Genomic DNA, 213572 nt, shown 5'->3' with positions numbered 1-213572 from the left:
TTCGAAAAAAGAATTCCCGGATCCCGAAAGGATCAATCCCGAAATCCCGAGCTTAAAAACACCCGATCTCGGAGTCCCGATACAGGTCCTACCCTCTCAACCTTGCCTAAATTCACATTGTGTTTCATGTAAAGTCAAGAAATCGTCAGAATATTTGTTTAAACGCTCTGTTAAAACAGCCGTATCCCGGTTTGTTCTTAAATATTGGTATAACATTACCAACTAGCCAACTTTCTAGTACAAATCTGGTACCAAATACCAAATTGATTAAATTTTCATAAATATCGATAAGCTGATTTGAAGTTGCTTTTATGTATTCATTTATAACTGCATCTTCGCCACCAGTCTTATCATTTTTCAATTTTTTAGGCAAAAGTTTAAGTAGAAAATTATTTTGATGATAATTGGCAACATTTAAAAACTTCACCTATAAAAAAGAAAGATAAATAAATAAAACTACAGGCACCATACGAGCTTAAATCGTTCATCTGGCAAATTCCCGTAACAGCTCAAGAGAGTGAGGATAACTTATCGATAAGGCCACTTTTTTGGGCCCTTGTATTTGAAATTAAAAGATATTATAAAATCTACCAAATAATACCCTTCAGGTGTCCAAAAGACAACAGTCAGGCAGATATCAGTATTTATAGTTTTGAATTTTGCCTTACATATTTGCATAAATGCTTCACTTTTCTTGAATTTAGCGCAAAACTGCAAACCCTGCCGAAGTAGCCTCATTTTTAGGTATTGTCATTATACGATGTATCTATATATATGAGCTTTAAACAAACATATCGATTGCAACACTATGCATATTACTTAGATGTAATGTTTAAATAGAAGGGATGTGCCACCTTTGGTGCAATGTTTCCCCTCCTGATATCATTAATACAGTGTTTTTTTTTGGACCCTTCTGATATCATTAATACAGAGTTTTTTTTGGACCCTCCTGATATCATTTAAACAGAGTTTTTTTTGCACTCTCCTGATATCATTAATACAGAGTTTTTTTAGGCTCCTCCTGACATCATTAATACAGAGTTTTTTAATGCCCCTCCTGACATCATCAATACAGTATATAGAGTTTGATTAAAGTTGACCTAGTTTCAGATATGATGAACATGTAATTTTCTAAGGGTTATAACGGAAAGCATGTGCCCCAAATGATCACCGATGCCACCATGTGCCGAAGAATTAACGTTAAATGTGGAATACTTGTAAGAGGGTCTCTTAATCAGCTATCCCAAAAAGTTTTAAAACATTTCCCTATGTAGTTGCAGAGGAGAAAGTGACTTCCATACATTTAGTATTCAGTGTTAGAGGAGATGACGAAAATTTTAATTGCCATATGATTCCAATGGGATATAGGTATAACAAATGCCACAATATGAATAAAAGAAATGTACGTCAATGAGACAGCAACCAAACGACAAAAAAACATCCAAACAAATGATACATCTAATGGGCAACATAGTCTTACAAAATAGACAGGTGTCTACCCAATATGCAAGCTTTAAATCGTCCCAAGTTTATACAAGTTGTGAGTATTGAAGCAATCCTCAGTAGATCTGCCATCGACACCAAATTCTCTAAATAACAAAAGACATAAAGATAAGACATAAGACGACCACTTACGAAGTTCCCGGCTTTGGACCGGCACTTGGTAAACTCATCATAGTTACATTTTGTATCAGGATTAAAATTTTGCACGCCATGCGCGCATTTCGTCTACGAAAGACTCATCAGTGATGCTCAAATAAAAAAATGAAAAAGTTCAAACAAAATATAAAGTTGAAGAGAACTGAGGACCTAAATTTCTGAAAGGTTTTGTCAAATACAGCTAAGGTAATCTACCCTTGGTGTAGAAAATCCAAAGTATTTCGAAAAAAAGACTGACAAGTTTTGAATATGTTTGCTACCTAATCAGCATTAGAATTTAATGAGGATCGTATCACCAATCCTCTAAGGTTTCTAAAACATTTCCGCTTTAAGTTTCAAAGAAGAGAATTTTTGAAAATGTGCCAAATAGAATCTTCATTGGTTTTTAACAGAACTATGTGCAATCAATGTCGCCATGTTTGGCACACATCCAGCATGTAATTTTAATGAGGATCTTTGTAGAGGATCAGCCAATCATAAATCTAAAGCTTCAAACCATGTCGTCTGGTTAAGAGAAAATTATTTTTTAAATTGACCAATCAGAATTAAAGATTGTCTCTGGAGGTCATGTTTTCATCTGATCGGCACCAAACGGGAGTATTTTTTTTTTAAAGATCTTCCATATATATTATTCCTGCAAAATTTAATTCAAATAATCAATGATCAAGAGTGTATTTTTAGCATTCTTTCGTGTTCGGAATGATAATAAAGTTAGTTTCATAGACATTAATCTATTTTACATATTAAATGTTGTAAATTAGACACAAACCTGCAAGTTGAAATAAATTAAGATGCTTCTAATGTAATATCAGCAGTATCAAATTATTGTAACTCTTTCTTTAATTTTAAATATTGTGCTTTTAATTTTGCAATGGCTCTGTCTCTTTTGTCATGATAAAATGGGTTTTAATTTATATTTTCAAAAATTCATATTTGTTTAAGTTTTAGTCCTACAGGAGCCCCTGTGATCACCCCAGTTTTTTATGGTTCGTGTTGCTCATTCTTTTGTTTTCTACGATGGTTTTGTGTACTGTTGTTTATCTTTCGGTCGTTTGTCGTTTTTTGCCATGGCTTTGTCAGTTTTTTTTCGAGTAATGAGTTTAAACGTCCCTTTAGTATCTTTCGCCTCTCTTTTATACATCACCACAAAAACACAATATAAATATTAATAATCTTTAATATATCAATAATACGCTAACATGACTAATAACAAAAACAGTTTATATTAAACAAAGCACTGATAGTTCTTTTATCACAGATTACTTATAGCACTATCAATAAAAACAAAAAAAATATCAGACAGTTCTAAAATCTCTTCGCTTTTCTAGCATATCTTCTTTTTTCTCCAGCTGTCCACGACTTCGACTTGACTCGGAAATGTCGCAAATCTTCTGAGTGGTCGGAATGAAGCATTGGTCGATAGCTCACTGGGTCACATAGAACTGGTTGTTCATTGAAGAATGCCTTGTAACCATTATCTAGTAAATAAATTTCTGGAAAATTCAGCGATGGATAGTTTTCTTTGTTGAGTTCTCGGTCTTTGCTTCTGAGAAATCGTAACATTTTAGGACCTCTTTCGGACGAAAACTCACAGTGGAAGATGACAATCTGTTTATCTTTAGTCGGTTGACGAAGCAAAGTTAAAATGGTCTCGTGCAAATACATATTCTCTGCTCCTCTAACATGTCAGCCTTCAAATTCGTACGGGTATCGGCAGTCGATGATCTTGTAGTCACTGATTACGTCATCGTAGTCTCCATTAACAACATCAGCAAGTGTCTGTGAAGTGATGCTTTTCAAATCAGAATGTTTTCCAGTGACAGTTGGTAAAGTGTGTAATCTGCTACCATCGGCTATGAAGTCGTCGTTCTCTTCAAGTTTGGTTACCACATCCTTTATATCAGTACAAACTTTTGGACGTTTTGAACATCTATAGTTGTCGTCGTCTTCATGCTGTCTCTTGGTGGATTTCTGCAAACCTGGTGTACATGTAACATGATCCTCCATTCCGAGACCGGAATCCTCGTCATCATCAGGAAACAGACTTCTTTTGATGTTCGGAGTCATCACAGACATAAGGTTATCAGACTTTACTGGAGTAAAATCAAAACTCAAGAGTAGATACAAAGACTGAGATTGTATTAAATTCATCATCTGTGTCGAATAATCGTTTTGAAAGCATTGTGGTTGTTTTTTTTTTCTGGATTCTTATTGTCAAGTATTACGATTTAAATGTTTAATGTTGAAATTTGATAAATCTTTAATTTTTATGTTAATTTTTTGATTTGACAATAAGTAATACCGGTCTCTAATTGGGAACGCGTGCTCATCTCATTACTCAAACTGTTCAACTGGCGAATCGAAGTTGTAAAGGCTTTGTTAATTATTAAATTAATCGCCAATCAATGCCAATGATTGATTTGATAGACGAAATGAAATGTTCTTTGAGATTAAAGTCTACAAAATTGATTACAATCATGACACAAAATAACAAGTGCACAGGAATGAGAAAAGTGTTAACGCAATAATTTTTACTTCAAAATGTTAAAAATAGGAACAAATAAAATCAATTTAAAAAATGATAATAAATAATAAAGCAAACGAATAATAATTAAAAAAAACGAGATAATATTACATTTTATAAATGTGAAAAATAAAAGTAAAAAGATACAGTTAAAAAAAATAAATAAATAAAATAGCATTCGGTTAAAGCTTCTCAATTAACATTTTCATCGTATTTATATAATTTAAATTCCCGGAGAGATGTATGTTGTTCTTGTATATCTCTGATTCCTTGACAGAAGTTATAAGGTAGAATCAATTTGTTTTGAAGAATATGTGTATTCATATAAAAAATATCTAAATTTACAAAATTACCAATTATCTATACTTTTTTATGTCCTTTTTGTTAAATTTCGCAAGAATCGTTTGTGAGTATTATCCTGGTTTTCACATGTTTCGTATAAAAGTAGAGGTTGATAAACTTATATTTTTTGTCTGAAAATGTATAGCATATAAAGCGCATGAAATATTATTATTACGATATTTAGTTTAAGACGGTATGATATTTTTTTAGCGGGTAAACTAATTTGAACTTGCTTCCAGTATTAAACTGTGAGCATGCAGTATAGTTTGTCATTTCAATATAGTATTTTTTTTATTTCAATACAGTATATTTTGTTATTTCAATATAGTATATTTTGTTATTTCAATACAGTATATTTTGTTATTTCAATACAGTATATTTTGTTTTTTTTTCAATACAGTATATTTTGTTTTTTTCAATACAGTATATTTTGATATTTCAATACAGTATATTTTGTTATTTCAATACAGTATATTTTTTTTATTTCAATGCAGTATATTTTGTTATTTCGATACAGTATATTTTGTTATTTCAATGCAGTATATTTTGATATTTCAATACAGTATAGTTTGATATTTCAATACAGTATAGTTTGATATTTCAATACAGTATATTTTGTTTTTTCAATACAGTATATTTTGTTTTTTCAATACAGTATATTTTGATATTTCAATACAGTATAGTTTGATATTTCAATACAGTATATTTTGTTTTTTCAATACAGTATATTTTGATATTTCAATACAATATATTTTGATATTTCAATATCGTATATTTTGATATTTCAATACAGTACATTTAGTTTTCTATTATGCATACCGTTATTTTAGAGTTACTGTTTCTCCTGTAAGTTTTTGTTTATTATATGTTTTACTGATAGAGATTTACTAAGTGTTGTTAAAAAAAAATACAGTGCAACGTCGCCACATTTTCATGTGCATGCTCCAGTAACCTCGTCAGTAGTTGTAGTATGTCATATCTTAATATTTTCTTTATTTGCATAATTGGGTGTTAATGGCAGATATTTGATTGTTTTTTTCAGTTTATTCAAGGGTTTAAATAGTACCATATAAATCCTTAATTTGTTTACAACTTTTTAGACAGGGGACAGCTTGACATATTGTAGACATACACCGTCGACTGCATGCTGCCCTTTTTTATTTTTTGTCATTAGATTGCCGTCTCTTTGACACACACCTCATATCTACTTTTATTCATATAAATTTCGAGCAATTATAGAACCATTCTAGACAAGGGGTAGATTTAGAGCTTGACATATTGTAACGACACCTGTATATCATTGAATATCATATGATGACCTCTAAATTTATTTTGTTTACGTGTCGTTGGGTTGCTCTTTCATTGACGTGTGTCCACATTCCCCTTAATTCATATTGCAAGAGGCGACAGCTGAGTCTTAAAGACACAAAAATGAATGATATACAAGCACTTTTCTTCTTATTCAACCTCCTGCATCCAAGTACTGTGCATTGAAATGATTAACTGTAGTTCTTCCTTGATTTTTTAGTTTTTGCATTCATATTGTCCCTTTTAAACTGGATCGACTAGGTGGTAACTTTTATGTTATGTTATTGGTAGATATCTGTTCCAATCTCATATCTTTTTTGTCCCTTTTATGCAGAAATTGGGGATTAAACCAAAAATTATCGAAATAGAAAAGAAGAAAGGGTCACAATTGTTGACAGTACTAAACAAGTATTCTCCCATACAATGTGAGTATACATATTATGAGTACATCTTGAGTCGACCCTAAGTTAATATGTTGATTGATTCGTGTATACATAACGTTCAGTGGCAAATATTACATGTATATTCAGGACAGCAACACATCGAAATAAAAAGTATATGTAGATTCTACAAAGTTGGTCGTCTGAGGATGATGCCGCCGTGGGTGGGAAATTTGAACACCAACCAGAAAAAAGAGAGTATTTTGGATAGGAACAGGAAAATTGCCTTGGAAAAGGTAACATATACCTGCTTTGATACTATAACTGCACTTGGAATTTTTACTAGATAACATTTTTGTTCGTTATGGAGATTCCGTATATCGTCAAGTTATCGGAATTCCAATGGGGACTAACTGTGCACCACTTATTGTTATCTGTATTGTTAAGAGTTACAACTTATGACTAAAATCAGCAAAGACCCATCGAAAAAACATCTGATACAAAAATTTAATAACACTTTTAGATATTTAGATGATATATTGGCTCTCAATAATGACGACTTCAGTACGTACACTAAAGAGATTTATCCTGCTGAACTGACTTTAAATAAAGCTATTACTTTTCCTTTCCTGAATCTTGATATCTATATCTTTAACGGGAAGCTTAATACTAAAATTTACGATAATTTTTTTTTATTGAGAATGGAAATGTGGAATGTGTCAAAGAGACAACAATTATTTTTAGATGGCGACGTTCCCTTTGCACCATCTTAAACAATGGTGTTTATATATCCAAACTTATTCGATTCGCTCGTGTATGTACCAATGTATTTGATTTCAACGAAAGAAATCTCTGTATTACTGAAAAATTATTACAGCAGGGTTTTCGATATTACAAACTTGTCAAAACATTTACTAAATTTTATCATCGGTACAAGGACATCATTCGTAAATATAAATGAACGTGCAGACATCTTATACGTTCAGGCATTTCACATCCCATGTTTATGGTAATATTCTATAAAAAGCACAAACATGTCGTAATTCACCTCAAAAGCTAACCAAAACCGTTAGACTTATTCAGAAGGGATACAATAACGATACTGTTGTCATTTCATTATAGATGGCATTTTTTTAATTAATATTTATTTACTCATAGGGTTTTTGCACCGGAAATAAACACATTTATTCTAAAACCAGTTGTTTGCATGATACGAGTTATGTTCTTCTCGTATATTTTATGATGGTATGACACTAAACCCCTAACGGGAGGGACTGTGCTTGATTTTCATATGATGAAGACTTAATCTTTCAATCAGTTTAATTGAGGTCTGGAGCTGGCATGTCAGTAGTAACTGCTAGTAGTCCTTTGTTAATTTATGTTGATCATTTTCATTTTGCTTTGTTTCTTCTGTTACCTATTCTAACATCGGACTCGGACTTCTTTTAAACTGAGTTTTACTGTGTGTATTGCTATGTGTTTGTTTATTCCACATTGGCTAGAGGTATAGGGGGAGGGTTGAGATCTCACAAAACATGTTTAACCCCGCCGGATGTTTGCGCATGTCCTAAGCCAGTAACCTCTGGCCTTTGTTAGTCTTGTATGTTATTTTAATTTTGGTTCATTTTATGTTTCGGAGTTTAGTGTGACGTCCATTTTCGCTGAACTAGTATACATCATTGTTTAGAGGCCAGCTGAAGCCCACCTCCGGGTGCGGGATTTTCTCGCTGTATCGAAGACCCATTGGTAGCCTTGGGCTGTTTTCTGCTCTTTGGTTTGGTTGTTGTCTCTTTGACACATTCCTCGTTTCCATTCTCAATTTTATATTCCTTAAACCGAACGGAAACCCTGGTCAGCATGGGTTTAACTGCTGGACGTGGTGTTAATGATGACAGTATTTCTATCCATCAGCAAGCAAGTCAGTAATAGTTAATAGACCACAAAAAATAAAAACTGTCAGGATGTTAAATACCTTTCAAAGTGCTGTTCGCTTGTTGAATTATTTCCTATTATTGTTTAGGTCCATCCATGCCATATACTTTCTTTTCTAACACAAACATAAAAATAATCATAAAAATGACAACAATAACAGCAAATTTCGTTTATGTATTTTCATCAGTTGAAAAATGAAATGTAAAGTTTCATTTGATTAATCATGTAGCAACGAAGGTATACCTCATAAAATAAATTGATAAATATATGTTTAGAAAAAGTAAAAATTACACATGTTTAATTATATAACAAAGAAAAAGCATAAAATTAAGATATACAAAGACACACAAATCACAATATTCACTGAACAATAAAGACAAATTATTTTCTGAATTTAAATCTTCAAGTCAAAAACGTAATGTTTATTTCAGTCAATAATATTCATATGCTTTTGTCGTATAATTTCGTTGGGTTTCGGTAATGTTGTGTGCCTTTAACATTTAGACTGCACGTATTTCTTTCTGATAAATAATAATATACACAAAACACATATCTTAGTTCGCTATATTAGTCAACTTAAACATCCATGCCCATGGAGAAGGCAGCTTATTCCATGGTATATTTTGTAGGGTAATATTCATCCCTTGTCCACCAGGTCCTGATATCCAGTTGACTGTTCCCTCATATCCAAGCATAGTGACTTGTGTAGATTGAGAAGGTATTGGTGCTCCTAACACCAACACAGAATCGTCTGGCCATGTAAGCATTATTGCATATACTGCTGTGCCATCATGTTCTGCTTTCTTTCGAGTGTACCTTTACAAAAATATTACAACATATCACTAGATATCTTTTTACTTATTTATATAAGTTTAAATTTCCATTTAATGGTTCAAATCGATTAAAAAATATATGATATAGAATAACATTTATATACTAAAAAAAAGTAAAATTATTTAATGATGACGAAGGTGATGATGAATTATGTTTAACGTTCAGTGGCAAATATTACATGCATATCAGAACGAGAACGTTAATGTAGTATGAATATTAACCCTGATTTGCACTAGACTGATATAGTCCTGAACATGCATGAAATATTTGCCACTGGACGTTCAGCAATCAACAATCAATTAATACCAGAAAGTAAAATAACAAAAATACCGAACTCCAATGAAAATTCAAAACGGAAAGTCCCTTATCAAATGGCAAAATCAAAAGCTCAAACACATCAGACGAATGGAAAACAACTGTCATATTCCTGACTTGGTACAGGCATTTCCTTATGTAAAAAATGGTGGATTAAACCTGGTTTTATAGTTAGCTAAACCTCTCACTTGTATGGCAGTCGCGTAAAATTCCATTATATTGAAAACAATGTGTGAGCAAAACAAACAGACATAATAGGTAAAAATGTCAAAAATTGGGGAACAGCAGTCAACATTGTGTTATAATCTTAATCACTTTAAAAAAAAACCAGACACGATAAGTCGGATTTTTGAAATGCTTGTTCACAAGTATCAGTCTGCAGGAAGACATGTCATCCTTCGCGCACACATTTTCGGACTCAGAGCAGACAGTAAATGACAATTTGCAAGACTTTGGATTGACTCTGCCAGAGATCTGACTTAGTACCGCCTGCGCTTGAGGCGAACACGTTGTCATGAGACAAATCAAAAGTTATATGTTAATTTTTTTTTATTCACTTATGATTTTATATTGAACCAACTGAAATGACATTTTAGTCTGGAAGACAGGTAAAATCTTCCATTGACTAGAAAAAAATAATGTCATATCAAAAAACATTACCAGACATTTTTTGTAGTGAAATCATTTTGGTGGCTCCAAGGTACTGATCCGTAAACACCTTCTCCATTTATTTTTAACCAACTTCCAAACTGTCGTAATCTTTCCTCAAATACTGGAATAATTGTTCCCTCCTTCGTTGGACCAATATTCATCAGCATATTGCCACCACAACTGAAAAAAGATGCCATCTAACATAGTTATAGTACCAGTGCAATGTTAGATTAACATTGAAAGGTTCCGACTGCATTCAGCATTGTTTTCTTACATAGGTTATTATGACTAGTGTTGATATGGAAATACTTTGTAATTGTAACGACCCGGGTCTGTGTAACAAAAATTGTCCAACCACCGTTTATTTTTAAAGATATTTTCAGTCATAACAATTATATAAATATAATTTATTCATTTCTCATGATCGTCAAATGTACTAATTCACACTGGAATAAAAATAAAAACAATGTAAACAAAAGGATATTAGTGAATATACCCTAATAAGACAATAAGCCAAAAACAAACAAGAGTGCACACACTGAAATGTCTCGCCTGCTTTCCTACTCATAATTGAAATCATGTTGAAAGTCTTTAAAATAAAGGTTTTACTATAAGTATCACATAAACTAAACATTATCAATGATACATGTGAACGAGGTCAAGGTCATATAAACCATACCAGACGGATTTGTACACCTTTATAACGACCTAATTTATGTACAAAATAATGAACGAAAAACAGATGTGTTACACAGCAACAAACGACAAGTTTACATGAACCCTGCCAGACAGACATTTACCAATTACAATTATTTCACGCACCAAATATAGTTTACTTATTGCTTATGATATATCAGAAACAGACGTAACCATGAAAACTTTTAATATTCAATAATGGAGGTCAAGATCAGATGAACACTGCCATACACACATGTACAGCTAATTATCATTCCATACACCATATTGTGTTGACCCATTACTATAAGTACATGAGAAGCAAACAAAACATGAAAACTAACCACTGACCAATGAACCATAAAAATCAGGTCAAGGTCAGATGAACCCTACCAAAAAACATACAACGTTACAATCACTGCATACACCAAATATAGTTGACCCATCGCTAATATAATCTAAGAAATAGACGAAATCTTGAAAACTGAACATTGACCAATGAACTGTGAAAATGAGGTCAATGTTACATGAAACCTGCCAGACGGACGTGTGCATCTAATACTCATTCCATACACCAAATATTGTTGCCCTATTGCTTATAGTATCTGAGGTATTGAAACATGAAATGATGTCGAGGTCAGGTGAACCATGTCTGAACGACATGTAGACCTTACAAGGATCCACTATACCAACTATGGTTATCCTATTATTCATAACGAGTTAGAAATTCAAGTGACAAAATAAACTATACAGTTTTTTAAGACGTCTCTGAACTGTGAAAATGAGATCATTTGAAGACAATGAATTATGCACGATAGAAGGAAATACAAGGCATGGAAAATCCAGGTTGGTTACATTCTAATCTATACAGCTTTATACAAATTGTTACACAGTCGTCGTTGCCGCCAGCGGATAAGCATCTCGTCTCGCATTTTACAACGAAAGTGGCAGGCGAGAGAAAGATGAGTCAAAAGACATCTATAGTAGTCAATAAAAGACTGTTTATTAAATGTTTTAGCTCTTAATCGTCAGAGTTTAGAAAGTACTGAACATAAGTTTTAGCAGTGGCCATCAGCAATAAAAACATAAATTAAAATATGGCTAGAAACTGACGATTCTCGACTAGGCGCTTTAATAAGTGGTGGGGTTAAAAAAAATTAACACTCAACCTTCCCTTTGAATCTTTCGATTGTTGTTTTCAATTATGCATGATTTACCTGATAGTTGATGCGAACGTTGAGATAATTTGGTTTATATCTAGATATGAACCAAGAAGAGCATTTCTACGGTATCCCCAGGAATGCCTGTCCACCGACATACAATCTTCCCATTTAAATTTCTGCAGTCTACCTTCAAACCAAAATATATAAAAGTATTCATCTCATTTAATTTCAAGATACGAATGATTTTGATATATCTCCGATCTGATACATAGATATTTATATATTTTTGCAAAGTGTTTCTAAAATATCAAATTGAAAACACTCTTCGATACAGTAGGCAATTAAAATGATGCCGACAATGGCCTATGCTAATGGAGTAACAATTGACCAACCAAGTCTAGACACGTGATCTCTCACAAAAGGTTTTCATTTGTCACATCTACGGGATAACGTTTTTTTAAAAATTGCATTGCAAATTCGTATGAAATGAGGATTGCTCTATGCACTCCATTAAATTCTACCCCCCCTCCCCACACACGGTTAACCGTTGGTTGTCGTATTGTCAAAAGGACAAAAAATAACAAAAAAGACCTACAATAAACTTTTATAAAATTGACAATGTGTTATAAAATTCTCCATTACCAACCAGGATTCCATTTATCTCTGCAGGTCTTGTATCCCCATGTTTACAGAAACATTCATGACACCAGCGGTCATTTGTGACAACACTGTCCTTCACAGGACTGAAATAAAAAAAAACATTCGTAAGTATTGCATTTGAATAATTTAACATCGCTTCGAAAGTAGAGTTAATTATTTCACAACCCTCCAAAACTAAGTATGTTATAGATTAACACAGTATTAAAGATAATATGAGCAACACGACGGGTGCAACATGTGGAGGAGGATATGTTTACCCTTCTGCATTACCTGAGAATACACCGGTTTACTATGGGGTTCGTGTTGCTCAGTTTTTACATTTCTATTATTTGTTTTTTGTACTGCGGTTTGTATTTTGATCGTTTTTTGTTTGTATTTTTGCTATGGCATTGTCAGTTTGTTTTCGATGAATGTGTTTGAATATCCCGTTGGTATATTTCTACTCTCTTTCATAAAACCAGTCCTTTTTTCGCCACTATAAGATTTAAGTAAATTATTTTTGTCTTATTCAGAACCCGTGGGAAATGTATATATCATGTGAATCCTTACCTATCATTATACAACCAGGCAAGGAATTCTTTAGACTTGTAGTAAGAAGCTGGTCCTTTACCATCGGCAAGATCTGCCCATAATATCTCTGGTTTGTATTTATTTACAAGTTCATACAGTTCAGGTAAAGCCTTAGCCTGCAACGGAACAATCAGGATTTACTGATGAATGTATTATATGCATGGGCGGATCCAGGGTCAGAGAAAAGTGGGACGTACTTGTCCAAAATGATAAAAATATTTTGACAATTTTAAGCAAAACAAATTTTGTTCCCTAAAAATGGACACCTCTACGCGCTCCTGGATACGCCAATGAAATGTCTTATCAGATTATAGATCAGCGAATTTTTTTTTAAATGTGCAACTTTTTAATAACAAGAACAAAATTACCACTGTCTTATGTTATAGAGTTTTAAGTGATAAAAACTGCTACAAATTGCTGACCATTTTTTTCATTTTTAAAAACAACAATGCGTTTTGTATGATATGATTTGTTTAAAGTTTTTTGGTCCCTTAAATAATTTGATGTTGATGGTAAATACTTGACCATCTCTATTTTTCAAACTGCAAGGTTTAGACTCGTGAAGATTTAGGGCTTTATGTATATTATAGCCACTTGTCTGTAGAAGACCGTATACTGACCTCTACATATCATCTGCGTAACCGTGGTGGTTGTTTGCTGTCACACTGACGTACATTCCAGTTTCTGTAAAGTTACCGGGTTTTTTTAATGTGCAAATTATTCGAAACACTAAGGTTTTTTTCACCCCAGACTAAGAAACCCTTAGCCGTATTTGGTACAGATTTTCGGATACTCTTCAACTTCGTATATTTATTTGGCTTTTTTTGCAGTTTTGATTCGAGCGCCACTTGTGAGTCTAGTTCAGACAAAACGCGCGTCTGGCATACCAAATTAGCTGGTACCTTTGAATAGTTTTTTTTTCATGCCTACATTATGACTTAAACTGGCGTAGGAGCCGGGAGGGGGAACCCACCTTTTTTTTGCAAAATAAAGAATTGATAGAAAAAAAAGAAGAAAAATGAAAGAGGACAACGAATAATTCCTAAAGTATTAGACTTCATTAAGAATAACACTGGCGTAGGAGCCAGGGGTGCAAAAGAAGGGGGAATTCCATGACACTTTTTGGCAAAATAAAAATAAATGTTGAAAAAATGAAGCATAAAGGATGACGACGACTAACTCCTTGACTATAGGACTATAGAAATACCATGTTTTCTGCTAGTCACTTTCGGAAGTTAACCCGAATCCCACTTTTCAGACCACCCCTATACCACTGTCTGAGACTAAGTAAATTACCAATACAAAGCTTTGTGTAGTGTAGTTGTTCGCCTTATCTTTCATATACAAAGGATGAAGCCATTCGGATATACAGTAGTATGTACCAAACTTTATATCTGTTTTATTCCTTATAGCATTAGCTAAGTCTCCTAAAATGATTCTACAGTTTATAACAAACTAAAATGTATAAATGCTAATATACTCAGAGAAGAGTCTTAGAAAACATTGATTAAGAGCTCACATTCGCTGTCTACCAAACGAATAAACTACTACTATTCATCAACCACAAGAACAAACATCAATTTATTTCTCAATCATTTGTAGCAACGACATATTTCAGTGAATAGTTTCGTTCGAAACCAAAATTAGACGTGAGTGATACGAAGATTGCGTCAAGATTCCCACTTTAATGGAAAACGTTAGTATTAATAAACAGTTTTTTTTTATTAAAATGTGCTTAACTGTGAATTATTTTGACTGCAATACAGACGACACAAATCAGAACTTATGTTACATGAGTATTGGATGTTTGGATGTTATTTGGATGTAACACGAGGATTGGATGTAATTTGGATGTAACAGGAGTATTGGATGTAATTTGGATGTGACAGGAGTATTGGATGTTTGGATGTTATTTGGATGTAACATGAGTATTGGATGTTATTTGGATGTTTCATGAGTATTGGATGTTATTTGGATGTAACATGAGTATTGGATGTTATTTGGATGTAACATGAATATTGGGTGTAATTTGGATGTAACATGAGTATTGGATGTTATTTGGATGTAACATGAGTATTGGATGTTATTTGGATGTAACATGAATATTGGATGCAATTTGGATGTAACAGGAGTATTGCATGTTATTTGGATTTAACATGAGTATTGGATGTTATTTTGATGTTACATGAGTATTGGATGTTATTTGGATGTTACATGAGTATTGGATGTTATTTTGATGTAACATGAGTATTGGATGTTATTTGGATGTAACATGAGTATTGGATGCAATTTGGATGTAACAGGAGATTTGCATGTTTGGATGTTATTTGAATGTAACATGAGTATTGGATGTAATTTGGATGTAACATGAGTATTGGATGTAATTTGAATGTAACAGGAGTATTGGATGTTTTGATGTTATTTGGATGTAACATGAGTTTTTGATGTAATTTGGATGTAACATGAGTATTGGATGTTTGGATGTTATTTGGATGTAACATGAGTATTGGATGTTTGGATGTTATTTGGATGTAACATGAGTATTAGATGTTATTTGGATGTAACATGAGTATTGGATGTTATTTGGATGTAACATGAGTATTGGATGCAATTTGGATGTAATAGGAGTATTGCATGTTTGGATGTTATTTGGATGTAACATGAGTATTGGATGTAATTTGGATGTAACATGAGTATTGGATGTAATTTGGATGTCACATGAGTATTGGATGTAATTTGGATGTAACAGGAGTATTGGATGTTTGGATGTTATTTGGATGTAACATGAGAATTGAGTGTTTGGATTTTATTTGGATGTAACATGAGTATTGGATGTTTGGATGTTATTTGGATGTAACATGAGTATTGGATGTTATTTTGATGTAACATGAGTATTGGATGTTATTTGGATGTAATATGAGTATTGGATGCAATTTGGATGTACCAGGAGTATTGCATGTTTGAATGTTATTTGGATGTAACATGAGTATTGGATGTAATTTGGATGTAACAGGAGTATTGGATGTTTGGAAGTTATTTGGATGTAACATGAGTTTTTGATGTAATTTGGATGTAACATGAGTATTGGATGTTTTGATGTTATTTGGATGTAACATGAGTATTGGATGTTTGGATGTTATTTGCATGTAACATGAGTATTGGATGTTATTTGGATGTAACATGAGTATTGGATGTTATTTTGGTGTAACATGAGTATTGGATGTTATTTGGATGTAACATGAGTGTAGGATGTTTGGATGTTATTTGGATGTAACATGAATATTGGATGTAATTTGGATGTAACAGGAGTATTGGATGTTTTTATGTTATTGGGATGTAACATGAGTTTTGGATGTTATTTGGATGTAACATGAGTATTGGATGTTATTTGGATGTAACATGAGTATTGGATGTTTGGATGTAATTTGGATGTAATATGAGTATAGGATGTTTGGATGTTATTTGGATGTAACATGAGTATTGGATGTTATTTGGATGTTACATGAGTATTGGGTGTTATTTAGATGTTCAGTGAAAAAAAAGAATCAAGTTGTAATTCATCATAAGCACCTGTACTAACCCACAAGGTCCCTGTTAGGTGCAACTGCTTTTGAATTCCAGTTGAATGAATGACTCGATGGCCAGTTTGTATAGCCCTCACCGTGTTTAGTGGTCAGGACAACATATCTAAAAAGTATTGGAGAATGTATATGTTTAAATATGTTTCTTCTAAGTAATACGTAGCGAGGGTCGTTCTTCCCTCAGTGGGATTCAAAGCCCAGCTTCTGTGACATCGTGGCAACACCACCTGCACTATGACCACTGCCAAAGACCACTCGGCCAACAAATAAGTGTGAAAAATATATGAATGTTGTATCGTTTGGAAAAAAATATTGAAATTTTGATATCTTCACACTAAAATCGCTGTAAATATTTATGATATTTCAAATATATTACTCTTAAAAAAATACTTAGCGATTATTTTAAAGCTAAAATTACCTATTTTTGTAATACTTCAGTTTTGTAGGTCGAAAAGGGCCCTAAACATACCCCCTTTGCGTTAATAAATTTTTTGTTCTTCCCTAAGCGGGATTCAAATCCCCCTGCTTCTGTGACATCGTGGAATTACCGCCTGCATTATGACCAGTGCTGTGCACCACTCGGCCAACAAGGCTATACAAATACTAGTATAGCTTTCGTAAGTCGAGTAATATATGAATGTGAGGTTCTTTCGAATGAACACAAAAACCGATTTACCAAATTAAAATGGCTGTCCACATTTTTCGCTCTTTATCCCCGTCGCTTTACTTTTATGTGTTACTGGGCATACCAACAATTTAACATCAAGAAAATCTATCAAAAACTTAGACTTGGAGAATTATGTTATACTATACGAGAAGACAGCAGTTGTGAAGTACTATATATCATGCACTAATATCATGCCAAACATACTGTGGCTCGATAACTTAAAACTAAACATTAACAATCTGTTGAACCTACGGACAATATCACATACAACAATATATATGGTTCGCCTTCCACGGGTGCGATATGAAAATAAGCAACTTACCCTGCTCCTGATGCTTTAAATATATCTGCCCATTCATCAGGATTAAAGAATTCTGCTGTAAAATCTGCAGCAAAGTCAGCATAGGTAAAATCAGGTCGGTAATTATGTCTCATAAAGTTGACTATATCTGGAGCTCTTCGCTTCCAATTTGGCCAAAACCATTCATTATGAAAACTTGGAACAGAAAAAACACCCCAAGTGATAAAGATTCCAAATTTAGCTTTGTCATACCAGTCTGGTAATGGTCTTGAATCTATTGAGTTCCAGTCAGGAGTATACTTTGCTGTTATTCCTTTGTACACGAAAAGATAACAGAGTAATAAATAAAGAAGCGTGGCCATTATGAAAAATATCAAAACAGTATCACATGATTTGTATAGAAATATGCTCTATAGGCTTTAAAATCGATTGTGCACCGAAGCAATACAGCTACCTGATGATATAAATAGGCATTTTGTTCAATTGAATACTCATTGGTTTCACTGTATTTTTATTTAATACAACCATGTGACATGGGTCCTGAGAATTAGTAAAATAACAAAAATACCGAACTCCAAGGAAATTCACAACGGAAAGTCCCTTATCAAAATGGCAAAATCAAAAGGAATTAGGGGACCGTATTTTGACAGAAATAATGACTATTATTTCTATTATTTTACCAGTAAATTACATTTCTTTCTGTCTGGTTTCGTGAAAGGGGGGGGGGGGGCTTAATCCGCACCTATGCATGCACGGCGATTATTGTCAAACAAATGCAGATTTCGAAATTAGAAAACGAGTTTAACAAGTCAAAGAAAAAACAAAACACAATTGAGCAATTATCAGTTCAAAGATGCATGTCCCTGTAAAAGAGTCCTTTCTTTAAACTTATAATTTTTTCTTTGACCTGGTAAAGATGTCCTATGGTCTTGCAATTGCTTGTAGTAACTACACTACAATCATATTTCAAAACGGTATGCATTGTTTAAAACGTTAAACTTTGTTATTGATTGCGTTATCTATTATACCGTTATTTTAGATTGAAGTGCTTTTCTTGTACTGATCTTTCTTGTATGTTTAATATTTGTGTACGTTTTGTGAATTAATGTTCTTGTCGAGATTAAAATATGTGATGGTCTCTAAAAAAATATTTTAACCCCGCTACATTTTAACATGCATGTTCCAAACTAGGAACCATGTCAGTCGCTCTAACTGTTTTAGTTATTTGGAGAATTGAGTGTATGAGCAGATATTTAATTGATCCTATTAAATCTATTCACAATTTTATAAATCTATAAAAGCACATCGGATGCATCAAATCTATAAAAGTGTTATTCTCATTTTTTTATATAGAAACGGAACGAATTCAGTACAGCTTTACATATTGTAAAGACACCCGTCTATTGTTGAAGACTGCCTTCTAGTTGTATTGTTGTTATCATTGGATTACTGTCTCATTGATGTATACCCCACATCTACCTTCATTTCAAATATGTAAATTTGAGTAAACAATAGATCTTGTTTAGACCAGGGGAGATTTTGACATATTGTGTTCATTGTTGACATCGATTACTTTTGTTTTTGTTTCATTTGGGTTGCTGTCTCATTGACGCATGCCCACAATCCCCACACCTCCTACTATTTACATTGGAAGAGGCAACATATGAGTCTAAAAAAGAGCTAATATATCACAAGCAATTCTCTTCTTTTTCAATCGGTGGTAGTGTGTTTGCCTCTTGTACGGGAGGTTGTTGGTTCGAACCCCGGCCGGGCCAAACCAAAGACTGTAAAATTGGTATTTGCTGCTTCTCCTCTAAGCACGCCGCATTAAGGAGATAGAGTTTGGACTGGTCGGCTCAGAGTTAGAATAATGTGTCCGGGTAGGTCGACATGTCCTCCTGTGGACTGTTACCTTGTGAACTAGTACGTTAAAAATCCGACATAGCGTGTCGGTCTAGTATAAAGCAAGGTTCAATTCATATCGCACAAACATGTTCTGGTCTCGAATATTTAATTTGCCACTGGACGTTAAACAACCATTCATTCAGCCATCCATCTTCTTCAATTTTCTGCATCCTAGTATTGTGCATTGAAATAATTCACGGTGTCTTTTTCTTATTTGTCCATTTTTTTTAGAATTATTGTATACATTTTGTCTCTTTTGAACCCGTAACTTGCCTGGAATTGAGGAGATTATAAATTTGTTTATTGACTCGTATGGCCGGACTACACAGTTACCTTTATGTGTCTATTTTTGGGAGATATGTGTTGATGGGTTGCTATCTCGTGGAAAATCAACCCTAGGTTGATAAGATGGTCGATTTTTACTTGCTTCTAGTCCAGTGGCAAGTATCAAAGGATAATTCAGGACAGCAACAAATTATCGATAAATATGAACATTTTAGGGTTTTTCCAATTGGGTCGTCTGAGATGAAGGGTTGGAAATTGGACAATCACTAGAAAAAAAAGAAACATGCAGAAAACTTGCTTTGCAAAAGGCCTGCACATCCCTCAGTGTTTGAACAAAGGTTTGTAACATGGAGAGGTTCTCTCGATACACAAGGCATGGAATTAAACGTCCCCATTCTGAATGTACGCGGCTGCATATTAATAAAACCGCAAAACCAAGTGAACCACCCACACACACTCAGCATGGGTTTAACACTGCCAAACATGTAGTCTGTGTTGACAGTATTTTCTGTCGTCCGACAGTGAGCTAATGAGTTACAGACGTTAGAACGCTGTCGGGATATTAAACACCTTTAACAGATCTGTTTTGTTATTGAATTATTTCCAATTATTTCTTGACGTTGTTGTCTCATGTCCATCTTTGCCACAAATAAATAATAATAGTAGTCATATCAATTACAATGAAATATGTAGAGAGCACTTTTTGTGTATTTTCATCAAAAGTTTCATTTGTTTATTCCTGTAACAACAATAGTAAATATAAAATAAAGAAAATAGAAGATAAATAGATGTTGATAAAAAAGTAAAAAAATACACATAAATATTTTCATAAGTAAGGGAAAAAAAGATATATATATATATATATATATACAGAGATACAATCACAATGCATAATATGTGTTCATTGAACAATTATAAAGACAAATCTATCACCTTTTGAAATACTGTTTAAATATTTATCTAAGTCATAATTTATGAATACATAGTTCTAAAATCAAAACAATTCAAACATTGCAAAAACATGATGCTTTTATCAGTCGAGCAATACACAGGTGTGTTTGTCGTATTATAATTTTCATTGGAGAATGTTATGTGCCTTTAACATATAGATTAATCTCTTTCTTGTAGTGTTTTTGGAATGATGGTGTGCCTTTAACATCTAGACTAGACAAATCTCTTTCTGGTATACCGGGCATATATATATATATCATGCATAACATACAGCCTAGTTCGTTATATAAGTCAACTTAAACACCCATGCCCATGGAGAAGGCAGCTTATTCCATGGTATATTTTGTAGGGTAATATTCATCCCTTGTCCACCAGGTCCTGATATCCAGTTGACTGTTCCCTCATATCCAAGCATAGTGACTTGTGTAGATTGAGAAGGTATTGGTGCTCCCAATACCAATACAGAATCGTCTGGCCATGTAAGCATTATTGCATATACCATGGTACCATCATTTTCTGTTTTCTTTTTCGTGTACCTTTACAAAATATGACAGTATATCACAAAATATATTTACTTATTCTTTGATATATAAGTTTAATTTTAAATATAATTGTTAAAATCGATTAAAAAAAATCTAATATTAGTAATATAGAAGATTAAAATTGTACGATGATGATGAGGTGATGACGGATGTGTTCAATGTCCAGTGGCAAATATTTCATGTCTGTTAATGTGAATATGAACCATGATTTGTCCTAGACCGACACGCTGTCATTGTCGAATTTTTAACATGATAGATCACAAGGTATCAATCTGCAGGAAGACATGTCTTTATACTCGGACTCCTATTTCTCAGAGCTGGCTAGTTTTTGCTCTTACTCCCGAATGATGTGTGCTTGACAGAGAAGCAGCAAATACCAATATTTTAGTTTTTGGTTTGGCACTGCAATGGATCGAACAAAGGACCTCCCGTGCTTGAGGCCAACACGCTTCCGTGAGACAACCAAGGTAGTCTGTATATATTGAAAAAGAAATAAAAAGTGATATTTTAATATCATTCTTAATTCAACAATGATGTTACCCTGAATCTACTGAAACAAATATTCAAATGACACATAGGTCAAGAAACCAGGTAAACTCTTGCAATATATAAACCATTACCAGACATTTTTTGTAGTGAAATCATTTTGGTGGCTCCAAGGTACTGATCCGTAAACACCTTCTCCATTTATTTTTAACCAACTTCCAAACTGTCGTAATCTTTCCGCAAATACTGGAATAATTGTTCCCTCCTTCGTTGGACCAATATTCATCAGCATATTGCCACCACAACTGAAAAAAAATCGAGCATAGTCAGTAAACATGGTCAGTAAACATGGTCAGTATACATAGTCAGTATGCATAGCAATACAACGTTTGACTACCATTGGCATGTTTCCACTGCAGTCAGCATTCTTTTCTAACATGGGTATAAATATGGAAATGATATGTAATTATGATGACTCGAGTCCGAACAAATAGAATGTTTCCAATATAAAAGTCATATCAAAATACAAATCCTAATTTTTATCAATTTCTCATGATTTTCCAATATATTCAAAATGAAATACAAATTAAAAAAATGTAAATAAAAGGAGATGTGGGGGATGTTGGATCAAACTTCAATGAGACAACAAACTAAAAACAAAAACGAGTCAAAAGATCTCTAGCAGTCAACAAAAGACATGTCTAGTTAATTTGTCAAGCTCGTAATCGCCAGTCTAGAAAAGTACTGAACAAAAGTTTTTTATCAGTGGCAATCGACAAAAAAAAACCCAAAACAAATAAAATATGGTTAAAGACTGGCGATATTCCTGGTTTGTTTTGACAAGGCGCATTACTATATGGTGAGATTAGGTAAAGTTTTAACACTTAACCTCAATTTCAAATCTTTTGTTTGTCATTTGCAATTTTGTATTTACCTGATTGTTGATGCGAACGTTGAGATGATTTGGTTTATATCTAGATATGAATCAAGAGGAGCATTTCTACGGTATCCCCAGGAATGCCTGTCCACCGACATACAATCTTCCCATTTAAATTTCTGCAGTTTACCTTCAAACAAAAAATATTTATGTTCATTCAATTTCAAGACACGAAAATTTTGATGTAACACCGATCAATTATATATAAAATCAATTTAACCCATGGCAAATATAGTGTAGGAACATGCTTCAAAACAACTCGACAACAAAACTGATGCCGGCAATATTCCTCAAATTAGTCCCACCAAGTCTATAGACATCTGATATCTCACCAACGTTTTTTTACATTTCAACTTTAGCATTATCTTAACCATGTTAACATCTATGTTCTAATAGAATCGAGGATTCATTGCTCTATTCATTAGATTAAATCTCCATAACCCTCGACCGCCTAATCTTTCTTTTCTGAAGACCAAAAAAATGTGTGTAATTGACGTACATTAAACTTTTATAAAATTAACAGTATGTTATAAAATTCTCCATTACTAACCAGGATTCCATTTATCTCTGCAGGTCTTGTATCCCCCATGTTTACAGAAACATTCATGACACCAGCGGTCATTTGTGACAACACTGTCTTTCACAGGACTGCAATGAAAGTATATGTGAAGGTCCTTAATTTGAATAATATCACATTGATTTCCACAGTAGATGTAATTTTCGTCGCAAATTATAAAAAAAAAAACGTATACTAGTAACTATATGTATTCGATATTTACACGTTCTAATAATGTAAACAAAACGATCGTCGTTTTTTTCAAAGTTTTTAACAAATATTTTAAATAATTTGTATGGGAGCTCACTTATTTAGCATAAATAAGAACAATCACTTAACTCTTTTGGCAGTCAAGATGGATAAGCAACATTTTGAAAGAGGAAGTAGTTTTTCATTGGAAGCCAATGCATTGGCATTATAATCCAAGCATAGATGATCATATAATGATTATTCTGTAATTTTGTTGCTAATAAAAAATCCAAGAATATCATTTCTATCTTACTCGCAGGACCCTGTTGGAAACGCTTACCATCATCTTAATCACTGATCGAACTAGATATATCTCAATGAAAGCGATTAAATAATGATGGCACAACTCGGACTACAACCGAGAAAAATTCAATCTGATTAAAATACAGATCCTGTCCCAACGCTTCGCCTCGCCTAAAGTCTCGGTACCGACTGTTGACACTGACTTTGACAGGTAAATGAAAGGGGTCGTCTCAAATGTAACCCGAATAATGTCAGTCGTTATATTCCGCCGATCTCCGACTAATCTCCGATTGCTACATTAACCGATAGGCTATAGGCCGCTAGAGGGCGCAGAATTATTCGAGTTATCTCAAATGTGAATTTACGGGCACAGGCGCGTAGCTACGTTTACGTCAAAACGACCGGGCGTACACATGAATTTTGGAGTCAAAATATTGTAATCTAAATAAATTAAAAGGAACTGGTTAAAAGCACATGAAACTTGTAATTATTTCTTCAATGGTTTGTAATCGGAGATAAAAGTGACAAAATTTACTTTTTAATAAAACTTGAAAGGATCATATTATATACATGTACTTGTATTTGTTCATTTTCTGTCGAAGTCTGAATATGCTGTGAATTCTTCTCAGTTTCCTATTGTTTAAATCAGTCCATTATCTGCTGAGATACGACATGTAATTTGGTTTTTTTTATATTACCCCTGACCACATCTATGAAAATTACTTATTTCATGTGTCTATTTGCGAAATGTGTGATGATCATTCCAGAAACATTTCTACCATCTAATTCGTAGTTTTTGTCGACCGCTCAAAGGCTTTGGTGGCCATTTTTTAAATTGGATAGAGCTGTCAGATATAAATTTTGTAGTGAACCAGATAAAGAGCATTCCTAATTTGGTCATTTAAAAAAAATGTCGAAATTGCAATTTTTAAACCCTCCTCTTTATGTTGTCTATCTTGTTACTTAAACTAACGTAACATGATAGACAGTAACAATATAGACAAATTTCTGTATTTATGAATGCTGTTGTGAAATGATTATACTCCATTTGTTGCAGTGATAACGTTTTTCTTCTGCTGGCTTGGTTTCCAACATGTATTTGCACTTTTTACAAGTGTAATATTGTTGTCATTTATAAATTTGTTGGCAACAGCATAGACATGACAAAAGGGTACGCACTTATTTTTTACTCGAGCTTTTGAATTTTTTTCTCTACACTGTGATGAAAGAAAAGTGCCGTGCACAATTTTTAGGATCTTTGTGCTTTTAAATCATTACTGAAAGGCTTCATATCCAAAAGAAGAAATAATTTACCGGTTGATCTAGTATTGGTTACAGGAAGCTTAACACTCCTACCTAGGAGTCTACTTCCGGAAGAAGAAGAAGAAGAAGATAGACATGCATTTCATCAACGTCGATTGAAATTAGTTTAAAAAAAACGTGTTACATAGAATAATAAAGTAACTGTGATTTGTCATTAGAGTTAATATAAACATTCTAAATAAACAGCTGCGCCATGAGCGCATGATACGCCCGTCGTATTGTGTGTGAATTTTTATGCAATAAGCATAAATAGTTTCTGACATACGGCGTGACATGCGAAAACCCCCCCTTTTTTTTTTACAAAAAACTCAATATCTCTTAAATAAAATTTTGAATCAAAACCAAAAAGTATACAGATCTTTAGATTAATATAACTAAGAAGTGTGTAAAATTTTAAGCAATAATCATAAATCGTTTTTGAGATACGGCGCGACATGTGAAAAACCCCTCCCCCTTTTTTTACAAAATACTCAATAACTCAAAAATAAAATTTTGAATCATCACCAAAAAGTATACAGATCTTAAGGTCAATATAACTAAGAAGTGTGTAAAGTTTTAAGCAATAATCATAAAATTGTTTTTGAGATACGGCGCGACATGTGAAAAAAAACACACACCTGTTTTAGTTACTAAGTCCTGTAACTCAAAAAGTTTTAATCTTATTTTCACCAAAAAGTAAACAGATCGTTTGACCATCATGAGAAACAACTATGTTAAGTTTCATGAAATTTGGATAAGTCGTTCTCAAGTTACGGTGCGACATGTTTACGCCGGACAGACAGACGGACAGACGGACAGACAGACGGACGGACGCCGGTCATTTGTATACCATAATACGTCCCGTCAAAAATTTGACGGGCGTATAAAAAGTTAATTTTGCAGATTTCAAGGCAATCAGAAAACCAGCAAAAAAATATAATATGAAATTTGTTACCTTGACACTGCATGCATGCACATAAATTACGTATAAAACTTACTTAAATATTATATTTTAATCTCATATAAATGGATATAAATCGTGTTTATTGAGTTAAAGACTCATAAATGCTTCAATTTGTCATTTAAATATTTACAACTACGTTTTTCATTAGAAATACAAATTTTAGCATAGGTGTACTGAATTGTTTTTTTAAATGGCATTTACACTAAGTTTGGTTCAAATACTTTTTAAGCCTGAAAAGACAACGGACAACAACGGATGCCTAGTGATCATGACATTAACTCACATACCATTGACCCAATGAGCTAACAAAAGGGGGATACGATTTGTGAAATTGTATTTGACAGTTTATTGTTTTATTCTAACAGGTATTTGCAACTTTTACCTTGAAATGCAAATCGTTTACTCATTTTTCCTGTTGAAGTTGGTGTAAATAGTCGGTACCGAGACTTTCTGTAAATCTCTTGTAAGCGAAGCGCGTATCCATGCTATGTATTTTAATCAGATTGAGAAAAATTAAGATTGGTTTTGGCGAATAATTGGTGGTCGTGAACCGCATATGGGCAAGTTGCTGTCGAAAAATGTGCCACTGAGATTTGAAATATTTCTAAATTCCATATTGCCAGGTAATCAGTTTGGTTTTAACATCAACATCATTGGTCAGCTTTGAATCCTTACCTGTCATTATACAACCAGGCAAGGAATTCTTTAGACTTGTAGTAAGAAGCTGGTCCTTGACCATCGGCCAGATCTGCCCATAATATCTCCGGTTTGTACTTGTTTACAAGTTCATATAGTTCAGGTAAAGCCTTTGTCTTAACGGAAAAGAAGGTATTTATAATTTGATGAATACATAAAATTTCTCGTAGATGTGCACTAACAAACAATTTTTAATTATTTGCAACCTTTAATGAACTAAATTATAAGAATTAAAACGCCAATGGATTTTCAAGTTTTACGTGATAAACTATCATGCTTTTTTATTTTATTTATATCTAAAGTTTGTTTTTGTGTTGTAAAGAATTTGGTGATGATGACAGTTTCTAGACTTGAGGAGATTTTGTGCTTTATATATATTGTATAGACACTTGTCTATTGTTGACTACCGTATGTTGACCTCTAGATGTCCTTCTGGTCTTCGTGCTGTCACAATGACGTACATCCAATCGGTTTATGGACATGACTATATTAATACTAAGACTACGTAACTTACCAATACAAAGCTTTGTGTAGTGAAGTTGTTCGCCTTATCTTTCATATACAAGGGATGAAGCCATTCGGATATACAGTAGTATGTACCAAACTTTATATCCGTTTTATTCCTTATAGCATTAGCTAGGTCTCCTAAAATGATTGTATAGTTAATATCAAACTAAAATATATAAATGCTAATATAATAAAAGTATTGTTTTAAATGTTGTCAAAAGCTCGCATTTTCACTCTATCTACCAAAATGTTAGTCAAAAGCTCGCATGTTCACTCTATCTACCAAAAATGTTAGTTAAAAGCTCGCATGTTCACTCTATCTACCAAAAATGTTAGTTAAAAGCTCGCATGTTCACTCTATCTACCAAAAATGTTAGTCAAAAGCTCGCATGTTCACTCTATCTACCAAAATGTTAGTCAAAAGATCGCATGTTCACTCTATCTACCACAATGTTAGTCAAAAGATCGCATGTTCACTCTATCTACCAAAATGTTAGTCAAAAGCTCGCATGTTCACTCTATCTACCAAAATGTTAGTCAAAAGCTCGCATGTTCACTCCATCTACCAAAATGTTAGTCAAAAGCTCGCATGTTCACTCTATCTACCAAAATGTTAGTCAAAAGCTCGCATGTTCACTCCATCTACCAAAATGTTAGTCAAAAGCTCGTATGTTCACTTTATCTACCAAAATGTTAGTCAAAAGATCGCATGTTCACTCTATCTACAAAATGTTTGTCAAAAGCTGGTATGTTCACTCTATCTACCAAATGTTAGTCAAAAGCTCGCATGTTCACTCTATCTACAAAATGTTAGTCAAAAGCTCGCATGTTCACTCTATCTACCAAAACGGATAAACTACAGCATATTTTCTGTTTTATCAACTATAAGGACAACTTCAATTTATTTTTTAATGAACTGAATACAATCTTTTTTCTATTGTCCAAATCCAAGTATATGAAAGGTTATATTGGAAAAAGGAATCCAATGATTCATCCTTAGCACATGTACTAACCAACAAGGTCCCTGTTAGGTCCGACTGCTTTTGCATTCCAGTTGAAAGAATGGCTGGATGGCCAGTTTGGAAAGCCTTCGCCGTGTTTACTGGTCAGGACAACATATCTAAAAAGTGTTGCAAATGCATCTGTAAATATATATTTTCTAAGCAAGACGTAACAAGAGATATATAGTTCAAGAAGAACCAATGTCTTTGTAACAATTGTGATTGTATATATCAATGTAAACTAATTCATACAACACACATGAGTTTCTCAGAAATAAACGTAATCAAGCTTGTAGTCAATCAAGTCGAAGATGTTGGTCATAACTGAGATGTTGCTTACATATCTATATGCATAAGAGGCTCTAAGGAATGACTACGAATAGCAAATTACATAATCAAATCAAAATAGCAGTCAACATTTTTTTCGCTCTTCATCGGCAGAACGTGTCCACCTGTCGAACCTATCAATTAATTTATTGTTAATTTGTTCTTATCCCGGAGATTTGTGAAATATTTTTCGCTTGACATATAGCAAGCAACATCAATAAAATCTATCAAAAACTTGAGTTGACCATCGAGAATTGTGTTATATTATACGAGAAGACTGCAGTGGTTAAGTATTATATATATAGCATGCACTGATATGCCAAAAATATACTTAAACTTAACAATCTGGTGAACAGACGGACATTGATCAGGTTCTCCTTCCACAGTTCCATGTGTGCGATATTAAAATATGTAAACTTACCCTGCTCCCGAGGCTTTAAATATATCTGCCCATTCATCTGGATTAAAGAATTCTGCTGTGAAATCTGCAGCAAAGTCAGCATAGGTAAAATCAGGTCGGTAATTATGTTTCATGAAGTTGACTATATCAGGAGCTGGGTGCCTCGACTTCCATTGTGGCCAAAACCATTCATTATGAAAACTTGGAACAGAAAATACTCCCCAATGAAGGAAGATTCCAAATTTGGCTTTGTCATACCAATCTGGTAACGGTCTTGAATCTAATGAGTCCCAGTCAGGAGAATACTTTGCTGTTATTCCTTTGTGCTCGAAGAGAAAGCAAATTAATAAATAAACGATCGTAGCCATTATGAAAATAAAAAAGCTATATCACATGATTCGTATGATGCTTTAAATCGATTGAGCTTGAAACTTTTACAACTACCTGGTATTATATAAACACACAGGTAAAAATAGACATTTTGTTGAATATTCATTAGTTTCACGTGATTTTTGTGGTGAACCGATTCTTGTCTAACAAAGATTTCGATATTAGAAAACGAGTTTAACAGGTCAAGGAAAAACAAATGGGCAATTAAAATTTTTGATGTCCCTGTTAAACGAGTAGTTTTGCTAAAAAGTGGGAATGGTACAGTCAACTGTGATTAAAATGTTTAGTAGGACAAAGGTAGTTTATCCTTTCTAACAACCTTAATTCATGGATTTGAGGTCAAAGGAAAGTTGTATGTGGTAAAATACAAAGTTTTGGTAGTTTGATCTAATGTATAGATTCATTATAAAATCTATCATGACGCAGAGTAAAGGAGAAGAATAGTCTTTTAAGAACTTCTCAAATTTTATTACAAAGAGAAATGCAGAAAAACTGTGATCTCAGCCCACACACTGATACACCGCTACTCCAATTATGTGAAAAAATAATTGGATAAAAATAGGATTGAAGATGTACAATGTAATTTGGTATGAAAGACTCTTTGGAATATGTATGTAAGTCGAGTCAGCGGTTTATATTAGTAAAAGTATAAATTGCTAATAAAAGATGCCTAAACCATTTTTTTGTGAATATGTAGACGTTTCTATGTAATCGGCGAAATTCCAAATAAATAAGAGGCATGCAAGGATCATTAGAAAATTAACCTTCAATGAAATCAAGTTACTGGTTAAATAAGGAGTAGTTGTGGATACAAAGTGCGACTGGACGACCGACCAGACGGAAATAACAATTACTATATATCCCCGATAGGTTGATTGATGTGAACGCCACTTTCAGCACTATTGGCTATTTTGTTGCGGTCAGTTTTTATTGGTTGAGGAAGTCGGAGTGCTCTGAGAGAATCATCGACCTTCGGCAGGAAAACTGACAATTCTAGTCAATTAAGATTTGAGTCGGGCACACCTGCCACTTGCAGGGTTCCAACTCACAACATCAGTGTTGACAGGCTAGTGATACAGTAGTTGGACTACTTAGACCACTCGGTCTTCGTGGCCCCTCCCCGATAGTTATTAATTTCGGAGGTTCAATGATTCCGAATAAGTATATGCTTAAGATTTCGGCATTTTGAAGTTACTCTTTATTACGTTTTATGGTGGTGAATTTATCGCAGATGTTAAAATTTTAATGATGTTTTATTGCACAAACGCAAAAGAGGTTAGATTTAGAAAATATGCGCTAGTTAAAAATGCAATCCTAACTTAAGAGGATATTAAGAAAAATAATAAATCGACGTTTGAACAGAGAAATGTCCCCCAAAACAGCCATTTACAGATAAATTTTTGCGGGGCAGTGAAATTGAAAAAAATAATCTTAGTTACTTTAGTCCTTAGTCCCTTTATATATTGGTCCCAGTATCTGCATATCTGAAGCTGATAAAAAAACCAAAACAAACAAACAAACATTGGCTTTTAAGTTTTAAACAACTACAAATGTATGTGGTATAATTGCCAATGAGACAACTATCCACCAGAGTTCAAATGAAGTTATGAAAGCCATAATTGTCAACCGTACAGCCTTAAAAAATGAGAAAATCCCATTCTGTCTAGTCGTGTATAAAAGGCCCCGACATGAAAAAAATGTAAACTTTACAATTCAAACGAGAAAACCAACGGCCTAATTTATAGAAAAACAATTTACGAAAAACAAAAATGACAGACATGAACCAATGACAACTACTGACCTACAGGCTCCTGACTTGGGGCAGGAACATAAAGAATGTGGTGGTCTTAAACATGTTTGTGAGCGCTCAATCATCCCCTAACCTGGGACAGTGGTGCAATAGCACAACATAAGAACAAACTGTTGAAACAAGATGTTCGCTCCTTTTTTTTAAAAATAACAAGCCTTTAAAAGGTTTTTTGAAATTGATTAGTATATAAATAATGGAACATAGAAAGCAGGTCCATGTTCTTGTTTTTGAGATATTAGCAATTGAAAATTTGGCAAGAAATGATTCTCTCTAGATTTTTCATACAAAATTATGAAAAGAAAAGTGGGGGTTAGCGGGCAAAATGTTTAATGGCACTACATAGATAAAGCTAGAGGATTCCGTATATCTGACAAGAAGTCAGAAACAGGAGTAGCGAACATCCTTTTATTTTTAAGAAATATTGCTTGAAGAATTTCATATTTATAACGCAATTAATACCCAAGTTATAACCATGAGAACAATTACAAAAATAAGTCTACACTGGCTATCACTTATTTTTCTTTGTCGAGGACCGTGATTGTTCATTATTATTGATGTATTAAATTCCGACTAGATGATTGCCTTTGGAAAGTAACGTTCTTTTTAAATGAATGCTGAGCTGAGCTGCCACGTCCGATCAAATTTTGTGGTATATGGCTCTGTGATTGGCATTGGAAAATCATGTATCATGGACCCAGCATGTGTTAATTGGACTTCAGAAGCCGGGCCAGCGAATCTCCTCACCAAAAAAAAAACCGATTAAAAAGTCTTCGTAAGTTATACCGAAATGTTTATAACTTCCGAGTACTTTTACCATGGCCATAGAGCAGCCCTAAAGGAATTGAGGCAAATTAAGGGGGTCTGCGCTGGGGCAAGTACAAAATTTTCGGTGTATTGAACTTGCGTTTCAGAGACAATAGAGAACCCTATTTATTTACTTTTTTAACGGAGAATATCTTTTTCTTCGTTTCAGTCTTGGTTTTGGATTCTTTTTACATAAATCTGCTTGTTAATGTTGCAATAGTTAACAAATATTTCAGCCTAACTATCATTCATTGAAAATATATACCACCACCCCGCCCCCCCCCCCTTTTTCCTCGGGATTTTGTTTTGGGGGGAGGGGTTCAGTTAAATACAGTGGAGACTATTTTTGCCCCAAGTCCAATGGTTAACATAGATGTGACTTTTGTCTTTCTATCTCTTTTTAATCGTCCGTGTGTATGCTGCTTCAAACGGTACCGATTATAGTCTTGCTTGCCTCTATAGCCTATATAGGTAAAATGCATACTTATGGCCAGAGTCTACACCATGACATCCCCCCCTTTTTATGAGATAGATGAACCTTTGTAATTGTTAATTTAGATGCAAATGATGTGTACAACTTTCGAATTATAAAAATACAAGAATCTTGGGTTTGGTTGGTATTTTTTGTATTGAAACTTTCAGGAGGCCAGTTCGAGCACGGACCATCGTTTTTTGATAATAAAATTATTGACACATATTTTTTGAAAAATATGATATATTCAAAAAGACATATTCGAGTTTTCGACAACGAAGTGCTCAAATTTTACATGCATACATCACAGTTTTCCGAGTAGTGCCTCAGATCCACTGAACATAAAGTCGCTCTCTGAAAAGTTCCCAAAGCTAGATTAAATTAAACGACATTTCAAATACATATTCTAGATATTGGTTTTATTCATTCGAATCTAGAATGTCTGTGAAATTTCGCTTAGGTTGAATAAAAATGTTTTTTGAAGTTTTCGTAAAAATTTGCAACCAAACAATGGCGCGTGAACTTTTTGTGTGTTTCCCTCCAGCTGAAAACAAACTTATTACGACGAGTAACATACGTCCAGTGAATAAAAACGGAAAAAAACCTGTAGAGAAATGATATTTCTTCCGCTGCACAATTTAACGACGGTAGAATATTTTTCTATTGAGAAAAACTCGTAAGTTTTCTGTCAACATACCTTTGAAGACAAATCAGTCGGTTCTACTTTAACTATTAATATCTTTCTACTGTGTTCATTGAAAAATACACAGTTTATCTAACCTGCAAGATTAATGACTGTTGAGCAATTTGATATGCTATATGTGAATGTTTTTGATAGAATTATACTAAAAATTATGATAAAAGTCTTCGAAGAAGCACATAATCATTTTACCGAGATCGTGTAATGGATTTTACAAGTTATTTTAAGGGTGTCTTCGTCGAGGTCCGCGTTCGTCTATTATAAACTAAACGAGGCCTGAAATGGCGTTATTTTCAAATCGTTATTCGTAGTATAAACTTCGTAAAGGATAATACTTTGAATCGTTCAAAATGGCAGACGTAGCAGCACCAGCACCAGCTAAATCACCAAAGAAAAAGGCAGCAGCCAAGCCAAAGAAGCCTTCAGCACATCCTAAATACAGCGAGATGATTGGGAAAGCCATCGCCGCTTTGAAAGAACGTGGAGGTTCCTCAAGGCAAGCAATTTTGAAGTACATCATGGCCAACTTCAACGTCGGAAAAAATGCCAAGTCAGTAAACGCTCATTTAAAACTTGCACTCAGAGCCGGAGTTAAGAACAACAGTTTGAAGCAGTCCAAGGGAACTGGCGCATCCGGATCTTTCAGAATTGGAGAGGCAAAACAAGCTAAAAAGAAGCCAGCAAAGGCAAAGAAAACAGCTAAACCTAAGGCAGCCAAGCCTAAGAAGGCAAAGAGCACACCTAAGAAAAAGAAGGCAGCAAAGAAACCAGCTGGAGAGAAAAAGGCAGCCAAACCTAAAGCTAAGAAACCAGCAGCAAAGAAAGCAGCCAAGCCAAAGAAGGCAGCCAAGTCACCAGCTAAAAAGAAGGCAGCTAAACCAAAAGCCAAGAAGACACCAAAGAAGAAGTAAACTGTTCCAGACTTCAGTCTGCAGAGGCTATTCAGCCACCAAAAGCCCTTTTAAGGGCTACCCAATTTGTTCAAAAAGAATCTACAATTGTTGTACATCAGTTATCAAACTAAATATAGCTGAGCCCTACGCTGCCCTTTTCTTTTCTCTTCACTTTGCACTGTTCTTTGAAAATTTTTTTCAGTCAAATTATTTCCTTTTTTTGCTTCATTTCACTCCTTAAGAGTATACTATTTCTAACATTTATGCAGTTGCCTTTTGGGAAAATTATTTTTAGTAAGGAAATATTAAAGATACATCATTTTACTTTCACACACATATTTTTTGAACTGATTAAAATTCTTTCAAAACAATATTCGATTAAAATACAACCTAAGAATAAAGGAAGTGATAGTTTTTTTTTTATTTATTCTCTTTTTGGAGGGGGGGTGGGAATCACACATTTAAATTTCAACCGAATAAATCAGTTTTCTCATTATGTGATTTTTTTCTCCCTTCTTCTTCATGCTCAACTTGACTGAAATATTTAGAGGACTTTTTCTACAAGTATGCAATGTCAAAGGTTGCCATGGCCGCTCTCTATTTCATATCAAAACTAGTCAATGGGGAGGCAACTCTAAATTAAACTCAGTACTTTTTTCGGCACTAATATACTGTAAAAATGTGCACAATACAAAAGATGTATAGATGTATTGTCAACATACAAGTAAACAAAAAAAGAAAATGAATGCAGTGATGTTTGCCTGTTATTTTTTTATTTTTTTTTTTGGTCAAAATTACTACAATTGTGTATTTTAAAAAAGTTAGCAGGAAACTCTAAAGTATGGAGGTTTTTGTTAAACATTTAACAGTTCTGCAATTATTTTTCATTTTATTACATGCAGCTATATATAGTGCGAGTGTACTTACATTCATGTATCATCAGTCTTTTATGTTTGGACTCGCTTTTCGTCGTGGTTCTACCGCCGGTCTAAGATGTGTGTTTGGGGGTGGGGGAGAGTTAAAGGGGCGTTCATGTTATCAGTGACGATAGCTGATTATGTAACCATATTTATACTTTTCTTCACCTCTCGAATTTTCCTTTGTTTTACTCGTGTATGAAATAAATGCACCTACTTGCTTTTATGTTTCTTTCAAATGGGTTGTCCTGTTTGTTTTTCTCTTCTTTTTTTCTCTCTGTTTTTAGTGTTTTGACGACTTGTCTGTGTCTTTGTTATGTCATTTTAATCTGTTTAAAGCACGCGAGATGAATAAACCAGAAACAATACAGTGACGTCACATACGGAGCATGTCTACTGTTATGAACTAAAACAAGGATGGACGGACATTTGTAGAAAAGGCAAGAAAAAGGTTTATTTTTTTGATAACATGTATCATGCATTTTAAAGGATTGTGCACGAAATTGTAGGATTCGAATATAACAGAAGATTTGTTTCATATTTTTCATGTTGGGGCCTTTTATAGCCGACTATACATTATCGGTTTTTCTCATTGTTGAAGGCGTACGGTTGCCTATATATAATTTATTACATCCATTCATTTGAACTTTGGTGGATAGTTGTCTCATTTGCAATCATACCACATCTCCTTATTTTCATATTGAAATGACAGCAACTTAACGACACAGAAAAACATAGTCTACTAGTATATACATTCAACGTTTGACTGACAGTATTAAATGCGCTAATTTGTGTATACATTGAGAAACGCTTGTTGCTGCTGTTTTCAATTAAGACTACCCCAACACCCGGACACCAAACACACCTCTTTTCGCCAAAATATTTCACTTCATTTGTGATAAATACTTTATATTGAGATAGAGAAAAGGCGTTTAATGTCAATATGAAAAGAATAGCTTCAAATATGATAATTCACAAAAACATTTAAAGAAGAAAATAAAAAAGGAGATAGAAAGTAATAAAAAGCCCAAGAATGAAATATTTGATTATAGATTAAGTCCTCTATTGAAAATGTAAAATCTATCGATCTGGTGTTGTTGGGTTTCTGTCCCAAGGAACATGCCAAACTTGTCCTGTTATTTACGTTTCTAACTATAGCTGGAAAGAGGGTTAGGATTCACGTTTGATAGAAATTGATTCTTCTTTTTTTTTCTGGATTTGATACGACTAAGAGAGAACTAGAATAGTTTTAAATTTCTACTGGTTGTCAACACCATGGGGTTGGTCCTAACATGTAGAAAATAGTTCCATCATGCTGGGAATAAAAGACGACCTAAATAGTACTTTGGATTTTATATTAAAGTGTGTTTTCTATTCATAAACAACTAAATTTCATGTCAAACAATTACCACCCCCCCCCTAAAAAAAACAAAAAAAAACTCCACAAAAATGAAAAAAAAACAGAAAAAAGGTTTACAAAGTAAGAAAGAAAAAATAAACACAGCATGTTGAAACTTGTACTGACATCCATTAAACGCCATGCTAATTGGCCTTCACAGAAATCAACCGAGACAATAGAGAACCCTATTTATTTACTTTTTTAACGGAGAATATCTTTTTCTTCGTTTCAATCTTGGTTTTGGCTTTTTTTTTAAATTAAATCTGCTTGTTAATGTTGTAATAGTTAACAAATATTTCAGTCCAACTATCATTCTTTGAAAATATATACCCCCCCTTTCCTCGGGATTTTTTTTTTGGGGGGGGGGGGGGGGGGGTTCAGTTAAATACAGTGGAGACTATTTTTGCCCCAAGTCTAATGGTTAACCTAGACGTGATTTTTGTCTTTCTGTCTCTTTTGAATCGTCCGTGTGTATGCTGCTTCACCTGCTACTGATTTTGGTCTTATACTTGCCTAGCCTATATAGGTAAAGTGCATACTTATGGCCAGAGTCTTCACCGTGACACACATCCCCCTTTTTTAAAAGATAGATGAACCTTTGTAATTGTTAATTTAGATGCAAATGATGTGTACAACTTTTGAATTATGAAAATACAAGAATCTTGGGTTTGGTTGGGTTTTTTTGTATTGAAACTTTCAGGTGGCCAGTTCGAGCACGGACCATCGTTTATTGATAATAAAATTAATTACACATATTTTTTGAAAAATATGATATATTCAACAAGACATATTCGAGTTTTCGACAACGAAGTGCTAAAATTTTACATGCAAATGGAAATAAAAGCAAAGACGCACCATACAGCACAGTTTTCCAGTGCCTCTGATCCACTGAACATAAAGTCGCTCTCTGAAAAGTTCCCAAAGCTAGATTAAATTAAACGACATTTCAAATACATATTCTAGATATTGGTTTTATTCATTCGAATCTAGAATGTCTGTGAAATTTCGCTCAGGTTGAATTAAAATGTTTTTTGAAGTTTTCGTAAACATTTGCAATTTCTACTGGTTGTCAACACCATGGGATTGGTCCTAACATGAAGAAAATAGTTCCATCATGCTGGGAATAAAAGACGACCTAAATAGTACTTTGGATTTTATATTAAAGTGTGTTTTCTATTCATAAACAACTAAATTTCATGTCAAACAATAACCCTCCCCCCCCTAAAAAAACAAAAAAAAACTCCACAAAAATGAAAAAGAAACAGAAAAAAGGTTTACAAAGTAAGAAAGAAAAAAATAAACACAGCATGTTGAAACTTGTACTGACATCCATTAAACGGCATGCTAATTGGCCTTCACAGAAATCAACCGAGACAATAGAGAACCCTATTTATTTACTTTTTTAACGGAGAATATCTTGTTCTTCGTTTCAATCTTGGTTTTGACTTCTTTTTACATTAAATCTGCTTGTTAATGTTGCAATAGTTAACAAATATTTCAGTCCAACTATCATTCTTTGAAAATATATACCCCCCCCCTTTTCCTCGGGATTTTTTTTTCGGGGGGGGGGGGGTGGGGTTCAGTTAAATACAGTGGAGACTATTTTTGCCCAAAGTCTAATGGTTAACATAGACGTGATTTTTGTCTTTCTGTCTCTTTTGAATCGTCCGTGTGTTTGCTGCTTCACCCGCTACTGATTTTGGTCTTATACTTGCCTAGCCTATGTATAGGTAAAATGCATACATATGGCCAGAGTCTTCACCTGACACACATCCCCCTTTTTTAAAAGATAGATGAACCTTTGTAATTGTTAATTTAGATGCAAATGATGTGTACAACTTTTGAATTATGAAAATACAAGAATCTTGGGTTTGGTTGTTTTTTTTTGTATCATGAAACTTTCAGGTGGCCAGTTCGAGCACGGACCATCGTTTATTGATAATAAAATTAATTACACATATTTTTTGAAAAATATGATATATTCAACAAGACATATACGAGTTTTCGACAACGAAGTGCTAAAATTTTACATGCAAATGGAAATAAAAGCAGAGACGCATCATACAGCACAGTTTTCTAGTGCCTCTGATCCACTGAACATAAAGTCGCTCTCTGAACAGTTCCCAAAGCTAGATTAAATTAAACGACATTTCAAATACATATTCTAGATATTGGTTTTATTCATTCGAATCTAGAATGTCTGTGAAATTTCGCTCAGGTTGAATTAAAATGTTTTTTGAAGTTTTCGTAAAAATTTGCAACCAAACAATGGCGCGTGAACTTTTTGTGTGTTTCCCTCCAGCTGAAAACAAACTTATTACGACGAGTAACATACGTCCAGTGAATAAAAACGGAAAGAAACCTATAGAGAATTGATAGTTCTTCCGTTGCACAATTTTACGACGGTAGAATAGTTTTCTATTGAGAAAAACTCGTAAATTTTCTGTCAACATACCTTTGAAGACAAATCAGTCGGTTCTACTTTAACTATTAATATCTTTCTACTGTGTTCATTGAAAAATACACAGTTTATCTAACCTGCAAGATTAATGACTGTTGAGCAATTTGATATGCTATATGTGAATGTTTTTGATAGAATTATACTAAAAATTATGATAAAAGTCTTCGAAGAAGCACATAATCATTTTACCGAGATCGTGTAATGGATTTTACAAGTTATTTTAAGGGTGTCTTCGTCGAGGTCCGCGTTCGTCTATTATAAACTATACGAGGCCTGAAATGGCGTTATTTTCAAATCGTTATTCGTAGTGTAAACTTCATAAAGGATAATACTTTGAATCGTTCAAAATGGCAGACGTAGCAGCACCAGCACCAGCTAAATCACCAAAGAAAAAGGCAGCAGCCAAGCCAAAGAAGCCTTCAGCACATCCTAAATACAGCGAGATGATTGGGAAAGCCATCGCCGCTTTGAAAGAACGTGGAGGTTCATCAAGGCAAGCAATTTTGAAGTACATCATGGCCAACTTCAACGTCGGAAAAGATGCCAAGTCAGTAAACGCTCATTTAAAACTTGCACTCAGAGCCGGAGTTAAGAACAACAGTTTGAAGCAGTCCAAGGGAACTGGCGCATCCGGATCTTTCAGAATTGGAGAGGCAAAACAAGCTAAAAAGAAGCCAGCAAAGGCAAAGAAAGCAGCTAAACCTAAGGCCGCCAAGCCTAAGAAGGCAAAGAGCACACCTAAGAAAATGAAGGCAGCAAAGAAACCAGCTGGAGAGAAAAAGGCAGCCAAACCTAAAGCTAAGAAACCAGCAGCAAAGAAAGCAGCCAAGCCAAAGAAGGCAGCCAAGTCACCAGCTAAAAAGAAGGCAGCTAAACCAAAAGCCAAGAAGACACCAAAGAAGAAGTAAACTGTTTCAGACTTCAGTCTGCAGAGGCTATTCAGCCACCAAAAGCCCTTTTAAGGGCTACCCAATTTGTTCAAAAAGAATCTACAATTGTTGTACATCAGTTATCAAACTAAATATAGCTGAGCCCTACGCTGCCCTTTTCTTTTCTCTTCACTTTGCACTGTTCTTTGAAAATTTTTTTCACTCAAATTATTTCCTTTTTTTGCTTCATTTCACTCCTAACGAGTATACTATTTTTAACATTTATGCAGTTGCCTTTTGGGAAAATTATTTTTAGTAAGGAAATATTAAAGATACATCATTTTACTTTCACACACATATTTTTTGAACTGATTAAAATTCTTTCAAAACAATATTCGATTAAAATACAACCTAAGAATAAAGGAAGTGATAGTTTTTTTTATTTATTCTCTTTTTTTGGAGGGGTGGGATCACACATTTAAACTTCAACCGAATAAATCAGTTTTCTCATTATGTGATTTTTTTCTCCCTTCTTCTTCATGCTCAACTTGACTGAAATATTTAGAGGACTTTTTCTACAAGTATGCAATGTCAAAGGTTGCCATGGCCGCTCTCTATTTCATATCAAAACTAGTCAATGGGGAGGTAACTCTAAATTAAACTCAGTACTTTTTTCGGTACTAATATACTGTAAAAATGTGCACAATTCAAAAGATGTATAGATGTATTGTCAACATACAAGTAAACAAAAAGAAAATGAATGCAGTGACGTTCGTCTGTTATTTATTTTTTGTTTTTTTTTTGGTCAAAATTACTACAATTGTGTATTTTTAAAAAATTAGTAGGAAACTCTAAAGTATGGAGGTTTTTGTTAAACATTTAATAGCTCTGCAATTATTTTTCATTTTATTACATGCAGCTATATATAGTGCGAGTGTACTTACATTCATGTATCATCAGTCTTTTATGTTTGGACTCGCTTTTCATCGTGGTTCTACCGCCGGTCGGAGATGTGTGTTTGAGGGTGGGGGAGAGTTAAAGGGGCGTTCATGTTATTGACGATAGCTGATTATGTAACCATATTTATACTTTTCTTCACCTCTCGAATTTTCCTTTGTTTTACTCGTGTATGAAATAAATGCACATACTTGCTTTTATGTTTCTTTCAAATGGGTTGTCCTGTTTGTTTTCTCTTCTTTTTTCTCTCTGTTTTTAGTGTTTTGACGACTTGTCTGTGTCTTTGTTATGTCATTTTAATCTGTTCAAAGCACGCGAGATGAATAAACCAGAAACAATACAGTGACGTCACATACGGAGCATGTCTACTGTTATGAACTAAAACAAGGATGGACGGACATTTGTACAAAAGGTAAGAAAAGGGTTTATTTTTTTGATAACATGTATCATGCATTTTAAAGGATTGTGCACGAAATGGTAGGATTCGAATATAACAGAAGATTTGTTTCATATTTTTCATGTTGGGGCCTTTTATAGCCGACTATACATTATCGGTTTTTCTAATTGTTGAAGGCCGTACGGTTGCCTATATATAATTAATTACATCCATTCATTTGAACTTTGGTGGATAGTTGTCTCATTTGCAATCATACCACATCTCCTTATTTTTCATATTGAAATGACAGCAACTTAACGACACAGAAAAACAAAGTCTACTAGTATATACAGACAACGTGTGACTGACAGTATTAAATGCGCTTATTTGTGTATACATTGAGAAACGTTTGTTGCTGCCGTTTTCAATTAAGACTACCCCAACCCCCGGACACCAAACACACCTCTTTTCGCCAAAATATTTCACTTCATTTGTGATAAATACTTTATATTGAGATAGAGAAAAGGCATTTAATGTCAATATGAAAAGAATAGCTTCAAATATGATAATTCACAAAACATTTAAAGAAGAAAATAAAAAAGGAGATAGAAAGTAATAAAAAGCCCAAGAATGAAATATTTGATTATAGATTAAGTCCTCTATTGAAAATGTAAAATCTATCGATCTGGTGTTGTTGGGTTTCTGTCCCAAGGAACATGCCAAACTTGTCCTGTTATTTACGTTTCTAACTATAGCTGGAAAGAGGGTTAGGATTCACGTTTGATAGAAATTGATTCTTATTTTTTTTCTGGATTTGATACGACTAAGAGAGAACTAGAATAGTTTTAAATTTCTACTGGTTGTCAACACCATGGGGTTGGTCCTAACATGTAGAAAATAGTTCCATCATGCTGGGAATAAAAGACGACCTAAATAGTACTTTTGATTTTATACTAAAGTGTGTTTTCTATTCATAAACAACTAAATTTCATGTCAAACAATTACCCCCCCCCCCCCCCCCCCCTAAAAAAAACAAAAAAAAACTCAGCAAAAATGAAAAAGAAACAGAAAAAAGGTTTACAAAGTAAGAAAGAAAAAAATAAACACAGCATGTTGAAACTTGTACTGACATCCATTAAACGCCATGCTAATTGGCCTTCACAGAAATCAACCGAGACAATAGAGAACCCTATTTATTTACTTTTTTAACGGAGAATATCTTTTTCTTCGTTTCAATCTTGGTTTTGGCATCTTTTTACATTAAATCTGCTTGTTAATGTTGCAATAGTTAACAAATATTTCAGTCCAACTATCATTCTTTGAAAATATATACCCCCCCTTTCCTCGGGATTTTTTTTTGGGGGGGGGGGGGGGGGGCTTCAGTTAAATGCAGTGGAGACTATTTTTGCCCCAAGTCTAATGGTTAACATAGACGTGATTTTTGTCTTTCTGTCTCTTTTGAATCGTCCGTGTGTATGCTGCTTCACCCTGTACTGATTTTGGTCTTATACTTGCCTAGCCTATATAGGTAAAATGCATACTTATGGCCAGAGTCTTCACCGTGACACACATCCCCCTTTTTTAAAAGATAGATGAACCTTTGTAATTGTTAATTTAGATGCAAATGATGTGTACAACTTTTGAATTATGAAAATACAAGAATCTTGGGTTTGGTTGGGTTTTTTTGTATTGAAACTTTCAGGTGGCCAGTTCGAGCACGCGGACCATCGTTTATTGATAATAAAATTAATTACACATATTTTTTGAAAAATATGATATATTCAACAAGACATATTCGAGTTTTCGACAACGAAGTTCTAAAATTTTACATGCAAATGGAAATTAAAGCAGAGACGCATCATACAGCACAGTTTTCTAGTGCCTCTGATCCACTGAACATAAAGTCGCTGTCTGAAAAGTTCCCAAAGCTAGATTAAATTAAACGACATTTCAAATACATATTCTAGATATTGGTTTTATTCATTCGAATCTATAATGTCTGTGAAATTTCGCTTAGGTTGAATAAAAATGTTTTTTGAAGTTTTCGTAAAAATTTGCAACCAAACAATGGCGCGTGGACTTTTTGTGTGTTTCCCTCCAGCTGAAAACAAACTACTTACGACTAGTAACATACGTCCAGTGAATAAAAACGGAAAGAAACCTGTAGAGAATTGATATTTCTTCCGTTGCACAATTTTACGACGGTAGAATATTTTTCTATTGAGAAAAACTCGTAAATTTTCTGTCAACATACCTGCGAAGACAAATCAGTCGGTTCTACTTTAACTATTAATATCTTTCTACTGTGTTCATCGAAAAATACACAGTTTATCCAACCTTTGAAAGAACGTGGGGGTTCCTCAAGGCAAGCATTTTTGAAGTACATCATGGCCAACTTCAACGTCGGAAAAGATGCCAAGTCAGTAAACGCTCATTTAAAACTTGCACTCAGAGCCGGAGTTAAGAACAACAGTTTGAAGTAGTCCAAGGGAACTGGAGCATCAGGATCGTTGAGAAATCATTGGAGAGGCAAAACATGCTAAAAAGAAGCCAGCAAAGGCAAAGAAAGCAGCTTAACCTAAGGCCGCCAAGCCTAAAAAAGCAAAGAGCACACCTACGGAGTTAAGAACAACAGTTTGAAGTAGTCCAAGGGAACTGGAGCATCAGGATCGTTCAGAAATCATTGGAGAGGCAAAACATGCTAAAAAGAAGCCAGCAAAGGCAAAGAAAGCAGCTTAACCTAAGGCCGCCAAGCCTAAAAAAGCAAAGAGCACACCTAAGAAACCAGCAGCAAAGAAAGCAGCCAAGCCAAAGAAGGCAGCCAAGTCACCAGCTAAAAAGAAGGCAGCTAAACCAAAAGCCAGGAAGACACCAAAGAAGAAGTAAACGGCTCCACTTCAGTCTGCAGAGGCTATTCAGCCACCAAAAGCCCTTTTAAGGGCTACCCAATTTGTTCAAAAAGAATCTACAATTGTTGTACATCAGTTATCAAACTAAATATAGCTGAGCCCTACGCTGCCCTTTTCTTTTCTCTTCACTTTGCACTGTTCTTTTAAAAAAAAATTTCATTCAAATTATCATGTTTCATTTTTTGCTTCATTTTATTCCTTAAGAGTATACTATTTCTAACATTTATGCAGTTGCCTTTTGGGAAAATTATTTTTAGTAAGGAAATATTAAAGATATATCATTTTACTTTCACGCACAAATTTTTTGAACTGATTAAAATTCTTGAAAAATAATATTTGATTAAAATACAACCTAAGAATAAAGGAAGTGATAGGTTTTTTTTTTATTTATTCTTTCTTTTTTGTGAGCGGGGTGTGAGGGCAATTCACACATTTAAACTTCAACCGAATAAATCATTTTTCTCATTATGTGATTTTTTTCTCCCTTCTGCTTCATGTTCAACTTGACTGAATTTTTTTAGAGGACTTTTTCTACAAGTATGCAATGTCAAAGGTTGTCATGGCCGCTCTCTATTTCATATCAACAACTAGTCAAGGGGGAGGTAACTCTAAATTAAACTCAGTACTTTTTTCGGTACTAATATACTGTAAAAATGTGCACAATACAAAAGATGTATAGATGTATTGTCAACATACAAGTAAACAAAAAGAAAATGAATGCAGTGACGTTTGTCTGTTTTTTTTTGTTTTTTGTTGTCAAAATTACAATTGTGTATTTTAAAAAAGTTAGCAGGAAACTCTTCAGTATGGAGGGTTTTTGTTAAACATTCAACAGTTCTGCAATTATTTTTCATTTTATTACATGCAGATATATATAGTGCGAGTGTACTTACATTCATATATCATCAGTCTCTTATGTTTGGACTCGCTTTTCATCGTGGTTCTACCGCCGGTCGGAGATGTGTGTTTGAGGGTGGGGGAGAGTTAAAGGGGCGTTCATGTTATTGACGATAGCCGATTATGTAACTATATTCATACTTTTCTTCACCTCTCGAATTTTCCTTTGTTTTACTTGTGTATGAAATAATCAAATGAACAAATCAAACAATTACGCCCCCCCCCCCCCAAAAAAAAAAAAAAAAAACTCTCCACAAAAATGAAAAAGAAACAGAAAAAAAAGGTTTACAAATTAAGAAAGAAAGAAAGAAAAAAAAAACCACAGGATATTGAAACTTGTACTGACATCCAATTATCAAGCAAAAGCACTTGTTCGAATCTGTTCAAAATCGGATGGAAAAACGTAACGTGTAAACAGGACGCTGTACGATTTACCTGAGCGTTGGTATAAAATCGGATTGAAAATCGGATGGAAAATCGTACCGTGTAAACGCACCTTAAGCCTAATAAGGGGAGATAAGTCACTTAAACTTACTTACCACGTTTGTTAAATATACATCATGTGTAGCAAGTAATCAAATCCCATGACTTTGATTTTCTCACATTTTAAGCAAATTTTTAGAATTATCTTCTCATATTTCGTTTTAAAATTATACATTTTATTGTTCTGTCTATCACACAAAGTTTGTTTTTTTTCCATTTATCAACTATACAAATTCTGACAATTTTAACACAACTTGTAGATTATAAAAAAAAAAAAAGAATAAAGCAAGATATTAACTTTATTTATGCAAATTATCAAAAAATTCTGTTGATTTTAATTTAGACCCTTTACAATTTGAGAACTTTGACAAAGTTATTTACGAAATAGTTTCTTCATGTCATGCTCTATGCTCATTTTAACATGGGTAGGCATTATATTTGTCGATATTTTACACGGAGCGTTGACGTTAACTGTTGACGAAGCTACAGCTTCAATGACAAAATGTTGCAGACTTGAAAAAAATACTATGATCTAAGGAATAATAACATATGCATTGCAAGGGAGACAAACCAATACTTTTTTGTAGTTTAATCATATTCCAGATGTCATTTGCCGAAATATTTATCGATTATGGACTTTTGACGAGGTCAATACGTTATATATGGACCTGTTCAGATTATTTTAACCGAGGACGAAGTGGTGGGGGGAGGCTATGGATTTTTTTCCGGACAAACTTTTTTCCGGACAAACTTTGGCGAAAAACAATCTATTTTTTTGGCGACAAGTCGAAAACAATTTTTTTCTTTCAATTTTAGCATTACATATAGTGGCAGCCGAGGGTGAAACAAAAAAAAAATTTTTTCTCAGGGTCATAAACAAATTATTTTTTTCTCCAAAAACTGGAAACAAACTTTTTTTCCCAAAAAAATCAATAGTCTAAGAATTCAAAAATACATTTACCTATACCCTAATATCCAAAATCTAAAATAAGTAAGAAATCAGCATTTCACAGAACTCAAAAAATTCAATTTTTAATTTTTTGATTTGGACCCTTTGGACCTCAATTTGAACTAGTTTGTTAACAGGGCTAAAAATCCAAAATCTAAAATACAGATTCAGCATATCAAAGAACCACACTTGAAGAATTTTAAAAATTTTGGTTTAAATCAAACAAAGTTTAATTTTGGACCATTTGGACCTCAATGTGAACCAATTTGATAATGGGCCCAATATCTAAATACACAGTTTGATTATATAAAAAAACCCAAAGAATTCCATTTTAGGTTTAAATCAAACTTAGATTAATTTTGGACCCTTTGGACCTCAATGTGAACCAATTCGAAAACAGAAATACACAAACATGGTAACAGATTCAGCATATTAAAGAACCCAAAGAATACATGATTCTCATCGAAATTGAAATTGGTCAAGAAACAAATAATGTATACAAAGTATTGGTGTTTGTTTGGTTCCTAATTCATAAACAGTTTGGGCCATAATCACCAAAATCAATTTCAACTTTCCCTTTTTGGTTTGAAATCTTGTATAATAATTTCATAGAAATCCATAGATTTAGTCTCAAGTTACGGTCTGGAAACCCCGGAAAATCTTTTTTTTTTAACCTTTATTCCTAAACTGTTAGGACAATAACCCCAAATTAAATTCATACCTTCCTTTTGTGGTATGGGACCTTGTGGTTTTATTTCTTTGAGATCTATACACTTATACTCAGGTTATTGCTGGAAAACATATGTCTACAGACCACAATGACGACATATCCACACCATTATAAAAAGGCAAAAGTTTTGCAGTCTATAAAAACTTAATGTTGAAAACACTTCAAAAAAAGGGCCAAGGTCAGATGTATCTCATCAGACAATCATATTCACATTACAATCATTCTGTACACCATACATTGTTGACCTAGAGAATCTGACCGAGAACAGACCAAATCATGGAACCTAAATGATGACCAAATGGTGCAGGATAAGCCACTCAAATTAACAAATTTTTTGTAAACCTTTTTCTTATCCGAATCCATGCAATGTGATACAAAATATATCTCTTCATGTGAGAAATAGATCACAGGCAATAACCATAAGAGAATTAATTGTCCTAATTACACATAAAAACTGTCAAATTAATTTGAAAACAAGTAATGTACACATACCCTTAAAAATGGAATCAAGATAATGTTCATATGCCAGATTAAACCAGACCATAAGGCAACTGCATACAAGATATTGATTAACTCATTCTTCTACAGTCTGGATTATGAAGTTTCATATCAGGAGCATCCACTGCTAGATCTGTGTCCCTGTGTTTTGTATCTGATGAGCCTTTATATAAACTAGATCATTTTAGAATTCTAGATCTATTTAAAGACTTGGCAGCCAATCAGGTAATCAGCAAGTCCAATGAACATTTCTGTCATGTAATTCCTAAGTATCATTTGTGTCAAGTCTTGTTTAAACTAGCAAAGAAGTTTCTGTGATATTTAAAACTCAAAACATGATGTTGAAAGATACCAAGAGATGGAAATATAAACTGTTGACACAGAGATATGTCTTGCGTTTTTTGGTGGTATAATGCAAATGTTGAAATTAAATTGCAATATTTAAACTTGTTATCTATGCAATGAACCATGACTGACGGTTCAGGGCAAAATAAAAACACCATGGAAATGCTAATGCTTATAAAACTGCATACCCAACACCATTGACTTATCAATTGGTTCCTTGTTAAACTCGGAAAGTTTCAAAGTCCATGAACCATGATAAGGAAGTGGGACCAAATAATCTCTATGAAAATGAGACTTGCAAATGCCAATACAACTGCATACCAAATATCAGATATTAGTCACTCATCTTAAACTGATCTAATCAAAAATCACATGTAAATAATGCAAAACATTCAGTCAATAAACCATGACTGAGGCTGGAGTTGAACAATCTCTACGGAACTGAGATTTGTCAATGCTTATACATCTGTATACCAAATATCATTGACATACCACTTATAGTTCCCTTTCAATTGACCTAATCACAAACTTATACATGTAAACTAATTAAAAGTTTTAAGTCGACTATGACTGAGGGAGAGAAGCAAAATAATCTCCTTAGAAATAAGATGTTTCAATGCTTATATAACTGCATACCAAATATCATTGACCTACCACTAGTTGTTTTCTTTAACTTGAACTTATCACAATCAAATACATTGTTGAAGCTGCTGCTTATGGAAAAAGCATGACCAAGTCTCGCTTTTTCAACTTTGTCCATACCATACAATAAATCAGCTGTGTGTTACTCTTGACCACAGAAACCTCTTCCCCCTTTATTTGTCATTCAGACTCAAATAAAATATAAAATAGGTTTTCTCAATTAAATTTTTATTTACCTTTTTATTTATATCATTATCATGCATCATAATATAAAATACCCAAATGAAACCAGACCCATTCTGTGTGTACAAATACCAAAGAAATTGTAGTAATAATAATAAGTTTTTAGTCCCTTTATAAGTAAAAGGAGGAAAAGGATCTGCATCATGGGTAAGGTATCATTGGTTAAATATTACAATTATACAAAATAACTGACAGAGCTGAGGATTCTTTTTAGTTTCTTGATACCAGTTCCCAGACTAGCTGTTTAAATTGAATTTAGAAAATCAATTCTGTTCTGAGATACATGTCTTAAATTTTAATATCCTTAGGTCTTAAAGGAATATTTTTTTTGCTCAATATTAAACTTGGTGCTTTCCAATACTTTTAAATACCAAACTTAAAATAAATTTACATAATTCCATAAAATATATGAATCCTCAGTTTGTCACATACGAAGAGGCATTTACAAATATAACAAGGAATACAATGGTAAATACTAAGATAAAAAATGCATAAAAATACATGAATCAAATTCATTTATGAGGTGTACTCAATTTATTTACTGGGTTATTTAAATAAACTAATATCGTGATCTGTGCAAAAATGATTAGATCACCAAGGAAATAGTTAACTGCATTTCATTAAACATTTATAACCCCAAGCTCTTATATTGTATATAAAGTTTCTTTATAATTCCTCCCAATTTCTAACCAAAGTCAATTCTTTATATAAAAGTAGGATAGTTATTTAACAATACATGTATGATATAAGTATTTTTTTTTATTATTTTCTTGGAACCAGAACTTTTTGCCCAGGAAGTAATAAGTAATTATTTCATATAAAATAAAAATAGGAGATATGATTACCAACGAGACAACTCTCCACCAGAGACCAAATGACATAGAATTTAACAACTATCAGTCACCTACAGCCTTCAACCAAAACCCATACCCATAGTCCATATCCTTTAGGAAATGTGCCATAGTAAGCAAGTATATCATCTGTTTGCTCATCCGTCTACAACTTCCAATCACAATTAAAGGATTGAATTGTTTTTGCCTAAACTTTCAAATAATCTTCAGTATCTGTTGGCATTGTGTATATTTTTTTCACATCCAAAGGTTCCCCAATCGAAGAATGGACTTTTCCATTTATAAAATTTTATTACTCATATTGAAGGATAGGTTGGTTCAGCTAATAAGAACATTGATTTAGTTAGAGCAAGATTCTGCATTTATAAATCTTGTAATTTGGTCAATCTTCAACGACCACTTCAATATTTATGGTCATTCATTTTTCTATTTTATCCACTAAGAAGAGTTAAAAGTATAATAAATGTCTGATCTCATTATGTAAATTTATATTTTGAATTGCATGTATAATCAAAATATATAAACTCAATCATACTAAGGCTTGGTATAACAAGATTTGACAGTAAAAATAATTAAAATCACATAAAAACCACTAAAATCAGATAAAACCAGATAAAACACAAATCTTGTTATAGCAAAGCCTTATAAAATTTACATTAAAGCTACAGTGGTAATATATATCAGTGTGAACCCCAAATTTGTTTTGAATTTAAGTCATTAAAATTTTGTCATAATGAGATCCAACTACTAAAAACATGATTAAAAACAAACACATTTAAACCAACCTATCCTTCACATGATAAAATGGTGGTATGAGAAGCTTCTTTCCCTTTTTTTTCAAATACTTAGGAGGTCCATTCATTACAATTGAGAACCCCAAAATTTCATTATAATAAAATAAAATACACACAGCCATAATAGATACAGAAGATAATCTGAAAGTTTAAAGAAAACCTTCCAATAGTTTATAAGCTGTGGATGAGAGATGATGATGGACAAACAGACAGACAAATCTTCTTTATATAACCTTTTTATGCTCAACATGAGTGCAGATGGGCATGGGATTTGGTCCTGCCCTGGGTCACATCAAAGAATTGAAAATTGGTATTTGATGCTCCCCTGCTAAGCATTCAGCAATTAGTAGGAGCAAAGACTGGTCAGCTGGAAGTCAGAATAATGTGTTCAGGTAGGGTTAGATGTAGACTTTTACATTATGAACTAGCACATTAAAAAAATCTTGCATTTTTAATTATCCATCTATCCTTCCAAAATCAAAACATCTTTTACAGGATCCTGGTTATACATGTGGAGGGGGGAGGTCATTGTTTAGAAGCTGAGTACAAGCCTCAAAAATCAAACATTAAAATATAAATAATCATAAATGAGAAAAAATATAGAAATCAATCACACAAAAATTAGAAAATATGACAAACTGCAAAAACTATGTAATTATTTTCACTTGAGTGGTCTCAGATGCTGAATAATGCATTTATGATATATAAACAAAACCAATAAATAAAACTGACAGCCATTAATTTGTATGAATGTAAAGAATGCAGAGTCAAAACAAACCATCTAACTAAACATTTTTATTTCAAGTTCATATTGCACCAAAAACTCAGTACTTAAATTGTTTAATAGGGGATTTGTTTTAATCCCTTTTAGTGTTTGGCCTAAGGCCTTAGTCCGAGGATTTTACCATACAAGGAAGGCAGCAACAGCAACTCTTTCGACTGAAAAAGAAACAAAGTTAAATTTCAATTGTTGATTCTTAATTTTAAAATAATCTAACGGGAATAAAGAAACAGACATCAGTGTATGTTAAACAATTTGTTTATTACTTATATTGATTACTCAAAAATATATAGTATCAAAAATATCTGATTTTATGTTATCTCCCCGTCATATATCTTCTTCAGATCTAGTATCTCACTCAGCAGCTTTAAAGGGTACATTATTTTAAAATGAAAAGATTGAATACTTATTTTTTTTAATTGAAATCTATTTAGTGACATTCATCACACTATAACATAAACACATTAAAGTTGTATGTTGATGAATAAGTTCTCACCTTATAACAGCTTTATCCCAGCAAGTAACCCAATGGAAACCTGATGCTAACCTGGAATATAAAAGTAGTCAGTTATACTAAACTTTCCTAAAAACAAGAGTGCACACGCTGAAATATCTCGCCTTCTTTACTAATCATTGATATTATGTTGATAGTCCTAAATATAAAGCTTTATTACAACTGCCACATAAACTTAACATTAACCAAGTAAACTAAACATTGACCAATGAACCATGAAAATGAGGTCAAGGTCAAATAAACCATGCAAGGCAGGCTTGTACAGCTAACAAATCTTCCATACAACAAATATAGTTGACCTATTGCTTATAGTTTAAGAAAAACAGACCAAAACACAAAAACTTAACACTGAGCAATGAACCTTGAAAATGAGATCAAGGTCAAATAAAACCTGCGTGACTGACATATAGATCATAAAATATTTCCATACACAAAATATAGTTGAACTATTGCATATATAGTATTAGAAAAAAAGACCAAAACTCAAAAACTTAACTTTGACCACTGAACCATGAAAATGAGGTCAAGGTCAGATGACACCTGCCAGCTAGACATGTACACCTTACAATCATTCCATACACCAAATGTAGTAGACCTATTGCATACAGTATAAGAAAAACAGACCAAAACACAAAAACTTAACTATAACCACTGAACCATGAAAATGAGGTCAAGGTCAGATGACACCTGCCAGTTGGACATGTACACCTTACAATCATTCCATACACCAAATATAGTAGACCTATTGCATACAGTATAAGAAAAACAGACCAAAACACAAAAACTTAACTTTAACCACTGAACCATGAAAATGAGGTCAAGGTCAGATGACACCTGCCAGTTGGACATGTACACCTTACAGTCCTTCCATACATCGAATATACTAGACCTATTGCTTAAAGTATCCGAGATATGGACTTGACCACCAAAACTTAACCTTGTTCACTGATCCATGAAATGAGGTCGAGGTCAAGTGAAAACTGTCTGACGGGCATGAGGACCTTGCAAGGTACGCACATACCAAATATAGTTATCCTATTACTTATAATAAGAGAGAATTTAACATTACAAAAAATCAACTTTTTTTTCAAGTAGTCACTGAACCATGAAAATGAAGTCAAGGACATTGGACATGTGACTGACAGAAACTTCGTAACATGAGGCATCCATATACAAAGTATGAAGCATCCAGATCTTCTACCTTCTAAAATATAAAGCTTTTAAGAAGTTAGCTAACGCCACCGCCGCCGGATCACTATCCCTATGTCGAGCTTTAGGCTCGACATAAATTATTACACATGTACTAAATTTAAAATTGCACTGAACAGCTTCCAATTGCTTTTGAGCATTTCCATATGCTCAAGTCAATGGGTGTTTCGGATAAGCAAGAATTCTGATATAAGAACTTTGGTAGGCGACACTTGCGTTATCCGAATTTGGATAAAAGAGATAAAACAGATTACCAAGGAGAAATAACTGCTCTTATCCAAATTCGGATAAGAAGTATAGATTGCCTACCTCACAGAGTTAAGTATGCAATGAGTATCCTTATCCAAATTGGGATAAGTATATCTATATTTAATATTAATTCGTCTTGGTTGTTATCCGAATTCGGATAAGAAGATAAAATGAATTATACATATGAGTTCCATTCAAGATTTTTTCCCCGAATTCAGATAAAAGTGATATATTTATATATCAATTAGCCTTGTTATTAATTTTCTTAGCTAATGATTGATTGGTTGTTGCTTGTTTATTGTTCAGTGGCAAATATTTCATGTGCATGAAAAAGCAAATTAATGAAGGAAGGGCAAAGATTCGTTCTACAAACTGCTTTCCTGGAAAAAATGTTAGTCTTTCGTTTGTCATTGGCAAATGCAAGCATGATAGAAAAAAAGAGAAAAAAAAACACCGTCCAACATACCATCAAAAGGAACAATGAGGACCTCGCCACGGCGGTCGAGTATCATAAAACTTTCAGGTCAGACCGGGTACATTGAAATAAAGGACAATTTGACGACAGATAATTCAGAGATGTTAAATGAAAATATACTAGTAAATCGACTAGTCTATTTTTTAATTAGAATTCCATTCCAGGCGAATATTTACATAATATACAGTTTACAAAATACATGAATCGAAGATTCACATAAACATATGTTAGGCACTCACAGTACATTACTTTCACAAAAAAATAATAATAAAAGGGTCCTCTTAAGATCTGCCAAAATCTGCATAGAATAACAATATCCTTTAAAACGTTTCATATTGTATTGTTCCTTCTCGCCTTCAATTCTTTTAACTCTAAAACAGAGTCCATATGAACACATTGGTCACCAAGAATGCACCAACTATGCAAAAAGAATTTGACATAAATTCTGCTTGTTAACCTGACCTAAATTGCCACCAAATAAGCACCAAAAATGCACTAACCTATTAATACAGTTAGTAAAACTCTACTTAAACTATCACATGTTAAAAGGCTATGACCTCTAGGAAATCGGATACATTACACACCACTGATAACTACGATACAAAAATAATTTTTAAAATTACTTGAACAGATAAAAGTAATATTGTCTTATTTACACTCTGTCATTCCATCTTTTCTATAAGCATGTGGATTTAATTGACCACAGGAAATTATCATAACACATTTCAATAAATAATAAAACAAATGTAAAGCTCGTTAAAGTTCGCATACTGACAATTTGATAACAAAAACAAAGCAATGTCAAAACAAGTTATATGAAAAATAATTCTAAAAAGAAAATTATCTAAGTAAATCACAAAATGAATTGTCAGCAACAAATGTTATTATCTCCGCTAAATCACAGTAAGTTCTATAAGGTGTTAGCACAAGCATAACGAACGTTCTGTTTCTTCAATTGTTTTGAAATTTAATCTATTACAGTTATTGCCAAATGTTCAAAGTCTATTGTTTCTGGATCAATTCCTGTTGAATAGGAGACAGTGCTGTTTCTAGTTGTCTTCATACTCCCATCCATGTATGCAATATTCTTGTCATCAGAGTCAAAATCTCTGTATTTGTAGTTGTGTCTACCACCTTAGCTTCTGGAGAAGAATTGTCATCTTCACTGTCACTAACAGCAATACAGTTTGTATTTTAAAGAGGAGTTCCTGACACTAACTCTTCAGTAATAAATCTTAATTCGTGTAGTAAATCAGTTAACTGATCGTCAGAAAGTCCCTCTGTTTAATTACATGGTGTAACACTGAAATCATCTGCTTACGCAATTGAAACCAGACCAATATTCTCAACATCAACAATATATCGGAATAAACTTTAACTTTATCACTTGAGTTTTATTTCTGTTTAAATCTTCTATTAAAACACGTCTTCTATCTCGTTATCCATATTTTGAAATATATAAAGTCACTGTTTGTTCTTGTTGGATCCCACTTTTGGCAGCAAAAATGCCACGACGGTCGAGTATCATAAAACTTTCACGTCAGGCCGGGTACATTGAAATAACGGACAATTTGACGACAGATAATTCAGAGATGTTAAATGAAAATATACTAGTAAATCAACTAATCTATTGTTTATTATCAGTCCATTCCAGGCGAATATTTACATAAGATACAGTTTACAAAATATATGATTCGAAGATTCACATAGAAAAATGTCAGGCACTCACGGCACATTACTTTCACAAATTTCCACAAACGGATTTCGTTACATTCCGTATATAAAAGAATTAGGCAACAATGACCGATACGGTGTACACAAAAAATAAAAACACGCATAGTGTTCAATACTATGCAGAAAAAAATCATGCAACAGTGTCCTTTACTGTGCGGACAAAAAAACACAAAATTAAATACAAATGAATAGTAATGTAGCACAACCTTTCTATGAATCTATAATGGTCCTCCCAATATCTGCCAAAATCTGCATAGAATAACATAATCCGTTCGAACGTTTCATATTGTATTATTCCTTCTCCATGTTCTCGCCTTCAATTCTTTCATCTCTAAACAGAGTCCTTGTATAAACATTTGTCACCAAGAATGCACCAACTATGCACCAAGAATTTGATCTAATTAATTCTACTTGTTGACCTGACCTAAATTGCCAACAAATATGCACAAAAAATGCACCAACCTATTAATACATAATACAATTATACTTAAACTAACACATGTTAAAAGGCTGTGACCTCTATGAAATCGGATAAATTACACACTACTGAGAACTACGATACAAAAATGAATTGTTAAAAGAATGAAATAAATGACTTTAACAGATAAGAGTTATACTAGTTGTCTTATTTACACTCTATCAAAGGATGTTGTGGGTGTTCTTTTATACGTGGACAGTGCTACACGTTCACTATATACAAGGCATCAGCTTTGATCGTTACGCCAAACCGATGTGATAGTTGGGATATGAAAGAAGTGAAGGAATGTTATTATTTCTATAAAACAGTCACAAACACGTACGTTTGATTGGTATAAAATGTGATTGGAAATAAACTCATCCCAGATAACAGGATTAAAATTTAGTAAATGCGCCAAACGCGCGTTTCGGCTACAAAAGACTCACCAGTGACGCTGGTATAGAAAAAAAGTTGAAAATGCCAAATTAGCTAACGGTCGAGAATGGTTGACTATTGTCATTTGCATAACAAATATCATGTTCATTCCATTCAACTCAGACATCACTAGGTTTATATAATTGCGAAAAAAGTAATGTCAATTTAGTCTGATCTGCGGCCAGTTTCAAAAGCTGTCTTAGGACTTAGACATGTCTTAGGATTGTCTTAAGACATATCTAAGTCCTAAGTTGATTTCACAAAGTTGTCCTCAATTAGAACATCTCTTAAAGTTGGTCATACAGTTAGGACTACACGAGAGGTGTCTTATGATGGTCTTAGGATAGTCATAAGTTTATTTATATAAATAACACTCATTTTATATATCAATTTTGCAAGTTATCTTATTATTAGGCTAATTATCTACTCTCCTTTTCCTGGTCATAACTAAATCTTTATAGGTTGACGAATTATAATCATTTGTTAACAATAAAAATTCAATGTATTGATATCAAGAATGCACGATTTTATTTCTTTAACTTTATTATAACCGATACAGTGACAAATTAAAGAACCTTAGTGAGCGCGCTCACATACCCCACGTCAACATTGTCATTGGAGAAATAAAATAAGTGTAAGAAGAAAAAAATTGAATCATAATTTCCTGTCAATATGCACATCTACATAGTATGTCCTTATTATCTACAAAGTTTCATGAAATTCTGTTGTGTGGTTTCAGAGGAGTTGCGATGACAAACTGTTGCAGAAGTACATTGAAGCAAATAAGTTCAAAGGGGCGTAACTCCTAGAAAAAAAATTGAATCGTAATTTCCTGTCGATATGCACATCTACATAGTATGTCCTTATTATCTAAAAAGGTTTCATGAAATTCTGTTGTGTGGTTTCAGAGGAGTTGCGATGACAAACTGTTGCAGTAGTACATTAAAGCAAATAAGTTCAAAGGGGCGCAACTCCTAGAAATAAAATTGAATCGTAATTTCCTGTCGATATGCACATCTACATAGTATGTCCTTATTATCTACAAAGTTTCATGAAATTCTGTGGTGTGGTTTCAGAGGAGTTGCGATGACAAACTGTTGCAGTAGTACATTGAAGCAAATAAGTTCAAAGGGGCGTAACTCCTAGAAAAAAAATGAATCGTAATTTCCTGTCCATATGCACATCTACATTGCATGTCCTTATTATCTACAAAGTTTCATGAAATTATGTGGTGTGGTTTCAGAGGAGTTGCGAGACAAACTGTTGCAGTAGTACATTGAAGCAAATAAGTTCAAAGGGGCGTAACTCCTAGAAAAAAAATTGAATCGTAATTTCCTGTCGATATGCACAACTACATAGTATGTCCTTATTATCTAAAAAGGTTTCATGAAATTCTGTTGTGTGGTTTGAGAGGAGTTGCGATGACAAGAAACAGGACTGACGGACTGACGGACGGACGGAAAGACAGACGGACGGGTCAATACATTATACCCTCCGCAACTTCGTTGCGTGGGGTATAATTAAATTCAACTCACTAGTACAAAAAGAAAATGTCATCATTTTAGGTTTTTTTTCTCAATTTTGCATCTAAAGTTTCATATGAATATTGGTGCATTATTAATAGACTAAGGATTTTCGTATCCCTGACATATATTACCTTAGCCGTATTTGGCACATCTTTTTGGAATTTTAGTGTTCTCAATGCTCTTCAACTTTTTTCTGGCCAGACCTTGACCTGACTAAAATTGGCAATTATACCACATCTTCTTTTTTTTTTATAAAAATCATACAGAAAAACTATCCCGCAACGGTTGTTACCGGCCTGTTTATTTGTTACCTTTATATTGCATCTAATACTTAAATTACCTGTATATCAATTAAATCTTCGCGTATATTGATTTCTTATAACAAACGTCCCTTCGAAAACTTTATCATGTATAATTTCTTTATAATTTTTCCTTATGGAACAGACATTTCATAATAATTATTCCATGAAGAATAAAAATAATATACCCCTTTAAAGTTCTTCTTCTTTACATTTTGGAACACTGACAGGAGGCGAGGGTTTAGCAGAAAGGATATGAAACCTTGAAGGAGTAATGAGAGAGAAAAAAAAGCCGTCGCCAACCCTTAGAATTTAAACCAACTTGACATTTTTATTTTTTTTCGAACTCAATAGTGACGGACATTTAATTACAGGTGTGTTTATCCGTGGTCAAAAATTTTGGACGGGTTGTACTTAATGCAGAACCGACTCTTAAACATATTCCTGCAAAGTTTCAAAACATTTCGCACTGTAATTTCTGAGGACTGTAATTTTCTAACCCGTTTGATCTGCCTTTCAAACATTCCAAACAATACTTGCTGTCATACACACTCTAAAGCATGTATTTTCTTTGTTTACTTTATTTAACTCTAACCAAGTCTTTACAAAAACGAAACAAACTAAGTTTGAACTTTAATTGTTAATTCTCTTGCAAGGGTTCTTTGTAAAATGTGACTCGCTATTCACCGGTTGCGCACCCTCAACAACTACAAGAAGGGTGGCATAAAATACCCGAAACGTAAGCGGTAACTGACAGCAATGTTCGTGCCGTTTTCAGACAAGACAAAGAGCCTCCAGATACCGACATTGCATACCTACGCAGGTTTTTGTGGACAATACGTATCATATAAGGTTTACACGCAGTAGTTTCCTATAACTATAGGATGATGCTCTACAGGTTGATAAACTGCCTTTAATTGACCAGGCATGACATTACAGATCCTCGGGATTTTGTCATTGTAGGTAAAATAGAAATACCGCTAGCGTTCTCCGTTCGTTTTCCTCTATTGACGCAATAAGCTGAGAGCTACGTGTAGAACAAGAGCAGAAAGAATATTATGTAAAAATATAAACTTGCAATTACCGATTGGGTATCAGACATATGTGGAACATGCTATAGGGTGCTCAAACACTTTCAGTGGGAGCCTTTGGAAACATCCGAAAAACAAGAATGTGTCCATAGTATATGGATGCCCCATGCACACTATCATTTTCTATGTTCAGTGGACCGAGAAATGTTGGTCAAAACTCTAATCTGGCATTCAAATTAGAAAAATCATATCATAGGGAACATGTGAATTTAGTTTTAAGTTGATTGGACTTCAACTTCATCAAAAACTACCTTGACCAAAATTTTAACCTGGATCAGGACAGACAGACGAACGGACAGACGGACGAACGGACGCACAGACCGATAACCATAATGACCCTCTGATATCGTAGGGCATAAAAAAACAACCAGCTTATTAAGTTTTGTGCGTGTTATGCAGAGATTGGTTGAATGTTGTTTGTTTTTCGTCCAATGACAAATATTTCATACATTTTCAGGACGAGGTTCGGTAGTGGGGTGACAGTATGATATCATTTTAATAAAGTAAAATAATTAAACTGGCTTATTATTTTTATTATTATTGATTTTGTTCAAATCTAGAAAAACCATCGTCCCTATCCCCCGCAAACACGTATACCTTTCCCATCCTATAATTACAAGCAATGATAACAGAAAATGATTATTTTAAAAAAAATTGTATCATCTTCAATGAATCAATAATTGTATGTGTAGGATACCTGGGGCGTGTTTTATTGGTCTCTTCTGCACATCTCTGGAATGTCTTCTAGTGAAGAGTAAAAAAAGAATCTGTACCTCCTCTGGAGATATTCTACGGTAGATCAATAAAACAAAAATTTAGTTCGCGTCGAATATAAGCAGATTTTTGTTATTTTGGATGTCATAAATGAAGTTTACGGTGTTTATTTTGAAAATGAAGATACGTCCGGTAGACATGACTGTAAAAAGTGTTCGTAACATTTTTCTTTGTGCTTTCCTATAACTCAATTTTGCTAAACAAATCAGGCTAAAACCCCCACTAATTGATTTTTAAGAATAATAAACTGCATACGAATTCGTCAATGTTTGTCTTGAATATGATAAATAAGGACATCGTGTCTATCCAAATTTGTTTTTAAGTAACCAAACTGGATTACTTTGGAATAAAGTAAAGATATCGGAAAGTTATCAGAATCATTTTCTCTTGTGGTTCTCGAAGAAAATCTTCTGGTCCTAACTATTACTATTGCAAAATTTCGATGGTCAAAACCTTCGGATCAACCTCATTTCAAAAACTTTCATTGTACATGGATCTATATGCAAGTATACAACGTATACCAGACGTTTCTCAGACTATGTTATTCTGTATTTAATAAATTCGTTGGTTGTTAACTGATTGATACTTCAGTCCGGGAGAACAAGATTTATTTCAGTACTAGTTGTAATTAGCTTTGAACATACTTCCAGTAATTGCAAATACCAATATTTCGGTGCTTTGTGTCTATTGTCTTAATGTTAGTTTTTTTGTGTGTGTCTCGTACCGATCTTTTGAGTTAATCTAATTGCAACTGATTTGTGCAGGTTGTTCTTGTATTGTACTGTTAAACCACTGTCCCAGCTTCGGGGAGGGTTGAGCGCTCACAAACAGGGTGTACTGTTACACCACTGTCCCATTTTATGGGGTTGGTTGGGATCCCGCTAACATGTTTAACCCCCCTCCACATTCTGTATGTATTTGCCTGTCCAAAGTCAGGATTGTCGTGGTTGTCGTTTGTTGTTGTGTACGTGTCACATTTGTTGTTCGTTAATTTTTTTGTACATTAATTAGGCCGTTAGTTTAATCATTTGAATTGGTTTACAATTGTGATTTCGGGGCCTTTTAAAGCTGACTATGCGGTATGGGCTGTGTTTATCGTTGAAGGCCATACGGTGACTTATAGCTGTTAATTTCTGTGTAATTTGGTCTCTTGTAGATAGTTGTCTCATTGGCAATCATGCCACATTTCCGTTTTTATATCAACCCTGCCCTATTTATTTATGTGCCTGTCCCAAGTCTGGAGCCTTTAATAAAGTGGTTCATGTCTCGACTCATATTTGATATTTTGTAAATTGTTTTTGTTATGTATAATTAGACCGTTAGTTTTTTTCGTTTGAATTGTTTCACACTTTTCATATCGAGCCTTTTATAGACGACTCTACATCATCCGGTTTTGTCATTTGTGTTGAAGGCCTTACGGTTGCCTAAATTGCTTACATCTTCTTCATATTTGAACTCCAGTGGATAGTTGCCTCATTAGCAATCATATCACATCTAGTAGTACCGGACTTTAAACTCGTGTTTTTATAAAAATGCATGAAATATTTGTCAATGGGCGTTAAAAATTAGCAGCAAACAATCAATCAATTTAAACATGTGTTAAATAAGATGAAAATTATTTGATATTTATTCATTTTTTGGGGTGGGGGACAGGAGAATTTTATATATGAATATGGTTGCCTGGTAAGATCTGAAAAATAGGCATGATTAGCGACAGATTAAAATGAATAATAATGCCCTCTTCCTTTCCCAATCCTTCATCTATAAATTTAAACTGACCACAACGGAATAGCCCAATAGTGTTGAAACTAGCGTTAAACACCAATAAATCAAAATCCCTTCCTAAAATATGAAATAGCCGTCCTTTAACTGTTATTGTCCGTGTAGTTCTTATATTTATCCAGCTTATCGTTCTACAGGAATGTCCTACTAAGGCTGCCATACCATAAAAACATCTGCATTCATAAATTTTTTAATGTCATTTAGACTAAACGACGCCATTTTTGCCTACACAGTTGCAACACTTGGTCAGCACCTCATAAGGAACATTCATATCATGTTTTATATCATTCAATTTAGTAGTTCTCTAAAAGAATACATTTGTATGTATTTCCCATAGGGTCCTATAGTATACTATGTCCCCCCGCTGGCGGCCATTTTGGATGATGGATCGGCTACAAAGTAACAACATTTAGTCAACACCTCATAAGGAACATTCATGCCATGTTTGGTTTCATTCCATTCAGTGGTTTTCTAAAAGAAGACATTTGTATGTATTATCCATAGGGTCCTATGTTAAACTACGTCCCCCGCTGGCGGCCATTTTGGATGATGGATCGGCTACAAAGTAACAACATTTAGTCAAAACCCCATAAGGAATATTCATGCCATATTTGGTTTCATTCCATTCAGTGGTTTTCTAAAAGAAGACATTTGTATGGATTATCCATAGGGTCCTATGTTAAACTACGTCCCCCGCTGGCGGCCATTTTGGATGATGGATCGGCTACAAAGTAACAACATTTAGTCAACACCTCATAAGGAACATTCATGCCATGTTTGGTTTCATTCCATTCAGTGGTTGTCTAGAAGAAGTTCAAAATGAAAAAAAAGTTAACGACGACAACGGACGACTCAGTGACGCCAAGTGATGAGAAAACTCTTTGGGCCTAGTGAGCTAAAAAGGAGGGGTATCTTTAATTGTTTGATTTCTTTTTTTCGCCAAACGGGAACCTATTTTTTTTAACCTTTTTCAGCGCTATCAATAAAAATTTTTTTTTGTAATATTTAACACTATAAGGTATGAAGTAAATCTGGATTCGTTATATATTTTTTTGGTCATCTGTTTGGCCTGAATCTTTTCCCCAGCAAAGTGGGGATAAGAATATTTTTTGAGAAAAAAACATAAAATCCCCTTCGACTTCGTCGGTAGGGGACTAAAAAAAACATACCACCCCCCTTTTTTTGAGGTTCAATGGTCGTTCCCTTTATTAATCAAAATAATAATTAAAAATAAATGCTAAACCTTAAAAGTTTCCTATGAATCAAATACTGAACTATATTGTAGATCGCAAAATCAATAGTTTCCTTATATTCTTTTATTGTTTTAACCTATATAATTCATATCTGCTCAAATCAAAATGTAAGAACAAGTGTTTGTCAAAATGATGAAATTGGTTTTAACCTCATAAACCTGCCTAAGTATTTATTACAAAAATATGAAAATCAACAAATTCATAGGTCTGTCTTAAGTTTGTTCCTAACAATCCAGTGATGTGCATCGTAAAATCATATTTCATGAGATAATCATGTGAACTGGTTTATCTAACCTCATTAACATGTCACTTTGATAGCTCGTGAGAAAAGATTCGTAAATGACCTCAATTTTCTACTCTAACATATGTATTAGTAATCTTGCTACATGTCTCTTCTTTATTATTTTTTTTTTCAATTTTGCCCCTTTAACAATGTACAATCAACCAGTGATGGAGAAATTACAAGGTCGATGTCTCAAGAAATTTATAATTTATGAGTTCAGAATATTCTGACAACCATCTGTGATACAGAAAGAAATTCGGTTAATACTTATTGCAGATGGATAACATTTAAACTTCCTAATCTAAAATGTGTAATAAATCATAAATAAAGGGTCAAAGCACTAATAAAATGAAGGCGCGAAGTTTTTCTCGCGTATTTTAACACAGTAATTACAAATAGGACAACACGTCAACTAGAAAATGAAAATGACTTTTTCAAGAATGTTACTTTACTAAGGGGACGATCATTTATCTTTAAGGGGGGGGGGATATGTTTTTTTTTCATAAAATAATATTCTGATTCCCAAACTGATGAAAAACAAGCAGAGGACAAAAATATATATTCTGAATCCTGATTTCCCCCATTTAAAGTGTTAAATTTTGAACAAAATAATTTGATTGATAGCGTTGAAGAAATTAATTGAATTGTTAAATGGTTGCTCCCTAAAAGACTTTTCACTGGGCCGATGCCTTTGCTGGTGGACTGATAGTCCCCTAGGGTATCACTATCCCAGTAGCCAATACTTCGGTACTGGCCTGAAAATATGGATTTTGTGTTTTTAAAATTTGCTGTTACAAAATTTTTGAAATAATTTAAAATTAAGGAATGTACGTATCTCCCTCATGCAAAGCTCTGATTCCTTGTCCGACTTTGGTATTCTTTTTGGTCCTTTTTGATTTATAGCTCTTTTAATAGGCTTAATTTGGATTTTAAATTATTTTGGCCTCGAGCATCACTGAAGAGACATTGGTTGTCGAAATGCGCATCTGGTGCAGACAAATTGGTACCGTTTATGTTATTACTACCACTGGTTCGATGCCTCTGCTGGTTGACTGATAGTCCCCGAGGGTATCACTATCCCAGCTGCCAATACTTCGGTACTGGCATGAAAATACAAATTTTGTGTTATTAAAATTAATTTTGCTGTTACAAAATTTTCGAAATTATTTAAAATTAAGGAATTTATCTCCCTCGTGCAAAGCTCTGATTCCTTGCCCGGCTTTGGCATACATTTTTGTCCTTTTTGGTTTATAGCTCTTCATCCTCTTAAAATAGTGAAGACATTTTTTTATATAATTGAATGAACAGCGATATTGTAGTACGAATATGTGAATATTGACAATAAAGACAGTGAAAGGAAATTAAAAAAAAAAATGTCTTAAGAATTACATCACATAGTATGCTGAAATTCTTTTTGAATGAGCTCTAGTTAATATGCCTAGGCCAATAAAAAATAGTACACGTGTTTCGCTTACCTTACCTACCCTTATTTTAAGTGCCTACCCTAACATAGTTTTTGAATACGATTCTTCAAAATTTGTTATGAGTTTGTTGAATATCTTATTATATAAATTTAGCATGTTTGTAGAATTTTATACTTCAGTGAAAGTATATCTGAAAGAAATTTCGGTTAAGAATGTTATTCCTTTTCATTTTGACGAAAATTACTCAAAATTAATAGAAATCTAAGTTTGTTAGCACTAACAATTAAGACCGATAGTTTCTGAGATCGCCGATCTTTAGTATTGCAAAAATGGGAAAGATCGATCTTCAATCGGACTAAAAAAGACCACCTCAAATGTGGTTATGAATCGATCTTTCTTCAAGTGTGAAAGCTTAGATCCATCGCGATCGATTTTTCTAAAATGTTTTATGTAGATATGAAAATAAATCTGCGCATGGTCAGTTTGATATATATTCTTATAAATGACTGCTTTCGGTGTTTCATCCATATTCTCAAATGATTTGACAGAACGTGAAGATAAAAAACAAATAAATATATTCGACATTTTGCGTCATTCTTCTAAAAAGATTAATATAAAAAAGAAGATGTGGTATGATTGCCAATGAGACAACTCTCCACAAGAGACCAAATGACACAGGAAATTAACAAATATAGGTCACCGTACGGCCTTCAACAATGAGCAAAGCCCATACCGCATATACAGCTATAAAAGGTCCCGAAATGACAAATGAAAAACAATTCAAACGAGAAAATAACGGCTTAATTTATGAAACAAAAAAATGAATTAAAAACAAATATGTAACACGTCAACAAACGACAACCACTGAATTACAGGCTCTTGACTTGGGACAGGAGCCTCAGTGTACCCGTTTCAGCGCTCGACTGATACCGTTACTTATTCGCTTATATGTTGTAATACATTGCACCTTGTAGTAAAAAATCTTTTCAATTGTTTTCTTGTTTCTGGTGTTGGCTATGGGTTCTTAAAGGTGAAATAACCCTATTAGCGCGTATGTACCCGTTTCAGCGCTAGAATGATGCCTGTTACTTATTCGCTTATAATACGTGTGTTCTTATAGATGGCACCTTTTAAAAACAATCTTTTCTATTTTTTCTTGCCTCTGGTGCTATTGGTTCTCAGAGGTGAAATAACCCTATTAACCCTTTGAGCGCCGAGACGTTGTTTTTTCACATTGTTACGTTGCCATACATATTTGAATGACGTTACTAAAAACGATACGTAACGTAACGTCAACACATTTACATAGACAAGCACATGCACGTTATCCTCGTTAATTGATTAATTTGACATATCATACATTCGGGTAAATTTCCATCATCCTCGGGATTAATCTTTAAACTTTAGTACACGTAGCGGACCTTGCGTATATTCTGTGATTTTTTAAATTTTTGGGTTGGAAATCGAAATTAATTTATTACATATCTATTTTTTTTCTAGAATACTATAAAAAAAACACGACAATATGGAAATAAATGAAGGTTTTTATAATATGATAAATATTACAAACAATAAAGATATGTTGAAGAAAATATAGTTCAATCACTGTATTTTTATATAAAGAAGCATGCAAGATTTTATATTAATACGAGGGATTCAAAAGACGAGCAGTGTTCTCAGCTTCTTCATAGTTGTGACATAGGTCTGTTTTTTTTTTCTAAAGCACCGTCGATGAAGAGTCCGACTAAACACTTAGTACTATACATCACCACAAAAATCGGGATACTAGTATATAGCATTGTAATGACTTATGATTTAACCATAAAGTCTTAACTGATTGATCAATAAATCGAATGACAACTGCGTTCAGCGGCAAATATTTCATGATATTTCACAACTCTTATCTTTTTTCTGATAATGTATAATCTGAAATAAGTTTACTTTTGCCGATTTGGTTTTGAGAAATGTCACTTGTCTGATTAAACTAGTCAGTCAGGGGTACTTCTTGTACAAGTAATCTTTATTTACTTGAAGAAGTAAATAAAATATACTTATATAAGTTAATTATAATGTTTGAATAATCTTCCCTTAATTTTCTCAAAAATTCACTTGTAAATTTTTTTTAAATCCCACAAAAATTCTCAAGTTTTGAGATGTAAAAACATGCCTTTAATGATTTTTCCCAGGTTAGCTTATTAGAGTTCAATGTTTCATCTCATTAATTCAACAAAGAAACTGATTGCGCAAAGATCTTAAATATTTGCGCAAGGCCTTCAAACATTGCTCCTTGGGGGCTTGTAAATGAGCAGTGTTCTGAAGATAACAGACAAATGAGATTGTCATTGTCCATGAAATTACACTTAAATGATAAGTTAAGACATCTGCAAAGGACTGACAATTTAAAATTCTATTAGAGCAAAGAAGTCCTAAGAATTCTAGAAAAGAAGATAGGATGACTTTTTCACTTATATAAGTAAAAAAATCTGAATGTCTAAGGGACATAACTAAGCCAATTTTTTTTACCTATACAAGTAAACAAAATACACTAGTATAAGTTTCCTACAAATTTACTTATATAAGTATATTAATATTACTTCTTCAAGTAAATAAAAATTACTGACTGCTAGTAGTTGTGAACTTTTAGCATCAATTTTGCTTTTTTTATATAGGCTTAACTGATCGGTTTTTTTTTTTTGGTACTCAAGTCAATATTTTACATGTCAAAGGCATTCGAAGTTCCATTAATTTCGCTAAATCTGTACTTTTTATGGAACATTTAATGTCTTAATTTAATGTGTATCTGTGGTCCAAACTGTCTTGACCCTTTCAGCAAGAGTTCGTTTAGGAATTTCGGTAAAATCGATATGGTCCCAAATGCTGTAACCATTTTTTTTCATTGCTTCCTACTCATGCTACTTTATGATATTGTTTCTATTTTTCAAAACAATTACATGGTTAGTTTGAAATACGAAATAAAAGAGGTAAACGTTGGTACCAATAGTTTAACCCAAACATTATAAATTACGGACGACGTACTTTCCTTTTGTCTGTGGTTAATTCTTTAAGTTTTTGAATTAGATTGTTACATGCACAAACATAATCGCAATCTGGTTTCTTCACAAAACCTTCTCCAACTTTTAACAGAGATGCGGATTCGATATAAATGAGACTTTAACTCCAGGACTCAAACAATTAACAAAGATATATAGAGGTCAACTTAAGTCTTAAAAGATAGTCGGACATTATACAATATTTCAAACATTAAAAGGATAAAGTATACATAGTCTGTGAATAAATTATCAGAGATTACTAAAATTTGGCTTCATTATTCATTTCCTAAAATACACAACTGCTTGGACAATAAAAGAAACACTCAAATATTAACGAAAACAACGACTGGGACAATAAATCAACTCTGACATGAGTGAAATCAACCGCCGTTGACTGACACAGATAAATGGTGCCGGGTTGAAATAGTTCTCATATCCCATCCATTCTATAACGATAAAGTTAGATTGTGTGAAGAATAGACAATTTTAGACGTCGACCTTTTATTTTCCAGTCGAAAAATTTGAAATAAACTCTTTACAAGAATGGACATTTTCAAATTACATGAATTAATCAACCCTTTCTTGTATGTTCTTAAAACTGTAAAAAATGCTTTGTTATATGCAATATTCAGGTTCCAACAAAAAGGAAAGCTTTTCACATAAAATTTAAAAATAAACTATTGGACTAGATGATCACGATGAGGACATGGCGCAGCGAATGGTCGCTCCCTCGAGATTTGGATTTTTTTAAAGCCAAACGGAAACATTTCTTACAACACTGTGGTCTCGGAATGACAAGAAAGGCCTCATTATATTTTGATATACTAGTATCTCTTTTCCTTAGCTCTATTGAATATATCTTAATCTTTTTCATATATAGTCATACGAAGTAGTTAGATTAGAGTCTTGTTTAATTTTTCCTCCTTACAAAACAAAAAAAAACAAAAACAAAAAAAAACGATTCAAAATGCTGACAAAAGTTTAATAGTTTTAATGGATCAGATGAACTGAAAAACTCTACATGCTGTTAAAAAATTATGTATAAAAACAAGTTCGTATATCAATGTTGTGTGTTGGATTTGAATTTTCAATATTAGTATCAGTTTAACTTTTGCATAGAATCAAGCACTGCCGTCCGTGTTTATATATTGTTTTTCTTTAGCTACTGTTAAACAATTTTGGTTGTGAAAAATAAACAATTCAGAATTTTCTTTTGCACCAGTATTATTTGGAAAGAGTCCGTTATAATATGAAAGTCAGGATATTTGGTATGGTTACAACTGAGACACCAATAGCCACTAAAGACATCAGGACAAGACTGTACGCTACGGGTCGTCTTAGTTGCCTTCAACAATAGTTTGGGATATATGATTTCCCCAGTTTTTGGTTGGGTTCGTGATGTTCAGTCTTTTTAGTTGGTTTTCGTGTTTTGCAATGGCATTGTCAGTGTGATTTCGATTCATAAGTTTGACTATCCCTTTGGTATCTTTTGCCTCTCTTTTATGTATGCAAGACTGTCCATCATGTAATTCAATGTGAAACAATTTAAATGAGAAAGTTTACGACATTTTAAGCTTTTAGCATTGAAGGATAAAAAAAAACCAAACATGACAAATAAAGGGTGATAACGCCAACCACTTGGCCAAAGGATTCTTTCTGGCTTTGGCTTTGGAAAAGCTCAGTATATTTTTGTAAGCACTGATCCCCTTTTCTAAACTTGAACTGTCTGTGTCGTGTACCCGTATATCATTAGAACAAATACGGTAGCAAAAAACATTTGAAAAGATTTTGACTTGTAAAAATTGGACCAAGCACCAAAAAAAACCTAACACACTGACAAAAGACAAAAAGTAAATAAATTAATAAAAGATAGATTATTCAAAACACGATCTTATCTAAAAATAGAACATGTTTTTGAAAACAAAGTGGGACGCATGAACAATTAAGGCGGAGTATGAAAATTGTATGCCATGATCAAGTATTAGAATGATGAATAAAAAATTCAGGGCATGATTGGCTCTTCGCAGAAATTATTTTAAAAGACATTGTCGAATTTATAATTAACTTTAATATTTTGGTATTTCTAAAACTAATGAAGTCAAAAAATGTCTACACCAACAGCAAATGGGTAAGTTTCTCAAGAAATATGTTGGGTAAAATAGTGCATACAAAAATAGATATAACTGATTTCGACCGACTTTATCTGCCGGCCTTATAAATTTGAACAAATAGTTTTTATTGAATATATATACAGAAACGATATCGAAAGATATGCAGTCTGTAACACTTCACATTGTGAAAATCGGTAGAAACTCATATGGTTTTACTGCAAAACGTTACCAGTAATTTCAAGTACCTGCAACTTTTATACGCATAAACGTCACATACAGCACCAGTTTTGATGACGTCATTCGGATAAACGTTACAACTTAAAAATAAAATAACAATTGGTTTTTTTTCACAGTCAACCATTTGAACTAATTTCACTAAGTAAATTCGATAAATAAAGGCATACAAAGTTTATAATTGGAGTATAGCTTGTGTAAATATTTGCACGATACCTCTAAATGAAATTGTTTTCAACCACGAAAATTCGATATATTTTTGGGACTTTGAAGGTTATTCTTGTATAACAGAACAAATTCAGTTATTTTTCTTCAAACCTATTATGGTTTCGGCAGTAAAATGATGATTTTTACATACGTTTTTAATGGATTGTGGGTTCTCCTAAAAAGCGACAAAAATGTCGTTTTGGCGTGCTAGCGGTAAACGACAAAAATGTCGTTTTGGCGCCGAAAGGGTTAAGGTGTGAATACTCGTTTCAGTGCTCGACTGATGCCCTGTTACTTATTCGTTCCTTATTCGCTTATAATACGTGTGTTAATAGGTGCACCTTTTAAAAAAAATATCTTTTCAATTTTAGTTATTCATTTATAATTTAATTTTGGATGTAACGCGTCTTCCGATTGGCTGACGTTGTTTTGTTTATCAGCTCATAGACATAATTTTGTCATGTGACCTTGACGTCATCAACGTTTTTTCATGATTTACTCCGGTTTAAAATGGAATTAAGAATTAAATTATAAGAAATGACTGTAATATTTTTTCTGTCTATTCGAAATAACATAAAAAATGTGGTGCACACTTTACATAACCCGCTACGCGGGTTATTCAGTGTGCACCACATTTTTTATGTTATTTCTTCATAGACAGAAAAAATATTACAGTCATTCCTTAAATATTTTTTATTTATTTTCTGCAAATTCCTCATCTTCAAACGAAATGACCGTTATAAGTAATATTATTCTGACATTTTTTCGTTTAAGGACTTGTGACATGTTAATCAAAAAGATAATTAATAAATGCAGATACTTATATAATTAACCAAATATTTCCTTATTCTATTTTCTACGATTTTTTGTTAACGAAATGGTTAGACCGATTATTTTAATATTGCAATGTATACTAAATGTAAACGCACTATAGTTCTAAAAAGATCGTAAACGAGAGATGCTCATCAAAGGTCGATTCAATTCCGTGCAAGCGTTAACGGGGTCTAATTAAAATAATTTCTGTTTTGATCATTCATCCATAGGCATTTATGAATTAATCACAAGTATCGAAATATTCCGTAATTTTGCTATAGAACTTCAATCTGAGTATGCTCATACAGCTGTCATACCGTGATTATGAATGGAACTTAGTCCGGCCTCTTTTCTCAAATCAACTCTTGTTAATTGGGTTTTTTTCATATGCATTCCTCTTTAAATCTTCATTCCGACAACTTTTAACCCCAGACACGATTATGTTTTTTAATACAAAAATTGCGCACCTAGTACCTGCTAGTTCAAATTCACAGGCGTTCAAACTTAGCAAATCGGAACAGAATGGTCAATTAAAAGAACCTACAATGTTAGTTGCGCATAATTATGTTGACTTCTTTAGAAGTACTTTATTTTACACGTATGCGTCGTTGGGTTACTGTTTTGTTGGCGTTTATCCGAAATCTATTATTATACTCGTGTAAAAATGTAAGCGCCATACACATTCAAAAGACGTCAGTGCAATTTGCAATATCAATATATAGGTACGTAATGTACCTATTGCTATAGATACATTGAATTTTGATGACATGATTGATGATTTTCGTACTTTCGTAATGATTTGTGGAAATATAAAAACAATTAAAAACCTACTAAAGAGATTGACTCTAAAGAACAGATCAGTCCATACATGTAGGAAATTAAGACTATTAGTATATCATAATTTGATTGGCTCATCTTGTTGTCGAGTATCCAGATTCGGTTTCGTTTCTTGACAGTCGTTTTTGTGTGTTTTTTTGTTGTTAGATTGCTTCATATATATATAGATATATATAGTTGACTCTCTTTTTATCCATTTTTTTTATTATTTGCTGTTTTGCTGTTTGTTTCAGTTACATTAAATTCACATTAATATACACATAATTTATTTATATATCCAATTCAGGAACACATCTATTATATTTATAAAAACAATTTGATTTTCTTCTCGGCAAATCAAAACGATTGTCACCTTCTCCTTCGGCTCAAAGAGGAATAACTCTCATATACGTTTCCAGTTCGCGGAAACCGCGACGTCATAAACCGCTGACGGCATAGTACTGTTGCGCTTGTATGTGCGCATAAACAATAGAGGGATTTGTCTTTAATAAGCTTTGGATTTTCAATTTTATTTTGGCCTTGAGAATCACTGAAGAGACATTGAAATATAGTTGACCTATTGCTTATAGTTTCTAAGAAACAGTCTTAACCAAGAAAACTAAACATTGACCAATGAACCATGAACATGAGGTCAAGGTCAGATGAACCATGCCAGGCAGATATGTACAGCTTACAATCCTTCCATACAACAAATCTAGTTGACCAATTGCTTATAGTTTAAGAAAAACAGACCAAAATACAAAATCTTAACACTCAGCAAAGAACTACATGCTAGACATGTACACCTTAAATCATTCCATACACCAAATATAGTAGACCTATTGCATACAGTAAAGTAAATACAGACCAAAACACAAAAACTTAACTATAACAAGCGATCAAATTCAATTTAACGGCAAATTCTAAGAAAATATCCGTTGTATTATTAATAGGAGGAAACCATAAGAAAAAAAAAAGGAAATATGTCTGTCAAAATGGTTTAACTTTAATTTGGTCCTTATATATAAATTGTTCCTATGATATCATTAAGCCGCAAGTCAAATCGAAGACTTAAAAAATGGTACTTCGCAAGATCTGGTTTGTGTTAGCCCAGCTTTAATTAGCGTGGGGCGTTGCCTTCCTGTAGATAGCGTTCCAACAGGGGCGGATTTAGGCGGGGACGTGGCGGGCGTGCGCCCCTCCCTAAAATTTGCAAAACATGGGTTATCTTCAAATTATTTAAGTATCAGAAGAGACCATTCCATCTTTTTTAACATTCAAAGTATATAAAACAGTCAGTTTAACAAAATCAACGTGATTACTAATCAACTGACGATTTATTTAAGTTCTATAAATATTGTATACTTCAAAGGAAGGTGTCAAACGCGGAGCTGCGTTTGATGACAAATATAATAGGGTTTTAGCAGTTAAAGTAAAAACAATTGTTAAATTGTATTTGCGGTTTTTATATATTAATTTCTTTGATAATCGAAGTTCCAAAACATCCCTTACTCACTTTCACAATTTCATCACGGCCAAGAAAACAGTCCAGGTGAGATTCTTTCTTAATATCCTTAATGAAAGATAGAAATACTGTTTCAAGCGAAAGGTTAGTTTATTAATTTGTATCTCTGTGACTATATATATTTCTCACTTGCAACCTAAATATTTTGCCGAATTATGTACCGTATTACATGCATGGGATCCCCAGAAAATAAACATAACTTCGTAAATGCATCTCATTTTGATTTTAGTGGTTTGTGGCGAACACAGTATATATAAAGTCTGGCACGATCTCCGAAAATAAAAAAAGGGAAAACAGATATTATGAAAGGACAATTAAAAATCGCTGGTAAAAGTAGAAATTTTCGTTTGCAAAATCTAATACTGGTATTGGTCAGGTGAGCTAATGTGATCTGTCTCGTCTCACTTTGTGTCCGTCGGTCCGCACGTCTATCTGTCAACTCTTCACATTTCCATCGTCTGATGTTTGGCAGGGCTGGTGTTATGGAGTGTTAAAGTAATTCTTAAGTTAACCGGTTTCATTTCACATTATTGAAACCATGTACAATTGGCTAAGACACATTGACGATGTGCAAAACAAGGGTTAATTTTTTTTTGGTGGTATTCCTGTATTTCTTTATGTCACAAATACCAGCACCATGTCTTTCAAGGTTAAGTTAAGATATTACCTGATATTGCTAAATAGATAATTTTACAACAAGTGCTTGTGTCTTGATTGTAGATTGGTTTGCATAGGAACACAGAATCAAAATAAAATGTTCGCATGATCTTCAGCTTCTGTTTTTGGGGCTGCAGCTTTATAACTGTAGCTTTATAAACTCATATATGCAATATGAATCCCTTAGTGCGTAAGTTAGGGGTGTAAGGAGGTTGTTGTAGATTTTTCCATGTTGTAGGAAACCTTGCCATCATAACTCGGAGGTTCATCTCGGGACAGGGACATATTGTTTTACCTCTGTCCGTCCATCCGTCAGTCAGTCACTTGATATTTGGTCCGGAGGATCCACTAGGACGGATACAAATCTATTGCGTCATTATTGCATTTTCCCCCTGGAGATATTCGATTGACTAATATGAATGCAACACCAGTGTTCCCAGCAACCATTGACATAACATTCGCTAGATTTTTTTTTAATATGGAGGGTCAGCTTGTGTACTCCGGATTGAGGTCTATCTCTATCCTTGTTGTCTTCAGTCCCGTTTTCTGGGAAATATATTGCGGTAGTCTCAATGAATAGAAGCTCACAGATTTCTTGTTAATTGTGGTGATTGTAGATTGTTGTCAGGGATGGATTTAGGCGGTTGCAGCTTGAAACTTTAATTTCTCGCTAATTTTACCACACAATAGTTCCGAGATATCTACATTGCACCCAGAAGAATATTTCAATAATTTAACCTCAAAAAAATTTTCGCCTCGCTCCGCTCGCCGAATATAAAACTTTGCGCCCCCCTAAACAAGAAATCCTAGATCCGCCCCTGTTCCAGTGTACCAGCACTATACAGTCCTGCAACTACGGTAGGCTAGCACAAAGCAGTCAAAATTATACATACATCCTTTGTTTTTTTATTTATTTTATTTTATTTTATTTACTTCGCTTTTTCTTAAACATACAAAACATTTAACTAATTATTTTTGCAAAAACTCACATACACAAATTTAGGCATATTTCGGTTTACACAAAATATTTGGCAACTAAATTTACTTACACAATTTGGCATATCAAAATTATCCGCTCTTTACTTGGCTGCTGGTGTACCAGGACAACGTTGCTGCCGCTCACTGCTGTTTGCTTGGCCTAGCTTTCCTCCTGTTCCTACTTTTGGTGGCTCCGTGTTTATCAATTATTTATTTTTACGTATATATTTTTTATTTATCTTTGATTTTCTATAAAAAAAAAGTATTTTTATATTTTTTTATTTTTATATATTTTTCTTTTATTTATTTTTATATTCTTTTCTTTTATTTATTTATTAAATTATTCATCAATTTATTCATTCATTTAATTATTCAAATTTTTACTCTATTTTACTTTATATCTAACCTTTTTTGTCATTCTAAATTATATCAATTACCATATGGTAAAAATTAAATTATTAAATGCCCAAAAAAGGCACAAGCTAGGGCCGACCGTGCAAGGGCTATATAGCCAGTCAAGGTCGTTAAAAACGTCCATTTGTTGTGAACTTTTTTTTTTAAATGTGCACTGAATAGATGAAAAACACGAAAGGCGACACATAACCTTATGTGAAAAAAAAAAAACAAACACGTTTTGATTCAAAATAAACTCATTTCAGTAAATCATGTTATATGTGAAACTAAATCTTGTTTTGTATCACATAGTACATGGATGTAATATTTTACCTGAAAAGTTTAAGATTAAAAAAGAATTTTCAGACAACGTGTTATTCTTGACCGTGAAATAAATGCGTGCTCAGACAAGACTGTATAGTTTTTGCTTAACTCTGTTGACCACATCCTTACGAATCTAGTGGATAGTTGTCTCATAAGAGCTTTCTTACATTTTGACGAAAGGAACGAACGAATGTAAAGGGAGCATGTATTACACATTTCTACGATAATGCTGAGTGTCTGTGTTTTTATCCGGTAAAACAGCATTCTTTTCTGAATTAAACTTGAATGTTTTTAAAAATTTAAGCATATTGCAAATAAAACACGTTTTTGATATCTGAATTAAAGAAAAAAATTCAAATACACTTATGTCCGATACGTTACTATTGTTTACCACGATTACACACATTTGCGCGGGAATTGTTTTCAAAATTAACATTTTAATGAAATTATTCAAGTATGATACTCTAAATTTAACGACAAGATTCACACTTATTTTAAATGAGTATGCCATCATCAAATTGTCAACGCGGATCATCGTGATTTGCAAGACAAGGATTCTGCGATGTTTTGAAGTAGTGTGAACTAAATCTGTGGAAAAAAGATTTTGCGATGAAGATGAAGTTTTTTTCTATTAATATTACTCTTATATATTAAAAAAAAATGAGACTCTTGCGATCGCAGAAAACAAAAGTGAAACGGAACAAATATTTAGCCCCCCCCCCCCTCCCCATTTCAAAGTTAATGGTCGTTGCCTTAGTATTCCGCAGATTTTAATAATAGTATTCATTATCTTCAGTTGATCAGAACATTCTTTTACACGTCGTTTATTTGTTTCATCTAATAATTGTGGACCTTTCTTTTGTTTATAGGATTTTTTTTCCTGACGAGCCTATATATAGGAAATTTTGTAGAATTATGAATCTCCTTCCCCCTGGTGGTATTTTTATTTTACAAACAATGGTACATTAGTATAGAGATTTTTTTGGGGGGGCTTGCAAACACTATTATGAAACATCATCGAAGTTCCATGACGCTTCAATTAAGATTACATGTACATAAATATGTCAAAATAAAGGATCCCTTAAAACGAGTCTAACATATGATTCGTCAAGCGTACGTACCTTTCGTCAAATTGTAAGAAAGCTCTATTTATAATTAGTATTGGCAATCATACCACATCTCATCTTTTTTTAATTTTTTTTAAATGTATATTTGTATTTCAATATGTGCTTGTACGGAAGCATATTAGTGCCGCATATTTTTTATTATATTTCTTCCTATGATTGCGTTATTACCTTTGGTCGTTTGAATTGTTTTACATTTGTCATTTCAGAACCTTTTATAGTCGACTATGCGGTATGGGCTTTGCTCATTTTTGTAGGCCATACGGTGACATATAGCTTTTACTTTCTGTGTCAATTGAATGAATGAATGAATATTTTATTTGCAAAAGCATATAGAACATGCTATGGCAATACATAATATATACACAATGTGACGAAAGACTGATAACAGAGAACAAAACAATAATAACATTTCTAACCAATAATATCAGATCTAGCTTTCCATGCATTCTTCAAATAGTTACAGAGCTTAATTGTTAGCGATCTAGAATTAGCTTTCAACAAATAAGATAGTTTAAAAATATTAGGCCATGAACAATAATAGTGTGGCAGAAAAAAATATTCTAATTGCCCTATATGCTGGACATACCAATACAAAATGAAATGCATTCTCAACACATTGCATATTACAACATACATGGAAGCATTTCTCTTGGTATATCAGAGAAGCGACCAACTTCAACATTAAGTTTCAATGTACCATTTCGTAGTTTTTTAAGAATGTTAATATTATTGTTGTAGCTAAAATAATTCTCAAGACAAAATTGGTCTCTTGTGAAAAGTTTTCTCATTGGCAATCATACCACATATTCTTTTTTATAAAAAATCAAAGTACTGAAGTACTAAACATCGGATGACCGCAAGTTCTCGTGGATAGTCACAAGCACAAAAGTCGTGTCTCAGAAAAAAGTGAGGTTAAGGTACATATATATAGAGACAAGTTTGTGCGTGGATGATGAATAAATGACAGGGTATTTAACCTCACCGTAATAATTATTATATTGAAGGGATACAAATTAGTGTTGTTTTATATTTTATTAATATTTGTATATATAATTTTTTATCCATTTGTATATCATTCTTTTTTGCTATTCAAATAATAGTGTAGTGCAAGTGCATGGTGGACACTCTTCTGTATTAATTGGATTTTTCTAATAGATTGGACTTGAGTTGGCAATCATATTTTCCCGCAAAATTTCTTGAAATATTCTTCCGCATGCGTTAACACAAATTTTCGGTATTCTTGATTTGTTATTGATATATATATATATTATATATATATATATTTCTCACGACAGAACATTTTCATATCATTTATCTATGTTCTAAAAAAATATTTTCATGAATATTTATTGATGAAATTGATATATAATAAGCAATAAGGAATGTTATTTTGCGTTCGGTTATCAGTCAAAAAAGAAAGTCACGTGGGTGGAAATGACTGTGGCAACAATACACCGGAATGCCCTCACGGTCATCCGATGTAAAAATCAATTATGTGGCGCTAATACGCTTCCGTATTTAAACCTGTTTCACTTAAGAGGCAAAATAATTAGACAAATAGCAAGTCTGGATTCGCCTGCCTGGTGATGCATACAAAGCAGAAGGCGTTTGTTTATCATCTGGCCTAGATCCGTTTTAAGATAATAAGTAACCATAATAAAAAAGGGAGATGTGGTATGATTGCCAATGAGACAACTATCCACAACAGTTAAAATGAAGTGGGTGTAAGTATTTAGAGACCATCGAATGGCCTTCAACAATGAAAAAACTCATACCGTATAGTTTGCTATAAAAGGCAATTAGTTTGTTTTCTCATTTTAAGTATCTTCTTAAATTGTTAAAATATAAAGTCATAGTCAATTCATAGCCCTAAACACGCATGCCTTGTAAAGGAGAAGCGAAGAATACCAGACATCAAAACTCATAAGTGGAAAATAAACCAATAAAGCCATGGCAAAAAAAGACAAAGACAAACAACAGCTATAATATAAAAAAAACACGACATAGAAAACTTAACACTGAGCAACACAAACCCTACCAAAAAAAAAACCAGGGGTGATCTCAGGTGCCCCGGAAGGGTTAGTAGATCATGCTACAATGTGGCACCAGTCGTATTGCTCATGTAAGTACACAACCGGTGATAAGTCTAGATCGGTAGGTCACATTCGGGGAACAGGAGAACGGGCCTGTGGTTACGACGACTAGAAATATATCAGCTGATGGAATTTGCTACCTAGAAATGGAAAGTCCACAATTGGGAGCCTGAAATCATCTCTTTTGTCGTAAAGTATTGTTGCCAACCAACCCGCAATTTTAATCTCTAAATGTAAGTCAAGATATAAGGCAGACTTAACTGTATCTGTAGGGGTGAGCAGCTGAGACATCAAGTACCCCTCCCTTTTCATATATTTTCTTTATCAAAAACATATACCTTGTCATATATCAAGAAACAAAAACAGACCTCTGGTACATTAGTATAGAGATATTATTTTTTTTTTGGGGGGGGGGGGCTTGCAATTCATTGCTTTTTTCCATAAATTCTTACACTTTCCTCTATTTGCCCCTTTTATATATCTTTCATTGTGAAGAAATTTCAACAGACAATATTTATAGCATCTATAACTAGCATCAGTGGAAATACTACATTGGAATAAATAGAGATTAATTGGTTGGACAAATAGCTGATACATTTGCGATTGTGCTTTAACCGCATCAAAAATAAATACTGACACCTGATAGTTTCAGATACTTATGATTTAATCAAGCAAGTGATAACATCAACTTAGTGATATATTTAATCTGAATTTCTCACCCTTTTCATACATCATGGAGCATGAAATAGTGACCTATTCCAGCGACTCATCCCTACCACTCATTACATAGGAAATGCCCCCCCCCCCCCTCTCGAGTATATTATATTCTTACTCGAAGTCAACATCCGGATGTAGTGATACTGCGAACTGCTAGCACTTTTGTCAGCTCAAACCTAACAAAATTATCTCTTCATGTCTAACACAAAAAAGACACAGCCGCGTGTTTAGACATTGGAGGCATTGAAATGATGCAACACAACTAATTTAAACCAGAAATCGCTGTTTGATTTGTGCTGTTTATGCATAATTCTAGAACGGTAAAAGTGACGCCACCCAAATTCACACTTGATTATTGATTGGTGGTAATAAACATTGCGTTTAAGTTTCATAACATTTGGCTGAGGCAAACTTAAGTTAGAGAATGGTAACCAATTCGGGGGCGTACGGACGTACAGACGGACAAGGGTGAAACTTAATACCTCTTCGCTACGGAAATAGTCAGATTTCTTTTGTTGAAATCTTTTTTAAAAATAATTCTCGATTTTTGTTCTTATACTAAATTAAATTAAGGGATTTGTCCATATGCATACATTTTATGTATACCCATTCTCGCTTTTTTTTCACTCTAGTAAAGTTGCAGCGTAATCGAGAGCGTAATGATTGGCATGAATACTAAACAGATGAGGCTGTTACGATAACAAAAATACAAGAAGTCATTCAACCTTAGGTCACCGAAATACAAGGAAAGCTACGTCAGAGTACTTTATCTGTACATGCGTATATGAATAAGGAAAAAGTTTGTGATCGAGTCTTGTTCTTGTCTAACTTGGAAATTAATTAAACATATATATTTTTTTCGTTTACAAAAGGTAAAGTATTTGTTTATATATATAATTTTTATATACAAGTAAATTGTAAATTATATATATGTAAACAAGATTTAAGTAGCAACATACAACGACATAAAGTAATCAGATGCTAAATGTATATAAAAACGAGCTGCATCAATTATTTGACGATACTATTTATCATATTAAAGCTAAAACAGTCGGGTTACAGAATTATCTATTATAAACTGATTTTTCATGTTTTGATTTGGTCTTAGATATTTTCATTTTTTACAGAAATTTTGACAGTTTTTACATATAATCATAGAAATAAAGTGTGTACTGATTATCTGAACTACAATACTAGATTCGGTCGAATCATCATGTTTGATAACACGCAGAAAGACAAGCAAATTTAAAACTCAATGAAAAAAGAGTGTGCTCATATCTACTTTAAGAACTCTTTTCACTCAGAGGCGGATTTAAGGGAGGGGGCATCACCTCCACCTTCTTGAGATGCTTCATATACTGTTGCATAATCCACACTTTTTACCTGTTCAACTCCAAACTTTTTCTATGTAGGGGCAACGCCCCCTTTCAAATCCTGGATCTGCATCTCTTACTATACGTTACGGGTTTAATTATCTATTTGGTAACATATTAAAACTTTCAAAAATATATAATTTGTTTACTGGTAAAACACTAACTGGCAAACGATGCAGATTCATGGTTAAAGGGTCATCCAAATGATAAAGTGAATGGAGACGAACAATCGTATCTAAATATTCAAGATACATTCTTCCAACTGATTACTTAGAATCAGTAAATACAACAAAAACTTGCATATTCATATATTATTTTCTTTTGTGTGAAAATGCAGTATTTCTGAATATCTTGTTTCTCTTTTTGTTATATTTTTCTATGAATTTAAAGCATTACATATGATGACATGTAAAACCTTGAAAAAATAGAACGACAAACGATCTGTGAGAGAAAAAAAAACATTTCTTCACTTCTTTCATCCGTGGCTAACCATATTCGAACTAGTCGCATCGATTTGGTGTAACGATAAATTCTGATGTATAATGAGAATAAAGCACTGCCAAAACTTTTTAAACTGAAAAACGCAACAATCAGCGTAGAGGTCCTCATTGTTCCTTTTGATGGCATGGTGGAGGGTATTTTTTCTACTGCAGTCTAACATACTCGCCTTAACCAATGACAAATGAAATACTTGTAGAACCCAATGTGCCGTCAATAATTTGCTTTCAAATTTGCATGTACATGAAATATTTCCCACTGGACGTAAAACAAACAACAATAAATCACCAATCACTTTAATTTATTAACTTATTAGGATAAGAAAATTAATGTATACTCTAGTCTTTCATAAGAAGGCTGCTTGATATACACATTTTTTTTTGGTACCTTTAATTCGGAAAAGAAAATCATAAAAAGTTCTCCTATGTACAATTTGTTTTTCTTCTTATCCGAATTCGGATAACGCAAAGACGACTTAATATTGAATATAGATATACTTATCCGAATTTGGATAAGATTCGTCACATTGCATACTTAACTCTGTGCGGTAGGTCATGCATTCTTCTTATCCGAATTTGGATAAGAACAGTTATTATTCCTTGATAATGTGTATTATGTATTCTATACAAATTCGGATAACATTAGTTTCTCTCCTTATGTCTAAACGATGATAATTCAATTATTTATTCTTCTTGTCCAAACTAAGATAATTAAATAACTACTGCAATTTTAACAAATAATGTTTTATAAAAAAAAAGAAATAGGTCTAAATACATTATTGTATTGAGTTCATCTTAAAAAAAAAAGTGTTGCCTTCCAACATTCTTATTTCAGAAATCTCGCTTATCCGAAACACCCATTGACTTGAGCATATGGAAATGCTCAAAAGCAATTGGAAGCTGTTACTAGGATAACAAAAAATCATGGAAAAAATATTTGGTATTCTGAATTATACTCAAGTTTTATATTTACCAAAAAAATTCAACCGGTATCTCATCAGTGTAAAATAATTTTTTTGGTACTAAAGAACCTTATGAAATTGATTTCAAATATTATATTACTAAAAAGATGCTTGATTACCTACCAACATGTTAACAATATCAGACATCCAAGTCTTACTCCCAACACCATGAAAACATCATTATAACAACCTAAAAATAAAAAAAATAAAAAAATAATTACTTGTTTTACAGATCAATCTGTCTCTAAGAAGACTAACAAAATAATGCTATGTTTCATTTATTAAAACCTGTTATACATCATCATCTTCACTATATAAACTTAAACTGCTAGAGATAGAAATTGACCTTGTGCAAGTGCACATTTATGTATAAGACAATGATTTTGGAATATTCAATTACAAAATCAAATGGTTTTGTTCTCTTTTGATGGTTCTTAAAATCATTTTCATAACAGCGTAGACAACCCCAATACTTATGTTGGTAATAATACTAACTCAATTACTGTAAATTCAGAAACTATTGCAATGTTTTTATTATTGTGAAAAATGCAACATGGTTGTATTGGCAATAATCTAAACTAGCATTTTGAAATTTTTTATATGAATTAAACAGGATTTTTCTCAATATCGCAAAAATTAAAATCGCATTTTAGTCTAAAATTACAAAATCGCAATGAATGAATGGTTATTTATTTTGAATTTATTGAACCATAAAATTAATTTTTGACTCTTCACATTGAATAATCCGAGAAGCGGATTATGTAAAATGTGAAGAGTCAAAAATTAATTTTATGGTTCAATAAATTAAAAATAAATTATAGCCATTCATTATAAATAAATTTCTATCAAAAATAAGGCTCAAAGAACTTTTATATTATTTATATTAACCATAACAACGTACACGGATGTTGGTGTATGAATATACAACGTCAGAGTGGGCGTGTCGCCATAAAAATTGACATTGAAAATAAAAGTAATACTTTTAACCAATCAGAAGACAGTAAATACACCAAATTTATTTATTAATAATTGCACGCAATAATTTCTGAATTTACAGTACCTTTAACTTGTTTGCCATTGGCTATCGATAACAATGATTTTACGCTCACTCAGTCTGTCAGAGGCCTTCCAATAGGGATTTAAATAGAATAAAAGAGCAAAGTACATGTAGGCACAAGAGAAGAAAAAAAGAAAATAATTATTCAACATATAAATCAACACACAAGGTTTAGTCCTCTGCTAGTAATTCGTACTATTTGATGTAGGCATTTAGAACCTTTGGCGACCCCAGTTTAAATGTCTATAACACATTCAATTTGACAAGTGGGCGTTTCAGACAAACTTTCACCTTATCTGACCCAGTCAATAGATAACATAAGAGGCCAAGAAATCGTCTTGTCCACGCTTTTATGAAAATGATTCTATATCAATTCAATATTCAAACAGTTACAGACTTTGCATAAAAATTTGTTCGACCCAAATAAGTTTACAAATTCATTGATAATAATTTGCATACAGTTGGTTTCTATCCAACACAACTCACTTGATACCAGACAGAAAACAAATGTAAGACTAGATACTCTTAAAATCAAACACTGATAGAAAAGAACCCTTAAAAAATAATGTTAAATGCCTATATATATATTATTACCATAAAATTTGTGGAATATATAAACTAACCACATATTTTTCATGGTAAAGCCTCAGACTTGGTGAAGATTAAATTGACCATCTCGCTTAGAGCTGCTCTCCCGGCTGACAAGGTGGCTCTCCTCATCATCTTAACATCTTTTTTTTTTTAAATATAGTTTTATACATTAAATATATCAGATGCATTTCCAATAAATCCCCTTTCTTGAAAATTTCAGCAAATCAATTGTTAATGACCCAAGATTTCTCCCACCCTGCATACTTATTATCTAGAGCTCTGCTTACATTTATTTTTTTTTTTATTACAGAGCTCTAAATAATAGTCAATATTAGCTAGTATACATCTGATATTAAAAAAAAAAGTACAAACATGAATATCCAAGTAGATGAAAATCCTAACATTGAGGGAATTTCAAGTATGTGGACTTAAACAGGGGTATAATAAATTGCCTCCCTTTGACCCAAATTTCACCCTGTTCGGACTCCACATCCTTGTTATATTAAACAAAATAAAATAAAATAGTACAATTAAAATTAAAAAATAGATTGATAACAAAAATCTAACACATTTCAATAAAATATTTCGTACTGATCGACTTATGGTGGCAAAGTGGTCCTATAAGTAGTTCAACTACTGTATCACTAGCCTGTCAACACTGAGAACCCTCACATGAAATGTGTAACTTCATTCTTAATTTGACTCAGGTTTGCCCGTTTCCATGATGAAGGTGATGTTTTCACCAGGCACTCTGCTTGTCTCCACAAATAAAAATTTACAGCCAAAATTATAGTAAATCATGTTAAAGTGGTGTTTAACACCAGAAATCAACCAATCCAATTTCAACAAGATGTTCTTCAACTATGCCTTTTGTAAAATTATTCTTTGAAAAATATCACCTTGGTTACAAACCAAAATCAGCTAAAAATGACAAAAAAAGTGCAAAAAATATATTTCTAACTTCTTAACTTCGTAAATTCCTCTGCATTAGAGCACCCTTGTCACATATCTTAAAGATATTAAATTTAACATGAAAGAAAAGGTTGTAAGGGGATATATTTACTGCAGACCATTATTCATCTTTTTAGTTTACACTAGAGAGGCATTTGCTATGGTAAGGTATTTTGAAACGTTGCTAAAAAAAACCAAAACAATTAAAATTTTTGCTAAGAAATTTAGTGGGAATATTTACATCGGCAGATTTAATTGCATTAACTACATGTATAAAGTAACTTGTAAAATTTGAAAGTATCTCAAATCCTAAAATAACAAAAAGATGGCAAAAATATATATTCCAATTTGCAAAAAAAAATACATTTCAATATTTGAACATTTTTTTTTCTTTTTTCTTTCTTTTTCTTTTAGATTATCCATTCTTAAACTGCTGGAAGTGTTTTGACTAGACATGAGTATAGACGGAAAATAGAAAGAATTTTTGTAATGTCAAATACAAGTTAACCTACAACTTCCAATCTTGTTGAAAATGGAGAATCTTTACATATTTTTTTTGTAAAAAAATTATAAACATTTTCTCAAGCATACACAAAAATAGTCTGAATTACATTCTTTACTGTTGCAGTTATATCACACAACCATTTTATGCAGCCACAGTTATCTGAAAAAGAAATATACATTACTCATGAACATTGAAATAATATTTAATGCAAAACAATTATAATTAACTGAGCATTACAATTATAATGTATAGAACATTTCTTTTTCTTTGTTATAAAGTGATTTGTTGACATAAATTTTAAAGTACCAGTATTTCTTAGGATGAAAAACAAGTCATTGGCTGATGTCTTGACAAATATCTTTTCAACGTTGTTTTATAGCTATATATAGTATATCAGGCTATTAACATACTTGATTGAATTTTTTAACATTTAGTCATGTTGAACTTTTATAGCTAACAATACAATATAGGTTTTGCTCATTGTTGAAGGCATAGGGTGACATTTAGTTGCATTCACATCATTTGGTCTCTGGTTGATAGCTGTCTCATTGACATACATACCACACTTACATATTTTCATATATGGGGACAACTATAGATAACAAAATAACTGAAATCCCAAGATTTCGCATTATACATTATACTTTTTGACTTCCCTTATATATCTTTATACCTCCTTCTAAATTGTTTATTCAACTATAAGTAAAGAAGACATTAATATGTAAGATCTACATCTGTGCCTAACAAAAATCTTGGGCTTTAAAATGCTCTTGGATGAAAAGTTCATAAATCTATGTATTGATTCTTACCATTAAAGTCAGCTCCAATGCCCATTCCCAGCTTCAATCCTTACAGACAAGCTGTGATGCTAACTTGAAATATAAAATGATAATTCATTAATAAAACCCTGTAACTCGGAAACATAAAATCTAAAATTTATAAAAATTGAAAGGGAGCTAATAGATATAAACAATTCACCACGATTACTTGCAAGTTGGTTAAAGCATTCTTGAAAAACTGGAAATACCCCCTTTTTTTAATGAATAAAACCCCATAACTCGGAAACGTAAAATCTAAAATTTATAAAAAACGAAAGGGAGCTCACGTCAATAGATATAAACAATTCACCAAAGTTTTATGCAAATTGGTAAAAGCGTTTTTGAGTTAATGTCCGACATGTTGACGACGGACGGACGAACAACGGTATACCATAATACGTCCCGTAAACGGGCGTATAAAAACTGTTTAAAAGGTACTTTGTTGGTATTATGTATGTATATTGAATAGATTGAATGATTGGTTGTTGGTTGCTTAAGGTCCAGTGGCAAATCATTAAATAGAAATAGTCTTAAAATGTGTTATATATGTCAAGAACATATGGATGAGACAGCATTCCAACAAGCCAAACTTTTTTATGTAAACAATTCAGATCCTAAACTTTACTTTTATTTGGTTACTAATATAATAAGAGTAGATTCCTGTAAAAAATCTTTTAAGTGTTCAAATCTTGTTTATCCATAAAATATTTATAATACATTTGAGTTTTCCAAAACAGGACTAACATACTGGTACATACCTTTGTATTAGCTGTATAAGACCACCAAGTCCTTTTTCCACACCATGAAAACATGTCTCAGAAAGAACCTGAAATGAAATTATAATCAACACATTATACATTTTGTAAATCAATTTATGTGTTACCGATAACCTAAAATTTACTAAATATTGTTCTGATTTCTTATTGCAGGTAGACAATTGTATAAAATCATTTTTTTTTCAAATCAATATAAAAGATAGAAAAGTAAAAAAATGTCAGATTTAAATTTAACTGCACAAAAAATATCTGAATATTTTAAAAAGTTATCTCCCATTGAATGCAAAATCGTGTTTTAAATTGTACTGGTCTTTTCTTGAAGTTTAATGACTTTTTTTAGGATTTACTATTGATATTTTAATAGAAAATCTTGTTCATGTATCTTGTATCTTTAAATACAAAACTGGTAAATTAATTCCTCAATGGTGTTTTAAATGCAATATTTCAGAAGGGTCTGTTATCTTAAAAGATCTGGCTAAAATAAACTTGCCTTTTCTATTTTCATGGTAAAGAGTCAGACTTGGTTGAAGATTTAATTGACCATCTTCCTAAGAGCTTCTATCCTGGCTGACAAGGTGGTTCTTCTCAATATCTTATTGTCAATCTATGTTGTGTCCATTTGTTTTTAGAAAATAAAGTAACATACATAAAAAATGTCAGATGCACTTTCAATTAATAAACTTTTTGAAAAATTTCATGTAATTATTTTAAGTGACACATAATTTTTCCCACTCTAAATTTCTATTATCTAGAAAACATCTGATATGTAAAAAAGTGCATAAATGTGAGTATCCAAGTAAATAAAAATCTAACATTGAGGGAATTTCAAGTATTTGAAGTTAAACACAGTATAATAAATTACCTCCCTTTGACCTAAATTTCACCCTGTTAGAACTCCACATCTTTGTTATATGCTTCTTGTAAAATATTCTTAAAATAATATACCCTTTGTTATAAACTCAGCTAAAAATGACACAAAGGTGAAAAAATATATTACAATTTGCAAAAATAAAAAACATTTCAATAATTGAACATTTTTTTCTTTTTCTTTTTTTCTTTTCTTTTTAGATTCTCCATTCTTAAACTACTGGAAGTGTTTTGCCTAGACATGAGTATGAACAGAAAATAGAAAGTAATTTTTGAAATTTCAAAGACCTATTAACCTACAACTTCCAATCTTGTTGAAAATGGAGAACCTGTACATAATTTTTTTCTTTTTGTAAAAATTATAAACATTTTCTCAAACATACACAAAAATAGTCTGAATTACATTCTTTACTGTTACAGTAAAATCACATAGCCCTTTTATGCAGCCACAGTTACCTGAAAAAGAAATATACAGAATTAAACGTAATTGTCAAAATCTGAAAATTGAAACATCAAATGCAAAATAATAAATAACTGGTCATTATAATCATGATTCATAAAACCCTTTCTCTTACTTTGTTTAAAAGTGATTTGTTGATATATTTTTTGAACTTCCAGTCTTTATTAGCAGAAAAGGATGAAAAACAAGTCAATGGTAGATGTCTAACATATTTCTTTTTTTACATATTGTTTTGTTTTGTATTGGTTCTTACCATAAAAGTCAGCTCCAATGCCCACTCCCAGCTTCAATCTTTACAGACAAGCTGTGATGCTAACCTGAAAAATAAAATGATTAGCCATTCAAGATTGTTTAAAAGGATCATTTTTGATATACTGTATGTATATTCCATATTTTGAATGATCGATTCATTTGATTGTTGGTTGCTAAATGTCCAGTGGCAAATTAAATATGTCTATAAATATGTAATAGAAGTTGAGAACAGCAAACCAGCATCCCAACAAACTTTTACATAATCAAATCAGATAATTAAATTTACTCCTTTAAAGGCAATTAAAGAAAGCAAAGACTTCTTACCAAACTCCTACAAACCTTCACGCTTAGAGCACATGCTATTTCCAAATACATTTTATAATACTTTTTCTTTTTCAAAACAGGACTAACATACTAGTACATACCTTCGTATTAGCTGTATTAGACCACCCAGTCTTATTCCCACACCATGAAAACATGTCACAGAAGAACCTAAAAAGAATTAAAAAAGACACATTATATATTTTACAAATCCATTTCTCTATAAATATAAAGTCACTATATAATGTTCTGATTTCTTACAAATGTACACAATAGTATCAACACAAGTTTGTAAGATAAACTGTTGACAGAGATGTCTCGCCTAACAGCGGAAAATGAAAAACATCTGATGATTAGCAACATTGCTAATTAATTCGATAATTTGTTAGTAATGCAAATAAATACAAAATGTCATTGATCTATAGCAAGGAGTAACTATTAACCTGACTAAACAGAAAACTTAATGACATAATAAAAATAAAACAAGTCAAAGGTTTTTGTTTGGAATTTAACTGCACAAAAGTGATGTGCAAATCCTTAAGAGTTATATCCCATTGAATGAACAAATCTTGCTGTTAATTGTACTTGTCTCCCCTTGAAGTTTTAAATATTTTGATCAAAAATCTTGTTCAAGAAAATGGTAACTTAAATTATAAAACTTATTAAAATTAATACATCAATGGTGTTTTGCATGCAGAAGATCAGAAGGGTGCTGGCGTGTTGTCTTAATATGCACTTCTTGTCGAATATTTCTAGAAAATGTATACAAATATTTGGCTTAAATAAACTTGCCTTCTTAATTTCTTGGTAAAGCCTCAGACTTGGTTGAAGATTTATTTGACCATCTTCCTTGGAGCTGCTATCCTGACTGCTTTCAAAGGTTTTCCATCATAGTTTTTATGCTAATCAGTCCACTGAATCCATTTTATTTAAGTAAAGAAATGTCCTTTCCATTGTACATTATAAAATGTACAATAGTCACCAGAATGTTCCAAGGCATCTCACATTTTTTCAATCATGGAAACTGAAGAAATTCTCAATTCAAAATACAAATAATTTATAAAATTCATTTAAAAAAGTACTGTAAAAATACCAGACATGCTTTTAAACAGGTAACTTGTATTTTGATAATTTACGAAATGTATTCTGTACCCCACAATTCTCCCACTCATTAAAAGTATATTTTAGAACTATGTTTACATTTTTTTTTATTTACAGAGCTCTAGATAATAGCTTTTATATAAGTTACCAGACATCTGATATGAAAATACTTATACAAATGTAAGAAAAAAAGTACAGTGTAGTAATAGTACAATAAACACATATAAATCAACATTTTTAAAATATTTTGAATATATATAAGAAGATGTGGTATGAGTGCCAATGAGACAACTCTCCATCCAAGTCAAAATTTATAAAAGTAAACCATTATAGGTCACAGTACGGTCTTCAACACGGAGCCTTGGCTCACACTGAACAGTAAGCTATAAAGGGCCCCAAAAAATTACTAAGCATAGTTTAATCAAAAATATCTCGTTTTCAAGGTTTACTACTCATGTACATAGTAGTATGTATAGTCCCAAAATTTGTAAAAGCCTCTATAGATTTGCAAACTCTCTGAATTCCAAAAGATATGGGTTAAAAAATTTATTTTACCTTTGATGAAAAATTACTTAGTTCCCAAGTCAGGAAAAAAATTATCAAACAATTCCATAGTACCAAGTGGACAACTTAAATATTTGTACAATCATTGTGTGAAGTTAAAAAGATTGAGATTGAAAACTGCAGGAGTTGATTACACAAAATCAGTACCATCTTTGAAAATTTTGGAAAACAATCAATAAGATCAGAATTAAGGCAAAAATGGGAGGAAATTCCTCAAACAATTCCATATAAGCAGGTACACAACTTAAAAATGTACGCAATTATTCTGTGAAGTTTCAGTTGTACAAGAAAAAGCTGAAATGAAAAAATACAAATATGATGCAAAATGATATTACATGTATCAAGTATGAAATCTTTAGATTTAATAAAAAAATTTAGAAAGAAAAAATTAAGAACTCAAAGAAATGATATAAATACTGATTCTTTATAATAAAAATTAATTTCAATACTTTATAATTTAAATTCATTTCAAAACTCAAATGGCACGTAATACTTCAATAAAATATATTTTTACTTTAGTTTTATACTTGAAATAAAAATAGTAGCAAAATTTACAATTGAAAAAGTAAAATTTTTTGTTCCCAGATTATTTATGAAAGCATTTTCGATTGGTTATATCAAAATTTGTTTTATGTAAGATTACTTCCAATGACTTTTGTCAGAAAAAAAGGAAAATCACTGATATCTTGACAATAATGGACTGAGGCAAGGTTACTGCACTCTCCGGAATCATTGGTTCCTTAAATGGATAAGAACCAGAAGCAGCCAATATACACACTTACAGGAATCAGCTCTTTTTTGCTACCGGGAAAAGAAAACAGATTACCAGTTAAATCTAAAATAGTCTGGTTATCTTTAACTTTTTTAGTGATTAAATCCCCAAAGTCTGAAACAGGGTCTAATATAAATCTAAAACTGCTTGGTTGACAGAACTGATTGTAAGCTATCGCTCAGGCAAAAATAATATCGTATATAATGCCTACCCATGTTAAAACTACAAAAAAGTATAGCTTGCAACAATTATTTCTTAATTATTATGGACTAATGGAAAACTCCTTTGAACTAATGAGGCTAAAGTTGGATCCCTGTTAAAGAGTCAACTTCTTAGATTACTCTTTGTCTGGCCATGAGTTTCAAAAAGGATCCAATGAAGAATAGCTGCAGTCAGTTATTTATAATTGGGTTTTACTTATTTTATTTTTTTAAAGTATTTTATGATGGCAAGTGCTTTACCTATATTGTAATTACCAAATTTGAAAAAAGATAGAATGGTTTGATACCAAGGAGCAAATTAATTTATGTTGTAATTCAAACGGTATGATAGGGTTAAGATCAGTCTAATACCTTTTTCAATAAAAGATCTAAATTGTATAAAATGAGCTATATTTCAACAAACTTATGATTTGAAATTTGAAATTTTTGTGTTGTACAATCTACTCCTTTTCATGTACACATGATAAATAGAATAAAATAGACCAGTTTTCAGCTCCTTTTTTGTGATCTTGAAATGATCCTGCTCACTGTCAATACTTTTGATTGCTAAAAAAGAAAAATTGTTTCAAGAAGCTGGACAAAATTATCCTTTAATATATTGATCACAGAATGGCTTGGGAAGTTAAAAAGATTAATTTTCTATTAAACAGGAAATTTTTACAAAGAAATGCTTAAACTCAAGACAATTTAATTTTACAAATTACGATGAGCAATTGTTAAATGGGACTAACAAGTAAAATTAAAACATTAATACCAGTTGTCAATTATGGTCTCATAATAATGAAGTTATCATTAAATGTCTGGAATCTGTGGATGAAAACCTAGTGTTGAAGGTGAGAGTTGAAAATTAACTCAAGGTTGAGAAGCTTGAAGCAAAGGGAGATAACTACTGTAAGATATCGGGATTGATAAGTTAGATAACTCTTCACTTGGAGATGATGATAGTTTCAGATAACTCAAAATGAAGTTTTTAGGGTATTGGAAATCATTATGAATTTTGTTGGTCATCTCAACGAGATTGATTTTCTCCCTTGAGCCGGTACCGCGAAAGTGAGAAAAACAATCAAGTTGAGATGACCAATAATAATCTCTTTATCGCTATTTTGCTTATGACGATGTTGAAATTTACATTGACAATGGCACGTGCAGCCTTAGTTTCTAGAGATACTTTCCATATCTTTCTACTATGCTGAGAAAGGAAATTATCAGTAAGATCAAAGGAATATTCAGTAAAATAGTGATAATAATATATATATCATAGAAATTTATTATTGTTCACCAAATATTAAGACTTGTACAAGCTTTCAGTCATGTAAGAATTAATAACCTTTACGATTATGTTTATAACTCTATAATAAATGTAGATTAAACATCCAAATTCTTTTTTGTATGGCAGAATTTTCGTTATGGCTTGACTGTTATAAAAATGTATTTTTACTTCTTTATTATCTTAATAGCGATCAGTGCTTTAAAGATGTAGATACCCAGAAACAATTTTAAAGAAGATAAAGTTTATCTAAAAAAATGTTTGGATCATTTTCCACTTCCCCTGAATTCAACTTAATTTACGAGAATATGTTATTTAGTTTTCCAATTCATCATAATATGTCAAATACAATTTAGATTTTGATTTTGATTGAAGATATTCATTTTCAATTTTGAAAATAAGAAATTAAAGAAAGTATGAAAATCGTACAGATTCAAAGTTCAAAGCAGCTTTATGCTCAAACATTTGATTATTTTTTTTATGACTAGAAATATCAAATATTTTTCATTTCAGAATTACATGTATAGATTCCTTCGAATGGTAAACACCACACCCTAAATACCTCAAAACCAAAGAACCATCCAAAGAACAACTGAAACAAACAGAAGATATAACCAACCCTACTACTTAAACACCAATAAGCAACTTTGTTATATGTTAGTAAAGACACGCAGCGCTCCAAGCATAATGTATTTCTGAAATGATCATTTGATATTTGTTAAGTCTACACCAAAACTCTGAAGATAAAGAATGTTTTGCTTCGGAACTTTGCATGCACTAGACTACGAGTTTAAATCAATTTCAAGTACTATGTTATTCTATAATCTGACAACTACAATGCTTTGAAAATTTGAAAATTTTAGGAAAATTATTATTTCACTATAAATCTTAAATTTTAATTTAAATGTCTTAGGAAAATTATTTCATTATAAATCTGAAAGTTTAATTTAAATGACATCTTTTTTTTTTAACGAAGAAACAAAAACATGCAAATAATCATTATCTTTTGATTTTGCCATTTGATTAGGGACTTTCCGTTTTGACTTTTCCTCAGCGTTCAATATTTTTGTGATTTTACTTTTTTTTTCACCACAAAAAAAGCACTGATAGACCTTCAAGACAATGTTAAAAAAACTTTCAATCGTTGGATCAAAATACAGTCTGTAGTGGTGAAAATACAGAGAAATTAATCATAACCAGGATAAACCTCATCTGAAGTTATTGCAACTATCATCATCTCTGTATTGATAACTTATAATATTAAATTAACACCCCAATTATAAAGAAGGCGTTATACCCTGGGTTAATCTCCAACTTCTATATTTTGCTTCTTATGTTGTTGCACATTAATAGATGCATAATTTAACTATTGAAAATTATGGACAAATCTTTTACTGCATTCAAGAAGAAAAGATAGACATGTTTCGAGTACAGGTACTTGGCTATCATGGATCAAATGATCATTTGGCTACTGTTGTAATAAATAACATGAAAACTTTCACAATTAAAAATTGCTCATCATAATCCTTCAGAAATATTAGAAATTTTAATGGTGAATATTTATAACAAATATAAAAGAAGACTTTTTCATATAAAAATAACTAATTCAGAATTAAAGTATTTTTAACTTGGGGTGTACTGGATGACACACACAGTACATCTGTGTTATAGAAATTTCGCCTGCAGATTAACCACATAGGAGTAGTAGTAGAAGTAAATGTGTGCATTTTCAAATCATCAAAAGTTGAGATATTTAAAAAATTACTGCATTCAAATTTTGTTCTAAATACCGGTACAAATTAAGAGTAAAAATATGAAATTTAAATAATCTGAACCCAGTCATATTTTTTCAATTGATAAATACTTCACATAAATATCTAAATTTTCAGTCTGGGGGTTGGAATCCCTCCTTTTATTCTGATTCCTCTTTTTTTTTTAATATGTGAACGTTTCATGATGTTCCTAGGTTTGGAACCCCCCACCCCCCTTTTCAAAATGGCTGTATCCACACATTGTACTGACTCAACTTCCCTAATGTAAAATAATATACACAAATGACTTCTCTGAGCATGGTCCCTGGGTCTTACTTTACAAATGTATAGCTCAATTGGATCATGTAGTTTAAATTCTTTCAAATTTGTAAATTCATTTCATATGAGTTACCTCCCCTTCACTCAGTGAAATTTTTAAATTTTCTATCATCATGGAGGGGCATTAGGATTTTTTAAAGACTTCAAGGTTATTTATTTTTGAAGCCAAAGGGAATTCAGTATAAGAACTTTATTTTTCGTGGGAATTTGTTTCACCCTTATCAAAACTCTGGAATTAATGAGTAATTTTTCTGACTCAGTGAGTGAAAGCTTTATTCTTTTACATAAATTTTGGTAGCACCCTTTGCTAAAGCCCCTCATAATGCAAGATACCAGTGTTTTCATGGAGTAAGACTGAGTCATCATTATCTTAACTTGACTCACATGAATGTTAAAATAGATAACCAATATTTTCTGTGAAAAAAAGGTGTATCAATTTAATAAATTTTGGAGCATATTTTTTTTAAAGTTAAATTGAAGTTAAAATTTTGTCAAACATGAAGATACTTCAAAATAACAAACAAAGAATAATAATTCTAAAAAACTATATTTGAAAATTATGTGCCATCTTTATCTTGTCACATTTAAAATTTAGAATTGAAGAAAGAATGAATGAAAAAAACACCCTTGACTTTGTCAATTTGTAAATTTGTTAACATATCAATTACTTACCCACTTCTGTCCTGTCCTGGTAGTAAAAAACCCATCCTAGTAGTACTTCTGTCCTGGGTCACCTGAGTTCATCCCCTGGTCTCTGGTTGGCTTGATGTTGTACATTTTTAGTTTTCAGTTTGGTGTTTTGTAGACTTTTGTCTGTCATTTCTTTTGGTTCCAACTTCCTGGATCACCTGAGTTCATCCTTGGTCTTTGATTGGGTTAGTGTTGTACATTTTTTAGTTTGTGTATTATTTTGTATATTTTTGTCTGTCCTTTCTTTTGGTTATGGGATAGTCTGTCTTTCTACATCCATACTTAAAGGTATTTAAGTTGATTTCTTCTGTGTGTTTTATCCCATTGACATTAATACCACATACTATTTCTTTATGACAAACTTACATAGGACCAAAAAAAATTTAAAAATACGGTATACCTATATATCTCTGTATAAACTCTGTAATGGAAACAGATAATAAAGATTAGTGATGTGTTTGAGGAAATTGTTGTCAATTCCATCGAAGCAGATCTCTAATAAGCCATATTCAAGGTTTATGACTGAATCTGCCTCTGGCCCCCATCTGTAACAAACATTAAATTTACAAATTAGTAGTGTTGGGGAATGTTGGCGTCACTTCTATCAAACAGGCCCTTTAACAATCTCAGAGTAGAATGATCTTGTTACTATTGTATAGCGTTACGAGAACTATATGCTACTCTCCCTAGTCTGCTACAACGGAGTCTATCCAAGGTCTATGACTGAAACATCCTCCCAGCTGCATCTGTAACAAAAATAAAATTCATAAATTAGTAGTGTTGGAGAACGTTGGCGTCACTTCTATCAAACAGGCCCTTTAACAATCTCAGAGTAGAATGATCTTGTTACTATTGTATAGCGTTACGAGAACTATATGCTACTCTCCCTAGTCTGCTACAATGGAGTCTATCCAAGGTCTATGACTGAAACATCCTCCCAGCTGCATCTGTAACAAAAATAAAATTCATAAATTAGTAGTTTTGGAGAACGTTGATGTCACTTCTATCAAACAGGCCCTTTAACAATCTCAGAATAGAATGATCTTGTTACTATTGTATAGCGTTACGAGAACTATATGCTACTCTCCCTAGTCTGCTACAACGGAGTCTATCCAAGGTCTATGACTGAAACATCCTCCCAGCTGCATCTGTAACAAAAATAAAATTAATAAATTAAATGTCTGTGGTAAACCTTAAAATGAAATAGAAATACATATAAAACATTACACATAAAAACATAAATAAAATGGATCAACCAACCTTATTTCAATTCTTTGAAGTAACTTTGCCCCCTGAAATGAAATATAAATATTTATTATACCTCAATTATCATTTTCTATATAAAATAAGTACACAATATTTTGACTTACAAGCTTTGAACTATTGGACCTTGTTGAAACTACTTGACTGCAAGCTTCATTATATTTCGCGGGATTTCCAATGCAGCTATAATGGAGGATTTTGAAAATACCGGGGAGAGTAATTTTTTACCTATTGTATCTAGGGTTGACGTCAGTGCAAGATGTAGTCTTAGCATTTATGAATATTTATGAAGTAAACGTAATGATTGGGTTTCTGCTTTATATATTACGATCGTTGATTTATCACAGCGATTTATTGTCTGTTGTCTTTTTTTGATATAATAAAACACTTACGGACTGGATATTTGTGGAAAAGAAAGTTTATTGTCCCCTAGGATACAACTATTGCCCTCGGCTACGCCTCAGGACAATAGTTGCACCATGAGGGACAATAAACTTACTACTACATTCATACACAGTCAATTAGTATACAATATGCATTACACATAAACATATAAAAAAAAGAAGATTATTATATATAAAACAACCTTTTTTTTAGTTCTTTTAAGTAACTTTAAACCTTTATAGAAACTTGAATTATTTTTTTTCAGTTTTTTTTACCTCACTTTACCATAAAATTTGCAGGGAATAAGACTGCTGTCAAAAAATAATATAAGATTTTTACTTTCGAAGAAAATTTCTCTCAAGCTAGTCAAAAAAGGAAGCATAAAAATTTTAGTTTTACCTGTGAAAGAATATTTTATGGGGACCAAATTAGTCAGGGATGCTGTTTTTTGTGGTTGCTTCCTTTTTATTAAATTTTGACATTTCTTTACTTTAAAGATCTGACCATGCTGTACATATGTGCAACCATCCACTACTATTGATCAAATTAAATGTTGCATGCAATACAGACCAAAATAATGTTCAATTTTCGTCTTGGAAAACAATAATATATCAGCTATGTTTTTAAGCTCAATTTTACAAAATTTACCCAAGTGGCTGCTTAAATCAAATTATTACTTCATTATTTCATTTTAATTAATGTTTAAGAAAAATCCTGTTACCCTTTAAGGGATAAATATTTTAAATGTTTTTTTTTTCAAACTTTAAAAAAAGAGTGGAAGCTGGCTAAAAAACACAATATAATTAAACATTTTTTATAACCATTTCAACCTCAAAGAAAAAGATAGTCTTTCCTAAGCGTGTCTCTAGCTTAGCTTTACAAATTTGTTCGTTAATTTTTTGTTGAGGAACAGTGACAACCTCTTTGTCCAAAAAAGTTTATTCTAGCGCATAAACCCTCAGCCTTCTATCAAAAGTAAAAAATATAAATTAATGGAATATTGAAATCAAATCTTCTCAACACTTGGAATAGATAAGCTGGGTTTTAATCAAACTCATTTAAACTCTGCGGACACTAAAAATAAGTCTACAGTCAAAGTCAATCAGATGTCTGGCAGTTATAATGCACTGAACATTTATATGAAACTAAGGAACATATGTTTCAATGTGAGACCTCATCTAAGAGATCAAAGCACTTAAAACTACCAACAATGATAGAGTGCTTTCCACGTCCTCAAACCCGGTCGCCAATAGTACATTCAACTCTATTGAGTACCGGTACTTATTTGTCAGAAGTCTCTGTGCATCAGTCAAAGTGCTGGTGAAATAGTCTCTACAGAGTAGAAATGAGTAAAATCTTTTAAATAAAAATTCTTTTTCACAAACTTGTATATTAACATTATTAAATAATATTTGCATTATGAAGTAGGATACACTTTTGACATGTTAGTGTGATGATGTGGGTCTCCATGCTGTGGTGTTTTTGTAAGAATGATATCCTACATCACTGCCTTATTTTTGTGGAAAATGAAAAAAAAATATGTGTTGATGTAAGCATGGCAAAGGGTTATGTTATATAACCAATTTCTGTAATTATTTATCTTCAGTTATCAATTATGAATAAAAAACACATTACAAATAGGAACAATTGAGAGAAGAAATTCAGTTTCTTTTAAAAATGAAATTTTGCTTCATTTAAAAACACATAAGAAAAAGCTATCAAAGTTACCTCCCATTGATAAAAGGTGATTTTAATCAAAACAACTTCCATTCACTTGTAAAAATTTGAATAAATTAAAGTACCAGAGCAATTGATAAATTAACAATGTTAAAGGCCAATGATAAAGTATTTAAAAAAATAACAGGATTGAATTTTTTCTCTTGGTGTCATCTCATAGATTTTCAAAAATGTTTAGTTGCATCTGGTAGTTTTGTTTAAAAGAACATAAATTAGCAAATCTAAACTTTGAAGCCGTTAAAAAAAATTAGTTCTGCTTGAAATTATGTAGTTTGATTTAGGCATTACACAAGTTTTCATATCAACAGGTCTAAAAATTTGAGCATTCTTCAATTCATTTCTAAGGGTGGGCTTTGAGATATGAAAAAAATACTTTCGTTGGGTTGCTGCTTCATTGATGTATACCTGCATCCCCTTTTTTCCTAATGAGGATCTAAGAAAAAAATTATAGTGTCCTGATGCATAACTTTTAACCAACAAAAAAATACTTACCATGTATAATTTAAGACGAGGTTCTTACCACACTCTTTGATAACTACAAAGATGGATATCTTACTGTACACATTGCTTACTCTTCAAGGTCATTGCTCAATTTTTGGGTTCCTGAAAAATATAGGTTTTGTATATAATATTTGAAAGGGTGGAAACTTATATTATTTCTGGTTCTTTAAAAAATTTCAATCTAAGACAGTCATCATGGTCATATGTTTTCTTTGATGCATCTCCTTTAATCATTGCTATCTTTCACTTAAATTCTAATACTGTAAATTTAGAAATTATTGCAATGTTTTTATTATACAGGATTTCTCAATATCACAAAAAATAAAATTGCATTTTAGTCTAAAATGACAAACTGGCAATAATAAATGCACGCAACAATTTCTGAATTTACAGTACATGTATATTTATCTCAAAAAGATATTAATATTGTCCTGTAAAAATAACCGATCAAAACTTTTTTTGCATGCAAGTATCATTAACTTTGATTATGGTTATTATATGTTTATAAACAGAAATTGTCTCAATAGCAAACATACCACATAATCTTATCAATACCAGTATTATTTATACTGACAAACCCAGTCATTTGTTTTTCTTTCTGTTCAGATTTGTTAGCTTATAGGTTGAACCTCTGTAAATATAGACAATGCAATTTCCAATAGGAACTCCTTTTAAGGATAAAAAAAAAAAAATTACTATAAAGCTTCGTAAATAAACTGTTATCATAGAGAAATGTCTCGCTTTTTTGTAATTTCAATAATGCAAATGTTGAAATTAAAATAGCAACACTTTAACATATAAGTTTTGCAATTATTCAAAGTAAATGAACCCTGACTGAAGGTACTTGGCAAAGCAATTTCCTTGGAAATGAGATGTACCAAAGCTAATACAACTGCATACCAAATACCATTGACTTATCATAAGTAGTTTCCTTTAAACAAACTTAACAAAAACTAATACATGTGAACTAAGCAAAATTTCAAAGTCAATAAACCATAACTGAGGGGGTGGGGTCAAATAATCTCCATGGTAATGAGATGTGCCAATGCTAATACAACTGCATACCAAATATCATTGACCTACCACTAGTGGTTCCCCATAAACAGACCTCATCACAAACTAATACATGAAAACTAAGCAAAAGTTTCAAAGTCAATAGACCGTGACTGAGGGGGCAGGGCCAAATAATCTCCATGGTAATGAGATATGCCATTGCTTATACAACTGCAGACCTATTATCATTAACCTACCACTTAAGTTGTTCCCCATAAACTAACCTAATCACAAACTAATACATGAAAACTAAGCAAAAATTACAAAGTCAATAGACCATAACTAAGGGGGCAGGGCCAAATAGTCTCCATGGAAATGAGATATGCCAATGCTTATACAACTGCAGACCTATTATCATTAACCTACCACTAGTGGTTCCCCATAAACTAGACCTTATCACAAACTAATACATTGCTGACGTCACAGCCGCCGAAAACAGCATACCTATGTCTCGCTTTTTTACTCTGTCAAGCGAGACAAATATTATATCCTGGAATCTTAAGTTCATATGCACTTTTATTCTTTACAAAGTTCAAAACACAGGGCTGTGCAGTATATTTTCAACATGTTTATGCCTTTCAAAGCCTTTTTAATAAGCAAGGTAATTAATATTGTACTTAAAAAAAAATAATTTTAATGTTGAAAATTGATGAAGGGAAATGTAATATTCAACCAATACAAACCTTATAGATGAACGCAACTGGCCGATTCTTTTATATTGTTGTATATACTATACAGCCTAGGTTTTCTGTAGGTCTTCTTTAAGTTTCTGTGGTTTAACAATTCATCAAAATGAGAATGTTGTGGATAGTCTTTTAAATTCTCTGAAATACAAAATTCAATTTACTTTTCCATATATATTTGCCTTTTTCAGCTGCACTGGTTTTTCTGTGATCAATTTGCTGTAATATTTTCAAAAGCATACACAAAAACATGATTGGTTTAAAAAAATCTTAATAAACTAATAACACAGAGATATGTCTCGATCGCCTATTTGTTATTTTGATAATGCAAATGTTGAAATTAAAATAGCAATACTTTAACATGTAAGTTATGCAAATATAGTTAAAGTCAATGAACCCTGACTGAAGGTACAGGGCTAAGCAATCTCCATGGAAATGAGATGTGCCAATGTTAATACAACTGCAAACCAAATACCATTGTCTTTTTATAAGTCGTTCCCTTTAAAGAAACCTAAACACAAACATTAACTTGTAAACTATGTAAAAGTTTCAAAGTCAATGAACCATAATTAGGGGGTGGGGTTATATAATCTCCATGGAAATGAAACTTGCAAATGCCAATACATTTGCATACCAAATATCATTGACTTTACATTAATTAGTTGTTCATCTTAAACTGATCTAATCACAAACTAATACATGAAAACTAAGCAAAAGTTTCAAAGTCAATAGACCATGAATGAGGGGGTGGGGCCAAAAAATCTCCATGGAAATGAGATATGCCAATGCTTATACAACTGCATACCAAATATCATTGACCTATCACTAGTGGTTCCACATAAACTGACCTAATCACAAACTAATACATGTAAACTAAGCAAAGTTTCAAAGTCAATAGACCTTGACTGAGGGGGCGGGGCCAAATAATCTCCATGGTAATGAGACGAGCCAATGCTAATACAACTGCATACCAAATATCATTGACCTACCACTAGTGGTTCACCATGAACTAGACCTAATCACAAACTAATACATTGTTGACGCCGCCACCGTCGCCGGAAACAGCATACCTATGTCTCGCTTTTTGACTCCGTCAAGGCGAGACAAAAATGGAAATTAATCAATGATACAACGTTGTTTTTTTTTTGGTGTACAACCAATGAGATTACCCATAGTCCTTAGATTTTGAAAAGGAAAATAACATTTGTTGCGTAAACACAGCCAACTTTGCCAAATGATTATGATGAACTAAAACCAAAGGAAATTACATATAATAAGCTTACCAAATAGATACCATGGTCCCAATTTATTATATTAGTAAACTCAAGGAGAGGGTGTTTATAACCTCCTTGTTTAATTAAATGTCTTTTACTGACCTTTGTGGCATTTTAAATAGCTACTGAAAGTACAATCTTTGAAAAATATTGATTTAAGTTGAAATGATATAGGACGTTTTTTCAGTGGGAACTCACTTTTGTCCTGACTGTATATACTCTGAGTCTAGCATTGTTGAAAATCTATATAATGGCGTATAGTGTCTGGTTTTCCTATCTAATACCAATTTAGATGACTTTAAGTTCCTAGAATCCAAGAACTGAAAAGAAATCCACAGACTTTAATACTGAGATTTTCGTTATAAAATTCTAAACATAGATTACTTACTTGTTTGTTCATGGTGTGCTAGTGCTTATTGTTTACAAAAAGTCATAAATAACCTTTTAATTCCAAAAAAAACTCGTAGTGAGTCATTAAAGTCTAGCGCACCCTAGAAGGTGTACTTGAATAGGTTCGTATTTACATTTGTTTTAACCAATATCTTAATTTATAATTTTGTTTTAAGGAAATCATTGCTAGCACTGCATACAATTATCGTCTATCAATCAAGCACCGAATTGTCAAATATTAGATTACAAGGGGAAAGGCTGTGGATTTTCTATAAAATTTCCATATGTTTAGCCAGAGACATATAATACAATGTATTATATGTCTCTGCGGTTTAGCATTGAACATGTTGAATCAACAGAAGGGTACATAATCCTTAAAGTACATAATTATTACTACATTAAATACCTTAGACTCGTTATGAAACTTTAAACTTTTTCATGTCTTCAAAAATTTCAAGGAAATAATGCAAGTCTTTGTCCAAGTAAAGATCAAACTAATTTGAATTCAAATCCTAACCTGTAAGTCACATGATCATACGTACAGGTAAATATTTTTTCACTTGAAATCTACTCACTTCATACTTGAGTAACTGGCTGGGTAGAAAAATGTAATAAGGGGACGACCATTTGATATTCTGGGGGGGGCCAGGAGGATTTGTTTTGGATCGGTTATTTATTTTTGTAAACTAAGAGGACAGATTATCTATTTTCTGCACTATTGAAGCAAGATTTTTCATTTTCATTAAAGCAAGGGACTGATTATTTATTTTCACAACTATATTTATAATATTCGAAAACATACAATTTTTAAATTATTTGTTTATTATAAATAATTCATGTATAGTCAAGTCATTATGTACCATTTAATCAGAATTAATTATTATCCTCTGCAGAAATGACTCTTCTATATCCCCCAATGCATATACATGTATTGCATACATACCCAGTATTAAAGTTTGGTTGTAACTAAGGCTCTTTTAAAAGTATTGGCAAACATGTTTCGCCGAGCGGAGCGAGGCAAAATTTTTTTTGAAGGGTTTTTGAACCGCTGAAGGCCCAAGAAGCTATAGAACAAATGATGCAAAATCATGCCTTCTGGGTGTTCCCCAGACCCTTTCTTAAACTGAAAATGCAAGTTCTGTTTTAATAATTTTATGACAATATTTTAGTCTCAAAGCAAAATCACATTATAGATTCAGTGTAAGACTTAAGTTTCTAGGAACAACATCAAAAGACAAATATGCATGATAAAGCAAAAATGTAATTCACATAGTTAAGTCTGTGGCTGCTGTGTTTTTTTAAACTCATAATCAAGTTAATAATAAAATTACTAAATTACAAAATGAATGCAACACTAACAGAATACAGAAGGGCAATCAATGAACAAAAGACAAATAAATAAGAAACATTGATCCCGAAAAATCGGGGGCTTCGTCTGAGGGAGAACAGAACTTGCTTCTTGAAAGGCACTCACGGTGAACACAATTTGATATGGAGACAAGCGTTTAGTTTTGAAATTTCCTACATGAGGCATTTGTCTCAATGTAGTTACTGCCCTGATTTAATAAAAGTGAGGTAAGTGTTCCTGAGACAATTAACCTCAAGTTAAATGAAACCAATTTTCTGACATTTCAAGTATATTTAAATAATATTTATACTTTTATTATTAAAAGATATGGGAAGTGTTTCCCGATTTTTTTTTTGGAAAAAAGATGAATTTATGAAGAATGGTGCCATCTCATACTTTCTATTAGACCTGCTGAGTTATTTATTTTCAATACATTGCAAGTCAGGTAATTTATTTTTCAAACTACCACAGAACAAACCATTTATTTTTGTGATTATCAAGGCTGAGTTATTTATTTTCAAAATCCTCCTGGCCCCCCCCAGAATATCAAATGGTCGTCCCCTAAATTAAACCTGACACAAGGTGTTTCACAAAATATGTAACAGAATTTTGTTCAGATAATAAAGCATTCCCCTAAAGGGAAAATGAACAGTAAAACCTAAAAACATGAGGCTCCAATAACCTGCATAATTTTTAAAAATTTTGCATGATATTGTCTAAAGCATTTAAATGAGTACATTATCTAAACACTGATATTTGGGTTAACTCAGTTAAAAAAAAAGTTTTTACAATATGAACAAAGTTAATTTTGGACCCTTTGGGCCCTTATGTTGACCCATAGTAAAATGTGGCTAAAATAAAAAAATCCAAATACACAGTTAAATTCAGCATATCAAAGAACCTCAACAATGCAACTTTTGATGACACTTTAGACCCCAATGTGGACCAATTTAAAATGGGGCCCAAAATCTGAATACAAGAGTAGATTCAGCATATTTTAAAAAGTTTGATTGATTGATTTTTGGTGTTTTGGTGTTAATATCAAGATCAGAATAATGTGATAAAGAAGAATAGTTATACACCAAACACAAATCAGAAAACGTTTTACTATCACGGGGGTCATAGGACAATTTCAAAGTCAGAGTGACCTTACTTTGGTAAATGATACACCCCAATCTCCGTGTTGTATCAGCATAACAAAATTGGTCTACCCTAAGTTCTATGGTACAAAAATTATGAGTGACCTGACTTTTGGATATGACACATCCTTGAAGCCCATGACGCAACTGCATATCAAGTTTGGTTAACGTAAGTTGAATAGTATAAAAGTAACCTGACACAGACGGACAGACACATATAACTATATTAGATACGTATAAGCTGTTCATCTACAATACAATAGAGACATTATGATCCATTATAATATCCACCAAATCAGTGACTGTTGTGTGGGACCATAATCAGTTCTTTGAATAGTTATTTCCAATATAGAAACAAAGTTGTTATTGGTTGCTTGCAGAAAAAAATCTTATATAAACTTGATGCACCTCTTGATAGTGTTGGTCAATTTATAATTCATCCCACAGTTTAGAATAAAAGTAGATGTTTGGGATGTGTTATAGAGAAAGATCGTGTATTTTTAAAACCTATGGTTTCTTCTTTTAAACAAAATTCTTATTTTCATCCATAAATGGTGTAAAGTAAAAGATTAAAAGAGTAAGACTCTTGAATGAAGATCTCTGTTACAGTCATTTCCAGTGCAGTCTTGGATACAGTTTTTTTGTAATAATCTTGGAATGTCACCGATTTTATTTCTAATATTTGCATGAGTAACAGACCCAGTTGAAATCAATTTGAAGAATTTTTTTGCTCTTATAGTCACATTAATGATTTTGACATTATATAGGCATCTGTTGAAGATCATATCAAGATCTCTTCCTATTGTTTTGTTATGATGTGTCTCATTGGCATATACTCCTCATCTCTTTTTAAACTTATTCATTCAAGCTGTTATTTCAATTTTGAAACTTAAAGAATCGTAGCAAGCATGCTCATGTACCCCATGCCCCCACATTGTCACCGAAAAAACAAAAACTTAACTGTTGCAGTAGTATATTTAGACCAAAATTTTAAGTTCAAAGGGGCATAACTCTAAGAAGAATAAAAATTGAATCATAATTTCCTGTCATTTTGCACATCTATTTACTATGTCCTACACATTTTGATTTTGATATGGTTTCAGAGGGGTGGGATGGCAAGAACTGGACTGATGAATAGACAGACAGACTGACAGACAGATCTACTTTCAATATTATTATTTTCTTTACACTTTCACCTCAGCATCACTTGTGCCTCTGTGTTTTTTATTCATTGTATTATATGTCATCTTATACCCTATAGCGGTTATGACAAAATGGATTATTAAAAACTGACTGTTGTCAATGTAACGAAAATAAGATACAGTCTGTGTTTGAGGCAATATATGTCAAAAATGAAAATTCTAAAACAGAAAATGAAAGTAAATTTTACTAGCTAAAATGAAAGATACAACAATGAACAAAATTATATAATTTGTCCATCAAATTTAATTGTAGTACAGTACAGTTTTAAGTTTCTTCTTCAGTGTACATTTAAAATTCATTTATGTCATGTCAAGTTTTTTGTCTCTTTTGATCAGGAGGAGATAATCCATTCTCTTCTTCATCATCATCATCATCATCATCTTCTTCATCATTTTCTTCATCATCTTAATTTTTTTCTGCAGACTTTTCACCTATTTAAAATTTTACTTAACATATTATATAGGTAAATATATAAAAAAAAATCTTTATTAAAAATCTATATCTTTGCAATTATAGTTAATAGATATATGGAGATGTGGTATGAGTGCCAATGGCAATGACACAACTCTCCATCCAAGTCACAATTTGTAAAAGTAAACCATTATAGGTCAAAGTATGTTCTTCATTTTACCATGTTAATTGTCCATTATCAATACTGCCAAATCTTGCCAATTTCGCATGAGATGCCAGTCTTTTTTCCAGCAATACTAAATTCTTTTAAATGAATAATCACCCAAATTAAAAACAGTATTTTCTTCTATGAAAAGGGTCCCATGAATAACCTGTTTGTTTGTATTTATTCATTAGACCTTTGTGTACACAGTTGCGGATCCAGAGGGGGATCCAGGGGTTGGACCCTCCCTTTTTTTTATCAATCAATGCTTTGGAATGGGGACATATGGTTGGACCCCACCCCATTTTATCCTGGGTAGGAACCCCCTTTTAAAAATGGCTGGATCCACCCCTGCTACAACATATATAAAATGATAAAATACTAATTCATTTGTTATATATCTGTATTTTTTTTTGAATCAAGCATCATTAGTCATGAATTTAAAAAATAATCAAAATAAAGAACTTAAGTTGAATAGTTAACATGATTCTGTGATTTTTTTTAGATTTAATTAACATTTCAAATGTGCTCGACTTCAACACACTGTATGAGGGTCATGATGGATGGTACATTCATGACAAATAAAAGTAAAAATTCATGTCAAACGATGTTAACGGTAATTTTTGGTGCATGACAATAAAATGTACACTTTCTTTTAGACGATAAAAAAAAACGGCTAATCAGTTTAAATTAAAAGTCAGGGACACAAATTCGTCGGACAAAATAAATTAATAAATATAAGTTAGATTTTATGAGTCGTGGCATATGCACCAGACAAAAGGTGTTTTGAAATACAAGGAAAACCCAACATATCAACGAAGAAGGGCCTCTTTTGCTGTGCAATAAAAAATAGCCGCAGTGAACACTTTGAATTTGAACTTATTATGTATTATTTCATCAGTTATTTAAGAACAACTGGAATTTATTTTACGTACGTGTATAACAGTATGATCTCGCTAATGTACGTTGTTTTCGTATATTACATTTGTGTTGGTTATTTTTTTTCAAAGACAACTTTTCAAAACGCCGGAGACCTAAGAATTTCTTAATTTAAACTGACTTTTCTGACATCAAAATATAGCTTTTTGACAGGAGTATTCAGCAGTATGTGTTAATAGTATTTCCTTTGCATATTAAGTGTGCTTCTATTTTTTTAGTTACTGTTGTCTCGTTTCTTTTGAGGTAATTCATCGTTATTTACTGATGTGAGTAAGGGAATTTAGATAATGAAATTTAAAAAAATCGGAGACCTAACAATGAGATAAGATAAACTGATTTTTTTATACCACCAGAAAGGTAAATCTATGTAGAATTCGGTCGTATGTGTTAATAAGAATTCAGATGATTAATAAAAATAATATGAAGAATTAATGAAGGGTACCCATTTATTTTACCATTATTTTCTATGTTAATCGAACATCATTAAAAACATTGCACCCCGGGTAATCGGCCATTAGTGTCCTTCATTCTTGGGTATCATGGATGGCCAACTTCAACGTCGGAAAAGATGCCAAGTCAGTAAACGCTCATTTAAAACTTGCAATAAGAGCAACAGTTTGAAGCAGTCCAAGGGAACTGGAGCATCCGGATCTTTCAGAATTGGAGAGGCAAAACAAGCTAAAAAGAAGCCAGCAAAGACAAAGAAAGCAGCTAAACCTAAGGCCGCCAAGCCTAAGAAGACAAAGAGCACACCAAAGAAAAAGAAGGCAGCAAAGAAACCAGCTGGAGAGAAAAAGGCAGCCAAGCCTAAAACTAAGAAACCAGCAGCAAAGAAAGCAGCCAAGCCAAAGAAGGCAGCCAAGTCACCGGCTAAAAAGAAGGCAGCCAAACCAAAAGCCAAGAAGACACCAAAGAAGAAGTAAACTGTTCCACTTCAGTCTGCAGAGGCTATTCAGCCACCAAAAGCCCTTTTAAGGGCTACCAAATTTGTTCAAAAAGAATCTACAATTGTTGTACATCAGTTATCAAACTAAATATAGCTGAGACCTATCCTACCCTTTTCTTTTCTCTTCACTTTGCACTGTTCTTTGAATTTTTTTTTCATTCAAATTATTATTTTTTGCTTCATTTCACTCCTTAAGAGTATACTATTTCTAACATTTATGCAGTTGCCTTTTGGGAAAATTATTTTTAGTAAGGAAATATTAAAGATATATCATTTTACTTTCACGCACATTTTTTTTGAACTGATTAAAATTCTTTCAAAACAATATTTGATTAAAATACAACCTAAGAATAAAGGAAGTGATATTTTTTTTTATTTATTCTCTGTTTTTTTGTGAGGGGGGGGGGGGGGGGGGGGCAAATCACACATTTTAACTTCAAACGAATAAATCATTTTTTTCTCATTATGTGATTTTTTTTCACCCTTCTTCTTCATGCTCAACTTGACTGAATTTTTTTAGAGGACTTTTTCTACACGTATGCAATGTCAAAGGTTGGCCGTCTATTTCATATCAACTAATCAATGGAGAGGTAACTCTAAATTAAACTCAGTACTTTTTTTCGGTACTAATATGCTGTAAAAATGTGCACAATACAAAAGATGTATAGATGTATTGCCAACATACAAGTAAACAAAAAGAAAATGAATGCAGTGACGTTTGTCTGTATTTTTTTTGTTTTTTTGTTGTTGTCAAAATTACTACAATTGTGTATTAAAAGTCAGCAGGAAACTCTAAAGTATGGAGGGTTTTTGTTAAACATTATTTTTCATTTTATAACATGCAGATATATATAGTGCGAGTGTACTTACATTCATATATCATCAGTCTTTTATGTTTGGATTCGCTTTTCATAGTGGTTCTACCGTCGGAGATGTGTGTTTGGGGGTGGGGAGAGTTAAAGGGGTGTTCATGTTATTGACGATAGCTGATTATGTAACCATATTCATACTTTTCTTCACCTCTCGAATTTTTCTTTGTTTTAATCGTGTATGAAATAAATGCCACTTCTTGCTTTTATGTTTCTTTCAAATGGGTTGTCCTGTTTGTTTTTCTCTCCTTTTTTCTCTCTGTTTTTTAGTGTTTTGACGACTTGTCTGTGTCTTTGTTATGTCATTTTAATCTGTTCAAAGCACGCGAGATGAATAAACCAGAAACAATACAATGACGTCACATACGTAGCATGTCTACTGTTATGAACTAAAACAAGGATGGACGGACATTTGTACAAAAGGTAAGAAAAGGGTTTATTTCTTTGATAAAATGTATCATGCATTTTAAAGGATTGTTCACGAAATTGTAGGATTCGAATATAACAGAAGATGTGTTTCATATTTTTCATGTTGGGGCCTTTTATAGCCGACTATACAGTATGGGTTTTTCTCATCGTTGAAGGCCGTACGGTTGCCTATATATAATTAATTACATCCATTCATTTGAACTTTGGTGTATAGTTGTCTCATTTGCAATCATACCACATATCCTTATTTTCCTATTGAAATGACAGCAACTTAACAACACAGAAAAACATAGTCTACTAGTATATACAGACAACGTGTGACTGACAGTATTAAATGCGCTTATTTGTGTATACATTGAGAAACGTTTGTTGCTGCCGTTTTCAATCAAGACTACCCCAGCACCCGGACAGCAAACACACCTCTTTTCGCCAAGATGTTTTCCTTCATTCGTGATAAATACTTTATATTGAGACAGAGAAAAGGCGTTTAATGTCAATATGAAAAGAATAGCTTCAAATATGATAATTCATGAAAACATTTAAAGAAGAAAATAAAAAAGGAGATAGAAAGTAATAAAAAGCCCAAAAATGAAATATTTGATTATAGATTAAGTCCTCTATTGAAAATATAAAATCTATCGATCTGGTGTTGTTGGGTTTCTGTCCCAAGGAACATGCCAAACTTGTCCTGTTATTTACCTTTCTAACTATAGCTGCAAGGAGAGTTAGGATTCACGTTTGATAGAAATTAATTCATATTTTTTTTCTGGATTTGATACGACTAAGAGAGAACCAGAAAGAAAAAGTATTAAATTTCTACTGGTTGTCAACATCATGAGGTTGATCCTAACATGTTGAAAATAGTTCCATCATGCTGGGAATAGAAGACGACCTAAATAGTACTTTGGATTTCATATTAAAGTGTGTTTTCTATTCATAAACAACTAAATTTCATGTCAAACAATTACCCCCGCCCCCCCCCCCCCCCCCCCAAAAAAAAAAAAAAAAAAAACACCTCAAAAATGAAAAAGAATCAGAAAAAAAGGTTTACAAATTAAGAAAAAAAAACCCACAGCATGTTGAAACTTGTAATGACATCTATTAAACGCCATGCTAATTGGCCTTCATCGGCCTGACAGGACACTAAGGGAATGGTTGGTATATTTAAACCAATTAAGAAACAAATAAGAAGTAACAGAAATTATGTGTTTATTACAAACTATTAGTTACAACAAATAGTTAAAACAAACTGTCACGTGTCAATCTGAAAGTTAATCTCTATTCATCCAAATCTTCCTGATTTTACGATGACCATTGTATAACTATAAAATTTAAAAAAAATGCCAATTTTTCATGTCAAATTTAAAATCATTTCTATGTCCTTTAGAAAATGCTGTTCAAATTTGTTAGAATTTCGTTCTTCAGTTTTCTAGGAGTTGCCGTTTAACAAAGTGTGCTGTAGACGACTAAGTAACAGAGTGACCCCTTTGTCGCCATTTCTTAGTCACTGGGCCAGTCAATTTCTGCATCCTTCTGTCTGTCAGGCAATCGTGTAACAATATCCCCTTCATTGTAATTTGGTGAATTTTCAAAAAGGAAAAGATTAAATATATTAAAGCGAATTTGTTCGAACTGAAACAAGTTGTTTTAAGTAAAAGTTTGAGCTTTCAACGATCAAACTGGTCACAGTCTATAGAAAAGCTTGGTTGCTATTGCCTCTGTGATAAATAAATGAGATCAAGCGTTTCCTAAAGCCAATAATCAAATCGCCTTCAGTTGTTTAAGAATACAGGTAAGGGTTTTGAACAATAATTTTCAAACTGGCGTACAAAAAAAAACCCACTTCATTTCACACAACAAATTCTTCTTGAGCAAGGAAGGGTCATTGTTAAAACAGTTAATCAGGTTCAAGTATTGCACATTTTTTTTTTTAAAGAAAAACAATTTGTTTAACAGAAGAGTCTTCAATTTTCCTTTTAAATGAATCCTTCTTTAGCAAGTTATATATGACACTTATATGTTGCTCGTTGCTGCTCAATGGAAACAGGAACATATATATTGATATACTGTTCCCAGATGGAAAGCACTGTATGCTTGAATCACGCTTATTAATCATTTAAAATATCAAATTTTGCAGAAAAATATGTTTCTCAAGTTTTATCGTCGTTTCAAATGCGAGACATTTGTTATATTGTTATGGTGCATTTTTTTTTTAATGTAGCAACAACAAAAAAAACATTAAGCACACGCGGTAATCCTGTTTTTATTTTTTTTTTCATCCAAAGGTCGATTACTAGTAATTAATTATACAGTGTAGATTCTTGCTTGATTTTCACATGCTGACAAATTGCTCACATGCGGATACTGTAACCACAGAATTATTTAGGATGGCCTTTTGCAGTTCAGAGGATGTAGATGGCACTTTCATCACTGACAACCACGTGGGTGAAAATGGCGAACAAAATCATAACTTACGATGTGTGGATTGGAAACCTTCCTTTGTCAGCAGATGAAGTAAATTTAATAATAGCAAACAATGCATTAGCAATAGTAGAATAGACAAATTTAACAGTTTTCATTAATGTCATCTTATATACTTTCGGTTTCAATATAAAAATGGCCAATGTTTACAAATAGAATATTTTCCCGCGGTTTCTTTGGAAAGTCCATATAGCTACATATCAAGATTTCATACAATTTAAGCACAAAAGTCTTAAATGAATGCACTTACAGGTATAAGATCGTAAAATTTAGCTCTGAAGGCTTTTAAACGACTACGACATTATGGACGTTCACGAAAACAACTACCTTGCAGCCTTACAGTTGGCGTGAGTTGCATACACTGTCACTGGGTCGGCTACCTCTTTTATAAATTTTATTGACTGGAAAATTTACACAAATTTACAAACACATGTACAGTATTGAGTTATTTTATTTGAGTTATGGATTAAATGAGGATTTCCTCAATCTCCTATAATGGAGGTGAAGATTACTTACAGATGCATCATACAGTATTACACATTGTTACAGATACTCCTTCCGCTTATTACAAGATGCCTAACATCACTTCACTGTACCCTAGGATTTAACTGTACAAATCCTTGCTGTACCCAATATGCACCTATTTTTCAAAAAATCATTGGAAATCTTGTATGTTTTCCTGGAAACAACAATTTATAATTTTATAATTTATCATTTATATGCAAATCATTCAACCAGAGTTGCAACTAATCATGACCTGTCGGAAGCAACGGGCAGAATTCATGCAGCACCGACAAAATCCGTTGCTGTGCAGGACCTGATGGCCGGCAATATTTTAGTCTGCTTGGGTCTATGTCGGTCCCGGCAGTGTATTTTGTTTTAAATATGTGATCATCTTTAATAAAAGTAAAATTTTCTGTTCCCTCGTTTGTTCTATTTCCTGTTCCCTTGCTTGTTCTAACATTGGGAACCAGTATTTCCATCTAGTAGTTTTGTGCCATGTTCATCTCGCCCCAAGCCGTTTCGCGTATTTTCCGTCATGTTTCTGGTATTATAATTTCGCTCATCAGGAATGAGGTTAATTTATCATAAATGAGGTCGGGCAGTGTTCTCCCCAGGATTTTTTGATAGCGCTGTGGTAAGCATGTGATTTTCGACAATTCTCAGTAACTTTGTCGCGGCACACAGTTTGTTTGTAATGGGTTTGTTATGATGTTTTTATACAATATGCTGCTGATGTTTGAGCTTGTAATGATGTCCTGATGAAAGTTACCAAGTTGTTTTAAATGTTATTGTTTAAAAATAGATGAAGAAGCATTTTTATCTTTGTACAAAACCCAAGGAAAAGTCTTTTTTCATGAAGGGTCAACACTAGACTGGCGATTTGAAGATTTCTTAACAGGTGATGCTGTAGAATATGTAGGACCACAGGCATTTGTTCTCTATCCATGAAAAGATCTACTATCCCTATACAGTAGATCTTGCCATGGATAGAAAACAAGTGCCTGTGTGTAGGACCCACTATCACCTCATTGTCAGTTTCTGTGTTGAGTTTTGTAACCCACTGGAGCAGTGAACTATTAAGGTTCATGTGGACCCTTTGGCTAAAATGGCTGTGTTTTCATCTCAGTACAGAAAAACCTGTGCATCTGGAAAAGTTTTAAGACATAGCATATTTTGGCACCTTCTGGAGGAATGAAAAAAAGTGCACTGCTAAATCCTGTTAAATTTTCAATTTTCAAAAACATAAAATATATTTGAATGTTATTTATCTAGGGCATGCTATGCCTTAAAACTTTTCCAGATACACAGGTTTGTCTGTAGTCAGAGTAAATTTTGAGGTGAAAATGCAGCCATTTTAGCCGAAGGGTCCACATGAACCATTTACGATGTTTGACAGGAGTTAACATTTGGGAACATTATGATATCTCTACTACTAAACTTATGATTTCTCATTTTTCTGATCACCATTTACATTCGTATGGCTTCACCCAAGCTGGACATGAGAAAATAAAGGGTGGCAGGTAGGTGAAACTTACATAAATGAAGAGATAAATCAAAAATGAACAAATTGATACCCGATTTATATAATTCCAAGGCCATCCGTTGGCACCAGAAGCGACGAAGCAGCGCATCTATTTTGGACGGGCAAATATCAACTTTTTGATATGGAACGAGCTCCGACGTCCCACGGCCCCAGCTTGTCTGGCAAAACAGCCGTTGGACGTCAGAGTAATCTCAGACTAATTCCATTCATAGTTGCTTCTTTATATTCTTTTTTATTCAAAAAATGGATGATACTGTTGATTTCTTCATTTATTTTGATTTTCAGATGCCATTTTGTAAAATTTATTAAACTGGTCCTGCAAAGTTACTTTATACAACTCAAATAACACATTCAGTAATAGTAAACCAGACGATCATCGAAGTAAAAGATGAGCTGGAAATTTGAAAAATAAAAAAAAAAATCGAAAAAATATACTTACGCGATTGATTTAGATAGCGCTGCGCTTAGTTCAATAGAACAGCGGAAAATTGCAAAAGCGCTGAATACCGCAGCGCTAAAACGGCCTGGTGAGAACACTGAGGTCGGGGAAATATGTCATGGCTGATTAAATATGTGAGTGGGTCTAAATCTTGTAAAAGGCCAAATCAGTCACCACTTCAACCTAACAAAGCCATAAAACGGTCCTTATATGAAAAGGAGAAGAGGCCTGATAGGTCGTTTAATCCAAAATGGCAAGAGGGGCGCACATGGTTGGTTTACAACATAGACAACAACATGATGACCTGCACTATTTGCATTTCACATGGAAAACGTAGTACCAGTGACAATCTAAAAAATAAATATCTCTTTTTCATGTTCTTGACAGGATGTGCCAACTTCAAGTTGAGCACAATAACAGATCATGAGAAAAGTAAATGTCATATAAATGCCTGTGCCATTGCAGAGGCAAAACAAAACCCAACAACGGCTCCTGCCCATAAGTCTATTATTTCTTTAAACGAAAAAAAAACAGGGGTCAACTTAATTTAAAATTTAGGAACATACATGCCATTATCAAACACAACAGACCAATGTCTGACTTTTCATGGTTAAATGAACTTGATGTAGCCACCTACCCCTATTATTCTTAGCTGGATAGTGATTTTGGTAGTGATAATGATTCACACTACAAGTCAGATTTGGAATTTGACCAAAATGAAGCAACCAATGATTATCTTGTGTCAAGGTACTCCTGTGAGGAATAACTCTTGGATCATCATTTATGTATTAATATTTTGAATAAACTACAATGTTTATGAATATGAATCACAGATTACAATAATATATAACAAAATAAAAATTAATTATTCAAAAGCGTCTCATTTTATTTTTAGGCAGTTAAGCTGCCTTATGCGAGCACCCTAGATTTGTGTTCTACCCAATAAATGCTGAAATACGTGCCATTGTTATTATCTAGTTGGCTATTATGTTATTTATAACTAATTGGACATTTTTTTAATACTTTTATTTCTGCAATACAAAAAATATGACCAGAAAAACCTTAAATGATCGTCGAACTACCCAAAACTTTTGAAGTTGCACGTAGGAAGTAGTGCTCAATGGAAATCCGTACGTAGTTTATTATCCCCTGTGCTGTTGGCTACGATGTAAAAGAACAATTGTATGAAATACTTCATCGCCGAAAATTGGTAATTACAAGTCGTTTAGATTTCCTAAATGGCAAAATGAGCAGGAATATTGTTCATGTACAACAAATCTCTATGATAGAGGAAATAAAGTTATATAAGTGGGAGGTAATGTTTAACTTATCTTGCCAAATAAGGTTGTTGTTATTTTATGAATGAAACGAGGTCATGAAGCAGATGCGGAAATCGATGTTGATGGGATGTTTTAAGTAATGTGGACAACTCGTCCCCGAGACAAGTCGGACCGAATCCACTCAAACCGTCTAAGAAGACAACTTTGACCGTTTGTCAGATTTACGTAGGGTTTCATAAAATATTAGACTAACATGTCTAGTGGAGCCATTAACCTTTTGTTTGTGCATTGGGGTCTATTTAGGGTTATTTGGAGGGGCCTGAAGAAAGGAGGGGTTTACTATAGAACCCTATGGGATTTTATTTTTTTAAATTTTCAAATGACTATTTCTCGAAAACAGTAAGTGATAGACACATGCAGTCTTCAGTAATGAGAACAGGACAATAAAAAAAATTAACCAAAATATAGGGTGAGTCCCTGGGGGTCATCCCAACCCCCTTCAATTTGAAAATGTACTTTTATCTTGTAAACCTTCTCGATCCCCACCCCTAAACAATATATATACTTGTATGGGACAATAAAGGAAATCAGATGAAAATAATTTGGGGGAGTCCCCGGTGTCGTCCCACCCCCTCCTGTTTGAGAACTTGGAAATGGTCGAGATCCCCACCCCTAAACCATATATATTCATGTATGGGATAATAAAACAAATCTAATGAAATATAGGGGGAGTCCCTGGGGTCACCCAACCCCCTCCTGTTTGAGAACTTGTAAACAGTCAAGATCCCCACCCCTAAACCATATATATTCATGCATGGGACAATATAACAAATCAAATGAAATATATGGGGAGTCCCCGGTGTCGTCCCACCCCCTCCTGTTTGAGAACTTGAAAATGGTCGAGATCCCCACCCCTAAACCATATATATTCATGTATGGTATAATAAAACAAATCAAATGAAATATAGGGGGAGTCCCTGGGGTCACCCCACCCCCTCCTGTTTGAGAACTTGTAAACGGTCGAGATCCCCACTCCTAAACCATATATATTCATGTATGGGAAAATATAACAAATCAAATGAAATATATAGGGAGTCCCTGGGGTCACCCCAACCCCTCCTGTTTGAGAACTTGGAAATGGTTGAGATCCCCACCCTAAACCATATACATTCATGTAAGGGAAAATAAAACAAATCAAATGAAATATAGGGGGAGTCCATGGGGTTACCTAACCCCCTCCTGTTTGAGAACTTGTAAACGGTCGAGATACCCACACCTAAACCATATTTATTCCTGTTCATCATTTCAAAAAGATTTGAATGACATACAGGGTCAATCTCCTAGATGTCACATATGCATATCACTTTACTAGACCAAACCAATATGAACTGGACTTTGCCCAATGTCAGGAGACCATGGGAATGACGAATTATGGGGGCTTTGTTTGGGAGACTTCGTAACGGCATCCTGTTACAATTATTTCTTGTTTTTTATAAAATTTTATTGATGCAAAAAATGAGTCTAGGTTAATTGAATTTACGTTAATTGTTTATTAAGTTATTTCTGGGCCTATAATAATTTTCATTTATGGCTCATTCTAAAGAAAACATATAAATCTTTCAAGCAGTGGAAAGCCCGAGAATGTTTGACCAACTGTTTTATAATCACCTGTCATTTTATTCCAAACTTGGTATGGAGTAACATCATGCACTTGGGGGGGGAAGATGGGGGTCATTTTCATTGATATATGAGTTGCTTTTGAAAACCTTGATGAAATATTAATTAATTTGCCTTAATAATCAATTCATTTAATGACCATACACAAATGTAAATGTACAATATACGAATGTTTAATGTTTATTCTTTCAAATCTTAAAAAAAAATTGAAGCAACACTGCCACAGTTTTCATAATTACGTTTGCCTTGGTTTTTGGTTAACTGCCTACAGCGCTTACAGTGCTTTGATTGAGTGAAAATATAGGTCTGGCAAAAATTTGATGGGTCTAGCAAAACTTGCTACCCTTTAGGCCCCAATGTCTGACAGAAAAAAAAAACTGTTTGCATCTCTGTTCAACATAGCTTACTATGCTTAATGATACACAAAACGGTCACATTATATATATATATATATATATACAAGTCGAAATTGAAAACAACGTTCAAACCTATGATTGCGTTGGATAAAAAACGCAATTTTTATACGTGTGCATGTAAAACTAATTTCTTGGTAGAGGGGTCTAAATACAGCACAAACAACATTTTCCAAAAGACCAAAAAGTGAAAAGTATATTTTAACAAAAAGCAATTGACTAACAGGTCGAACAACAGATGTTCTTAAACCCTGCTGACTGCCATTGGTGATTGCCAAATAAATTGATCACCAGATGTTACATAGATCTTAATTATTTTTTTTCCGGATTTCTACAATTAATGTCTCTTCAGTGATGTTAGGGATCGAAACGGTATTTGGAAGGCCATATAATTTACCTCAATTTAGAATAGACTCTTGAATTTTAAAGAGTCAAAATAGGATGAACAGATCATATAAACCCGAAGGAAAATATAATACAAGCCCAAACGAAATAATATAAACAAGTCTAAATTGAAAACAACGTTCAAACCTATGATTGCGTTGGATAAAAAAGCAATTTTTATACGTGTGCATGTAAAACTAATTTCTTGGTAGAGGGGTCTAAATACAGCACAAACAACATTTTCCAAAAGACAAAAAGTGAAAAGTATATTTTAACAAAACGCATTTGACTAACAGGTAGAACAACTGATGTTCTTAAACCCTGCTGACTGCCATTGGTGATTGCCAAATAAATTGATCACCAGATGTTACATGGATTTTAATTTTTTTTTTTAATACCAAACAGAAAACAATAAACTTGCGAAAAGATGGTATATCTCAAAAAGAAAGTGCAAAAATTTTTTTTTTTTTGTACACCATATCCGGATTTCTACAATTAATGTCTCTTCAGTGATGTTAGGGATCGAAACAGTATTTGGAAGGCCATATAATTTACCTCAATTTAGGATAGACTCTTGAACTTTAAAGAGTCAAAATAGGATGAACGGATCATATAAACCCGAAGGAAAATATAATACAAGCCCAAAAGAAAAAATATAAATAAGTCTAAATTAAAAACAACGTTCAAACCTATGATTGCGTTGGATAAAAACCGCAATTTTTATATGTGTGCATGTAAAAATAATTTCTTGGTAGAGGGGTCTAAATACAGCACAAACAACATTTTCCAAAAGACCAAAAAGTGAAAAGTATATTTTAACAAAACGCATTTGACTAACAGGTCGAACAACTGATGTTCTTAAACCCTGCTGACTGCCATTGGTGATTGCCAAATAAATTGATCACCAGATGTTACATGGATCTTAATTATAAATTTTAATACCACACAGAAAACAATAAACTTGCGAAAAGATGGTATATCGCAAAAATAAAGTGCAAAATTTTTTATTTTTTTTTTTTGTACACCATATCCGGATTTCGACAATAAATGTCTCTTCACTGATGTTAGGGATCGAAACGGTATTTGGAAGGCCATATAATTTCCCTTTATATCAACAAATGAAGTTTCCAGTGAAAAAACTAAAATTTATCGAAACGTTGCATGTAGCGTCCACAAAAAGCCAACTTTTAACAATTAGGAATTTAGATATGTACAGTCTTCGAATTTAGTCACAAGTCTGACAGCCATGGCTGGTAAATTTTATTGCGGACTTTTAAATATTCTGTTGTGACTAGTCCGAGTGGCTTGTGGAAAATTTAGACCTGCGGGACTAGTATATATTGTGAAATCACCGGTCCTCCGTGTATTTGTATTTTGTCACTGTCCGCGTACCTAAAAATCCAGTCGTTTTTGACAGACAGGGCTTAACCTGGTATCCAGGTGAACTGTTCCTTTACTCTTTATAATGAGGCCGCTTAAACTTATTGCTTATGGTATTGAAGATAAATACATTTTGTATCGGCTTCTTTGATTGGTCAATATCTAAATGTTGACAAACATGGCATGATGGCGTTGTTTTTGAAGTGTGTGAAAGGTGCCCAGGAAAGCCAATTAAAAGACCGGTATCAACTGAAAACAGACATATTTCAAAACGCAAATACGATGAGGGGTTAGAGAACGTAAATTTCTTGATGTTTGGAGCAAGGACAGACCGTGGTTGTATTTACAAGAGATTGATTTAATAAATGAAGAAAACATATATATTGTGTTAAATATTGGGGACTTGTGGCTAAATTCGAAGACTGAAAGTTCTCAGATATACCTGGTATGTGTGGGTTCGTGGCTCAGTGGTTAAGACCGTTGGCTACAGCCTATAGTTATACAGCCTACAGTACTGAAGGTCATGGGTTCAATCCTGAGTCTGGGCATTGGAAATTTCATTACATTAGAAGGGTGATTTGCACCCTCCCACACACATCTCTGGTACCTAGACAGAAGTTTAAACTAGCATGGGTACTTTGGGGGCCTTTGTAGGTCAAAGTGGCCCCTGACTTTGACCTGAGATCAATCTGTAGATATCTCTTCTGTTTTTTTCTGTTTCCACCGAGGAGCCTGGTATGTACTCACAGAGTACTTTGGCTTTCTCCACCATAATAACAGACTTACCGGTGTCCTAACACTCCCTTGGTGTTGGGTTGGGGATTGTCCTTGGTGGTTAGTTGTATATAAGTTAGTGACACATCTCCATTAATCCTGATAGGGAGTGTACACGGATTCCATTGTACCATCGCAGCTCTCTCAGGGGTGCTTTTCATATCGGAGTAATTTCATACATACATACATACATATTACTATAATACTAATCCTATTGAATTTACATATTTGGTATCTTCCAAACATGACTCTCAAAGCTGTCAGAATGCAGGAATTTGCATCTAATTTTTTAAAAAAAATGGGGGGCATGCCCCCAAACCCTCCTAGGAATTAAATATAATATAATGCCAGACAGTCATGAGTCTTTTGAAACTATACAAGACCTTACTAGAGTTGACTTAAATGTCTTCACACACTATTTCGCTGTTAGTTCTTTGTTTTGTTTTTTTGCTTTTTTGTTTTTGTTTTTATACGACCGCAAAAATTAAAAATTTTTTGGTCGTATATTGGTATGACGTTGGCGTCGTCGTCGTCGTCGTCGTCGTCGTCGTCGTCGTCCGGCGTCGTCTGGCGTCGTCCGAAGACACATTGGTTTTCGCACTCTAACTTTAGTTTAAGTGAATGGATCTCCATGAAATTTCACCATAAGGTTCAATACCACGAAAGGAAGGTTGGGATTGATTTTGGGGGTTATGGTACCAACAGTTAAGGAATTAGGGGCCAAAAAGGGGCCAAAAATAAGCATTTTTGTAACTTTCAGACAATAACTTGTGTGTAAGTGTATGGATCTCTCTGACATTGTACCACAAGGTTCCATATCACAAAGGGAAGGCTGTAATTGATTTTGGGGGTAATTGCCTCAAAATTTTAGGAATTAGGGGCCAAAAAAGGGGCAAAAAACAAGCATTTTTCTAGTTTCATGACAATAACTTGTGTGTAAGTGTTTGGATATTTCTGAAATTGTACTACAAGGTTCCATATCACAAAGGGAAAGCTGGAATTGAGTTTGGGGGTAATTGCCCGAAACGTTTAGGAATTGGGGGCCAAAAAGGGGCCAAAAATAAGCATTTTTCTAGTTTCCAGACAATAACTTGTGTTCAAGTGTATGGATCTCTCTGAAATTGTACTGCAAGGTACCATACCACGAAGGGAAGGCTGGGATTGAGTTTGGGGGTGATGAATCATAAGGGGGTTCAAAAAATTTGGGGGGGGGGGGGATTTTTTTTTTTTCTTTTTTTCCTTTTTTCTTTCTTTTAAAATTTTCCATTTTAAGTTGGTTATTTCTGATTTATATTTAAAAGCAAATAATAATGATATGGTAGGAAATACACACCAAACAAGATGTGTAAATTATTATATAATAAGTATTGTGCAATAGCAAGAAATTTTCAATTGCACAGTATTGCACAATAGCAAGAAATCTTCAATTGCGCAGTATTGCGCAATAGCAAGAAATCTTCAATTGCACAGTATTGCGCAATAGCAAGAAATATCCAATAGCACAATATTGCGCAATAGCAAGAAATTGTCAATTGTACAGTATTGCGCAATAGCAAGAAATATTCAATTGCACAGTATTGTGCAAAAGAAGATACTTCGTATAAATTGCTTATTTCTTGATCAATTTCAATGGGGTTTTATTCTTGAATTCTTGGGGTTCTTTAATATGCTGAATCTAACCGTGTATTAAGTTTTTGGATTTTGGGCCCCGTTTTTAAATTGGTCCACATTGAGGTCCAAAGGGTCCAAAATTAAACTTTGTTTGATTTCATCAAAAATTGAATTATTGGGGTTCTTTGATATGCCAAATCTAACCGTGTATTTAGATTTTTAATTTTGGGTCCTGTTTTTTAAATTGGTCTACATTAAGGTCCAAAGGGTCCAAAATTAAACTTAGTTTGATTTTAACAAAAAATGAATTCTTGGGGTTCTTTGATATGCTGAATCTAAACATGTGTTTAGATTTTTGATTATGGGCCCAGTTTTCAAGTTGGTCCAAGTTGGGGTCCAAAATTAAACTTTGTTTGATTTCAACAAAAATTGAATATATGGGGTTCTTTGATATGCTGAATCTAAACATGTATTTAGATTTTAGATTTTTGGCCCAGTTTTCAAGTTGGTCCAAATTGGGGTCCAAAATTAAACTTTGTTTGATTTCAACAAAAATTGAATATATGGGGTTCTTTGATATGCTGAATCTTACCATGTATTTAGATTTTTTATTTGTGGGCCCGCTATCAAATTGGTTCATATTGAGGTCAAAAGGGTCCAAAATTAAACTTTGTTTGATTTCATCAAAAATTGAATTATTGGGGTTCTTTGATATGCCAAATCTAACCGTGTATTTAGATTTTTAATTTTGGGTCCTGTTTTTTAAATTGGTCTACATTAAGGTCCAAAGGGTCCAAAATTAAACTTAGTTTGATTTTAACAAAAATTGAATTTTTGGGGTTCTTTGATATGCTGAATCTAAACATGTGTTTAGATTTTTGATTATGGGACCAGTTTTCAAGTTGGTCCAAGTTGGGGTCCAAAATTAAACTTTGTTTGATTTCAACAAAAATTGAATATATGGGGTTCTTTGATATGCTGAATCTAAACATGTATTTAGATTTTAGATTTTTGGCCCAGTTTTCAAGTTGGTCCAAATTGGGGTCCAAAATTAAACTTTGTTTGATTTCAACAAAAATTGAATATATGGGGTTCTTTGATATGCTGAATCTTACCATGTATTTAGATTTGTTATTTGTGGGCCCGCTATCAAATTGGTTCATATTGAGGTCAAAAGGGTCCAAAATTAAACTTTGTTTGATTTCATCAAAAATTGAATAATTGGGGTTCTTTGATATGCCAAATCTAACCGTGTTTTTAGATTTTTAATTTTGGGTCCCGTTTTTTAAATTTGTCTACATTAAGGTCCAAAGGGTCCAAAATTAAACTTAGTTTGATTTTAACAAAAATTGAATTCTTCGGGTACTTTGATATGCTGAATCTAAACATGTGTTTAGATTTTTGATTATGGGACCAGTTTTCAAGTTTGTCCAAGTTGGGGTCCAAAATTAAACTTTGTTTGATTTCAACAAAAATTGAATACATGGGGTTCTTTGATATGCTGAATCTAACCATGTATTTTGATTTTGGACATTGGACCATAATAGGTAAATTAAAAAAATTGAAGTTCTTAGACCACATTCTTTCTGTGTCAGAAACCTATGCTGTGTCAAATATTTAATCACAATCCAAATTCAGAGCTGTATCAAGCTTGAATGTTGTGTCCATACTTGCCCCAACTGTTCAGGGTTCGACCTCTGCGGTCGTATCAAGCTGCGCCCAGCGAAGCATTTTATTTTATTGTTTGTTTTGTTTTTTCTGTCTTTGACATCAAGCAACAGCAAGCACCTTTACAACAATTTATATCCTAGTCTCAATGGTACCCCATAGTCCCAATAGATATAAAATATGGAGGTAAAAAAATAAAATACCCTAAAAAACAGACGTGAAATAATATACCTTAACCCTCTTAAATCAGAAATAAATATATATTCAATTCTTATTTCTAGAGACCACTGATAGTGGATTTATGATCCATGTTTCACTCAATCAGATTATGTCATTATTTTATTAATCTATTTGTAAATTGAACAGATTTCATGTTATGTACCTATCATTTCCTAATATTTTATTTCAGTACATAATCTAAACAAAAACAGTCAATCTATTTTCATACTCCCTCTTCACAGGATGGGGGGTACAGTGATCTCCCCAGGCTGTTTTAGCGACACTATAATTATTTTGAGGATGCTATTTTTTCTTGTCTCTATACATTGCCGCAAAATTTTGGAACTTTCATCTAATTACCACTAGTGATAAAAAAAGTTATATCACCTTTAATTGCAATCCCTTCAAGTCAGACAATAGAGGTAATAAAGAGTGATTAAATAGGTGTTAATTGCCCTTTGGGTGTTAACTGTTTGGATTCGAATACCCCAAGCTGACACTTATGACATGATTTATAACATGTGGTCTAATTGCAAATTTTGGCATCGAAAAAATGGAATCAGAAAATCATAATTCGAAATCTACGTTTGCATCATGGCATAACCGTCTTCTAAGAGAAGAAAAAACTATGCGGGGTACGTGATGTTGACAAACTGGCTGACCAAACAGGCGCGTAGCTGCCTTTACGCAAAAAATCATTTGCTTGCACATTTTTTTCACAAAAAAAAAATAATTCTGAAATTAAATTACGAATGAGTAGGAAGACAGGTCAACCGGGCTAACTATCCAGCTGACACTCCAAGTCAATATTGGAAGCGAGCCTTGTATTTTTCCTTTCTTGACTATTTCATTGAAGAACTCACAGGACGTTTACTGGATAATTCTGATCGTTTTCAAGGCCAGAACCTTAATTTCAATTAAATACCTGCACGTTTGGAATCTTTGACAGCAGAGTGTATAGACAAAATATACGAAACATTTAGACACGACTTGACGGACAATCAAGAAACCTTCAACTCTGAGGCAAAGAGATGGCAGAGACGCTGGTCGGGTCCAGATGTTATAGAGTAGCCCAAATCTCTGATGTCTCTAGCAGTGACTAAAAAGAAACTATATCCTTCAATAGTTTGCAATCGTGTCAATCTTAGTTACAATGCCAGTAACTACATCAACTACTGAACGGTCATTTAGTGCATTACGGCGACTGAAAACTTATCCCCGTTCAACCATGGTATAGGACAGACTATCTTCGTTGGCGCTCATACATGTTCACAGAGAAATGAATATCGACACCGAGAGAGTTCTGCGATCTTTTGCCTTGGCAAAAAATAGATATATGGACTTTGGATATTAATTTTACTTTAAGTCTTACATGAGTATTAACATTTAATAATACAGGCTCAATATAATAACCTTGAAAACATCTAAGATTTATATCCCTCACTTATAAGTCAAGACTTAAAAGTCGCCGTTTGATTTCGTATTCCCATTGTCCGTTCGTCCAAAAGACTATTAATTCACCTTGGGTATCTGTGTCCCAAGTGACCTTCTACCGTTGTCGTAGAAACCTCAGGCTCCTTTGATTCGAAAATGACCAAAGTGAGAAACGCTACGGTCGGGTGTCTTGCAAGAAGCAGGACCTGCTTACCCTTCCGGAGCACTGGAGGTCGCCATATTTTTTTTCGGGGTTCGTGTTTTTTTTTATCTGTATTTAGTTTTCAATATTGAATGTTTTTGTTTGTCCTTTTGTGTCTTATCTGTTCCCGGGTTGGTCATGTGTCCATTGATTGCCCTTCTATTGATAAACGCTTCGGTTGACTTGTCGACTGATCTTCCCGTTTTATAAAATTTATTTTATATTTGAAGACAACCATGTTAATAAGGAGTAATGTGAATTTCATAAGCATGGCATACCTGGAAAATGACCGAAAAATGATCATTTCCTGCATAAAAAGGTCCCAAAATATTAGATACAAGACTTATGCTTGCACTTTATTTTAGGCCAGCTACGCCCCTGCCAAACCAAGTTGTACAAGTAGACAATTTTTTTCATGTCGATTAAACAGCAATTTTTCATTTATAAGTAAAGAAATTAAAAGATATAAACGATTTATTTCTTTAAAAAAGAGGTTTGGTCATATGTTATTTCAAACTAACAACTTTTAAAGAAGTATTTTCTTTCCCTTCAGGTACTTGTTACTCGAGAGGGTATATAAACATTTTGATTTTCGGCAAAATAAGATTGATACTTCATTAGAAAGTGATCAAAATTGCCTTTAGTTTATGTTTCATCAATTTATTGCATTAAAAGCGCCATATTCATTCCTAATCGCTTGTCAAACATTGTTTTTTTTCGTGAATTTTTCTTCGACCGCCATTGATTGATTGATTGATTGATTGTTGGTTGCTTTACGCCGCATTAGCACAACAAGGCTATATCGCGGCGAGAGCTAATTCGAATATTTTTTACAATTTAAAGCATATTCTTAAAATCAGACAAAAGGTCCTTCAATAAACTAAAATTCTAGATTAAAGCAAATTGACCGACCGCCATTGAGATATTTGTACAAACTACGGATCAGATGCGGGATTCATTGGAAGCAGACCAACAATGACCAAAATCCGCATTTTTAGTCCTGTACCAACGAAGTTGAAGGGGACTTTAGGTTTGCACTCTGTCCGTTTGTCGTCTGTCGTCTGTCTGTCCGGCAAATCAGTTTTCCAGACTTTTTTTCTTCATGCTTGAAGATATTGATTTGATATTTGGTGTATTGTTTTATCATGACAAGTTACAGGTCAAGTTCAATTTTCACGATTTTAGCTTTTCTCCTTGTTCAGTGAAAGCCCTTTCCCTAGAATTAAATTTTTGATGAAATACTTATTAATTACTATATTTCTGTTCAAAGGGAAATAAGTCATTTTTTAAATTACATTGTATCAATGATAAATTACATTTTGGATTTTTTTCCTTTTCTTTAGTAAATTGTTTGAAGAATTTAGTGGTAGATTTGTTTGTTATTTTATGTAGTTTACACCATGACAAGTTATAGATCAAGTTAGAATTTTGTTCCATTACAATGAATTTTTAACCGGTAGGGGACTATGTATTGCCATGCAATACTCACAGAATGCTTGTTACGATAATAACTACAGACACACAAATGGCACAGCTGACAGAATAATAATGATTCCGAAAGAGAAAACTACGCATTCCACACACATTAACAGACTATTTGTTAAATCTCCTTGCTAAATGTATTCATTTTGTAAATGCATTGTTTCAATATACTGATTAAAGTAGCTTAACTTTGTTAAAAATATATATCATTTTGATAAGAAACATTAACTGGGACTATTAATACATTGAGTCCCAGGAAACAATGAATTTCATAAACATGATAAACAGAATAGTTTTTAAATTGAAATTTTATTGCTATATGATACTTTCTCTTCCTCTTTGATATAAAAGAAAGTTCTTTTTTGTACTAGATATTAAGTTGGTACATTTTGTAGTTTCTGACAAGAGGAAAAGTATAATTGTGTAACTATAAATGAATAAAGAAGACATAAACTGAAACAACTGTTATACTTTAATTGTATTCTCAGTTATGAATTGAACAATATAAACATAACTTAAAGGAAATAGTGCATTGTCGCGATGCAACGAATGACATTGAAAATAATACAGTTTATTTTTTTACGTCAAATGTAATGCTATCCAAAATTTCTGGGGAGAACACTGGGGTATACTGGTTTACTGATATACTTGTGTAGACAAAGTGAGCATCTGGCGTCGAAATAAGTCTGGTATCTTTGAAAAGGTTTTACTTGTGTCCATATCAGGTTGCTGATACATTTTACAGAGCAACTGCAAGACACTGCTTCTTGATGCATGTGTATATTTATATGCCACCAAGCTTTAATATTATACTTTGTTTGTTTAAAACTTGTATCTTTATAATGTCCTGCTCATGAAATTATATAAAAGTTTTATCATATTTTTCACTATCCTTACCTAGCTTCATCTGGTTAACCGGATTTTCAATGGAAAAATTGGTTATTAATTTGGGGATGTACGGAGGGCGGGCGGCTGCCAAACACTGTCGGTTCATTAACATGCAAACGCTTTGACGAAATTTTTTCAAATTTAGATATCTTGTTTCCTGTGATTAAAGAAGGTCAAGTTCTTTTTTCACGATTTTAGCTTTTCTCATTGAGTTGTCGACCTTTTAGTAGCCAAAAGTTATACTTATTATATGATTGAGTTATTTCCCTTTGAACAGAAATCGTGATTTGCAAATATCATTTTCATTAGATAATAATCTATTTTTATGAAAGGATATATTTCATTACATTACATTGTGTAGATAAAATTGTTGACATTGATAATTAAGTTGCAGACAGTGGCGGATCCAGAACTTTTCATAAGGGGGGGGGGGCGCTGACTGACCTAAGGGGGGGGCCGTTCCAGTCATGCTTCAGTGATTCCCTATATAAGCAACCAAATTTTTCCCACAAAAGGGCCCCCCCTGGATCCGCCTATGGCAGATCTATATTAGTTTGTGACAAATGAAAGAAAAAATATTGGTAACTATTAATTATATATATAAAGTTTGATTGCACTAAGTGTTTTTAAATAATTTTCACCTGTTATCAGATAACAAAGCATCTGGTAAATATCTTATCACACAATTATAATTAGAGTGACAGATTTATTTGAAAATTTTCTGTTTCCTATGTGTTGATGATTTTAATATCTGTAGGACAGTATAAATAATGTTTGAAATTTACTGTTCATTATCATGATTATTAGACATTTTGAAGATAATTACAGATAAGTTTTATAGATTTTTAATAGATATTGTATTAATGATAAATGACATTTTGGATTTCTTTTCTTCTTTTCTTTGGTAAATTGTTTGAAGAATTTTGTGGTAGGTTTGTTTTGTTATTCTGTATAAACTTATTTTCTGAATGCTATATATTTTTTTTGATGAAACAAACACCTTTAAAAACTAAGCTTAGTTTGTCTATTAATAAACATATATTTAGATTTCTGATTTTGGACCCTGTTTTCAAGTTGGTCCAAATCGGGGTCCAAAATTATACTGTGTTTGATTTCAACATAAATTGAATATATATAGGGTTCTTTGAAATGCTGAATCTAAACCTTTATTTATTTTCATTATTAATTAGATAATACCAGGGCTTCCAAAACGGTCATATATTCCGGACATTTGTATAATGTCCGGTAAAAGTCCGGCTGGGCAAAGCACAAAAACGGTCATCTACTTTTTATTTTTCAAGGCTTTCTTAAGAGACGGTCATTTTAACATAATTCGAGATCTTTTTGACCCAACCTTTTGCCTTTAACAGCCACACATTTCCGGTCATAAAAGTGACATGATCATTAAGTACTATCAAAACAACCCCTACTTTAGTACCTTCTCATTTTAATCAAGGCTAATTAGTTGTCGAACAGCTGAAATTTACCTGTTCAGGTGACAGGTAAACTATTTTGAACCGGACATTGATCGGTCTATTCAAAGTAATTTTCTTACATTTCACCGGTTTGCATCTAATTAATTTAGTCAAAAAGATTTAAATTATCAGAAATACATTTACAAATAAGATTTGATGAAAAAATTAAAGAGGTGAAAATGAAAATTCGTCATAACCACGTTGTTTGAACCAGAGACATGTCTCTGTTTGAACTAGTACACGTTTGCGCATGTGCATAGGTGTGAAATTTAATTATGCATCCTAATTTCTTAAAAAAATTGCTTAAATTGTCATTGATACCTTTATCTCACGTTTATCTCGAATATTTTCTTGAAGAAATAACGTAGAATGAGCTACTTACACTCATTCATGCTTTGCAAACGTACACAGAATTTACGTATCCGTCTCTGGTCCATGTTTTACCATTGTCAAGATAACATCCGGTTTCAGATTTAAAACGAAAGTAAAGTTTTTGACAACGTTATTTTGCACAAATAAAGAGTCTAAGGCAGATATAAGTACGCTGATGTTGCACACTTCGGATGATGCACTGCCAAATTAACAGTTTACGTCAGAACTTCGAATTTGAATCAAAGTTTAATATCGGTTTTTTTAAATATCAATCATTGGGATGGTCAACTCGGCAACTGATTACCATAATTGCCTTTTGTTTATTTAGTCTTAAAGGATTAAAATCGGGATAATATATAAAATGTCCGGCTGGCTAAAAATAATTTTGGAAGCCCTGAATACCACATTGAGGTCCAAAGGGTCCTAAATTAAACTTTTGTTTGATTTCATCAAAAATTGAATTCTTGGGGTTCTTTGATATGCTGATTCTAACAATGTACTTAGATTTTGGATATTGGACCATAATAGGTAAATGTCCTATTTCAAATTTTTGAGTTCTTTGACCACATTCATTTTGTGTCACAAACCTGTGTCAAATATTCAATCACAATCCAAATTCAGAGCTGTTTTTAGCTTAAATGTTGTGTCCATACTTGCTCAACTGTTCAGGGTTCGACCTCTGCAGGAAAATCCGGTTTGCTGTCACTCTGACAGCCTCTTGTTATTCTATACCCTGCTTCTATGGTCCTCTTTTGTTTGCTTAATACATGTTTGAGTTGGGGTATGTGTTAAGGAACACATTTCCAATAGCACAAATCTAGTTTTAAAATTTGAATACAAATATTTCCCTTGTTGTGAAGTATACTGGTATAAGTACTGGTTTGCTGCACTCAGAGGAACAATGAGTGCAATAAAATAGAAATCAATGTGTTTATTTAATTAACAATCATTTCCACCTGAATAATCGAATTTCATTACAAGTATACTGGAAGGCAAAAACCCATTATACTTGAATGGCTAAGTTTTACTATGAAACATGTGTCTACAGAATTTCCTTAAAAAGAAAATCTTTTGTCTTATCCAAATCTTAAGAAATGTACTGCTATTGATTCATTGTCTTCCTATAATTTAATTCACTGTCAGCTTTTCTGTATTGAGTGAACTATATAGATATAAGAAGATGTGGTTTGAGTGCCAATGAGACAACTCCTCATCCAAGTTGCAATTTGTAAAAGTAAACTATTATAGGTCAAAGTACGGCCTTCAACAACGAGCCTTGGCTCACACCGAACAGCAAGCTATAAAGGGCCCCAAAAATGACTAGTGTAAAACCAACGGTCTAATCTATATAAAAAACGAGAAACAGTAACACTTATGAACCACATCAACAAACGACAACCACTGAACATCAGGTTTCTGACTTAGGACAGGTGCAAATAAATGCAGTTGGTTTAAATGTTTTAATAGGCGCCAACCTTCACCCTACCTGAAACAATAGTGTAACATCACAACATAGAAAGACACACTAAAAAATATCAATTGAAATGGCTTAACTCAATCAAAAGACATATTAACAAAAACAAGTGAACATACACTGAACGAATAAATTTGATCTATGACACAATGTAAATACAAAATTATGTCATGACACCTCGTGTTAAAAATTCAGCAATCACACAACACAAATACGAAGGAAAAACTGTGATGGAAATAAATTTAACAAACTTGGAAAGTTTTAAGCTAAGTGAGTCTGAAAGATGTGAATACACCAAATCATTTAACAAGTGTTATGAAAAACGTAATTAACAAATGGGAATGCATGGAAAAAAATGCATGTGTTGATTGTTTAACAGGGTCACAATCGGTAAACTTCAGCCTGAAATCCCAAAATTTACTTAACAGCCAATGTTTTCGATCAATAATCACCAAATGAATTATGTGTTGTCGATTATATATTTTGGCTTCGTAATGAATGTAAAATAAACGTACACACAGGACTTTGTTTATAATTTACGCATGCATTGGTTCCAGAAACTGGTTTCATATGTATTAAAAGTCTTTTTGTGTTTTAAAAACATTTTTCAGAATATTCCTTATATTCCTATCCTGTCCATATTTTAGGTTTCAATCAAAATGAAAGAGAAACTACTTAAATGGCTTGGGTATTTTCTATGTTTCGCTGAATGTTAGTGAGAGATTCCAATTACTGTGTTTGATACCAAGTTCAAACTGAAATCTCTGATACAGCAGAATGATGTTGAAATAAATAGGCATAAAGCTAATACAGCAGAATGATGTTGAAATAAATAGGCATAAAGCTAAGATATCTTAGATCTACAAAAGGCTTGACTGTGTGTTTTTATAAAACTGCTGTTTCATCAATGTTTTTCAGAAAAATGTTGGAAAAGTTTTCTCAAGATTTGGAGAAACAGCTTCCATGTTCATCAGAACTTCTAAAACAGGAGATTATAAATATGGGTAAGTTCAGCACTAAAAGTAAGTATATCAACTCTATCATGTCTCTATGCAGAGTGTTGTAAACATTCAATAACGCGGTTTTACATTTGTGTTAACGTAACGTCGTTCCCGGCAAAATTGGCAGTTGCCGATTTAGCGTTACGAAATTCCGCCAACATGTGGCATTCGAATAACATCTTTGTTTTCTAACTTGTTATTAATCCTACATTTCTTTAGTTACTTGTATTTATATGCTTTATATTGATAAATCGGTGTCGAGACGTATGAAATCGTGATTGCTTTCTTTATAATCCAATATTTACGTATGTATTGACAGTGATTTATATGATTAACCTTGACCAGTAGCGACCTATTTTCTTACGCGCAAGGATAAGGCGTGATAAGTATTATAAAAAGGGGATTTTCCGAATAGCAAAACGAATTTGAACTGATCTTTACAGAAACTTAATAGGTAAATACTTCACGCACGAAAATCACAGAAAACCGTTAAACATATTGTACTTTCATTCTTTGTAGTAATTTATAGTAATAATAATAATTTCTATTTCTTGAAATAGTAGTTTAGTTGTTATTTTATTTAGAAAACCTGGCTAAGATATTTCGAAAAGCTATTGAATAGAATAAATATCTAGAGACTAAAGGTATTGTAAGAAAGATTGAGAACAATCTTTACACTGGTGGCAGCGAATTTAGTTTTCTTTTTAAAGAAAATTTTAAGAATCTACGTGAATAATTTATTAGGCACGCAACTGATAAGTAAAAATATTTTAAATTGTTACTGTCCATATTTGTTTACACTTAAAAAAAAAAACTGAACATAATAAAAAGGACACTTCAACAAAAGGTGAAAGAAAAGAAAAGTACAGTTGGTGAGATTAATTAAGCTTATAGTATATCTTTCAATAGTTTTAAATTCAACAAGGATAAATATAAATCCAAGTTGAAAAGAAATAATATAGTTAATCAAAATCTATGTCAACAAGGATAAATTCTAATCCAAGTTGAAAAGGTTATAATTATTAAATTTGAGTATACATCAACAAAGATAAATTCTAATCTAAGTTGAATATTAAAAGATAAAAAATTTTAAGTCAAATTTCAACAAGGATAAAATAAAATCCAAGTTGAGCTAGATTAATATTGAATACCATATTCAATAAGGATAAACTTTAATCCAAGTTGAGTTTTAAAGTTAGGAGTCTATTTTTAACAGGAATAAATCTGAATCCAAGTTGAATAATAATATTAAAACCATAATTTTTTCAATAGGGTCCAGTTGTAAAATTTATAGTCTATTTCAAAGTTGTAAATTAAATAGTCCATTTCATAAGCTTATTTTTTACAACAAGGATAAATATAAATCCAAGTTGTAGCTATAATAATTTTTCGATAGAGTCGAAGTTTAAAAAATAAAAATTATAGTCTATTTCGAAGTTGTAAATTAAATAGTACATTTCACAAAATAAGTTTTACAACAAGGATAAATATAAATCTAAGTTGTAGTTATATTTCATTAAGGTCAAAGTTGAACGTCTATAGTCTATTTCAAGTTTGTAATGTATATAGTCTATTTCACAAAGTAAGGATAGATTCATAATCCAAATTGTGTTTTAAAAGTAAGGCATAGGAAATTCTTTATCAATTTCAACAAGGATAAAATTTAATCCAAGTTGATTAGTAAATTGAAACTCTTGATTCCATTTAGCAGTCAAAAGAAGGATGTATAATTTGAGAAATAGACAACCTAGTATGTCTACGGGATCAATGTCTTTAGGAAGGGGAAGAGGAAGGGGATCTGGAATAAACCCACCAAGTAGTTTAGCCATTCCCAACCATGCCATATCATCTGGGAATATGGAGGCCCATTTTTCAGGGGAATCTAGAAACTCTCATGATTATTTTAATGCAAGGTTTAATATCCCTGAATTCAGTAATGGGGAGACAATAAATAAGTATCCAAATATATTGCCTACTAATGAAGGAGAAAGGGAGATAACTCATTTGACTGATGAAAATCCTTGTACCATGGATCATACTATCAACTTACCTGCTATAAGTAAAGAAATTGAGAATAACACTAATCCGTTCCTTGTTCCAACTCAAAGTCGAAGTGATAGCGCTTTAATTTCAAGATCAACCAATTCTGATAGTGATGAGCTCACACAATTAAGAAGACAATTAGATGCCTTAAAGAATGAAAATTTTGAATTAAAGAGAACAGCCAAACAAAACAGCTTTCAGATACCAAGTTCAAGTCAAACAAACCCTAATCAAAATCTGGTCAACACAATTACCCAGTCAACAGAGTATATAGAGCCGAATGTATATGCTGGTACCCATAGCCATGTAAACCAGGATATTGTTAGCAGCAGTATTTCACAGAATCCAGTTCTTAACAAGAACTTGTATACTCAGAGTCAATTTGTGAGCAACACCTATCCTCATAATACAATGCAAAGAAGTAACTATTCGCAAAATACAGTACAGAATAGCCGATATATACAAAATCAAGCCCCGAACAGTAATTTTTCACAATTTCCAGTTCAAAATAGAGATTTCCAACAATATCAACCAATCACAGAGCCAAACTTGTTACCAATACAGCATTCCAGTGGACCACAGTATATCAATACATCAGAAGTTCCAATATTTAATGAAAATGGACGCAGAACAAGAGTGCCATTCTATAACGGGAAGGATCCATGGAATGCATATGTGATGCAATTTGAATTGATTGCAGAAATGAATAATTGGACTCCATCAACCAAAGCCATAGAACTGGTTACAGCCCTCAAAGATGAAGCAATGGTACATGCCTCATTTCTTACACCAGAGACAAAAAGATCATTTTCAGCACTTTGTGCAGCCATGTCAAATAGATTTGGAGATCACGGGTACCCGGAAACATACAGACAAGAGCTTCATACTCTGAGAAAGTATGATAGAGAAACAATTCAGGAGTATGCTTCAAGGGTCGAGATGTTGGTCAGGAAGTCTTTCCCCACAATTGACACAGCAACACACAGTACACTCAGTGTGGAGTATATGCTTAGAGGATTGCCGGACCAGAGTATTGCTATTGAGCTACTGACAAAAAGGATAACCAGCATAACAGAGGCAATACACCAAGTTACCCTGTATGAAACATATAAGAGAGGTACAAGAGATAGAAACATTTGTCAGCTTGGTACAACAGAGGACATTTATAGAAATGATTGCGGGTCCGAAGATATAGAGGTCAGAAAAGTAGGAGGGAAAAGATTTGTTACAGAAGAAAGAATGACTCAGTTTGAAAGAGGAATTTCGGAGTCACTAGAGACAACCATTAAAAGAGAAATGGCAAAGTACTATACACAACAGGAGTATGACAGTAGTCCAGGGCAAAATAAGCAAGTGTATAAAGACCATACGACCAAGATGAAGAATTCCAGATGCTTTAACTGTAATGAGGAAGGCCATTACATAAGAAATTGTCCAAAAGAAAAGAGAAGCCCCTATCATAAAGAAAACAGAAGTGGTTTTATAAGGAATAATGAAAGGAGTCAAAACCAAAATGAAGAGTCTTTAAACTGCTAAGGGTTGAGACTATCGGCCAAGTGTCAGCCCCTAAACATGGTAAAGAAAAAGTTAAAGAGAATAATTTGAAATATGAAGAGAAACATTGCCAAATGAAAGAGCATTTGGTTGAACCGAAAAAATCAGTGAATACAGCTTATATAAAGAGATCATTTGAAGAAGATAGCCTAGATATACGGGACCTAGATTTAAGCCTAGAGATGTTGTTTGAGGAGTCTAAGGAGATACAACAGAACACACCAGAGAACACACCAAAGGAGGTAATGGGTAGTGCAGAACCGATCAACGGGATAGAAGGAAATATTATCATTGCTCGGGTGACAGCAGCTAGCATTACAGTTCCAGTGGTCATTAACAAGATTGTGACGAATGCAGTTATTGACACTGGAGCAGAGGTGACGGTTCTAAGTGAGAAGTTGTATAATCAGATTCCTGGGAGTAAACGGCCAAAACTAAGGAGAGCAGCAAGAAATTTGGTAGTTGCTGAGGCCGGTAAGAACTTGACAACAAGAGGGATTACAGAGGTGGAAGTTAATCTGGGAAGTGAAACCTTCAAATGGCCAGTTTATGTAGCACCCATTGGAGATAACATGTTATTAGGTTGTGACCTAATTGATGAAATGAATATCACAATCAATCCTATGCAAGGCTTACAGTTTAATGGTCAGCGGATTGAATGTGAGACTAAGAGACAAACTGATAGAGAAGCCAGAGTCGGAGTAAAGGACACCAATTCTGGGCTTATCGTTGACAAAGAAGCGGAAAGAAGTGAGTTCCTGTCAATCAGAGATTCAATGGTAGAGCCGGTAATGGCCGATGACAGAAAACCCATGGTAGCAAGTACGCAGGACATGCATGTACATGTACATATAGGAAATATTACCAGTACAAGTTATAAGGGTACACAGACGGACAAGGTCGATGTCCAGATGTTGCCTGAGCTCTTGCAAGAAGAAAATGTAAATGTTACAGAAGAAAATGTAAATATTAAAGGAGACAATGTAAATGTTACAGAAGAAAACGTTAATGTTACAGAAGAAAATGTTAATATTACAGAAGAAAATGTAAATGTTACAGAAGAAAATGTAAATGTTAAAGGAGAAAATGTAAATGTTACAGAAGAAAACGTTAATGTTACAGAAGAAAATGTTAATGTTACAGAAGAAAATGTAAATGTTACAGAAGAAAACGTTAATATTACAAAAGAAAATGTAAATGTTAAAGAAGAAAATGTAAATGTTAAAGGAGAAAATGTTAATGTTACAGAAGAAATTGTTAATGTTACAGAAGAAAACGTTAATGTTACAGAAGAAAATGAAAATGTTACAGAGGAAAATATAAATTTTACAGAAGAAACTGTAAATGTTACAGAAGAAAATGTAAATGTTACAGAAGAAATTGTGAATGTTCCAGTAACAGAAGAAAATCAAAATATTCCAGTTACGGAAGAAATTGTAAATGTTTCAGTTAAAAAAGAGGATGGAAACTTTTTCTGTCAGGTGGAAAAAATAAGTCAACTGAAAGAAAGTTTCCGTGAAACAGATTTAGACCAAACTAAGAAAGAACATGAGAATGAAAAACAGGTAACTCAAGACACACAAAAAGATTGGAGAAAAAGGAAGAAAAGAGCAGAAGAGGACACAGAAAGAGAAAAGAACAGAAGAGGACACATAAAGAAAAAAAAAAGAACAGAAGAGGATACAGAAAGAAAGACAAAAAGAGACGAACCAATAATACAGTGAAGTTGTTGGACAAAGAAAACATTGAAAATTTTATAAACAGTTTATTTATTATATTGAAAGACACAAAACTACAAAATTGTTGACATTATTTATATGTATATTGTTTTATATATCATTGGTACACTTTTATTATTATACGTGTCAAGAATTGTGATATATTCGTGATCTAGTCAACATTGACAAAAACAAATTTTCTTAATTTTAATATTCTATTGAGATAGCAGGTGCTTGATTAGATTTTGTTTAATTGTATCTAATGATTTAATATTTCGCAATTATTTAAATTTCGAGACGAAATTCTATTTTGACGGAGGGCAGTGTTGTAAACATTCAATAACGCGGTTTTACATTTGTGTTAACGTAACGTCGTTCCCGGCAAAATTGGCAGTTGCCGATTTAGCGTTACGAAATTCCGCCAACATGTGGCATTCGAATAACATCTTTGTTTTCTAACTTGTTATTAATCCTACATTTCTTTAGTTACTTGTATTTATATGCTTTATATTGATAAATCGGTGTCGAGACGTATGAAATCGTGATTGCTTTCTTTATAATCCAATATTTACGTATGTATTGACAGTGATTTATATGATTAACCTTGACCAGTAGCGACCTATTTTCTTACGCGCAAGGATAAGGCGTGATAAGTATTATAAAAAGGGGATTTTCCGAATAGCAAAACGAATTTGAACTGATCTTTACAGAAACTTAATAGGTAAATACTTCACGCACGAAAATCACAGAAAACCGTTAAACATATTGTACTTTCATTCTTTGTAGTAATTTATAGTAATAATAATAATTTCTATTTCTTGAAATAGTAGTTTAGTTGTTATTTTATTTAGAAAACCTGGCTAAGATATTTCGAAAAGCTATTGAATAGAATAAATATCTAGAGACTAAAGGTATTGTAAGAAAGATTGAGAACAATCTTTACACAGGGTATACACATTGTTTATTCTAGATCCCTCCAATTTATATACTGTGAACATGAAATGTAACGTTCACGTCAAAAATGGATAAAACTTGTCACAATTGTGAATCTCCCATTTCTGTATGTTATAATTCCAAGCATCACCACTTCCTTTTTCAGTTTTTCTAATTAGTACAATAGTCCCCTTTTCCCTTTTTTGATAAATAAATAAATGTTTATTCAGGGGATACTTCATTGAAACAAACCCAATGACAAAAAAATCCAAAAGACATGTAGAGGATAACAGAGAGTCTGTAATGGTAAAGTAATTGAGAGGTAATTGTTTTCGTTTGTGATCCAATTAATCTAAATTTCATAGGTATAGATGTCGCAGCTACAGAAAGAGATTAAAGGTTCTCGCTAAACAGGCTTAACATGTCCTGGATTCATCATTTCACACTACTGTTATTGCTAAACAGGCTTAACATGTCCTGGATTCATCATTTCACACTACTGTGGATTCATTATTAATACTCATGGGATACCAATTTTCGTGGATTTCATGGATAAATGTATATTTAAGGTAGATGGGGTGTCTAAATTATAATCCATAGAATTTTTTAATAATTTGCCAAAATGTAGTTTATATCATGCTTTTTAAAAAAAAATAATAAAAAGAATGGGTCACGGGGCTTATTTTCACGCTACAGATTGTGCAAAATTGACAGATTTTGTATAGATTATGCATGGAAAAACCAATTTTCTGCCATAAAACGAAAACTACACCATAGAATTTTGAGATAAAATATGAGAAGATAGCTCTACTAGTATGCTTTCAGATAAGAAAAAGAAAAAATGGGGTCACGGGACCCGTTTTCTTGCTACATAATAAAATAGGTAAATTCCTAACACATTCTATTGTAAATGTAACTTTATCTGAATTATCTGCCCTTACATTTGAGTTGCCTCCCCTTATGTGGCAAAGTTGGAAAAAATAGAATCAAACAAAAGTATTCTTTTTTTTATAAAATACAACCATAAATATGATAAAATAGATCATTTTCTATATTGAAATGAAAATTCTTACACATGAATTACCTACTACTCTCAAAATTTGCACCTTTTATTAAAGATCTAGACCGATTGTTTTCTGGTATTTCAAAATCCAAGATGGAGGAAGACACCCTATCTACCTTAAACCATTAATTTAAATTTTCTGTATGCTTATGTGCAGACTGGCAAAACCATGAACATGATGAAAGCAAATATCCAGGAAAATGCATTATTTACTCAATCCACGAAAATAAATGAATCCACAGCAGCTATTACAGAATAAAAAATAATCTTTATTGCAAAAAAAAAATGAATAAAATAAGTGGTTCACCTAAAAACAAACAAACCTTATATATACATGCACTAAATATACACGAACAGCTGAGCTGTAAGTCAATCGTTTACAATCTTCTATTTCTTTTAATCTTTCATAAACAGGTTTATCAAGTATTTCTCAGAAGGAGATGCTGACAAAGCAGTGTCAGAAATTGATGGCAAAGAAGTTGATGGCAAGACGATTTCAGTAAAAAGAGACTTTAAACAGTAAGCTTTAGAGTAGTGAAATTTGAAATGAAAAAGAAAATTTTAAATGACGTCATTATTATTTGAATTTCATGAACTTGGAATATAACACTAGCATGACTTGACACTTAAGAGTTAGCATTATAAATAATTAATTTTTAAAAAAGTTTCTGGAAGTATATGGCATTTTTGTTAAAACAAATTTCTGTCATGTCTTTGCTGCTGTTGAGTAAACTTAAAAGATGCTCACATGCCAGTTGTCTGTATATTTGAGAAACCCTCTTATTAGTTGTAAAATGGTAGCTGTTAAAATCAGAAAGTAAGTTGCTGTATGAAGTACTGTATTATCGTCATCAGAAAGAAGATAAAATTGAGAATGGAAATGGGGAATGTGTCAAAGAGACAACAACCCGACCAAGGAGCAGAAAACAGCCCAAAGCCACCAATGGGTCTTCAACACAGCAAGAAAATCCTGAACTTGTAGGCGGGCTTCAGCCAGCTTCAACTTGGTACAGGCACAAAAAATTGTTGGGGTTAAACATGTTTTGTGAGATCTCAACCCTCCCCCTATACCTCTAGCATGTCTAGCCAATGTAGAATAAAAGAAGTCTGAGTCCGATGTTAGAATAGGTTACAGAAGAAACTAAGAAAAACAACAATGATCCATAAATTAACAAAGCACTACTAATAAGACATTTTTCTTAAGTAAATACCATATTGAGCTCCATTTCTATAATAATTTCAGGGTTGGCAAAGATTCTGATGAAAAAGAGAAACCAAGAAATAAAAGAAATATACAGAAGCCTTTAAAGAAACCAGATTTAGGTGAAGCTAATAGTTGATACTGTGTGAAAAAACTATCTGTGCACACACAATCTTTCTAATTTTATTATTGGGAAATTATAATGTCCTAGAATGAGAATATTGGAGGCTTTTTATTTTCACTATCACATTGCAAAATTGCAAAATTACATTTTACATATTGAGATTTGGTTTTGGAAATTTTTATAATTTGATACTTTTAATCCATTTTTATCGGTAAAATTACTCCAACATGGACAGATGTCACTGTTGTCTTGGTAGGAAGAATGCGAATTACTGTCAATTCAAAAATTTTTGTGATAGTTTTATCATTACACTCCATGACTACCTTCAATATAAAAACTTCCATACCTGCCAACCTCTGAAACCTTCAAAGAGGGAGATCTCCCTCTCAGCTATGATTTTGAGATTTTGCGTGATCGTCATTTTCAAGTTAATTATATGACTTGTTTACGTATTCATCTACAAAACACCAATAAGGGTTAATAAATATACTTTATTCCTTTAATTCATGGTTATAATCTATACAAGATGTTTTTTTTTAGCCTTTTTCAATACCTCCGAGTCTCATAACTCATAACATTCCATATTTTGATTTTGTTGTGAGTCTAACACTAAGCATGCTTTCAAACATCGTACAGACCACTAGAAGAAATCGAAAAGTTGATTGAACATGATGTGCAAAAAGATTCATTGCCTAGTGAACTATGTATTAAAAATTGAAAAATCTTTCATTCAAATCTGCTTGACATTTCGTTTTGCTGTTATCTATTTATTCTTTTTTACACTGCCACTTGGTCCAGACAAAGACCTCTATCTTGTTGGAGTTGACATAGCAGAACTGAATTTCGATTACTTGTATATCGAACATAAAAACCACTGACCAAAGTTTTCAAATGATTGCCGTTTGTTTATTTATTTCTATTGAAACTAATGAAAAAGCCAGAGAATTACGAACACGGGTTATTCCAGGTCAAAATATCCGAAAGCAGGAGATTCTCTACAACCGCGCGGGGCGGACCAGCAGTGGGAGATTTCTGGAATTTCGTCGTTTGCGCGGGAGACTCCCCCTCAAAACGGGAGGTTTGGCAGGTATGAACTTGCCGCAACAATATAGCCAATAGTGCTGAAAAAGTGGTTAAAAAAAATTGCTATAATAATTGCATGCAAAAATTACAGTATTTGCAAAACCTCTTTCCTGTTGCAAACAACAAAAAATGTAAATCTTGAAATGAAATTTTTCAATCAATCTCTTTGAGTGAAAGACAAATGAGGTATAGGAAATTGATTTAATTTCAATGCTTATATGTTATTGCAAGTTGCCATTTTTTTTTTTAAAGTACCTGTACTATGATTATACATGTTTTCCCCAAAAACTTAAAAAGAAGTTTACTTACATATTTCATTTCTTGTTTATAAAGGATTTGTACTTCATACTTTGTTAACATTTATATTGTTGAGTTGTTGAATTTGAATCCAGGTATTGATAATCTAATATTTATAAGTTGTGTACATATAAAAAATCTAGTGAATATTAATGAGCTTTCATAACTTACTGTTTGTTAAAGGCTTCCAGTCCATTGTATCTCTGGTACAACTTTGTAGTTTCCATGACCTATTTTGTTGAAAGATAGTACTTTTCATACTCTGGGCTTTGTATATGTTGAAAGTTCATTCAATATAGAAATGCTAATCTGGAGTTACATTTTGTTGATGAGAATAGTTGACAAAAAAATTCATATGTTGTGTATTACTGATTTGATTAATACTGATTGAGACATTATAATTTTGATTCTAGATAAGTTGCAAAACCTTTTAAATTATTTGAGTGAGGGTAGCCCTAGTTCCCAAGTATCACAAGCAGGTAAAAACAAGTATGATAGTATAGGTATAAATTTATGTGATTTGTATGGAAATAAAAAACTAGTCTGGTATATAGTTCTGTGAATATTGAAAACAGTGTGGACAGATTTGACAGTTTAATAGTATAACTATAAGTAGATGCAGTATTATTGTATTATTGCCAATAAGACAACTATTCACCAAACACCAAATGACAAGGATGTAAGCATCCCAAATAATAGTTACGTGAATTAATGAATTTCATACTGATTTGAACATCTGTTGTCCAACTCTGATTTGTAAGGTTGCTATTACCCCTCAAAAACTGTGTGATATTTTTTAACTCTGTACAGAAGGTATTTTTTGTTTTTATAACGTCACGGTCACATGACAAAATTATGTCTATGAGCTGATAGACGAAAAACTTTCAGCCTTTTAGAAGACGTGTTACATCCAAAATTAAATTATTAATTCATACTTAAAAGTTTTCTGTTTATTTAGATCACCAAGCACCTATTGTAATACAAATGGTTCACAGTATTTTCAAATGATCATTATTCTATATCTTGATAATAACTTGCCGTGAGGGCTGTTCCAAAATTGATCATGGTTTTTTGTGGGAAAGGGAGGGGGAGGGGAGGAACTCAAATTAATGAGTAATTAACTGTGGGTGGCTGCATTATAAGTAATATGACAATTTTATTTTATTGGTGGTTCGGGATAAAAAAAAAAGTGCCTCCAATGCTCCCCCCATGCATTTAATTCTGGAAACAGCTCTAAGATAATTATTGTTCACATTTATTTCTGAGGGTTTCAAGACTTAGTTTATTTATAATTAACTTTGTTAGATAATTTGTAGAATGATCTTTTTTATATATATATTTCTTTTTACAGTTCCAGATTTAGTCCAGAGTAGACCTCCAACAGAGTCCAGGAAAGAGGTATTTTTCTGAAAAATTTGACAACCCAGAAATTTCATTATTTTGTAACAGGTTTTGTAACGGTACAAATAGAAGTTTCAAACCTCCACATTCTCCACATGGATGTTAATCATTAGCATTTAGATCTTTTTTTATTTTTTCTAATATATCTTGCTATGTTATCTAAAAGATATCTTGTTCCCTGTGGTGGTCCCAATGTTTTTATGTTTCTGTATATTACAATGAGATCGTCCAGCAAATTATAAAGGTAATTGATTTGACTTCTTTGCCCATCATAGTCTGTAATTTGATGTTTCTATGCATCAGTATTCTTTAATGCACAGATGAAGCATTATTGAATTTTAGAAAAGAATTCTGCCTCAACCTAAGCTAAGAACCTTTTTTTATACCCCCTGCTTTCTTAAGCAGTTAGTATATAGTGATGTCCCTCAGTTTGTCCTTCTGTCCCCTTTTGTATATGCAACTACTCTCAAACCTCTTGACATAACTTTGTTAAAACTATAACAGAATAATAACCGTACTTTTGCACCTTCTTTTTCATTTCTTCATCTGAATGATTTTTGGGATGATATGGACTTTATCATATCTGCACACTTAAGTAACAATTTGTATCTGATTTAATGAAACTCACACTCTAAACGATACAATGTCATTGTGAACTCCTAGTTTGTTTTTTGGTCTGAATTATTTTTGTGGTTTCCCTTAACAAAACATAGGTTTTGCTGTCGCTTTTTTATGGAGGGGTTCTCATTTAAAATTTGATTTTTGTATCCACAACTCCTCCTAAATCCTTTATTACATTTGTTGAAACTTTCTCACAATCTTGACCACTTAAACCATTCAATGCTAATGTGAACTTCCTATTTTGATTATTGATCGGAATCTTTTTGGGGTGTCCCTTATCAAAAATTGGACTTGCCAAGGGGTTGGGGTTTCTTATTTTATACTCCCGTTTATGGGACGTATTATGGTATACCGTTCTCCGTCCGTCTGCCCGTCGTCAACATGTCGGACAATAACTCACAAACACTCTAACCAATTTGCATGAAACTTTGGTGATTTGTTTATATCTATTGACGTGAGCTTCCTTTTGATTTTTATAAATTTTAGATTTTACGTTTCCGAGTTGTGGGGTGTTATTCATTAAAAAAGGGGGATTTTCCAGTTTTCGGATAATAACTCAAAAATGCTTTGAGCAGTTTTCATGAAACTTTGGTGAATTGTTTATATCTAATGACGTGAGCTGCCTTTCGATTTTTATACATTTTAGATTTTATGTTTCTGAGCTATGGGATTTTATTCATTAAAAAAGGGGGATTTTCCAGTTTTTCGGATAATAACTCAAAAATGCTTTGAGCAGTTTTCATGAGACTTTGATGAATTATTTATATCTATTGACGTGAGCTCCCTCTCGATTTATATAAATTTAAGATTTTACGTTTCCGATTATTGGGGTTTTATTCATTAAAAAAGGGGGATTTTTCCAGTTTTCGGACAATAACTCAAAAGTGCTTTGAGAAGTTTTCATGAAACTTTAGTGACTGGTTTATATCTATTAAAATAACCTCCCTTTAGTTTTTTTATAAATTTCTAATATGACATTGAGGAGTTATGGAACATTATTCTTTGAAAAAGCGACGGTAGTATCATGCGATCATGGCGCAGCTCTTTATTGAACTTTGCTAGCAGTACCTCTAGCTGAACTTACAGTGAGGTGTGGGCTTTTACTCCATGTTGAAGGTCTCACTGTGACTTTGAGATGAAGAACAACAATTGAAAGGCTGTTCCTTTGCTTCTGGTTTATATCTCCTCTGATAAAAATAGCAAAGGGATGACATAGGAATGGCAATAGGAAAGACTATTTGTATATAGAGTAATATTTCAAAAGCTAGAATACTTGGATACTTCATAACTTGTATACAGATGTGTTATGTTACTAAGTTTTCCTCTCGCATATATGTCTATTTTCCTTAATCTCATTTTCAAGGTCCAGCAACTGCTTGAAAAAAATGTATAGCTTTTTATTTTGTGATTTTCTCAATTATTATTAGTGATAGGACAACTATATTTGGTATAAATAATCTTGTCCTATATTTGGTACAAATAATCATTTCGAGGTCTACATATCGGTCACCTGACCCTGACCTTATTTCATGGATCAGTGATGAAGGTAAAGTTTTCATGTTAATGTCAATATTTTTAAGAATACTTTAAGCAATAGTTCAACTATATTTGGTGTTTTGAAGGATTGTAAGAAAAAGACCCTGACCAAGCCAACCAAACCTATAATTTTTACAGAGAAAACATTTAACATATTTTTGTGTGAGGTTGAAAAGTTAAAGGAATATTTATAGCCTGTTTGATCATTTATTGTAATAGTGTTATTGAAAACTGTAAAAGCTGTATTAATGTACTTATGTTTTAGAGAGAAAATGTGTTGATCACACATTGTGAAAGCCCTATAACTGTATGGATACAAACAGTAACTGATGAAAATACACAGAAACTGCTGGATCTTAGTGATCAGTTAGCTGCCCTTTGTCCAGCTGCTGCCAAATTATCTGGACCTGTTGTTCAAGGAAAGATTTATGCCACTTTGTTCTCAGAAGATAATCAGTGGTATAGGTGTCAGATCAGACAGTCATTAGGTAAGACATTGGTCTCATGTTAGGTTCATGCCTCTAGTGCAGGAGGTTGAGGTTCAACCTGCTACTTTGTTAAACCAAATACTTTAAAATTTGTAAACTTAGGTGTTAAAACAAAGACTTGTTTGTTGAGAGTCAGAAAAATATGTAAGGGTAGGTTGACTGTTACCTTGTAAGCTTGCATGCAAAGAAAAATCACACTCTGGGTGTTTAGTCTAGTACAAAGCTTGATATATTCTTAATTAACCATGTTTTGGTCTTGAATATGCATGGTATATTTGTTGCTGGACATTAAGGACCGATCAATCATTAGGTAAGATTGTTGATAAAATTTTAAAATATTGTGTATCATTAGTTTGCTTTGAGTGACCTATCAATGTAGTGTTACCTGCCTATGACCAACACTGTGGAGTTTCAAACCAGGCTCTATTACTTGCAAAAATGGCAAGGCTAATGCTCACTTTTACACATGAACAGTAATCCTTTCAATTTGGGCAGCCATCTTGTTGCTATAACAACAGCACCAGCTATTTGATGGTGGTAATTGTCCCCCTCGAACGCGAGGTTTATAGGTTTATATCAGCAATGTCTTTAACTAGTTCGAAAATCAGTGCCGATCAATTATTTTTAAAAGAGTTATGCCCCTTGGAAACATTGATTACATGGAAAATTACATTGTAAGTGCTCTTGCATGTACAATTTTTGCCAGATTTTTATCAAATTCATATCAAAGGTATATAACAGCAATGTCTCAGACAATTTCAAAAATAAGTGCTGATCAAATATTTTTAATGAGTTTCTATATTGGAAATATTATATATATCGGAAATTGCTCTCAAGCTTCAACTCTCTAGTAAGATAATTTTAAAAAGATTTAAAGAACAAAAAAATTTTTTTTTTAGTTATTGTCCTTGACAGAACATAAAATATGGGCAATGCGGGGGACATTGGAACTCTGTTCTTTTATTATAACAAGTTGTGATGCAAATTTTTATTATTCTGACTCGCTTACATTAGCCTTCAATGGTTATAATGACTCAATTCGTTTATTTTAAATATTTTCATGCTGGAAGTGAAAACATATTTACAAAGGAAATGTTCATTGGTTTACATTATATTTGAAGAGTAATTTTGTTTTGAATATACCAAAGTAGCTGTTTGGTTTATACATGTTTTACTTATATTTTGCAGGTTCTGACACCATTAAGGTACAATACATAGATTATGGTAATACAGAGGAGGTGAAAGCTGACCACTTGGTGGAGATTCCACAGTCATTGGCCTCAGTCAAACCACTGGCTACCAAACTTATCCTTCATAATTGTTATGCCCATGATCTGTCTGATCAAAATGTAAGTTACATTAATGAATTATAGCTTTATGAGGAAAAATTATACAGTAAAATCCATTTAATCCTTTAATAATTTTTGCATAACTTTGTCCTGCAAAAAAAATTCCTATGTGTCTATTAAAAAAAAGATCTGGCCGAAATCCACTATAATGATAAATATAAATGAATAAAAACTATTTGTTTCCATGGTCCTTTTTATTTTGCATTTAAGAAAAAAATTGCATTATGAAGTAATGTTAGATTCACATGTGATATAAATAATATTATGCAAGGCCTCAAAATCTCTCAAGCATTTCTGAAATACATAAATGTGATGAAATCATGTCTGAAGCCATCACTCTTTTAGTGCAGTGGTCAGCCATTGGCCAATATTTTCAATTTAGGTAATCAATTTTAAGCTGAAATATTGACACATTGATTCCAATTTATATGGTTTGTTAACAGACAGGTAATTCATGCAGTTTGAAAAGTTCTTGTTTTTGACAAGACAGTACAGATTTATAGAAAATTTTGTATTATATTTGATATCAAATTCTTTATGTTAATGAGCTCCAAAATCCAGCATCTTTTAAATACTCTTTATTGTACATATCCAAATAAAAAATATAAAAACTATTTTCAAATCTTACAAATAATAATACTCTCAAATTTCAAACATTTCAGTTTAACTTGCAACTAATTTTGATTTTATGATTTTTTTGAGAAAATAGTTGCAGTCTAATACACGTTTGGCATTGTGGGTGAAATATTTTGGAACCAGAACAGGGAGAACTTAAAAAAAACCTGTGTTTTATAGGGTATAAATTATCTGAAGAATGTGACAGAGAATATCATGCTTGAAGCAGTAAAGACTGTTCAGTTGAAGGACAACACAGGACATTATGGAATATTGTATGGAAGCGGAGTATGTCTAAATGATCAGGTTAAGGAACATGGCTTTGCATATACTCGCCCTGCTATGAATGCAAATAAATCTGATGACAATGCTGCACCAGGAATGATAGCCATTAACAGAGTCACAGGTAGGTCCGAAGAAAATTATCATTGTGATAACACAGTGATAGATTTTATTGATGTTTGAGCTAGTTTCAAATGCTCTAGTAATCAAAAGCTTGAAATGATTGGGTACCTATTTTAACAATAAAATTCTGATTTAACATATATTTCACAGATAATATACAAGATTCTGACCATAATAAATCATTTTGTTTGTTAAACAGACCATGTGTTAGTTCAAAAATAACATCTTTGACTATTAAGCAGAATCACAGTTTAATATCAGTAGGCTTATAACTATTCCCTGATACAAAGCAAATTATGTGTTTACCTAGATAACATTGTAATGAGTTGATTTCAGCAAGTCCATTAATGCAGAACACAATGGGAGAGCAGATTATAGGCAGTGGAGGGGGATATGCTGATAGTGGGGGAGGAGGGTATGGTGATGTGGCAGCTAGCCCTGGGTTTGGTTTTAGGCCTAATGATGGTGGAAATGCTTTTAGGCCTAATGATGGTGGAAATGGTTTTAGGCCTAATGATGGTGGAAAGCTGCAACCTAGTAGAGGCTTTCAAAGGTAAGAAGGTATTGTAAAAATATTTAATGGTCTAAAATTTGTTGTAAAAAGTTTATTTATCAGATGGTTAATATGGCCTCTTATTCCTTAAGATATTGTTATGTTGTTAAATGTGCAGAGAATTTGGCATTTTTCCAACTTTTGTCTCATATTTAATGTCTCCAACTAGACTATACATAACTACATTGAAATAGTTTTGATCTTGTTATTTTTGTTTCATTGTGTAGACTAGAATCTGGTAGCCCTGATCTTAATGCAGAAATTGAGAAATTACGACAAGAATTGGCGAAGAAAAACATGCAGCTACAGCAAGTATTGGTGCAAAATTCTAAGTAAGTACATTTGTAATTCTTTAATTGTGGTATAATGAAAGTTATTTCTTATATATCTGCCTTGGTAGTCTTGTGGTTTATGCTCTCTTCTAGTGCTGTAGCTAATGGCTTCCATTGATGGCTAGGTCACATCAGAACTAAAAATTGGTATTTGCTAATTCTTCCCCAATTACACAGCATTTAGGAGTCAAAGTAAAGACTGGTTGACTTGGAAGTCAGACTGAGTAGAGTAAGATGTCTTCCTGCAGACTATAACCTTGTGCGCTAGAGCATTATGCCTTTTGGTTGGACGTTTTTGCCTGATGGTCTGCAGTTTATATATCAATTGGCTATGATATATTTTTCATAGTTTAATGACTGAATTAGATCAATGTTAATGATTCATGAATAGTTAATAAGTTTAATTACATTAAGTGATCCAAAAGCTATATTTGGTCTGTTGATTCATTGTCAGATGTACATGTCCATCTGTCACGGGTCTCTTGAACTTAAACTTTCTTCCATGGTTCATTGACCAATGTCATGTTTTCATGAAAATCTGATCAAATTTTTAATGTTTTTCAGAATTGAAGCAAGTAAAGATACAATCAAGGTGTTACAAGCACAGGTGACAAAAAAACAAAGAGAACTTGAAAAAACAAAGGCAGAACTTATGAAGAAAACATTGATTTTAGAGCAAGTTCAAACAAACAAATTAGAGGTAATTTAAAAAGTTATATTAATATGTCAAGTATTTATTCATCTGTCTTTTTATACGACCGCAAAAATTAAAAATTTTTGGTCATATATTGGTATGACGTTGGCGTCGTCGTCGTCGTCGTCGTCTGGCGTCTTCCGGCGTCGTCCGAAGACACATTGGTTTTCGCACTCTAACTTTAGTTTAAGTGAATGGATCTCCATGAAATTTTACCATAAGGTTCAATACCATGAAAGGAAGGCTGGGATTGATTTTGGGGGTTATGGTACCAACAGTTAAGGAATTAGGGGCCAAAAAGGGGCCAAAAATAAGCATTTTTGTAACTTCCAGACAATAACTTGTGTGTAAGTGTATGGATCTCTCTTACATTGTACCACAAGGTTCCATATCACAAAGGGAAGGCTGTTATTGATTTTGGGGGTAATTGCCTCAAAATTTTAGGAATAAGGGGCCAAAAAAGGGGCAAAAAACAAGCATTTTTCTAGTTTCATGACAATAACTTGTGTGTAAGTGTTTGGATATTTCTGAAATTGTACTACAAGGTTCCATATCACAAAGGGAAAGCTGGAATTGAGTTTGGGGGTAATTGCCCGAAACGTTTAGGAATTGGGGGCCAAAAAGGGGCCAAAAATAAGCATTTTTCTAGTTTCCAGACAATAACTTGTGTTCAAGTGTATGGATTTCTCTGAAATTGTACTGCAAGGTACCATACCACAAAGGGAAGGCTGGGATTGAGTTTGGGGGTGATGAATCATAAGGGGGTTCAAAAAATTTGGGGGGGGGGGGGGGGATTTTTTTTGTTTTCTTTTTTTCCTTTTTTTTTTCTTTTAAAATTTTCCATTTTAAGTTGGTTATTTCTGATTTATATTTAAAAGCAAATAATAATGATATGGTAGGAGATACACACCAAACAGGATATGTAAATTATTATATAATAAGTATTGTGCAATAGCAAGAAATTTTCAATAGCACAGTATTGCACAATAGCAAGAAATCTTCAATTGCACAGTATTGCGCAATAGCAAGAAATCTTCAATTGCACAGTATTGCGCAATAGCAAGAAATATCCAATAGCACAATATTGCTCAATAGCAAGAAATTGTCAATTGTACAGTATTGCGCAATAGCAAGAAATATTCAATTGCACAGTATTGTGCAAAAGAAGATACTTCGTATAAATTGCTTATTTCTTGATCAATTTCAATGGGGTTTTATTCTTGAATTCTTGGGATTCTTTAATATGCTGAATCCAACTGTGTATTAAGTTTTTGGATTTTGGGACCCGTTTTTTAATTGGTCTACATTGAGGTCTAAAGGGTCCAAAATTTAACTTTGTTTGATTTCATCAAAAATTGAATTATTGGGGTTGTTTGATATGCCGAATCTAACCGTGTATTTAGATTCTTAATTTTTGGTTCTGTTTTCAAATTGGTCTACATTAAGGTCCAAAGGGTCCAAAATTAAACTTAGTTTGATTTTAACAAAAATTGAATTTTTAGGGTTCTTTGATATGCTGAATCTAAACATGTATTTAGATTTTTGATTATGGGCCCAGTTTTCAAGTTGGTCCAAATCGGGGTCCAAAATTAAACTTTGTTTGATTTCATCAAAAATTGAATTCTTGGGGTTCTTTGATATGCTGAATCTAACCATGTATTTAGATTTTGGATATTGGACCATAATAGGTGAATGTCCAATTTAAAATTTTTAAGTTCTTAGACCACATTCATTCTGTGTCAGAAACCTATGCTGTGTCAAATATTTAATCACAATCCAAATTCAGTGCTGTATCAAGCTTGAATGTTGTGTCCATACTTGCCCCAACTGTTCAGGGTTCGACCTCTGCGGTCGTATCAAGCTGCGCCCTGTGGAGCATTTTATTTACTTTTAAATCAAAGTAGGTTTATTTTTGGGCACATATTTTTATGGTCTTTGAAGTTTTTTTGTTCATTGGTTAATTAATTCCTAGAAACTTCAGTTTTGTAGATAGTTGCTACAATTTATATGCATTTTCCTGAAAGATACTGGAATGTATTTCCATTAAAAATTAAATTGACAAAATAAAAGTTCCCCTACTTAACTTTCAACAAATGAGTTTCTAATGTCTATTATTTTAAGTAGATTATTTTTACTGAAATCATTCATTGATGTACAAAGAAAAATATAAAGGGATAATTTCTGGGAGGAGAAGATATAAATTGATCACTTCTATGAAGTTATCAAATGTAAAATTCAAATTTGAGGCTTATAAAGTGCACTATTTTTTTCAGATTATAGAGGGGAAATCATTTATTGGTGAACAGAGATGCACCTGTTCTTGTTTCTTGATATATACATGTATAACAAAATAACAAACACAGCTTATATCTCCATACTTTTAAAATATATTAAAGAATTAAAGATATGTTAACAATAGTATTTCAAAGATCAACATAAAGAATATGTTTTAAAAATTTGTGTCATTCCTTGCAAATTTAGAAAGCATGTGATACCAGCTTGTAAATTAAGTCCTGGTATTCATGTAATATTTACCACAGGATGTTATACAACAATGCATCATCATCATAAATATATTTGTCATTTTATTTTAGTTACAACAAGTGACTAATATGTGTGAACAAGTTAGACACCTAAGGTAAGTTTGCTATAAAAGTAAAAAAAAAAAAAACATTTTGATCTATAATTTACTCTTATATTAATATTACCTGAATGGAAATTTTTAAAATGTCACAAAACAGCTCTTTATCAAATAGAGCCTCTGCTCAAGTCTTTTTGACTTGTGACTAAATAGATTTAATTGGTTGTGGAAGCTGTTTGAGATGTACCTGTATATTTCTCTTATGCCCATGTTATAATTAAAAAGGATTGAATATCATGCCTTTTGCAACAGTTACTCAATTTCTTTTAAGTCTCTGAGTTACTCTGTGATGGTCTATAGTGAGCTTTGGTATTTTGGTTTTCTCCTCTGGCTCTCTCTGCTTTTGACATTTTTATAAATGCATATAAAGTCACGATGAATCCCATCGGCACAAAAAAGGTGCACTCTATTGATTTGAACTATATTTCTTGTTTTACATATTTATGGATGTTAAATGTGTTACCTGCCATTCTATGTTTGCTTTCTATATAACAGTGGATTTGTTTATATTCATGGGTACCAATTTTTGTGGATTCAGGAAAAATTGTATTTTTGTGCCTATTTGATTTTGTGGTTTTGTCAAAGTCTGCATTCTAACCTATAAAAGATTTTTTCTTCGTCTAACATTGAAATTCGTCCTTCACCTATACCCACTAAATCCTTCACCTAGACCCACTAAATCCTTCACCTAGACCCACTAAATCCTTCACCTAGACCCACTAAATCCTTCACCTATACCCACTAAATCCTTCACCTAGACCCACTAAATCCTTCACCTAGACCCACTAAATCCTTCACCTATACCCACTAAATCCTTCACCTAGACCCACTAAATCCTTCACCTAGACCCACTAAATCCATGGAAAATAATTAATCCAAAGTAACAGATGCCATTTGTGATATGTCATCGTGTTTATGCTAACTTTATTTACAGATGCCATGTGTGATATGTCATCGTGTTTATGCTAACTTTATTTACAGATGCCATTTGTGATATGTCATCATGTTTATGCTAACTTTATTTACAGATGCCATTTGTGATATGTCATCTTGTTTGCTAACTTTATTTACAGATGCCATGTGTAATATGTCATCTTGTTTATGCTAACTTTATTTACAGATGCTATGTGTGATATGTCATCTTGTTTATGCTAACTTTATTTACAGATGCCATGTGTGATATGTCATCTTGTTTATGCTAACTTTATTTACAGATGCCAAGTGTAATATGTAATCTTGTTTATGCTAACTTTATTTACAGATGCCATGTGTGATATGTCATCTTGTTAATGCTAACTTTATTTACAGATGCCATTTGTGATATGTCATCTTGTTTATGCTAACTTTATTTACAGATGCCATGTGTAATATGTCATCTTGTTTATGCTAACTTTATTTACAGATGCCATTTGTGATATGTCATCGTGTTTATGCTAACTTTATTTACAGATGCCATTTGTGATATGTCATCTTGTTTATACCAACTTTATTTACAGATGCCATGTGTGATATGTCATCTTGTTTATGCAGATGCCAATTCCCTACAGGTCAAAGAAGTATATTAGAAGAGGCCATAAGTGTAGTGTTATCTGACGAGAGGATAGACCAGACTGTGACCACTCTACAACCTTTAGTGTCGACTATAACACGTTACAACCTTATACAGAAAGAAATCTCATCTTGTACTGATAAGGTGATTATACTGTCAACTCTCAATAGTTTCATGCCTATGGTTTGTACTGATAAGGTGATTATACTGCCAACTCTCAATGGTTTCATGCCTAGGGTTTTTACTGATAAGGTGATTATACTGCCCACTCTCAATGGTTTCATGCCTAGGGTTTTTACTGATAAGGTGATTATACTGCCCACTCTCAATGCTTTCATGCCTAGGGTTTTTACTGATAAGGTGATTATACTGTCCACTCTCAATGCTTTCATGCCTAGGGTTTTTACTGATAAGGTGATTATACTGTCCACTCTCAATGGTTTCATGCCTAGGGTTTTTACTGATAAGGTGATTATACTGTCCACTCTCAATGGTTTCATGCCTAGGGTTTTTACTGATAAGGTGATTATACTGTCCACTCTCAATAGTTTCATGCCTAGGGTTTTTACTGATAAGGTGATTATACTGCCCACTCTCAATAGTTTCATGCCTAGGGTTTTTACTGATAAGGGGATTATACTGCCCACTCTCAATAGTTTCATGCCTAGGGTTTTTACTGATAAGGGGATTATACTGCCCACTCTCAATAGTTTCATGCCTAGGGTTTTTACTGATAAGGGGATTATACTGCCCACTCTCAATAGTTTCATGCCTAGGGTTTTTACTGATAAGGGGATTATACTGCCCACTCTCAATAGTTTCATGCCTAGGGTTTTTACTGATAAGGGGATTATACTGCCCACTCTCAATAGTTTCATGCCTAGGGTTTTTACTGATAAGGGGATTATACTGTCCACTCTCAATAGTTTCATGCCTAGGGTTTTTACTGATAAGGGGATTATACTGTCCACTCTCAATAGTTTCATGCCTAGGGTTTTTACTGATAAGGGGATTATACTGCCCACTCTCAATAGTTTCATGCCTAGGGTTTTTACTGATAAGGGGATTATACTGCCCACTCTCAATAGTTTCATGCCTAGGGTTTTTACTGATAAGGGGATTATACTGCCAACTCTCAATAGTTTCATGCCTAGGGTTTTTACTGATAAGGGGATTATACTGTCAACTCTCAATAGTTTCATGACTAGGGTTTTTACTGATAAGGGGATTATACTGCCAACTCTCAATAGTTTCATGACTAGGGTTTTTACTGATAAGGGGATTATACTGCCAACTCTCAATAGTTTCATGACTAGGGTTTTTACTGATAAGGGGATTATACTGCCAACTCTCAATAGTTTCATGCCTAGGGTTTTTACTGATAAGGGGATTATACTGCCAACTCTCAATAGTTTCATGCCTAGGGTTTTTACTGATAAGGGGATTATACTGCCAACTCTCAATAGTTTCATGCCTAGGGTTTATACTGATAAGGGGATTATACTGCCAACTCTCAATAGTTTCATGCCTAGGGTTTTTACTGATAAGGGGATTATACTGCCAACTCTCAATAGTTTCATGCCTAGGGTTTTTACTGATAAGGGGATTATACTGCCAACTCTCAATAGTTTCATGCCTAGGGTTTTTACTGATAAGGGGATTATACTGCCAACTCTCAATAGTTTCATGCCTATGGTTTTTACTGATAAGGTGATTATACTGCCAACTCTCAATAGTTTCATGCCTATGGTTTTTACTGATAAGGTGATTATACTGTCAACTCTCAATAGTTTCATGCCTATGGTTTTTACTGATAAGGTGATTATACTGCCAACTCTAAATAGTTTCATGCCTATGGTTTTTATACGCCGGACGTATTATGGTATACCTCTCTCCGTCTGTCCGTCCGTCCGTCTGTCCGTCCGTCGTCAACATGTCGGACATTAACTCAAAAATGCTTTAACCAATTTGCACAAAACTTTGGTGAATTGTTTATATCTATTGACGTGAGCTCCCTTTCGTTTTTTTATAAATTTTAGATTTTATGTTTCAGAGTTGCATGGTTTTATTAAAAAAAAGGGGGATTTTCCAGTTTTCGGACAAATACTCAAAAATGCTTTCAGCAGTTCTTATGAAACTTTGGTGAATTGTTTATATCTATTGATGTAAGCTCCCTTTAGAATTTTATAAATTTTACATTTTACATTTCTGAGTTATGGGGTTTTATTCATTAAAAAAGGGGGATTTTCCAGTTTTCTGACAATAACTCAAAAATGCTGTCAGCAATTCCCATGAAACTTTGGTGAATTGTTTATATTTATTGATGTAAGCTCCTTTTGATTTTCATAATTTTCTAATATGACATTTAGAATTAATTGAACTTTATTTGTTTATAGTCTGACAACAGATTTACTAAGTATTGCGCAACAGCACAGTGTATTGCACAACAGCAAGAAATCTTTAATTAAGTCTCCCAAACGAAGTTTGGGAAGACTTATTGTTTTTGCTCAGTTCTTATTATTATTATTATTCTTCTTCTTCTTCTTCTTCTTCCGCCGCTTTTAAATTTGAACTTGTCCGCACCCGTTCTCCAAAACCGCTTGTCAGATTAACTTAGGGTTTCACTATATGTTAGACTAACATGTCTAGTGGTGCAATCAGGGTTTTGTTTGTGCAATGGGGTTTATAAAGGGGTACTTTGAGGGGCAAAAAGAAAAGAGGGTTTTACTATAGAACCCTATGGGATTTTATATTTTTAAATTTTCAAATGATTATAAATTGAAAATCGTTTGTGATAGACACAATCTTTTTAATTGAAAATGTTCTAAATGATAAAGCCCATTAAATGAAATACAGGGTTAGTCCCCAGGGGTCATCCCCACCCCCTGCCATTTAAGAAAGTTCTAATACCTTGTAAGTGGTCAAGATCCCCACCCCTAAACCATATATATTTTGGTTTGTTATGCTAAGATGGTTTGAATGATATACAGGGTTAGTCCCCAGGGGTCACCCCGACCCCCTGCCATTTGAGAAACTTCTAATATCTTGTAAATGGTCGAGATCCCCACCCCTAAACCATATATATTCTGGTTTGTCATGACAAAGCACATCAAATGAAATACAGGGTTAGTCCCCAGGGGTCACCCCCACCCCCTGCCATTTAAGAAAGTTCTAATATCTTCTAAGTGGTCAAGATCCCCACCCCTAAACCATATATATTTTGGTTTGTCATGCTAAGATGGTTTGAATGATATACAGGGTTAGTCCCCAGGGGTCATCCCAACCCCCTGCCATTTGAGAAAGTTCTAATATCTTGTAAATGGTCGAGATCCCCACCCCTAAACCATATATATTCTGGTTTGTCATGATAAAGCACATCAAATGAAATACAGGATTAGTCCCCAGGGGTCACCCCCACCCCCTGCCATTTGAGAAAGTTCTAATATCTTGTAAGTGGTCAAGATCCCCACCCCTAAACCATATATATTCCTATTTGTCATGTCTCGAACATTTGAATGACGTATACGGTCAGTCCCCAGGGGTTCCTCCCCACCCCCAATGTTCTAGTATCTTGTAAATGGTTGAGATCCCCACCCCTAAACCATATATATTCCTGTTCGTCATGTAATGAACATTTGAATGACGTATAGGGCCAGTCCCCAGGGGTTCCTCCCCACCCCCAATGTTCTAGTATCTTGTAAATGGTCGAGATCCCCACCCCTAAACCATATATATTCTGGTTTGTCATGCCAAGATGATTTGAATGATATACAAGGTTAGTCCCCAGGCATCACTAATGCATATAACTTTACTGGACCAAACCAATTTTCACTGGAAGTTGCCCAATGTCAGGCGACCCTGGGAATTACGAATTATGGGAGCTTCGTTTGGGAGACTTCGTAACAGCATCCTGTTACATTCATTTCTTGTTGAATATAAATTCAATTCATATAACCAATTTCAAGTTCTTTGACTACATTTATTCAGAAACCTGTAATATGTCAAATATTTAATTACAATCCAAATTCAGACCTGTATCAAGTTTGAATATTGTGTCCATTTTTGCCACAACTGTTCAGGGTTGGACCTCTGCGGGCGTATCCAGCTGCGCTCAGCGAAGCAGTTTATTACTGATAAGGTGATTATACTGCCAACTCTCAATAGTTTCATGCCTATGGTTTTTACTGATAAGGTGATTATACTGTCAACTCTCAATAGTTTCATGCCTATGGTTTTTACTGATAAGGTGATTATACTGTCAACTCTCAATAGTTTCATGCCTATGGTTTTTACTGATAAGGTGATTATACTGTCAACTCTCAATAGTTTCATGCCTATGGTTTTGAATTTCATGTTATCATAACATCCAAAAATGACTAATTGTCTTTTTTTAAATGGTACTTAACAGCACTTGCCTCATTTATCAAAGAAGAGAGTGTAGGAGTTAGGAATTTACATTATAAGTACTTGTAATATATATTTAACATTTTAAGGACTTAAATAAGATTCTGCTTTTTTATTTATATGCCAAAAAAATGGAGACAGTTACTAGATTTATTGTTTTAACATTTTTAAGGGTTGTACACTCATTTTCAACAGACATTACCTAATTATTACCTGAAAAGATCTGATTAATGTTAGAATTTGAGGTTCCTTTAGGTTGATATCTTTGACAACATGTCCAGAATGAGCGTGGTTAGGACTTGGCATATAGTGTATGCACTTGTTTTTGTTTGAAGACTGAAATAACCACGAAATCAACTATCCACAAAAATTCAAGTTTTCCTTAATCCACTAAATTTGGTATCCACGAACATAAATGAATCCACAGTAGATTGTTTTTACCAGCGTCACCAAGCCACAACAGGTCTAGTAACCACTACTCTCAGTTCCTCATTCCATTTGTCTGTCTGTAAGATCTTGGGTAGAAACCTTTTATCAAAGTTTTCTTGGCTTCTTTGCAAGTGAAGAATTTATATTTGGTCTGCAGCTTGATAATGTCTGAATCTGATGAGGAGATAGCTTGCATTATTTATTTATATCTAAATGTCTACAAATTGTATGTATTGTATCCAAGGTGTTGTTACAACTACGTTATGCTGCTTTTGTTATGTTTTAGGTTGAAGTAGAAAACTTAATCTCCACTAGAAACAGTGCAAGACAAGAATATTATGAGAAAGCTGGTGCATGTATCCAGCAGTTAAAATCATTACCTTTGGACGAACGTTCTCAGGCTTTACAGGTATGTTTTTGGGGGGGCTGTTCTAATTGGTGCTTGTTGACTATTGTCAATTTAGTGTGACAATATCTATCAAATATCTACCACAATTGACATTCATTACAGTACAGGGTTGCCCTTATGAAAGCATGGTTTGAATTTGTGGGGTTGTAATATAAATATTGAATGAAATCATTACAATACAGTTGTAAGTGAAAAAAATAGCAATGGTGTTGAAAATGCTACACTTTAGTGCTTGTTTCCATCATTGGTGAATTATTTATCTGGCACTGCTCCTTCACTCATGGTCTATTGACTTTCAGACTTTTGCTAAGTTTACTTTTTCGGTCGTATATTGGTATGACGTTGGCATCGTCGTCGTCATCGTCCGAAGACACATTGGTTTTCACACTCTAACTTTAGTTTAAGTGAATGGAATTCTATGAAATTTTACCATAAGGTTCAATACCACAAAAGGAAGGTTGGGATTGATTTTGGGGGTTATGGTACCAACATTTAAGGAATTAGGGGCCACAAAGGGGCCAGAAATAAGCATTTTTGTAACTTCCAGACATAACTTGTGTGTTAGTGTATGGATCTCTCTGACATTGTACCACAAGGTTCCATATCACAAAGGGAATGCTAGGATTGATTTTGGGGGTAATTGCCTCAAAATTTTAGGAATTAGGGGCCAAAAACAAGCATTTTTCTAGTTTCATGACAATAACTTGTGTGTAAGTGTATGGATCTTTATAAAATTGTACTACAAGGTTCCATATCACAAAGGGAAAGCTGGAATTGAGTTTGGGAGTAATTGCCCAAAATGTTTAGGAATAAGGGGCCAAAAATAAGCATTTTCTAGTTTCCAGACAATAACTTGTGTTCAAGTGTATGGATCTCTCTGAAATTGTACTGCAAGGTACAATACCACAAAGGGAAGCCTGGGGTTGATTTTGGGAGTAATTGCCTCAAAATTTTAGGAATTAGGGGGCAAAAAAACAAGCATTTTTCTAGTTTCAGGACAATAACGTGTGTAAGTGTGTGGATCTTTATGAAATTGTACTACAAGGTTCCATATTACAAAGTGAAAGCTGGGTTTGAGTTTGGGGGTAATTGCCCTTAATGTTTAGGAATTTGGGCCAAAAAACAAGCATTTTTCTAGCTTCCAGACAATGACTTGTGTTCAAGTGTATGGATCCAGACTACACGAAATGCGTCGGTCCGTCGGACAAATCCGGTGAATAATGGATCGGTCTGGTAAAATTTTGTTGAATTCCGGTCCGAATGTCCGGTGTTGTTTATTTTTTCATGGTTTTTCTAGCATTCTAGCAAAATTGCCAAACGATCTCAAAATTCATTTTCATCTTTATTATTCATGACAGCGATGTTTATTTTGTTCAACCGCTAGCTTTATGTTGAAAATTGCCAACAAGTAATGTGAAAATCCAAGTAAAAACATATCTGACGAAAACAACAATGGCTGCCATCAACCGGAAATGTAGACAATACCGGATCAGATTCCGGGAACGGATAAGGCAAATATTCCGGGTTTGCCGATCGAATACAATAAATAAATTTATAAAATCCAAGCAGGTCACAAAATACAACACTAGAATTGAAAACCAAGATATATGAAAAAGAAAGAAGAAACAGGAAATATTTTATACAGAAACTCTAAATAATTTTAGTTCACAAATAATTTTCAGTTTAAATCCATTAAAATATGACATTACTTTTCTTTATCACTGAAATGCATTCAAGCAATTGTGCACAACTTTCATCACTTTTACACTCTTGTCACATGATTTCGTTTTTGTGTGTTTTTGGAGAGGAGTCGGGCACAAGTTAACAAATCATAAGTTTTTTTGTATTTTGTCGGATAATATACAATTAGATGTAAAAAAAAATTGGTCTGGTAAAATTTAATTGGGTCTGGTAAAGCTAGGTTGTTTACCAGACCGAATGTCCTGTAAAAATAAAATTCATTCGTGTAGTCTGTGGATCTCTCTGAAATTGTACTGCAAGGTACCATACCTCAAAGGAAAGGCTGGGATTTAGTTTGGGGGTGATGAATCATAAGGGGGTTCAAAAAATTTGGGGGGAGGGGATTTTTTTTTCCCTTTTTTTTTTCTTTAAAATTTCCCATTTTAAATTGGTTATTTCTGATTTATATATAAAAGCAAATAATAATGATATGGTTTGAATAGGTAAATTAAAAATTTTTAAGTTGTTAGACCACATTCATTCTGTGTCAGAAACCTATGCTGTGTCAAATATTTAATCACAATCCAAATTCAGTGCTGTATCAAGCTTGAATGTTGTGTCCATACTTGCCCCAACTGTTCAGGGTTCGACCTCTGCGGTCGTATCAAGCTGCGGCCAGCGGAGCATTTTATTAAACTTTGTGATTAGGTCAGTCTTTAAGGGGAACCACTAATGGTAAGTAAATTATATATGGTATGCAGTTGTATTAGGATTAGCATGTAATATTTCTATGGAGATTATATGACCCCATCCCTTCAATTATAGTTTATTGACTTTGAAAATTTTGTATAGTTCACAGGTAAAAGTTTGTGTTTATGCTATTTAAGGGGAACCACATATGATAAGTCAATTGTATTTGATATGCTGTTGTATTAGTATAGGCAGTTCTTATTTCAGTGGTGGTAATTTGCTCCTGCAGCTTCAGTCACTGTTTATTGACTTGGACATAGTTAAAGTATTGGCACTTCAATTTCAACATTTGCAATATGCTATCAAAATTATTTTAAATACAGGAGAGACATATTTCCGTGTCAACCGTTTATTAATACTCTTTAAAAAGAAACAATTCTATTGGCTTATATTCCCATCTGTTCATCAGAATTTCAGAATAATTAGAATTATTTTTAATTAGGGCCCCTATAGTGATCAATCTCCGTCCGTCCGTAACAAATTGTGTCCGCTCTATATCTAGAGAACCGTTATGATTTCAAAGTTTATACTTGACATGTATATTAACCAACACCAGAGGGTGTGTCATAATGTATGTACAACTTCCTAGGTCAAAGGTCAAGGTCAAAAACTGGTTTTAGTTGACAACCCCATGTCCTATGGTAAAGATCGTGTTCGCTCTATACCTTGAGAATTGTTATGATTTCAAAGTTTATACTTGATATGTATATAAACCAACACCAGAGGGTTTGTCATAATTTATGTACAACTTCCTAGGTCAAAAGTCAAGGTCAAAAACTTTGGTTTCAGTTGACAACCCCATGTCCAATGATAAAGATACAATTTTTTTACCACACATTATTCACAGCAAGGACCACAGAGATGGCTCCCATCTCAATGATATCTAGTTAGTTATTATAACTGGTGCTAATTGTTAAGCCATAAGTTCGTAACAGAACTTCATTTAGTTTCAAAGGAAATCTCAGAACTAATACATGATATAAATGTGTCTTTTTAGGAAGTTGAAAACCTACTGAGACAGAACTATGGACCATTCCTTGCTTTCAATGTACATAACAACTTATCATTGGAAGAGTTAGTACCTGGCTACAATGATTGGAAGGTGATATTAAAATACTAAGTTAATGTTATTAAGTATGAAATGGTTGGAAGAAGTTAATGATCATTTATTTTCTGAATGTAATAATGTTAAGTTTGGAATTTTTTCAAGAGGTTTACCCTAATATTGGAATTAAAATAATGGAGGAAAAATGTCCCAATGTGAAATTTGATATTCAAAATCTGATTTAAGGAATATAAACACAGAGAAAGTCTTGAGTTGAGCCTTAGAAATTCTGTGAAAATAAACAACTTTATAATATTTCTTGTTTATTTTGTTTAACTTTGAATATGAACAGGTATAGAATAAAATGTCAACTGCAATGTAAAATGCTTATTAGGGCCCTGCCGAATGGCGAATGCCCTATAGTGATCAGTCTGTCCGTCCGTAACAAATTGTGTCTGCTCTATATCTAGAGAACTGTTATGATTTCAAAGTTTATACTTGACATGTATATTAACCAACACCAGAGGGTGTGTCATAATGTATGTACAACTTCCTAGGTCAAAGGTCAAGGTCAAAAACTTTGGTTTTAGTTGACAACCCCATGTCCTATGGTAAAGATCGTGTCCGCTCTATATCTTGAGAACCGTTATGATTTCAAAATTTAGTTGACAACCCCATGTCCAATGATAAAGATACAAATTTTTTACCACACATTATTCACAGCGGGGCCCACAGAGATGGCTCCCATCTCAATGATATCAAGTTAAACATGATGTCTTTCTTGAAAAAATGTTATATTTCTCTCTCTGTCACATATACTTTAGTATATTAAATCTATTTCATGTTTTTAAATTTTTCCTTCATCAATGAAGTAAAGTTGTGCAGTCATTATAATGGTTGTTTTAATTGCAGGTGAAAAGAGAAGCTGAATGTAGAAATATAAGAAGTTTAACATCTTCATTTGAAAACACAGTGGAACAGAACATTCTTAACTTATCAAAAGTAAAAAGTCTTTGTCTTTTTTCTTTGTTTTTAACAATTTTTTTTGCGGTCGTATATTGGTATGACGTTGACGTTGGCGTCGTCGTCATCCGAAGACACATTGGTTTTCGCACTCTAACTTTAGTTTAAGTGAATGCATCTCTATGAAATTTTACCATAAGGTTCAATACCATAAAAGGAAGATTGGGATTGATTTTGGGGGTTATGGTACCAACAGTTAAGGAATTAGGGGCCAAAAATAAGCATTTTTGTAACTTCCAGACATAACTTGTGTGTTAGTGTATGGATCTCTCTGACATTGTACCACAAGGTTCCATATCACAAAGTCCATATCAAAAAGGGAATGCTGGGATTGATTTTGGGGGTAATTGCCTCAAAATTTTAGGAATTAGGGGCAAAAAAGGGGCAAAAAACAAGCATTTTTCTAGTTTCATGACAATAACTTGTGTGTAAGTGTATGGATCTTTCTGAAATTGTACTACAAGGTTCCATATCACAAAGGAAAAGCTGGAATTGAGTTTGGGGGTAATTGCCCAAAACGTTTAGAAATAAGGGGCCAAAAATAAGCATTTTTCTAGTTTCCAGACAATAACTTGTGTTCAAGTGTATGGATCTCTCTGAAATTGTACTGCAAGGTTCCATACTACAAAGGGAAGGCTGGGATTGAGTTTGGGAGTGATGAATCATAAGGGGGTTCAAAAAATTGGGGAGGGGGGGGGGGGGGGGGGGGGTTTGTCCTTTTTTCCCTTTTTTTTTTCTTTAAAATTTTCCATTTTAAATTGGTTATTTCTGATTTATATATAAAAGCAAATAATAATGATATGGTTTAAATAGGTAAATTAAAATTTTTAAGTTCTTAGACCACATTCATTCTGTGTCAGAAACCTATGCTGTGTCAAATATTTAATCACAATCCAAATTCAGTGCTGTATCAAGCTTGAATGTTGTGTCCATACTTGCCCCAACTGTTCAGGGTTTGACCTATGCAGTCGTATCAAGTTGCGCCCATCGGAGCATATTATTACAGTTTGTTATTAGGTCAGTTTAAGGGGAACCAACCACTAATGGAAAGTCAATGATATTAGGTATGCAGTTGTATTAACATTGGCATATCTTATTTCCACAGATTATTTGGCTCTGCAGATGTATTCATGGTTCATTGACTTTGAAAGTTTTGCATAGTTTATATGTTGAAATGTGTTGCCATTTTAATTTCAACATTTTCATTTTACTATCAAAATTACATACTGGCGATTCATGTCTCTCAGTCACCAGTTTATTGTTAAAAAATTTACATATTTTGAGGAGCATCTTTGTGTGCTATGATTTCTTATTTAAGTTATGTATAGGTATAATTTGCTATTCCAAATAGATTCCCTGTGTCTAAAACCTGGGAACAGTATATCTAACAGGAAATGAATCTGATAGGGTTTTCAGTATAAAATTGATAAAATCTCGTACTCCTCAAGACGTCGCGAGATTTATGGATTTTGGTGGCGTCTGACTGAAAATTTATCGGAACTGCTCAATAAAGTAACCACATAATTCTAATCGTAAATAAATACAAGTTTCATCATAAAGTAGATATATATTGTCATATAAAATGACCAAAATAAGTGTGATTTATTTGATGAATTGTTTTATAATGTTTTTGAATTTGGGAATGCAATCAGCACCATTTTTTTATTACCCTGTTTGCATTCTGTACCATTCTGTGATAAAATGAATGCGATTATAACAAATTTGAAGTGACAGAATACAAGTTTGATATAATGGCATCACTGTAAAACTAGTTTGAATGACATTTTATTGATATTATCGGAAATTATTAGGATAATAGCGAGTACGTTTTTAACACATGTCTGTTTCAGTATCGTATCTTTATTACCTATGACACGACGATAAAATTGGCTACAATTAGGTAGTGTCGAGTCCCATTAATATATATGTTCCTGCAATAACTATCCACCCACTTTCATTTTTCGATACTGCCACCAAAGTACCTTGGATTTTAACAAAACTTTATATCTACCTGGAACTTATCCTGAATTAATTCCTGGTGTTAAAACTTTTAAAAATTGATACACTATGAGCAAGTATTGCTTTTATGCATTCACTGCCACTGGAGGGGGCATTAAGTGTTACTCTTGTCCGTCCGTACTCCAGCCATCCGTATGTATGTATGTCCCGAATTTGGTTTCCATTCTCGAACTTTCGTTTGCCTCAACCAAATATTATGAAACTTATACACAATGCTTTTTACCACAAAACACAGATCAAGTTCAAATTTTTGGTGGCGTCACTTTTACTGTTCTTGAGTTATGCCCCTATAATGTTATATGCAAGCAAGGTATCATCTGTGTCCCATGGACACATTCTCCATTTATTTTAATTAGTATTAACTGATTGTTTCTGTGCCAAAAAAAAAAATCCACAAGTTGGGTCCCTTGGTGACAAGTCAGTTTTCTAGTTATTGGACTTCTTTCTCTTCAATCGATTCTTTTATCATTTACTGCAATATTTTGATTTATTTTTCTTCTTCGTTAACTATGATTAATACAAATACACACAAGAGTTATGTAGATAATATTAGAAATGATGAAAAGTAACTTTTTCATTTGAGCTTTTTTGTGTTTTAGATGATGAAGTTAGATTCTGGAGGAGAATCCCTGACAATGCCCTGGGATGAAATGTTAAACAGATATGCTCAGTTATTACAGCAAGAAATTTTATGTACTGATTTGGTAGGTATTTCATTTTTGGGTAAAGATTGCATGAAATGCAATCAAAACTCTATGGTACTGACTTGATTTCTAAATCTTCCAAGGTTTATCACTACTTTTGAAATGCACAAAATATAGTGCATTGATCATAACATTCTAAACATCCTATCCATGGACATTTCCAGAAATTTATCAATGAAATATATGCTCAGATATTCAAGTTACAAAATGATGTTATACTTGTCAAGAAAATTACATAACTTGTGCAAGGTGCAGTAATCTAATATCTGTGCTAAAAATATCAATGATGTCATTGTTAAAGTAATCTGTAAAATTGGAGTTATCTTCCTTTGTTCATATATAATTGTAGTTGAATCAACTACAGCCAATGTTTTTACAATGCAGTTACTTCCCACTGAAAAAATAAAGCAATCTTTACCCTTCAGTGCTTACAAGCACTTTGATTATATACATGTGAACAATTGTCAGAATTTAAAAGACCTGATTTATGTACAAAACAATAAACAAAAAACAAATATGATATACAACAAACGACAACCACTGAATTACAGGCTCACGACTTGGGACAGGCACATATAGAATGTGGCAGGGTTAAACATGTTAGCAGGCACCCAACCCTCCCCAACCTAGGGCAGTGGTACAACAGCACAACACCAGAACAAACTACAAAACAATAAACTAAAAACAAATATGATAAACAACAACAAGTGACAACCACTCAAATACATTGGGACAGGCATACATAGAACATATAACGCTTATAACATGTGGGTTACTTTTTACCAAGTGGGCATTTAGGAATGAAAGCAAAAACTTTATGACTTGGAGTCAGCACAATGTATCTTGTAGATTTACATGTTTTCCTGTGGACTTGTATTGTGAGCCAGCATGTTATATCCAACTCAAGGATCCGGAAATTTTTCCAGACAATTTCGGTCATTTTGAGATGTTTGAAAAGTTGGTGCCCCTTTTCAAATTGTCGATATCAACTGGACTATATTCATAGCATCAACGAACATAACGAACTTGTATTGCTGTTTCATCGCATTTACTAAGTAAATATCTTACCATTACCATGAAGGACAGTTTAGGGAAGGCAACAGTCTAAAATTGAAATGATTTTAATGACTCAAAATGGTTAATTTCTCAGACATTGCTTACGTTTCTTTCGATTTGACAAAAGTTAAAACCGGAAGTTGGCGATAATTTAAAGTACGAATAATTCCGGATTCATTTCCGGGATTTGTTTTGTTTATCAAACTAACAGGAAAGCACCGGCTTTTTATGGCTTTTTTTTTTATTACCTTTAAAAGTGTTTGAATATAACAGATAATAGTTGCACTCGTTTAATTTAGCATGAAATCAATTTGCATTTTATGATTAAATATTAAATTTGCTGAAGACAATTTCACGCATGCGTATTACATAGTAAATAAAGCACATGTGTTACTCATGAAAAAATACTTTTTTCTACGTTAATTTAGATTTAATTTTTAAATCAGAATTGATGACTGTCTTTAATGAAAAGTAAATAAATAATGAATACACTTGTCAGGGAACTTAAATGTTTTAAAGATATTATTCTGAGCTTGTGATCACTGTCAGGTGTGAATTAAAACCACAGGTAAAAAGTGATTAGCGATCATTAGCCAAGGTTTCCCGGAGGCATTGATATAGATATTAGGAGGGCCCTCAGGATTATCAAACTACTGTAGTGGCAGTTTTATTACAGGAAAGGGATTATAAACAAAAACAAGTGATCACAAGTGCAAAATGGCTATTAAGAAATCCGATTTCAAACATTGAGTCAATGAAATGACCGAAATTACTTCTGTAAAAAAATAAAATTTGTCCTAAATCCCAATTACTCGTTTAGGACAAATAGTTTCATCTTAGGACATGACTGGCAAATATGACCGTTTCCGGACCCTTGATCCAACTCAAAGTGTTTGGCCAGTCACAGAGCAGGATATATTCATATCTAATATACATTATCTCACCCTGAATATGCATGCAATATTTCCTGTCTGATGTTAAACAGCCATTTACCAATCAATCAGAATTCAACATATTGTTGATAAAAATAAGGTTACCTTTTAGTTAAAATTACTATTGACACAGCAAAGAAATGTTTGATTCAGACAAATTATACTTAATTGGGTGACATTTAAGATTCAGTGAAATTTTGTATGCATTTAGAACTCTTTAGACTGCATCTGGACATAAAAAACCTAATATATATAGCTATAGCTTTTATACTTCCATAGATACAGTCAAGGTTATAAGGTCTACAAATTTATAGAATGCATGTAAAAAGTGGAGAAAATTTACATTTTCTCACTTTACATTGTGATTCTTCAATCTGTATGGACTCCACTTAACGATGTGATATCTTTGTTTACAAGTGTTTGGTTTTTTTATCTTTAGGAACAGACTGGTGATGCATCTTTAATTGCTGCAGTGATAAAAGCCATTGTAAAGGAACTGTCAAATGAAATGAAAAATATCAAACATTTTAAAAAGTTAATTGGAGAATTCACAGGGTATAAGGAAGGCATTGAGCCATGGTTAACAGTAAACCCAAACACAGAGGAGCTCAGTCAAATAAAGAAAACAATACGAGGACTGAAATCCAAATTGAGGCACAAAGATGCTGATAGGCAGGACCTAGAAGAGGCATGTTTTGTTACAAGTATTAATAAAATGATTATGTTAATGCAGATTCATTACTTTTCGTAGGTACCCATTTTCGTGGATTGAAAAACAAATGTTTTAGTTGATATTTGATTTCGTGGTTTTGCCAAAGTCTGCATAAATCCCTATTTATTAGGCACTTCATTAGAGCATTTTAATTCGTGGATCATCTATATCCACGATAATTGGTATCCCACAAATAGTAATGAATCCACAGTATACCTATTCTCACATAGGAGAATGAATCCACAGTATACCTATTCTCACATAGGAGAATGAATCCACAGTATATCTATTCTCACATAGGAGAATGAATCCACAGTATACCTATCCTCACATAGGAGAATGAATCCACAGTATACCTATTCTCACATAGGAGAATGAATCCACAGTATACCTATCCTCACATAGGAGAATGAATCCACAGTATACCTATCCTCACATAGGAGAATGAATCCACAGTATATTTATTCTCACACATAGGAGGTAACTGCAATGACCTTGTCCATCTGATCGTTAGTCTGTCAGTCCATCCTTGTTATATTTTTCTCATCTTCTGTATGATTTGATATATGGACTTGAACTTTACAGTAATGTAATGGATGTAATTTTAGTATTGACTTGTCAACTAAATCTCTTAATTGAAGCTCTTACTAAGTAATGCTCAAGTCTCAAGATTGAAGACTTAAGAAGACAATGTTAATAAAAAAGATATGCACTTTACCTTAAAATGAGAACAAAATGCATACAAGTCATTATTGATTTGTCTAAAATTAGATGAAAGTCAATTGTTCCAAATGACATTAAAGCCTATCAGTAACGTTATGTTACATTTCATATGTTTTATACAAGAACTATAATGTCATCACTTCTTTTTAAGAGGCATCTTTATTTGGTAATTTCTTGTGTTTGAAAAAATGTTAACTTAAATTTTATAACTGTGAATATAATTTGATGAAAATGTATACTTCTTAACAGGCAGGTGACTCTGGAGAAGAGGAACTGACAGAAGTCAAATCAGAAATCCAGTCTTTAAAATCTGATCTACACAAAGCATTGCTTTCTCAAGAGAAATTTTTGGTTGGTATTTTATAGTTTATTAAAATGTTGAGTTATGAACAAAACACCCTTTTGAATAACACCAAAGTACTAAAAAAAATAATTTGTTAGTATGTTATGAAGAAAATCTATTTTAAAGAAATCAGAACATCTTACATAGTAGAATGTTTGGGATAACAAAGGAAAATAATGTAGTGGCGCAGTGTTCTCTCTGGAATTAAATGACAACCACACCATATTAACTAGCCTTCATCTATAAATTATACATGTAAACTAAATTCCTATTATTTTTCAGCTTGATTTAGCTAAAGCTACAACAAACCATTTTCCTGAACTAATAAGTCAGTTTGAAGATTTAGGAATTAAGTCATTACTGGTATGTTTTTATGTCTTTTTGATATAATTATGTCCCTTGTTTACTTATATTTTGCTTCTGACTGAAGCATTTGTGTCAAGGACATCTGGTCTTTGAAGAGATGCATTCATGGTTAAATATATTTTATAATGGAAGAAATAGTATAATATTGTGAAGATTCTCATTTAATGAAGTGATATATTGAATATTAAATGAACGGGATGCTCATCTTCCTATTTTAATCCAGAAATTCATCAGAGGTCGGCCAGACATTTGGTCAAACAAACTGCAATTGTTCATCTAACAAACTAAAAATCAGTGGGATCAATAATTTTGGTAAAATCTTTTATCAGGAATTTTCACAACCCTATGAAAAAAATGAATTGATAATGCAGCTTATTGTAGAAGATGTATCGTTACAAAATTTAACAAAATGTAAATTTAAGATATCTGAGCTCCAATTAAGACTCTTCAAAATTGAATTTAATGACCATGACTCTGTACCATTCTTTTGATTCAGGTTTATGATGGTTTAGTAACTGCTGGGAGAGAATTAGAATATTATACATTGTCAAACACGTGGAAAGAGGGCATGTATTCTTCACAATTTGCAGGAAATCCAGTCTATTTACAGGTATGACAAAAAGTAGTTTGAAAACAAACTACAATCTAAAGATGATATGTTGTTAATGTCAAACTGAAATGATAAAGCATGCTTATGTCAGTGTTATACAGTCTTTAGATACTAGTAGATTTTGTTTGGATTGAGATTTTTCAGGATTGAAAGGCATGTACATGAAAAAGATAAAGGTATAATGTTAGGCTTATTTGAACCTGCAAATTTAAAGATGAAGAATATTTGTGATACCTGTTTTGATGTTATACATATAAATATTTGAATAAAGGCTTTTCAGAAAATTAAACCATTAGCTATGGCTTGCTGACAATTTTCATACTGTGATAAACATGTAGTTAGAGTGGTATGCCAGGTTTTAGCTATCAATAGGCAAATGCCCTTAAATGGCTAAATTAATAAAGGACAAGCTACCTTTTTTTAGGCAAGTAGATAATGACAAAATACACTTTCTGTGTAAACATCTTTTAGGCAGTGTTGTGCTCAGTATCATTTCCAAGCAAATTTGGGGCAAACCTTCAAAAATTTATGTATTGTAAACCAATTAATTTATGGGATTGATTTACTTAATTTGTACTGGTCTTTTGTTGCCACGAATATGTCAAACTTTCTGTGAAGTTGTCTTAAAAAGGCTTTACGTGGAAATAAATTGGTTTACAATTATTGGTCAATTCTACTTAATTTTATCTCATTTCATGGCTGAATAAATATTGAAATGGAAATATTCATTACAAAAATATTAATGTTTATTGAGTTCTCTTATTTTCAACATTTATTTCTTCAATTGTGGAAAATTTTGAAATATCTTTGTTAGGTTATTAAGTAATAGGTGTTTTTCAGTTTATAAGTGGGTACTGGAAATTGCACTTTTAAATGGTAAGGAGAAATACTGAGCCCAGCACATAACCCTGGCAAACACATTACAGTGTTCAGGACAATACTTTGTCAACAATTGCATTGGATACACATTTGTTCACCATTTCTGTGTCAACATGTTGTGGTAGGACTATACAGTACTTAACATTTATTATACTTTACAGGAGTACATGGTTGGTGATGCAGATCATCTAGACAAGGAATTATTTATAAAGAATGTCAGTCGATATAAGGAAGTAACATGTAACTGTCCCCAGCTACCACAAGTACAGTGTATATTCTTTGTCAAGGTACATATATTTATAACTAACATGTAATTGTCCTCAGCTACCACAAGTACAGTGTATATTCTTTGTCAAGGTACATATATTTATACCTAACATGTTATTGTCCTCAGCTACCACAAGTACAGTGTATATTCTTTGTCAAGGTACATATATTTATACCTAACATGTAATTGTCCTCAGCTACCACAAGTACAGTGTATATTCTTTGTCAAGGTACATATATTTATACCTAACATGTAATTGTCCTCAGCTACCACAAGTACAGTGTATATTCTTCGTCAAGGTACATACATGTATATTTATACCTAACATGTAATTGTCCTCAGCTACCACAAGTACAGTGTATATTCTTTGTCAAGGTACATATATTTATACCTAACATGTAATTGTCCTCAGCTACCACAAGTACAGTGTATATTCTTTGTCAAGGTACATACATGTATATTTATACCTAACATGTAATTGTCCTCAGCTACCACAAGTACAGTGTATATTCTTTGTCAAGGTACATATATTTATACCTAACATGTTATTGTCCTCAGCTACCACAAGTACAGTGTATATTCTTTGTCAAGGTACATATATTTATGCCTAACATGTACATGTAATTGTCCTCAGCTACCACAAGTACAGTGTATATTCTTTGTCAAGGTACATATATTTATACCTAACATGTAATTGTCCTCAGATACCACAAGTACAGAGTATATTCTTTGTCAAGCTACATATATTTTGAATAGTGTTTATCAAGAGCTCAGGTGTCAACATTTTAATTGAAATTTCGTTACATTTTTCTCCAGAACTACAAATCATGACTTTCTGAGATTTTGAATCAAGCTTCATGTGAGCATTCTAAACTGTGTAAAGCATATGCAAACCATCGCTCTTGAACTTCCTGTTTACTCAATACATTTATATTCTTACACATAATGACCTTGCATAAAATTTACGTCACATTTTTCTTGTGGACAACAAACTAAAGCTTCCAGAAATTTGTTATCTGGCTTCATGTAAATATGCTATTCCTGGTAATGTGTTTTCACATTCATCCCTCATCAACTTCCTGTTTACCAAATGCCTATATAATTTAAACATAATGACCATGTATGAAATTTGTGCTACATTTTTCTCCGGAACGAGTACCCTGAAATTAGGTATCAAAATTCATACAAGTATGCAGTATGTACAATGCGTTTTCGCATCTATTGCTTTTCAAACTTTTTCTTTACAGAAGGTCACAGTTTGAGTGGTTTGCCCTTGATTTTGTAAAAAAAAAAAAAGCAAAGAGAACAAATTAGTTTAAGAGATTTGATTTCTTGTTACAGTATTACACTTTTGTGGAAAGAATTTAAAATTAATAAAATGATTTTATTTTTACAGAATGAGAGATTAGGCTATGTACAGGTAGAACACCAAGAGGTTATGTGTCTACAAGAAATAGTCAAAGCTCAACTAGACATACAGGTTTGTTTTGTTGAAAATAATTACAAATTTAATTTTAAAAGTCAAATGAGATCTACATTTTTATGTTAAATGGTATTGTAAACTCCTTTAAATTGTTGACCTGATTGAAACTCAGCTTTTTAAATCATGTAATTTTAGTTGAAACTTGACAATTGTAATTTATAACCAATACTAAACTAAACAATAATGATTCAAAAAATTTCTGACACAATTTTACTTCTTGTATCTCTAAAACGATAATAAAGACAACAACATCCATCAATTACTGCATGCAACATATGAAATCAAACAGGGAAACACAAATTTGTACTTCACTGTTTGATTTCATATGTAATATTGTCCTGAAGACGCCACGCTTGTTCGCGAAACATGTCGACCAGATAAAACTCTTACCATGCGGTAATTGATGGGTGTTGTTGTCTTTATTATCGTTTTATTTTACTTATCTAGTGAAAGACAACTGTGAATACCTTTCGGTATCCACCCACTATTACCCAACTGCACGATTACCACTTCAGGTGTTGGTTCACCTTGTTCAAATTCAAGTTCTTGTATCTCTGAATAACTATTCATAAACCTAAATAACTACTGATGAAAAAATCCACATTTGATGAATATTTAAGATGCATTGTACATTGACAAAATATTCATTTACATAGATAATGAAAGCTGTTTTTATTTAACAGTTACGACAGAAGATCATAGAAAACCTTGGGAAATCCATCCAGTGTCTGCATGAAGGACACATAATCCATGGTGAAATAAATCCTAGTAATATTGGTTATACATCTGATGGTGATATTGTTTTATTATGTCCAGATTTCTCAAAATCTTTGGTAAGTAGAACAGTTTGAGTTCGTATTTTGTCTGTTCCAATTATCAGACATGATTGTATATTTATGTTTGTAGTACTGTAAATTAAGAAAATTCTGCTTTGTATTTATAATTGCAAAAATTGCAGCAGGCTGAAATGTGTAATTTTTTTAGAATGAAGAATGCATAAGAAACTTATCAATAAATTTATTGTCCCCTGCGTAACGCGTTGCGGGGAACATGGAAATACCAGGCATCTGTCCGGTCTTGTTAGCGCTCTCACAGGTACAATTCTTGCCAGATTTTTATAAAACTTATACTATAGGTTAATATCAGCAATATCTCAGACAAGTTCTATACTGGTGGCCGATCGACTTTTTGTAAAAGAGTTATGCCCCTTGGAAATATTAAATTTATGGAAAATGGTCTCGTTAGCGCTTTCACAGATAAAATTCTTGCCAGATTTTTGTCGAGCCTTCGACTTTTGTCGAAAAAGCGAGACATAGCGATCCTACATTCCGTCGGCGTCGTCGTCGTCGGCGGCGTCCACAAATATTCACTCTAAAGTTTTTGAAATTTTAATAACTTTCTTAAACTATCCTGGATTTCTACCAAACTTGGACAGAAGCTTGTTTATAATCATGAGATAATATTCAAAAGTAAATTTTGTAAAAAAAAAATTCCAATTTTTCCGTATTTTACTTATAAATGGACTTAGTTTTTCTGCCAAGAAACATAACATTCACTCTGTGGTTAAAGTTTTTGAAATTTTAATAACTTTCTTAAACTATCCTGGATTTCTACCAAACTTGGACAGAAGCTTGTTTATGATCATAAGATAATATTCAAAAGTAAATTTTGTAAAAAAAAAAATTCCATTTTTTCCGTATTTTACTTATAAATGGACTTAGTTTTTCTGCCAAGAAACATTACATTCACTCAGTGGTTAAAGTTTTTGAAATTTTAATAACTTTCTTAAACTATCCTGGATTTCTACCAAACTTGGAAAGAAGCTTGTTTATGATCAAAAGATAGTATCCAGAAGTAAATTTTGTAAAAAAAAAATTCCATTTTTTCTGTATTTTACTTATAAATGGACTTAGTTTTTCTGCCATGAAACATTACATTCACTCTGTGGTTAAAGTTTTTGAAATTTTAATAACTTTCTTAAACTATCCTGGATTTCTACCAAACTTGGAAAGAACCTTGTTTATGATCAAAAGATAGTATCCAGAAGTAAATTTTGTAAAAAAGTAAAAAATAAATTCCATTTTTTCCGTATTTTACTTGTAAATGGACTTAGTTTTTCTTCCAGTTAACATTACATACAGTCTGCACTTTAAGTTTTTAAAAATTACGAATTTTTATTAATTTTTTTCCTCATTTTTGTTGAGCCTGCGATTAACAGCAAAAGTAGGCGAGACACTGTGTTCCGCGGAACCCATACGAATTTTTATTAAACTTATACTATAGGTTAAAATCAGCAATATCTTGTACAATTTCGATAATGGTGGACGATCAACTTTTTTTTTTAAAGAGTTATGCCCCTTGGAAATATTAAATTTGTGGAAAATGGCCTCGTTAGCGCTCTCACAGATACAATCCTTGCCAGATTTTTATAAAACTTATACTATAGGTTAAAATCAGCAATATCTCGGACAAGTTTGATAATGGTGGACGATCAACTTTTTTTTTAAAGAGTTATTCCCCTTGGAAATATTAAATTTGTGGAAAATGGCCTCATTAGCGCTCTCGCGGGTACAATTCTTGCCAGATTTTTACAAAAATTATACTATAGGTTAATATCAGCAATATTTCTGACAAGTTCGATAATGGTGGACGATCAACTTTTTTTAAAAGAGTTATGCCCCTTTGAAATATAAAATATGTGCAACACAGTGGACTTTGGAACTCTGTTCTTTTATTATTATACCCCTGCTTTCTAAAGTGGATAGCATATAGTTATGGTGAGTCCATCTGTCTGTCTGTTCGTTCATAAGTCTCTGCAACTGCTCCTGAACCCCATAACATAATTCTGTGAAACTTTCTAGATTTTTGTTTGTTTTTAAATGGTTTTACATTGTTAATATAATCTTTTTTTATATCTTCAGGAGGACAGGTTAAAGAAAGCCTTTTTAGCAGAAAATGGTCTGTGTTTTAGATGTCCTGAAGTTGCTTGTGGAAGGAGTGCAGGAACCAAATCAACTGACATGTATTGTCTAGGATTAGTTATATTATGGGTATGTCTAACTTGACATTATTTTCCAATGTTCTTGGTATGAGTTTACCATGTAAACAGAAAGCGAGACTTAAGATTAGTGTTCCTGTCGTGGCGGCTTAAACTAATTACTTAAAAGCTTAATAGCTTAATAGCTAATAGCGTAAGTGTTACCCTTGTCTGTCCGTCCCATCCATCCCAAAAATTAGTTTCTGTTATTTAACTTTAGTTTGCCTCAACCAAATGTTATAAAACTTATACACAGTGCTTATTACTACAAAACACAGATCAAGTTCGAAATTTGGTGGCGTCACTTTTACCGTTCATGAGTTATGCCCCTTTATAAATGGAAAAGTTGCTAAATCTGTCGTTTCCTTCCTCTAACTTTAGTTTGCCTCAATCAAATGTTTATCTAACTTATACACAATGCTTACAATCACAAAACGGTCTTAAATATGTGAATCCTGCATCTGTATGTGGAAGTTGACTCGTGCATATTTACAAGTGGGGGCATCTGTGGCCCATAGACACATTCTCCATTTATTTTTTTTATGTAAATTGTAGTGGTACATTTTGTGTTTGAACTTTCACCTTTTTACCTGTTAATTCTTACACAAAAAAGTTTGTACCAAATATTAGATACATAAATATGTTAAATAAAAAAGATTTCTATAGTAATTCATATATATTGATAATATTTTAGAAATTGCTTTATTTCAGCTTTATTTCCCATCAATCAATATTCCATTTAAGGCAGATGGATACCCCAGACTGAATGATCTACAAATGGTTTGTATTTATTTACAGATAAACATTCAAATGATTGGGATTTTGTATTCATGGAAATGTTTAATCAGTTTACAAATAGAACATTAATGCATTTTAGTGGACTAAGTCAACTATTGAAATATGTAGAAAAACTTATCTACTCAGAACTTAACAAAATTTAGCAGTGAGTTCATTATGATGTATTGAATTTGTAAAATCATGAAATCAAATAAGCATACATTAACAATTTTTTCTCAATAAAAATTGGCACCAGAGCAGAGGGGATAACTTGTCTGTCTGTGCAAGTCATGTCAAACTCAGAACTTTTAAATGCCTTGATTATTAAAATGATAATTGTTATTATTGTTGCCAACCACCAGAGGGTGGGTGTATGATAAATAAGGTTAGAATGATAGCAAGTTCAACTTTGAATACCCATATTCAAATATGGGATGTCATGTCCGACCCAGAACTTGCCTCAAAGGAATGTCTGTCTGCTAAGTCAAGGTTATTACTTTGTATATAAAGATGAATACAAGGGTTGAGGGTATCATTTTGTGACCTTTGCGAACAGTACCTCTAGTTGAATTATCTATTGCTTTAGCATTATCAGTGTTTGAGTGAAGCAAAAAGCCTCAATGCAAACTTGATTGATCCAAAATTATTTCTATCAAATTTATAGTTTTTCTTGTGTTAACATTATATAAGGATTGTTTACTTTTTAGGATCCCCAGATATCTTCCTTGTTGTATAATCTATTGTGTAATCCTGATTCAAGATACAGAGCTAACCAAATGCTGGACTGTGAATACATCAAAGCTAAGATGGCCATTCCAGCTTCAAATAAGTCTGATACAAGGTACATTAATGCTGAACTGTCAAGGAATCTGTTTGGCTTCTGTTTTTATTTCACAGGCTGTTATTGTTCTGATTATTACAAAATTTGCAGCACTTAAGAGACCTGCTGGTATAAATATTTCTAATCATTGGTCATGGTTTATTATGGATCAATTTCTTCAGACATTAAATTTATTCTCAATAAATAATGCAAATATATAACAGCGTTACAACATTTTAACCATACCAATAAGAATTATAGCAGAATTTGTCTGATTCTATAGAAATGGACTAACTTAAACAACACCTGAAATATCAAAAACAACCACAACAAAAATTAAAAAAAATTATTTAGACAAAATTCATAGAAAGTACGGTTTGCAAAAGAGCAATTAATAATTTTGCAAGGAACAAATTAATTGCTGAAATTAATAATCTTAAACGTATCAGGCTGAAATTTGATTTCCATTGAAATAATAATTTATGCCCTACCTACTAGAGAAGCTATGGTATTAAGTTTTCTGGTCTGTTTATATGTTCCTTATCAGGTTAAAGTTTTAGTTTGATGTAGTTTACCATGAAGATGTGGTTACAAAAACTTGAAACTTAGTGTACTTTAGTTTATTTTAAAGTAAACTTTAAACAGAAAAAACCAAATTAGACCCAGATGTTCACTGAATATAAAAATATGATAGTGCAAATAGGGCAAAATATGATAGTGCAAATAGGGCAAAATATCCTATGGACACATACACTGCCAGTTATAATACACCATAATTAATGCCATCAGGAATCACCTGCCAATTTACATAATTTTTCACTAGATTTTACAGATTGAATTCCTTAATACTCTACCATAGGAGAATTAATGCTTCCAGTACGATAAAAATGATTTAGTGGGCATTTCTGTTATTTATAATTCATCCTTTCCACAACAAAACATTAAGTATTAAATCATTAAACCACAACACCTCGGCTAGTACATAAAACAAAAATACCATATCATAATATAAACAACACATAGCTGAGAGGGTGATAGAGCAGATTGTTACCCCGAGAAAACATTGTCAGCTGAGGCGAAGCCAAGGTTGACAATGTCTTTTCGAGGGGTAACAATCTGCTCTATCACCCTCTCTGACAGATATGTGTTATTTAATTTATTATACTGAATGTTCTGTTATTACTGTCGATTAAATTTCAAATTCAAAGTAATAAACTATGTCGTCTTGTACATAACAATCATCCGTATTTATTAAAGCGCACACTTGAGCAAGTGTCTCCGTGAAGGGTAATAGAGTATTTTGTATAAATTGTCTCCCTCGTATTAACCAATCAAAATCGGGCATTTTGACATGAAGTATAATAATATGGGATTAGCCACCAGTTGTGCAGCTAACTTTATTATACCCCACGCAACGAGTTGTGGAGGGTATAATGTTTTTGACCCGTCCGTCCGTCTGTCCGTCCGTCAGTCTGTCAGTCCGTCAGTCCTGTTTCTTGTCATCGCAACTCCTCTCAAACCACACAACAGAATTTCACGAAACCTTTTTAGATAATAAGGACATGCTATCTAGTTGTGCATATCGTCAGGAAATTGTGATTCAATTTTTTTTCTAGGAGTTACGCCCCTTTGAACTTATTTGCTTCAATGTACTACTGCAACAGTCTGTCATCGCAACACCTCTGATACCACACAACAGAATTTCATGAAACCTTTTTAGATAATAAGGACATACTATGTAGATGTGCATATCGACAGGAAATTACGGTTCAATTTTTTTTCTAGGAGTTACGCCCCTTTGAACTTATTTGCTTCAATGTACTACTGCAACAGTCTGTCATCGCAACACCTCTGATACCACACAACAGAATTTCATGAAACCTTTTTAGATAATAAGGACATACTATGTAGATGTGCATATCGACAGGAAATTACGGTTCAATTTTTTTTCTAGGAGTTACGCCCCTTTGAACTTATTTGCTTCAATGTACTACTGCAACAGTTTGTCATCGCAACTCCTCTGATACCACACAACAGAATTTCATGAAACCTTTTTAGATAATAAGGACATACTATGTAGATGTTCATATCGACAGAAAATTATGATTCAATTTTTTTTCTAGGAGTAACGCCCCTTTGAACTTATGTACTTCTGCAACAGTTTGTCATCGCAACTCCTCTGAAACCACACAACATAATTTCATGAAACTTTGTCGATAATAAGGACATACTATGTAGATGTGCATATTGACAGGAAATTATGATTCAATTTTTTTCTTATACAATTTTTTTTGCTTACACATATTTTATTTCTCCAATGAAAATGTGGGGACGTGGGGTATGTGAGCGTGCTCACTAAGGTTCTTTAATTAGATGATATTTATTAAACAAGAAAGAAAAAGTCTGTCAAATTTGACATCTGCACTGGCCACTGATATGTTGAAATATCTACAAATTCCAAACAGAAATAGTTTGTATACAAATAAATGAAAACAAAATAAATAAATATAGCTGCACTGAAAACTCAGCTTCGAATGATTATAAGCTAGTTTGATGAACAAAGAAATCTATTCCCTACTTTTGAAATTCCTACAACATCAGTTGCAATTTTAAGTCCAAAATTTAACAGAAGTTAAAGGTCCAATTCAAACCAATGGTAAGTGAGTATTAAAGTTATTCAGTATTGTTGCTTATCAGTATTTTATTGTTCAGAATGTTTAGTATGTGGCAGTAAAAATATGCTGTTATTAAAAATGTTTTTTTTAAAGGATTTTATAATTATAAAACTCATCTTGTTTTTATATATTTCAGTACTGATGATACGTTTTCAACATCCACTTCTATATGTAGTGTTATAGAGAACTTTAATGTCAATGCTTTACCTCCTTGTGAGGATGTTCAGCCTAACCAGGAGACATTCAGTGAAGAATCTTTTCCACCAGCTCATGGCACAGTAACGATGAGCAGTGTGCCAGCAGGAGAGGATTCTTTCCCAGAAGTTTCCCAATTTAATCCAATGGATTTCGATTCAAATCAGAATAATAGTGCTTCTGATGGAATATATGTGAACAATGCTGAAATGTTGGCCAATTGTATTTTACAGTTGCCTCCCTTGTCAGAAATGCCAAGATTACCAGAGTCTGATGCAGACTTATCTGAGAGTTACCAGACTCCGGAGGGGTTGGTGGAGGAAGCAGAAGAGAAGACAGGAGGAAACATCAGTCCAATACCAGATGAAGTGGATGAACTGGAAAATTCTGAAACTTGTTAGTTATTTTGATGTAGGTTTCTGTCATGTCTTTATAGAAAAAAATATGAGATTAAATTTGGACTGAAGGTCAGGTTGATGGAAAGATTTTGTAAAAGCAATTACATTTGAAGGTGTCTCACAGATTATAGAAACTTCCATATTATCAAATCATCAGAAACTATATGGTTGTGAAAGATGACATTTAATGTTGTAGGGAAAGATTAGTAAGTGTATTGTTGTCCAAATGATAGTGCTACTTATGTTAGCATTCTGCAAGATACTGTATTGCTTTGCATTAAGTCTGAACTTTTTGGGATAAAAATTATGAGTCCTTTAGAAAAATTATTGTAGATACAGTATGCTTTTTAAGAAGAGAACTACTGTAATTCTATTGTTGATCATGATTAAAAATCAGCCATCAGTTCTAGTGGATATATAGTATGACCAATTTAAGGTCAAGTTACAGTAAATGAGCCATATCACAAGATTTCAAGAGATTTTGCACACTTTTAAATTTGAGCTAGAAATAAAAAAAATAATGCATTTATCTCTTTTATGTTCTGAATAAGAATTAAATGATTTCTTTTAAAATAGATATTCTTAAATAGAATGCATGTAAAATTGCTGAAAAACATTCTTAAGATTGTCATACTTAATCAGATCTTCAAAACCAATCCAAAGATTTTCCTAAACATTGATTTCTTGTAACTACATAAATTTCTGTTTGATTGATATAAAATAATCATAGGGTCACCTACCTCATTATCAGTGTATGAACCATTCACTTATACTGTTGGTGGTGACAAACGATGTTTTATTGGCTTTACTGTGCAACAGCATAGTGCTTAGTTTGATGTTTTGCTGTAATTTTTCATTAAGAACTCCACTCCAACTGATTTATACCCTAAATGAAGTTGTCGACCCTATGACTATTTTCCATCAGTGAAACCGAAGTTTATTAGGCAACAACATCTATGGATTGGGTGTTGAGAAAGAGTGTTCAAATACAATTTTGAGTAAGTTTATAATAGATTTCACATACAATTTATACAATGTTTGCCTATTTTAAGGATTTCCATTCAATAACGTTTAAATGCGTTCTTGTTTCTATTTTCATTTCAAGTTCATTGTAAAGTTGTATGCAAAACTTTACAAAAATCTGTGATATAGCCCATTTACTGTTTCATTATCTTAAATGGTAATTGAGTGTTTTTGTAAAGTTCATGATTTCTTTGTTTTAGACAATATGTAAGTTTTTCTTTTTTTGGTATTTTTCTACAAGACTTATGAATACTTTCACTTCTGATTGTTAATTTTGATAAAGTTCCTTTAAAAGAGCCGAGATATGTTTCAGATGAAAATGTTCAGACAACATATTCATTAATGATTAATTGATTTTCAAGCATATTGGTGCTGCAAATTATTTTAAATTGAATTATAGACACAGTATACTTCAATATTCAATACATATTTTGCACAGAACATTGTTTTGAGTTTTGGATTGCAAATATTCTAATCAATGTATTTATACATTAAATTTGTTTTGAATTTGTAATAAAATTCATTAAAAATAAAACATTAAGCTAGAAGAAATTTAAATTTACAAAGTGGTAATATTTAATAATCACTTTCTAAAAAATATCAGGCTGTTATTTTAGAGAACAGTATGTTAATTTTGTATAAACCATATTTTTTTTTGGTTTCTAGCTAATTTCTTTCAGATTTTAATTTCTAAATAATTCAAAGGTCAAAGTTTAGTGTAAATTGTACATCCTTATACATTAGCTGAACTAAATGCCCATTTTAAATAACACAATTTGAATGAATTAATACCAACTTCTTGTTCTGGGTGGACAAATTTGTACTGAAATTATTAGAAAAAATGCATGATATATAATCACATGCTTTATAATGACTACTGGATTAATTTTATTGTACTTTTATTGTTCAAGTAATTGTTATGTTTATTTTCACTAATTATCAATCATTTTCATTTAATTGTCATACTAGTCAAAGTTACTTGAAAAAAATGTTTTATATAAAATAAAAATTTTTGTTCTTGATAATTGTGTTCTGTATTTTGATATTTGTTATATACAGTGTTCCAGCTAGGTCGTTTTCACAGGGCGGTCCACCCGCCCTTTCCCGAGTACCGCCCTGTGCCCTTTTTCTGACGCCCTGTGCCCTTTTTTAAGACGCCCTGCCCTTTTTCGTAAGTACATGCCTTTATTGCCGTAATATTTTGATGAAAATACATTTATTCTACCTGTCTTCATATTTATGACAAGTTTATGACCCTCAGCTAATTAACATTTACAGCAGGTGTAATATAAGTTGTGATTACAGATAATCCGCTTATCGACATCGGATGGGTCATTAATCCGTTAATTAAACTTCATAATTGACCATTGTAATAATTTTTCTCATTAAATTCGGTCAGTCAGCATTTCAATTTCAATATTTCTTAAAAGATGACAATTTGCGTTTGATGTATCCGTAGATCGTCTGTTGTTTATATATATATCAAGGATTATTTTTTTTAAATTGATCTTTTAAACTAGTTTTAATCCAGAAGAAAGTAAAAACAATGCTTGACTGTACCTTTCATTGAATATCTATATCCAAATTAAATTAATTAAAGCTGTAATCCATGATCACAAATTGACTGCTTTGTTTACATTTGTTGAAAGCCATGTGCTTTTTTGGCGGGAAAATTTGGAAAACCCCTTTAACAAGAAACAGATACATTTCTTGTTATTTAAGATTATCATTTTGATTAACTGCTAAGATTATTTCATTAAAAATGAATACTTTCTGGGGGTGAAACTGATAATACTTTAATAGTCTACATCTAGGGGTGTGTAAAATGGAAAAGGGGGGGGGGGATATTTTATATATTTTTATACGACCGCAATGTATATTGGTATGACGTTGGCGTCGTCGTCCGAAGACACATTGGTTTTCGCACTCTAACTTTAGTTTAAGTGAATGGATCTCTATGAAATTTTACCATAAGGTTCAATACCACAAAAGGAAGGTTGGGATCGATTTTGGGGGTTATGGTACCAACAGTTAAGGAATTAGGGGCCAAAAATAAGCATTTTTGTAACTTCCAGACATAACTTGTGTGTTAGTGTATGGATCTCTCTGACATTGAACCACAAGGTTCCATATCACAAAGAGAATGCTGGGATTGATTTTGGGGGTAATTGCCTCAAAATATTAGGAAAAAGGGGCAAAAAACAAGCATTTTTCTAGTTTCATGACAATAACTTGTGTGAAAATGTATGGATCTTTCTGAAATTGTACTACAAGGTTCCATATCACAAAGGGAAAGCTGGAATTGAGTTTGGGGGTAATTGCCAGAAATGTTTAGGAATAAGGGGCCAAAAAACACATTTTTCTAGTTTCCAGACAATAACTTGTGTTCAAGTGTATGGATCTCTCTGAAATTGTACCACAAGGTTCCATATCACACAGGGAATGCTGGGATTGATTTTGGGGGTAATTGCCTCAAATTTTAGGAATTAGGGGCCAAAAAAGGGGCAAAAAACAAGCATTTTTGTCGAGCCTGCGACTTTTTTCGCAGAAAGCTCGACATAGGGATAGTGATCCGGCGGCGGCGGCGTTAGCTAACTTCTTAAAAGCTTTATATTTTAGAAGGTGGAAGGTCTGGATGCTTCATACTTTGTATATGGATGCCTCATGTTACGAAGTTTCCGTCAGTCACATGTCCAATGTCCTTGACCTCATTTTCATGGTTCAGTGACTACTTGAAAAAAAAGTTAAGATTTTTTGTAATGTTAGATTCTCTCTTATTATAAGTAATAGGATAACTATATTTGGTATGTGCGTACCTTGCAAGGTCCTCATGCCCGTCAGACAGTTTTCACTTGACCTCGACCTCATTTCATGAATCAATGAACAAGGTTAAGTTTTGGTGGTCAAGTCCATATCTCAGATACTATAAGCAATAGGTCTAGTATATTCGGTGTATGGAAGGACTGTAAGGTGTACTGCAGGTGTCATCTGACCTTGACCTCATTTTCATGGTTCAGTGGTTATAGTTAAGTTTTTGTGTGTTGGTCTGTTTTTCTTATACTGTATGCCATAGGTCTACTATATTTGGTGTATGGAATGATTGTCAGGTGTACATGTCTAGCGGGCAGGTGTCATCTGACCTTGACCTCATTTTCATGGTTCAGTGGTCAAAGTTAAGTTTTTGAGTTTTGGTCTTTTTTTCTAATACTATGTGCAATAGTTCAACTATATTTGGTATGTGCGTACCTTGCAAGGTCCTCATGCCCGTCAGACAGTTTTCACTTGACCTCGACCTCATTTCATGGATCAATGAACAAGGTTAAGTTTTGGTGGTCAAGTCCATATCTCAGATACTATAAGCAATAGGTCTAGTATATTCGGTGTATGGAAGGACTGTAAGGTGTACATGTCCAACTGGCAGGTGTCATCTGACCTTGACCTCATTTTCATGGTTCAGTGGTTATAGTTAAGTTTTTGTGTTTTGGTCTGTTTTTCTTATACTGTATGCAATAGTTCAACTATATTTGGTGTATGGAAATATTTTATGATCTATTTGGCAGTCACACAGGTTTTATTTGACCTTGACCTCATTTTCAAGGTTCATTGCTCAGTGTTAAGTTTTTGTGTTTTGGTCTGTTTTTCTTAAACTATAAGCAATAGGTCAACTCTATTTGTTGTATGGAAGAATTGTTAGCTGTACATGCCTGCCTAGCATGGTTCATCTGACCTTGACCTCATTTTCATGGTTCATTGGTCAATGTTTAGTTTACTTGGTTAATGTTAAGTTTATGTGACAGTTGTAATAAAGCTTTATATTTAGGACTATCAACATAATATCAATGATTAGTAAAGAAGGCGAGACATTTCAGCGTGTGCACTCTTGTTCTAGTTTCATGACAATTACTTGTGTGTAAGTGTTTGGATATTTCTGAAATTGTACTACAAGGTTCCATATCACAAAGGGAAAGCTGGAATTGAGTTTGGGGGTAATTGCCCGAAACGTTTAGGAATTGGGGGCCAAAAAGGGGCCAAAAAACACATTTTTCTAGTTTCCAGACAATAACTTGTGTTCAAGTGTATGGATCTCTCTGAAATTGTACTGCAAGGTACCATACCACAAAGGGATGGCTGGGATTGAGTTTGGGGGTGATGAATCATAAGGGGGTTCAAAAAATTTGGGGGGGGGGATTTTTTTTTTTTTCCTTTTTTTTTTTCTTTTAAAATTTTCCATTTTAAGTTGGTTATTTCTGATTTATATTTAAATGCAAATAATAATGATATGGTAGGAGATACAAACCAAACAGGATGTGTAAATTTTTATATAATAAGTATTGTGCAATAGCAAGAAATTTTCAATTGCACAGTATTGCACAATAGCAAGAAATCTTCAATTGCACAGTATTGCGCAATAGCAAGAAATCTTCAATTGCACAGTATTGCGCAATAGCAAGAAATATCCAATAGCACAATATTGCGCAATAGCAAGAAATTGTCAATTGTGCAGTATTGCGCAATAGCAAGAAATATTCAATTGCACAGTATTGTGCAAAAGAAGATACTTCGTATAAATTGCTTATTTCTTGACCAATTTCAATGGGGTTTTATTCTTGAATTCTTGGGGTTCTTTGATATGCCAAATCTAACCGTGTATTTAGATTCTTATTTTTTGGTTCTGTTTTCAAATTGGTCTACATTAAGGTCCAAAGGGTCCAAAATTAAACTAAGTTTGATTTTAACAAAAATTGAATTTTTAGGGTTCTTTGATATGCTGAATCTAAACATGTATTTAGATTTTTGGAAAATGACGTACCAGCGGCATGTTTCCGATACCATTGACCAGAACTTACGGAAGTCGATTATTGCCTCCGCCTACCGCACTCGGTTTCATATTTACTATTTTACATCAATCTCCCATACAGACAGAGTTGTCGTCCTTTCCTCCAGATTGAGGAGGAAAGGACGACAACTCTGTCTGTATGGGAGATTGATTTTACATACTAACTGGAATCTGCTTGTATTACGCTACACTCTAACAAAGTGTTGTAGTCGGACGGGAACCAGTTTACATACTTTATTTTATTTACCAAAAAGATATCTTGACCTGTCCATATGTTTTTTGTTATTAAATGGTATTTGGAGATATCCCTTTGTTATATTTTACATATTTATTCGAGCTTACACTTTTATGCACATGTCTTACAATCGTAAACAATCGGTATGTATACATGATAAATAGATCCGTTTTGTTATGGTGTTGGACTTTTTACCCTCCAATGATCAGCAATCGCTAGACAAAATTGTTCTCCTAAATAATGTCAGCCTTTCATGCCATTTCAACTTTACAATCATTAAAAAAGTGAAAATCGGAATCATTTTGATATCCATTGGATAGAAACTGGTCTTTATCCAGATTTACGAAGATTTTAAAAATCGGAAATTAGTAATACGGTTATACCCACGCGGTGCGTATGAATCTTTGTTTACAAAACAGGATTTCGGAACGTCTCTAGTTCTTAGATCGTAAGTCACGATAAACTCAAACTGAAAGTAAACAGTTGTTTGTAAGACGCAGGTTTACTCACCATAAACAAGCTGTAACGTTCAGTATGGCATATATTTTAGGTTTAAGACGGTCCCATTCATTTAAAAAGCATTTTGAAAGTAGACGATGGGATTATTTCAGGTTTGGGGAACGAGTAAATTATCACAAAGTTCATTTCTTGACGACCTCATAATTTCATCATGTCGATGCCGATGGTACAAATCGATTTTTACTGTTTATTGTCGCTTCTCATGTTTTGTATTTAAACGGTCGTTTATTTTTAAACCCGAACCAGGCATATGCATTCTGTAATTGTGCAAATCTTCGTTCTTTGGTCAATTGGCTTATGAATAGTTGTATCAATTTCAACTCTTATATTATTTTTTTTTTAAATATATTTGCATTACACATGTAATGGCAGTACCTTTCCAATTACTATTTGTGTTTTGTGTCTAAATTAAAGTTGTAACACTTTATAGTGACTGGAAAGGGTAGAAAAATTCATCAGATGAGAAAAGGCTGAAGATACTTCAAACGGCACCGAATCATTAGATATTGCATCTTATAAAAAGAAACTGAGATTTGGATAGGTCCACTTCAAGGTAAAAATGTTTATCTCTTGTGAAATTAAATAAAAAAAAATATTGTAACACTGTAGTTAATTAATTAAGATACTATTACGTGTATTTCTGTATTGGCCTTATTATTGGTTCTCGGCCAGCAGTAAAACGGCACCGAATCATTAGATATTGCATCTTATAAAAGGAAACTGAGATTTGGATAGTTCCACTTCAAGGTAAAAATGTTTATCTCTTGTGAAATGAAATAAAAAAAATATTGTAACACTGTAGTTAATTAATAAAGATACTAATTACGTGTATTTCTGTATTGGCCTTATTATTGGTCCTCGGCCAGCAGTATTGGCCTTCCGCTTCGCCTCAGACCAATACACCCAAGACATGGACCAATAACAAGGCCAATACAGAAATACTTACGCAATGATATTATAGAATGACAATATGGTTCAATAGCGGGAATCAGCCCCTCAACTACTTTTTACATAAATATTAACTTCTGGCTTCAACGCTTTGTTCGTCTTGTCTGGAGATCTTGCTGTAGTTCCAGTTCAGCAAGCATTTTAGAGACGTATCCCGTCCATCCTCTTTTGACTTGTAATCTCTGGTGGTAGATTTTGCCGCTTGACATTGTATCCTTTCAAGCTTGTTTTTTTTTGTTACCGTGTAGGGGTCCCATACTATGGCTCCATGTTAAATTATAAGATCCATTCCTAAAGATCTAGATCATTGTTCTAATCTGACACAAATTTCAATAACTGGAATGCTACCCAAGTTGAATATATGGTGACCCACGAGAACAGCATTATCACTATTGAAATTGTGTTTAATACCATGATTGTTCAATGTCATTAACTTAAATGGAGACAGACATTTGACCTGAAAGACATGGAAGGTGGTGTGGGAGTGCAAAATCAAAAACTAACTGACTATGATATTTGGTTAAAGAATGAATATCAATTACATGGGTCAACATGGTCAAGGCAGAATTGTTATAAAATAACAATATGGCAGAGAAGTGGTTTCAAGTTTTATATAAAGCGACCTGACTGACATGAAATAAAAAATCGAAGGAGTATCCCTATTTGTCTAATCTTCAAGGTGAAATAAAACTAGTAAAACAATATTATACTATTGTCTAAATATACAGAAATATAATTTGCTTCAAGTAACAGAAATAACTAGGTCACTAGTAACTTATTTAATGAGTATGTGGGGTATAAGAGCTTGCTAACAACAGGCTCTTCATAATCATTTAGTTTGAAAGGGATACTAGTAGTCTATATTCTTATTTAGAAAAATGTAATTGCAAGAAAAAAATCACATTACTTAGAATACTTTAGATCATTCAGGTAGTCTTTATTTATACCGTATGTACAAAAGAACAGCCAGTAGTCATTGGATATTGTAGATCATTCAAATAGTCTTGACCTTTTTATTAGTACAAAAGAACAGCCAGTAGGCATTGGATATTGTAGATCATTCAAATAGTCTTGACCTTTTTATTAGTACAAAAGAACAGCCAGTAGTCATTGGATATTGTAGACCATTCCGGTAGTCTTGGCCTATTTATTTATACAAAAAAACAGCCAGTAGTAATTGGATACTTTAGATCATTCAGGTAGTCTTGACCTATTCATTTGTACTGAAAAAAACAGACACATATACGAATATCAATTATATGCTTACGAGACATGTTGCAATGTTAAACTTATTATACGGTATGTGAAAATCAAGACTTGCATAAAAAATATCACAATATTAGAGACAGTGGCGTCATTTTTCCTCAGAGCTTTCAGCTCTTTGATTGATTATGGGCCCAGTTTTCAAGTTGGTCCAAATCAGGGTTCAAAATTAAACTTTGTTTGATTTCAACAAAAATTGAATATATGGGGTTCTTTGATATGCTGAATCTAACCATGTATTTAGATTTTTGATTTTTGGGCCCCGTTATCAACTTTGTCCACATTGAGGTCAAAAGGGTCCAAAATTAAACTTTGTTTGATTTCATCAAAAATTGAATTCTTGGGGTTCTAACCATGTATTTAGATTTTGGATATTGGACCATAATAGGTGAATGTCCAATTTAAAATTTTTAAGTTCTTAGACCACATTCATTCTGTGTCAGAAACCTATGCTGTGTCAAATATTTAATCACAATCCAAATTCAGAGCTGTATCAAGCTTGAATGTTGTGTCCATACTTGCCCCAAACTGTTCAGGGTTCGACCTCTGCGGTCGTATCAAGCTGCGCCCTGCGGAGCATTTTATTTATATATAATATTACAAATATAAGTTTAACAGTCTGAAAAGACATGGTTAAATGGATTTTAATTCTGAAAAACTCAATATGGTTTATTATAATTCATTTATTATTTCTATCATAATCAGAAACACTGGGCTACATGTATTAGGCATTTCAAACATATATAATGGCCTTTATAAGAACATTCAAGACTATTAATAAGTATGTACCTGTAGTAAAAATACCCTGGTAGGGCCTTAAAATTTCTACTGGGCCCTTGGAAAAAAGTTTTGGGATCCAGGTTAGCCCCTGGAGAAAATGTAAGGTATTGTTCCTGACTGTATTGCAGATCTAGTGTAGTATTTTAACCGACATGCACAATTCATTTCACTAATGAAATAAAAATAATTCTTCAAAACGCCGCTGTGCTCTGCATTGCAACTTAACCTTAGACCTACCATGCATCAAAAATGTTCTAGGGAAGACTGAGCTAGTAATATACTTCCTTGCATGGTTCCTTTAATACTGTTACCCAAAATAAGGTTGATTTTCATCTAGCGTAAAAGTGACTAAACCCCCTAAAAACTCCTAGCTGAAACCCCTGCAGTTAACATAAGACAATGTTTGACATGCCCTTTTTGAAATATCAATCATCGTGCTAAAGTGCCCTTTTCATGATTGGCTCCCTGCCCTTTTGAAATCCTAGCTGGAACACTGATATATACCATAATGAATATCAAACCCCTCTCTAGGAGTAAGGGCTGTATTAAATTCACCTTATATGTCCCTCTGTTTGTCCAACAAATATTTCTGTCACACTTTTCTCATGTACTACTGAATAGAATGACTTCAAATTTGGTCAACAGCTAACTGCGGAACCGTAGCTCTTTGCAAATTGTGAAGAAATATCTTAAGGACCTAAGAGCTACAGTTACGCAGCTAGTCAACAGCTTGACATTGATGAGTTGTAACTTGTGAGCATTTTTCGATTGTTGATTCCTACTTTCTGTGTGCTGATACTCGGTTCGTCACACATTTCTCGTGCACTATTGAATAAATTGACTTCATTTTTGGTCAGTAGCTTGACAGTGATGAGTTTGACATGTTAACACTAGCACTTTTCAGACACCTATTTCCTGTTTACTGATACTTTACTATAAAAATATGTTCAAATATAAACAAATATTTTTGTAACACTTATCTGAGAAACTTAAGAACAGAATGACCTCATATTATCAGCAGCTTAGTAGTGATCAGTTGTAATGTGAGCACTCCTGGGAACTGTTGCACCTACATGTAATTTATGTTTGCATATACTTGAGTATGCTTAGCATGACAACGTGTACATCATTGTTCTTATTTATTGTTGTGGATGTGATGCTAAAAATTTTAGAAATAAGATGGTATTATTATGGGATGAACACTGCAGCAACATAAATTATTGTTACTAGTCTTTTTTGTCTACCGCGCAACACATTGTGGCAGATATTGAAGTTCAGGATGTGCATCCATGTGTCTGTCGGTCCGGTCAAGCAATCACTCTTGCATGTACAACTCTTGCCAGATAGTTATGAAATTTATATCAAAGGTTTATATCAGCAATTTTTCAGATATGTTCAAAAATCAGTGCAGATCAACTTTTTTTTAACAGAATTAGGCTCCTTGGAAATGTTAATTTTCCGGAGAATTGCATCTTAGGTGCTCTCAAGCCTACCGGTACATTTCTCTAAGACATATATAAAAAATTTTAAAGATCTTTTTTAGTTGTTACCCTTGGACAGATGAAATATATGCAACACAGGGACATTGGAACTCTGTTCTTTTATATTTCAGAAGGAAGAAAAGCTGGATAGTCTATTTTGTATACAGATGTCTTAAAATGTAGTTTACTATGACATAAGTTCTTTGTCCTTGACCTTATTTTTATGGTTCAATGGCTATATTTTATATCACATATCTTTCAATTTCTATGACTTAAAAGACAAACTGCGTTGGTGCATTGAATTGTTGTAAGGTAACATCTTATTTTGAAGTCGAACTGACATCAACCTGATTTTCAAGGTCCATTGATGAGAGAGGGATAAATGTTCCAGTTGACCTCCCTCTGTCTCATATTCTGTGACCTGTGCGTGTTTGTTGTCCGCATGAAAAAAAATTTGAAAGTAAAATGCAACAGGGGGTTCAAAATTTTGTGATTTATAGGTGTTCTTTATATTAATGGCTATAAAACATACCTAAACAAACATTGAAAGGTGTACATGTCCAGCCAACAGGTCAACGAGGCCTTGACCACGAATGCAGGGTTTGATGATCATTATTTTTTTTGTGACAAGGTTAATGTCTATGATTCTTCGAGTATAGGAATACTGCCCTAAACAACCCTGGTTACAATATCATTCATGATGTTCTAAAACAATATACCTCGACCAGAATCACTCAGACAATTTACAGATACCCTAGTTATCAAAATCTACAGAAATATACTGCTAAATAAGAGAAATGTACAAAACAGAAATATCCAAGTGGCTTAAATGTAAAAAAGGTGACAAATCTTTTGATCAATGTTGACTGAAAAAGATTGATTGATTGTTGGTGTTTTAACGCCACATTTGGGCTATTTCATGGCGGCCGGTTTTTATTGGTGGAGGAAGCCGGAGAAAACCATGACCTTCGATAGGAACACTGACAATCTTAGTCAATTAAGATTGGAGTCGAGTGCACCGGCACGAGCGGGGTTCGAACTAACAACCTCAGTGTTGACTGGCTAGTGATTACAATAATACCACTTGGCCACCGAGGCCCACAACTGAAAAAGAAGATAATAGAATATTCCATTATTGTTCCAGACGAATAGTTTTAAACAAAGACTTTAAAAGCTAGACACATGACAGTGCAAAGCTTACCAAACGGTATGCTGGTATGCTAACTTGTACTTACAGTCCAAAGGAAGACATGTCCAATCCTATTATAAAATTTGACCAATGGTACATGTATTTTCTCCTGGTCTTAAATACCATTTGTTTAGTCTAGAAGAAACCAATAAATGTATCAATTTCAAATATTTAATGCAATGTTGACCTGCCATCTCTGTAAATGCAACAATGTGCCATTTTTGATGGTCCATCACGAAAAAATGTTAAAAGATTAACATTCAGGTCATTCAAGAATGAAATTAAGTTAACAAGTCTTCCAATCATGAATTTCATTATTATATTCAACCTCTAGCTCTGTCCCATGGCCCTTAATAATAAATACCAATATTAAACATATGGTAACTGGTCCCATCTTTTAATCAAACAAATATAGAACATACATGTACATATTACATCAAATTCACCTTGAATTCACAGGTTATAAAGGTATTTCTAAGAATTATGCTACAGTGTTCTCCCCAGGACCATACAACACCATGGTACTGTAGTGCTATATGTATTATCATGATGATGGTTTGGTCTATCTGAATAGATTTTATAACAGAATGTATTGTAAATGTAGTGCTATAATTTCAGGGGAAACTGTGCTATTTGAAAATACTTAGGCAGTCTTCGGGATAAACTTTTGCAACCCCAAGCCAGACACTCTTTTTCTTGGAAAATTTTGTGAAGTTTTTTATTAGCTTGTAGTAGAAAATCTTGCAGGCCTGATAGTAATTTAATAAGCCTGGGCTGCTTGCCCTGTGGTTGAGCGTATAGACTGCTTGGGAGAATACTGAAACAGGTTTTTTTGGGTAATTAAAATTAGTATAATAAAATTCAAAACTAAACACAAAATGTACAATAATTAAGGTCATCCACAGATTGCACTTTTAACATTGACACTTATCATAAAATGGAAATGAATTCTTGATGTTTAAGTCATTTGTAAGGCAAATCGATTGAATTCCAAACTCTGCAGAATTCTAAATCATTCAATTTAAATGAATGCACTTTTACTCACATTATACATATTTATACCATTAATACTACTGTTATTTCAATCACAAAAGGAACTTTTAAGAACAGTTAATTCTATGGATTTATGAAAGTTTATGTTGAATGAACTTTTATAATTTGTATCTGTGAGACATTAATCATTGTTTATTAAATCATTTAATGTCTGGCCATTCTTATTGGTAACTTACTTTTTCTAAATTCTATATGATTCTGAATATATTAAGACTAGAATTTGAGAAATGATCATAATAAATGTACATGTTATATATATATGTATTATCACAATTTTGCTATTTTAACCACAAAAAAAAAATAAATATCACATACAGACCAACCTCTACAGTGAAAAAAAATATTGCAAGAAGTATTCATATTGCAACTATCTGGTGAAAATAATATGAACTTCAAAAACACAAAATTCATACACTAATTACACCTTTTGTGAAGATATGGCAAATGTCCATGTTTTGCTGCTATCAGAAACCATCTAAATCATTAGGATAAAAAATTAAAATACCATCATCCAGAGAGTCTCATAAAATCCTGTCACTGCTCTGTGAGGAGTTACACATATGAAGAGCAGACAGATGAACAAGGCTAGATTCTTTAGGTATTTTGTGTCTTTATTTGCTGTTTCATTGATGAATACCCAACATTTTATATTCATAAAGAAAATTTACTATTTAAATGTACACATAACCTGGTACTAATAACCAAGGGAATGAATATCAAATTAAAGGTACTTAAACATGTTTAAGCTAGAAAATTTTTGTAATTTCAATTTCAATTAAACTTTCCTTCATGCAACTCCTATACTTTTCTTTTGTGTATTTTGATCCAAATTCATTTTTGGGTTTCATATGTAGCATAACATGGGTTTTGCCATATCTAGTTCTTATTTTCGTACATTTCAAGTATTTTCATCTACACTAAACAGATTAAGAATCTAAGTCAATGGGAAGTACTCCTACACCAACTCCACCTTCATGAGCACACATAGGCTGTAATGATTTCCATTCATCCTTGTCGGGCTCATAACATTCCACTGTAGTTAACTGAACAATACCATCATATCCACCAATTGCAAATAGTTTTCCATATGAAGCTACCATAGCAACACGACTTCTTCTTATCTGCAGTGGTTTAACATAAGCCCATTCGTTTTTCTGAGGATCGTAACATTCAACGCTATTTAAAAAGATAGATCCATCATATCCACCAGCCACATACAGTTTCCCATTTAATGTAGCTACACCGAGACGACATCGTTTTGTTAACATGTTAGGTATGTACCTCCAAGTATTGGTGGAAGGATTGTAGCACTCCACTGAATCAAAAATTGATAATCCATCATGACCGCCACATGCAAATATTTCTCCATCAAGACAGGCAACACCTGCAGCACTTCTGTGTTTTAACATACTAGCTACCATGGTCCAACTGTCAGCGTCTGGGTCATATATTTCTACAGTTCTGAGTGATGAAACGCCATCATAGCCACCACAAGCATAAACATGTTTACCTAAGGATGTAGCTCCATGTGCACTTCGTTTACAATGCATTTTGCAAACTGTTTTCCATGTTTTATTGCTTGGTTTATACACTTCTACAGTATTTAATCTATCTTCTCCATCATACCCTCCTATGGCATACAAACAACCAATGTGAACAGACACAGCAACTCTACTTCTGATCGTTGTCATTGGTTCTACAACTGTCCATCTATTGACAATGGGGTCATAACATTCCACCAAGTTCATGGAATATCCAGAAGACGTCAAGCCTCCTACGGCATAGATGATGCCAGGAATGTCTGAACAACATCTTGGTCTTGTTTTAAATGTTTGTAGAAGAGTTCTCCTCTCTGGCATCAAGTGGTAGTCTTTTGCTTCATCTAGGAGGTCTCGACATTGCAATGAGTTTTTAATGAGTTCTTCCGTGGCTACCCTGTCAGACAAGTAATGAGGTGTTAGTAATGGTAGTCTAACTTTAACCATCAGTTCTGGTAATGCCTTACATCTCTCCTCTGTGTTCTGTTTTACCCAGTTTATCACTGCCTCAAAAACTTGTTCTTCAGAATCGATGTTCAACTCATCTCTTGTTATGATCTCCAATACATCAGTAAGACTGAGGTTGAAAAATTCCTCAGATTTCATTATTTCTTTGAAATGTTTCTGAAGGTATTTATTTGTAGCCTCCACTAAACTGGTACACATGTACTGGTCCCCAAATGTTCTTACTCCTAAAACGTTATATGGTTTAAGTCTTTTTTTCAAGAAGTCACAGCAAGCTTCTTTGACAGCCTGCAGATGTAAAAAACTTGCAGCCACTAGTAGTATTTGTACATTATCTACACCAATCTGCACTTTTCCATTGTATGCGAAATTAACAAGGGCTTCCAAAGCATTTGGATCTATTCCTTGCATGGTAATCTCATCTTGTTTAGACTCCACCATATCATGGGTGAACATGGCATTGAAGTATGGTATAGTAGCAGCTAACACTATTCTGTGTGCTGTAAATTTTCTGTCTCCAACCTGTAAATAATCAAACAGAACTGATTATTGTCAACTGAAATTACAAAACCATATTAAAGTGATTAAACAAGAAAGCAATTACTGTGAAAGTACTTTTATTCGTGGGTATCAATTTTCGTGGATTGAGCAAAAATTACATGTTCGTGGGTTCTTAAATTCGTGGAATTTTAGTTTTCTGAAGAAAAAAACAATTGGAATAAGAATTTAAACCCACCAGAAACGAAGATTCTTGAAATTATTCATATGGTGTTCATTTTCACCTACATATGTTGGTCTTTCATTTCTGACAACATTCAATTTTTGATAAAATAATAATTGCTTTCCGAAATAAGTTTATTCATCTCAGAATACAAATTGCCTTGATTGAAGGAAATTGCACAGTAAACATTTTAATTGTTGCGCACGTGTATTGTAATCAGATGTAGTGACACTTATAAACTCGAGATCGAATGATCAAAAGATTAACGATCATCAAAGGTGTTAATTGGATCATAAACATGTCAATTAAAGAAAAAGGTTGCATAAAAATTGCTACAAATGTACCTTGAACTAATACGGATTAAATAATACGTATGAAATAAAAAAGCAAGCCCAATATGATTTTTTTTTTGTCGTGAGAGAATTATGAGGAGAAAAAACTTCATCATCATATATCAGGAAGTCTGACTTTCATCTTTAAAATCTAAATTTTCATGAGAATTCAAAGGTTAAAAGTCGTACAGCTTAGGTTTTTTTGTAAAATAAAAATCCTGTCCGAAGTTGTACATGCTACACAGGTACTACGCCACTGCATATAGTTCATAGTGCGTTTGCTGATATTCAATAGTTTCTCGTATATGCCCGTATCCATGTAGTCAACCTACAGGAGATCTTTCCATGTTTTGATTTGGACAAAAGTTGTTACATTTCGTTGGACACTTAAATTCGTTGATAAAGCCATCCACGAAAACCACGAAAGTTCGTACCCCACGAATAAAAGTACTTTCACAGTAATATCAATAAACAGCAATGTAAAAGAGCATTATAATTTTTTATGAAAACTTAGATGCTTGTACAAAGTAGCATAACTAAATAATCACTTTATCAAAGTTACACTCAGGCTTTCTACAAAATTGTGTAATATATATACAATAAATGCAGGGAACATTTTGTACTATCAAATTTACACCACTGTCCTAGGTTAGGGGGAGGGTTGGGCACTTGCAAACAAGTTGAACCCTGCTACATTCTGTATGTGTCTGTCCCAAGTCAGGAGCTGTAATTCAATGGTTGTCGTTTGTTGCTGTATATATCATATCTGTTTTTCGTTCATTGTTTTGTACATATTTCAGACCATTTTTGTTTCTCGTTTGAATTGTTTTATGTTTGTTATTTGGGGCCTTTTATAGGTGACTATGTGGTATGTTTTTTGCTCATTAATGAAGGCTGTACTGTGACCTATAGTTGTTAAGTTCTATGTCATTTGGTCTCGGGTGGAGTTGTTTCATTGGCAACACCTTCAAAAATTGCTCCTTGGAGAATTGCAAATGAGCAGTGTTTTGAAGATAACAGACAAATGAGATTTTCATTGTCCCCTGAAATTATATATTTATGAATAGTAAAGATAACTATTAAAGACAGACAAATAAACACTCAGTTACAGCAATGTAGTCAAGAAAAGTTAAAGAAAAGAAAATATATTTAACTTTTTTACTTATATAACAAGTGTGGACACAGATCAGTGTGGATAGAATGTTTGGATGTTTGACAGTGTTTTCTGACAAAAAGAGTTCTCTGTTTTTTCCCCATAGGGTTCTATGTTAAACTGTGTTGCACAGTGACAGCTTACCTGTACCAAACAATAAAAATTAGCAGTGTCGTTTATTTAATATTTAGTTTTAATGTTCAATACTGTCATGGAGGAGACTCTAATTGCATGGATAACCAAATGATTCTGATAAAATATGTTCCACAACTTTGATTTTGGATAGCAGAAAAAACTCAAAATTAGGAGAGGAACACATTAGGTGCATTTCTTCATGACGTGATTTTCATATGCGAGATGGTATCTGAGAACCTGCATGCATGTACTATTTGTATGGTTTTATTTATGTTCCTTTGTGGTCGTCATTTCTTACTTAGGTTTGTCCACAAAAACTGTAAATTAGTTAACGATCTTCCCAGTATCATTAGTAAAAGATTTCGTTTAAATGTCGAAATTGTTTCTGAGAAGATATCTAATGGTTTTAAGTAATGACAATATACCAGCAGCAGATATGGCAGATACCAATACAGATGCTCATAACTCCTTCAAAAGTCAACTGATAAAAATTCTTGTGGATATGAACATCTACATAATATGTTCTAATTATCTACAAAGATTCCTGAAATTCTGTTGTATGGTTTCCGAGGAGTTGCAATGAAAAGAACAGGACTGATGGACAAACGGACTGACGGGTCAAAAACATTATACTTATTTTCTTTGTTGTGTGGGGTATAATAACTTGGTAAATCCAATGAATTTGTTTATGATTCTTAATTTCTAGAAATAAATTATGACAAATAGTGTAGACTTGAAGAAATATGAACCATAATTTTTTTAGTATTTGGATGAGAAAGGTGTTGCAAAATTATTCTTGTTACTTATATAAAAACAAGAGTGCACATGCTGAATTGTCTCTCCTGCTTTACTGACCATTGATTTTATGTTGAAAGTCTTAAAAATCAAGGTTTCACTACAAGCATCACATAAACTTTACATTTTTTTAAGATTCATGACAATGAGATTAAGGTCAGATAAATCCTGAGAGACACTCACAGACATGTACACCTTACAATTATTCCATACACCAAATATAATTGACCTATTGCTTATGGTTACTAAAACAGATCAAAAGACAAAAGCTTAACATTGACCAATGAACCATGAAAATGAGGTCAAGGTCAGATGATACCTACCAGACAGACTGTCTGTCTGACATGGACACCTTACAATCGTTCCATACACCAAAGATAGTTGACCTACAGCTTAAAAATTTGAAGAACTGACCAAAACACAAGAGCTTAAGTAATAACATTGACCAATGAACAATGAAAATGAGGTCAAGGTCAGATGATACCTGCAAGACAGACATATACACCTTACAATCATTCCATACACCAAATATAGTTGACCAATTGCTGAAAGTATCTGAAAAACAGACCAAAACACAAAAACTTAACATTAACCAATGAACCATGAAAATGAGGTCAAGGTCAGATAAAACCTGCCAGACTGACATGTACTCCTTACAATCATTCCATACACCACATACAGTTGACCTTCTAGTTATAGTATCTGAGAAATGGACCTAATCATGTAACTTTAACCTTGATCCCTGATCCTATAAATGAGGTTGAGGTCAGGTGAACCCTGTCTGACAGACATGTAGACATTGCAAGGAACCCATATACGAAATATAGTTATCCTATTACTCATAATAAGCGAGAAATTCACATGACAAAAAAATAAAAAAAAATTTCAAGCAGTCGCTCAACCATGAAAATGAGGTCAAGGACAATGGACATATGACAGACGGAAACTTCAGAACATAAGGTATCTGCATACAAGGTATGAAGCATCCAGGTCTTTTACCTTCTGAAATATAAAGCTTTATACAAATAGTTTACGCTGCAACCACTGGATAGTAATACCTATGTCTCGCATACTGCGACATTCATCGCAGGAGAGACAAATAAAATGCTTCGCTGAGCGCAGCCTGATACGACCGCAGAGGTCGAACCCTGAACAGTTGGGGCAAATTTGGATATAATATTCAAGCTTGATACTGTCTGAATTTTGAATGTGATCAAATTTTTGACATAATATATATAGGTTTCTGACACAAAATAAATGTGGTAAAAGATCTTACAAATCTATTGCGCAATACTGTGCAATTGAAGATTACTTCTTGAAACTTTTATAAAATTTGAAATTTGAAAATTTTTGAAAAAAATATGAATTCTTTAAACCCGTGACTTTTGGAATCCCCCCTTGGAGCAATTACCCCAAGACTCGATCCAATTCTTTCCTTTGTAGTATGGAACCTTGTAGTACCATTTCAGAGAGATCCATACACATCTAACACAAGTTATTGTTTGGAAACTAGAATTATGCATGTTTTTGGCCCTTTTTGGTCCCTAATTCCTACATGTTTGAGGCAATTACCCCCAAACTCAATCCCAGCCTTCCCTTTGTGATATGGAACCTTATGGTACAATATCAGAGATATCCATACACTTACACACAAGTTATTGTCCGGAAACTACAAAAATTGTTGTTTTTGGCCCCTTTTAGGCCCTTAATTCCTAAACTGTTTGCCCCATAACCCCTAATATGAATCCCAAACTTCTACTTGTGGTATTAAACATTATTGTACAATTTCAGAGCAATCGAAATACTTATACACAAGTTATTATCCTGAACCTAGAAAAATGTTTGTTTATGGCCCCTTTTGGGCCCCTTATTCCTAAACGGTTGGGACCATCATCCCCAAAATCAATCCCAACTTTCCTTTTGTGGTATTGAACCTTCTTTAAAAATTTCATAGAGATCCATTAACTTAAACTAAAGTTATTGTCTGGAAACCAATGTGTCTTCGGACGATGATGCAATCATACCATTATACCATCCCAAAAATTTTTTTGGGGTCCTATAAAAACTGTTGACACAGATATATGTCTCGCATGTCAGCAGAAAAATTCAGAAAAAAACAATGTGATGGATAGCAATATTGATAATTTATTCAAATTTGCTGGACCATGAACTAGGGGGCAGGGCCTCAAAATGATTGATAAACTGAAATGTGCTGATAGTAATGCAACTTTTGTGTTGCTGATCAGTCTTTGGTTTTCTATGTTGTTTTGTGTACTGTTGTCTGTCTTTTTCTTTTTTTGGCCATGTGTTGTCAGTTTGTTTTCGACTTATGATTTGGATGTCCCTTTGGTATCCTTCGCCTCTCTTTTAAAAGATAATATTATTGATCTATTACAAGTTGTTCCTATCAAACTGACTAAAGCAGAAAACTTAACATCAAAATTGCTAATTAATTCAAAGTCACTGGACAATGACCTAGGGGGCTCAAAATAGTTGTCAAACTGATATAAAATTTTCATGTTTTTGGAAGAAAGGGTCTTAATTTATTTTCATTCTTCAACATGTTCAAGGTATATGTAGGGACTTGAAAAAATTAGAGAAATTCCAACATTTCAATCTAGGTTCATTGCTACTTGTTGGCAAAATATCAATGAAAGAAAATGACAAGTCCCCTAGTAGCAGGCATATAGTTTGACAACAAAAACAAAAAGTAAATAAGATTTTTTTTTATTTTTATCTCATATTATACAAATACACCTTATTGCTATTTATTTCAATCCTGATAAGTTCTGAATTACACAACTGTTTCCATATAATATTTTTAAATGATGGATTAAATGCAGAGACAAAAACAACCTTAAGTGTGTCATTACTGGTTCCTTGCAGGGCTCACACTACTTCAGAATCATAGGGAGAAGTGACTTCTCTTTTTGAAACTGATGGGGAGAAGTGGTGAGACTTAAAAAAACCCAAGGCTTGGGGACATGTCAAAAACCAGTTGAAGCTATCTGCATGAGATGGGGCCATGTTTAAATAATGCATTGTGCATAAAACTTTTCAAAGAGACATGTTTAAAGTTAAAACCATTGTAAACACTTCAAAATAAGTATTTTTATGACTTTAATTTGTCAATATCTATTCATTATCTATCAAAATGTGAACTTTCTAATTATTTCCCTCCCTCAGCTCATTACTGATGATCTTTATTTTTGCAGGGAAGGTGTCTAAGTGACGTTTTTTTCGGGATTGGACAAAAAGGCGATAAGGTGTATGAGAATTGCAAGTTTGGCTTTACTCAGAATAATTTTAAATGTGTGAAATACTGAAATATACGAGTTTGTGAATGAACTGCCAGGTATCGGGTTTGTTCGCTCCCAATACAAGTTCGCACCCCACAAATTCACCCTCTGGATTCGTTTGCACAATATTTTTATTCAAATACTGGTTGAATGATTAGATGTTTTTTAGATGTATTTATCAAAATATTTAATAAAAATTTGGAAATTTTTAAATGAAATATTTTTTTTGTGATTTGATGATTAATGATTAAGTGTTAATTAGGTATGATTATTGTTAATTGGTATTTACAAAGCCAAATTTGGTATTATTCATTTTTCAAAGAGAACTACGAGTTTATGATAAAAACTGTCAGATCTATAAACCCAAACATTGATATTGTCATATCAGAAATTTGTCCAAGACGGAACGTAAATACAGATGTTTATAATACTATCTTACATAGGATTTCAACAGAACTTAACTTTAAAATCATCAAACAAACGGATGCATTTGTTTCCAGAGGCGGCGATCTTGTGTCTACTTACTATCACCGTGATGGCATACACCTTACTAATCAGCGTACAATTCAGCTACTTAGAAACATTAACAGGGTTGTAAACATCTTCATCCGCACAAACAGTTCTCAGTCCAATAATGAAAATAATGAACAGTATGGTAAAAGACAAAGCATTGTAAATACATTCAATGGTATCTGCTTTAATTGTGGCTTTTATGGTCATCATTATAAAGACTGTCACAAATTTTAGGATAAAACTGATGTATTTCAATTTGTAGACAAATTCCCAAATCATAGTAAATCATTACTTCTTCATAACAATTTTGATATACTTCTCTATTTATGTCCAAATTGCAATACATCAAAATGTATATGTACTCAAAACTCTATGTCTGAAGCTGAGATTTTTAAAAACAAAAATTCCAGGGAAAATTGTCATACATCAGAAAACGGTATTTGCACTAATAGCTTTAGCTCAAAACCTAAAAGTGATAGAAACAAACATTATAAAAAAAAACTGTCTTAATCTAAAATGTAAAGGTTTCAATGCTGTATGCCTTAATGTTAGACATATTTAATCTAAATTTGACGAGTTAAAGAATATAATTACTATAAACAACAAATATTTAGATTTATTTGGATTAGTTGAAACATTCTTAAAACCTGATATTAACAATGAACAATGTAAAGTGCCAGGATACAAAATTTTCAGAAAAGATCGCCAGAGTAAGGATGGTGGTGGTCTATTTGTTTATGTCAAAGATTCTATTGCAGTTAAAAATAGATCTGATTTATCAATAAACACATTAGAAACTTTATGGTTAGAGGTAGAATTTCCAAAATCTAAACCTTTCTTCATTTGTACTGTTTACAGACCACCAAATTCCCCTCAGTCCTGGATAGATCTTTTTGAGGAGGAATTTAATGCAGCTCTTTCAGAAAACAAAGAGATCATTTTAATGGGGGACTTTAATATTGACTTGATAAAAATTGAAAATAAAAAATGGATGAATTTCATAAACCATTTTAATCTTCAACAACGAATTTGCACTGCAACCAAATGTGACAAATCAGAAACTCTTATTGATCATATTTACACTACTAATCCTGAAAATATTGCTCATTGTCATGTTCCTTCATATGCTTTAAGTGACCTTTACCCTGTATGCTTAAATAGAAAAATCAATATAAAGGTAAAGAAAGAAAATCATATCGAAATAAAGTATAGGTGTTTCAAAAACTTTAATGAAGATGCCTTTTGTGCAGACTTACATCAAACCCCTTTTCATATTGTTGAAATGGAAGAAGATATTGATATTTCTGTCGACAAATGGTATGAACTTTTTAATCAAGTTATTAACAAGCACGCACCAATGAAAACTAAAAGAGTAAAAACATTTAAACAAGCCGAATGGTTCAATGAAGAAATTAAAAATTCCATTCAATACAGAAATATGTATCATTCAAAAAAAGATTGGGTAAACTTTAAAAAGTGGCGTAATAAAACAACGTCGTTAATATTTAATGCAAAAAAGGAATATTATCAAAACGCTATATCTAGTTCCAAAAATAGTAAACAACTTTGGAATCACATTAAAGAGTTAAATCCAAAAATGGATAATATTTTTCCACCTAAAATGCAGTATGAAAATCAAACTGTTTATAACCCCAAAGATATTGTTAATACACTAAATGTTCATTTTTCTTCCATAGCTGAAAAACTTATTGGAAATAATACTTCAGATATGGATTTTTCTAAGCTACAAACTTTTACTAGTACAAAATTAAAGGAAACTGAATTTTTTAAATTAATATCATTTCTGTTGGAGAGGTGTGTTCACAACTAAAACACATTAATATTAATAAATCTGCAGGTTTAGATGGAATTGGTCCAAAACTTTTAAAGCTAAGTGCAGAGATAATATCGCCATCACTAACTTTTCTAATAAACAAAAGTATAACGTCGAATCGTTTTCCGCAAAAATTAAAACTTGCAAGAGTAACTGCTATACATAAAGGAGGACCAACAGATATTCCCTCCAATTATCGTCCAATTTCTATTTTAAATACCATATCTAAAATTTTTGAGAGACATGTATGTACACAGTTATATGCATTCTTAAATAATAAAAAAATGTTACATATCGCTCAGTCAGGTTTCAGACAAGGTCATTCATGTCAAACAGCGCTGACTAAACTAATTGATGAATGGTTAAAATATTTAGACAATGGAGAAATAGTTGGTACTGTGTTTTTAGATTTCAGTAAGGCTTTTGACCTTATTCATTGTTATTAACCATGCCATACTTTTAGAAAAGTTAAAATTTTATCATGTCGGAGAACATATGATAGATTGGATAAAATCATATTTGTCTGAGAGACAACAAGAAGTTCAATACGCTAACATTAAATCTGATAAATCGTTTGTAAAAAATGGAGTGCCTCAAGGCTCTATTTTAGGTCCTCTCTTATTTTTAATTTACATAAATGATTTACCACTTCATGTTAAACAATCCGACATGGATTTATATGCTGATGATTCAACATTGCATTTTCATAATAAAAACATTGAAATAATAAACATCATATTGCAAAATGATTTAAATGCTATACAATCTTGGTGTAACAATAACAGTATGAAAATTAATGCACAAAAAACAAAGTGTATGAAATTGGGTTCAAAACAAAAACTTACACAACTATCAGAATTATGTATTACCGTCAATGAAACATGTATTGAAAATGTCCATTCTTTCAAATTACTTGGAATTGACATTGATGAAAATTTAAGCTGGGAGGATCATGTTGATCGTATATATGCAAGATTATCTCATCTAAAATATCACTTTTGTTTAAAATTAAAGTATATTTGCCTATACACACAAGACAACTATTTTATAATGCATATATTCTACCATATATAGACTATTGTAGTTCAGTTTGGGGAAATTTATTACAAAAAGATTCAGATAGAATCATAAAACTTCAAAAAAGAGTAGCAAGAATTATACTTGAATGCGATATTTCTGTTCCATCTAATTTTATGTTTTCATCTTTAAAATGGCTATCTTTTACCAAAAGAATTAAATACCAACAATCAATTCTAATGTATAAAATTGTAAATGGACTAACACCTGATTACTTAACAATGCTAAATATTAATGATGTGCAACACCACAACTTACGATCTGTCTCTAATAATGATCTATTTGTTCCAAGACCAAATACAAATTTTTATAAAAAAATCTTTTCATTATTCTGCAACAAAGGTATGGAATAATTTACCACTCAAAATAAAAAATTGTGGAAATGTGGAATTATTTAAGAAACATTGTTATAATCATTTTCTTGAAAATTCTATGCAAGTCGAATAATTTGTTTTCTTTCTTTTATTGTAAGAATAAGAAAATTTAATCAAACTTTACCAATTATTGCCATTTATTGCCATTTGTATGTTTGAATGATTGAATTGTGTATATACTAGTAATATATATTGTATTTTAATGTATGAATGTATGAACATGATGAATGTTTACTGTATACATGTATTTTGTTTGAGGGCCTCAATGAAAATTAGACTACTTCTAATTGAGTTACCCTCTTTAAATAAAGAATTTATTATTATTATTATTATTGTTCTGTGTTTGAAAATCATGATTGTTGTTATAAGTAGCTTTGATGTAAATACAACATGTAGCTTGGTATGAATAAAATCAAAGAAGATTTGGTATCTTCTGGCCTTCTTTTTAATACAAGTCTTAGATGAATGAACTTCGCCTTATTCTTCATGACAATCTTTTATTCATGATTCATTTCTTCAAAATAATTAATAAAACACTAAAGGAAACAATAAGTTATAAGAATATTACTTTATTTTGAGGAAACAATACAAAAAACTTATTTATAGCAATACATTTTCTTGAACACGATTAAAAATGTATTCACACAAAACCTATAAAAAGGGTACAAACGGACACAGGGTGTAAATGTGAAGGGTGCAAACCTGAAAAGGGGTGAACATGAATGGGAGGCAACGTGAAAGGGGGCGAACGTGAATGGTAGCGAACGTGATTTATGGCGAACGGACCCAGATTCCTGCCACATTTGATCTGGGGTCGTTTGGGTTAAACGAATCATATGACATTTAGAAAAGATGATTGATTTGAGGCGTCAATTTTTTACTGGAAAAGCACCATGTAATGTATAGGGGGAGTTTAGGCATTGATATCTTTGCCAACATTCCGCTCAGCACAATGTTAGTAGTATGTTTAACCTTTAATGTGACATCACACAATTTCCCCTGTCTTCTGATGTCTTCGAACACAGGAAATGCTGTCTTTGGTAGATCTTCTTTCACGAAAACAGATACATCGTCAGCCATATTTGTTTTGCAAAGAGACATATTCAGGAAAGGAAAAGAAACAGCTTGTTTGTTTACGATAATCACAGATTATATCTGGTGAGATTGATTCTAACAATGTGAAATATAGCTTAAAACCTATATTAATGTTTAAAAAAAGCATAACACAACGAACTCAAAACCTGAGATGTTTTAGTAATCTTAGAAGAAACACATTATCAGAGATATATAATACGATGTCTCTGCCGACATTATTTAGCCAAAATGCATGCCAAAAATGTATCTTTCTATTACAATAGTCTGCAAAAATGATTGTCTTCTTTGTACTGTATATGTTGTGATTTTTTCATAACGTCAGTGTAGAGAAATCAGACGCAAGACAAGAATATTTTACGTAATTATAGAATTTTGAACAATAACTAATATAGGGGACGACCATTTGATATTCTTGGGGCAGGTGGATTTTTTTCTGGATTGATAATTTATTTTCATCTGTTGCCTACGCTAATTTATTTTCAGTTTTGTAAACATTTGATACTGTGTTTAGTGTTGCGTAATATTCATTTTCATCCTGTTTTGTGCAAAGTTATTCATTTTCAACTTATCAGGCTAGTTATTAATTTCATAATCCTTCTGTCCCCTCCCTCCCAGAAAATAAAATGATCACTTAATTTACTACTGTAATCCTACTTATGAAGTTTATGTATGTAAACTAAAACTGTAACAAAATACTTTTAATTTCCGGAAACAGTTGATTTATTTGAATCTCAGGTATTAAATGTGACCCTCAACAGTAAACCATTTGCAATGGGTTTTTTTACCGATTCTGGTTTCTTAGGTTAGGGTCATGTCGGACACTAGGACCTTATTCGATCACCCGTTCACAAGCCAAATACCACATGTCGGATAAAAGCTTAATAAAGCTTATGTCCTTGTTTTTGAATACAATGCCGACTCTAAATAAAGCTTATTCATTATTATTATTTATTGATCAAACCGACTAGAACTAGCATGGCAGTTAGAGTCTATGAGACAATTATAACAGCTGGTTACAGAGGGAATGAATATATTTTGTAATACCGTTTGTTTCAAGAATTATAAAGAATTTATAAGCATGTTGCCAATCAACTGAAATATTACAGTTCTAGCGTTAAAATCCTTTGATTAGAAATTTCTCTTCTTCTTCTTTAGATATCCAGGTTTACATAAGATTTTTGATGATATCTAACTGCTGTTCGGTATGTGTAGGGTACACATTTTGTACAACATCATAAGTCTGGTATTAGGTCTGCATTAATTCAATGTAAGGTAGGCCATGTTTACCACACTTATAGTTTATGGTACTTCCAACAATTAGCTACTCCAACATAAAAACCCAATTTCGACACCGAGTAATTAAAACTAATAGAAATGCAAAACGGCGTCATTAGAAAAACAGAAAAAGAAAAGGGACTCGGTATTGAGCATGTTACAACGAAGGAGGTAAATACAGCCATAGAAGAAAACCTAAGCAGGAAAGGCACCAGACGAAAACGGAATATCGGTTGAACACTATAAGTATGATGGATGAGTAAACTCCCTTTAAAGTACATGTGGTTAATATAATTTTAGCATATTTAGATGTTCTTATCTTCAAAAAACTGGGATTCTAACATACACCAATCATGAAAATAGTTATCAAAGGTACCAGGATTATAATTTAATACGCCAGACGCGCGTTTCGTCTACATAAGACTCATCAGTGACGCTCAGATCAAAATAGTTATAAAGCCAAACAAGTACAAAGTTGAAGAGCATAAAAAGGTGAAAAGATAAGACAACCGATGCTACAATGTAGCTATAGAGGAATAACTGTAACATAGACATTTGCCAAAATACTGCAAAGTATACTGTGAGTTGATCAGATACTGTTATTAACACCATTCAAAATAGTCTATAAAGAGGATTTACAGATGGAGTATCTTCCTTATGTGCAGCATTTCTAACATCAGAAGCAATTGAAGAAAGTAAGAAACTGAAGATATCGAGGCAGAAAAAGCGTTTGATAAACTGAACCATGAAATCCTATTCAATAAACTGTCCCATCATAGAATAAAAAGGAAACTGTTGGTACTTCTTAAAAACTAGTAAATAGAGACATGAGTATTATGATAATAAAGGAAGGATAATATACGGAAGAGGTTCGTCTACTGCAGGGTATACTTGTACATACTTGAAGGCGCAAAATTATCAACTACCCTTTAAAAATGTAATAACAATGTAATGTAACACTGGATAGTATTGTCAAATGTAGCCTTGGAGCAAGGATTGGTGAATTATTGTCTTCCCGTACTCTAATTCACTGACAGCTTTTCCGTATGCAGTGACCGTAATCCCGACAGCTCTCATTAGAAATTCGGCAACCACACAGCGCAAGTACGAAAGAAAAAAAGCTATAAAAAATAAGGAAGACAAACATTGAAATGGAAGATATCATCGATCGATTCTAAAAGAAAAAATGTCATACGCTAAATCATATAACATGTGTTATGACAAAGTTAAATTAACAAACTGGAAAGCATGGAAAATTTAAAAAAAAACTCAAATAAACGTCTTACTTATTTTTCACGTACTTCATGATTCCATGTTGATAGTTTATCAAGGTCACATTCGATAAACTTCGAGAAAAAAAAACCCGAATGCTAATAAGCAGCCAAGGTTTTCTCTCAACAATCAATGGATGAAATATTTATTTGTCGATTATACGCTACGGATTCGTAATAAATATGAAAAACCCGCTCAGAGGACTTCGTTCTGTATATATGCATGCATTGGTTCAATAATTTTACTAACTTTACAATCACAAGAAACTTCTTTTATATGACTTTAAGTATAATAAAAATAGTACACTTCATTCTTAGATAATGAAATATTCCTACTATTCAGCTTGAAGATCTATTCATAAAAAAAAATCGTTTGCACTGAGGAGAGTGGACATCACACCTATGACACCTGTAAGGCTATATAAGCTTGTCAAACTCCGTAACCCAGATTGGACAGACGACACTAAACAGATTGTAGAACAACTACTAACATATAACTCAGTTAAGACGTCACTGTACCTTCAAAGATCTCTAAATATACCCGGACTACCCAAGACAACAGCAGAAATCAATCTTCAAGACAAATGGTTCCGTACTACTAAAGGAGATAAGTTTCTTCTACTATCTGACAACATCAACCCACCAATGCTTATATACTTAACTACAGACAACCTTAGACCTTGCTTCTGTTGACACTTTCTTCTGTGATGGAACCTTCTAAACATGCCCAACCCTGTTCCACCAGCTTTACACAATCCACGCAATGGTTGATGGTGCAATGTACCCACTGGCATACAGCTTATTGCCAGGAAAAGATACTGACAACTACACAAGATTATTCAGTCATCTACAGTATATATCTCAACAGCACCAACTACTTCTTCAACCCAGCACCATATTCATCGACTATGAAACAGCCACGAACATTGCAGCTCATATCGTCTTCCCTGGTGTTCAAGTCAAAGGTTTCTTTTTCCACTTTACCCAATGTATTTGGCGAATGGTGGACTGCAGACTTACTACAAAGAAAACGACGACATCACCAAGCTTGTTCGACGGGCAGCAGTCTTACCATAAGTACCCCATGACCAACTTGAAGATGTTTGGCTAGACACATTAGAAGAAATAGCTGAAGCAGAGAATGTTCCTGACACAACCACTATTACAGATTATGTCACCGAATATTGGGT

At 32.9% G+C, this 213572-nt stretch overlaps 6 protein-coding genes, 4 long non-coding RNA genes and 2 pseudogenes across 12 annotated transcripts; 4 read left to right on the top strand and 8 right to left on the bottom strand.

Moving 5' to 3' along the window:
• Positions 1–2964: 2964 nt before the first annotated feature.
• Positions 2965–3666, bottom strand: LOC127703165 (M-phase inducer phosphatase-like; annotated as a pseudogene).
• Positions 3667–8304: 4638 nt separating this feature from the next.
• Positions 8305–17966, bottom strand: LOC127700293 (alpha-L-fucosidase-like; annotated as a pseudogene).
• Positions 17967–20442: 2476 nt separating this feature from the next.
• On the bottom strand, positions 20443–29373 carry LOC127700251 (alpha-L-fucosidase-like). The gene is made up of 8 exons (XM_052203677.1): positions 28935–29373; positions 28199–28305; positions 27193–27323; positions 26658–26794; positions 23219–23316; positions 22666–22798; positions 21866–22036; positions 20443–21239 (listed from the first exon to the last, which is right to left on the bottom strand). The coding sequence occupies exons 1-8, from the start codon at positions 29279–29281 to the stop codon at positions 20978–20980; spliced, it is 1386 nt and encodes a 461-aa protein (XP_052059637.1). The 5' UTR covers positions 29282–29373; the 3' UTR covers positions 20443–20977.
• A 4036-nt stretch (positions 29374–33409) lies between these two features.
• Positions 33410–34031, top strand: LOC127700431 (histone H1-delta-like). Its single transcript, XM_052203895.1, has one exon. The coding sequence runs from the start codon at positions 33440–33442 to the stop codon at positions 33998–34000; it is 561 nt and encodes a 186-aa protein (XP_052059855.1). The 5' UTR covers positions 33410–33439; the 3' UTR covers positions 34001–34031.
• Positions 34032–39106: 5075 nt separating this feature from the next.
• LOC127700440 (histone H1-delta-like) lies at positions 39107–39667 on the top strand. Its single transcript, XM_052203906.1, has one exon. The coding sequence runs from the start codon at positions 39107–39109 to the stop codon at positions 39665–39667; it is 561 nt and encodes a 186-aa protein (XP_052059866.1).
• Positions 39668–43329: 3662 nt separating this feature from the next.
• Positions 43330–109221, top strand: LOC127700463 (histone H1.M6.1-like). Its single transcript, XM_052203941.1, has 2 exons — positions 43330–43440; positions 108912–109221. The coding sequence occupies exons 1-2, from the start codon at positions 43349–43351 to the stop codon at positions 109216–109218; spliced, it is 399 nt and encodes a 132-aa protein (XP_052059901.1). The 5' UTR covers positions 43330–43348; the 3' UTR covers positions 109219–109221.
• On the bottom strand, positions 51083–85257 carry LOC127700514 (uncharacterized). Its single transcript, XR_007981614.1, has 4 exons — positions 84146–85257; positions 82589–82655; positions 51580–51630; positions 51083–51241 (listed from the first exon to the last, which is right to left on the bottom strand). It is a non-coding gene; the product is annotated as an uncharacterized LOC127700514 (long non-coding RNA).
• Positions 85629–86438, bottom strand: LOC127700640 (uncharacterized). The gene is made up of 2 exons (XR_007981675.1): positions 86379–86438; positions 85629–85728 (listed from the first exon to the last, which is right to left on the bottom strand). It is a non-coding gene; the product is annotated as an uncharacterized LOC127700640 (long non-coding RNA).
• On the bottom strand, positions 87616–89236 carry LOC127700506 (uncharacterized). The gene is made up of 3 exons (XR_007981610.1): positions 89168–89236; positions 88744–88807; positions 87616–88486 (listed from the first exon to the last, which is right to left on the bottom strand). It is a non-coding gene; the product is annotated as an uncharacterized LOC127700506 (long non-coding RNA).
• LOC127700618 (uncharacterized) lies at positions 99703–102978 on the bottom strand. The gene is made up of 3 exons (XR_007981664.1): positions 102862–102978; positions 101390–101530; positions 99703–99755 (listed from the first exon to the last, which is right to left on the bottom strand). It is a non-coding gene; the product is annotated as an uncharacterized LOC127700618 (long non-coding RNA).
• A 3737-nt stretch (positions 109222–112958) lies between the features above and the next one.
• On the top strand, positions 112959–185225 carry LOC127700056 (serine/threonine-protein kinase 31-like). 3 transcript variants are annotated; one of them, XM_052203514.1, is made up of 29 exons: positions 112959–113053; positions 133158–133243; positions 140966–141070; positions 141795–141874; positions 143670–143735; positions 144608–144654; positions 147080–147302; positions 148491–148651; positions 149447–149672; positions 150008–150224; positions 150452–150556; positions 151121–151256; positions 153845–153888; positions 155422–155584; positions 160560–160682; positions 164110–164214; positions 165070–165159; positions 167799–167903; positions 170331–170583; positions 171580–171677; positions 171952–172032; positions 172532–172645; positions 173686–173811; positions 175189–175272; positions 175959–176108; positions 178197–178325; positions 179024–179092; positions 179797–179930; positions 182721–185225. In XM_052203514.1, exons 1-29 carry the CDS (start codon positions 112991–112993, stop codon positions 183178–183180), a joined length of 3843 nt encoding a protein of 1280 aa, XP_052059474.1. In that variant the 5' UTR covers positions 112959–112990; the 3' UTR covers positions 183181–185225. The 3 variants fall into 3 exon arrangements, with proteins under 3 accessions (XP_052059474.1, XP_052059491.1, XP_052059484.1); XM_052203531.1 differs by lacking the exon at positions 143670–143735 and having other exon boundaries at positions 144614–144654; XM_052203524.1 differs by lacking the exon at positions 143670–143735.
• A 10596-nt stretch (positions 185226–195821) lies between these two features.
• Positions 195822–209861, bottom strand: LOC127700202 (kelch-like protein 18). The gene is made up of 2 exons (XM_052203612.1): positions 209714–209861; positions 195822–199030 (listed from the first exon to the last, which is right to left on the bottom strand). The coding sequence occupies exons 1-2, from the start codon at positions 209840–209842 to the stop codon at positions 197432–197434; spliced, it is 1728 nt and encodes a 575-aa protein (XP_052059572.1). The 5' UTR covers positions 209843–209861; the 3' UTR covers positions 195822–197431.
• Positions 209862–213572: the final 3711 nt, after the last annotated feature.

The sequence above is a fragment of the Mytilus californianus genome, unplaced genomic scaffold (assembly GCF_021869535.1).
Source record: "Mytilus californianus isolate M0D057914Y unplaced genomic scaffold, xbMytCali1.0.p SCAF_1, whole genome shotgun sequence".
NCBI lineage: Eukaryota > Metazoa > Mollusca > Bivalvia > Mytilida > Mytilidae > Mytilus > Mytilus californianus.
The sequence above is the reverse complement of the archived record's forward strand: the minus strand, read 5'-3'. Positions and strand labels throughout refer to the sequence as shown.

What these genes read in the sequence shown, in the direction of transcription:
- LOC127700251 (XM_052203677.1), bottom strand. Translation starts at nt 29,281, where the DNA reads ATGGCTACGATCGTTTATTTATTAATTTGCTTTCTCTTCGAGCACAAA. An exon ending in CAGAGATAAATGGAATCCTG is followed by an intron (nt 22,799 to 23,218) that starts GTTAGTAATGGA and finishes TTTTGTTTGAAG; the next exon opens with GTAAACTGCAGAAATTTAAA. An exon ending in TTCACTACAAAAAATGTCTG is followed by an intron (nt 21,240 to 21,865) that starts GTAATGGTTTAT and finishes TATTTTGTAAAG; the next exon opens with GTACACGAAAAAGAAAACAG.
- LOC127700463 (XM_052203941.1), top strand. Translation starts at nt 43,349, where the DNA reads ATGGCCAACTTCAACGTCGGAAAAGATGCCAAGTCAGTAAACGCTCAT. An exon ending in GTTAAGAACAACAGTTTGAA is followed by an intron (nt 43,441 to 108,911) that starts GTAGTCCAAGGG and finishes TAAGAGCAACAG; the next exon opens with TTTGAAGCAGTCCAAGGGAA.
- LOC127700431 (XM_052203895.1), top strand. Translation starts at nt 33,440, where the DNA reads ATGGCAGACGTAGCAGCACCAGCACCAGCTAAATCACCAAAGAAAAAG.
- LOC127700440 (XM_052203906.1), top strand. Translation starts at nt 39,107, where the DNA reads ATGGCAGACGTAGCAGCACCAGCACCAGCTAAATCACCAAAGAAAAAG.
- LOC127700202 (XM_052203612.1), bottom strand. Translation starts at nt 209,842, where the DNA reads ATGTCTCTTTGCAAAACAAATATGGCTGACGATGTATCTGTTTTCGTG. An exon ending in TGTGTGATGTCACATTAAAG is followed by an intron (nt 199,031 to 209,713) that starts GTTAAACATACT and finishes GATTATTTACAG; the next exon opens with GTTGGAGACAGAAAATTTAC.
- LOC127700056 (XM_052203514.1), top strand. Translation starts at nt 112,991, where the DNA reads ATGGCGAACAAAATCATAACTTACGATGTGTGGATTGGAAACCTTCCT. An exon ending in ATGATCTGTCTGATCAAAAT is followed by an intron (nt 148,652 to 149,446) that starts GTAAGTTACATT and finishes TGTGTTTTATAG; the next exon opens with GGTATAAATTATCTGAAGAA. An exon ending in GAACAAGTTAGACACCTAAG is followed by an intron (nt 153,889 to 155,421) that starts GTAAGTTTGCTA and finishes TTGTTTATGCAG; the next exon opens with ATGCCAATTCCCTACAGGTC.